Genomic DNA, 288,358 nt, shown 5'->3' with positions numbered 1-288,358 from the left:
TAAAACAAAAAAGCCTGAATAGAGGTGATTCTAAAGGATGAATTTATTTTTATGTGTACACACACACAAATAATTTATACACTTGCTCACCACAGAAACACAAACAAGGAAAAACCCTGGTAGACTGGAATTTGAGAACTTAGTTTCACTGTCATTTTATGGGTGGATATGAGTAGTTTGCATTCTTGTGTCTACAGCCAGAGATGCATAAGCCTGTCAGGACTGATGTATAAAGAAAGAATCTCTTATCTTCATGTCTTACTTGAGTGAGAGAACACTTTCTTCACCATTTTCATCACTATTTTCTTTATACTAGTTCAAACGCAGAGCCCTTTGTGGTCTGTCCTCCATAAGCAAATGGTTGAGAGTTGGAGGTGAGATGGGGCTCCTTCCCTTCCCCTCTCTCCCTCCCTTCCTTCCTTCCTTCCTTTTTCTTTCTTTCCTCCTCCTTCTTTTCTTTTCTGCTTTCTCTTCCTTTTCTTTATTTCTCCTGTTAATTCATAGGAGCTTCACCAAACCATATGAGGCAAAGTTAAATCCTAGGCTTCTGTTCTTTGGGTGACCACCTCTGCTAAGAAAAATAATTAACTAATTTGACTTTCCAGTTAACAGTCAGGGTGATAAAATTAAGATTAAGGTCTTGCAAATATTAATTCTACCACAGCAAAGCTAAACATTTTTGTTAACCTCTTCCTTGACCTAATAGTTTCAGTACATGATTTTTTTTTTTACTTTTCCTTCATTATCTCATTGAGAAATAGAGATTCGTTTGCCCAGACACACAGAGACCATCCAGCTAAAACTTGATTCACAAGTGAATTATTAGAGCCCATTTAGGAAGATATATCAAAAAGAAATCCCATTCCAGGCCATTTCTTTAAAGACCCTCAGCCTTGAAAGAGGATAAAATAGGTTCACCTAGACAGAACACAATGGAATTTTGTACATTTCCCATTAGCATATCACCATCTCCACCATGAAAGTAGTGTAACCAAAGCTATCTCTATATTCCGTGCAAGTACAAATATGCCTCCTACTGGAATGGATTTTCCAACTCACAAAGGGCCTTTACACATATCATTTTGTACAACCTTTGCAACAGCCCATGGAGAAAAGTCCAGCAAGGGGTAACTGCCTGTCCCTGGAGGAACAGGCAGTTACCCCCTAATGGACCAATCTATACAGAGCTGCATGGCAAAGCCATGATGTCAAGCTCTTGAGGACAGGCCCTTTGCTGTTTTTACTAAGAGGGTTCTTCCTTTGTCCAGAGGCCAAAATATATCAGAAGAGTTGCAGAAGGAGCCTGTGTCTCTCTCCACGTGGGCTTGGGTTTCATTATCAGGTAAGAGGCAAAGCACACTCAGTAACGTGAGAGTCATGCCTTAGTTATTTTAGTAATTAACTTTGAAAGAACCTTCAAATGGGATGAAGAGATAAAGAAGCATGTGCAGATGTAATGTTTCTGTACCTGTAAATATATATTTGGTGGCAAACTATCCGCACAACTACTTTCTGGGTTCAGGAGGACCCTAAAAATCCCTGAGAAAAAAATCATAAACACTTAATGATACTGAGTATGAAGTTAAGAGGTTTCAAGATAGAACTGGCCAAAAGAACTTTAACTACTAATATTAACAGACTTCTTGCCATTTTATGCAGAAAAATTATCATAGAAGTATGCCTGTGATTTCAGAATTGACTAAAAGGCTTCCCACTGCTTTTTTTCTGAGAAATAGTGTCATTAGCAACCACATCATATCTTTAGATGATTATCTGATCATCCAGCATCTTTTTTCTTATGAGTCTAGCCCTGAGATCCAGGTTCTAGAATATCCATTAAAAATTCAAGGCATAAAGAAGTCACTTCTTGAAACTTAAATATCTTCTCATACATAAGACACTATTTTCCATCTCATTTGTATTATGCTGTTGGCTTAGATTTTAAAGTCTCGGGTAGCAATGTTGGATGCTCAACTCACAAAAACAACAGCAGAACTACTAATGGGCCACTTTTCATAATCTCTAATTGCTCACCATATAATAATGAACCCCCTGTAGATAAACCATTAATAAGTCCTAATTGAAATAAAATTATCCTTTTTTTGAGAAAAGTTTTTTTTTTTTTACATTGCATTGGCAATCTGCAATTCACATAGTGCTTTCACATACATTTTCACACTTGAGCTTTTAATTATCAAACTAAAACTGATATAGTCCATGGCTAACTATATAAATGCTATGCAGATGATAGAAAAGGACTGAGGAAATGTAAATACCCATTTGTCAGCTGTTAGTTTATTTCGATAGAAATGCTAACCTGCTCTGATAGAATTGTGCTTACAGGCAACACAGAAAATAATTCCCCGCCTCCCGTTTATTAAACAATGTGTAAGTCTAAATGAGTTGGCAGAATGAAGAAATTCTGGAAATGTCTTCTTCTGTCCTCATTTCCACAATTTTCATGAAGTTCCTGAATTTTTTGAGTTTTTTTTTGTCTTTTTGTCTTTTTCAGGGCCACACCTGTGGCAGATGGAGGTTCCCAGGCTAAGGGTCGAATCAGAGCTGTAGCCACCGGCCTATGCCACAGCCACAGCAACGCAGGATCTGAGCTGCATCTGCAACCTACACCACAGCTCACAGCAATACCAGATGCTTGACCCATTGAGCGAGGCCAGGGATCAAACCTGCATCCTCATGGAATGCTAATCAGGTTCATTAACCACTGAGCCGCAACGGGAACTCCCTGAATTGTTTACGACCATCTTGATTTGTTTAGAAACTTGTTAGAAGATTCATGGAAACCTATCATAGCAGATTAGAAACTCTAGCAAGCACCTTCAAATAATAAACTATTTACTTAGAACAGTTTTAGATTTACAAAATCATTGTGAAGAGAGTACAGAATGTTTCCCTATTCCTTGCTTTGAGTTTTCCTTATTATTCATATCTTACATTAGCATAGTATGTTTATTACAGCTAATGAACCAACATGATACATAATTATTCGCTAAAGGCTATGCCTTATTAACATTTCTTAGTTTTTACCTAATATCCTTTTTCGTCCCTAGGATCCCATCCAAAAGACCACATTACATTTAGTTTTCACATCTCCTTAGGCTCACCTTGACTGTGACAGTTTCTCAGACTTTCCTTGGTTTTTTATGAATTTGACAGTTTCATAAATTTATGCTAATTTTTCTGCATAAAACAGCAAGAAGTCTGTTAATATTAGTAGTTAAAGTTCTTTTGGCCAGTTCTATCTTGAAACCTCTTAACTTCATATGAATTCTTATGAATTTGAGTTCAGGTACTCAAAATACCTGAGTACTGGTCAGGTATTTTGTAGAATGTCTAATGTCTAATGCAGAATGTCATATATTTTCCTCTTGATTAATCTGGGGTTATAATTTTTTTGGAGGAAGATCGAAGAGGTAAAGTGTGCTTTTATCACAGTCTCGAGGGTGATAAAATGATCGTGATTTTTTTTTATCATGATTTTCCCTTCCTTGATGTTGATCCTAATCACCTGCAGACACCTGTCTGGTTTCTCTAAAGTTCCTCTTTCTACCTGCCATCCTTTCCACAGTGTACTCTCTGGAAGGCAGTCACTATGCTTAGCCCACACTTAAGGAAGCAAAGCTACTTTGAGGAGCTATGTAAATTATTTGGTATTTTAAATTATAAAAAAGCAAAGAGGATTTCACAATTCAACGGTCATGAAGAAGGAGGAAAAAATTGAGGAAATCCATCTAAAGAAGTCAAGAAGTAGGGAATTCAAGCTAATGATCAGCTAAGGTATGAGGTGGGGTCAAACTTATCAACAAGGACTTCAGACACAGTGCATTCAGTTCTTTGCTGCCCACCCAGTTCCTCTGGAAGAGGGAAGTATTCAAACATTTGGAAACTATAGCAAATTCCAAAATTCTTATACCTTTCTGCTGGAATCATCCCATGAGAATAATACTGCATTCACTGCAAATGGCTTGCATTTGGTTCTGGTCTTGAAAATGCATAAAATGTTTTTCATGTTTCTGGGACCCATTGTCTTTTCTTGGTTGTGACTACAAGTGGAACTGTGATGGAAGAGGTGCTAATTAAACTTAAAAGTTTCTTCACAGCAAAGGAAACCCTAAACAAAACGAAAAGACAACCCACAGAATGGGAGAAAATCTATGCAAATGAATCGACTGACAAGGGATTAATCTCCAAAATTTATAAACACCTTCTGCAGTTCCATACCAAAAAAACAAACAACCCCATCAAAAAATGGGCAGAAGATCTAAACAGACAATTCTCCAAAGAAGACATACAGAGGGCCAAAAAACACATAAAAAGATATTCAACATCACTCATTATTAGAGAAATGCAAATCAAAACCACTCTGAGGTACCATCTAACACCAGCCAGAATGGCCATCATCAAAAAGTCTACAAACAATAAGTGCTGGAGAGGGTGTGGAGAAAAAAACCCTAGTACACTATTGGTGGGACTGTAAATTGGTGCAACCACTGTGGAAAACAGTATGGAGTTCCTCAGAAAATTAAACATAGAACTACCATTTGATCCAGCAATCCCACTCCTGGGCATCTACCCAGAGAATACCATGCCTCGAAAAGACACATGTACTCCAATGTTCATTGCAGCACTATTTGCAATAGCCAAGACATGGAAACAACCTAAATGTCCATTGACAGAGGAATGGATAAAGAAGAAGTGGTACATATACACAATGGAATATTACTCAGCCATTAAAAGGAAAGAAATACTGGCATTTTTTGCAACATGGATGGACCTAGAAACTATCATGCTAAATGAAGTCAGCCAGACAATGAGACACCAACATCAAATGCTTTCACTGACATGTGGAATCTGAAAAAAGGATAGAATGAACTTTGCAGAACCGACACTGACTCACAGACTTTGAAAAACTTATGGTCTCCAAAAGAGACAGTTTGGGGGGTGGGGGGATGCACTGGGATTGTGGGTTGGAAATCCTATAAAATTGAATTGTGATGATCATTGTACAACTATAAATGTAATAAATCCATTGAGTAATAAAAAAAAGCATTAAAAAAAAGGAAGAGGTGTTAGCCCTCACTTACATGGGAGTAAAATGAGGCAGCAATTTAGTGATCTGCCAAAGATCTACATAATCAATGATTTCTATCTTCACCATTCATTGAAAAGGGCTATCTCAAAACTCCCCAAAGAGCTTGTTTTGTTGTCAAATACAAGAGCCTTTTCTATTTCCTTATTCTCCTTGATCTTTCTGTTGCATTTGACTTGGTTAAATGACCCGCTGGTATTGGATAGCTATTAATTTGTAACAAACTATCCCAAAGCTCAGTGGCTTAAAAAAGCAATCACTTATGATTACTCACATTTCTGCAGGGAAGCTAGAGTTTGTCTAGGCTGGGTTCAGCTGGGCGGCTCTGCTTGGTATGAGGATCTGCAGGTTGACTGGGAAATCATCCTTCTCTTCAGTCTAGCCATCTAGCTGTGATTTTTTTGTTTGTTTGTTTGTTTTTTTCAACCAGGGCAACTGCAGAAAGCAAGAGAATAAGTAGTAAATCCAAGGTCTTTTAACAGCTGGTGGACTGTCATTTCTGTCCCATACTGTCAGTTAAAGCAAGTCATCTGGCCAGGGTGAGAAATACATCTATCATCAATGAAGTCAACACAGAGCTAGTGTGTGACTACTCAGATAAGTGAAGAACTGGGGTTGGTAATGCAGTAATGCAAACTATCATATCATTACTTCTTGAAATACTCACTCCTTTAAAAAAAGTTACCATCTTGATCATCTTTAATTTCCTTAATTCTTCTTCCTTCAACCTCAGTACTGCAGGTAAACTTTAGATAAAGCTTAGCTAAGTTTCCTGATTCCCCTCCACGTGGGTACTCTTCCTAAGAAAGCTAATACAGGATCAGACTCTCTAATTTCCTAATGGAAAATTTCTACATTTTCCTTTGGAATTGCCTAAACTCACAATCTGTGGTCTCATGTGCCCCTTAAATCGATGTTTATTCCCAATGCAAAGCTGTATCTCTAAGTAAGACTTAGGTCTTTAGATCATATTTGATATGAATGCAAAAACAAAAGTCAAACAAAGCCCTAATGAAAACTTACCCTATTTTAGCAGGGATTTGACATCTCTCAAATTTAGAAGAGAACATATATAAAAGAAAATGATAATAACAGTATTAAAAAACCACTTCTTATGAGAAGTGGTTAAAGTTACCAGTATTTTTTTTAATCCAGAGATTATATAGGGTGTCATGACTTAGATAATTGTAAGTGTATGGTGTAGGAGAACCTGAGGTTTTTTCTCGGTGGCAGAATTACACACAATGAGTGGATTTGGGGAAAGAAAATTTTTGCTTGATAGAAGGAAGACATTTTTAGTAAGAAGAACTGCACAGAAACAGAATGGGCTGGTATTTTTATTTTTTACACCTGTCTCTCCTCTCTCCTGAAATGTCTTGCTCCTTTTCCCACTTATCCCCAAATCCTATTCATCCTCCAAGTCTTATCCCAAGTGTTCATCCCTCTATAAACTCTTCCTAACTACTCAACTTTTACTGGTTCCTTTCAACTCATATGGCTAATCTCTTACTCTATCCCAATTTAATTAAGGGCTCTTTGAAAGCAGAAACATGACATACTATTTTATAACTTCAAGTATTAAACATAGCTCTGAGCTTATAATAGACATGGAGTAAATTCTTACTGGTTTTTTGTTTGGTCTTTGTTTTACTGAAGTATGGCTGATTTACAATATAGTGTTAGTTTCAGCTGTACCACATTGTAAAATGGTTTGGGGTTTTTTTGCAGATTATATTCCATTATAGGTTATTACAAGATATTGGGTATAATTCCTTGTGCTATACAGTAAATCCTTGATGTGTATCTATTTTATGTGTATTAGTTGGCAGATGTGAATTCCATATTTGAGCACATATTTTCTGATTTCCAATCTGGAATCATCAGACTTGGTTAGAATTTGAAAGAGATTGAAATGCTCAGGAATCTGATCATTTTATCTGATTTCACAAGAGGATACAACTTCTGATTTTAATGACAGCCTGAAGGAGGTAACAGATTTTGCCATTGTTTGACATACAAGCTTATATTTTTCTACTTATATTTTCCAAACAAAACATAGTACTGAATTCAGAGATCTTTTAAGATCCTAAATTTATAGCTCAGAAATTTGCTGGCAGAATTAGCAAAATTAATGTGCTATCCGTTCTTTGTGTCTGAAAATCATTTAAAACAAAAATAAACTGGTGACTAGGAATAAATGATGTGGAAGGATACAAACAACAGTAGAGAACTCTCACTCTGGTTTGTATTCAGGTCTACCTGTTGTCATGGTTACCAGTGTACTCCAAGTGATTTCCTTCCTGAATCACATTCTGCAAACCTTCAATGAAAATAAGCTATTCTTCTTGCTTTATTTTCCTCTACCCGTGAATTGAGGCTAAAAAATAGCATCAATTGCACAGTTGTTTTTACATTTTGAGCAAGATTTTAAACATACAAAAGGAGTAAGAGGCTAAATCAAAACAAGTGCCTCTGATTAAGGTCTTACCTCATTGTTCAGCAATGATTCACTAAGTAGCTAGGTATTGGGGACACAAGTATGATTATGGTCCAGAAGGGAGAGACAAATAAGGGATGCATTTCAGTGAAATGTAATCAGTGCTATGATGGAATCAGAGAATAGAAACCCATGGAAGCACAAAAGAGAGACACCCCCCCCCATAAAGTTTAGGTTTCTGGTGCAGCCAGATCAAAGGGTAGTTCCATCCTGTGATTCCTGGGAAGTTTATAAAACGCATTTTCAGTCACCTTGGGTAGAGGGCATTGGTGTTACCCTGCAGGCTGGGTTCACTGAGCAATGGAGTGTGATGGCCAGTGCTTTATACACAAAGTCCTAGCCCCTGCTAATATTCACACACAGCCTCTCCTTTCTGCTTTGGCTATAGGAACTCCTTCACAGACATCCTCCGTGCCATCCTGCTGTCACTGGAAGTCCTTATTGAAGATCCAGAGCTTCAGATAAATGGTTTCATTTTAATTATAGACTGGAGTAATTTTTCCTTCAAACAAGCCTCCAAACTGACACCTTCAATCCTCAAACTGGCCATTGAAGGGCTGCAGGTATGTTCAATGAATGCACAATATGAAACTGTACATGACCATGTACTTTTTTCTGATCGCAGCCAAAGTCATATTTGTCTTTGAGAATGGAAAAAGAAAACTTCAACAGAATCCACCTGCAAATACTCCGTATTTTGCCACAGCCCGAGTTTAGCTGTTTTTAAAAATTAGCTTCCATTTTCATTAACAACTCTAAATTACTGTTGCCAAGGGCACAAATTACCTACTGTAGCAATTATGAACAAAGCTTGGAGATGTTTACCCAAATCCATCTGAGGGTTCACAAAAATTAAAACTAGGAAACATCTGCTTTATGAGCACGTTCTTATAGTGCAGAGGCATGGGGACTTTCCAGGGTTTTCAGAAGCATCTTTCCACAGGAAATTGCACCCTGTGGGACCTTACTTCCCAGAAAGTGATGGGTTGAGGTGTTTGTACTAAGGTAGATCAAGTCAGTGCAAACAAAGGAAGTGGCTGAAACTCTACTTCCTGTCTGCATGACCAGTTATCAGGACTCAGGGGAAGGGGCTTCTGTGCTGTGTACAGGTTCTAGTAGACAGTACCTGGACTCCCTTCTACTTTTAAGGACCAGTAATTCTGTGAAAAGTAACAAACTTAGGGAGTTCCTGTCATGGCTCAGTGGTTAACAAACCCGACTAGTATCCGTGAGGATGTGGGTTTGATCCCTGGCCTTGTTCAGTGGGTTAAGGATCTGGCATTGCCATGAGCTATGGTGTAGGTTGCAGATGTGGCTTGGATCCCTCATTGCTGTGGCTGTGGCATAGGCCAGCAGCTGTAGCTCCAATTTGACCCCTAGCCTGGGAACTTCCATTTGCCGTGGGTGAGGCCCTAAAGAAAACAAAAGACAAAAAAAAGTAACAAACTCAGAGGGGCAGTGCTACTGATTTCCTGGTGACACATTATTACTGTACAAAAGAAAAGGCACAGTTTAGGAAGATTCAGGATCAGTATAGATAAAACTATGTTCATTCCTCTTCGTGTAGGAAGATTGACTCAATAGGGTGACTCTCCTCCCAGTAGATGGCAGTTACCTGCAGCTAGGTGGACAGCAAAATATTTGTTAGTTCTCAGATCAAGCAGCCAGGACTTCTACTCTTCTAAGTACAAGACGAAGAAACCCACTTCAATCACCCAGAATATTCCAGTGTTAATGAGTAATTGATGGGCCTGTTTCTTAAACTGTGGCTGATTCTCATTTGGCTCCCAGCAGATATGTAGCACATATTGGGCCTCTAATAAACTTATGTTTTTGATTGGATCATATTGTATTGAGAGGGTTTCTTCTTCCAAGAGGAGGAGAAGTAGAGCAGGCATTTCAGAAGAAGAACCAGCACACACTGTTCCAAGAATGCCACCTTACCCTTGGTAGCTACATCATGCAGTGTACTGGGGGCACATTTTAAAAGTTGCTTTTGCATTTAAAAATGCCCTGCCTGCCTGCCTTAAAAATCTCAATCATAGACTTATACAGCCTTTTCTGTCAGTGAGTTTCTCTTAGCTCTTTTTTTCCTCCAACCTCCTCTCATCTAAGTCTCCGAACATCTGATCTCTCTCTCCTTAAAGCTTTTATCAAAGGGAGTTTTAAAGTAAGCAGCAAGGTTTATTTCGTGCCCTATAATTATGCTGGCCAGAGCACCAGGATTTTCTATGGTAGTATAAGCTTCATGTAATTTTATCTTTCTAAAAAGAGATAATTCATTACATGTGCAAGTAGCTCTGATTCAAGGTCTACGTATTTATAAGATTTTTCATAAATTCGGAAGAAAAAATGTACTTTTTTTCCCAACCCTGTGTACAATTTTTCTTTCCGAAATTGTGTGGATTACGTAACATGTCTCTTGCTGACTTAGGCTGATGTGGGTCTTAGTTAATGCATGTGAATGTGTTTTAAAAGGTAAAGCTGTACATAAGTTTGTCATTGATTTTTACAAGAAATACTAGATGACCTTTTGCGGGGCAAGGTGCATTCTATCTGGGTCTACCAGGGTCCAGGACGAATTCCACAATGTCCTTTAGCTCTGGTTAAAGAACATCCTCTCCTGGGAGAAGGGGGGATGCATGAGGTCGGGGTCAGTGTGAAGAAAAGGTACTTCCTCCCATCATCTCACAGAGCAATGACCTGGACCCTCTGTTACTAAACAAGGTAGATGCCCTTGACTGTGGGAAAGTTTGGAGTCAGGCTGTCTGGACTGGGATGCAGCTTTTCCTGCAAATTCTGCCTGCCCAGACCCCAAAGAACTGAGGACTCTTAGAAAGGTGCAGTCCCTCCTGCCGGGAGAAGGAAGCCAGCGACCCCAGAAGAAGAAGAGCTAGGTCGAAGCCTCCATCCGGGACACAGGGTCCTTACACTACCTAGGTCCTTGCACTACCTAGGTCTTTGTACTACCTAGCTTGTTGGCTTGGCTCTTGCCTCACAGTGGGCAGTCAGCTCTGGCCAGCCACTAGCCACTTCTTGCTCCAGACCATCCTCTCTCAAGCTTTGGGGGCATTCAGATACAGTCATCTTTCTGCCAGCTCTCCCGGGGATCTTTCTTCACTTCAGGGATTGTTCCCATTCACAGTGTCACAATTAACCCCTTGTGGCCTCCAAAAGAGCCCTACCTGATTTCATGCCTTCATGGTCACACTACAGTACAAGGAAGATCCCATTTAAGTCTCCCTTTGTTAGCCATGAAAGTTCAAGACAAATTCCATGCCTCCACTGGCACAGGTGAAGGCACAGACTTTACTGGAGAAAGGGAAAGCGTCAGCGGGAGAAGAGAAGCCACCTTTAGGGAGTGTCTTGTAGACTTGCAGGGGACTGCAGGTTCCAGTCTAGGGATCTTGCTCTCTCTGCCGTCCTGCCTTTTGTAGGTGGAAGTGAGAAAGTAGCTTCATCAGGGGGAACAATCAGACCACTTTTGTGCCAGGCCATCTGGTGTGGGGTTTCAGCTGTTCATGGGCATTGTCGAGGACTACTCACTGATCAACTCCTGGAGAATTTGGGACCCTGAAACATGACAGCCCCCCTCTCTCCAACATGCATAGACAATACAACACCTCCTGCAGGTAGAAGGGGGTGAGGGGTTCAGGGAGTGAGAATTTAGAACCATTTTTGGTCAGTCCTGCACCTGTATCACAACCCTGAGTTTCAGCCCTGTTACCTCTGTTCATAGTTCTCCATAAGGAAGGTTGTTCAATAAGACCCTCAATCACTAACTGCTGCAGGTTGGGTTCTCTGAGGAGCAGATTCTGACACAGGGATTAACATGCAGGAGATTTATTGGGGACTGTTCTTGGGGTCAATGCCTGTAGGAGGGAAGCCATGAAGAACGTTTGGCAGCAGAAGTTAAGCTGGGATTCAGTCATTTCCAGTGAAAGTCTCAGGCATTCTGAAATGGAGATGACCCTTCAGAGTTGTCCCTGATTGGGGCCAAGGGACTGGACTTTTTTTTCTCATATTGTCCAATCACTGGTACAGGCTGCCCTGAGAAGTGGTTGTGAGTTTGGACAAATGGCTCTCTTCAAGCTGGGGCCCCAGAGGGCATTACGATCTGCAAACTTTCTCCTGGCAGCACCTCAAGCAGGTGGGGAATAAATCCTTGGTCCTAAAGGGGGCTGGCAACATGTCAGAATATCTACCACAATAAGCAAAGATCCTTGGAATATCCTGTAATGTAATGTCAAGGAGCTTCCTTTATTTATTTATTTATTTATTTCGGTCTTTTTGCCTTTTTCTAGGGCCGCTCCCACGGCATACGGAGGTTCCCAGGCTAGGGGTCTAATCAGAGCTGTAGCCACTGGCCTACACCACAGCAATGCAGGATCCGAGCTGCGTCTGTGACCTACACCACAGCTCAAGGCAACACTGGATCCTTAACCCACTGAGCAATGTCAGGGATCGAACCCTTAACCTCATGGTTCCTAGTCGGATTCATTAACCACTGAGCCACGATGGGATCTCTGGAGCTTCCTTTATTTTGAATCTAGATGTTTAACTGTTTTTTTTTTTCTCTTGGCTCCATACAGTCCCAATTATCCCCAAAGTGGAGCTGGTAACATAGAGGAAATGGGCACTGGACTAACAACGTAGTGACAGTCTGTTTGGGTCTACCTGTTGTATTTCTATGATTTAAAAGGCAATTATAAGTTAGTAGAAGGAAGGAAATAATAAAGATTAGACTAAAAACAAATTAAAAAGAGACCAAAAAATAAAAAAGACCAAGGAAACTAAGGCCTGGATTTTTTTTTTTTTTGAAAAGAGCAACAAAATTGATAAGCCCCTAGTCAGACTCATAAATTAGAGAGAAGGCTCAAATAAAATTAGAAATGAAAGCAAAGAAATTACAGTATTACAGAAATACAAACAATGATAAGAGAACACTATGAACAGTTATAAACTAACAAATTAGACAATCTAGAAGAAATGATTAAATTCCTAAAAAGATGTAATCTTTCGAGACCAAATTAGGAAGAAACAGAAAATATGAACAGACTGATTATTAATAATGAAATTAAATCAGTGACCCCCAAAAAAATCCCAACAAGCAAAAGCCCAGGACCAGACGGCTTCATAAGGGAATTCTACCAAACATTTAAAGAAGCGTTAATACTTATCATCTTCAAACTATTCCAAAAAATTGAATGGGAGGGAACCTCCAAACTTGTTCTACAAGGCCAGCATAACCAAAACCAGACAAGGAGAAATGAACAAATATAACAAAACAGAAACAGATGTATAGGTATAAACTAGTGTTTACCAGAAGGGAGAGGGTGGGAGAGGGATAAAACAGGTGAAGGGGATTAAGACATACAAACTACCAGTTATAAAATAAATAAGATACAAGGATATAATATATGGCACAGAGAATATAGCTATTTTATAAAAACTTTGTATAGCATGTGATTTATAAAAGTATCTAATCACTATGTTGTATACCTAAAACTAATATAATACTGTAAGTCAACTGTACTTAAATTTACATTTGTAATAAAATAAAAGGCAAATACACATACACACACACACAGAGCTAATCTTTGATAAAGGAGCAAATGGAACAAAGATATCCTTTTCAACAAATAGTGCTAGAACAACTAGACAGCTACATGCCAAAAAACAAATCTAGACACAGAACCTATATCCTTCACAAAAATTATCTCAAAATGTATCACAGGCCTCAATGTAAAATGCAAAACTAAAGTCCTAGAAGATAAGGTAGGAGAACATCTATAAGACCTTGGTTATGGTGATGACTTTTTAGATACGAGACCAAAGGCACAATCTATAAAAGAAGTTACTGATGGGCTGAACTTCATTAAAATTAAAAATTCCTGCTCTTCGAAAGACAATGTAAAGAGAATGAGAAGAAAAGCCACAGACTGGGAGAAAATATTAGCAAAAGACACATTTGATTACAGACTGTTAACCAAAATATACAAATAAGAAAACAAATAATCCAATTTAAAAATGGACTAAAGACCTTAAGGTAAGCAAATAAGCATATGAAAAGATGCTCCACAGCATATGTCATCAGGGAAATGCAAATTAAAACAACAGAATACCACTACATGCCTATTAGAATGGCCAAAATCTGGAACACTGACAACACCAAATCCTGGTAAGAATGTGGAGCAAGAGGAGCCCCCATTCATCACTGATGGAAATGCAAAATGGTACAGCCACTTGGAAAGATAGTTTGATGGTTTCTTCCAAAACTAAACATAATTTTATTATTTATGACCCAGCAATTGCACTCCTTGGTATTTACTCAAAGGATTTGAAAATTTACGATTATAGTAGCTTATTCATAACTGACAAAACTTGGAAAAAACCAAGATGCCCTTCAGTAGGTGAATGGCTAAATAAAGTATCATGCATCAAGATAATGGAATATTATTCAGTGCTAAAAGAAATGAGCTACCAAACCATGAAGGAAAATTAAATGAATATTGCTAAGTGAAAGAAGCTAATCTGAAAAGGCTACATACTGTTTGATTGCAAATAGAGGACATTCTGTAAAAGACAAAACTATGGGGGCAGGAAAAAGATCAGTGATGACCAAAGGTTGTGGGCAGGGCAAGGAGAGATGAACAGGTACAGCATAGAGGATATATGATACCATAGATACCATAATGATTGATATTTGTCATTATAGTTTGTCCACATTCATGGAATGTACTGCACCAAGAATGAACCATAATGTAAACTATGGACTTTGGTGATTATTATGAGTTGATGGAGGTTCATCAGTTGTAATCAAGGTACCACTCTGGTGGGAGTTGTTGATAATGGGGGAGACTACACATGTGTGGGAACATGGGATATGTGGGAAATTTCTATCTCTTCCCCTGTTTTGCCATGAACCTAAAACTGCTCTAAAAAATAAAGTCTTAATGGAAAAAAAGGGGTAATTATACTGCCCCTGACAAATAATCCTCAAAAATGGGATATTCACAGAACTTTGGTTATGTACGTCATAGGCTGAATTAATGAGTTATAATAATAATCATGTATAAGACTGTTCTTTAAGAGGTCATCAGATTTTTATATAAAAAGTTACTCTGGATCACCCAGTCATGAAATTCTAATAGTGCATAGAGTATATATGCCTCCTCTGAGAACTGTGGGATATATCATTGGGATATGTCAATATTAAGTTGTCTCAGTTATATAAATATTCTGTGAACATTAGTTCAAAAAGCTTTAGTTAAATACTAATTTTTAAAATGCCTGTAAATCGTTTTTTCTCAGTCTGCTGTTTGATCTCTTAAATGTGGTCAATGTCTAAAAGAGCCATTGTATCTGTTCATTACAACTTGTTTGAATTTTAATTAAAGTAACATTTATGCCATCATTTTAATATAGCAGAGCATTATTCTCAATTCTCTTGGGGAATTCTGGCAGAATGAACAGCATACTGAAATCCTATTCCTGAGTTTTGCAATGTTTCCAGAATCAATTTTTGTAATGATTTCTGCCGCCCAACTATTACAATCCACACACGGCATTTATCAAAGTTCAGCCAACCCATATACTTAAAAGAGTTTACTGTGCTAAAATGTCTTACTTAGGAAGAGTTTTAGCCTTTTGTCCTGTGGGCTACTTACAAAATATCTGATTCTCTAAGGACCCAGGCATTTGTTAAGGCTTTACAGAAGCTTACTTCCACTCAGCAGAGGAGATCTAGGAAGCATTCTTCTCCCCTCCTCCGCCCATCTCTGTGCTTGTGTCATCTTTCTCTGGCCAATCAGACACTTTATCAGTTACTTAGCTCTTCATTTCAGTTCAAGGTTTTTGTTGTTGTTGTTTTAATTTTATTGGAGCATAGTTGACTTATAATTGGAGTATTGGTTTCAGGTGTATAGCAAATTGAATCAGTTATATATATATATATATATATATATATATATATATATATATATATATAAAATGGATATATATATCCATTCTGTTTTCCCATACAGGTTATTACAAACTATTGAGTAGATTTCCCTGTGCTATATAGCAGGTTCTTGTTGATTAACTATTTTATTATTTTTTATTTTTTTGTCTTTTCTAGGGCCGCACCTGCAGCATGTGGAGGTTCCCAGGCTAGGGGTCCAGTCAGAGCTGTAGCCACCAGGCTACGCCACAGCCACAGCAACGTGGGATCCAAGCCGCATCTGTGACCTACACCACAGCTCATGGCAACACCGGATCCCCAACCCACTGAGCGAGGCCAGGGATCAAACCCACAACCTCATGGTTCCTAGTCAGATTCATTAACCACTGAGCCACGACAGGAACTCCTAATTACCTATTTTATACAGTACCGTGTATATGTTATTCCCATCCTCCTGATTCCTCCCTCCCCTCAAAGTTTCCCCTATGGTAACCATAAGATCGGTTTTGAAATCTGTGAGTTTGTTTCTGTTTTATAAATAGGTTGTTTTGTATCATTTTTATTTGATTCCATATGTGATATCATATGCTATCTTTCTCTGTCTGACTTACTTCACTCAGTATGATAATCTCTAGGTTCATCCATGTTGCTGCAAATGGCATTACTTCATTCTCTTTTATGGCTGAGTAACATTTCATTGTATATGTACCACATTTTCTTTATCCATTTCTCTGTTAATGGGCATTTAGGTTGTTTCCATGTCTTGGCTATTGTGAATAGTGCTGCAGTGAATATCACGGTGCATGTTTCTTTTCAAATTAAGCTTTTCTCCAGATATATGACCAGGAGTAGGATTGCTGGATCATATGGTAGTTCTATATTTAGTTTTTTAAGGAATCTCCATAGTGGTTGATCAAGTTACATTGCCACCAACATTGTAGAAGAGTTCCCTTTTCACCACACCTTCTCCAGCATTTGTTATTTGTAGACTTATTAATGATAACCATTCTGACCAGTGTGAGGTGGTACCTCATTGTAGTTTTTATTTGCGTTTCTCCAATAATAAGTGATGTTGAGCATTTTTTCATCTGCTTGTTGGCCATCCTTATGTATTCTTTTGAGAAATGTCTATTGAAGTCTTTTGCCCATTTTTCAGTTGGGTTGCTTGATTTTAGGTTTTGAGTTTTTCATATATTTTGTAGATTAAGCCCTCGTCAGTTGCATCTTTTGCAATTATTTTCTCCCATTCCACAGGTTGTCTTTTTTTTTTTTTTAATGTTCCTTTCCTTTGCAAAAGTTGATTAGGTCCCATTTGTTTGTTTTTGTTTTCATTTTCATTACTCTAGGAAGTGGATCAAACAAGATATTGCTGTGATTTATGTCAAAGAGCGTTCTGCCCATGTTTTCCTCTAGGAGTTTTAAAGTTCCCCGCATTATGTTCAGGTCCTTAATCCATTTTGAGTTTATTTTTGTGTACGGTGTTAGAGAGTGATCTTTTTTTTTTATAATTGGAGCAAATTTTATTATTTTTTTTAATAGTTATTTCCCCAATATGATTTTTTTTCTACTGTACAGCATGGTGGCCCAGTTACATATACATGTATACATTCTATTTTCACACAATATCATGCTCCATCAAAAGTGACTAGACATAGCACCCTGTGCTACACAGCAGGATCTCATTGCTAATCCATTCCAAAGGCAATAGTTTGTATCTATTAACCTCAAGCTCCCCAACCACCCCACTCCCTCGCCCTCCCCATCGGCAACCACAAGTCTATTCTGCAAGTCCATGATTTTCTTTTCTGTGGAAAGGTTCATTTATGCCTTATATTAGATTCCAGATATAAGTGATTTCATATGGTATTTGTCTTTCTCTTTCTGACTTATTTCACTCAGTATGAGAGTCTCTAGTTCCATCCATGTTGCTGCAAATGGCATTATGTCCTTTTTTATGGCTGAGTAGTATTCCATTGTGTATACATACCACATCTTCCTAATCCAATCATCTGTTGATGGACATTTGGGTTGTTTCCATGTCTTGGCTATTGCAAATAGAGCTGCAATGAACATGCAGGTGCATGTGTCTTTTTTAAGGAAAGTTTTGTCTGAATATATGCCCAAGAGTGAGATTGCTGGGTCATATGGTAGTTCTATGTATAGATTTCTAGGGTATCTCCATACTGATCTCTGTAGTGGTTGTACCAGCTTACATTCCCACCAACAGTGCAGAAGGGTTCTCTTTTCTCCACACCCCATCTAGCATTTGTTATTTGTGAACTTATTAATGATGGCCATTCTGACTGGTGTGACTGGTGGTAGTTTTGATTTGCATTTCTCTAATAATCAGGGATGTTAAGCATTTTTTCATGTGCTTGTTGGCCATCTGTATATCTTCCTTGGAAAAATGTCTATTCAGGTCTTTTGCCCATTTTTCAACTGGGTGGTTGGCTTTTTTGCTGTTGAGTTGTATAAGTTGCTTATAGATTCTAGAGATTAAGCCCTTATCAGTTGCAACATTTGAAACTATTTTCTCCCATTCTGTAAATTGTCTGTTTTCTTTTGGGTTTCCTTTGTGGTGGACTTTGTCAAATGCTTTTTCTGCACCTATTGAGATGATCATGTGGTTTTTGACTTTTCTTTTGTTAATGTGGTGTATGACATTGATTGATTTGCGTATGTTGAACCATCCTTGTGCACCTGGGATGAATCCCACCTGGCCGTGGTGTATGATCTTTTTTATATGTTGTTGGATTTAAATGGCTAAAATTTTGTTGAGAATTTTTGCATCTATATTCATCAAAGATATTGGCCGATAGTTTTCTTTTTTGGTGGTATCTTTTTCTGGTTTTGGAATTAGGGTGATAGTGGTATCATAGAATGTCTTTGGGAGTGTACCTTCTTCTTCAACCTTTTGAAAAAGTTTAAGGAAGATTGGTATAAGTTCCTCTTTGTATGTTTGGTAGAATTCTCCTGTGAAGTCATCTGGTCCTGGACTTTTATTTATAGGGAGTGTTTTTATGACATATTCAATTTCATTTCTAGTGATTGGTCTGTTCAGTTGATCTCTTTTTTTCTTTTTTTTTTCTTTTTTTTGTCTTTTGTTGTTGTTGTTATTGTTGTTGTTGTTGTTGTTGCTATTTCTTGGGCCACTCCCACGGCATATGGAGGTTCCCAGGCTAAGGGTCGAATCAGAGCTGTAGCCACTGGCCTACGCCAGAGCCACAGCAACTCGGGATCCGAGCCGCGTCTGCAACCTACACCACAGCTCACGGCAATGCTGGATCGTTAACCCACTGAGCAAGGGCAGGGACCGAACCCACAACCTCATGGTTCCTAGTCGGATTCGTTAACCACTGCGCCACGACAGGAACTCCCCCAGTTGATCTCTTTTTTCTTGATTCAGTTTTGGCAGGCTGTATAAGTCTCCAGAAAGTTGTTCATTTCTTCCAGGTTGTCAAATTTGTTGGCATACAATTGTTCATAGTATTCTCTCATGGTTTTTTGTATTTCTGTAGTATCCATTGTGACTTCTACTTTTTCATTTCTGATTTTATTTGGGTTTTTTTTCCTCTCCTCTTCTTGGTGAGTCTAGCCAGAGGTTTGTCAATTTTGTTTACCTTTTCAAAGAACCAGCTCTTGGTTTTACTTATTTCTTCAATTGTTTTTTTAATCTCTATTTTATTTATTTCCTCTTTGATCTTTATGATTTCCTTCCTTCTGCTGACTTTATGTTTTGTTTATTCTTATTTTTCTAATTCATTTAGGTGTTGCGTTAAGTTGTTGATTTGAGATTTTTCTTCTTTTTTGAGGAATGCCTGTATTGCTATGAATTTCCCTCTGAGCCCTGCTTTTACGGCATCCCATAGATTTTGAGTGGATGTGTCTTCATTATCATTTGTCTCGAAGTATTTTTTAATTTCTGTTTTGATTTCCTCATTGACTCATTGGTTTTTTAGTAACATGTTGTTTTGTCTTCATGTAATAAGTTTTTTCTCATTTCTTTTCCTGTGGTTGATTTCTAGTTTCATGCCATTGGGGTCAAGGAAGATATTTGAAATAATTTATATATTCTTAAATTTGTTGAGGTTAGTTTTGTGCCCTAGTATGTGATTAATTCTTGAGAATGTTCCATGTGCACTTGAGAAGAATGTATATTCTGATTTTTTTGGATGTAATGTCCTGAAAATGTTGATTAAGTCTAACTTTTCTATTGTGTCCTTTAGGATCTCTGTTGCCTTATTGATTTTCTGTCTAGAGGATCTGTCCATTGTTGTAAGTGGAGTGTTAAAGTCTCCTACTATGATTGTATTACCATTGATTTCTCCTTTTATGTCTGCTAGCATTTGTTGTAGGTATCTGGGTGCTTCTATATTAGGGGCATATATATTGACGATTGTTAATATCCTCTTCTTAATGGATCCTTTAACCATTAAATAATGTCCTTCTTTGTCTTTCTTTATTTTGTCTTTCTTTATGGGCTTCCTTTTAAAGTCTATTTTATCTGATATGAGTATTGAAACTCCTGCTTTCCTGTCTTGTCCATTGGCATGAAAGATCTTTTCCCCATCCCCTCACTTTCAATCTATATATGTCCTTTGCTCTAAGGGGAGTTTCTTGTAGGCAGAAGATTGAAGGTTTTTGCTTTTTTATCCAGTCTGCCACTCTGTGTCTTTTGATTGGAGCATTTAGTCCATTGACGTTTAAGGTGATTATTGATAGATATGTATTTATTGCCATTTTAAACCTTGTTTTCTGGTTGATTCTATGTTTCTCTTTTCTTCTTTTCTTTTTTGGGTTGGATGGTTTCCATTTATTTTATGCTTGAGTACTTTTCTTTTCAGTTTTTGTTAATGTAACGTTTGGTTTTGATTTGTGGTTGCCCTGTTTTTTAAGCACGTTAAGCCTTTCCTATATCTGCTTGCTTTTGTCTGATAGTCATATAGGCTCAAACACAACATTAAAATAAAAAAAAAAGAATCTATATTTCCCCACTGTACTTCCCCACATTGTATGATTTTGATGTCTTTTTTTTTTTTTTTTAACATCTTCAAGTTTAGATCTGTATCCTGGCTTATTTAAGTGATTGTTTTCCAATTGTGGTTTCCTCCATTCTAATTCTTCTTTTTCTCTTTTCTCTCTCTTTTTTAAATTTAGAGAAGCCCTTTCAGTATTTCCTTTTGAATGGGTTTAGTATTGCTGTACTATTTTAGCTTCTATTTGTTGGAGAAATTCTTTATTTCCCCTTCTAATTTAAATGATATTCTTGCTGGATAGAGCATTCTAGGTTGCAATTTTTTTCCTTTCAGCACTTTAAATACATCTTGCCACTCCCTTCTGGCCTGTAGTGTTTCTATAGAGAAATCAGCTGATAGCCTTATGGGGGTTCCCTTATAATTAATGCTTTGCTTTTCTCTTGCTGCCTTTAGAATGCTCTCTTTAACTTTTGCCATTTTTATTATAATATGTCTTGGTGTGGGCCTGTTTGGGTTCAGCTTGTTTGGGGCCCTCTGTGCTTCCTGTATCTTGATATCAGTATCCTTTAGATTTGGAAAGTTTTCAGCCATCATTTCTTCAAATATATTTTCAATCCCCTTTTCTTCTTCTTTTCCTTCTGGAATCCCTATTATGCATAGATTGGCCCACTTTATATTATCCCATAGGTCTCGTATATTGCTTTCATGTTTTTTCATTTGGTTTTCTGTCTGCTGTCCTGTTTGGGTGATTTCCATTATTTTATCTTCCATGTCATGAATTCATTCCTCTGTATTACTCATTTTGCTCTTTATTGCCTTAAGCTCAGTTTGTATCTCTGCAAATGGATTTTCTAGTTTTTCTTGACTCCTCCTTATATTTTCTAGTTCCTTTCTAAAGGAATCTGCATTACTGTTAATATCCTCTCTCAATTCCTTCAGTATTTTCAATACCTCCCTTTTGAACTCAATGTCTGTCAGACTGCAGAGGTCTGTTTCATTGTTGCCTGCTTTAGGTGAATTCTCCTCTTCCTTTAACTGGGAATGGTTTCTGTGCTTCTTCATCTTGCTTGTGTTTTTCTTTTTCTGTGAGTTTGAGGAAGCCAAACTGTAGTCTTGTAAGGCTACTTCTATGCAAGAATACCCCTTTGTATTTGGTGGTGGTGGTGGGTGTTACTATTTATTTTTGGTGTGGGAGTTTGAATATTTGCTGTCTCTTTCTTAGGTGTGAGCAGACTCTTGTTCTCAGGATTCTCAGTGTGTTTTCAGGGAGAAGGAGGCAATGGGTAGGGCCAGCAGTCAGTGCCTGATCATTGGGCTCACAACAGCAATGAGGACATCTAGAGCCTGTCTCAGCACCCAACCCCCACCTGAGCATCTCAGGCTGTGGTGTCTGGGCCAGTGGTTCAGATGATCTGTGTGGCTCTCACTCTGCTTTGCTGTTCTCAGTCCAGCTGCTGCATTTTCCTTGGTGACTTTGAGGTCCCACGGCTCTCAGTCTGCTCTGCTGCTCTCAGTCCAGCTGCTATGCTTTTCTCAGCAACTCTGAGGTCCCGCCAACTCAGCCAATCTTTTGTCAGTTAGGTGGCTTCCCAGGAGGTGGGTTCCTTTTTTCCTTCACGGCTCCCTCTAGGGAATGCTAGTCCCGTCCTGATTCCTTCTTTTTTTTTTTTGTCTTTTTTTTTGCTATTTCTTTGGGCCGCTCCTGAGGCATATGGAGGTTCCCAGGCTAGGGGTCAAATCGGAGCTGTAGCCACTGGCCTACACCAGAGCTACAGCAACGCGGGATCCGAGCCGCGTCTGCAACCTACACCACAGCTCACGGCAACGCCGGATCATTAACCTCCTGAGCAAGGGCAGGGACCAAACCCTTAACCTCATGGTTCCTAGTCGGATTCGTTAACCACTGCGCCACGATGGGAAGTCCCTGATTCCTTCTCTCTCTCTCTTTCTTCTTTCGTTCTACCCACTTATGTCAAGTGTTTCTTGCCCTTTTTGGAGGTTTAAGTTCTTTTGCCAGCATTCAGTTGATGTTCTGTGCGAGTAGTTTTACATGTAGATGTGTTTTTTTGATGTGTTTGTGGGAGAAGGTGAGGGTGACTTCTTAATCCTCTGCCATCTTGCTCCACCTCTCGAGAGTGTTCTAATTTTTCTTTTATATGTAGCAGTCCAGTTTTCCAGTACCACTTACTGAAGAGACCATCTTTCTTCCAGTGTATATTCTTGCCTACTTTGTCATAGACTAGTTAACCATAGGTGCTTGGGTTTATTTCTGGGCTTTCTATCTTGTTCCATTGATCTACATTTCTGTTTTTGCACCAGTACCATACTAATTCGATTACTGTAGCTTTGCAGTATAGTATGAAGTCAGGGAGACTGATTCCTCCAGTTCTGTTTTTTTTTTTTATTTTTTCAAGATTGGTTTGGCTATTCAGGGTCTTTTTTGTTTCCATACAAATTTTAAGTTTTTGTTCTAGTTCTGTGAAGAATGTCATTGGTAATTTGACAGGGGTTGCATTGAATCTGTAGGTTGCTTTGGGTAGTATTGTAATTTTGACAGTATTGATTCTTCCAACACAAGAGCATGGTATATCTTTCTATCTGTTTGTGTCATCTTTGATTTCTTTCATCAGCATCTTATAGTTTTCAGAGTACAGATCTTTTGTCTCTTTAGGTAGGTTTCTTCCTGGTATTTTATTATCTTAATTGTGGTGGTAAATGGGATTGTTTCTTTAGTTACTCTTTCTGATATTTTGTTTTTAGTATATAGAAATGAAAGAGATTTTTCTGTGCATTAATTTTGTGTCCTGCAATTTTGCTGAATTCATTGATGAGCTCTAACAGTTTTATGGTAGCATCTTTAGGATTTTCTATGTATAGTATCACATCACCTGTAAACAGCAACAGTTTTACTTCTTTTCCAATTTGGATTCTTTTTATTTCTTTTTCTTCTCTGATTGCTGTAGCTAGGAATTACAAAATTATGTTGAATATAAGTGGCAAGAGTGAACATCCTTTTCTCATTCCTCTTCAGTTCAAGGTTTACAATGTGACTTTTATTGTTGTTTTATTTAAAATGGTTTTGTAATATCAACTTTGATTTAAACTCTCCCAACAGCTTAGAGTCAGTTTAGTATGAAGGGAGGTCCACTGCTTTTCTAACTCTTAACCCAGTGTTGGGAGGGGATTGGAAGCAATGCTCAGCCAACTGTGAATAATCCATTTCCTGGGCATCTCTTTTCATTAAACTGTTTCCGACCTTCATCCATTCTCTCTAGTCTCCTTCCCACACCCTATTTTCCACCCCTTCTCCAAAACGTATGATGCATTCAATTGCCCTTGGATAATCCAAAATGCCCTACTCACTTGAAAGACTAAAACAGTAACATGTCAAGCCAGGAACATGACAGTTCCTGCAGGTAAATGAATGGGTGGTGTGATTAGAAATTTGGAAAGGATGGTTGGGCAGATGCATTCTGAGTCAGTAGTAGATTCACACCGAATCAGCAGTCTCTGACTCAGACATGCAGACATACTGGATCATGGTGTATTCGTTCAACAGAAAATGTGGGTCAGGTACTCTACTAAACCAGATGACAGGAAAACAAAGCAACCTGGCTTTTTGAAGCTTACATTCTAGGGCTTCATTATGCAAAATATAGTCTGCAATCTCAGCATCACCAGGAGCTGGTTAGAAGTGCAAAATCTCGGGCCCTACCCTAAACCTGCTGAATCAATCTACATTTCAAGGAGTTCTCCAGGTGATCTGTATGACTGTTAGACTTGGAGAAGCACATCTCTAATAGATGGTACCATAGTATAATGAGATAGAACTCAACTGCAAGTGCACAGTCTCTCCTGGGGGCCTGTAAACCCACCATTGCTGGACCCCACTCCCAGTTTCTGATTCCACAGATCTGGAGCAAAGCCCATGAGTTTATCCTTCAAAAACCTTCCCAGGTGCTGCTGCGGCTGCTAATACAACCACACTTTGATGTAGGTGAGAGCAGAGTCCAACTATTTGGGCTTCAATCCTGGCTCTGTCACTTAAAGACCTCAGGGAAGTCATTTATCTAATTAGTTTTAGTCTTGTCATCTGTAAACATGTGGAGTCAAAACAGTACTACCTCAAAGGTTTATGGTGGAAACTAAATATTCCATGAAAAGTGCCTGGTCTATAGCCAGTGGTTACTGAATGGTAGAGTGTTACTGAAAGAATGAAGAGGCCAGCTTTTATCTGTGGACTTCTGTGGCTCTAATGCATGGATTTAAATGAAATTGCTCTCTAAGTTTGGACCCTTGAAAATTAGACCTCAGCACCCTGTTAACTGGCCCCAAACAAGGAGGTTCCCTCCTTCCTGCTCACCTCAGTTAATGACTTGGGTCCAGGCTGGTGTCCCCTGCTCAGACCGCAGCACTTGCAGTTTTTTTTTTTTCCTTTCTGTTTTATGTCTTGTTAACCTTTTAATTATCACCAAACAGTCTACTCCCAAAGCCTTGGCAGCTGAGTGATTAATGGGGTCAAAATTCACCTCTTTCATCCTAGAGGACTCTTTTTAACCATAACATTTACAGTCCTTGGTTGATTCTTACAGTTTTCATGTATTAAAGAATATTAGACACAAACAGATTGAAGGAAAAGGATATTTGTATATATATTGCCAAGAAAGTTCTTAATTCATGTTTTCTGAACACTGCAGGGGTTCTTAAAGAACATTTTCTGTCTAAACAAACTACTTTCTACCTTCTTAGTCCACAAACTGTAATTCTGAGTTTGCAATAGTGCAATATGTTGTAATGGAAATATTGGAGGAATAAAATATTCCCTTTAACGCTCTACCTTGTTAAGTGTTAATTAAACTCAGGAAGACAATTAGAGCTAATGACACTGGGGTGATCTTGATGGCAGATAGGATGGCCCATTTAAAACAGTTCCAACTAAATAGGTCTATCTCAGGCATATTTTTAATAAATGGTTTTTCTGGACTCTCATGCATTACAGATGCAGCCAATGCTCTGATTCATCCATTCAAGATTCAGATACTAAGATATGACTTAGAGTCAGTCGCAAAAGTAAATAGATGCAGCCCCTGTTCTCAACAGGTCATAGTTTAGAGAAAAGGCAGATTTATAAAAAGATTTACAAATAAATGATGAAAATGATGTAGCACATGCAGCAAGGGATATATGCACCAGATTAATGAAATCCCAATCCAGGCAGGAGGAGTTAGGAATGGCCTTCTGGCTAAAGACACACCTCAGCTGATTCTTAGCAGATGAGTGTGAAAGAGCCAAGTGAAGGCAGGGTGGGAGAAATTTCAGGTAGAGGAGGTATAAATGGGCTAAAATACAGAGGCAAGACATCACTCAATAAGAGAAATAAGAAGTTCCCATTATGGCTCAGTGGTAAGGAACATGACTAGTATCCATGAGGATGCAGGTTTGATCCCTGGCCTCACTCAGTGGGTTAAGGATCTGGTGTAGCTGTGAACTGTGGTGTAGGTCACAGACTTGGCTTGGATCTGGCATTGCTATGGTGTGGTCGGACAGCTACACCTCTGATTCGACCCCTAGCCTGGGAACTTCCATGTGCTGTGGATGAGGCCCTAAAAAGACACACACACAAATAAGAGAAAAAATTTCATTATCCTGGCGAGCACAAGGGGCCAGGCAAGGAGTCTGTGCGCCCCTGTGCCATGCTAAGGAGCTTGGTAGCCTTTGGGGCCACTGAACATATTGAAGCAGGATGGCAGTACAGATTGATAGTTCACATTGGATCAACCTGGTAGATATAAGCAAGGAAGTTTCAAAAGCAGAGGAACCAAATAAAAGCCAGTGAAATCATTCAAGTAAGAAGTAGGAGGAGCCTAAATTAAGAGTAATAGGATTCAATAACTACATAGGAAGTAAAGTAGAGCAATGCTTGGCGGTGGGATGCTGGAGAATGGAAAGTGGAGGAGGAGGAGTCAGGATGAAGGATGATGCCCAGGTGTGCAGCTGGGGTGAAGGGTTGGGGTGGTGACAACCACTGAGATGGAGCAGACAGGCGAGGGCGGGTATGGGGAGATAGCGAGCATCGTTTGAGTGCTGTTCGCGCTGAGTATAAGATCCCATGGGATATTTCAATTGTTTCCATTAAGTATGAGCTGAGGGGAGAGGTGTGGGTTGGATCTATAGAGTTGGCAGTATCTGAAATCAAAGCAAAGGAAAAGATCATTTGGAGAAAAACTCTGAGGTGAAGCTAGTGACTGAGAAAAGAACCCATGTGAAGAGTCATGTCAGTGAATGACTTACAGGAGGAGGAGCCCACAAAAGAAAAAGAAGAGGTGGAGGTGGAAGGCTGGAAAGAATCAGGAGCTCATCTCCTGAAAGAAGCTGAGGAAGCAGGGCTTCTAGGAAGGAGACCACTGAGTGCAGCTGTGAGCATGGCATCTAGAAAGCTCTGACTGGAGGGGGAGTAAGGAAGGTGAGAGAACTCCATCAAGGCCATACGAGGCAGGTGGATGGAGGTAGCTGGAGGAGAGGGAGAAGGAATGGCAGTCACTTTCCCATTGGACGAGATTTTTCAGCCCGGGAATATTTTAAGGTCCTTCACACAGCTGTGGGAGATCAGTCTTGACAAAGAATTGACATTTGTGAATTATTTAGTTCCAAGTTAATATTCCTTGGTGCATCGAAGACGACTATGACTATGAAATGAAGTGTGACAAGACTATCCAGATGTTCTGAATGTATCAGAAACTTGCAGAAATATGGACTACTATGAGTTTCTAGTCATGTCATCGTCCCAGGGGACCCAGTGCCACAGAATTAAACAGCATCCTGCATTCCTGAAGGACCCTTGTTGAAAGAACCTGTGGGAAAACTTTGCCCTGCAAACCTCCATTCTCTGGTGATTAAACTATAGGTATTAAAACACTACACACTGGCAAAGAAACAGAGCTGTTTGGTGCCTGGAATAGAAGAACAGCTCACATCTGGCTCAAGCAAAACAAACATGGAAGGGGGAGCATTTAAATAAGAGAAAAGTTCAGAGCTACTCTATCTTTCAGGCTCAGCTAGATCTGGGGACCAAGTTGAAATAGGGCCACTAAGAACTCAGTTTCTCTCCGTCTGTCTCCCAGTTATACTTTTCCCTGTACTGACTTCATTTTCAGACAGGCCATTCCCACTGTGAGCGAGGGGATTGAGGGTGCTCTGCCCAGATCAGTTAAGAGCCCACCCCAAGTGCTGCACCTCAACCACACAGACGAAGGATGTTGGAGGGGTGGCCCCAAAAGATAGTGGGAAATGATAAACATTTGGGGGCAGTTCCTGTTGTGGCTCAGTGGTAAGGAGCCCAACCAGTGTCCATGAGAATGCGGGTTCAATCCCTGGCCTCACTCAGTGGGTTAAGGATCTGGCGTTGCTGCGGCTGTGGTGTAGGCTGGTAGCTACACCTCCAATTCGACCCCTAGCCTGGGAACGTCCATATGCTACAAGCATGGCCCTAAAAAGGAAAAAGAAAAAAAAAATCTCACTTAGAAACATAATGCAGAAATCAGAAGTAAATCAGGAAGTTTTTCTGCAATCCTCTACTTGCTACCCAGTATAGCGACTAGGAACTAGGAAGCTGAGTTTTATTTCTGTCTGGCAATTGTAATTCCACGGATAACCTTGGGAAAATAGCGTAACACTTACAGACCTAAAGTGATTCATCAGCAAAATCCAGTGAGGACTGGTTTAAAGCAGTGGTTCTCAAGCTTTATCATGCACCAAAATCACTGGAGGGCTTGTTAAAGTGCTGATGACAGGGTCCCAGCCTTGGCCTGTCCTATTCAGCAGGTTGGAACAGAGTGGGGTGGGCCGGGGTAGGTGAGCAAGAATCAGCATTTCTAAAAAGTTCCAGGTGATCAGATGTGCTGATCCAGGGACCACTCTTGACAACACTGGACTAGACAATTCTTAGAATCCTTTCTTATCAGCCAGTGCTACACATCTAGAACTTAGTCTTCATGGAAATAGCATTTAGTGCTTATGTCAGGGATAGAAAATAGGCTTGTCCTTACATAACAAATCTAAACAATCTGAATGCAGCTCAGGCAAAAAACAATGCTGGCACTGATCGGTGAGGGCTCCTTTCACTATGGATGGTAAATGGGCGAGCCTGCCACATATCCCGACCCAGGATATGTGCAGAGACAGTCTAGCGTTCATGGTACAGGAAATAAGGAGAATAATCATAGGGTGAGACAAACCTCTGAAGAGGCTCATATTTTCTACTCGAGGTTAAAGATAAACACACGCATTGTTGATGATGATGGTGGTGCTGCTGATGGTGGTGGCGATGGTACCCACTGTTAGTCTGGCACTTAAAGCATTTTCACACAATATTTTACGTGATCCTCCCAACTGCTCTTGGTAATAAGCAGAGCAGAAGAGCAACAAATCACCACTTCACAACAAAAACATGGAAAGATTGATTGGAACAATCGATGAAACATCAAATAAGATTTGAATAAGATTTTAGTTGCCTCGGAGGCCAGCAGAAGACCCCAGACTTTTGTTGTGTCCCACCATGAGAGAAGGTCGATTCTGGCAGAATAAACAGGTGATAAAGTGCCCTCTCCTTTTCCACCAAAGGAAAGTGTTTGCTGCTAAGAAACCAAGAAGAATGGTTAACCCTTTTTAGCCCAAAGATAAGTTTTCAAAGTGTAGTATTTTGTTTTTACACTTACAGGGATCTAATTTTTGCACAACAGACTTTGTATTGATTATTAATATACATTCAGAGAACTGCACAAATGGTAAGTGTGCAGCCAAGTGAATTTTCAGAAAATGGAAACACTTAAGTAACCAAATACAGATCAAGAAAAGAATACTATCAGTTACCCAGAGGTCTCTCCTCCCTCCTTCCAGTAACTGACCCTCAAAGCAGCTACCATCCTGACTTCCCACACTTAGATTAGTTTTGCTAGAGCACAGCCTGATGTACAGAGAAAAAGAAGTGACCTACCCCGTGTCCAGGTGTACCTGAGTCAGTCATTCTTTTGCGGTATCACCACAATTGGTATGCTAATCCGCTTTTACTTTTCTCATCAAAGATCTAAAACTATTCATGTTCATATTTGGAATTTAATAAGTATAATTATTCTTGGAAAATATCAAGGCTAGGAAATGCAGTAGCACATTGCCTTTGTGGAATTTAATTATACAGCAATTGTATCTCACAGAATACAGAATACACAGCATCAAATAAGTGTTACAAAAAAGCTGCATTAAACTTATACACTTCATTCTTTTTTTTTTTTGTCTTTTTGCCTTTTCTAGGGCTGCTCCCGTGGCATATGGAGGTTCCCAGGCTAGGGGTCAAATCAGAGCTGTAGCCGCCAGCCTACACCACAGCCACAGCAACGTGGGATCCAAGCCACATCTGCAACCTACACCACAGCTCACGGCAACACTGGATCCTTAACCCACTGAGCAAGGCCAGGGACCAAACCCACAACCTCATGGTTCCTAGTTGGATTCGTTAACCACTGCGCCATAACGGGAACTCCTCATACACTTTATTCTCTCACACTTTCCCTTAGAGCCCATTTATTCTCATTTTACACAGGATTTTTGTTGATTTGGTCATGTGATTTTGTTTTTTAAATTTTTTTAATTTTTGTTTTGTTGATTCGGTCATGTGATTTTTGTTGATTTGGTCAAGCTCACCACATAATAGAAATCTATAACAAGAATTTGGTTAAGGGATAAATCCACATTACTGTGTAGACTATATTAAGAAATAACAGCTGTCAGCTAGGGAAGAAAGAAAAATAAGAAAAATTTCACTGTTAAAACTAAAAAGCACCATGATTGAGATGGTTCTGCATACACCTTAATGTACCCCAGAGCATCAGTCCACCATGGAGCCAGATATGATGTGTGCGGCCGTGATCCTGAGCTATGGGAAGAGTCACATTCAATAAGCCTTATTGAAGACACTATGGAAATGTGTAAATGGTGGAGAGACTCTGATATAAAATAGTTATAATGGGATATAGAAAACTTTACAGCTTAAGAAACAAATCCTTAGTCACTTGCATTAATGTAGGAATCCCAGAAATTATTCACTATTTGAGAAGTTTAGAGAAGTCTTATTATGGAATGAAGGTAGTTTTCACATCACCAAGAAAGAACTCTTAAAAGGTCTGGCTTCTAGATTCTCTAAAATGAAACAACAGATGCTCTCAGCCCTTCCAGCTGTCGAAATCGGTAAAACTCAACTTGCACCACCACACCCCACTCTAAGAGGTACATTATACATGTTTCATATAAAAAATCTTTTAAAAATATTGGTGATACTGGTAAATAAAACTAAGACAATGCAAATTACATGCAACCCAACACAGAAACCAACATTTTAAACCTAGGCATCTGGTCTTTTCACTTTACCGTACACAGTGAACACTATTCCCTATTTTACCTCAACATCAATGATAATGACTGCATGGTATTCCACTGTTTGATTATATATGATAATGCGTTAACCAACTCCCAACTGCTTAATGTTTAGACTGGTCTCAGTTTTTTCCAGTATTACGTAAATTGCTGACATGCATGTCCCCTTAGTTACTTTTTTCTTTTTTCCTTTTGCTTTTTATGGCTGCTTCTTCTGTAGCATATGGAACTTCCCTGGCTAGGGGTCGAATCAGAGCTACAGTTGCCAGCCTACACCACAGCCACAGCAATGCCAGATCCAAACCACGTCTGGGATCTACACCAAAGCTCACAGCAATGCTGGATCCTTAACCCACCAAACAAGGCCAGGGATCGAACTCACATCTTCATGGACACTAGTCAGGCGCCTTACTGAGCCACAATGGGAACTGCCAACCCTTAGCTAAATTTTTAGCTGGCCATATGAATTACTGCCTCAAGATTAATTTCTAGAGGTGAAATGTGTCTTGAAAATGCTCTCCAGAAGTTTTGTTTTGTTTTTTTAATATTCATCAGCAATGTATGTGAAGGTCTGCTTCTGAACCAAAATCAGCACTAGGTATTAAAAATAAATCTTGGTCTATCTGTAACCTCCCCTTGATGCCTCCACCACACGGCCCCTTCTTGTTTTAATTTCCTTTGAGTACTACTGAGGTAGAACATTTTTCCACGTTCATTAGACATTTTTTATCTTTGTGTACAAGCTGTTAATGTACTTCAACCATTTTTCAGTTGAGGTTTTAAAGTTTTGTTTTATTCCTAATTAGTAGTTGATTTTTATAACCTAAGGAATAACAACTTAATACCCTTTTCTCACATGTCACAAATATTTTCTCACAATTTGCATCTATAATAGATAGTGTTTGTTTTTGCTGTTGTTGTTTAAAGCAGTTTAAGAAGTTTATACAATCAAGTCTGTTAAGTGGACTTCACTGTTTAGAAAGTTTTTCTCCCTAAAATGTTATATAAAATTCACCAATATTTCTTTTTAGACCTAGGTTTCTTATTTAACATTTTTATCTATCAGAATTCACATTTGAAAAGATGTGAGGAAGGGATTTAACTTAAATTTTGTATGTGTATCCTGGTTAGTCTTAATCCCAGTTATTAGATAATGCATCCTGAAATGCATTTCAGAAGATGGATAAATCGATGCTAAGGGAATACTAAGAAGGAGAGTGATGGCATAGCTAGTTATTCAGTTAATACTTTTCATTAAAATTCTGAGGTAATTTTTTATATGTATGAGTAATATGAATTGGCAAAGGATCGAAGATGAGGCTCATTTCAGTTCAACAACTATTTATTCAACTTTCCGTGTGCCAGAATTCTAAGCATACATAGGTGCAAACACCAGCTGCTCATGTCTCCAGGACAGGACATAGACTAGCTTGGTGTTTCTCTGGTGCCACACAGGAGAGAAGGAAAAACCAGATGGGTTGCCCAGGCATAGGGCAATTGTTGTTGGGGACAAAATCTAGACTGAAGAGTTCAGAAGATACCTTTCACTTCGAAGAAATTCTAAAAATATAATCATAAAGATGATTTCTTCTGCTTCAAAAGTATTAGAGTGGAGTTTAGGAATTTAAAGACGTTTAATGGAGAGTGAAAAAACTTAAAAGATTAAGCTAATGCCAGCTCAACTGAAATGTCATTAATTGAGAGGAGTAATCCCTAATGCCTTAATCCATATACTCATTAAGGATTTGGAAGAAATTACGAATAACTTGTTCCATTAACTGAATGAGGTTTTAATTAAGAAATTCTTAGGAAAACAAAATGTCAGGACAACGTTAAAGTCAGATTTTAAGACTTGGGAAGGGGGAACTTGGTTTTCAAAGCGATCTAGAGAAGAGAGGACCTGACTCAGAAGCCATGAAAAGAATGACGTCTTGATAGAGTCTGAAAATATTCTGAAATATTTCTCTCTGGTCAGAGCATGGTATTGTTGAGTACTTTGGTACAAAGTTCTCTTTCTTGATTGTTCTTGTGTTTTTTATCCTATAGAACTCACAAGTCTTTAAGATTGCAAAAAATTGATTGTCTTAATTACACCTTCCATAAGAAAGTTAGCTACACATAATAATTGTTAACCCCAAGTAGAACAGATTCATAGACAAAATAATCAACTCTGAGGATAAACCTAATGTTCAATATTTAGGAGCAACTGTAAGCTGCTCTTCTCTACTCAACCAAGCATATTCATCAGTGTTGGCCAACACTACCCCCCTTTTCTGCACCATTTGCCTAATTTCCTCCCTTATCACAGATGAATTATAAAATCCCCTTCTCTCCATTCCTATCCCTCTGGTACCTCAGCCTATAAAGCTACCAGTTCCCTTACCCTTTTATCCCTTAAAATCCTCTCCATCTTTTATGACAGTATGATATGTCACTAGATCAAACGTTACTTCCTCTGTGAAGAGTGTCTCTAGATTTTCTAATTCTTGAGGAATCTTTCTTCCCCTAAGCTCTTCTAGATCATTAAATTTTAGATCTAAAAGAGAACTTGGGAATGGCAAAGATCAGTGCATCTCAAACTTTAGCATGCTTCAGAATCTACAAGAAAGGTTTTTTAAAAATACTGAACCCATCTACAGAGCTTCTGATTTCCATAAGGCCTGAAATTGGCATTTCTATCAAGGTCACAAATCAATTAATTTTTGTTTATGGTGTAAGATAGTGGCCCGGTTTCATTCTTTTTCATATGGCTGTCCTGTTTTTCTAATACTATTTAGATTCTCCTTTCCCAGTGTATATTCTTGACTCCTTTGTCGTAAAGTAATTGATCATACATGCATGGGTTTATTTCTGGGCTCTCTATTCTGTTCCATTGCTCTATGCATCTGTTTTTATGCCAATATCATGTTTTAATTACTATAGCTTTGTGACTAGAGTTTGAGATCAGGGACTGTAATGTCTCCAACTTTGTTCTTTCTCAAGATTGCTTTGGCTCCTCAGGGTCTTTTGTGCTTCCATACAAATTTCAAGATATTTGTTCTACTTTTGTGAAAAATGCCATTGGAATTTTGGTCAGGATTGCATTGAATCTATAGATTTCTTTGGGTAATTTGGATATTTTAGCATTATCTATTTCAATCCACAAGCATGAATATGAAATATCTTCCCATTTATTTGTTTTCTTCAATGTCCTTCCTTAATTTTTTTTTTCAGTATATAGGTCTTTCACCTCCTTGGTTAAATTTATTCCAATGTAAAAGAGTTCGCCCTTTTATTGTAATATCTTGTGACGATATTACAAGAATGACCTAAGTTTATGATCGTTTCCAGGCTGAAAAAAAGTACAATTGATTGTACCATCCTTTTGCTAAGAATTGGGTTTGGCTGGGTTTTTTGGAACATCTTTACTAAATAAATAAATAAATAAATTTATTCCTAGGTATTTTATCCTTTTTAATGCAATTGTAAGTCAGATTGTTTTCTTAATTTCACTTCCTGATAGTTTGTTATTAGCGTATAGAAACACAACAGATTTTTTTTGTGTATCAATTTTGTATTCTGCAATATTTATTAGTTTTAATAGTTTTTGATTTTTGTTTTTAGGGTTTTATATATGTGTGTGTATATATATCTCATCTTCAGATAGGACAGTTCTACTTCTTTCCTTTTTTTTTTTTTTTGGCTTTTTAGGGCCTCACTTGTGGCATATGGAGGTTCCCAGGCTAGGGGTCAAATCAGAGCTACAGCTGCTGGCCTAACCACAGCTCAAGGCAACGCCAGATCCTTAACCCACTGAGCGAGGCCAGGGATCAAACCTGCAACCTCATGATTCCTAGTCGGATCCGTTTCTGCTGCACCACAATGGGAGCTCCTACTTCTTCCTTTCTAATTTGGATGCTTTTTAAATATTTTTGTCTGGTTTCTGTGGTTAAAGCTTCCAATATGATGTTGAATAAAAGTGGGCAACAGAGGGCATCCTGGTCTTGTTCTTGATCTTAGGGGAAAGGTCAGATTTTCACCATTGACAATGTTACCTGTGTGCTTGTCATACATGATCTTTATTATGTTGAGTTGTGTATCCTCTATACCTGCTTTGTTGAGATTTTTTTCATAAACTGATGTTGAATTTTGCCAAATTATTTTTCTGCATCTATTAAGATAATCACATGATTTTTACCTCTCATTTTGTTGTGTATCATATTGACTGATTTGCAAATGTTGAACCAGTCATGCATTCCTGGAATAAATACCACTTAATCATGGTATATGATCCTTTAAATGTGTTGTTAAATTTGGTTTCCTAATATTTTGTTAAGGATTTTTACATCACTGTTTTCCAGTGATATCGGCCCATAATTTTCTTTTCCTGTGGCATCCTTGTGTGACACTGGTATCAGGGTGATGCTGGCCTCATAAAGTGAGTTTGGAAGAGGTCCCTCCTCTTTAACTTTTTGGAAGAGTTTGAGAAGAATTGGTATTATTCTTTGAATGTTTGGTAGAATTCACCAATGAAGCTCTCTGGTCCTAAACTTCTGTTTGTTGTAGATTTTTGATTATTGATTCAATCTCCTTCCTAGCAGTTGGTCTGTTCAGATTTTCTATTTCTTTGTAATTGAGCCTTGGTAGATTGTATGTTCCTAGGAATTTATCCATTTCTTCAAGGCTGTCCCATTTTTTTGGGGTGTATAACAGCTCATAGTAGTCTCTCACGATCTTTTTTATTTCTGTACAGCTGTAGCTCCTATTTCATTTTCTGAACTTGAGTCCTCTTTCTTTTTTTCTTGGTGAGTCTAGCCAAAGATTTATTTTGTTTATCTTTCTAAAGAACCAGCTTTTACTTTGTTTGATCCTTTCTATCATTTTTGTCTATTTCATTTATTTCTACTCTAATCTTTGTTACTTCCTTCTAATAATTCAGGATTTTTGCTGTTGTTCTTTTTTCTCTAGTTCCTTAATATATAAAGGTAGTTTTCTTATTGAAAACTTTCCTTATTTCTTGAGATAGGCACTTGTCTCTATAAACGTCTCTCTTAGAACTGCTTTTGATTATCCCATAAATGTTGGTGCTTTCTTCCATTTTCATTTGTCTCTAGGTATATTTTTATTTCTTTTTTGATTTATTCGTTCACCGATTGGTTGTTCAGCAGCATGTTGTCTAATCTCCATATATTTGTGAATTTTCCAGTTTTTTTCATGTAATGGACTTCTGGTTTCATACCATTGTGGTAAGAGAAGATACTTGATATAATTTCCATCCTATTAAATTTATTAAGACTTCCTTTGTGGCCTAACATAGGATTTATCCTGGAGAATGTTCCCTGTGCACTTGAGAAGAATGTGTATTCCATTGCTTTTGATGGAATGTTCTCCATATACCTGTTAATCATTTGGTCTAATGTGCCATTTAAGCCAATGTTTCTTTATTGATTTTCTGTCTGGATGCTCAATCCCATTGATGTAAGTGGGGTATTAAAGTTCCCTACTATTATGGTATTGCTGTCGATTTTTCCTTTGGGTTCATTAATATTTGCTTTATAAATTTAGGTGCTCTTATGTTGGATGCATAAATATTTACAAATATTATATCCTCTTTTTAGATTGACACATTTATCCATCGCATAACACTCTTCTTTGTCTCTTATTACAGTCTTTGTTTTAAAGTCTATTTTTGTCAGATATAAGTATAGCTACTTCAGCTTTCTTTTGGTTTTCATTTGCATAGAATATTTTTTTTCCATCCCTTCACTTTTGGGCTGCGTGTGTCCCTCCATACAAAGTGAGTCTCTTGTAGGCACCATACAGTTGGGTCTTGATTTTTTTTTATCCATTCAACCACTCCGTCTTTTGATTGGAGAATATATTCTGTTTACATTTCAATTAATTACTGATAGGTATGTATTTATTGTAATTTTGTTGTTTTCTGTGTTTGTAGTTTCTCTCTGTTCCTTTCTTCTCCTCTTGCTCTCTTCCTTGTGGTTTGATGACATTCTTTTCTTGGGTATCCTTACAGCCCTTTATTTTTTGTGTATTACTATAAGCTTTTTGTTTGTGCTTACTATAAGGCTTACATATAACAACTTATATCTGCAACAGTTTTATGAACTATTTTAAATTCATAAGAACTTAAGTTTGATCCCATTTTAAAGCTCAACATTTTTAGTCCTCTCCCCAACGAATATTTTATATTTTTGATATCACATTTTACATCTTTTTTTTTTTTTGGCCATGACCATAGCATATGGAAGTTCCCAGGCCAGGAACTAGGTCTAGGAAACTCTTTATCTCTCTTTCAATTCTGAATGGCAACTTTACCAGGTAGGGTATTTTTGGCTGGGAGTTTTTTTCTTTCAGCATTTTGAATATACAGTGCCATTCCCTTCTAGCCTACAAAACTTCTGTTGAAAAATATGCTTGTAGTTTTATGGGGCTTCCTTTGTATATAATAAGTTGTTTTTGTCATGCTGCTTTAAGATTCTCACCTTTTCTTTAACTTTGATGTTTTAATTATATGTCTTGGTGCAGGTCTCTTAGGGTTCATATTATTTGGAACTTTCTGGGCTTCCCGGATCTGTTTTCTTCCCCAGGTTAGGAAATTATTTCAGTCATTACATCTTCAAATGATATTTCTGCCCGTTTTTCTCTCTTCTCCTTCTGGGAGGCCTATAACGAGAATGTTAGTCTATCTGAAGGTGTCCTATAAGTCTCTTAAGATATTTTTACTTTCTTAATTTTCTTTTTCTTCTATTTGCTACTTTTATCAGCAAGTGAATTTCATTGTCTTGTATTCAAATTCCAATTTGGGGGGGATATTTGTCTTTTTAGTATTATATTGTATTTAGTATTATATTGCCTTTTTAGTATTATATTGTATTTAGTATTATATTGTATCCAGCTATATAATCTGGATACAATTCCCTTGTCAGATATATCATTTGCAAATATTTTTTTCCCATTTGGTAAGTTGCATTTTCACTTATTGATGGAATCCTTTGCAATATGAAAGTTTTTAATTTTGATGAAGTCCAATTTATCTTTGGCTTTTTTTTTTTTGGTCTTTTTGCCTTTTCTAGGGCTGCACCCGCGGCATATGGAGATTCCCAGGCTAGGGGTCTAATTGGAGCCGTAGCCACCGGCCTATGCCAGAGCCACAGCAACTCAGGATCCAAGCCATGTCTGCAACCTACACCACAGCTCACAGCAACGCCAGATCCTTAACCCACTGAGCAAGGCCAGGGATCAAACTCACAACCTCATGGTTCCTAGTCAGATTCGTTAACCACTGTGCCACGATGGGAACTCCTATCTTTGGCTTTTCTTGTGTGTACTTTGTATTATATTTTTAAAAACTGCCTAATCCAAAGTCATGAAGATTTTGTCTAAGAGTTTATATTTAGGTCTAATGGTATTGCTTCCCTTGTTGGAAATCAGTTGGCCATAAATGTATGAATTTATTTACGGACTCTCCATTTTACTTCATTGATCCATGTGTCTATACTATGCTAGCATAACACTGTCTTGATTATTTTAGCTTTGAAATAAGTCTTAAATTGTGAAATGTGAGTTGTCCAACTTTACTCTTCTTTTTCAAGGTTGTATTGGCTATCCTAGGTCTTTTGCATTTTCACATGAATTTCGGGTCAGCTTGTCAATTTCTGAAAAAAAAATGCAACTAGGATTTTGATAAGGACTGCACTGAATTTCACAACCTGTTTGGGGAGTACTGCCATCATAATAATATTGTCTTCTGATACATGAGTGTGAGCTATCTTTCAATTTATCTACATACTCAGTTTCTTGCAAGAGTATTTTATAGTTTTCATTGTATGAGTCTTGCACATCTTTTGTTAACTTCATCTCTAGGTATTTTATTCTTTTGATATATTTTAAGTGAAATTAATTTTTAATTTCTATTGTTAGCATATTGAAATGTAATTAATTTTTGTGTATTAATTTTGGATCCTACAACCTTGCTGACTCACTTATTAGCTACAGTAGTTTTAAAAACTTGATTCCTTAGGATTTTAAATACACTAGTTCATGTCAATTGAAAATAGATGGTTTTATTGCTTTTCCAACCTGGATGCCTTTTTTCGTGTGTGTGTCTTATTTAATTGCCCTGGCTACAATCTCTAGTACAATATCAAATAGAAGTGGTAAGAACAGACATCCTTGTCTTGCTCCTGGTCTTATGGGAAGAGCATTCAGTCTTTCACCACTAGGTATAAGGTTAGTTGTGTTTTGTATACATCCTATATCAGGTTGAGGAAATTTCTTTCTATTCCCAGTTTATTCATTCAATCACCATTTCCTTTTAAAATCCTTCAGTAGATCTCTATTTCTTACAGATCAAGTTCATGCTCCACAGCCTATGATTGAAGATCCTCCTGGAGCCTCCCCTGCTTGATTTTCAGCCTCATCTCTGGACACCCCTCCCTCTGCACCTCCTTTTCCAACCTCATCTCAAAAATGTTGAGCTCTACCTGTTGTAACCTGTACATAGATCCTAATATTCTATGTTACCTCATGTCTCTTTGTTTTAAATATTCTGCTTTATCTCTTCTCTTTACTTCCTAATTATACTCCAAGACACAACTAAATTGCCACTAATTTCAAAAAGATATAAATTAATGAGATCTGGTTTAAGTTCCCTTCCTCTATACTCTTACAGCACACTGCACACATTGCTATGTTAGAGTTCAACATACTGTTCTGCTTTGTTGATTTAAGCCTCTGCCTCCCCAAATAAGATAAATTTCTTATTGGCAGGGTCTATCTTTCACTCTCAGTGCCTGGAACTCACTAATTTGATGGACAGATGAATGGATAGATGGATGTTGACATTTGTGCTATTTTTTTAATACTGAGCATACATAAATGAATAAAAAGACTCAAACAATCCTGAAGTTCTTAACAGTCATAAAAAGCAAGAGACCCTAAAGGCAAATGGAGTTGTTCCAAAGCTTATGGAACCTAAATGCAGGAAAATATGTACAGCAGATAAAAAGACATGTCAAGCCTACATATATATACACACACACATATATATATGTATATCAGGTTTACAGAGCTTGTCTTAATTATTGGAAACAATGCTCTCTAGGAAACACCTTCCTAGGGAAACTTATTCCCCATTTCTCCCACACCCACCAGCAATATCCACCACCAGTTACTAGACATTCCATTCAATCTAAAAAATACAGTAGAAAATATATTAGATAATCAACAAAAGAAGTAAGAGTTGAAGCTTATGTTTGCAATAAAGGCAAGTTTCACCAAATGGTTAATGCTCACACACAAGATTCAGTGAGAGATTAGAACAGTCAATAATTAAATGTTAAAACAGGTAGTACAGATAAGAGCAGTACAGTGGAGAGAGACTCATTCACTCACAATTATTTATTGTGTACTAGCGACATGCTACATACTGGGCTGGCTGTTGAATATGTAACATTGAATGATTCAGAATCTGTGTGTTCAAGGAATTTATAGACTAGTGAGGTAATAATGCAAATTAACATATAACATATTTATTCATTCAGCAAACACTGTCACAGATACTATCCTAGGGGTACTCATGCTACTGCAATGAATTAAAATGACCAAAATCTGTGTAGAAACAGCATACATTCTAGGTGGGAGAGTAAGACAATAACAAACAGATAAATTACGTAGCATAATAACAAATAAATACCATGGAAAAGAGCAAAAACAGATTAGGGTGATTGAGACTGCTGGGGAATGGGGGAGAATGGGGTGCAATTTATAGTCATTATGACCGGCCTCATTGAGAAGGTGACATTGGAGCTAAGACTTGAAGGAGGTGAGGCTGTTAGCCATACACCTATTCAGGTAAGGATGCTACAGGCAGAGGGAGCAGTCAAGACAGTGCCCTGAGGTAGGGATGCCTGCAGTACTCACAGAACATCAAAAAAGCTCTAGTTCTGAAGTCAAGTGACTAAGAGCAGTGGCAGCAGGTGAGATTAGAGAGGCTGGGGTGTTCCAGGGGCCGTGGAATGACTACTCTTAGTAAAGTGGGGAACAACTAGAGATCTTTGAGCAGAAGAGTGGTGCGATCAAGTTTAGGTTTTAAACAGATTCCTCAGGCTGCTGGTGAAGAATAGACGAGGTACCAGAGCCCAGATGTAGGGTAATAGGTCAGGAGATGACTGGCCTAATTTAGGCTTGAGAATTTTCTATTGGCTGAGACCAGAGTGAAAACAGTGGTGGTGGTGGGAAGACACTCAGGCTGTGTATATATTTTAAATTAGAGCCAGCAGAATTGAGTGTATGATTTTTGAAACAGGATTCAAAGATGAGTTCGAGGTTTTGGTGGGAGCTCAGAGGAGAATGGGGGAGGATGAGGAGGAGGGCAAAGACTTCAGGTGAAAGTGACTAGAGTTGGGGTCAGGGAGATCAGGCGTTCAGTGCTGTACACTGTAAGCCTGAACACCTTCTGGTGGAGACTGACATTGGCAGCTGGATATATAAGTGCCAAAGCAGAGATGAGCAGAGGATTCTAGGGGAACAGGCACCCATATGGAGCTTTCTGAGGAAATGACAAATACTACCTCTACAAAGGAAGCTTGTGCGATGAAAAAGACTTCAGTACATGAAGTGGGCATTGAATAATAGGAAAAATTTGGCTACAGAGTAGAGTAGTAAGAGAATCCCGGACATAGGAAATCTCTAAGCAAGATCCTTGGAATAGGAAAAAGGGTGGTGAGTTTGTGAGGATGAGCCCGAGATGACAAGTTCTCACTGGAAACACTGAAGCATAAACATGGACTAGAGGTGACTTGGGGTGAGAGTGTGGGGCACCTCAAAAGCTAGGCTCCTCTTCTAGAAAGTCAGACCTGGCCCACTGATCAGCTGAGAGGTCCCCAACCACTGTTCCATCTCAGCACTGTCCCTGGGTATTCTAAGAATCTGTTTACTTTCTTCTTGGCCTCCCTAGATTGTAAGTTCCTTGAGAGCAAAGACTATATTTTGATTTTTATCTACCACAATGATTCACTTGTGGAATTTTAATAAATGTTTGTTCAAACAGTGAGTTGTATTTGACACACACATCTCTTTATCATAGTTTCATTTCAATGCCTATGGGAGTTTTAAATTAAAAGAGAAATCCTCATCTTTATTGAATAGATCAAAGGTAATGGACCTCTACCTTATAAGAGCTAACACACTAGAAAGACTGGAGAAAACAGGATTTTTCAAAATGGCAGCTATCAAGTGACTAAAGAACACACACATGCCCTTCCAGCTGCTGAGAAAGAACCTTTGGAAACTTGAAGGCAGAGAACACAGGTCAGGTTGTTATGAATTAATTAAAGAGAGGGAAATGATGATGGATTTGCAAAAAAGGGCATTTATCTAGCCTACAAGCATACCTTATAAGGATGAAAGAACTAACGTGCCAACTGTGCCTTAGATAATGAGAACTTTGGCAACTGATTCTTATCCCTTCAAAGACCTGTCAGAAGAGCCCTGGGCTCAGCCTGTCCACAAAAGACCTCAAGATGACAGCTATCCTTTGCAGGAAAGGAGATGCAATGTCAAGTTCAAACCCCTGCCCTGGCAATAAAGAGTAGGATGGTTGGAGTTCCCATTAAGGAACCTGGCTAGTATCCAAGAGGATGCGGGTTTGATCCCTGGCCTTGGTCCGTGGGTTGAGGATCTTACTTTGCCATGAATTGTGGTGTAGGTCACAGACATGGCTTGGACCCGAGTTGCTGTGGCTGTGGTGTAGGCTGGCAGCTGTAGATCCAATTTTACCCCTAGCCTGGGAACTTCCATATGTCACAAGTGTATTCCTAAAAAGGAAGGAACGAAGGGGAAGAAAAGACTAGGATGGTTTACCACGGGTGGTTTAAGCCAACCCGTTACTACTGATCTCAAGGTTGGCCACCAGCACCAAATCTTAGCTCTGCTCAATAGGAGCTAATGGGATATGGCTGGCTGCTTGAGATGCCAACAGGGTATGTTTGAATGTCACAAAGAACTCCCCCGGGGCAGTGGATATATGCAATAATTCCTCTAAAAATATGTCTGTATTAACTACTGTCCCAGCCCTGCCTCCAGCCCAGACTCTTCTGACTTAAAAACACAGTTACTTGAGGAGTTCCCACCATGGCTCAGTGGTTAACAAATCCGACTAGGAACCATGAGGTTGCAGGTTTGATCCCTGGCCTTGTTCAGTGGGTTAAGGATTCGGCGTGGCCATGAGCTGTGGTGTAGGTCACAGATTCAGCTCAGATCTGGCGTCGCTGTGGCTCTGGCGCAGGCTGGTGTCTACAGCTCCAATTGGACCCCTAGCCTGGGAACCTCCATATGCTGAGGGTAGGGCCCCAGAAAAGACAAAAAACAAAAACACTGTCACTTGTTTTCCTTGAAGTGACAGGATTGCTGTGTTAATTTTGGGGAAAGTATCTGCTAAAGCCCCAAATCTGAATATCCATGGTTTGCCTTCCAGTTGTTCTTAAACCAAGAGGAAAAAAGGGGGGCGGTGTTCTATGTAAAAAACAGCTAGTTCAGCTCTCAAGTCAAACAACGACACAGGGCATTTCCTCTAGACAACCGTCGTGACTCAGTGCCCAGGAAAAGTGCTTCACGTGTAAGCCTCACATATATTATTAAAACCATGTGAATTCAAAGATTGAGATTTAGTAAAGTTACTGGGTTTTACTGCTTTACCAAGGACACCCTTCAGTGGAACTGACATGTATTTTACTTCTGGGACTGGCAAATGTGGACGACAGTGAGTTCTAGGACAGTTCGGTGGCACTGTCTTGATTCGTGTTGCACCACTGGTACAAACAGTAACACAGTGGAAAAGGCAAATAATCTTAACATTATTATGAAAATAGTTTTGACCTTGTGGTCCCCCTAAAACAGTCTCAAGGATCCCTGAAGAAAGACAGACAATAATTTAAGAATGGCTGCTGTCTACAAATCCCTTCGTGTACCCTGAAAGTCTTGGGTCAAAGTCTATAAATATTTTAAAGTGCCTGATACCTATTAGAAATTGCCTTTCAGACGTGATACACCAATTTGCATTTCCCTCTGAAAAGTGTAGAAGTCCATCTTATCAAGCAAACGCTCTACAGAATTAAAGCTCCTATGTCCTCTTTATAGGGAAGATAAAAGAGTCCAAATTTAACTTATGGCTCTGTGTGTCCAAGGGGAAAGAGTAATTTCCCTTCAATTTCTGTTACTTCTCCCAACTCAGATACCTCAACCATTGAATATACTGCTCATGAGAATGAAAAACAGTGTCATAACAGATCTGTAAACTTAGGGAAGGAAACAGTGATAAAAATAAGTGTGTGACCCCATTACTTTCTCTAAGAAAAACCCTCCTTTTTTCACTACCTCACTACACAAAAAAACAAAAACTCTTCTTTTTTACTAACTCCCTAGTAATCAGTTGTGTTTCAGCTCCTTTGATTTAAAGTATGATTTTTAGGCATGTGTTCCTCATAATAAAATTCAAAGCAAAAGCAGTTAATGTATAATCATAAGAATGAAAGAGAACGTAGGCTAGTTCCTAATTAATTGACCGATTCCATGAAGCCTGACATAAAATTCTTTCCAGATAAGGTCATCCTAATAAAAAATTCTCCAAAAGACAAGATTTTGAAGTTTTAAGGATTTTACAGTATATCGAATCTTGTTATTATTACAGATAAATTTAATAAAATAAGATTTATCTTGGACCCAGATCAAAAGGATTTGACTTCACAAGGGCCCATCTTACAATGAAGACTGCATCACACAGAGCCCAAAAGGGCTATTCCTCAAAGGATGGGTGATTGGCAGAAAACTCCAGAGAATACTGAATTGCTCCCCAACATCTGAAGAATATTCAGCACTATGTCTAGACACCCAATAGACATTTGTTTTCCTTTCCAAAACCTGGCTCAGTATCTATAATTTTACGTCATCAGGAAAAGACATGTTGGAGAAGGAAAATGCTTCTCTAAAAGGGGATTTAAACTTCATTTAAAAAACACAAACATTTGTATTTTTCAATGTAACTAATTATGTCTCCAGGACTATTAATATTGTAAATACAGCCTTGTGGCTAGGATTTACTAAACCAACACATCAATAAACTCTAGTTATTTCTACACTTTAAAAATCTATTTTCACAACTGATAAAAATGGCATTTGAAATTGGAATAAAGCACCTAAAGAAATACTGCCTTGCTAATGATAAAGAATTTTGTGCAATTGATTTTTAAATCAGTTATTGGGGGAAAAATAAATTCAGTTTAGCACAAGTTCCATTGATTCTCAAGAAAGAAATTACATGTAGGATAAATAATTCTTCTGATAGTCAAATAAGCTTTTTAAGTTATATAAGCTTTTTTTTTTTTTGTCTTTTTGCCTTTTCTAGGGCCACTCCCATGGCATATGGAGGTTCCCAGGCTACGGATCTAATCAGAGTTGTAGCCACCAGCCTACACCAGAGCCACAGCAACGCCGGATCCTTAACCCACTGAGCAAGGGCAGGGATCAAACCCGCAACCTCATGGTTCCTAGTTGGATTCGTTAACCACTGCACCACGACGGGAACTCCTATATAAGCTTTCTTAACCAATACTTAAATTTAAAAAGGAAACTGTTTTGTTTTGTTTTTTAATTCAGAATTTCTGAGATAACAGTAATTGTCCCAAATACAATAGAAAACAGTGATGACTGAACAAATAAGGGTCAACCCAGTCTTTCTTTGCCAGACTGAGTGTTTTAAAAGGCAATGTCTGAGTTCTGGCCATGATGCAATGGGTTAAAAATAAAACTGGGGTGGCTCAGGTCACTGCAAAGGCATAGGTTCAATCCACAGCCCTGTACAGTAGGTTACAGAAACCAGCATTTCTTTAACCAGCGTAGGTCACAGCTGCAGCTTGGATTCAATTCGTGGCCTAGAAACTTCCGTATGCCACAGGTGTGGTCATTAAAAAAACAAAAAAGGCGATGTCTATGTCTAAAAAGTTGACTTGAATTTATTCATTCACTGAATGAGTATTTATTAAATATGTTTCATTTGCTAGGTTTTATGTACAAAATGCAAGCAGACATGGACTCTAATCTACTCACTGAGTGTTTATGGAGATCTTATTCTGGATCAGACCCTGTTCTAGGCACTGAGACTATCTGGGAGGGCAAGAGAGGCCAGGCCCCTGCTCTTCTGGAATCTACATTCTCTTGGGTTGTAGGAAGAAGATGGAAAATAAATAATAAGCCAGTCAGTAAGACCATTTCAGACAGTGGTTAGTGCTGTCAAGAAGGTAAAACTAGAGGACATGACAGAATCAGGGGGAGGGGTGAGGAAGCAATAGAAGAAGTCTATCTCAAGAGGTAAAATATGAACTTAAACCTAATTAACACAGAGAAGATAGACATTCAAAGATCCAGGACAACAACTTCTAGACAGAAGAAACAGCAAGTGCAAAGGCCTTTAGAAGAAGAGAGTTTTAAAAAGCCAGAGTGGAAAGACAAGCAGGTGGAAGCTTCCTCCTTCCTTCAACTCCCACCTCACCTCCTCCAGGTATGCACCACCTGACGTTAGAACCTGACCTGACTCTCCTTCTCTAGACCTAGAAATCAGCCCATTGGATCAGGGCACTGTCAGGGTTTATGTCCTCAGCAAGTCACAGACATGACTTCATTTCATCTACTTGGATGCACTGAGGAACTGTTAGCCTTTGCGTGGAAGCATTAGAAATTCAAACTGTATATAAACCACTGTTTATAACTGAGAAAAATAAGCTCTGGCATATAAGTACAAATACCTCGGATCCTGGTGGTGTTCATCTTAATGACAGACACTGCCTTCACCTCAGTCCCTCTTGGGCTGAACCATGACAGCTGTTGATCTACTTGGGTGTTGTCAGCAGGTTGAGAACAGTGATCTATAGAGTAAAACACTCAGTGCATTAAGAAAAGCTGACGTCTTGGAGACTGATATCCAGAGTTAATGGGAAACGGTGGTCTCCATATTGTTGACAGAACACCCCAAATCCTCAGGTCGCTCATCAGCACAGTTATTCATCTTCTTCTCCAAGTCAAAGGAAGAAATACGTCAGGCTTAAAAGCCCTAAAGGGAACAGAAAACAAAAAAAGGAGACAGAGCGATTTGTAAGAAGCAATTTTGAGTTTTGTTTTGGTTTTCCTAAAGAGGATTTTTTCTATGATACTGTTAAAATCAGATATATTTCAATGTGACAGACGTATAACATATAAATTTTTGAATAGGCAATCCATTCACATAGCATATAAATCAAAACAACATAAAGAGGGATTTAGAAAATGGTTCTACTTCATTCCTATCCTTCATTTCCACAAGGGTAACTCCTTTTATTTTATTTTATTAGAATATAGTTGATTTGCAGTTTTGTGTCAATTTCTGCCGTACGGCATAGTAACCCAGTCATACAAAGATATACATTCTTTTCCTCATTCTATCTTCTATCATGGTCTAACCCAAGAGACTGGATATAATTCCCTGTTCTGTACAGTAGGATCCCACTGCTTATCCATTCTAAATGTAATAGTTTGCATCTATCAACCCTAAACTTCCCATTCATCCCACTTCCTCCCCCCTGCCTTGGCAACCACAAGTTTGTTCTCTATGTCTGTGAGTCTGTTTCTGTTTTATAGATAGGTTCATTTTGTGTCTTCATTTATGTTAACAGAAAATATATATTCGTTTTTCCCCCTTTTTATACAAATATTCCTTATCCTATACCCTGTTATTCATCTTGCTTTATTATTCAAACAGTATGTCTTAAGGATTTCGCCATAAAAAGAAAATCTTTCCATATTAGCACATAGAAAACTTTCTTATTATTTTTACATATGCAGAGTATTACATTATATGGATGTTCTACACTGTGCTACACACAGTCCTTTAGAAATAGATACTTTGTCTAATTTCAATTTTTTGCTATTACAATTGATGCAGCAAGGAACAAGTGCATAATACACTACTCTGCACATGTACAATTATTTCTGCAAGATAAATTTGCAGAAGTAGGATTTTTGTATAAATTTAAAATTATCCACTTGTAATTTGGTTAAATATTCAGAAATATCCCTCCATAGGGGAAGCACTACAAGATCCACTACCATCAATCATTAAGAGAACAGCTATTATCCAAGGCCTTGCCAAGGCCAGAATGTATTTTCAAACTTTTGGATTTTTGACAGACTGATAGAATAAAAAATGTTGTCCCAGTAAAATATTAATTTGCATTTCTTTATGACTGAGGTGGAGCATCTTTTCACATGTTTTAATGAAATTTGTCTTTCCTGTTAATTTTGTGTTCATATCCTTTTCCCATTTTCTCTGTTATGTTGTTAGCCTTATCAGTTTATATTAGGGAGATTAGCACTTCCTCATATAAACTGCAAATGTTTCTCACAGTTTTCTTGCAGTGATCTTTTGATTTTAATTGTAGGATGTTTTGCTTTGTTTTGTTTTTACTTGATAAGAGGATTTTTAAAATTGTCATATTTATTAATTATGTATGGCTTTTGGATATTCTCCTGAAGTTTTATGGCTTTTTAAAATCTTGCATTTAAATTTGTGCAGTTTATCCTAGTGGACAGTGTGAGTTTTCGTTGTTGTTGTGTTGTTTTCCTAGAAGGCTGCACAATTTATAGACACGTTTATTTCTAACCTGATTATACTTGCCATCTTCAGCATATGTCTTATACACTGTTTTAACTATTGAGGCTTAAAAATAAGTTTTAATATTCAGTAAATTTAGTTGCTTTGAGAAATTCTACTCAGTATAAATTCACCGGCTGTGAAAAGAAAAAGAGCAGATTCTCCAAAGTTTCTTGGGTCAGAAGTCGCATGGCCTCCATCAGGGCAGCCACTTTGACTCTACTTCTGCTCTCTGCACACCCATCCCACCTCTCCCCCATCAGATGTAACCTCAGAGCTGCTGTTTGTGGACACATAGGACTGTATTCCCCTCCATACTCGTGGTTTTATTTGTAAGATGGTAAAGCAGTGCTTTTAAAAGCTTCCAGATGTGGGCGGGACTTAGACCTGTAGCCCAGGCTGTTGCATCCAGATCCTAGAAGTTGTTCTGGGGAGCCTTTTAGGGACATGCAGGATTCCACCACTTTATCTAGGAGAAACAAACCTAAAGGCGTAAGGCAGAAAGGAAAAGAGAGAATGGGGAGGCAGGGGAGGAAGGGAAGAGGAGGAGGCGGCGGCGAGGCGGCGAGGCGGCGGGGCGGCGGGGCGGCGGGGCGGGGGGGGGGGGTAGGAGAGAAAAAACTGCTTTGCAGGCTCTGCGGAGGGGCTCTGACCAACACCGAAGTCCCAGGAACCCGCAAGGCAGCCCCGCCCCGCGCTGCAGTGACACCTGAGCCCTGCGGGCACAGGACCGAAGGGGCCCTGCCTCTCACCCCTTCCTGAGCCCTGGCGATGGACACGGAGACAGAGACACTGCGAAAGGGGGAGAGACTGTGACAGGGAGAGACAGAGAGGATAAACCTGAAGGAAGAATACTTAACACTTCTCACCCATGGCGCAGCTCCAAGGCTTGGGGGACAGCCTTTCTTGGCAGAGCCACTCTGGGGGCTGCACCCACGTCCCGGGGCCTGCGCCCAGGCGCAAGGAGCGCAGGCGCAGTGGACGCCAAGGCGGCCCACGTCAGCCCCCGGCGCTACCTTCCCTGAACCCGTCCTGCTGCCGGGTCACCCCTCACACACTCACCTTCTCACCACCCCCACAGTGAGACCCTCACTGTCACCCTAACACACACTCACCTTCTCACTATGCCCCAGTCACCCTCACACACGCACACACAGGGTCACCCCTCACATACTTGCCCTCTCACCACCCCCCACAGTCACCGTCTCTCTCTCACACACACACACACACACACACACACACACACACTCACCCTATCACCACCCCCACAGTGACCCCCTCACTGTCACCTTCCCCCATACACGCTCACCCTCTCCCCCCCACTTCCCCCCAGTTACTCCCTCACATACCCCAACAATCACCCCTTATGCACACCACACACACACTCACCCCTTTCGCACACTCACCCCTCACACACTTACCCCCTCCCACACTCGCGTGCTCAGTCACACCTCTTATATACACCACACATACACACTCACCCCCTCACACACTCACCCCTCAAACACTCACTCCTTGCTATTCCTCCATCCCACCCTCCCTGTGTAGCTGCAGGACAGGCTGAGCCCTGAGCTCAAGGGGCAGCAGGATCAGTGTGGCCAAGACTGGGCTGCACAAAAGGGAAGGCAGAACTAAGGCTAAAACCTGGGTTTGTATTAATTTTTAGAGGGCCTTGAATGTCAGTGAAGGAGTTAAGACCTAGTATATGAAGTTCTAAATTCCCTAGGATTTTCTAGACCTTTCTGTCAGAATTATAGATTCCCTATATTGCAAATCTTTAGTCTCCTTTAATTGCACCTGTTCCCCCCCCCCACTAATAATAGATACCTACTACATCCTCTTTGATTTTTGCTTATATATTTAGAAGGTTTTGTGCATTTTTGGAATTAATATTTTGCTTTAATCTGTGTTTCTGTTAATAAATGATGCTTAAAAGCCCTTGGCAGGAATTCCCATCGTGGCTCAGTGGTTAACGAACCCAACTAGGATCCATGAGGGCTCAGGTTCTGTCCCTGGCCTTGCTTAGTGGCTTAAAGGCCTGGCGTTGCCCTGAGCTGTGGTGTAAGTCGAAGATGTGGTTCAAATCCTGCATTGCTCTGGCCGTGGCATAGGCCAGCAGCTGCAGCTCGGATTCGACCCCTAGCCTGGGAAGGTCCGTATGTGAAGGGTGCAGCCCTAAAAAGACAAAAAGACAAAAAAAAAAAAAATCCCTGGTAAATAAATTGTCATTTTGCTGAGGTCCTTGAATTTTGTACCCTGCAAGGCTGGATGCATGGTGTGTCTCTCAGCCACCGGCAGGCTGACTCAGCCTAGGGTCAACATCTCAACCTTGTTTGAGCTCTGTTTGAATTATTAATCAGTTACTCAAAATTAGAAATGACGTTTCCCATAAGTTCCATATTCAGAATGGCAGTTACATTCCTGGAATCATCAGTAACTCTCTCCAAGGATGTATTTGTGATAAGGAAACACATATTAGCTATGAATGACCAAGGCAAATCTTTCACAATATTAATAGAGTACAGTTGATCCTTGAACAACATGAGGGTTAGAGGCACCAAGCCTCCACGCAGTAGAAGATCTGGTATAATTTATAGTCCAAATTAGTCAATCAACAAACACTGAGCACTCTGTTCTAGGCCAGCATATCAAAATAAAATAATATGAGAAAGTATGGGGGAGAAAAATAAATAAGTCTGGGTTCTTTCCCCAAAGTGGCTCATAGTTTTGTAGGAGTGACAGATATATAAACTAATACAAAGAAAATTGAGAAGTATGAAAATAAAGGTGTTCCCAAGAGGCTGCAGGACTGTGAGAAAAAAAATGCTATAACATGGAAGTTCCTGCAATTAGGTAAGAAAGGTCCCGTGACTAAAACAGGATCTACAGGGGCCTTTAAACAATAAATAGGTTGTAAAAGACATAGAAGAAAAATGGGCACTCGCTTAAGCTTCATTTGGAGTTTATCAAAAAACTTATTTTTCATATTTCCATCTCTTTTTTTTCTCTACTTATAGTTGGGGCTAGGATATATTTATACCATGAAATGGGGAACAGAGTGAGATATATTTAATAAGGAAAGGTGTTATTGTGAACCACCAGGTCTCAAAGTTGTTGTTGTTATGTTCAATTTTTAAAGCTTTATTGAAGTGTTGCTGATTTACAATGTTGGGATATACAACAAAGTGATTCAGTTATCCACATACACACATCGTCCTTTTTTTTTTTTTTTTTTTTTTTTGCTTTTTAGGGCCACACCCACAGCATATGGAGGTTCCCAGGCTAGGGGTCGAATCAGAGCTACAGCTGCCAGCCACAGCAGTGCAAGATCTGAGCCGGGCCTTCCACCTATACCACAGCTCACGGCAATGCCGGATTCTTAACCCACTGAGCAAGGCCAGGGATCAAACCCACAGCCTCATGGTTCTTAGTCGGATTCATTTCCACTGGGCCACGATGAGAACGCCCCAATTCTTTTTCAGATTCTTTTCCCATGTAGATTATCACCACATATTGGGTAGAGTTCCCTGTACTGTTCAGCAGGTCCCTGTTGGCCAGTTGATTTTTTTCAAAGATGAGGAAATGGCCTTCTCCTTGGCTAGGATGGTGGGTGGCGTCTGAGGCTTTCAGATTGGCCTAAGGAGCCAGCTCCTATCTTTACCATCACTGTTATCAGCCTGCAATCAACTGAGAAAAACTGTGGGAGATGAAGTCCAGAGGGGAAGAGAAAGAGAAACACCGTTAAGGTGCTGAGTTAATATGATTAAACTGACCCCGAATGTGCAGGAAAAAGCCCTCACTGACCCTCTTAGGCAGGTAGCTTCCCCGAGGCTGGTCAAATGAGATGTCAGATGAAGCTCATCCACACAGCGCCTGCCTCTGCTTTAGGTGTGCCAGCCAGGGACAATCTGCCTGCTTTTCAGGCAATCTATTAACTTATTTTACAATCCATCTGTGAGGTTTAACTTATACTCTGTACTCCACCCCCCACCATAAAGCACAGAAACAGGCGGAATTTAGGCACCAATCAAAAGGTTGGGAAGAGGCAACAGTTAACCAAGTTTCCCCTCCAAGAAAACAGGAGACTGAAATACTGCTCTGGGCCAAGACCCAAGGCTTTTGGCTTAATTATCCTCACTGGCTCTTGCCTCATCTATATTCTAAGATCTCTTCCCCCAAACCACTTCTCTTTGCATTTCTCTACTCTCCCAGGCTTTGTCACTCCACATTAGGCCCATTTTTTTTTCATATTCTTCACTTTTGCCTTTAACTCCTGAGTGCAGGAGCAAAAAAGTGGCCTCCTGAGGGGTAGCTAGGTGGTCACCAAGTGTGGCTTCATGCCAGGAGCTTGGGCACCCACCCTGGAAGCTCTCAGTTTAGGGCTGCACTGCTCTCAGCTATTTCACAGTCATAACTCTATTTCACAGTCATAACTATGTGCTGAAATCTCTCTAGTTACGAAGGGTAAGATCTATAAACAAACAAAACAAACAAAAAAAAAAGGGATGCCAGGAGATTCTTAATTGTCTTTCAAATGGTGATGGCTAGCTCAGTCTAAGGTGTAGACCTTTAGTCAAAGTCATCAATACAAGCTCCTATTCATTGAGAATGCCTGGGCACCTGTGCACAGGATGGTGGAGGAGTTGCTTGGAAAGCCAGCAGACATGTGGAATTCCAGGGACCTTGGAGGAGTTTCAGAGCCTTCCACAGCTGCCACTGTAGGGTCCATGCTGTTTGCTCTCCAGAAATGAGAAGTATTTCCAACAAGTGGCTACTTATCTTCTTCCTCAAGGCAATAAAGCACACATGTTATAATTAAGATGAGGACAGATTAGCAGCCCCAAGATGGCACATAAGATGATCCACTGATGTATATATAGGAAGAAACAACTTTACTGATTTAATCCATACATTCAGTTTGTACATAAGTAAACTCTGTCATAAAGTTTGGAGACCCCTGAGCTAGATCCCAACCAGTTCAAAAATAAAGCCTGGCGAACCCCTTGTGCTACTCGCCCAAAGGATACACGTGGGGGTGCTTTATTGCCACGTGTGGGCTGATGGAGATTCCCAGAGTACAGTTGCACTAGTGCCAAGAGGAACCCTTGCAACCCTGCAGATGTGGAGACCTGCCTTTGGATAACAAGGTTATGGAACTTGTAAGAGAAGAAAATAAGAACTAACAATCTAGTTTTTCATAATTTGGGGGATTAGCAATTATTGTTCCAGAAATGAAACTTGAGATAATACATTTATGTAAAATAGTGACACTTGTCCATTATCATTTTTTTCTTCCAGATTTCAGGACTGGCTTCCTGGAAAGCTATACTTGAGTAAGAAGTTAATAGATAGATAGATGATAGATAGATAGATAGATAGATAGATAGATAGATAGATAGATAGATAGATAGATAGATGATAGATAGATAGATAGACAGATAGATATTCTAATGCATAGAATAAATATTAGAAAAAACAGGTGGGAAAAATACTGAATTTTGTATTAGTTCACCCCAAGGTGACCTGTCACTTGTGTTCAAGGTCTTTAGCCCTTCAGTCAAAATGTCTTATCCATCAGTAACAGAGAGTTTTACTTTGTCGTGGTACACTGCCCCCAAACAAATGTGTTTGTTCTCTGGAAAGGAAACAGTGGCTTGGAGCTGAAATCTCACTATCATCTCAACAAGAAGGTTCAGAATAGAGCCTGGCTCTGTTTCTGTCTCCATCACCTGAAGAAAACCCTTGCTTTCCCCCACATTCAATTTCTTCACTCATAGGAATGAAGAATCGCTCATCTCAACCTCATAGGGTTGCTTATTTTTATTTTCTCAGTATGAAATTTTGACTTGATATCTGTCCAGCTACAAAATATTGCATGTTTATTTTATATAGTGAAACAGGTGCTAATGAAACTGTTCAAAGGCAAAGATGATTTCTCCTTTTTACCCTTCAGGCCAACCCTCCTGATACAGGTAATGCACGCAGCCCAATATCTGTCTTTCCACCTCTTCCTTTCTGCTCATACAAACATAAATAAAGAGGAATTTTTGCATTAATATTTATTTATAATATACACTTTATTCTGCAACAAGATTTTTCCCCACTCAATATAATGTTGTTTTGAGAAGCAAGCGACATCAGATTCATGAAAGAGCTTGGTAGTCACCACCGGGCTTCCTCTTCAGAACATCCACCAGAGATGAACTGAATGAAGGAAGAGGTGCGTATACTAAACCGACATGAAGTCACTAACTTTGGTGCATAGAATTCAGAATTGTCCCATGTGTCCAGTCTCGAGGAAGAGTCCCTCAGGGGAAGCAGTAGGAAGGCCCATGCCTGGAGAAGAGGGGCCCGAGGGTCACCTGATCCAAGTTTGTCCCCAGAATCAGGAATACTACAGATTGACTGACCAATAAAAGTGGGATAAGAATGTAGGGAGAATTAATGAAGAGATCAATGTGGTTTTTTGGTTTTTTTGTTTTTTTTTCACTTTTTAAAATTTTATTGAAGTAAAGTTGATTTACAATGTTGTGGTAATTTCTGTTGTACAGCAAAGTGATTCAGTTATACATACATACACATCCAATCATTGAAAAGGAACAAGTGAAGATATGAACAAGGCCGCAAACAAGGATCATGCTTTCAGGAGTGTTTTGGTGAAAACAAGGAAGAAAAAAATGAGGGGAAATAGGGAATTTTCTCTAAGAGATCTGAGGAGGCATCTGAATAGCAATGGGGAAAAAAAGAAATTTGCTGGCTCGCTGAAGGCTGGTGGCAAGGGACCTGTAATTGTTTCACCAGCCAAGGGAACTCCAAAGTTGAATCAGAAATCAGGCTTTTCTTTTACCTTCTTACATTAATATAGTTTAACATAATTCTTAGGAAGGTCCTCAGGGAATCCTGCCCCTGGATGCAGCTGATTTGTAGTGCTAGATGCTTTATTTATGCTCTTAATCTTTCTCTGCATCCCCATAGGCTCTGAGGCTTTTCAGGCATAACTTCCTGATTCTAGATGCTTCTGGACTTTGCATGTTGAACTTCACTGCATATCTGCAAACCACCAGTTAAAGATGTAATGTTCAAAGGGCCCAAGACAGACTTCTAGAGTGTCTAGGAATAATTTCCTAACCCCTTGACTCTTGCTGTCTACCTCAGTCACACTAAATAAGCAGGTTAAGGCAGGTTCATTATGGAAAAGGCAACTAACCTATCCATTATTTATGCAAATATGGAAACTTCAAATCTATTATCATTTAATATCTTTCAATAACTTTCCTCCATCTTATACAGTGGGGTTTATATTCAATATAGGAACCCTGGAGTTAGATTGCCTGGATTCAAATTCTGACTCCAAAGCATACTGATTAGAGGTCATGGGGTATGTTAGTTAAACTCTCTGGGCCTCAATTTTTTCATGCCTAAAATGGAACTAATAATATTGTCCTTTCCAGGGTTGCTATGAGATTTAATCGATACCCTTACAAAAGCACATGGCAAAAGGTCTGGCACGTGATATACACCCAACTTGTTAGCTCTAACGCAGTACTCAGTGTGTGATTCTTTTTACCAGTGTTTTTAAATCCTATAAAAGTAAAGGAAACTTCCTTATCAACAGTATTCCTTAATCTACTCTCACGAGTTAGTTGAAACAACAGGGGGTATTTAAGGGAGAGAAAACTTTATTTTCTCTTCCACAAGTCATAGGTCAAAGAAGGGAGTAGAGGTCAAAGAAGACAGAGGTCAGCAGATTTGGGATCTAGCATTGCCTTTTTTTTTTTTTTTTTTGGTCTTTTTTAGGGGCCATACCATATGTAAGTTCCCAGGCTAGGGATCAAATCAGAGCTATAGCTGCCAGCCACAGCCACAGCCACAGCAGTGGTTTAAGGTTGGATTTTTAACCCACTGAGCAAGGCCAGGAATGAAACCTGCATCATCATGGATACTAGTTGGATTGGTTACCACTGAGCCATGATGGGAACTCCCCAACATTTTCACTGTTGTGGCCTGGGTTCCACCCTGCCCCTGGAACTTCCTCATGCCATGGGGGTGCAACCTAAAATAAAAGCAGGCAGAGGTAGACACTGCCAAAGCCACCTATCGTCAGCCTGCCCTCCCAGCCCCGTCCCAGGTAGGCCATTCTTCAGCTGGGAACACTCCGTGGGAGAGCTGGCAATGGACTTGTGTTCAGTGGTGAGCTTTCTTGGACAGTGAATAGACTGATACCAGCCTCCGGTGTCCACTGACCATCATTAACGGGAAACCGAGGATCAAAGTGCATCAAAACATTACCAGAATGACAAATGTGCCCTGCATTGTGTATTCCCCCCTCCACAGGCCCCTCCCCGCCCAGGAGCCAGCCTCCCACTGGTCCACACTGCCTCCCTCCTCTCCCAGGCTGCAGCATCAGGGCCAGGCCCTCATTTCTTTACAAATGCATGTCATCCTGAAACTCACATGCGGAAGTGTCAACCTGCTGTCACTTCAGCAGAGTTACAAAGCTTTAGTATTTAGTAATATCAAATAGTAAAACATTCTTGAAGTCAAGCCATGTAGAAGTTTACCTAATTCATATTAAACTAATGATGCTAGTTAGCTTACTCGAAACAAATTTATTATGACTTTTTACATCTTTTCTAGGGCAGGACAAGCACAGAAAATATTCTGTAGGGATTTCTCCCTGCAAGGGACACCTGCTTCCCTTTCTCACCTAATTATAAATATCTTCCAAAACGCAATCTGTGTGGTGTTATATAATTGTGCTTAAAAACATTTTTCAATAAAGGGAATGTGTCCTAAATCTGACCAAAGTTATGTCAAAAATAAGTTTGCAATTATAAACCTTTATGGGGAACACTGGCAACATATCTTACTCTAAGATCTGCAAGATGAGCATATGTGTGCTATCCACAAAGGAATGTTATAAAGATGCTTAGTGTATTGTAAAGTCTGTTTATTGGCCCCAAAACGCATGCACACAAGCAAAATCTCATATTTACTGATACAATGGGTAACATTTTCTTTGCCTAATTCAGTTTAATGGAACTTTTCTCTCTCTCTCTCTCTTTTTTTTTTTTTTTTAAGAATGATTTATCTTATCTAGTTTCCTTGAAAATGCTATTTAGGGAGATTTCCTTTTGCTTGTTTGTTTTTTAGGGCCATACTGGCAACATATATGGAAGTTCCCAGGCTAGAGATCCAATCGTAGCTGCAGCTGCCGGCCTATGCCACAGCCACAGCAACGCTGGATCTGAGCCACATCTACGACCTACACCACAGCTCACAGCAACGCAGGATCCTTGACCTACCGAGCAAGGCCAGGGATTGAGATAAGTGGTTGCTTTCAAACTATACTCCCAATATCCATGAGGATATTAGGCAAAGGGCTCCAGTTTTCTTGATCCTCCCTAAGAAGCTGGTTCCACTCTCCAAATGTCTGGCTGTGCCTGTCCGTAGCAGCAGCAGTGACCTGAGCCTCTGTGGAAGATCTAGTTTTTGATGCCCAGGAACACAGTCTGATGCCTGTGGGTGACTCGAGTTCTCCTTCCAGAAAGAACACTTGGTTATAAAATGGTGTTAAAATCTCAGAAGGACTGAAGGCTTAAACCAGGTTTAGATTAATATCCCAAAACGCATTCTCATGATTTCCCCCCAATTATGTCAGCAGTTACAAAAATTAGGCATCAGAGGCTCACCAAGCCTCTCTTCACCTTTTTTGACTATACTCTTTGTTGCCTTCACAAGGCTGAACTTGCTGTACCTGAGTCTCTTTGCTGTTCACCCTCAGGGAAGGGATTGCTCCATTTGTGGGGAGGGGTGATGTACTTTTATTTCACCCACTATATCCAAAGTAGTGTGATTTCAGCATGTGATACCAACTTTAAAATATCAAGGGAGTTTTTTAGATTTTCAGCACTAAGTCTTCAAAAGTGGGTGGGTATTTTATTTTTTTTTGTCTTTTTTGTCATTTCTTGGGCTGCTCCCATGGCAAAGGAGGTTTCCAGTCTAGGGGTCGAATCAGAGCTCTAGCCACTGGCCTACACCAGAACCACAGCAACATGGGATTCAAGCTGGGTCTGCAACCTACACCACAGGTCACGGCAATGCCAGATCTTTAACCCACTGAGCTAACCCCCCAGGGATCAAACCCGCAACCTCATGATTCCTAGTCGGATTCATTAACCACTGAGTCACGACAGGAACTCCAAAAATGGGTGGGTATTTTATACTGATAGCACATCCAGGGCGGATAAGACACATTTCAGCTGTTCAGAAACCTTGTTGTTCCAGTGGCACAGATACTGGCCAGTTCAAGGTTATAGAAATTGACTACCCTTCAGTCTGTTGAAGCTTACAGTGGATGCCGGATGGATGGAGAACTGATGGTAGTTCTAGACCATAAATGTAAGAGCAAAGTCACTATCACTATGAAAGAACTTCTGCTTCCCTGTTTGTAGAGGCATCAAGATTTGTGGTCAAGGAGTTCCCATTGTGGCTCAGCAGTAACAAACTGGACTAGTATCCATGAGGATTCGGGTTTGGTCCCTGGCCCTGCTCAGTAGGTTAAGGATCCAGCATTGCTGTAAACTGCGGTGTAGGTCACAGACATGCACCTGTGGTGTAGGTCACAGACATGGCTCAGATCTGGCATGGCTGTGGCTGTGGCTGTGGCTGGCAGCTGTAGCTCTAATTCGATCCCTAACCCAGGAACTTCCATATGCCTCGAGTGGGGCCCTAAAAAGCAAAAAAAAAAAAAAAGAGAGAGAGAGAGAGAAAAGAAAGAAAAGAAGGAAGAGAGAGAGAGAGATTTGTGGTCCAGATGAACCCAGTTCTGCTAGAGCTATGTAACTCTCTCCCCCAGTTCCCATCAGGGAGAGACCCAGAGTCTTGCTGTTGTAGCAGATGGATCCATACAGCCTGGGTTGTAGTGTATTCATGTGGTCTTAGAGAAGTTCAAATTTCAAACCTTTCTAGTGCTCCATGATTCAGCCAGTGACAGGACAGCTCTTTAGGATCCTAAAAAAAAAATACTGCTACTCAGATTTCTTTCTTTTTTTTTTTTTTTTTGTCTTTTTGCCTTTTCCAGGGCCACTCCCGAGGCATATGGAGGTTCCCAGGCTAGGGGTCTAACCAGAGCTCTAGCTGCAGCTGCTGGCCTACACCACAGCCACAGCAACGCGGGATCTGAGCCGCATCTGTGACCCACACCACAGCTCACGGCAATGCCGGATCCTTAACCCGCTGAGCAAGGCCAGGGATCAAACCCGCAACCTCATGGTTCCTAGTCAGATTTGTTAACCACTGCGCCATCATGGGAACTCCTACTCAGATTTCTTAATAAACGTCTGTTGGCTGAAATACCAAATGGACCAACAGCCCACCTATCAATTCTCTGATACACAAAATATTTACAGCTCTTGGTTAATGAGCCCCTGCTCATTTGCATGCTGGTCTCCTGTTAAAAGTGCTTTCCTATTTCAACAGGAAAATGTTTTCTCTATTGTAAAGTCATAATTTTCTTTGGATTATAACACAAATCTCCTTACTTTCAAGAATAAAACTAATTTACTGCGCTATGTACAATGAGCTGTATTTGCATTCTCGAGTTATAACGTATTTCATCAAGACTGAATCTCAACTACAATTTCTAAAAACAAACAGCTTTATTGAAGTGTAATTCATACACCACAAAATTCACCCCTTTGAAGGGCACAATTCAAGGAGCTCCCTTTGTGGTGCAACAGAAAGGAATCGGCGCTGTTGTTGGGTCAGGGATCCCGCGTTGCTGTGGCTGTGGCGTAGGCCGACAACTATAGCTCTCATTCGACCCCTAGCCTGGGAACATATGCCACGGGTGCAGCCCTATAAAAAAACAACAAAAAAAAAGTTTAATTTTTTTTATAGATTCAATGCAATATTTATTAAAACTCCAATTCATTTATCACAGAAATGAAACAAACAATCCTCAAATATGTATGGAACACAAAAGACTTTGAATAGCCAAAACAATCTTGAGAAAGACAAACAAAATAAATAAATAAATAAATAAAATGTTTAAAAAGTGCACAGTTCGGTGAGTTGTATAGTCACAGAGTTTTCCAACCATCACCGCTGTTCAATTTCAGAGCATTTTCATCACGTCACATAGACACCCTGTTCCCATTAGCCCTCACTCCCCGTACCCCTGTCCCAAGCTCCATGTAGCTTCATTTCAGTAGGAAAAATCATCTTAAAGGTGGAATTTAGAGTTTTCATGATTAGAATAGACAATGGTGTGGTGGTTTATACTGACATGCCATTCTCTTATTCATTGGTTCTACAAATATTGATTGAATACTGTCTGGGGTATAAAGATGGAAAAGAGTCCACAGTTCAACTCGTTAGATGTACCTCTTTTTGGAGATAAGCTCAGAGTACACAGACTAACTTCTGTGCGTGATTGCTGTCAACTTCAACACAACTCCATTTTGTATAAAGTTGGTTTTAAGCTGCTAGAATACCATCATTTGATATCTCTGGCCCTACTGAGCTGTGAATACATTTTTTTTACTAGTTTATCAGACTTGGAACCTGGCTCCAGTCAGAAGCCCATAGGGCATACACATGAAGAGTTTAGGCTCGCTTCCATCTCACACTTTACCTCTATTCTACTCTTTCAATGGAAACCCAACCAGGGTCAGCCCATGGACACTATCCATCATCTCCTATACAGACCTCATCCCTACTCACTCTGCCTCCCACTAGGGGTCTACAGTGACACCTTCACACACTCAAAACTTTTCAAAGCTCCAAAGGGACATCAGGGCATATTCCGGTTGCCAGACCTGGTGGATCTCATACATGTCTTACAGTTGAAGCCTTACAGCTGCTGCAGAAGCTTACCAGCAGAAAACTGGGCCCAGAGAGATTAAGTAACTTGCCCAAAGTCATACATATGTAGCTTCAGACCCAGAGCTCACTGCCCGCCAAGCATCCACAGACCTGCTGCAGCTGATACAGTGTTGAGTTCTCTAAGGAGCCCATAAGGACGTCCCTTTTGGCAATATCCTTAGAGGGACAGAGCGGGTGCAGGGGGAGCTGGCAGCAGTTCTCCTCCACCATCCCTGGCAGCCTTCCTTCTCAGCCTCCAGTTGTTATTCTCTGTCACTGACACTCACCTTCCTCCTCCAGCCCCACCCCCAGCACACAGACATGCACAACCTACACCCATAACACCCATAACACCTCCGGATCTGCTCCCAGGAAATAGCGAGAAGAATAATTGGAGTGTTACCCTGACAGTGGTGCCTGCTTTACCAGGAGATCAGCTCTTTGGCAGAGGGATGGTTCTTTAATGACAGATCTGCTGGCTGAAGAAGGAGTGGGATGTGTGCTCACCCTGAGCTTACCAAAGTCACAAGTCACAGCATGATTGCTTGCTTAGAAGGTCAACTTTGGATTTTTTTTTTTTTGGTAAATTTGAATTCATTTAACCCTAAATTTGGGAGGCATCAGTAATAAGCAAGGAAGAGGAAAGTGAAAAGATAGACATATATCAATTACATCCAGGGGTCTGTGGTGAGTGTGTGTGGGTGTGTGTGTAAGGGGAGGAGAAAAAGAACAAAATAAGAACTTTTATCAGAGTTCCCATCGTGGTGCAGCAGAAACAAATCCAACTAGGAACCATGAGATTGCAGGTTCAATCCCTGGCCTCCCTCAGTGGATGAAGGATCCGGCATTGCCATGAGCTCTGGTGTAGGTTGCAGACGCGGCTTGGATCCCATGTTGCTGTGGTTGCGGTGTAGGCCAGCAGCTGTAGCTCTGGTTAGACCCCTAGCCTGGGAACCTCCATATGCCACCAGTGTGGCCCTAAATGGCAAAAAAAAAAAAAAAAAAAAAAAAAAAAAAAAAAAACTTTTATCCTGAGTTAACATTCAATTACAGAACTATAGCTAATGGCCAAAATGTTAACATAAAATTAAGTTGGAAAAGAGGGCAATGTTATAACATCCTGCATAAGATCCCTGGAGTCTTTTCCCTCAGGTAGTGGATTCTCATTTCTGAAGGAAGAACTCCGAGGAGGGCGTGAAGCTAGGAGAGCAAATCTGAATTGTGCTGATATGAAAAGACACATTCTTAAGAAACAAACTCATGGACATGGAGAACAGACTTGTGGGGGAGGGAGTGGGATAGACAGGGAGTTTGGGGTTAGTAGATGTAAACTCTTGCATTTGGAGTGGATAAGCAATGAGATCCTGCTGCATAGCACTAGGAGTTATATCTAGCCACTTGTGAAAGAATGTGATGGAGGATAATGTGAAAAAAAGAATGTGTATAAGTATATAACGGGGTCACTTTGCTGTACAGCAGAAATTGACAGAACATTGTAAATCAACTATAATAAAAATTTTTTTAAAAATTAAAAAAACACCTTCTTCCCTTTGGGGCTGATTAAGATACTCTCTGATCATCCGGTGAGCCATTATCCTGTAGATATATATGCTATGATTTATGTATGATATCATTATATTTAAAAGAATTTTCTTGAAAATAACAGGTAATTCTGGAAGCCTCTAATCTGAAATAGAATGCCTCAATAGTGTAATTTTCAATAAATATAGTGGGTTTTTTTTGCTGGTATAGAATATAAAATACTCATAAGAATTTGTATTACTAATTAAAAAACAGGAAAGCCATTTTCCCCTAGGAATTTTTAATGGTGGAGGTAAATTTTCTCTAATAGAAAACATCTAATTTTATTAGTAATAATCTTCTCTCATTTGGCCCTTAAATTCCCAAAGATTCTCATAGCTTTTTTATATAAGACTTTTTATATCTGGCCTCTGCCTGACATTCAGCCTCCCCCGATCCTCGCCTCTGGTCATCTGAGCTGTTTATTAGCTCCATTTGAAGGAACGGCCATAAACCATAGACACTACATTCTGAGTTCTGGGTCTTAGCCTCCTTTGAAGCAGCACCGTTTCTCTGTCTCTCTCGCTAGATGAACGGATTGGAGGCAGAAGTGCATCTCCAGTGTCCACGCACCCCTGCATTTTCCTCATACAAGGAGCTCAGTAACTGCTTGTTGAACTGTTGACCAGAACTGAATATGAGAAAGAGCATCAAGGAGCATGAGGTTGTAGCCAGGGCTGGTTCTGAGCTTGATCTGGTGGTCTGGGCCTTTCTGACAGATGACCAGTTTAGTTTATTCTCTTTAGGAGAATTGCCAAAGGCTTATAACAGTTCTAGGATCTACAGATAAAAAGCTTTATTTTCCAGCATGCCCTGGTCTGAACCTGCATAAAGAGCCCTGGCCCTTCCTATCAAGAGGACACTGGTTAGGTACAGCTTCTCAGATATCAGCGAGCCAGGAGCACATATCCAGAGAAAATCCATCGCCTGTAGTCAGCTGGAGCCATTGCGCAGTGGCCTCCCTAATAAGTACCCTCTTTCCTCCCTCATGCTTGCTGCTGATGTATGTAAAGCATTTGGTGTGTAACTGCTATCACGTGAGCTCTCCATTTCCTTGCAAATAGGTGGATATGTGACTTCCAGGCTAATGAGTACCACGTGGTGTCATAGAAACCCATCACCATGAAATATAGCATGTTTAGAAGGCTCTCTTGCATCAGCGAAGCCCATTTATGCTGCCGAAAATGTTTTTCTCTGCTTTGATGTGGAAAATGGGTATCATTAGTAGGACTGGCACGAACTGAATACATAAATCCTGACTTCACGCTTGTGTCTTCGTGCTGCCTGCAGACCTACATACATGCAGTTTTGTGAATGAGTGGGCGTTTTCTGCCAAGGTCTCAAAAGACACTCAGAGCTACCAAAGGGAAGGAGCCACACGGACTGAAAGACAGCTTACGTGCCCATACTCTCTCCTTTCTTCTTTGCATTTGGTTTTCAGCAGCATCTTGGTAGATGGGGGGAGGAGCGTAGTTTTTGGTGAATTTGATCCTGTTCTGGTTCCACAAAAGCGATGAGAGGTGAGGAAAGAAGGGAGTTAGAGAGGGCAGCCAGAGTGAGCAGAGCTCCCCCAGCTTTTCAGGGCAACAGGATTTTGAGGTCAGGTGTGTTTTGAACCCTGTTGGAAGTATTAGCCTGCAGGCATTACAAATCTTAGAGAATAAGCACTAGTAAGTGCTTCATTATCCAGCAGGAAACTCGGCCAAATGCCACCAGCAACATCTGTATCTGATTGTCAAGGAGGGAGAGGGGAAATGGTTTTGCCTCTGCCATGTTGCTCCTAAATCTCCATCAAACAGATGAAAAGTCAGCTGAGCGGTGCTTGTAGAGTGCCTGTGTGAAAATGAAGTGCACACGAAGTGCCCATTTACAAATAAAGGGTATTTCTAACGGATTGCAAGAATCTAATGCTGCCCAAGTGCCCCCCAGAATAAAGAGCCCCTTCAAATGTTCCACTGTATATCTTGGGCCTTATAGTTTACCTTGGCATTTTTTGTCTAACATTTCATCAAAAGCAGAAAAGGTCATCCTTAGAAATGCTTTTACTATGCTTAAGAAAATGGCTACTCCTATTTTGGGGAGTTTTGAAATACAAAAATGAGACTTCTTTCATTTTTATTTTGAGATGATAGCAGATTCACATACCGTTGTAGGAGATAATACAGAGAGATCCCATACAGCCTTAATGTGGTTTCCCCTGCCAGTAACCTCTTGTCCATGATGCTGTGTCTCTGGTTCACTTTCTTATTTTTCACAGTAAAGATCTATCTCCAGTATTTATTCGACTCTTAGATTTATGAACAATAGAATATACACTAGAAACTCCTCTATCTCCTTCCCTTCCTAGCTGAGTTTATTCCACTCAACTGACATTCTCAATTTCTTAAAAAAAATTTTTTTTTCCCCAGCATGTTCAGACCTGTTTTTATTCACCATCACTCTCTTGGTCACTGGCTCATCCTCTCTTCAACTTAAGTCAGTGTTATCCTACTTCCTACTTTCTCTGATATCAGATTCTTATCTTAATAACACTCAAATGCTGTGATATTTATCAGCTATAGGAAAATAAGGCAGGTAGATGAGAACAGCCTTCTCTGAGTATTCAGAAAGCAAAGAGGGAATCCTGGCTGCAGATTTTCTGGTCAATCATTGAGCCAGTTTTCCATTTAGGAGGAATTTACAGGTAGCATTCTTCGAATGTGGAGTTAGAATGCCTTGGGGACTAGTTTGGAAAAATATCCTTGCTAGTTTATCTAGTGTGAACATGTATTCATGTGACTTAGAGGTTAGAGGAAGGATTGATTACAGCAATGTTAGTGCTCCAAGCTACCTCTTAGTGTCACCACTGTTCCAGAGGAAAATATTAGAAAGGCAAGATTGCAATTTTTTTTTTTTAAGAACACCAAGGGACATAAACCTGACCTCAGCAGCTTTGGGTGTGGTTAGAGCTCAGTTAGAGAAGGGGCAAAAAGGAGTCAAAATCCTTGAAGGTCCTGGCAATGGCTGTTCCTGTCAAGTATACTTGACACTTTAGAGAGCTTAAACCTGGAGTTCCCGTCGTGGCGCAGTGGTTAACAAATCCAACTAGGAACCTTGAGGTTGCAGGATCGATCCCTGGCCTCACTCAGTGGGTTAAGGATCCGGCGTTGCCGTGAGCTGTGGTGTAGGTCACAGATGCGGCTCAGATCCCAAGTTGCTGTGGTCGTGGTGTAGGCTGGCAGCTGCAGTTCCAATTAGACCCCTAGCCTGGAAACCTCCATATGCCGTGGGTGCGGAGAGTGAGGCCCTAAAAAGACAAAAAGACAATAAATAAATAAATAAATAAATAAATAAATAAATAAATAAATAGCTTAAACCAGTGTTTGTTGTGTAGTCAACACTCATATGTGTGCTGAATCAAAATGGTGCAAGGCATGAAATGACTGTTTAGCAAAGAATTATAGACACTAAACTAATTACTACGTGGAGGCAATTTTCTGTTTTCCCTTCTACTCTGTAAACACCAATTTGGGTACTAATTATTTGATGTTATTTCACTAGCATCAAACAGGCCATCCATGAAGTCCAGTGTAGGAATTTCCTGGTGGCTCAATGGGCTAAAGATCTGGCATTGCCACTGGTGGGGCAAGAGTTCCATCCCTGGCCCAGGAACTTCTTCAGGTACAGCAAAAAAAAAAAAAAAAAAAAAAAAAAAAAAAAAAAATCAATGTAAAAACAGTAAGTCCAATGTAAAAAAACATGACCTCATTTAGAAAGGAAGAAGGAAAAAAAGAAGGGAATGAAGAAGGAGAGGAGAGGTCTGGTAATCAGTAGTGTGGTTCGCCAACATTTTCGCTTTCCCTACTGGCCACAGAGTAGGATTCTATTTCCTGACCCATTAAATTCAGGCAGGTGTTTGACCTGTGAAATGTGACAGATGAAATGTGTCACTTCTGGTGGCCACGCTTAAGAGCTAAGGTGTGAGTCCCTTCCCAGGTGGGTTCCCTCAGCTATGGGAGCAGCCCCCCTCTAGACGGGGGAGGTAGCGTCCCTGTCAAGTCCAGTTCCTGCTCACCCAGCGAGGAGGACACTTGGTGTGAGCGAGAAATAAATCTTCACAGTTTTAAATGACTGAAGCAGGGGTTGGAGTTCCTGCTGTGGCTCAAAGGGATTGGTAGCATCTTGGGAGCACTGGGACAGGATACAGGTTCAATCCCCAGTCCAGCACAGGGGGTTAAGGATCTGGCATTGACACAGGTGGCCGCAACTTAGGTCAAAACTGTGGCTCGGATCTAATCCCTGGCCTGGGAACATCCTGGCCTGGGGAGGCAGAAAGAAAGGAAGGAAGAAAGGAAGTATTGAAAGAAGGAAAGAAGGAAGGAAGGAAGGAAGGAAAGGAAGGAAGGAAGGAAACGAGGGAGGGAGGGAGGAAAGGAGGGAGGAAGGAAGGAAGGAAGGAAGGAAGGAAGGAAGGAAGGAAGGAAGGAAGGAAGGAAGGAAAGAGAAAGCAAGCAAGCAAACCAGCAGGGCTTTTATGTTACTGTGGCATAATATCACCTGTCCTGAATGATAGAAAATAGAGTATGTCTTTAGCAGCTGGATGATTGGTGGGTTTTTTCTTTTCTTCTTTCTTGTCTTTCTGTATTTTCTAATTTTTCAAATGTTTTTTAAAATCTATTTTGTACTTTTTAAAATGGGTAAAATTTTTGTAATAAGGAAATAAAATTAAGATAAACTGGAGAAAAGATCAATTTTATGATTTGAGTATGTTTATAATTTGAAATTATCTTGGATTTTTATTGATACCTGCATGAAATGCATAAAAATTAATGCCATTTTCTTGAATCTGGGGTATGTTTTTTTGGAACATACCCTTTAGGGGCCAAGAACTCTGAAAAACAAAGTGTTATACTGTCAATGAATCAAGGTTTACCATCTTGAGAAAGGTCCCTAAGAAATGCACCTGCCTGAGCTTGGATGACTCCCTGCAGTCCTGGGAGACATTTATGTGACAATTCCTTTATCTGTGGTTTGCTAATGAGATCAGGCAAAATGACCAGCAATAATGGGCCTTGCTTAAAAGAAGGTTGTATCTGCTAATTTGCCCTCCCCTTGCCCTTCCCTTTGCACCACACACACACACACACACACACACACACACACACACTATTATTAATAATGTAGTCAGGCTCATTTGAGGATAACAAGAACATTGGCCCATTGCCCTTATTACAAAGGAAGTCCCTTCATTTGAATTTTATAGGAGGGACCTAAGAGAAGTGACCCTGTTTCCAAACCTAAAATTGAGGCAAGGATTTCAAATGCATTAATCTGCACATGTCTGCTTGCTGGCCTGCATGAGATCAATAAAATCCCACACCTTCAAGACAGCAGGCTCAAAGCCAGGGCCGACTAGAGCCAGCTAGGGGGGGGTCTTAGCCCCGTATTTTTTCTGTCAACCTCTTCTGACACAAATAGATATCTCTGAGGATTGAGATCCCACAGAATAAAATTAGGAGCCTCTAGATATTTTTTTAAAGGTTAATATTTCTTTGAGATTTTGCCTAGTGCCTCTAGGGTATTATTTACAGAGGGTTTTTGTGTTGTTTTTTTCTACTTTATCAACCTAGAAATGTATAACATATAGACTCTCAATAGACATAAAACCCTTCTTATTGGTCCTGTTGAAAAAGACAGGAAAACCCTAGTTTATAGACAAACCTTTTGCTCTTGCTTTCCTTCTGCAGCCCTTGGACCCATATTTCACGTGTAAGATGATGAATTATATTTCCGTATAACAAGTTCAAAAGGTCCCCAAAGACTGGAGGTTAGAGCACTTATTGCAAAGGATAAACTTCAGGGAAAGGTAGTTCTTTTTAAGAAACCAAAGAATGTTTAGATCCCAAACTGTACCAAAAAGAGAAGAGAAAACCTTATGAAGAACTTCTGATTTGCCACATTCACCTCTGGAATCGTGAGAGATGATGACAAGTGTGCAAACCAATGCATACAGTCCTTCCATTCTTACTTGGCAGCTTCATTAAGATTTTCAAAAATAAGATAAACAATACAGAAAGTACCTGCCCTGCCAAACAAAGACCTTTCACTCAAATGGTCTAGTTTGACCTTCAAAATATTTAATTTCTTTGTACTCTGTAAAATGTCTAGATAGAGGCAAATTTATTAAAGTTTTTTAAAGGTCAACCTTTAAGCACAGTTCCATGTACTTCCTTGGAAACTAGGTCTCAGTGTAGAAGATGCTCAGGGAGCCTGTAGACTCAAAGCATTCTGAAAAAAGTGAATAGCCCTCTTTCCTCGTTACTAAAAAAGACCCAGGCTGCGCATTTCATACACCTGCAAGGAGAGGTTAGCTGCCTGAACTGTTAGCTCAGATAACCAGGCTGCTTCTGCTTCCATCCCATCTTTGCTGACATGCTGCAAAGATGTTTGTTGCCATGAAGCTGATTGCCAGCATGCTTGGCAATGCAAATTGCATGGGATGTCCTTTCTTTTTAAATTCCATGAACCACAATGAATGCAATTTTCAGAAGCCCTGCATCAGAAACTCAGGACCTGGTGCTGTGGAACTAGTTCAAGCTTTCTGATCAAGGTCCCTTGTTCTGTGGATCTAATTAGCACCCAGAGTAGCTCCTCAGCTTCCAACATCTAAGCTTATATCCTGATCTGGATTCTAAAATTGGAAGCATTTTTAATTTTTTTATAGAATAGAGTTAATTTACAATGTTGTGCCAATTTCTGCTGTACAGCAAAGCGACCCAGTAATACATATATATATATATATATATATATATGTACATACATTCCCTTTCTTATATTATCTTCCATCATTGTCTATCCCAAGAGGCTGGTTATAGTTCTCTGTGCTGTATAGCAGGACCTCATTGCTTATCCACTCTAAATGTGATAGTTTGCATCTTCTAACCCCAACCTCCCAGTCCATCCCACTGGAAGCATTTTAAAAAATACTCTTATTTCCCAATATTTACAAAATGTGTTGATCTGCAGAAAAGTAGGACCTCAATTAGAGAAATCAACTAACCAATTAGTCAGCAAGCATCTTCCTACTGTGTGGGTCTGGGTCCCAGGATGAAGTAAGGAGCAATTGCTGAAATCTGTGAAAAAGGAACTCCCACTGTGGCTCAGCAGTAATGAACCTGACTAGTGTCCATGAGGACGTGGGCTCAATCCCTGGCCTCACTCAGTGGGTTAAGGATCCGGCACTGCTGTGGCTGTGGTGTAGGCTGGTAGCTGCAGCTCTGATTCGACCCCTGGCCTGGGAACTTCCATATGCTGCGGGCATGGCCCTACAAAGCAAAAATAAATAAAATGGTGAAATCTGTCAAAAAGAACCCACAGTTTGTCAGACCTGGGGGCTTTCAGAGCCCCATCTCTGAAGATCCTTGAAAATCCTTTCCCAACTCCTTCCGATGCACAGCTTGCTCACTCAGCTATTGTCACGATCACCGTGCAGAGAGGGCTGGAGGGCAAAATTCAGAGTAAAGAGCCATCTCACAGGGCTGGGCCGGGCGGGGACTGGAGCCTTGGTCCCCTGACATTACAAAGAATCCCACTTCTTCGCCGTCCAGTCTGCAATTGCTCTGGTGCCAGGTCCTAGAGTTGTGACTTGGAAAGACAGGCCTGGCCCCTGTACCTGACTTTGCACCTGTGGGGTCACAGGGGAGGAGGGAAGCCCAGGAACTGAGAAAACCTTAACCGCTGGGAAGGGTTTCCCGACTCTGCCGCTGAGAGCGGCTGCTTCAGTCCTGCTGGTCCCATCTAACCTGTGACGCGTGCTGACTGGTGTGCGCTTCGTTTCTCTCTTTCCACCCAGGACAGCTTTCCTGCCCGCTTCGGAGGCGTCCATTTTGTCAACCAGCCCTGGTACATTCACGCCCTGTACACGCTCATCAAGCCATTCCTCAAGGACAAGACCAGGAAACGGGTAATGAAAACAAATACCCAAGGGGGGACATTCGGAGGGATAATTAACAAGCCCCTCCTCCTAATCGCTCCTTCTCTCCTTAATTGTCACGGTGGGTTTTTGTTTTTGTTTTGTTTTTGCTTTTCTGCAGTCCCTGAGCATTTGAGCCTCAGCTGGAGTTTGCAAATGGCCTGGATTGAATCAATAATTCAGTAGAACTGGGTTATTTTGGAGTCCCTGTGACAAACCAAAGGAAGCACTGAAGGCATATGCAAATATCAGATGCCCCTTTTACTGTAAATGCTTGCAGGTGATGTGGGGTCAAGCAGCTTCCTGCTCATGGAATAATTTAAGAGCTAGTGTTTTGTCCTATGAATATATTATCACCATGAAGAACACTGATAATTTGTATTTTTTCCCCGTGGCTCTTGGGTCATAGCTGCCAGCTCCATCCCACTTGAGACGGGGGAAGCATTTTTCATTGGAAATAATAATGCTTGTAGAAAGAAAGCTTTTTAAAATCTTTTTTTTCTTTTTTTTTTGTCTTTTGTCTTTTTAGGACCAGACAGCAGCATATGGAGGTTCCCAGGCTAGGGGTTGGATCGGAGCTGTAGCTACTGGCCTACACTGCAGCCACAGCAACACCAGATCCAAGCTGCATCTGCGACCTACACCACACCTCACGGCAACGCCGGATCCTTAACCCACTGAGCGAGGCCGGGGATCGAACCTGTGTCCTCATGGATACTAGTCGGGTTCCTTAACCACTGAGCCACAGCAGGAACTCCTTTTTAAAATCTTGATTGCATCAGCTGATGGCATTTCCCAAGCCAACGTCTTCCATCAGAGCCAGGTTTTTTGTTTGTTTGTTTTCACAGCATTCTGATTCGCTGAGGAACCGAACATTCTTTAACTGCCCCGAAACTCAGTTTCCTTATTTATGAAATGGAAACACTAACACCCACAACCCGGAGTCGTTGGGGTAATTTAATGAGACAGAAAAAGCAGAAGGCCATTCGTGCAGCAGAAGCTCCGTTACTCTTACTTCTCTCTCCCATTTGGCTCTTTTCTTGCACATGCTCTGCTCTCAGCTCTGGTCTAGCTCAGGGGCACCACCTCGTAAGGGAACCAGGGTCAGTCCCACAGTACCTCCCATTGGCCTCTATACCCCAGGGACCCCATGCTGGGGAAGAGCTCTGAGAATTCAGGGGGACATGCTGATGTGAGGGACACCCCCCCCCCCGCAGGATTCCTCACTCCTAGACCTCAGATGCTTCCAGATCTTTAAGAAACACTGCACTAGGCTATGGGAGCCGGAATTCCTCTGTCCCCACATGAATGTGGAGCTGGAAACTAGGATTCACCTGCCTCAGGAGGCAGAAACATTCTAGGACACCCTGCAATCTGTTTGGGGCTCAGGATGTGATAAGGACAGAGAAGTGCCCTAGACTGTCCCCTATATGGCTTCAGGCTTCCCACAGGCTCCATCTACTCAGGAGAATCTCTGGGTGCAGCACAGAATCCAGCAGCTGGGGATTCCATCTCCTACCTGCTGACTTCCTCCATCTCACAGGACCCCTGGAGAGAGGGCTGGTTTCCCCATCAATCCTTTTCCTTTTAGAATTGGAGGGGTTGGGTGGGTGGGTACGAATGTTTGCTCTGAACCCCAGGGCCAGCATTTCACTCCAGCTTTTCCATGCTTTCGATACTACATTTCCTCACATGACATATTTTGCAAAAGCCAGAATACATGAATTTCTTCCCCCTCTCAAAAAATTCTTGCTAAAATTCAGTCACGTCCACCAATCCGATGTCAGAAAAATGTATTGTCCCCTTCCTCTTTAAATGATGCTGTTACGGAGTTCCCATTGTGGCGCAGCATATGGAAGTTCCCAGGCTAAGGGTTGAATCTGAGCTACTGCTGCCGGCCTGCACCACAGCCACAGCAAGACAGGATCTGAGCTGTGTCTGCGACCTACACCACAGCTCATGGCAAGGCAGGATCCTTAACCCACTGAGTGAGGCCAGGGATTGAACCTGCATCCTCGTGGATCCTACTCGGGTTTGTTAACTGCTGAGCCATGAAGGGAACTCCATACACAGATTCACTTTAAATAAACTTTCAGAAAAATAAATAAATAAATAAATAAACTTTTAGGAGTCAATTCCTAAATCATAGGCAATGATAATTATCATCTTGTAGCTTATCCACTATATAGATTTGTTTGAAAATGTTGTTATTTGGGGGTGATTTCTCCCCTGCTTGACTAACTTCCATCACCATACTTGATATGCTTAGAAGATGCAACCTTGTTTGTTGAGAGGATTGGCCCTTAATCCGGACAAAAATAAAAAATTGTTGCAAAAATATTTCATAAGAAATTTTCAAGTCCCAGCTTTCAGTTCCATTGAAAGAATTCATTGAGATTTTGCCTTGGGTCCACCCCACCCTGGGAGCTAGGAGAGTAATAAAAGACTAAGAAAACAGGAGTTCCCCAATGGCACAGCAGGTTAAGGGTCCAGCCTTGTCACTGCTGTGGCTCAGGTCGCTACCCCTGGCCCAGGAACTTTCGCATGCCATGGGTGTGGCCAAAAAAGAGGAGCAAGAAAATACTGTCCCTTTTCCTGAGCATTCTGCTCTTCCTATGGGGAAGCAAGACATAAATGAACAAATCAGAAACAAATAGAAGTCATCGCATAAGATGAGTTAACTGGGGGGAGGGAGGGAGAACCAGAGTGAGCAGGTGTCACCGGGACAGATGGAAGAAGAAGTTACCACTCGGTGTAGGCCTGGGAAGGATGGGGAGGACTGAGGTGGGTCCAAAGGATGCTCTGGGGGAGAAGAGAGCAATGTGGGGATGCTGCAGGGCGATTAGGGGTTTCAATGGTCTGCATCAGTGATCGTTACTCTGTTCATCATCAGAGATAATTAAGAGATGACTGTATGTGCACATCTGGGCCATGGCCAAATAATACCCAATTTGTTCATGAACTTCATTTTTAAGGACAATTAATTCAGCCCCTTTTCTGAGCAATAAATTAACATTTTATGAAGACTAAGCTACAGGTACAAAATTGAATGCCTCTTTAAACACCATGATTACCAGTAGTGTATCCACTTTGTCATTGCTAAACTGTGTCTTAGATGAAACACTTAGTCATATGGTTTGGATTTTTTTATTGCTAATTAATTTTTCTTTCCAGATTTTCCTGCATGGAAACAACTTAAACAGCCTCCACCAGCTAATACACCCTGAATTTTTGCCGTCTGAATTTGGAGGAACCCTTCCTCCTTATGACATGGGAACTTGGGCCCGGACACTGCTTGGACCTGACTACAGTGATGAAAATGATTATACGCATACTTCCTATAACGCAATGCATGTGAAACACACATCGTCCAATCTGGAGAGAGAATGCTCACCCAAGCCGATGAAGAGGTAAGGCCTGGGTTATAGACCCTCCCAGGTAGAGGTCAGTAGGAGTTTTTGATGCCGGCCTATTGTGAGTTAAGCAATTGAAGACCTTTATGGGCACAGAACTTGAATAAAATAAATTGCAATCCGTTCTCAGCCGATTCCACCAGAATTGAAAGTAAATGGGGCTTAGCTGGTCCAGAAATTGGTTGTCCCCCTTGTACGAAGGAAACAGTAAAAGGCTAGGACCTCACTCATGTCCTGATTGAAGTCCTCGTCTCTAGGGAGGCTGTGAATTCACACAGGATGCAATGTGGGACCTTTGAGATCTACTGGATGAAAAAGCAAATTGCCATAAAACGTCCCGATCATCAATGCATTTGGACCCATTTTCTGAGCCTTTATTTGGCCACAGGCACTGATTAGGCACTGGGAAAATAAATATGAATAAAGACATCAAAAAAAAAAAAAAAAGAGAGAGAGAGAGAGAGAAGTAGGCCTTGGGAAAATCTGCTAAGTAAGACTTCCAGCAACCTGTTCCTAAAGCGGATGGCATTTGAGTTGGGCTCTCAAGGATGAAAATCAGCGGCCCAGGCTTAAAAAAGGGGGAAAGACAAGACAGGGGAAAAGACAAGACAGAGGGAAAGAAGCAGAGGAGGGGTGGATGTTCTAGTGTGGCAAATAGGCGTGCGAGGGTCAGGGATGAGAGTGGGAATCACGTTCCAAAGATTGTGGGTCCAAGTAGGGGAGTGCGTTGTGTAGGGTATTCAGTAGCGGGCCATGGGGGAGGGGTTTCTAAAGTAATGTGCAAATAATTATAAAGTAAATCCCTATTTTACCCCTTCCACTGCTGTCCCCTAATCCCAGTCCCTCACCAAAGGTGTCCACTGTCCTCACACTGGGGTGGGCCTTCCATACATGACACACACCTATACACACCTATAGGAATCATCTAATGTTGTGTATTGTGTAGACTAGTTCAATAGGGCTGATGTAACAAAGCACATAGACTAAGACAGACGAGGTGCCTAAAACAATAGAAATTTATTTCCTCACGTTTTGGAAGCCAGAAGTCTAAGACCAAGGTGTCAGCAGGCTTGGCACCTTCTGAGGCCTCTCTTCTTGGCTGGTAGATGGCATCTTCTCTCTGTGCCTTCACATGGTTTTCCACTTGTGCGTGTCTCTTTGTAGCTTAATCCCCTCTTCTTATAAGGACACAAGTCATACCACCCAATTTTATCTTAATTACCCCTTCTTTAAAGACTCCATCTCCAAATACAGTCATAGTCTGTGGTAGTGGGGGTAGGCCTTCAACATATGAATCTGAGGTGGGGACAACACAATGAAACCCATAACGTGCCGTTAAGTAACATCTTTTCATGTCAGTAAATCTGGGCATACCTCACATTTTCGGTGCCACAGAATATTCCAGAACATGGATATATCCCTGTTGATGGGCAGTTAGGATTTTTTTCTCTATTCCAAACAGGGTTCAATGAATATACTTCTTTTTTTTTTTTTTTTTTAGGGCCACACCCTTGGCATATGGAGGTTCTCAGGCTAGAGGTCAAATCTGAGCTGTAGCCGCTGGCCTACACCACAGCCACAGCAATGCCAGATCCAACATCTTTGACCTACACCACAGCTCACAGCAATGCCAAATCCTTAACCCAGTGACGGAGGCCAGGGGTCGAACCTGAGTTGTCATGGATGCTAGTCAGATTCATTTCCACTGAGCCACGACGGGGACTCCTCAATGAATGTTCTTGATGTGCCTCCTTCACTGTCATGGGAAAGCTCCCTGGGTGGACGTGGAGCCCTGCAGATGCTGGGGTGGAGGACTGTGCATCTTACATATCTCCACACGGCCTAAACGCCCTCCAAAGTGACCCTACTTGTCACATGTCACATTCCCACCAAGGGTGTGTGAGACTCTCCCTCCCAGACGCATGAAAAATGCCTGACGTTATCAGACCTCGATTTTTTTTCTCTGGAGATATAATTGACAGACAACACTAGAAATTGAAGGTGTATAAAATAATGATTTGACTCACAAACATGATGAAATGACTATTACCCTAAATTTAGTGGACATCCAGCATTCCATATAGATACAAAATTAAAGAAACAGAAAAAAATGTTTCCCTGTAATGGAAACTCTTGAGATTTACTCTCTTAACAACTTTCGTGTGTAACACAACAGCAGTTCTAATGATATTAATCAGGTTGTCATTATATCCCTAGTACTTTATTGATCTTATCACTGGAAGTTTCTTTTACTGCCTTCATCCAATCCCGACCCCCAACTCCCTGCCTCTGGTAACTGCTGATCTGATCTCTCTTTTTCTATGAGTTTGTTTTTAACTTCAGTATTAATCATCATTCTGTTGGTGGGACATCTGTATCGTATTTTTGTTTTCATTTGTATTTTCCCACCAGATGTCGTTAAGCACAGCTAAGTCTGGATTTTGTAAGAATCATGGAATTAGAGGAGAAGGGGAGACTAACAGCCACCAGAAGGATGATGTAGGAATTCAGGTGGGAATTCGGGGTCCAGAACTAAGGCAGAAGCAGTGGAAGGCCCCCTGAATTCTGGAGATCTGGGGAAGGAGAAGTGTCACTGTCAGAGTCTCCTCTGAGGACTGGGCTACATGAGAAAGGTATTGTCATTACTATCATCTTACAAATGAGGCATCAGAGACAGAGAGGTTAAGCAACTGCTCAAGATCACATGGCTAGTAAATGGCCAAGCTGGGTTTCAGACCTGGGCAGGCGGGCTCCATGCTCCTGGTTCATGTCCTCTATGAGATATGGCACACTGCCTGCTTTTCCTTATACTTTCTATCCCCAATTTTCATGCCAGCCTTCTCTCCCCAGGCCCTCCATGGATGGGGATAGTGACATCTCAGGATAGGTCTGTCCCTACTCTATCTTGTTTGGATAAGGCCATCGTACTCTCATTAAGTACCTGAACCTCCGAAGTCAAGTGGCATAAAATAGGAATTTGCCCCTCTTTCCCCAGATGACCAGAGTTCTGTCTCTTTTAGGGGACCAGACATGTCCTGACCCCAAGTTCCCCCTCTGACTAAATGTTGAGGAGCAGAGGGGGGTGCCACCCTCCATGATTAGACAGTGGGTTCTGGAGGGTTAAAGCTTTGTCTAACTCTTAGTCACCTTACTCACTTCCCAAAGATCCAGCTCAACGTCCAGCACAGGGTAGACACACAGCAGACATGTATCACACACACAGAAGAGCACACACCTAATGTTTTGGTTACCACTTCTACACTGACTTTCTAAGTAGTATGACATGGCAGTGATTCTGCTGCCCTCAGTATGTATTTACATGTAAAAGTATTTGTTCCCAAGATTTTTTTTTAAATCTAAAGATAACACCACCATGCAGTCAAATCTGTCAAATTTTGTAATTTCCAGTGCTTTAGGAGTTTTTGATGCAACTTGATCATAGACAAAGTTTGGCTAAGTATATGCAATAACTCCTGCTTGTACTCATTTATTAAACTTTAGAACATATTAGGAACCCAGAAAATGATTTGTAGAGGAAGAGGCCTTAAAGACCCAAGCTGCACCTCTACTCCTGTCAGGAAGGAGTGGACCCAGCTTTGACAGAAATGATGCATCTAGTCTAACCTGCACACCAGGCAGTGGGAGGGACCAGTGCTTTGGGATCTTGCCAACAACACAGTGGAAGGACTGCTTTTAATCCCTTTGACCAAACGCCATCATCCTTATGTTCCCTAAACTCCTCTCCTAGACCCCACATGGAAGAAGTGGGATGATGTCAAAACAACGAGCCATTTCCCCCTTTTTTTTTTTGGGAGGAAGTAGGGTGGGGGGTGGGGGGAGAAAGGAGCGAGTTGAGTTCAGATTTCTGAGCGAGAAGGAGATTTTTGGCCATGTTGTTCCCTCTTGGCTCCTGCCTGGGTGGTTAAGAAAAAAGTCACTTTAACTGTTTTCAGCTGTCAGTAGAATTGGCCACGACCTTGGTGCTCATTCAGCATGTTGTCCTCGTTTTATAGGGTGAGCGTCCGCCTTTGCTGGATAACTGCTCATTTCCGGCAGAAGTCACACATCATCGTGAAATACAAGCCATAGGAAAGGAATGAGGGGTGGCAGTGCGGGAACAGGGGGACCCTTGTCTTCTAAGCAGTCAGGGCCAAAAGGGTCCCTTTCACCATGTGGCCTGGGAGCAGATGTTCCAGATGGACGTTACGTTCCATAAAATCGCATAATTCACGTTTCTTAATGAATGCCCCGCAGTCCCGGCTGCCCTGTGAGTGGGCTCATGACTGGTTTATAGCTCAAATGGGACTGAACTTCTCACTTTGGGGATGTCAGTCCACTTCAGGGAGCCGCTACCTGAGACGTCATCGCTTCTAGAAGCAAGAACCTTTTGGGTGAGCCGTACTTGTACTCGCCAGGGTGTTATGTTGGTTATTGGACACTGGAGTGTCGTGAGGGTGCTGACAGGAATTTGTTAACATTTCTTAAAGAAGCAGGAAAAATAGCTGCTTGGCCTCTTTGTTACTTGTGCATCGGCTGAGGGGTTACCCTGCATTTATACAGCTTTCTGCGCTGGGGCAGAACAGGAGGTGGGTCGTCTGCTGGCAGATGCCTCCGGTAGAGCCATGTAAGGTTAGAACGAAAGAGAATCTAGACAATGAGTTCAGGACATGGATGAGGCCAGACAAAATGCTGAGTGCGGGGGGACATGCTTTCCCCCCCCCCTTTTTTTTGAGGTTTTAAAGCTTTAAAAATTTTTTTAATAAAATATTTTTGTTATTAAATTTTTATTTATAAATCAAATTTTTAATTCATTCATTTATTAAAATTATTTGGTTTTTATTACCTTTTTTTTTGTCTTTTTGGCATTTCTTGGGCCGCTCCCGTGGCATATGGAGGTTCCCAGGCTAGGGGTCGAATCGGAGCTGTAGCCACCAGCCTATGCCAGAGCCACAGCAACACAGGATCCGAGCCACGTCTGCAACCTACACCACAGCTCACGGCAACGCTGGATCCCTAACCCACTGAGCAAGGCCAGGGATCGAATCTGCAACCTCATGGTTCCTAGTCGGATTCGTTAACCACTGCACCATGATGGGAACTCCTACTTTATTTTTTAACTTTAAAAATGTTTATTAAAGTTACTAAAATCTAGTTGATTTACCATGTTCCTTCGATTTCTGCTGAGTGATGTGACCAAGGGTGAGAGGAAGCATTCTCAGCTCCTGGCACAGCCAAGAAGGTGGGTTGAAGTCGAGGAACACGAGCAGCCCTGGATGTGACTGGGTGTGGTATCAAACGCAAAGTGTTTGGTTACTCACAGGCTATATTCCAAAAAAAAAAAAGACTCCTGTGTGGTAACACCCGGTGGTCAGAAGTGATTACTTGGAAAGGGAGATGTGGTCTAGAGAAGAAAAAACAAAAGGGTTTATTTTTGTGAACACATTGCTGTTGGTACTCAAACATTTTGCCTGATTCCAACAAAGCGGATGCTGTGTGTACCACACCGAGCCAGGAGTGGGTCTCTCTCATACGCTTTACTGATCCTACGGATGAAAGTGAGTATTTGACGTGGTACCTGATAAAAATCTCTTTTGAAGTGTCGTTCATAGAGACAATGCGCTGCCTGCACAGAGACGTACAGTTTCTCTTCAAGTTTAAGCAAACCTTGCTATAGATCGCATTCGAGCTTCACATATCCAAACCACAGTGTTTGCATTTTCCCGTTGAGGCCGTAAGTGAGGGTGGTGGAGCTTTGAACATCTCCCTGAAACCCCGGAGGGCCCCACCTGGGGTGTGGGTGCCTGTGTCGCTGTGATGATGGTGACCAGGGCTGCTGGCCCTGCTTCACTTTGCTCCTCTCCTCTTCAAGAGGGCCCTCGGGGCGCCAGGCACATGCCAGCACATCCTAATCCCAGCTGCTTGCTTCAGCCTTGGGACTCTGAGGCAGTGGTTACATTTCTTGTCTTCTCTATTTGTCTTTTCCTCTCCCACCCCCATGCCAGTCTCCCCTCATCAGACTAGACATGTGTTCTGATCACTTCCTTCCAGGGATTTTTCCAATTAGGTGACCTTGGGCAAACCATGTAACCATGTGGAGTCTTGGATATAACTCAGGGCTTGCTGTCAGAGCCAGAATAAATGACGAGTCCTAACAGTAAATGCTCTGTAGAGCGATAAAGAAATAGTCAGGAATAGCCCTCCCTTATGGAATAAGAGAGTATCATCATCTTCTTTTTTGTTTTTGTTTTTTGTTTGTTTGTTTTCTCTTTGGCCTGCACCTGAGGCATATGAAGGTTCGTAGGCTAGGGGTCCAATGGGAGCTACAGCAACTCCAGCATCTGTGACATACACTGCAGCTCATGGCAGCGCCGGATCCTTAACCCACTGAGTGAGGCCAGGGATCGAACCAGCATCCTCATGGATCCTAGTCATTTCCGCTGTGCCAAAGAAACTCCCCGTCTTCTTTGTAATCAGTGTTTGATTAGAATCTGAAATTGAACAGAGCGAGAATTTGGTTGGAATGAGCCGCACCCGACAAATCCTTACAGCTCTTCTTAAGGCAGATGAGAGCAGGTTTCCTTTTAGGCAAAGCTGGAAGGGAAGGTTTCTAACAGCCCCGTGGTCATGTAGACAGGCCGGGCAGCTCCAGAGCAATGCCTCGAAAATTGCGATGTGTATACAATGCGCCGGGATATTGCTAAAATGAAGATTTGGATTCAGAAGATCCGGGGTGGGCCTGAGAATCTTCATTTCTAGCCAGCTCCCAGGTGGTGCCTGTGCTGCGAGTCTGGGGACAATACTTTGAGTGGCAAGGCCCCAGACTGGGGTATCTTCCACATGCCAGGCTGGATACAGATGTTCCTGGACTCAGGCTGAGTGTTCTTCGAAAACTGAGTCTTTGGAGTTTTGAGATCATTTAAAAAAAAAAAAAAAAAACAAGGATTTTTAAAAATAGAGAATCTTAACAATAGATTAGAATTAATTAATATAGACAGATTGCTCTCCTCGTGTTATACATAAAGTAACTGAAACACACAGAGGTTAATGATTTAGCCCTGATCGCAGGGCTGGTTGGCTGCGAAATATTGTAAATTCAGTTTTCTTCATTCCCAGCTCAATGCTCTGTCTCCTTTATCACATCTGTTCTCACACTTTCATGCCTTCGCGGACTCATTCCCTTATTCACTCTTTCCACACAGGCTTCTAGAGCACCCACTGGGGGCAAGTGCCTTTGCTCAAAGCACTGCAGCTGTCTCAGATGTCCGGTCCCTTTCCTGCCAGCCCCAATGGTTCCCTGTCTTTAGGACACAGTTGAAAAACAACTTCCTTTGTCACATTTTCCATGCACTGTGCTGTCCCCAAACCCCATTCTGAGTGGGGAAGATAAGCTATTCAGGAAGAAAATTGATATACAGGCTAAATGTAGTCATATCAGAGAAGATCCATTACTGTCCTGCCATTTGGATCCATTTAACTCATCTGACCCCAAAATAGACTTTAGGGCAGGTACTTTTTATCAAGGACACTAGCCTTCCTTTTCAAACTCAGCTGGAACAAGTCAGCCTCACTGTCTCAGCTGGTGGCAGCCTCTGGCATTTCTCTACCTGCTTCAGACCATCATATTCTAGTGCAACCCCAGCAACCCCACTGAGGGTGAGCACCATTCATTTCAGCGGGAGCAGAATAATTAGGAAACATTAGGCGTGCTCTGAAAGTGACTGGCAGCTCTTTGTGCCCGTCTAATTTTACTGAAAGATGACTCCATTCAAAGCAGGTAGTGCAAGCACCTGCAGCCATTTACTGGGTTGCTATTTTGAGTTATGATTAGTGGTAGAAAATACCTCTTGAGAAACATCTGCACATTAAACCCGTATTGTCTGAACAGCCCTCTGACCATCTCAGGACCCCTGAATCCACATGGAAGTACCTATAGCAGTGGATTCCATTTCTCGACATTTTAAAATCTGCACACACACAGAGCAGCGAGGAAGGTTGACTGGTTCAGACACAGATTGGGCCCTAAGTCTACGGCCATACCACCCTGAACACACTCGATCTTGTCAGATTGGGCCCTAAGATGTCTAGAGACCCCATCTGATGCCCAGGGTTCCTCCGAAGAATTTGGGAACAATACACACTAATTATGACCTTAAATTGATGACTGCTTAAAGAAATGCTTTGGTAAATGGCTCAGTAAAATTAAGAATATTCTTATAGTATAAATGATCTACTGCTCTATATATCTTTTCTTTTCTTTCTTTCTTTCTTTTTTTTTTTGTTGTTGTTTTTGTTTTTTAGGGCTGCACTTGCAGCATATGGAAGTTCCCAGTCTAGGGGTCAAATCGGTGCTGCAGCTGCCAGCCTACACCACAGCCCCAGCAATGCAAGATCCAAGCCGCATCTGTGACCTACACCACAGCTCATGGCAATGCCGGATCCTCAACTTACTGAGTGAGGCCAAGGATCAAACCTGCATCCTCACGGACACTAGTTGGATGCGTTTCCACTGCCCCACAGTGGGAACTCCAATATATTTCTAAGTTTGCTGTCTTTTCTTTGGTTTTCTTCAAGTGGACAGACAGGGACTACCTCTGTTATCAGACAAGGCCAAGTGTCACAAGAGCATATTCAGGGCAGTGCTGGTAAAATGATAAGCTCTTCCAATTTAAATAACTCCTTCTTGAAAGAGCTCCAAGCACTTCACTGTTATCTTTTTCTCTCAGAATGCTCTGGAGAATGTGGTAATATTCTACCCTCATTTTACAGGTGAAAAACTGTGAGTTCATCTGCCAGGAATGCATAGTTTTATAAAGAGCAATAAACACCTCTGCCAGCAAGTTAATCAAAACATCCAGTGGCAGCGGCCTGTTTCTACCATGGCTTTTACTGGTTCCTTCTTTCATTTCTTCCTCTCCATCTCCAAGGTGCAGGACTGATTTGTCTTCTGGCAGCCGAGCTCTGTTCCCAGTTAATTTTTTTTTTTTTTCGTCTTTTTGCCATTTCTTGGGCCGCTCCCACGGCACATGGAGGTTCCCAGGCTAGGGGTCTAATCAGAGCTGTAGCTGCCAGCCTATGTCAGAGCCACAGCAACGCGGGATCCGAGCCGCATCTGCGACCTACACCACAGCTCGCGGCAATGCCGGATCCTTAACCCACTGAGCAAGGCCAGGGATTGAACCCACAATCTCATGGTTCCTAGTCAGATTTGTTAACCACTGCGCCATGATGAGAACTCCTGTTCCCAGTTAATCTTATCTGCTCCCTTTCTCCATCCTAATCGACTTGCCATGTTGGCTAATCCCAGTGCTGTCGAGATGTCCCCAGGTATTTGGGAGAATGCTGTACATTTCGAAGACAGGACCTTGAAGATTTATTAAACACTCTGCTGGTCATTATTGATGAAGATACGATTGTACAACATATAATTCTTAGAATGTTTTTCTCTTGAATGAAGTTCTGCTATTTTCTTTTCTGATTTATCACTATGCCTAAAATAAAGTTTTAATAAATAATAGATGATTTTGCTAACCATTGGCTTAATCAATACCAAAAGAAGAAATGCATCTCTGTGAACTTGAATATTAATGGTTCCTGATACATATGTTTATGTTCTTTGGTTTCTAACCAAGTTGTCAATATTTCTTGCACAGGATAGCATAGTGTTTAAGAATTTGGATTATAGATTCATTTGGGGGTTCAGATTCTAGTCCACAACTAACTGTGGAATCTTGAGCAAATTAATTAGCTTTTCTAAGGCTCAGTTTCCTGATATGCAGAATGAAATTGACCATACTCAGCTCAGAAAATTACTGTGAGGCTTAAACAAAGATGATGCAAGCTAAATACTTAATGCAGAGCCTGGCATGTAGTAAGTGCTCAATAAATGGTATGGTTGTTATTGTTGATAATGATGATGAGAAGATGACAATAATTATAACTAGCCTTGGTGATGGGAAACTCTCTTGTAGGTGACGGTTCTAAAAATATCCAAGTAAAGCATGTGTTGAAATCTTCTTTTCTGAAACATTTTCAAACTGATTTCAGAGGGACAAACAAGATTTACTGAGAGCTGAGTGGAATTTTTGTTTACTCTGGGACACCCTTGGTGACTTCAGATCTGATGGAGCAACTCTCAGTAGCAGGAAACCCTGACCTGAGGATGGATCACATGTAGCAATACATTATTTTTAACAGAAACACTGTGCAATGACAGAGAAATAGTTGTCAGGTAGCACCTTGCAGCTTCAAATTCCACATTTGGAAATTTTATGGAAGCAGAAATATTTTTGAAAGGTAAATATTTTTGACTCATAGAATCTAAAGGTGTTGGGCATATGCAAGTTTCAGGAAAGACTTTCCATGTCTGGCTAAATTTTGTCATTTTTAGTATTGTGATGCTTTTCTAGAAGGAAGTAAAACAAATGCTGTGGTAGAGAGGTACTTAGACTATTTCAGTGAATTAGCTTAAAGTCTGAAATAACTTTGAAAACCGAAGTCCAATCATTTCAAGAACAAACAGTTGATTTAAACCAGCTTGGTAGGAGTTCCCGTCGTGGTACAGTGGTTAACGAATCCGACTAGGAACCATGAGGTTGCAGATTCGATCCCTGGCCTTGCTCAGTGGGTTAGGGATCCGGCGTTGTCCTGAGCTGTGGTGTAGGTTGCAGACGCAGCTCAGATCCCGAGTTGCTGTGGCTCTGGCATAGGCCGGTGGCTACAGCTCCGATTATACCCCTAGCCTGGGAACCTCCACATGCCGTGTGAGAAGCCCTAGAAAAGGCAAAAAAAAAAAAAAAGACTAAATAAATAAATAAACAAACCAGTCTGGTAGACTTCACGAAATCTTGGGGCCAAAAATATCACTTTGTCCGAAATCATCATTTTGCAGTTGAAGAAAGTGAGATCATAGAAGCTGAGTGAGGGGCTCCATACAGTCCTCTGATGAGTTAGTGACACAAGGAACGAGAAGATGCATTTAATTCCCAGGCTAGTTCTCTTCCATCAGCTCACCTTCTAAGGGCCCTTACAATGAACAGCAAAAAACGTCTGTAGTCATAACACAAAGTTAATATTCATTTTTCTGTTTTCTTTGGAACGAAGTTATTTCTCTTCAGGTAGTTTAAATTTCTTCCTAAAGTCTTTTGTGTCAGAGATAAAATAAGGGTGTTTGTTCACCCTCATCTAAATGATAACAAATTAATGAGGCTAAACAAATGGAGTTTCTTTCTGTTTAGAATTCAAGGAACAACGGTGATACTCAGCAAACAGCTCTCATGTCATCTGGGGCTTTATGTGCGTCAGTGTGAGGATTTAATGAGTTAACACATGGACGATAACTCAGCACAGTGGATATTGGCAATGACACTTGGTGATGTTGCTGTGGTCCTTTGGGATGACTATGAATTTCTAAACGAGGATTAGTACATTACTCTGGCTCAGCCACAAGCATGATGGAGGGAATGAGGGCTTAGACCATTGCCGTCCATTAGAAATACAGTGTGAGCCATATATATGGAATTTTAAGTTGTCTCGTGGCCACATTACAAATGTGAAGAGAAACATGAAATTAATTTTAATAATGTTTTATTTAAACCAATGTGCCTAAAAATAATAATTTTAAAATATAATTTTAAAAGAAAGTATTAATGAGATATTTCATGTTCTTTTTTTTAAATACTATCTTTGAAATTCAATGTAGCCAATGTCTTTACAGCCCATCTCAACTCAGACTGGTCCATTTTTAAGTCCTCAGTGGCCACCCGTAATTAGGGGTGAAATTTCTGTGTTACTTCTCAAAAGTATAAGATATAAGGTAAAATAATAAGGTTAGCTTGCATGTGGAATAGTCTCATCACTTATTTTGCATTTTTAAAATGTTAGTTTTATCCATTGTCCAATCTTAGTCTTCAGTGGGTGTCAGTTGACATGACACACATGAGTTTATACTTCTCTCTTATACGTGTAACACTGAGGCTATGGGAACTTTGAGTTGAATTCATGCTTCCTGACTCTGTGTGTAAATGAGCTAAATATTCCAGACCTTAATTTTCTTATCTGCACGTGGAGACGAATAATAAAAGCTAAAAAGGAACGAAAACATATGTTAGCTGACACTGGGCTAAACGCTTTACATGCCTTAATTCATCTAATTCTCACTACTCCTGTGATGCAGGCACCAGCGTGCGCCCACTTTACACATAAGGGGGTGGAGTTGGTCCGAGCTTACAAAGCCAGTGCCATCATTCAAGCCAGGCAGGAGCTCCTGAGGGAACTTCCTTGATAATTTAACTTACAGGGAGAAAAAGGGACTGAATAGAATTACTTAGAAGAATTAAGAGAAAAAAAAAAAAACCACTTTTTGTTTAGAGGTTCTTCTACAGGCTCACTAGGGTATTAGACACAGAGTTCTACACTATTCCACAAAACCAAGCCTATCACTGACTTTAAGAAATAAAATCAGGGAGTTCCCATCGTGGCTCCGCAGAAACATATCTGACCTAGCATCCATGAGGATGCCGGTTCAATCCCTGGCCTTGCTCTGTGGGTTAAGGATCTGGCGTTGCCGTGAGCTGTGGTGTAGGTTGCAGACGAGGCTCAGGGCCCACGTTGCTGTGGCTGTGATATAGGCTGGCAGCTACAGCTTCCATTCTATCCCTAGCTTGGGAACTTCCATATGCTGCAGGTGTGGCCCCAAAAAAGGGCAAAAAGTAAATAAAATAAAATAAAATAAAAATAAAATAAAATCAGAACCACTGAATAGTTCCGGATGAAATGACAAGATCCCGGAAAAGGAAGGGGGAGGACCTGCACTGAATGAGGGTTTGACTAAATTACCTCTGAGGCTCCTCCCAGCCCTGGCTTTCTGTGACTCTTGCCCGGGGTTCCTGTGCCCTTATTTAGGGTCCATGAAGCCCAAGCCAGGCAATGGCAGTTCATTAGTAAGAAGATAGCTGTTGGGATAAGGCAGCTAAACAGGGCTTTGGAAATAAACCTCTGACCGCGAATAAAACTTAGTCCAACTGTAAGTCTGTGTAGAATTGACTGGCTTATGGTGAACATTTTCTATCTTCATCTTACTCTTTTTGGAATTTAATTGCCTTTGGAATCAGTAAAAATTAAACTATGGCTATAGATGTTTGATGACATGCAGTGGGGAAAGTTCCAAATTTGGGAGAGGAAAAGGGGAAGGTAGAAAGAAGAAAGAGAGAGGGAATGGGAGAGAGACAGAGAGAGAAAGAGACAGAGAGGAGATATAATAGCAGGAAAACAAAGTGACCACTAAGGCAAGAATGAAGCCTCTATTAGGGCATCTGCTACACCACTGAGATAATGGTGCCTGAAATAGCTCCAAGAAATCCCCCCAAACTCCCCTGCTTTCCCTTGGGGTTAAACTGGCTTTCAGTGTTGGAAAGAGAACCCAAGAGAAAAGTCTGAAATGTTTCTTTTAGCAGAAGTGTTGATCTAGTGAGAAGGCAAAGCCACTGATGGGGGTGATCAGCTACCAAGGAGAGCAACAAAGTTGCAAAAGCAAGTGGCTCTTCCATGGTTAGTGAACACTCCCAAACCCTCTGTTTACAAGTGATTTTTTTTTTTTTCTTTTTCCAGACCCACTCATGGCATGTGGAGATTCCCAGGTTAGGGGTCCAATCAGAGCTACAGCTGCTGGTCTACGCCACAACCACAGCAACACAGGATCTGAGTCGTGTCTGCTACCTACACCACAGCTCACAGCCATGCTGGATCCTCAACCCACTGAGCAAGGCCAGGGATCGAACCTGCATCCTCATGCTAGTCAGATTCATTAACCACTGAGCCACGACAGAAACTCCCGATGGAGATATTTTTTATCAGTGATCCAGTTGTTCAGTTTTCCCAGAGAGTACTTAGACTCAGCTAAGTGGACTGACGGCAAGATTTTAAAAAGGTGTTTCTCTGTGCTTCTGTGTTTTTAAAAAAAATTTTTTTTCTTTTTTTGACTGTGCCTCTGGCATGTGGAAAATACGAGGCTAGGGCTTAAGCCTTCACCACAGCTGCGATCAGATACACAGCAGTGACCACACCACGTCCTTAACCCACTGCACCACCAGGGAGCACTTCTCTGCACTTTATTGATACTGGATTTTTTTTAAAAAAGCAACACATGCATTCTGTTTTTCCAGTGAATTTTAAATACTTCTACTTCACGATATAGTGTGCTACTTATATCAAATGTTGATGTGTAATCAGGTAAATGGAATTATGTTACATAAGTCAGTCAGTAAGGGGCTGAGTCTACATCTGTTATCTGATTCCAAATCTCATGGCCTTTTTAAAAGTTTTATTTATTTATTTATTTATTTTGCCATTCTCACAGATGCATAAGTTCCTGGGCCAGGGATCAAACCCAAGCCACAGCAGTGACAAGGCCAAATCCTTAGCCTGCCAAGCCACCAAGGAACTCCCCCAAACCTCACAGTCTTAACATCATATCTGATAGTTTCCTATGATCTTGAGAAAGAAAGGCTCCAAAAAGTATTTTAAAACATTAAAGATCCAACAAAATTCATTGGACTTTATACATCTCAAGATCCACAGAATGTTAAACCACGGGCAGATTGGTGGAAAAACATGGGTTTGTTCCGTTGAGAAAAGAGATTCTTGCAAAGAAGATTCCAAGATGCTTCATCCATAAAAACGTGGTGAAGAAGACACAAAAGCAAGGAAAACAGAGATACAGAAGGGGGGAGACATTACATAGTCCTTTTGAGTGTCTTGGTTATAAGGGGAACATAAAGTCTGAATCCCCTCCAAGGATCCAAAACCGTGGCCACCATGAACTGTCTGTCATCCTATCTTTTTCCTTCCCCTGTTACTAGATCTCAGTCGGTGGTGGAAGCTGGGACCCTGAAACATGAGGAGAAGGGAGAGAACGAGAACACCCAGCCTCTCCTAGCTCTGGACTGAACCCCGAGCCACCCTGTGCTCCTGCGCATCGCCAGCCCTCAGTGGCATGAGCCACCAGGAAGCTCATGTGCAACTGACCCCACAACACATGCGTTCGGCTCGACCCAAGGGCCTCCACTCCTGCCACCCAGTAATGACTGTCACCAGCCATTGGTCTGAGCAGCCAAAGTTGAACGAAGACTTGAGAGATTTTTTTTTTTTTTTTCCAATGAGGGAACTGGAGGATGAAGTAAGGCCATTATGTGAACAAGATTCGCACTCCGCCCCATATTTATGGTGTTAAATGGATTGAAAAGAGACAAACTCAATTTGATGCACACACTTCATTAGGACAAGGATTTTTCTGAGGCATTGCAGAGACCCTCTCTAGTTTTTGCAATTTAAGACTGAGTACATTTCCAAGTAGATACGTAGGAATTAAACTGTGCAGACACAATTGTCAAGTTTAATGTAGAGCAAAGCCCCAAGACAATAGCGTCTCCAGTAATTTCCATTTCTATATTGAACTATTTTCTTTGACCTCATCACCAGCATCAAATTTCAAATTATTCAGCCTGAGAGTATGTTCTTGTAGGTCTGGCTATTTGCAGACTTGGTTTATTTTGATATCCTGCAAAAATGATTTGATGTGACATCTTTGGTCAGGCCGCCAGATGATTATCATGAGCAGATTTTAAACAAAGACGCACCATTTGAAATATGACTAGTGCATCTTAGCAATGTGACTCCCCAGGGGAAATACGTGTCCTGTGCTGGTGGGGGGGGGTGTCTCACTGAGAAAACATGTCAGTGATTAATGAATCCATTCAAGTTGCCTCATTTGGGTCACTACAGCAAAGAGAAGTGCTACAAAAGCATTAAACAACCCCCACGCATCCCCCACCCCACTCCTCCTGCAACCAGTTAAAGGTGTGGAGAAAGGGTCTGGCTGTTGCTGGGAGGGCGGGTGTTAACCATGGATGAAGACCCTTCAGGATGGCTGTGTACACAAACACTGAAAATAAGAGAAGACAAGGAATGCAGGATGAAATGCCAAAGATCATTTTATTTCTTTGTTTATTATCCTTAGAAATGGAGTCCCCAACTGTCCATTCAAAGGAAATTAGATAAAAATAAACAGATATCACGGGGTATGATCCTGACTTGTGCCCTGTTTCCCAAAACCGGTTGTACGTTTTTAGCGCTCTCTTACTCTCCCAGCCATCTGCATGACATGGGCCTTCATGAGTAGGACCAGTGGGTGCTCAATGTCAAATAAAAAATATTTTAGTTGATAATGAGCAGTAAAATATGATTTTATACTTTTAAGTATGGGGGAAGGTTATCTGTTAGCTAAAAATTTCAAGGGAAAGAGGTGATTCGACTGGCCGTAACCATGCTCATTAGACGTTCTTATCCATCTTTATCATTTATCACATCTCCTCAACAGATCTGGTGTTTTAATTTTTTTTCTACTGACAGAAAATAATAACAGAAGAGATTTTTGTATTCTACCCTTGAAATAAAATTAAAACAATTTAAAATATTTCTCAACCAACTGTATCACAGTATAAACAAAACCAATCCATTTTGTGTAGACATGTCCAATAACAAAATATTAACATTGAGATGATTCTACCAATGCAGTGACAGAAATAACTTTTCTCAAATACCACTGTATAGGGAAGAAAAATGAAGCATTCAAGCAAATTAGAAAACCCATTTTATGACTCGAGTTTATAAAATAGGTGTGGGATCCAAGTATTTAAAATGCTATTGGAGTCAATTATGGCCAACGTTTTGCAACAGTACTAATAATTCTGGCTTTTCAATTGGCAATATTTAGAATCCTACTGTAGTGACCTGATTTCAAATACCATATTATAATTATTACTAAGTTAAGAGCTAGTTTTTACTCTATTCCATGATTTCATTAAACGAATGTAAAAGGTGATGGTTCAACAGTGACAACTTACACTTTGAATTTCCTTATGTGTATGCAATATACATACAAGAACCAAATTCAGTAAGTGACATGAATGTTACCATATGAGCACTGGATTGTATTGTCCTTTGTCAGTCATTTCTTCTGTTCAATAAATACTGAAGGACACACATGACTTTTTATCTTGCAAGAGTCTGTCTTTTTTCTGGGCTTTGGTAATGAATTTCGATATTTTTCCTCACTTGCTTCTTCATCTATTTTAGTGGGATTTTTCAATATTGGCAAAACAGAGGGGACAAGACAAATACTGTGCTAACTCTTCTACTGGAAGCTAATGTCCTTAAGGACAAGCAAAAGGGGTCCATTTCAATTTTAAAGAACTGTTTCTTAAATGAGATACAGAAAGCATCTTTGGAGTTCCTGTTGTGGCTCAGCAGTTAACGAACTCGACTAGTATCCATGAGGACTCCGGTTCGGTCCCTGGCCCCACTCAGTGGGTTAAGGATCTGGCTTTGCCGTGAGCTGTGGTGTAGGTTGAAGACATAGCTTGGATCCTGAGTTGCTGTGGTGTAGGCCAGCAGCTGCAGCTCCAATTCGACCCCTAGTCCGGGAACCTCTACATGCCACGAGTTGCGGCCCTTAAAAAAATAAAAATAAAAATAAAAGCAAGCATCCCTCTTTGTCCTTCAATGGAAAAGGAAGCACAAGTGGTTTTTTTCCTACCTGTGAATGAAGTCTAGTAACCTATATGTCATTTCCAGCACTTTTGTTCATATTGGCTTAAAATTCAGTGCATAAATATTATTACATTCTTATAGCTAACATTCCTAGTTAGCTCTGATTTAAAAAATCTTGAAATTGAACGCCTTGATATGCTACTAAATTAATGACATGATCCTCTTTGGAACGAGTAGGCAATAGTTACTTCTATGCTGTGGGTAACAGTACAGTTAAATTATCAATAATAATTGCCATCTCAAGGTGATGTTTAAGTGGCAGCAGTTTCTCAAGGCAGGGAGATGTAAGCGTCTTCCAAGTGATTTCAAAGAGGAAAGCAATGTTGACACGCTACACCCAGGACACAGAGTCCAGCATTCTTGGTTTTCTGCTCTCCATCCCTCATATTTTTACAGAACTGTGATGGGAAACCCTCTCAAGGGCCTCGTCACTCACAGGGATAAACAGCAGAAGACACTCTGGATACCAGCCCCGTTTCACAGATGACACAGGTCACAAGGCAGATGTCCAAGCAGCCCCCTAGGTACCTGATCCCAAGAGAAAATTTCCACTTGGAGAAATTTTACATGTTTGCCCCCAATGCCTATACTTGGCATGAAAAAAATGTTTACATGTGTCATTTTTATAACTCATCATAGAATGATTTCAAGTCCCTTTTCAGTGTAAAACAAGTTCCTCTTAGAAAGAAATACCATTTTGACAGTATTTCCACCATTCACATGGCGAGGAGAGAAATTAAGACACTGGCTCTCAATGAAGACAAAAAAGCAAATCGACCCAATGGGTAGGGAGCAGTCCAGTTCATAGACACTGGCGTGATTATGTCCTTCTCCTTTGTATTAGGAAAGTAGAATTTTCTTTTTTCAAATGAGTGCCTTTTACTAAAAATAACTAAAAGATGGAAATCTGAGTTCACCAGGGAAGCTACAGCTAGAAGTCAAGCATTTATACAGCCTGTCACTAAAATGAACAAAAACAGTCGTGGTATGTAATGACAAAATGATCTAGTGACCCTCGAAAAATATAACTGTAGAGAAAAATGGCAAACTAAAGCAATTATTCACAATCTCTACACATATTCTCATTTATGTTGATTTTGCCTACTTTCAGTGGAAAAAAATATCTTTGGCCGGCAAGGTAGAAGCATCACGTGTTCACCTGGAATACGGGCATCAGATTAGGGCTGTCCTGGGTGAAAAACGGCAGGTCTTTTCTAAAAGAACTACAGCGAGGCGAATATTCCCTTTAGCATCTTCCAATCCCAGAGGAGGTTTAGAAATTTTTCAGGCTGCAAGTCAAGGGAATTAAGGGCTGTGGTGTTTGAAGGTCTAGGTCCACATCAAGCAGTCGGAACCTCTCCAGCGTGTCCGAGACGGCACGACTGTCTAAATTGCAGGAAGGCTGAGTCTCTGCTGGGGTGTCAGCTCCGGGTGCCACACATCCACGATGAAGATCAGCCGGAAAGACTTGGCGTCCTGCCACACCTCGTGCTCAAAGGAGTCGTCGAAGATGAGCACCTTGCCTTCTTCCCAGGTCCTGGCACAGAAAAGCATGGGAGCTTGTGATTCAGATGCCTGAGGTCTGACCCACGTCTAAGTTCAAGCAGGCATTCTCAAGATAACCTTTGCCACATGGCCAGGTAAGTGGAACAGCAAGCCAGGATGTGTACTTTCCTAGGTGATTAGGAAAGAATTTTAGGGAGTTCCCGCTGCGGCTTAGCGAGTGAAGAAGACGACTAAGACTAGTACCCAAGAGGATGCGGGTTCGATCCCTGACTCACTCCATGGGTTAAGGATCCGGTATTGCTGTAGAGGGCAGCTGCAGCTCAGATTTGACCCCTAGCCTGGGTACCTCCATATGCCACAGGTGCATATGGAAGAGAGAAAGAGAGAAAGAAAGGAAGGAAGAAAAAAAGAAAGAAAAAGAAGGAAGGAAAGAGGAAGAAAGAAAGGAAGGAAGGAAGGAAGGAAGGAAGGAAGGAATTATTTCAGGATCCCTACCATGAATATCGATTTTTAGTACTTAACTCTGAAGGAGTACAAAGAACAGGGGGCTGATGCAGGGGAAACTTATTTTTGGTACAAACCCAGGCAAGGTTTGTTTAGCTGGGCAAGCACCCAATGGCTCATTCCCAAGGTGCCCTCCCAGAAAATGACTCCATGGTATCCTCAGTGGTATTTCAGAGACTGGTGTAGCCCTACCCACAACAACTGAGTCTCAGACATCTCTCTGTCCTGTAGGATGCCTGGCATGGTGTGTGTGCATCTCCAAATGATTCTCTTTTCAACTTGTTCCATTTGTTAAAGTTTCATTTATGGAAGGGAAGATTGTTTATATTTCTAATGTTATCTGCTATGAAAAGGGTTATCCATCGAACATTTCTTTCTTTCTTTTTACAGCCACACCTGCAGTTTATGGAAGTTCCTGAGCTAGGGGTCAAATCAGAGCTGCAGCTGCCGGGCTACGTCACAGCCACCACAACGCCAGATCCAGATCCGGCCTGCATCTATGACCCATGCTGCAGCTTACGGCAACACTGGATCCTTAATCCACTAAGTGAGGCCAGGGTTCGAACCCACATCCTCCTGGATATTATGTCAGGTTCTTAACCTGCTGAGCCATAACTCCTCCATGGAATATTTTAAATGAATACTGTGAAACATCTTTTAAGGCTTACAGTATTACTTCATAAGATATCTAAATATGGTATTAGTCTAAATAAAGCAGTCAAGAGAGAAACATAGAAGAGGCAACCATACATACAGTGCCTTTCAAACTCTAAAAAAGTTGATTAATTATGCTAATATTCTCTTCTTTTTCAAATAGGTATTAACTGCCAATATATTAAATGCTAGGCTATGCTTTTAAAATAAAGGTTTTACTAGGAAATTTTCTCTAGATGTTAACATTTTTTCAAATATTTAAAATTTTACTTCCTGGATTAGCAAACAATTAAAAAACTATAGGAGGAAAAATGCTAGCTTGATATCATTTTGTTGCATGATCATAAGGAAGTGTTCCTAGGGAAATGATTTGTCTTTTTATGTTCATTACTGGGTGATTAATCAGTATTAAATTAAGTAATATTACATATTGCAGCATTTTTCAACTGACGTTTTTGCCAGATAATTCTCTGTTGTGGGGGCCGTCCAGTGTTTTGTGAGGTGTCTAGCAGCATCTCTGGATCCCTCTGCTAGTAGCGCTCTGCTACCTGTTGTGACGATCAAAAATGTCCCCAGTCATTGCCAAATGTCCTGGGCAGTGAGCTGGGAGACAGTTTCATCCCAGACATATTAATGACTGACAATAAAATGTGCAAATTATTTATAATAACTAGTAGAGTAACAAACAGATGCAAGTTCAAAGTTCCTTGGAGTTGGGAACCAATCCTCTTACTTCTGGTCCCCGTTCCCTCCCTCCCCCACACACCTCGTGTGCTCTCTCACATACCCCCAGCCTCCTGTCTTGCACTCAGTAAAAGAGTTGCTTGGCTCTTTGATCCAGTTCCTCTGAAGGTTCAGTGTTCTACTGGAGTCTCATCCAAATGTAACAAAGGACAGAAATATATAGACTCAGGAGCAAAGGACAGAGTAAGTATTCCTTGCTGTGCCAAACCAAACTTGAAAAGAAAGGCAAAGTTAAGGGAAAAAAAATGACAGGAAAAGAGAAGTGAAATGACCCACAGCTTATACAATTTGATGGTCATTTCCTCCTTGATCATAGTGTTATTGGAGTGATGAAGTAATGTCTGGGGGTCCCACTGATAAGCCCACAATATGGGCAGAAGATGAGGGAGGAGGCCCTCAAAAGACAAAGGCAGTTCACCTGCATGAAGGCAGCTTTTCACCTCTTAGCCAGAAGGTGGAGGCAACGCCAGCATCCACTGACAGATGAATGGATAGCAAACGTGGTTCCCACGCACACTGGAAGGTTGCTCTGCCTTGGAGGAGAAGAAACTTCTGCAACATGGATACACCTTAGGCCATCATCTAAGTGAAACAAGCCACTCGCACAAGGACAAAGATTGTGTGATTCCCCTTCTATGAGACACTGAGAGTGGTCAAGTTCACACAGACGCTAGGATGATGGGGCTCAGGGGTACAAGAGTTCCCATGCTAAGAGAGAATTCTGTGGGTGGACGCTGGCGATGGGAGCACGGTCTGAATGCACCTCATGCCACGACACTATACACATTTACAAAGAGGAAAGACGGTACGTTTTGCCAAGTGCATCTGAACACAACAAGGGAAAAAAGGGAACGGCAAGGAGAGCAGGTGGTAGAAGAGAAAATGGGAAGCAGATTTCAATGTCTTGGCTCAGCTGTTTACCGCTGTGTGACCTGGGGTGAGCCGCTTAACAGGTTTGAGCCTTTGTATCTATCTGATTGTTGAGGTCACGGGGAGCAGAGGGTTGGCATAAGTAGATGTTCGATGAATGGTAGAGAATAAGAAATGACAGAGGAGAAAGGAAAACACAGAGGCACGAAGGGCAAAGATAAACAATGGCGGTGACCACGTCGGGAAGTGGTATCACATTAGCCCAACTCACACTGGCATCACTCCCTCGGCGCTTGCCTTTGTTTGAGAAAAGTGAAAACTTCCCAGCGGATGTGATCTGAAATCTCTAAGAGAATCTGTGTGACAATGTCAAGTCATTCTCAATGGTTTTTTTGAGCGGCCAAGAATGGAGAACCTACTTAAAATACTGGAAGTAATTAAAACAACTAAGTAGAACATTCTTAGTTCCCACAAAATGACATTTTTCACTAGATTATGATAGGTATAAGAAAGCTAGTGATTTAGGAATGCTTGATGTGAGAAAAATCTTAGCATTCTATTTATTTATTTCAATTCCTTGTAAATTTGGAGAAACTTTGAGTGTGGGAACTGGTTCATTCATGGAGCACCAGTACCTATAAAGGTGAAACTAAGTTACTACCGGTTGGTGGTTTTTCAGATAGTTTAGGTCAAATATGGGCTAATGTAAACCACTGAATAAACAATTTTTTACACAAGAAATCTGGGAGGTAATCCAAGCGGCTGGATTCCATGAGGGCCGTAAAATCCTAAGGGTAAGTGTTTCCTACTAGTTATATTTGCCTTTCCATTTCCTTCCCTCCTTCCTTCTTGCTCACATGTGGCATATGGAAGTTTCCAGGCTATAGGTCGAGTTGGAGTTACAGCTACTGGCCTACACCACATCCTCAGTAACACAGGATCCAAGCTATGTCTGCGACCTACACCACAGTTCATGGCAACGCTGGATTCTTAATCCACTGAGCAAGTCCAGGGATCAAATCCAAGTCCTCATGGATACTAGTTGGGTTCGTTACCACTGAGCCACCACGGGAACTACTATTATAAATTATTATAATTAATGATAATGACATAATAGTGGGAACACATTTATTCCTACTTGCCAGCGGTGGCATCTTTATCTATTGACTCAAGTTCATTCTGCTCTGGCTCAAGACCTCTAATGAGCTCATCTTACACACCACAAAGCATAGCTTGTCGGGGGTGATGCAGACAAACCCCCAGAGATGGAGCTACCCCGCTGCTTTCTCTAACTTGTTACCTTGTGGTCTGGAAACAAAAAGCAGCCTTCGAAGGGCTCACCTTAGAAGTAGAGCACAATCCAAATTTTGGAAACAACGACAAAACTCAAAAAGCCCCCAAATCTCTATATAGTGAGTCCATGGCATCGAGGCAACAAGCACAGACATTTAAGCCAGATTGTCTGGGACAGAACCTTGGTTCCAACATTATAGGGGATGAATGGTGGTCCACCTGGAAGATGTGAATGTAACCTTACAAGGAGAAAGGGCCTCTGCAGTTGTAATTAAGTTCAAGATCTTGAGACAAGATCATTCTGGGTTGGGCTGGGCTCTGAATCCAGGAAGTGCCTTTACAAAGAAGAGAAGGTGCGGGGAGGAGGTGATGTGACCACAGACGCAGAGATGGAGGATGTGCCTACAAGGACACAGCAGGTAGAGCCCGCAGCCACCACGCCAGGAGTGGGGTGGGGAACCGCTTCTCCCTCAGTGCCTCCAGGAGGAGCCAACCCTGAGGCACCTTGAATTCAGATTTCTGGCCTCTAAACTGTGAGAGAATAAATTTCTGGGGTATTTGGTTGTCTTTTTTTTTTTTTCTTTTTATGGACACACCTGTAGCATATGGAAGTTCCCAGGCTAGAGGCTGAATTGGAGCCACAGCTGGCAGCCTATACCACAGCCACAGCAACTCGGGTTCAGAGCCACATCTGCGACCCACACCACAGCTCACGGCAATGCCGGAACCTTAATCCACTAGGCGAGGCCAGGGATCAAACCCGCATCCTCATAGACACTATGTTGGGTTCTTCCCTGCTGAGCTGCAATAGGAACTCCAATTTCTGTTGTTTTAATTCATCTAGGTTGTGGTACTTTGTTACAACAGGCCTAGGGCACTAATGCAAATATCAACTAACTCTTAAGAAGCTGAGTGACCTTGGAGACATTACTTAGTATGTTTACACACTGGCCTCCTCCACTGAAAAATAGAGGTTTTTTTTTTTTTTTTGGCAGAACATGTGGTATATGGAAGATCCCAGGCTAGGGGTTGAACTGGGGCTATAGCTGCCAGCCTACACCACAGCAATGTGGGATCCGAGCCACCTCTGTGATCTACACCAGAGTTCACGGCAATGCTGGATCCCCAACCCATTGAGCCAGGCCACAGAACGAACACACGTCTTCATGGATACTAGCCAGGATCATTACCACTAAGCCACAATGGGAACTCTGGAAAAATAGATTTTAATAATCCCAGTTACACAGGATAGTTTGTGAGGGTTGAGGCATGAATATAGGCAGAGCTCTAGAACTACGCTTGGCACACGGCAAGCACAACGTCTATCATCACTTGTGTGTCCTTATTGTGAAGACACACGTACAAGCGCTGAGCAGCACCTGGGCAATAGCTCTGGGTCCTGAGATCAGAAATGATGTTTACTCTCTTTATCCTGCTTCTCTGTGTTTCACAAATTATGTAGCAAGAGCGAGCATGTGTCGGTTTTGTCGTCGGAAAGCATTTATTAATTTTAAACGATCATTTGATTTATAGGGATAAAGGGCTGCACACCAGCAAGCTCATCCTCAGATTAAAAAAAAGCTGTGCTATGTTTTGCAATGACAGAATCTTTAAACAAATTTTTTTTTTCATTAAAGCACAGTTGATTTACAATGTTCTTTCAATTTCTGGAATCTTTAAACAACCCGCATGCACGCTAGCAGGAATAGCAGTGCGATTGCTAATACCTGAGAACTCCTTCACACCAACTGCTATTCTTTCAAAAGCTGAGACGCTCCGAAAGATTGCTTCCCGCATGAGTGATGCTTGGTATGTGTGCTTCTGTTTCCATGCTAATAGTATTTCCACGATAACAGCATTAAACTTCCAGATTTCATATTACAGTCCTTCTGTCCTCAGTTTATAAACCGACTCTCCTAGTCAGATAATCGAGCTATTTTCACTATAAGCATGGCACAATGCTTTAATTTAATTGACATATTTCTCTCATGAAAACCACTCTTTCTTTAACGATGTCCTTAGCCTGACCCAGCAACCCGAGTGAAGGCTTATTAAGGATGAGAATGTAACACAACACAAAACAGACCCAAAAGGAGGGACACGGAGAAGGATGCTGACAGCAGTGATGAGGGGAGGAGGGGTAGTGATGCTTCCCGGCCCCTCAGGGACGAGACCACGCGAAACAGTCTCTCCTCGGCAAAATCGCCTCCCCCGCCCCACACACTCTAGACATTAGAGTCAGCCTCCATCGCATCTCCAGCATCTGCTCCCCACTCTCCCTTTCTTTTCAGGATCCCAGCACCAGCTCCCCTGGGATGGGCCCTCGTGACAGTCTGTTAGCTGTTCTTCCCACCCCGCCCGCCTCCCACAGGACTCACCCACGGCTTCCGGAAGACCCTCCTAACACAGGTCTGATCTCATTGGTTTGTATTCAAAGCCTTCCATGATTTAGTTGTTAACCCAAGCTCTAACTTTCCACCCTCATTCTGTATGTTAAGGTAATTAAACAAAGAAGCCATTGGATGGAAGAGCTCTAATGCCTGGGTAGCCGCCTTGGTAAAACCAGAACCTCAACCAGAGCCAATGCACTCAAATCTGAGAGAGTGAAATTTCAGAACAACCTGTGACAAACAGTCAGCCAGGCTTTGCCAGATACAGGAACCAGTCAAATGATTTCCTTGTTTTGCTGCAGTGCCTTCACTATAAAGATCTGGCCCTTAGCTCCTGTCAGTGTTGCTAACCACCTTTGGTTTGGTGCTGCCTGACTTGAATTGTATTTGTTGAAATAAATTCTTGAAAAAAAATTTTTTTTGGTCTTTTAAGGGCCACGCCTGCGGCACATGGAGGTTCCCAGGCTAGGGGTCGAATCGGAGCTGTAGCCACCAACCTACGCCACAGCCACAGCAACGCCAGATCTGAGCCATGTCTGCGACCTGCACCATAGCTCACGGCAACACTGGACCTTTACCCACTGTGTGAGGCCAGGGATGGAACCTGCGTCCTCATGGATGCTATTCAGATTTGTTTCCGCTGAGCCACTCTTGAAAATGTTAACGTGTGTCGGTTTACCTTTTAACAGTATCCTATGCTCTTGGTTGCTGAAATCACTCAATGTTCCTCATATGTGGCCTATAATGCTTGCGTCTGTGCCTTGGTAGATGCACCTGTCTACTGGCTTTTTTTTTTTTCTTGTTTTCTTTTTTCTTTTTTACAGTTGCACCTCTGGCATATGGCAGTTCCCGGGCCGGGAGTCGAATCAGAGCTGCAGCTGCAGCCTAAGCCACAGCCATGATATGGGATCCCAACAGGGACCTCTGCCAGAGGGTTAACACACTCAACAGGGCCAGGGATGGAACCTGCATCCTCACAAGACAACATCGGGTCCTTAACCAGCTGAGCCACAGCAGGAACTCCCCTTTCTTCCAGCTTTAAAGGTCCAGATCTTTCCTGTCCTTGTTTATTTATTTACTTGGAGTACAGTGAACTCACAATGTTGTATTAGTTTCAGATACACAGCCTGCCTGTCTTGAAAAGCCGTTCCCGAGTCTCAGCAGCCATGAGCTATCTGCCCACTGACCCACCTGCAGCTTCCCTGTCTGTGCCTCTCCCATGACTTTCAAGCTCTATCGTCTCCCTGATGGACACCTCCGGTGGGGAAGGGCCCCCTCAAATCCCCCACCCCAAGGAGCAGGCTGGTGTCTGCCAATAACCAAACAAAGGGCTCTGCAGTCCTGAACCCCCCTCCATCAGCCAAGGGCCATGAGAGACAGGCAAGAAGACAACTGGTTTCTGCCCTCCAGGTACTTACAGCTCGACCATGGGGATTAGACTAATATGCACCGATTAATAAGGAGCAATGGAAGATAAAGAACAAGGTCACTGCGAATATACACTCTGCATACTCCCAAAAGTCAAAAGAAAGTTTCCCTTTCAGGGAATAAAATTGGATCTTGGTAATATATTTATATTGGATGGGTGAAAAAGATGGAGAGTTCCAGGTGATGAAAATAATAAGATTAGGTTAGGAAAAGACATTAGAAGAAGCTGCCCTAATACCCCCCTTGTTGCTATTCTGGCCAGTACCTGGGCTAAGTGCCTCGTACGCATCATTTCATTGAATCCGTGCAACAGTCGTGCAAAGCCGAGAGCATCATCACCAATTTTCTAGGCAAGGAGGCTGAGGCTCCAGGGGCTTAAGAAACTGACCAAGGTGACACGGGATTAGCTGGCAGCGCTGGGATTTGAAAAAGGCAGTCATGTCCACGGCACTGTGCTGTCTCCTCGAGAGCAAGACATAAACATCACTCCAGGAAGGGGATTCTTTGTACTGATGGATAATTCAGGTTGTAAAGCCATAAGCACTAATATGTGTAATATGAGCAGGGCCCAGCACAGGTGAGCTGACTCTGAATGCAAGTTTGTCCATCTAGAGAGAAAAGCAAGAAGGCTCAACACCCAGACGAGAGTGCAGCCCTGAAACTGGGGATCGTCTCCATGAGAGCAGAGGGCACCGAGATGGACGAGAGAAGCTGGATTAATACACCCACCCAGGCTACTTCAGCTACAGAGGAAGAGAAATAATCCAGCCAAACAGAGCTCCGTTGTGACAGACATCCATCCTCAGAGGTGGTGACTAAGAGAGAAAATGACGGGGTTGGGGATGGGGACACATACTTGGTCTCGTTGGCACATCGGATTTTGCAGCCCTCCTTGGGGATCACCAGGCCCAGGTGCATCCGGAGCCTGCAGTTCGTGGGTCCCGTGTGCGGCCACACGTGGGTTCCTGGGTGCATGACGGAATACTTGATCTGCACAGAAAATATACCACCCCGTTCATCCATTTATCAAGGTGTGGGAGAACTGCTAATTTAACGTGACAGGACGAAATTACTGTCAATTTAGATTAGAGCCTTTGTAGAACTCAGAATTCATATTCTCGTCTTATTTCTTTGTGAGGGATCTAAAAATAAGGACTCCCATTTGCCACAAGGCTATAAATACACTGAACATTTTCCACCCTCCATTCTGACATCAAGGGCATGAAATTATGTTTCATTAAAAAACGAGTGAAAACAGAGGCATTTGGCGGGGCAAAGCGAATAACCATGCCGTGTCTCCGTTAAGTTCCGTTTTCCCACATGCTAATAATGGCCAGTGTTCTTCCCAGCGCGGGAAACACTCTTAGTACCTGTCCTCTTCGGCATCCTGTTGTTTCAGGGAATTTGTCTAGTAAAGAACAGGTTTTAGGAGCTCCTTTGCAGGCATTTTCATTTTTTCTTCCTGGAACAATACATGATTAAACCACAGTTAGAAACAAAGCACAGGAAAGCTTTAACTTATCTCATTCTGACCATCTACAGTCTCTATCATCCACCTCACTGTACGACACAGGCAGACAATAGATAGTGACTAGCAGAGCAAGGACCAGAAGTCCCCACTCGGCACTGGACGACTTGGCTGAGAATGTCTAATGGACATGGCACGTGCTGAAATTACTTCCCCCTGAGGCAGGCAGAATGCCCCCCTCCCAAAGGGGTCCCCATCCTAAGCTCAGGAACCGTGAATATGTTATGTTATGTGGCAAGAGGAAATTAAGGCTGCAGATGACTTTGGGATTACTAATCAGCTGGGTGTTTTTGTTTGTTTTTAACAGGCACACCCATGGCATATGCAAGTTCCCAGGCTAGGAGTTGAGTCAGAGCTGCAGCTGCAGGCCTACACCACAGCCATGGCAACACTGGTTCTGAGCCACATCTTCCACCTACTCTGCAGCTTGCAGCAACACTGGATCCTTAACCCACTGAGTGAGGTCAGGGATCAAACCTGCATCCTCTGGGAAAAAATGTCAGGTCCTTAACATGCTCAGCCACAATGGGAACTCCCTAATCAGCTGACCTTTAATTAAGGAGATTATTGTGGATGAACTGGGTGCCCCTGGTGTAACCACAGGATCTGAATGTAGACAAGGGTAGCAGAAGAATCAGTGCCAGAGTGGCACAAAATGAGAAAGACCTGACTGGCCACTGCTGGCTCTGAAGATGGAAGGGGACCACAAGCTAAGGCATGTGGGCAACCTCTAGAGGCCATCACCTCCAGAAGGCAGGCAGCCCTGAGGACACGCTGATTTTAGCCCAATGAGACCCACTTCTGACCTCTAGAAGCATAAAGACAATACTTCGGAGTTATTTTAGACTGCTAAGTTTGTGGTAATTTGTTATAGCAGCCATGGTAAACAAATCCACTCCCCCCGCAAAGAAGGAAAAAGCTTGTATTTCTAAACTCAAAGTGCATTTCTAGGACTATATTCTAATCATCTAAACATTTCCCATTGAAATGTAATGTGTTTTTCAACGTTCAGCTCATCCTTTATGTGTTGCTAAAGAAGAAGATTTAAATGAAAAGGGGAGGGGGTCTCTGAGAGACAGTGGTTTTTAGGAAGGACAGAGTGGTTTCAGGAACAAAAATTTTGGAACACAGTCTTAAGCATCCCGGACTATGCAAATTTCTTCGTCATCTACAGAATCACTGTTTCTTAGGGACAATGTGCTCAGGAACGTAGAACATCATTTGCTCTCACAGAGGATTAAAAGGATGTTTTGTTTTGTTTTTTAAAGACAGAGACATTCTAATTCCCTATTGAGGATTCCTATAAGAAACTGCTCCATTGAAAACTGAGTTTAATTGTATTTAATTAATGTTATAACATAATCCTACACTGAGACTAAAATGAGAGGTACAGGGAAAGCATCTTCAAGGGACTCCCCTCCATATTTTAGAAAACCACCCTACATTAGTTTGTCCTAAGTAATCTTTTTGTCTCTTGAGTAAGATGTTAGTGGCTGATTTTAGTCTTTAATTGAATACCCCCAATGAGTTTAATGATAAATGTCACTTTGAACAAATAGATTCCTGTATAAGCCATCCTAAGGCATTTTGAAGCCCCAGCTTCTCCAGCCATTCCCTACACTGTGTCTGGGGATGCCTTGGCAGGAGTCTCAGTACTGGGTTCCGTGCTGTTCAGGCAGCAGCTGAGTAAAGTCTGGCTTTTCAATGAGCAACCAGAGACATCTGGACTTCCCACCGGCACAACAGTGAGGGCTGAGCATGTGCCACTTGAGAACAGGTGTGTCTTACCTCAGTGATGGGTAATAAATGGGGAACTATGGATTGGGTCACTAGGCTTGCCACATGGTCAGGGTTGGGTGAGAAAGTGCCTCCAGCCTGTGAGACACATGAATCTTTTCTAGTCTGTGAACACACATTCTCTGTAGGGGGAGAAACTGTGAGTAGATGTGTGACATTCGTGGATTGCCCCTGGCAGTTTAACTATTTGCTTGTGATCGTGAGGATTTAGAAGTGCGTGCAGCCACAGCTCTGTGGTGCTCAGCATGGGTCAGGGACTACTCACCTGATGCCCACAACACCTGGTGAGGGAGGGGCTATTAGGGTTGTCTTTTGCAGAAAAGGGACCCAGGCACAGAGCTGTCACAGGCTAAGTGGTAAAGCAGGAATTCCAGCCCAGCTGGACCCAGAGTCCACGTTTTTAACCATGACCTAAGACCGTCTCCATTACTGTTATTATTACATATGATTATTACGTAATAATAAACCGCATCAGTGCCATTGATCTGTATGGCAGACCTTTGCGAGTGCTCACTGATCCCACTAACAACCCCACACTTGGGGCACAGTTTCATCATCACCTTTCAGATGAGGAGTCAGGCACAGAGATGTAGGAACACGCTCACATCACACGCTAAGTGGTGCAGCCAGGACCCCAACTCAGGACTGTTGGGCTCCAAAGTCTGTGCTTTAAAGCCTGATTTTCTCTTTTGTTGTATCTTGGATTTGAACATAGGTGTGCAGAACAAACCCTTCATCTGTCCAGCAGCTGAACTCAGTGTGGTTGTGTTATTAGCTTATGATTTTCCACAAAATTTAAAGCAGCTTTTGGGATGTGATAAACTTTATTTCTTTGGGGAAAATGGCCCCAGAAAGAGATCGAAATGCCAATGCAGATCTCAAAGAATCAACTGAAAATTGCATTTACATGTGAAGACTATACCCCATGAGATATTCATGGAGCTGGTGTGTGTGTGTGTGTGTGTGTGTGTGTGTGTGTGTGCGCGTGTGTGTGTGTGTGTGTGTGTGTGTGTGTGTGTCTTTTGTCTTTTTAGGGCCGTACCCGCAGCATATGGAGGTTCCCAGACTAGGGGTCCAATGGAGCTATAGCTGCCAGCCTATTCCACGGCCACAGCAATGCCAGATCCGAGCGGCATCTGCGACCTACACCACAGGACCTGGAATTTTTAAAGGTCCTGGGTTGTATCTCTCTTAAGTTTCAAGGCTTTGCTGCTGAGATAACAAGAGGTTTGTGTGGGAGTTCCCATTGTGGCACAGCAGAAACATATCCAACTAGGAACCATGAGGTTGTGGGTTCAATCCCTGGCCTCTCTTAGTGGGTTAAAGATCTGGCATTGCTGTGAGCTGTGGTGTAGGTCACAGACTCGGCTCAGATCCAATGTTGCTGTGGTTGTGGTGCAGGCCAGCAGCTGTAGCTCCAATTCAACCCCTAGCCTGGGAACCACCATATACCGCAGGTGCAGCCCTAAAAAGATAAAAGATCAAAAAAAAAAAAGGTGAAAATGTACAAGTTCACCAATATTGCGTGATTCCATTAATATGAGGTGTCCGAGATAGGCAAATTCGTAGAAACAAAAAGTGCAGTTGAGAGCCAAGGGCTGGGCAGGGGCCCTGGGGAATGCTGTGAATGGGTGTGGAGTTTGAGTTTTGCAAAATGAAACAGTTCTGCAGACTGGATGCATGAACATATGAATATACCTGACCCTACGGAATGTGCAGGGGTAAATTTTAAGTTACGTGTATTTTGCTAAATTTAAAAAATTAAAAAAACCCAAAAACCTAACAAAAACACAAAACCCAAGTCGAAACGTTGCCAATCAAATCGCTTCTATTATTTCCTTTCCTGTTTAATACTGTGATACACGCTGTAATGCTTTGCGCATTTCAACTTTATTAAAGCATGGGTTTCTAGCAGAGGCTGTGGTTTCCGGAAATTACTGCCAGGATGTGTACTATTCTGAAGCCTTCTTCTAGGAAGCCCAACAGCTTCCATGAAGCATGAGGATGTTCATGGAACTGAGACATCAAATGAACTGGGGAATGCTTAAAGCCAACAGAATTGACTCATTCAGTGAGAGGCCAATAGATAAAATCAGCATGCCGCGTACCTATTGACCCTATTATAGCTCTATTTAAAAAATCTTGCAGGCAGAAAGCTGACAGAGTCACTTGAAATCATGTGATCTCTCCTCTGATGGACATTTCCCTGAAATTATTGCTTAAGTTGTTCTTCGTCCCCTGACACGTAAATCCTAGTATTCTGAAAGCAAACTCAGATAAACGACTGTACTTATTTGTCCTTTAATATAAACTGACTGCTTATCATCCTCTCCGTTTACTCTCTGAAGCTAAAGAGGTGGGACACGTGCCGTTCAGTCTTCAAAGTGGATTTAGTTTTTGTACAGCTATTGCTAACCCCGGTTAACTTGAATTTCCAAGGAGAGAATTGGAGAGAGCTTTAAAGATAAGATTCAAAGCTCTTCATTCTGAGGACAGATGGATACACTCATATTGGAGCCTGGCCTATGCACCTGGGCCTGGGTTAAGCTCAGGGAATATCAGGTTGACGGAGAACCCTTTCCTGTTCTTGCTGAGCTCAGACACTAGTTATTCTGGACTTGTCATTCTCGTGTGTCACCATTCCTAACAGCCTTCTCCTGTTGGGATACCATTTAGGCCCCAGCATCGTCTCCACTGTACAGGAGCAAAGGCTCAGGGAAGCTTCTTTCTAAAGTGCTGATGAGCACATGGTGGGCTCTTCAGGTGTGCATGCATGGCAGGGCAATTCTTTGTAACAAGTCATTTACCAGGAAAGGCCAGGAATATCAAAATACAATTTATATATATATATATATATATATATATATATATATATATATATATACACAAAATACAATATGTGTGTGTGTATGTATAAACACATATACATATATATGTTTATCCAAATACACATGCACATATGCACACATGAATTCACACACACACACACACACACACACACACACACAGAGCGTTCATACATAGTTTCAAGAAACAATGGGTAGATTTGGATAATCTGGATTTCCCAGGGATCCTGGCCCTGGGAAATTATGCCAGAAGCACCCCTTCCCATCAGGGTATGGAGAAGGCTCTGGAAGTCAGGCGCTCACCTTGCTGCCACAGTGTAAACTGGCTCCAGTCGCCCTTTTCCCTCAGGTTCTCATCTTCAGGCAGGAAGAGGCCCTGGGTTCTATCCATCACTGCAAGGCCTTCGTCTCGGATTAACTTCCAGTTTCTTTCTAAGGACTAGAGGGAAGGTTCTGGTTTTACTTGACTGAAAATATGCCTGGTAAAACATTTCATCATGACAGTCAGCTTTTCGTTGGCTGGTCTGATTAGTAAGTAATGAAAATTCTCCTCTCATCTGGATGGCTTATTTCAATTTCCTCTGGGACTTCGTGTCAAGGGTATGAGAAAACCCACCTGATATTACTTTTCAGAACCAAATGCCATTGCAGCATAAGAATCTCCACAATTCCTAGGAACCTCAGAGAGTAATTCCCTCTATAATTTGTCTTTAGGTTTGCCTAGAGGCTTTTTGTTTGTTTGTTTTTCCTTTTTTTTTAAAAGACTATAACCTAACAAGAGGACTAATCCTGTTGATCATATCACACCATGACCCTGCCAGGCGCTCTGTGTGACACCCCAGCAACCAAACTGGAATACAAATCACAGACTTAATTCCACTTCTCAGTAGAGGTCCTCATAAAGATGCCACTCCACATGGAAGTATTAATTAAACTTTTGAGAATATTGGAAAAATGTCCATTGGAGCATGTAATGTATTATAAAATTAATAGCAACCCAAAACAAATAAATGCCCTCGTGTTTAGAATTCAACCAAACATTTTCCTGACTTCACACTTATGAGGGTGCTGCAGGCACCTGTCAGGAAGCACTCAGCTGGTGTGGGCAGATCCCGTGGAAGGAGAGAGTCGGGCTTTCCTCTTCTTAATCCTCACTACATGCTGACCCTGATGAGCAGTGGGAACAGCAATGGGGGTGGGGACCGAGGGGGACAGCGGGCCAGGCAGGGCAAGCATCCTAGTGGCAGCCTAGTAGAAACTACCATCGGGAGAAAAGAATAAAAATTGCTCTCGTACTGTCTGAAAGTGGAAGGCTATACAGATATACTAGGATTTTGAAATGTGAATAATTTCAAACATCTATGTTAAGTGAGAAGTGGATAGGGTCGTGGAGTCTGTGATAATGGATAGGCAGGAACACAACAGCTGATTTCAGCAAGAATCAGGGCTCAGGGACAGAAGTAAAACTAATGAGTTATAAACAGAGGAAGATTTTGACACGCAGTAGAAGCAACAATTAGCGTGCTCTGAAAATGGATGGAGTTGCTTTGTAAAACAGGAGACTCTATCTTTTGAATTATTCAAGGGAAGCTTGGAGGACCAATGACTGGATAGAGTGAAGCCCACGACAGCGTGTAAAGTATTTTTACCAGCCATGCTTTATGACTTCATGATTCAATGTAGGATAAACAGTAAGAAGCCAGGAAGATCGCCCAAGTGATCTTGGGTGCCAAAGACAGACACCCTCAGAGACTGGTGTGAAAACACGGTGCCAGCTTCAGCCACATCTAAGGGACACCTGTTACACTGTGTGACCACAGTACATATATTAAAATAGTCTGGGGTGAGAAAGAGATTTGAAGATGAGATATTGATTTCATACTTCTTTTTTCTCCTTTCTTTCTTTCAGTCTACTGGCTTCTTTCGTTCTTAAAAAAATTTTAGCTTTGAGGCATAATTCACATATAAAATTGTAAGAGATTGAAAGTTGACATACGTATCCATTGTGAAAGGAATCCCCTCATCTGACTAATGAACACGTTTATCGTCTCATAATTTATTTAATTTTCAGGGGTGAGAACATTTAAATCCTACCGTCTTGGCAAATTCCAAGCACATACTACAGAGTTATCAGCTACAGTCATGATGTTATACATCAGATCCTCAGCACTCATTCATTTTAGAGCTGAAAACTTTTGCCATTTACCAAAACCTCTCTCTTTCCCTTCACCCCCTGTCCCGGGCACTCACCTGTCTACTCTCTGTTTCTATGAGTTTCACTTTTGCGGTTGTTTTTATTTTTTTTATATTATTTTATTTTATTCTATTTTTTTTTTTGCTTTTCAGGACCACATCCGCAGCATATGGAGGTTCCCAGGCTAGGGGTCAAATTGGACCTATTTGACCGGCCTACACCACAGCCACAGCAACACAGGGATCCGAGCCGCGTCTGCGACCTATACCACAGCTCACGGCAACACCAGATCCTTAACCCATGGAACGAGGTCAGGGATTGAACCCGCATCCTCATGGATTCTAGTCAGATTTGTTAACTGCTGAGCCACGAAGGGAAGTCCTGTTGTTTTTAAATGCAGAGTCCACATGTAAGTAGTATCACACAGTGTTTGTCTTTCTGTGTCTGGTGGATCTCGAGAGGCATAATGCCCTCAACATCCATTCCTGCTGCAAATAGCAGGATTTCCTTTCTCACAGCTGAGTAGCGTTCCGTAGTGCATACATGTATGTGTGTGTGCATATATGTGTGTGTGTGTGTTACATCTTCTTTCTCCACTCATCCATGGATGGAAGTCAGGTTCTTTTCATATCTTGGTTATAAGGTATATAATCTTGGAAATAATTGTACAATGAACACAGAAGTGCAGATATTGCTTCAATATTTATTTTGAATCTTATTTGCATTTCTTTGGCTAGAGACCCAATCCTGGGATGGCTGGGTCTTAATGTTTTCCACAGTAGCTGCACCAATCAGTTTTATATTTCAATTTCTATGAAACCCACCCACTGATTTGTGTCAAAATCTAGAGCTGATCCTATCATCACCCTGTTCTATGCTGGTGCCAGTCATTTGTCCACAAATAATCTTGAAACCATGCCTCAGAGTTAAAAAAAAAAAAAAAAAACCATCCCGAGACTGTGTCCCATAGAGTGAACAGAAATGGATGGCTACCAGAAATTCCAGAGCTTGCCTTAGAGCTTGCTCAAAATCCCTCTGCTTTGCAGCTTGCCTTCACTGAGCAAGCTCACCTTAATTATTTTGTTCCAGACTGCATATCCCCCAAGCTTCATATCGCCTAAACAAGACAATGTTTGCCTGAGTTGTCTTCCAGGAACTTGGAGTCAGTTGTGTCTAGTTCAAGTTGGAGCTACATAAGGCTGGATGGGACCACGAACACTAAAACTGGCCCTGTGTAGGTGGTTGATGAATGACCTTTTGACTCAGAGGGCCAAAACCTCCATCCTCAGATTGTGTTAGATGCCTCCATTTTAAAATATACCTTCCAGGGAGTTCCCATTGTGGCTCGGCAGGTTAAGAACCCAACATAATGTCCATGATGCAAGTTTGATCCCTGGCCTTGCTCACTGGGTTAAGAATCTGATGTTGCCATAAGCTGCAGCGTAGGTTGCAGATGTGGCTCAGATACAGTGTTGCCATGCCTGAGGCACAGGCCAGCAGCTGCAGCTCAGATTTGACCCCTGGCCTGGGAACTTCCATATGCCGCAGGTGTGGCTATAAAATAGCCTCTTCCTTACTTCCAATCACCTTTCCCCACACCCAAGACCACCCTGCTGCTTTTGCCCATAAATATCTCAAGCACCTGGGGTGCAGGGAGGCGATCTGAGACCAGGTCTCCCATGTCCTCCCTTGGCTGCCTTGTGAATAAACCCTTTCTTTGCTGCCACCCACCAGGCAAAGGAATCTGTTGGGTAACAATTTCAGTATTACTTCATCTTAAGAAGGTAACTGATAAATAGTAAGTCAAAGACTGAATGGCAATTAAGAGATACTCAAAAGCCCTCGCTTAGGTCCCAGGGGTTGAGAGAAAACCATGGTTTTCTCAAGAATCCCAAGATCATGGAAAGGGAAGGAAAAAAAAAAAAAAAAACCCCACACCCCAGATATTCACATCTCAAATGTACCTAAATCACCAACACTCCCCAAAGAGGCTATTGTGACCTGTTCAAGTTGTTAGATAAATTTGTTCGATTCTTGTTAAACTGCCGCACAGACAGGGAGAACTACCAGCACACGGAATTCCTTTTCAAAGGAGGTTATGGGTGCCTCATACAGCAGGCACTGCTCTTCCCCCCTCCAACCGCTTTCATGTCTTTTGAAAGCTGACTTTAGGGGCATCTTATCTTTGGAAAGAGTTGATCTTTTGTTCTAAAAATAGGGCACACAGCCCCAGGGGAAAATGTTAAAGCGATTGTAGTGATTGTACCACTTAATAACATTTTAAAATTTTCCTTAAGAGCAGGCTGTCCTGTGAAGTGTCACTCCTGTCCCTTCCTACCTTCTGCCCCCAGGGAAGTGTTGCTAAGGGGCTTTTCCATGAGGAGTGAGGCTTTTTAAACACTTTCTTATTTGTCCATCTATACATGGCAGAGGTGCTGGATGACAGACTTGTGGCCAAAAGGAGCAAACAAGTGCAAAAGAGCCTCCTGGTTCCCAACTTTCTTTTTCTTTTCTTTTTTATCTTTTTTAGGGGCATATGGAGATTCCCAGGCTAGGGGTCAGATCAGACCTGTAGCCGCTGGCCTATGCCACAGCCACAGCCACAGCCAACGCTGGATCTGAGCTGTGTCTTCAACCTACAACCACAGCTCATGGCAACACCAAATCCTTAACCTACTGACCGAGGCCAGGGATTGAACTCACATCCTCATGGATGCTAGTTGGGTTTGTTACACTGAGCCACAACAGGAACGTCTGGAAGTGGTATTTTCAACACAAACGACATTATACAAAATCCACATGGTTACAGGGCATTAGAGACCAAACAATTATGTGTGTGTATGCGTGAGAGAGACAGAGGCAATGTTATTAGTTGTCTGGCAAATAATTCCAATTTTTTAGGAAGTTCCAACAGCTCACGCAGAGCAGATCATGCCTATATGTTTAAGGGTTTCATCTGAAATATTACCTCCTTGACCCTAAATACACTCATTTCAGAAAATTGAGAAGAGAAACAAATAGCGCAGGTATCTGAGTTGCCCACAAGACAACAGCTTCTGATTCTCATTTCTGGCTACACAGACTTTAGAAAACAGAGATTTGTTTGTTTTTACAGCATCACGTGGCATTCTAAACCCGTCATCAGCACTTGCCTTTCAGTTAAACCTCAGCTGTATTTGGCATCCTAGTCATCTATAAATGGACTTCCCAGTTTCAAGCCCCATTAATCCCGCCGTGTGCGCCAGCTCTCCTAATCCAAGTGCCCCAACCGGTACAGGCCCATTTCCTCCCTCCCCAGATATTCTGCTCACCCCACTTGCATGGAAGACTTTTCAGCATCAAATTAGACTAGGTCCTATTTTCATTAAAGTCTTCTAAAACTGATTGCTTACACAAAGTCTTTAGAGGAGAAAACTAAAGCCAAACTAATTCTTAACTATTTCCCTTGCTATCTGCATTCAATTAAGAAATATCCATTTTAAAAAATCAAACATTACTACAAGTTTTATCATGAAAGCAGTAGACTCAATTTTCCCCAGTCCTGAGTCCAATCCCCCGCTAATTCCTTTCAATTTTTTTTTCTCAAAGTTACCTGCTTACATCTAGATAGTATGTTTATATTGCTACTCTTTGATTTATTAACTCTAGACTGTCACTCATTTCCTATCAAGGAAGGTAGCAAGTTAGCAAGGTGATGACTTCTTTTCCCTCTTCTCTGTCTAGCAATTCAGCTCATTTCACAAACCCTTCCTACATCTGGGTAAACTCGTATTTTACCGAGTTGTAACAGTTACACTTCATTTCACGTGTAGATTTTTTTTTTTTGCCCTTTTTTTCTTTGGCTTAATTTTTGAATGCCCTTATCTTTACGGCACTGAAAGAGTACTGTAAAATCTCTCGGTGCTATTCTACCCTTTGCCCAAAACATCAAATAAGCTTCTATTTTCTTTCTTTCTTTCTCTTTTTGAAGGAACCATTCAGCAGCCATCTGTGAACGGGCTGTTGTCTGGGGTGTGCTGGACAACTCTCATCAGGGAACTTCACTTGACTTCTGCCCAGGGTGAGGTTCCCTAATTATTGGATTCTAATCCAGATAAAAGATTATCTATGTCCAAGGACACATCACAGGCAAAATCAAATTTCTGAAAATCTGAAGCTATTCTTACACCTGACTGAAGCCTCGACTATGCACAGATTCCAGGATTTCCCCTGTGGTGCAGCAGGTTAAGGATTCTGCATTGTCACTGAAGCATCTAGGGTCACGGCTGGGGCATGGGTTCAGTCCCTGGCCTGGGAACACCCATAAGCCGTGGGTGCAGACAAAAAACCAAAAAATCTAGGTATTAAATAATTTCTCTGTAGACTTCTGAAAACATTGATCCATTGCATTATAATGCTAAGTACTGCTGTTGGGAAATCTGATGCCTTTCTTTTCTTTTCCCACATAGAATTTTAATTTTTTGAGAAATTGCCACAGTAGCTGTACCACTTTACCTTCCCCCCAGTAGTGCACAAGTTGATGCCTTTGGATTTCTTTTTTTATTTTTCCTTCTATAAGCTTTGTAGTCAGTACAGTGTGTTGGTTAGGGGTGTAAAACAGAGCCAGACTGCCTGGTTTGGAAACCTGGCTCTAGCATTTATTAGCTGTGTGCTATTGGGCAGGTTACTTAATGGTTCTGTGCCTTAGACTTCTCTTTTCTAAAGAGAATAAAATACTACTACTTCCCTCAAGAGTTTCCAAGAAGATCAAACGTGCTAAAAGTAACTGTGCTATATTTAAATAGAGCTATGATGATAATGATGAAAATTTTAAGATCTTTATTTCTAATTTCCTGGAATCTTATGGAAATGTGCCTTAGAGTAAATCAGTGGTCCCCCCAATGTGGAAACTCACATTTTTCAATCTTATGTTATCTAGTATAATGTCTTTAGTAATTTCTCCTCCATTTTCCTCCATACTCTTCTGGAATTTCTTTATGTTTCTATGTTGGACATGTTATATTGCACCTCGAATTTTCACAACTTTATATTTTCCAGTTTTGTCTTTTTGTTTGTCCATCTGGGAGACTTCCTTGACTTAGCCTCTAATACTGTTATTAAATTCTTTTTCTGCAAATCACATTTCTTAATTGCTGAGAGCCCTGCCTCTTTGGCTGTTCCTTTTAATAAGCATCCTATTCTCTTTTCACGGCTGCACTCTCTTCTCTTATTGCTCTGAGTATATTAGAGCTATTAAGTTGGCCTTTGCTTCCCAATTTTTCTGTTTGCTGTGAACTACAGCATTCTTTCTGATTTTGTTTTATCTTCTTCAGAGTTGAAGGTCTCGCCAATGCGAGGTGACCCCTAGATGTTAGTCCTATAGAACTGAGTTATCATTGGAAACTCTGTGGGAAAGGGCAGAGCCCATGATTGACAGGCCTCACTCTTGGGTGCACTGTCAGGCTAGTGTTTTCTCAGGGCTCCCTAAAATGTCAGGACAGGCAGGCCTCTTTTTTGAGGCTACATACTTTTTTAGTTGCTGTAGTACCGGGTACGTGAAATTCCTTCTCTTTGAAGTCTCTGCGAGACTTACTTCACTCTCAGCTTTCTTGCATCTGCCAAGCCAGCTAATTCTCTTCCATTTCCAAAAAACATTGATGTTGTCTTCTGTTATTATTGCTGCCCTCCATTTTTTTATTTGTAGGTTTATAGTATTATTATTATTATCATTATTTTTACAGCCACACCTGCAGAACATGAAGTTCCCAGGCCAGGGGTCGATTCGGTGCTGTGGCTGCCAGCCTACGCCACACCCACAGCAATGCCAGATCCGAGCCACATCGCAACCTATGCCACAACTTGCAACAATACCAGATCTTTAATCCACTGAGCAAGGCCAGGGATCAAACCCACATTCTCACAGATGCTACATCAGGTTCTTAACCTGCTGAGCCACAACAGGAACTCCCATTTTTATTTCTTAATTGCCATTTATGTGAGGTTTCATGGGGAGGTGTTAAATGTGATGTGTCCGCTTTTGCGTAACCAAGCCTCATTCATATTTTTAATACACCTCTAAGAGCTGATTATTATAGACTGCTTACCTTCTCTTCTCTTAAACTAGAAAGATCTTGTAACATATAATTCCACTTTCTAGTGAAGTTTAGAAATGAAATCCTACTGGCTTGCAAAAGCCTTTATCAACACCTCAAATGTGTCTACAAAAGGTGACAAACCTCAAAGTAATGATGTTCCTGTGAAAAAAATTTATCAACAGAGAAGAAAGCATTCTCAGCATCATATTTCACATTTTAAACCAAACTCTGCTAATCCATACATTGATTATTGTCAACCAATTTGTCTTCACCTCTTGGCCTCTACACTTTCCTTGCATCATAGTTGCTACAGACCCAATTCCATGATGTGCTCAGGTGATGATAAAATTACGATGCTTGAAGCTTGACATAAAATCACTTGAATTTTGTCCTAATCAAACAAAATTCATTTAACTGAGCTTTAAATATTTTCTTCTGTGGAGGAAAATAGGACTGCTCAGAGGAACATTTTTGCTGAAGGCAGTTAGGAAATGTCACAGATCGATACGTAAGGAAAGTCACTGATGGCATTAGTTTGCCAGGGCTGCCATAACACAACCCCACAGACTGGGTGACTTAAATAGGAGAATTGTGTGGTCACCCAGATCTGGAGGCTGGAGTCCAAGATCAAGGTGTCAGCAGGTTTGGTTTCTTTCGCATCCTCTCTCCCTGGCTTGCAGATGGGCATCTTCTGTCCTTCCATGTCTTTCCTCTGTGTGCACGTACACCCCTCTTTGTTTAAATGTCCCTTTCTTATAAGGACACTAGTCATAATGGATTAGGGACCAGCCTAACAGCCTCATTTTAACTTAACTACCTCTTTAAAGGCCCTGTCTCCAAGTATAATCACACTCTGAGGTACTCGCAGGGTTAAGAATTCAATATATAATTTTTGAGGGCACATGATCAACCATGATTAACACGACTGAAGATTCAGGGTAAAACTAGATCCAGCTATGAAAGCAAAGAGCAGAAAGAAGGGGATCAGGAATCAAGTAAATCTATAGCAGCAAATAAAACTTAGGGAAAAAGTCAGGAAGGGTGATGCTTTGAACATGTGCATAGGAGCTTCCATTGTGGCTCGGCAGTTAACAAACCCGATTCGGATCCATGCATGAGGACACAGGCTCGATCCCTGGCCTTGCTCAGTGTGTTAAAGATCCAGTGTTTTGCCATGAGCTGTGGTGTAGGGCGCAGATGTGGCTTGGATCTGGCATAGCTGTGGCTGTGGTATAGGCCAGCAGCTGCAGCTCCAATTTGACCCCTGGCCTGGGAACTTCCATATGCCATGGGTGTGGCCCTAAAAAGCAAAACAAACAAACAAACAAAAAACCCCCAAAAAACCCTATGTAGGCAAAACATCATACAAGAACTCATAGGAGTTCCCGTGTAGCTCAAAGCGTTGTTACTACTGTGGCTAGGGTCACTTTAGTAGCACAGGTTTGATCCCTGGCCAAGGAACTTTGGCATGCCATGGGTACAGCCAAAACAAAAATGAAAAAGAAATTGTAGAGCTCAGATTAACATAAGCAAGATTAAGGTGAAAACTGTGTATGATTAGCTGTTAAGAAAAAAGGGAACTGAAAAAACCCGGACATTGCCAATTGCGAAGTCCCAGAGACCTCTGACCTATATGTACCTGGAAAGGTTCTGACTCTAAATGAAGAGAAGGGATGGGGTCAAAGACTATTCTAGGCAACATTTATACATAAAATTGGAGTCAGAGGAATTTATAACAATGGTGCATTCGTAGGATGGATAGCAAATTTTACCTAATTGTCCAAAAGCCTGCTGGGTTACAGGTAATTATTTTAGGAATTTTATATCTGATTTTTTTTTTTTTTTTTTTTTAGGGATAGAGTCACTTTACTTAAATCTTAGCCAAAACATGCCTAAGATTAAGACATTGTGATGAGACGACATGGGGTAGCAGTGTCCTCTGCCTCAGAAAGAATGTACCAGGGTAGAAGGGTGGCCCCTTGAGTGCTGAGTTGCAGTTAGGAAATTAGGGCAAACACCATAGTAAGTGCAACGCTCTCACAGCAAACTCATCTTAATAAAATCTCCAGGGAAATTAGTAGCATTGAAAGAGCAAGCTCTTGCTGGTCCAAATATATTTCAATCAGAGCTCCTGTTTTTCAAGTTTGAATATAAAAATAAAGGAAAACATCTGATATTCCTTATTGGGGAAATAAACAAAGACCCGCCACATGAGAAAAGCGAGGGCTGTGTGTTCAGAGCGAGTGGGAAAGCCTTCTGGTGACACAAGGGAAGACTTTGGCTGTGACCTGATTGGAGGCTGCTGGCCCCAGGGAAGCGGTAGGCAGGCTGACTGGATGCTGGGGGTCCCAGTGGTTTGTTAGGGGAGCATATTTGGCTTTCTCTGGTTGGTCTTAGGTTGAAAGTGGAGATAAACATTAGAGAAGTTGTCAGTTAGGAATCAGGTCCTGGCCGTTTGGGGCAGAAGATTATAGAAGGTATTGTTTAGCTTCCTGGACTGTCTCTGGAGAGGGCGATCTGGCTTAATTGCAAGTCTGATTTACAGCAGCCTGGCTTCCTGGGTTATGTACTGTAGAAAAGGGGTTGGTTTTCCTGGCAGGTTGCTGCAGTTGTGGGTTAAAGTTCTGGGTTTCTGAAAGGTCTGGCCATGGTGGCTTGGTACATTTAGTCTCTTGTTGTCCTTACCGATGGAAAAGGATCACATCAAGTACATAGCACAGGGACAGGGAAGAGTCTGGAAGGACTGAATTCTGTTCTTTCTAAAGGGGCGGTTGGGGGGGGGAGGGTGCACAAGGGCTGCTTCTCCTAGGAGAAAGGAAAAAGGATAGTCCAGGTTGCCAGGAGAAACAGCCAGCCTGCAGGGTTCAAGGTCTCAGAGAGCAAAGGAGATCCATGTTCCTGGGACTCCAGCCTAGACTGGCCAGGACGCTGGCCAACTTGCTCGTCAGAGGAAAGTAAAGGGGAGACGGGGCTTTGTCTCCCCTTCCCGCTCCCCCCAGATGGAAGAGTGCCCTGGGCGATGTCTGGAGGGAGTAAAAAGCTCCAAGTCCCTAATCGCCAGGGGCTGAAAGTCTGAGATAGACATTCTCCTTAGATATAAAATGAACCACTCGATAAACAGATACGCAAATCTTCTACACATAATGTGTGTGGATGCACATTTAACACCTCAGTGGAGGTGTACGTGTATTAAGCTATGGATCATGACCCACTCATCATACAATCTGGAGCTGCAAACGGTGCACCACCCTAGAGGTACAGCTTGCAACGCAGTGCCCGGTGCTGTAGGTCACACCCTGGACTGGACCTCCCAATGGGGGCAGAGATAAAGCCAATTTTTAGACACCGTCTAAAAAACTGACAAATACTGAAAACTCACTAATTTTGCTTTGAGAAAGAAAATGACCTTTTAGTTTGAACTAATTCAAAGAATTTCAAATATTTCATCCTTCTAATCTATTATGTTATCCTTCTAATATGTTATCATAACTGGCACCTTATACCATCCTATAATCTCCGCAGAGTGTTGAAGCTTAGAAACACTCTGAAACACACACAGGTACATCCACACTGGTGTAGTTTTGTTGTGTTGTGTTTTGTTTTTGCACCTTGGAGGAGAGGAGGAAGTGAGGCAATGATTTTGAATCTGGAGAGAAAGAAACTAAGGCTCAGATGGCTGAAAAGACTTTGCCAAGATGTCGGAGCTGAAAGCAAAACTAACCTGCTTCTAGGTTCATTTTATTTATTTTATTTTATTGCCTTTTTTTTTTTTTTTTAGGTCTGCACCCTCGACACATGGAAGTTCCCAGGCAAGGCAGTCGAATCAGAGCTGTAGCTGCCGGCCTACACCACAGCCACAGCAATGCAGGATCCAAGCCATGTCTGCAACCTACACCACAGCTCAAGGCAAAGCCAGATTCTTAACCCACTGAGCAAGGCCAGGGATCGAACCCAAACCCTCATGGAATCTAGTTGGATTGGTTTCCACTGCACCACAATGGGAACTCCAAGCTTCTAGGTTCATTTTAAATTACATAACCACTAAATTGTGTAAATTCTCTGGACTCCTGTCATCATTTTTACTGAAAATATAATTGGAATCCAAAAGTCTAAAGTCTGATTTAGAAAAATAGGATTAAACTATTACGTTAATCTTAAAAAACTGCTTTCAGCACTTCTTTACCCTATATTTGCTTTTCCATAAAATTGATAATCCTCTTAATTTACAGTTTAATTCCACTGTAATCTGACACTTTTGCTTCTGTCTCCATCTAATTCATCTCCAATGCAGTTCAGTGAAAACATTCAAATATTTAATCAGACAGATGCAAATGCCAAACTGCGAATGTAGTCCTGCCTAAGTCTTATTTTTGTCCAGGTGGTCTTATTTCTACACAATGGGTTTCTTAATTAATAAAAGCCACAGTCTGAGGGGAAATGCCAGACAGAGTATCATTCTAATCAATCATTCTTAGGCACCATGTCACAGCCTGGCACATATTACTGAGCACTTCTCCAACTGGAATAAAAGTACAGTATGAGGAAGGAAAACTTATCTGTGATGCTATGTGTTTATATCAGAGCAGCTCTTTTGAAAAACTCAGAAAAAGGATGCAAGTGTTTTCCTTTTCCCCAATGATGAAGACAAAGTTAGGCAACAGGGAAAAAATGGGAAAGAGTTATTAGGAACTATGGTTTTTCAGTCGCTATTGCCTGTCGTTGCATTCTCAATGCTACTATAGCAGTTTCAATGCATGCATGTTTATGTCTAAATTAGCCATGGAATGATTTGGATCAAAAAGCTAATCTTGGAATTCTTGTCATGGCTCAGCAATTAACGAATCCGACTAGTATCCATGAGGACTCAGGTTTGCTCCCTGGCCTCATTCAGTGGGTTAAGTATCTGGCGTTGCCGTGAGCTGTGGTGTAGGCTGGCAGCTGTGGCTGTGATTCGACCCCTAGCCTGGGAACCCCCATATCCTGCTGGCGCAGCTCTAAAAAAAAGACCTCCCCTTCAAAAAAAAAAAAAAAAAAAAAAAAAAAAAACAACGTAGTCTCCAAAAAGAAAAGCAAAATTCTTAAGTATGATGGCTTTTCTCTCACTGGAAAAAATTTCTTTTCCCTTTCTTACTTATAACTTAGCAAGGATGTGAATCCATTTTTGCTTCTATTTCTATGTTAAATACCCCCAAGCTACTTGGGGCTTTCATACTTGTTATTTGGACAAAAAATAACTCAAATGAAAATATGCCAAAAAGAGAAAACTCGACGGGGATATTTTTCTTTAAATTTTTTTTTTCACCAAGTGGTACAGAGTCTTAACACCCCCAGTGTACAGAAATTTGCCAAATTCCAAGCTACACAATAAGGGGAGAACAATGGCAGTTCAACCAAAAGGAAAACACAGATGATACATTTATTTTACTGAACATTGTCCTGTGCTTCAAGAAAACTGCACTCCACAGCTCCCTGGAACATACGATGAGGCTAATTTAAATGAAAATGTGCTATCCATGTTAGTTAATCGTTACTCAAAGGCCAGAATCTGGGTAATTATTCTAAAAGGAGTTTGGTCAAACATGGCAGCTCCCCCATCTAGAAGGGTCCCACCTTAGAATATTCATGCCTGGGTGACTGTCTGTGATTCACAATAGTCAAATCTGTAATTTGAAAACGGAAAAACATCTTGATATGCAAGTGGGTGTCAATTAAGTGGTCCTGGGCCCCAGGTCTCCTCACATAGCAAGTCCTCTCTTGTCACCGTCATTACTGGCAAGGGGTCACCTTGAAATTACTTTTTTTTGAAAGTCATGACATATACAATATTAACATTTCTGCTAACAAAAGTAGATAGCAGGAGTTCTCGTCATGGTGCAGTGGAAACGAGTCCGACTAGGAACCATGAGGTCTCGGGTTTGATCCCTGGCCTCGCTCAGTGGGATAAGGATCTGGCATTGCCGTGAGCTGTGGTATAGGTTTCAGATGTGGCCTGGATCTGGCTCTGTGGTGTAGGCCATCGGCTACAGCTCCAATTAGACCCCCTAGCCTCAGAATATCCATATGCCACGGGAGCGACCCTGCCCCGCAAATAAATAAATAAATAAATAAATAAATAAATAAATAAATAAATAAATAAAAGTAGATAGCAAAGTAGAACTAACTTCACAATCACAAAGCACTGATTTTGAAACCCAAGCTGTCATCCACTTGAGAGTCTATGCTGCTGGGGGCCCTGTGATTAAAGCCCAGGACTTGCTTTTCTTCCTAGATGAAGCAGAGCTTAAAGCAGGCAGGGCTGAAGGGAAGAAGCCCAGAGAAATAGAATGTTGAGATAAAGACTTAATTGGCAAAAAGGAGAATAACATGAGCCATAAGGGCAGACCTCACTTGGAGTGCGTAGGGCATGGGCTGGAGGACAAGGAGACCCCAGTTCCAGTCCCAGCCCTGATCCATGAACATGGGACCTTGAGCAAATTTCTTATTTCCTCTAATCTTTATTTACTCAAATATAAGTGCATAAAACCATATCTATCTTAAAGAGCTGTTTAAAGATTAGAAGTATTATGCACAAAAGCATTTAGCAAATTGATTACAAATAGGAGACATTTATTTATTTTTATTTTTTATTTTTTTGGTCTTTTTGCCTTTTCTTGAGCCACTCCCGAGGCATATAGAGGTTCCCTGGCTAGGGGTCTAATCAGAGCTGTGGACACCGGCCTACATCAGAGCCACGGCAACTCGGGATCCGGGCCACGTCTGTGACCCACACCACAGCTCAGAGCAATGCCGGATCCTTAACCCACTGAGCAAGGCCAGGGATTGAACCTGCAACCTCATAGTTCTTAGTCGGATTCATTAACCACTGTGCCATGGCGGTAACTCCACGAATAGGAGACATTTAATACATGACAGCTGTTATGCTCTTATTTCAATAATACATAAAAATTCAAAATTGGCTTTCCAACTTATTTTTTAGAAACTAGAAAGTATTTTCCTATGAAAACAAGATAATACATTAAAATGATACATCATAACAATAATGTTTATTGAGTACTTCCTACTTACTTATTAAATAAACATGGAACATGTCCTAGGCACTTGGCAGCTAATGAAATAGAAGCAAGAAGAAATCTTGCTCAATATCACATGGCTAGTAAGGAATGGGGCCAAAAAATGGAAACCAGGCAATGTAGCTGTGGAGCTGATGCTCTAAACTATTTCACTGCATTGCCATCCACAGACAAATGGATCTAGAGGTGTTATATATATGTACAGAATGGAATATTACTCAGCCATAAGAAAGAACGAAATTCTGTCATTTGCAGCAACGTGGGTGGACCTAGAGAGTATTATGCATAGTGAAATAAGTCAGACAGAGAAAAAACAAACACTCTGTTATCACTTGTATGTGGAATCTAAAAAATTTAAAAAATGCTTGAATATCACAAAACGGAAACAGACTTGATGATACAGAAAACAAACTAGTGGTTACCTGTGGGCCAGATAGAAGGAGTAGGAGCCATAAAGCATATGGATTAAAAGATACAAACCACTATTTATACAATAGATAAGCAGAAAGGGTATACTGTGCCACATAGGGAATTATTGATAACTTTCTTTTCTTTTCTTTTCTTTTTTCTAATGGCTGTACTCTCAGCACATGGAAGTTCTCAGGCCAGCGATTGAATCCAAGCTGCAGCTGTGACCTACGCCACATCAGATCCTTAACTCACTGCACCACAGTGGGAACTCCTGTGTACAAACTGTACAAAAACTGAATCACTATGCTATACCCCTGAAGCTAACATAATATGGTAAATTAGTTATACGTCAATAAAAACAAAACCAGCAAAACAAACAAACAAAAACAGGCACTATGGCTATGGAGTGGATGGTCTAACCTGCACTGCCTCACTGATAGTTAAGTCAGGAGTTCTTCATCAACCCCCAGAAACCTGTTTATTTTCTAACATACTTGAACTACACCATATATATCACAATTTCCCATTTTTTAACAGATTTATTGAGACAACTCACATGCCATAAAAATTTGCTCAATTAACTTTTTACAATTCAGTGGCTTTTAGGGTATTCACAGAGTTATGAAACCATCAACACTAACTAATTTTAGAATGTTTTCATCACACCAAAAAGTAGCTCCTTACACATGAGCAGTCACTCACCCTCAGCCCCTCCCCTCGATCCTGGGCCACACCAACCTACTTCTTCTCCCTACTGCTTTGCCTGTCCACACACAGTTCATAGGGATATAATTGTGCAATGTGGTTTATCCATGTTGTACCATGGATCTCAGAGCTGGGTCCTCTTTGATGGCCGTTGTGTAGATATATCACATTTTGTTGGAGTCTCCGTAATGGCTTAGCAGAAACGAATCTGACTGGTATCCATGAGGACGCAGGTTTGATCCCTGGCCTCACTTAAGGATTAAGTTAAGGATCCCGGTGTTGCCGGGAGTTCTGGTGTAGGTGGCAGATGCGACTCGGATCCAGAGCTGCTGTGGCTGTGGTGTAGCCTGGCAGCTACGGCTCTGATTCGACCCCTAGCCTGGGAACCTCCATATGCCGTGGGTGCGGTCCTAAAAAAAATGATAAAATAAAATAAAATAAAAAGACCAAAAAAAAGGTGTATCACATTGTGTTCCCTGCCTGATGGAGAGGTACACTCCAAGTCTGCACTTCTTTGAAAAATTTTTTCTTAAGTATATTTTCAGGGTTGAATTATGATCCCCAAATTTATATGCTGAAGATGTACCCCCCCCCGGAACTTGCCTTATGTAAATACGGATAACTTTTCTTCTTCCTTTCAGTCTCTTAATGTTAAGTAGAATGTTAGATATAGGTTTTTCATAGCTGTCCCTTTACAGACTGGGAAAGTTCCCTTCTATTCCTAGTTTTTTACGTATTGATTTTTATCAAGAAAGGGCATTGGATTTTGTCAAATGCCTTTTCCATTCATTTCTAATGAATTTCTGATCATTTCTAATGAAATGATTATGTAATTTTAATTCTCTATTCTATACATGGTTTGTCATGGTGATTGACTTCATTTCATTCTAGAGAAAAAACCCACTTGGGCATGGCACATAATTCCTTTTATATGTTGCTGGATTTGGTATGCTAATTTTCTGAGGATTTTTGTGTCTGTATTCATAAAGAATACTGGCTTACAGTTTTCTTTTCCTGTGATGTCTTTGTTAGGTTTGAGTATCAGGATTAGACTGGCCTCATACAGCAAGTTAGAAAAATTTTCCTCCTCTTTCACTTTTTGGAAGAGTTTGTGAAGAGGATTCGGTTTTCAATGGACCCAGCTTCAAGTCTGCTGATTAGTTCCTCTACTGCACAAATCTGTTATTGAATCTGCGTGGTGTTGTCCTTTATGACTCCAGATTTTCCACTTGATTTTTTCTATAATTTCTATCTCTTTATTAATATTCCCTATTTGGTGACACACCATCATCATCATTTCCCTTATTCTTTAAACATGGCTTCCTACAGTTATTTGAACATATTTTATAATAGCTGATTTAAAGTCTTTGTCTAGTAAGTTCAGCATCTAGAACCCTCATAAACAGTTTTTATTGACTGCATTTTTTTCTAATAACGTATATATTTTTCTGTTTATTTCTATGTCATGTCATTTCTGTTGAAAATGGACATTTCAGATAACATAATGTGGCAACTCTAGAAAGTAGATGCACACCCTACTCCAGCATTTGTTGATGATTTTTGTTGTTACTGCTTGTTTGGTGACTTTCTTGGAATAATTCTGTGAAGTTTCTATTACTCTGGGGTATTGGATGACCACTAGAGCTTCCTCTTGGTGAGCTTAATGGTCAACTAATGAAAGGTCAGAAATTTGACCTTTAACCAATAACTCTTCCTCCCTTTGCTGAGGTGGGACAGAGTTTGGGGGTATGCCTGTGATGCTCAAGCAGTTTACAACTCTGATCGAGCCTTCAGTTCTTGCTTGTGCAATGTCTCAAGGTCAGACAAAGGTGGAAGACTGTGTCCTCTCAGGTGCTTCCTGGACATGCTCGCCATGCTGCACGCACGTGCATTGGCCTTCCACATCCCCAGGAATATGTTGGAGCTTTTCAAAGACCTGCCTGGACAGATCTTCTTTATTAAGCCTTTTTTTTTTTTTTTGGCCAGGTTCTTGTTAGCCCTAACTGGTACCACTGCCTTGGGCAGCTGTGATATTTTAAAAACGACCACAAGATTGTCTTGTCTAACAGCCTGGGATGAAGTTTTGCTTATGACTGAGTTCAAATAACAATAATGTCCTGATGATAGGGTTTTTTGAGCAGCACAAAATAGGTCAAAGAGTGACATTGCCTTGGGGGTGAAACTTTTTCAAGTGCTCCAAACTTCATGGGCTGCCACCAAAGCCTGAAAGGCTGTGGTCTTCATAGGCAGTGTTGTGAGACTGCCAGTTTTCAAGGCTACCCTGGAGCTGGGGAGGAATGTCTGGGAGTAAGTCAAGTTACCATCCCACAAATCCTGCTGTTCTTACTGATGTTTAGCAGGTTTTCTTGACCAAACACTCCACAGATTGCTATAAGTCTTTGGTTAATGTAAAGAGTTCCAAAGTTGATTTAGACAATTTTTCTCCATGTTTTCATTACTTTTATGGAGGGGTAAATTCACAGAGATATTCTTTCTGCCATTCCAAAGGCCTACCCCAATATTTTATAAGCAATTAATCAGCTGAAGTTTCAACAGGAACTCTGGACAGTCTAAATAACCTCCCTTTTTATGCAGCAGCAATTTCCATGCTAGAACACTCTTGTTCCTAAAACAGCAGGGAGAGGGCATTTTTCTCTTCTCCAAGCCATCCTGCTGCAGTGCAGAAGAAGTAAGAGAGAGTTTTTCTCACTCTCAGCAAAGAAGAATGCCACTTGTACCAACTATTACATATAGGAAATGCCAAGTGATAAGATTTTTACATTTCTGAAATTTCCAACACATCTATGAAACCATTAGAGAAAAGAAAGTTTATAAAAACTCATAGCTCAGTGGGTTAAAGGATCTGGCGTTGCCGCGAGCTGTGGTGTAGGTTGCTGACACGACTCAGATCCCACGTTGCTGTGGCTCTGCATCTATAGCTCTGATTTGAGCCCTAGCCTGGGAACCTCCATATACCGTAGGTGCAGCCCTAAAAAGCAACAACAACAACAACAACAAACCCTCATACAACAAGCCTGATTTTTGAGTGTCTATCATGTATCAGATACTGTGCTGGTCCTGAGTAAGATGGACATGGTCCCTCTTACAGTCTCATAGGCTCTTATTTTATTTTACTTTGTATTTTCTGATCTTTCTAGGGCCACACCCGTGGCACATGGAAGTTCCCAGCTAGGGGTTGAATAAGAGCTGCATCTGCAACTCACACCACAACTCATGGCCATGCCAGATCCTTAACCCACTGAGCGAGGCCAGGGATCAAACCCACGTCCTCGCGGATACTAGTCAGGCTTGAAACCCGCTGAGCTACAATGGGAATGCCTCATAGGCTCTTAGAATACAGTGTGCTAAGGGCTTAAAAAGGATGTAGAAGGTATTTTGTATGCATGTAAGGAAGGACCCCTAATTCATCCTCCCCACCGCAGTGACAACTTATCAAACCTCTGAAGGAAAAGTCAGTATTGGCTGTGAGGGGAGCAGGAGAGAAAGGTGAAGGGAAGGGATAAAGGAAAGAGGCTACAGGCTAGCATATGGAAAGGTGTGGTGGGAGTCCTGACCGAACTGACGACAACAAAGTGCAGCAGCAAGACATAAGGACGGACTAATATGCGTGGCATTTGAGGTAAAGCTGAATCACTGAGCAAAACTAAAATTGGAAAGGAATATGAGCCATGGAAATTACATGGTGAGTTAATTCTCACATTGAATGTTAGTGTCTATACAGCTGGAGTAAAATAGTGAGAAGTCTCTTTGGGGAGCATAGCTTTGGTAGAAATTTTAACAGCAGTTGAGCTAGAGTTGAAAAGGTTTCTTAGAAAATGAATGATAAGAAAGGGAGGAGTTCCCGTGGTGGCTCAGCAGTAAAGGAACCTGACTAGTATCCTTGAGGATGTGGGTTTGATCCCTGGCCTCGCTCAGTGGGTTAAGGATCTGGCATGGCCGTGAGCTGTGGGGTAGGTCGCAGACGCAGCTTGGATCCCGTGTTGCTGTGGCTGTGGTGTAGGCTGGCAGCTACAGCTCTGATTCAACCCCTAGCCTGGGAACTTCTATATGCTGCAGGTGCGGCCCTAAAAAGAAAGAAGAAGGAGAAAAAAAAGGGAGACCCCAAAGCAGAGAACAGTGTTTCGATCTGAGTCAGCGAGGGCACTGGCCACTGTAGGTCACTTTCCAACATCCACTGTGATCCTTCCTCTTTCCTAAGAGATCCCTGAGTCCGTTTGAGTGTTCCCTCTCCCCCCAGATAATCCATTCAATTTAGCAGAATCTGATCCTTCCCTGGCTCTAGTGGTTGATCTGTTGCTTTAGGGAAAATCTCATAGCCTCTTGCTAGTACTTCATCCAGAGTAGAGATGTGATGGAAACTGGTTCAGTCAGACTGTGTTCCTGCCTGATGGAGAGGGACACTCTTTCTCCTGTTAAAAGCCTACTGCTCCAGCCTATTGCCAGCTACTTGGTTTCTCAGGCTCCCTTGTAACTGCGAGCACCCACGTATATGGTTTTGGCCAACAGGAGAGGGTCTGCTAGGTTTCCACAAGTCCACTTAGGGCTGATGTGGGGGTTCAACAATGTTATGAAATTCCCACCTTCCATCCCTCCCTTCCACTTGCTGCTGGGCAACCATCATGCAAAAAGCCAGCACGGGGCAAAAGTGACCAAGGAGCAAGAGTAGTGACAAGAAAATCTTCCCCAGATTACACCACCCCTGAAGTCTGCCCTGCTGCTAGGTTTCCTTAACATGAGTCAATCAAATTCTTTGTTGTTTAAGACAGGCGCATCTACGTTACTTGAACTTGAAAGCATCCTGAAAGCTACAGCAGGGAAATAAACTCATAAAGAGACCAAGGAAAAAAATAAGATTAGATAGTAGAGGAGGATCAGAGGAACTCAGTGTGATTCCATCTGAGGTAGGATGGAATTTTACAAAGGAAAAACCATCACTGACAATGCTCAATGCAGTAGATAATTCAAGGAACATGTTTTTCCTGTACTATTTCTGCTTTGGCTATAGAACCTCTTTAAATCGATCTGCATTCACTGTCCCCACACCATGGTTTTTTGATCTATAAAATATTCAAAGGCTAACTGATGACATCCTACTTTACAACTGGATTGTGATCATTATAAAGTGTGCTTCTGCAATAAGATATGAAATAAACAGTGTTAAGGAAGATATTTAATGTAAGGATACTGAAAACGCAATGAAAGTTTTCTTCTCCTCAGTAGACCGAATTGATCAATGAGGTCTTCTAAGTCTTATAGACACATTTTATTCACAATGGTCTTTAACCAAAATATTACAAAACACGTAAAATATATACCTGAAGGTAAAGAGAACAGTATAAAGAATTCTGTATATCCATCATCTAGATTCCAAAATTATCAATATTTTGTCCCGCTTGCTTTTCCCTCCTCGCCTCTCTCAGATGAGTGCATGCCTGGTGGTAAAAACAGCCCAGGAGCCCAGGGTGACCCTCCCTGTCCGAATGAGCGTGGGTTAAAGGGAACACTTGGTAAGATGAGTGCTGTCGGCTGCAACCCAGACCTTCTCAAGAGCCAAACCTCATGTCCTTCCCAAAGGTGGAAAAGTTTGGGTATAAATGAAGAAAAGGAGAAACAGTGGCTGAAGTTAAGAGGATGAATAAGGGGGGGTATGTCATGGGGACTCCAATAGTACACGAACACCTCGAAGAGGCTGGGGGCGAGATACTGTCTTCTCAGTGACACCTGATGTCTAAATGGGGGACTCCATCTGCTGCTAGGACCACTCTTACTTTTGGAACTAAGAGAGCTCCTGGAGGCGGGCCACCCCAAGTGGACTCGCCCTGGGGGATACTTTCCTAAGATGTGATGATGGACTGGACGCGTGGCAGCGTCAGTTAACTGTTAGCATCCTTTTGTCAGAAGGGCTCTGTTGGTCAAAACCTAGGGGTGGTGTGGGATAATATAAGAAAGATATCTGGCCTTTGTCTCCACTTTGGGGCACAAACCTCCTAAAACCCACAAAATTGCCTGAATAACAGGAGTGACTTTGTCATTCAAAGGAGCCCCTTTGGAGCACAAGTGAATTTATGCCAATGTGACCACTTAGCCTGGGGCCCAGGTCGCCTCAAGTTGGGGCTGGTCACCAGAAAGATAAGATGATTAGAAGGTTGGAACTTTCAGCCCCACCCACCACTGGAAGGGAGGGAGGTCAGGTTACAGGGGAGGGTGCTGCAGATTAAGCTCCACAAAAACTCTAGAACCACAAGATTTGATGAGTTTCTGGGTGGACGAGTGTGTCCACACACCAGGAGGGTGGTGTACCCCAGTTCCTCAGGGACAGAGGCCACTGGACTTGGGACCCTTCTGGACCTCACCCTCTGACCTCTTCATTTGGCTGTTCTCTGTATGCTTTACAATCTCCTTTATAATAAACTAGCAAACCTGAGTAAACCTTCTGAGTTCTGCATACTACTCTGAAAAATTAACCCCCAGGGGACGGTCATAGGGAAACCTCTGATTTTACAGTCAGTTGGTCAGAAGCTCATGCGACAATCTGAACTTGCTTTTGGCATCTGAAATGGGGGGCAGTCTTCTGGGACCGGGCCCTTAACTTCTGGGATCTGATGCTATCTCCAGGTAGCTAGTATGAGAATGGAGTTCAATTTGTAGGGCACCCAGTCAGTGTCCCCTGAAAACTGGAGAATTCCCCGGTGGTGTTGAAAAACACACTTTGACTAGGTGTAATCAGTTGTTTGAAATCAGGATGTCTTTTCTTGTATGAACAATGTACATACGGCCGTTAGATTCTCAGGCCAGACCACTGAAGACCATCTAATGCATGCGATAAATGATGTCTTTTACATTTTGAATAGTAAACAAGATTTCCATTTTATTAAGGTATCTAAGAAGAAGGAGTTTATCAAAAAAGTGTGTCAAAATCAGAAAGTAGACATTCTTACAGTTTGGATTCAATCTACCATTATAAAAGCTTGCATTATATACATATTTAAGCCAGTAAGTTGTTGGAATCACTTCATTTCTCTAACCTACATATCTGCCACAACATTTTCTAAAAATATGTGTATCTAATTTTTTTTAATATACTGAGGACCAGTGGTTCTTAGAGTGTGGTCCAGGGACATTGGGGGGTTCTCTTGGCCCATGAGGGGGTGTGCAAGATCAAAACCATTTTCTTAATACCACAAGGATGTTATTTGCTTTTTACATGCTCTCTCGTGCAATGGGCACACAAGTGGAGTGTTCCAGAGGCTGGATCATTGCTCTGGTGGGAGTATGTGTAAAGTAGTGGTGAGAATCCTCCCGTCTTTTTTTTTTTTTTTCCTTTTTAGGGCTGCACTTGTAGCATATGGAAGTTCCTGGGCAAGGGGTCCACTTGGAGCTGCAGCTGCCAGCTTACACCACGGCCACAGCAACACCAGATCTGAGCTGCATCTGTGATCTACGCCACAGCTTGCAGTAGCTCCAGATCCTTAACCCACTGAGCGAGGCCAGGGATCAAAGCTGCATCCTCATGGATGCTAGTTGAGTTCTTAACCTGCTGAGCCACAACGGGAACTCAGAACTCTCCTGTCTTCCATTAGGCCAGACGTCAAAGAGATTTGTGAAAATATAAATCAATTCCCATCTTCTCATTTTGCCTTTTGTGTTTCGAAAATGTATTTTTTAAGTTATTTCTATTAACATGTCATGGAATCGTTATTTTATTTTCAAAGAAATCATAAAAAGAGTACATTCTTTCAGTTTTAATTTCTAAAAATCATATTGACCAGACATAACCTCCACACCTCACACAGCTGGCCCCCTCCAACTCCTTGGAGTGCTCAATAAGCTTAAGAGTGGAAAGGGGCCCGGAAGCCAAAATATTTGAGGGCTCTTCTTCAACAAAATATTTGAGGGCTCCTTCCTCCCCCATCTGACCTGAACTCTTGGCTAGCGAGACGAAAAGATTCTTTCTGAGGTATTTTTTGCAAAAGCCCTGGAAAGGAAATCTATCTCCTCCCTGACATTTCAAAACTAGAAAAATGGCTCATGGTTGTCTGCTTTTAAAAATACAGCCTTTTACTTTTGAGATGAAATTGGCTGTTTTTGTTATTTTTGTCAATTTAAATTTAGGATTTAATTTCCTATACTTTTCACTGTTAAAAGTATTTCGAGGAGGAAACTGACAAGGGCTGGGGAGGGGGGTGAGGGGGGGGCAAAGCTCACCTTCACTAGTTCCGTGTAGCCCGTCTCCTTGGGGGTCCACCAGGGCTGGGCTCTCAGTCCTCGCACGTTGTACAGGGATCGCTGCCACACGGATGCAAAGTGGCCCCGCTGGTGCCCAAGCTCGTACCACTTATACGCCTGGAGGAAAGCAGGAAGACTGAACTCCAAACCAAGTGTTTTTACTCATGTTACAATTAAAGGCATGATCACGTGAGGAAAAAAAAAGAATCTATACATGTATGTGTAACTGGGTCACCATGCTGTACAGTAGAAAATTGACAGAAGACTGGAAACCAGCTATGATGAAAAAAAAAAAGAAATCATTACATATAAAAAAATAAAGTTTTTTTCCTTGATTTAGAGAAAACAATTAAAGTCACTAAAAATAGGACTTTGCGACATTTCAAGAAAGCGCTTGTCAGGTGTCTAAATCTGTTATACTGGAAAAAATACTGTCACTTGATTGGGTTTCTGATTAGGAACCATCATTTTAAATAAATGTCGGTCTTTTATCTTCACTTTCAGGCTGCAAGCTCTCTGAATATAGGGCGCAGGCTGCATTCATTCTGGTCTCTTCCCGAGGGTCCAGCCTATCATTTAGCTTTCATTTCTAAATTCTATTTCTATGTCTCCTTTAAAAGGAAAAGACTGTGATTGTCATAATTTCTTCATGGATATCTGCACTGAGTGAACTGCGATGCCAAAATGGAGAGCAGGTTCTTTTCACATAAACCGTCCCCACGAAGACGGACGGCTACCTCAGGGTAACAGCGTGTACATCCTCCGTTAAGGAAGCCGACAGAAAGAAAATACTATTCCGAGCTGGCAGTAAATACAGTGATAGTCTGCATTCCTTTTTTTCAGAAGGGCATTTTTGTTCCTCCTATTTTTTTCCCTACCAGAAGGGATAACATTTGTGGCTGGAGGCTAGCTGTAACACGATACGACTTGCCTCCAAGAAGACTAGCCTTTTCAGGGACAGCTGCCTGCAGTCTGTTCCATATGTCCCCTTCAAATGACACCCCAGCCATATGCTCTCCTGGTGGCCCTCCCCACACGTCTTCTGCACGGGGCTTGCCCCATTGTCTTTAGAATGGAAGGCAATTCGAGGAGTGTGATGAATAGCATCCTGTCTGTTATTTTAATTCCCATCTAATGGATACTTTTTAAAAAAATTGAATTGTTTCACTTATTCTGTATTCAAGGCAATGACAGCCATATTTGGCAATTATCTGTACATTTTCTCACATTTAATAAAAACTAAACCTGTATATCCAAGAAGCTCATTAAAACCCAAGCAACAAAAGATCCAAAGAATACCACACCATGGCACATCATAAACAAGCGGAAATTCAGCAAGGCAAGCTGAAAATTAGTGATAGAAATAAAATCTCAAAAGCAGTTAAAGGGGGAAACGAAGACACATTACACAGAGGGGATAAATATACAAGATGGCAGAATTCTCACCAGAAACAACGCATATAAAGAGGAAGTGTTGAAACACACCTAGCCACAAACAGACCTGCTAACCTAGAATTCCATAACTAGAAAAAAAAAATCCTTCAAAATGTAAGTTGACTTAGGACATTTCAGTAACTTTAAGATTGAGAGAATGTACTGCCAGATAATGTGCACGACAAAGGGTTTTAAAGAATGTTCCCATGATTATTTTCGAAGAGCGATTTCAAATATGCATTTGGAGCAATGAAAACAGACATTAAACATCAAGCAGATTAAGAAGATAGTCAAGAAGAGTATCTTCATAATATCTCACTACCTTTGGATGCAAGAAATAATGACTTTAAAGAGTCTTTTAAGATTCGCAGGTCCAAATTTCTTTGGTTAGGAAAAGCGAGTGTGCTAGCAGAACCACTCCCATTTTCAGTAACACTTTCTAGCTGACGACTTGCTTCTGCATGTGTCGTTTCATTTGATCTTCCCAATAACCTCAGATAAGTCCATTTTACAAGTGGTGAAACTGAGATTTAAAAAACACTAAATATATTGAACCATCGCCCAGGATACCTGGCAAATTATTCCATTCTCCTTCCATCTTTGTACCATTTAAAAAAAAAAATCAAAAATACATTATCACAAATAAACTTATTTAATTCTCTTTCTCAGTAATTTCTCAAATTAAGAACACATATGCTAATCACTCTAGCGCATTTCCCTTGAAATACGTGTCAGTGGTAACCATTAAGCAATTTCTTTAAAAACCAGAAAAATGGCTCGTGGTTGTCTGATTTTAAAAATACAGCGCTTTACTTTTGAAATGAAATTGACTGTTTTAGTTATTTTTGTCCAATTTAAACTTAGGATTTAATTTCCTATGCTTTTCAGTGTTAAAGTGAACAACAGTATTAATTACCATGGATAATTTTTGGAAACTCATAGTCCATTAATTTTGGAACTATCAGCAATTCATTTGGATGGGCAATGGGGCATCTGTGTACAGCACAGGGAACTGTGTGTGACTGGGTCACTTTGCTGTACAGCAGATACTAGAGAAACATTGTAAATCAACTATATTTGAATTTAAAAAAAGACTTGGCATATTGTTAGAACAGTGAGAAAGAAATTATTATAGGAAAGCCTCATATTATCTTATTATATTAATATATACATATTACAGCAAACTTTATAATTCTAGTTCAGGAGGTAGATTTCAACCCTGGCTTTAACACTCACCATGCAGGACACCTGGGCGAGGGACTTTGTTTACGGTGACAGGTTTAAACTGTCTACAAGAGCTTTTCTGACACTCAAAGTCAGTACTAGTGCATCATACAGGACCCCTGATTTTTATAGCCCTGCCATTTAACTTTTTAGAGGAATGGAACTATGAAATGATATATTAGGAATTAGAAAAATCATCCACAAAAATATCTCCATTGATATAGGGGACCCAATGAATTCAGTGAGGTTCCTTTTTATTATTTATTTATTTATGTATTTATTTTTTAGGGTCACACCCATGGCATATGGAGGTTCCCAGGCTAGGGGTTCGAATCAGAGCCGTGGCTGCCGGCCTACGCCAGAGCCACAGCACTGTGGGATCTGGGTTGCATCTTCGACCTATACCACCTATACCACAGCTCACAGCAATGCCGGATCCTTAACCCACTGAGCGAGGCCAGGAATGGAACCTACGTCCTCATGGATGCTAGTCAGATTCGTTTCTGCTGAGCCACAATGGGAACACCAATTTTTTTTTTTTTTTAACATTTAAACTACCTTACAATAAAAGTTGCTAGAAAACCAGTGATCAAGTTGTTAGACTCCTCTGAAAATGTCCTCTTTGCTATTTCCTTTTTCTCTCTCTCCTCAGGAATATCTATACTGAAATAGATAGAAAGCACACCTGGGCACCTTGTTATATGTGGTCTATGTCAGGGTCGACTATACTTCAAACCAGTGCCAGCTGTCATTCACACACATGCACACACACACAGACACACACACACACACACACACACTCACTGCATAAAAATAGTGTGTCGAGAGTCTAACTCAGGAAGCCCAGGCCATGTGTGAGGCCTGCTGTTCTGCCCAGAGCACAGGGCCTGGACATGGAACACACACACCTGTGATGAGAACAGGTGGCTGCCACTGGCCTGGGAGGATCCTGAAGGCCATTGCTTGGAAATACTACTCTATTTTTATTTTCTACCATGGGTGTCTTGAGCCCAAGGTGCCTGGAAGAAAGTGAGACTAAAGCAGAAAACGACAACCGGGTTCTTACAGCCACCATGGAGGTGGACGGTAACAAAGAGGCCCTGACCAGCTTGGGGTGAGGAGGGGGCTGGGCACAGCGGGGGAAGAGCTGAGGCTGATATTCAAGTCTGAGGCCAGGAGTGGGCCATACCATCACACAAGAGCCGAAACCTAGGAAGAGGCATGGCTTAGAGGAAAACAAGCAAGGGGTCATTGTGTCATCATGTGGGGACCTTAGGCAACCAGAAGACATGGGATTCTGAGCTTTGAGCAAGAGCCCAGGGCTAGGAAGTAGATTTGGGAGATACAGAAATACTGGGAACCGCCCAGGCTGAGCTGGCCCCAAAGTACCCTGACTGATCTTCCTCCCACTTCCTGACCATGGGAAATGGTCCCGTTAGGGGCTGTGGGTCTTCACTGCCCGGGCTGCCTGAAGCAGAGCTTCATGCTTCAGGGCATGAAGGATGGTGGCTTCTTGTCTGCAAACTCAGCACTAGAGTCAATTCAGACTCAGACTAATGTGGGGCTTCTATAGGCTTGCTCCTCCTGTAAGGACGAATCTTTGTGAACTTTTTCTATTCAAAAACTGTGCTGTTCTTTGCATATGAATGGTAATTAGCTGATAGAACCGTCCCATAGGTTCAAATCCCAAGCCCTTAACACGTCTTTGGTAGTGAATTCTTTGCCCTTGAAGTCTGGGCTGTTTTCATCTAAGACGTGAAAATAAATCATAGACTTCTTTTATCTGTCTTTGCCCTGGACCCTGAGATGTTCAAAGGTAAATTAATTAGTGACAATTACATTTCTAGCAATCAGAAATGAGCATGTATCCAGTGTTAGATACTGTGGCAAAATCTTTCTTATCTCTTTCATTCAAAGGAGGTACTAGGCACTTACATCTAAAAGAATGAACACAAAAATCACTACAAATCAGCATTTCTTCTCCCTTCTTTCTCTTCCCCTCTCCTTTCTCATTCAGTTCCAGTTGATTGACTGACAGGTCAGAAGGGGAAAGGTACAGATACATAGCAATGTATAAAGAAAACAGTGTCAATTATCCAAATTTCTGTTACCCAAATTGGTTCATGTCTTTAGCTGACAATTCCCCATCACAAAACCCCTTGCTCCAATAAACCCTCTCAATTGTCCAAATGATCTCAGGTTCTTATTAATTTTAGCAACCAAAATTTATTATCTATATAGAATGCATGGTCACAAAGATTCAAGGTCTCACTTCAGTCTTTGATCCCTTACTCTAAGGAGAGCCCAGCCCGGAGCCTTGCGATGGTGTAGGACAGATCCGGCAATGCTGTGTGAACCACACGGATGATGAAAGCTGAGGAATTTATATTGTATGACGTCAGGATTAATGACCCAGTGTTATGTCTAAAGAAGCTGACACTGCACTCAGAAAAAAGGAACAATCACAAAGAAAACATCTGATTCGTTTCAGCCATTCCATTTTCTGTGTCAGTACAGGTCAATACCATAGCTACAGGTGTTCATCTTAAATTTGGTATTAAATGTTTCAGAAGGCAAATGACACAATTAATCACTGGGTTCAGTATGCTTAGGAGTCATTTGAATAAAGCCTTCATTCTAGAAAGAACCACTTTGGAGTTCCCATCATGGCTCAGTGGTTAACAAATCCTACTAAGAACCATGACGTTGTGGGTTCGATCCCTCCCCTTGCCCAGTGGGTTAAGGATCCGGCGTTGCCGTGAGCTGTGGTGTAGGTCACAGACACAGCTCAGATCCCGCATTGCTGTGGCTCTGGCACAGGCCGGTGGCTACATCTCCAATTCAACCCCTAGCCTGCAGGTGCTGCAGGTGCTGCAGATGCAGCCCCAAAAGGCAAAAAAACTAACTAACTAACTAAATAAATAGAACTACTTTTAAAATTCCAAAATAAAGTAAAAATCTTGGTAAACTGTAAAAAGTTTTAGAATATTTAAACAATTTCAAGACATCTCTTTGTTTCATAATTTTAAAAATATTTTTTCAATGCAATATCTTCTCTATGGACACACACACAGGTATACACACAGGCACACAGACATACACAAACACACAGTAACATAGAGGCTGCTTTTATGATAATTCAGATACTTTCTTGAAAGGAATTATAAAAGTCAAAGCCCAAAAGTCCTTTACAGGATTTAGTAGGAATTATTGGGTTGTTTAAAACACCACCTTCAAAAATTTATGCTGAAAATATTTTTTTCAATTGTAACTTTCTCAGACAAATAACACCCCCCCCCCCAATTTTCTGTTAAAAAGAACAAAAAGTCCATAAACGCTTTACCTCTTTGTTTCCAACTCTTTGCATGGCATCCCCCAGGTGGAAATAAAATCGCCCATCATCAGTGCCAGGATGCCCAGATTCTATCCCCTCCTGTAGAAAGGACAGTGGTAGTATTTATGAAAGAATTAAATACCAGATTAGTCCACTGATTTACTTAATCTTCAAATACCATATGAAAATCTAAGAACCAGAAACCTCATCTCAATATTAAAGTTTGGCACTTAGGTTACTGGTCAACGTTGACAATGCAAAACCAAAAGGAGGTGGTAAAATTAAATTTAACAATACATTCATCATCAATTAACACTGGAATAATAGCCCATAAAATTAGTAAGATGCTTTGTGAATTGCCTCTGTGGGAGCAATCGGATTTCAATATCCCAAAGAATTTCTTTGGCTGGGTTTCTATCACATTAATTTTGCTCTCCAAATCTGACCATATGTCATCTAGAGGCTTTTTCATCCCTGAACCAAAATGTTTAGTTGCTCATAGACATTTGAAATGATAGAGACCCAACTGCAAGTAATATTTTTATTTCCACTCAAAAAACAAATGTGTTCTCACTTTTCGATGAAATCTTTTACAGAACACACAATAGGATTAAAGCCAGTTGGAATCTATGAAAATATAATTTTATTAAACAACTCCTAAAATGCTTAGCTGATTTCTATCCCCATTGCCCACAAAAGAACTGAAATTTAAATTTGCATAAAAACAAAAGAGAAAATATCAAAATGAGAGAATGAATTTAGAAAAGTAAAAAAAGGACAAAGATAAAGCCTATTTAAATGTCTAAAAATCTTCATCTTTGAGGCCTCTTCACAAGAAGTCCATTATCTTTCACTCAGAAGAAGTTTTATTTTCATGCTGTTAGAAAATAGCAGCAAGGACCAGAAGCATCACTCAGGAGAGGAGAGTGGTGATCCAGACTCTTGACTGACAGATGGGCAAATAAGCATCCACGCTCATTAACTAATCAACCCTACCCTTGCTTCCCCAACTCTGAGCCAGGAAAGTACTATTAGGTAGGCCCTTATTAGGTCAAAGGAAATCTAAGGGGAACTCTTTAAATCAGAGAAACCCACGTGCCCACAGGACCATGGTAGGAAATGGAAAGGTTGCAGAGGCCCAGTGACAGCCAAGCACCCTGGGGGGGTAGGTGCATGGCCACCTCCAGGGGATATCACCACTTAGTCCTGTGCTGGGATGTGGGAGGGCCAGATGTGACCTTTCCAGAGACCAGAAACCTGCATAATTACATAAACTGTTCAGATTCTCAACTAGCACAAGCAATTAAAATTGTTTTTAAGGGAATTATGTTGGCCAAATAGACCAGGCAAGCTATTTGCAATCAGTCAGCTGCTATTTGGGATCTCTGATCAAGTCATGTGAAAGAGATCACAAAGCTGTTGCATAAAGGTCACTGGTATTCAATCAGCTACCTGGTTGATATGGCAGCTATCAGGGAGTGTTACTATTTCAATTAACATTACTTAAAATTAAAATAGGAGTTCCTGCTATGGCACAGTGGGTTAAGGACCTGGCATTGCTATGCTGTGACACAGTTGTGGCTGCAGCTTGGATTCGATCCCTGGCCTAGGAACTTCCATAGGCCATGCATGTGGCCGAAAAAGAAAAAAATTAAATTAAAAATTCAGTTCCTCAGTCACACTGGCCATATCTTAGATGCTCAATAGTCATGCATATCCTGTGGCTACCACATTAAAGAATACCAATGAAGATCATTTCCATTGGGGCAGAAAGTTCTGTGGGGCAGCCCTGAGCTAGACCAAATGTGATTCTGGTGAATGGACAAGGATTCAATTAGAGAGGTGAGAAAAAAATGACAGCATACTTTACTCTGAGTCTTTCAAGCTATCAGGCTTTTGGGGATTTGACCTATTCAGTCTGCATTTGTTACCTCACTTTGTATAGGTTGCCATGAGCCCTGTGTAACATAGTATCAACGTATAATGAAAGTATAAAAGGAAGAGTAACGCACTGTTCACATTGTAAAATACTTTATCAACACATAACTGCAGTTTTAGGAACTTCATACAATCTTTTCCAAAGAATCTTTGTTTACATAGTTGGTTCTTCTCCATCTGACACTCTTGATTATGCTGAATGTCTACTCTGCCTATGAATGTCACAGTCAGAGGGCGTACATTTTGGTGATGAAAAGATTCAGCAGTACAAGCCAATCAATCTATGATACATAGTCAAGGGTGTGCAAAGGACTGAAAGGGGTGGGAAGAGGACAAGAGAGGAGGGGAGGGAGGTACCTTTAGGTAGGGGATGCTCTCTGCGATCTTGTTCTGTGCCTTCAGGATAAAGCCATAATGTACTTTAGCAAAGCCATCATTAGGCGTCACATTCAGAACCTAAACTCAAAGAAAACAAAGGGCTATTGTGATGGACTATGAATTATACCAATGACTGTCAAAACAGGTTTTAATTAACTTTGCCATACATGGACTGGATTATGATGTTATAGCTATAATGTTTTCGCCCACTGCGATCCATCAGGCTTAAATGGCCCCATTTCCCTCAATTCAAAATGTTTCCAATTCTACACATTAGTTCTCCAAGAATGAAAAAAATGAATGAAAAGGCAATGACTATTAAAGCACTGTTTTAACAATGCAAATCAGCAAAATCTCTGTCAATTTTATGACCTCAATATTTTTTTTAGTGATCAGGGAAAAACTGCTTTAAATTAGTTCTCCTCGAAGTCAACTCTCAATGGTTATTATACACTTCTTTATATATAGCCTTAATTATTGCCTTACTTAGGAGAAAATTTAGATTTGCATTCAAGATAATGTTATGGTCCACTCATTCAACATAAATTTCTTGAACACCCAGCCCATTTTAAGTACTGAGGATAAAGTGGTGAGCAAATCCAATATTCTGTGATAAAACCCAGGTAAATATTTAATATAAATCAAATCATTGTTTATGACTGTATGCATTTATTATGATTAAAGATAAATTACACAAAATGCCTCCAAATTAAATATTAGCAGTGAGTTATCAAAACAACAACATTGAACTTGTGAAACTGCTTAGACAAGCTCATTTACAGAATGAAAATGAAAGCTGAAGAAGGTTGGAGTTGAAAACATGCAGAAAAAAAGGTGAATATCTTGTAGCTTCTCTTCGTCCTTGAGCCTGAGTTGCAAAGGGAAGTCATGGGATCTTTACACAGAAGGAGTGAGGGTGCCAGGCGGGGACCCCATGCCCCTGGCGAATCCACAGTACACAGTGCCCATATTTTAGCGTTTTCCATCTTGCATCTGTACATGCACCTCATGCGCTGGCAAATCCAGCCAACGATACCTTCACAATATGTTCAGAATCATACCCCTTTTTCAATTCCTCTACTGCTGCTGCCTTGGTCCAAGTCTATCATTTCTCTACATTCTTATAGGAGCCTCCCACAGCTGACTCTCTGCAGCACCAGCCTGACTCTCCTGTAACCCCTTCTCCACGCAGCTTGTATAAGCACAAGCCTGGGCAGGATGGATCTCTCCTATGTTAGGCAAGAGATGATACATGCCCGGGTAAAAAAGGAAGGGGACTTGAAAGATATGGAGGAGATAAAGTTAACAGAGATTAGGGATTTGGGACCAGGTTCTAACTCCATAAGGGCATATACTCTGTGTTTGTTTCTTTAACCCGCTTCCCAAGCGAGTGTGTGTGGGTTTCAGTCACTATGTGCTGAGTGAAAGGATACATGTCAGGAGTGAGGGAGGGAGGGGTCAGGAAGATGCTGGACTTTCCACCGGGTGTGACTCAGGGAAGTGATGTGTTACCAACGTGGAGGAAGGTGGAGGAGAGCCTCCAAAAGCCACGGCTGTGAGGCAACCACCTCCAACCACTTTAAATCGGTCTTGGTTGAAACTAGAAGGAGCTAAAAAACCCAGAAAGGGAGTGATTGATGGTTTTTATAGATTTATTCAAAGATAAAAATCAACATAGGAGAAATATAAAGTTACAATATCCCTTTTCTGAAAATGATCTTTGACTGAGACATCAACATATAGGATAAACTTTGGTAAAGGAAAGAGAATCCATTAGATTCAGCTTATTAACTTAGCAGTGAGAGCAGGGAACAAAAGACAAACCCCACACATATTTTCAGGATGTTAATATGTCTTTAAAAAGAAACCCATTCGGTTGTGTAATATGGGGATATTTTAGACTTTCTGCATCCTGTTATTAATTCCTATGGGATTATAATTTCAAATATATAAACAACAGCAGGTTAAGTTTTATTTTTCAAAATGAATGAAAATGTTTCAACATCATTTAGTATCAGGTTAAAGGAATAAATATATTCAAGGAAGGTTTTGCAAAAGGACAAACCTATAGTGCATGAAAGAAACAAGGATGCCTTCAGACCCTAGGCTAACCTCGAATGTCCTTGACACCCTATAGACACTTGAGCATGGTTTTTTGGAAGAAGGAAGGAAGGAGGAAAGGCAGGAAGGGAGAGAGAGAGGGAAGAAAGGACTTCTGTAATTCCATCTTTGTGGCTTGTGAAAGTGTGTATCTAATAATGGGCATTTCTGATATAGTTTGGCAATTCTTACATTCCTATGTTCCTGGACCATTGAGATAACACGATGTTTCTCTTAGCCAAACTCTGCAAGACAGGGTATTCAATGTACTGTCTTAGCCCTTAGCAAATACAATGCCCCATATGGACTTATTTCATGATTTATAACAGGTACCTTAGTAGGTGGCACACATTTTCAACACTGTAAGCTCAATCCACTCTGAATAGATAGTAGAAATGCTATAAACAGCAAAGGTCCCATTTCTTCTCTTTCAGAAAATGGAAAAATTAGGACAAAAGTCAAAAGACTATTGCTCTGAAAGTCCGTTTTTCTTGATTAGGGGACCAAGAGCGGGAAAAAAAAAAAAAAAAAAAGAGGAAAGCACCACTTTGTGAGTGGATCCAGTCCCTAGACTGAGAATGAAATCACTATTCCCCACAGCATTTTAAAAACAGAAGGAATCTTATTGCCTGTACTGAGCAGCAGCATTTTGATGCAAAGTACATCAGCTTGAAAGCCATTGATCCCAAGACCTAAATAACAGAATAACAACGAAATGTGCTTTTTTTCTTTTACAGAGGCTCTGATGTGCTCCAGCTTCCAAGTTCATTGGGTATCCTGTCTATTCTTTTTTTTCTTTTTTTCTTTTTTCCGCTGTACAGCATGGGGATCAAGTTACTCTTACATGTATACATTTTTTTCCCACTCTTTGTTCTGCTGCAATATGAGTATCTAGACATAGTTCTCAATCCTGTCTATTCTGTACCAACGTCCCTCAGTGCTTGAAGGAGTCACAGTTTTCTAGATTATATAGTTACTTGTGACTTTGCAGTTATTTATTACAGCATCCATTATAAGGGAGACTTTTTTTAAAGGTATCCTTGCTATAGGATCAAACAGTCAATGCCCTCTGAAAGGTGAGTGATTTAATCCATAGGTCCGAAAGTCTTGTGTTGTGTAGTCTCTCTCTAGTTTGGACTTTGAGTGAAAAGAAGTACAAGATTATGTGTTTTTCAGGTCATGAGTTTAAGTTATAAGCTTTTGAGTTCCTCTTCCTATCATAAAGAACACTTTTAGAAAGGCTATTTGTGGACTGATAAATACATCATTTTTTAAAATATCACAATTATAGGTTGAAGGTTTTGATGTACCAAGGGTCATCTAAAATCTAAAATCTTCTGATGAAGTGGGGAAAGGATGAAACAAAACTTAGGATAGCCAACCATAATAATACTTAAATTCAATTTAACTGAATATAAAATAGAGTAAGAGACAGGAAGAATTAAATGCAATTTGCAAGTAACATTAGAACTTCATATTCAAAATAATTTGATGTAGTTAATAGCACATTGCTGCTTGCTCACCGCTTCATAAACCTTCTTGGCATTGTCATTATCTCCTATCAAGAGGTACCCCACTCCGAGGTCATTCTTTAAGGAAGTGTCATCAGGAAAGAGTTGAACTAGCTTCTGTAGAGTAAGCAGGGAACCTCTCATCTGACCTGATTTGGTGGAAAGAAAAAAAAAAAAAACAGATTATGTTCACCTTTGTATTGAGACTACACATTATAAGAGACTATTCAACAGAGCCTGAAGACCTGCTTAAATCTGACTGTATACTGACAGCTAAGTCTCTATTAGGATTTCATTCTGCAGCTGCCAAAGCATCAGTAGCTCCCATAAGAAGATACTGAATATAATACTGATGATAAATATTTTAAAGGCATTCTTATTTTCTTTTTCTTTTTAATTTTTCCATAGTTGATTTACAATGTCCTGTCAATTTCTGCTGCACAGCAAAGTTACCCAGTTTTTTATATGTATTATATATATATATATATATATATATATATATTCTTTTTCTCTAAATTCATCATCAACATTTACCCTTTGATGTCAAATTCCTACTTAAGAAAATTTCAGTTACCAAGTCCTTACTTAAAAAGTATTTTTTCTGGGATATTTTTGGTTTATTATGACTAACTTTAAAATTATGCACAGAGAACAGATAAATTAAAAAATCTAATAGATTCCATAGAGGGTCCAGCACCCTCCATGGAACCTGAGGAGGCACTGAGGTGCTCTCCTCTCTGGCTTTCGACCTAGTCCTTGAGGCAAAGGAGGCATCGTTCGGTATTAGGGCGCCCTCTGGTGGACGAGAAGATACTATGCGTACACGTGTCACGAAAACTGAGCTTCAGTTCATTTTTAAGACTGTCTTATGGAATTTAAGATTTCAGGGGCCAGGCGTCATTACTCCTCACCATAGCTGGAAAGACAAGTATAACAGAAAGTTTTCCAAATGAGACTAGTACACATAATGAGATTAATTACCACTAGGGTTTTGCTGACAAACTGAAAATCAGCTAAGATGGTAGGACCATCAATAAGCTAATGCAGATAGGATTGTTTGTGCCATATTTTAGATTCCATGTACAAGTGACATCATATGGTATTTGTCTTTATCTTTCTGCTTTACTTCACCTGGTATGAGAATCTCTAGTTGCATCCACATCGCTGCAAATGGCATTATTTAGTTTTTTTGGGGGGGGAGTGGGATGGACTGAGAGTTTGATGTTAGTAGACGTAAACTATTACATTTAAAAAGGAGAAGCAATGAGATCCTCCTGCCTCGCACAGGGAACTCTATCTGCTCTCTTGGGATAGACCATGATGGAAGATAATCTAAGAAAGGGAATGTATACATAGGTAAGACTGGGTCACTTTGCTGTACGGCAGAAATTGGCGTAACATTGTAAATCAACTATACGTTAATAATTAAAAAAAAAAAAGCTAATTGCAGTTAGATGCCTCCCTAACAGAAAACCTATCTGGCGTAAAATACCGCTACTTTACCCCATGACCCACTCTCCATTACTGGCGACCTAGGGTGGTTTGCTCAGCCATTCTTTGTTGCATGAATAAATCTGACTCCCCCTCCCTGGACCCTTCCTTCCCATCTGCCCAGCCTAGGCTCACACTCTCCTTCTGCCTCTAAACTCCCTCCAGCTGAACCACGGCAAAGGCCCAGGTGAGATTTTGTCCTGCTGCCACATGCTCCCTGTTCCTTCCACGCTGCCTCTGAGGAACGAACCACCTTGTCTGCGTCGGATTCCCTCCCCGTCTCATTCTCATTCAGAGGGAAGACTAGATTCAAATATTGAAGGACTATTTTGAAAGAAGGTCAGATCTACTCACAGGTCATCTTTCTCCAGGGCTATATAGGGTGATGAGGCAGACAGTTAGTGCAGAGTTTAATAAAAGGGCACCAAAAATCCAGGAATCAAGATGAAAGATATTTTATGTCTTTCTTTCTTTCTTTAGGGCCGTACCTGCGGTATATGGAGGTTCCCAGGCTAGGGGTCCAATTGGAGCTACAGCTGCCGGCCTACGCCAGAGCCACAGCAACACGGGATCCGAGCTATGTCTGCAACCTACACCACAGCTCATGGCAATGCCGCATCTTTAACCCACTGAGTGAGGCCAGGAATTAAACTCGCATCCTCATGGACACTCGTCAGGTTCATAACCGGCTGAGCCACGACGGGAACACCTATGTATTCTTTTTAAAAATAAAAATTAATGTAAAAAACCCACCGTGCTAAACAGAGCCATATCAGAGGCCTGCAGAAAGAGGACAGCTTGGTGATACTGATTGTGCACCCAAGGTGCGTGCGTGCATGGAGCCGCAGCCCTGCCTTTTCCATTCGCTCTGTGTGCTGTGCATTTTTCTTCCCCTGGACTAGCCCTTATGAATATGTCTAATGGGCTATTTCTTCCAGTTTCTAACCCATTTTCCAAAGCGACACAACTCCCTTTAATTCTAACCCTCGGAAAACTGATACAAGGTTCAGTTGGCCTTGAACATTACTTTCATGGGGCTCTTCTAGTGACATTGAGATAATTCGCCTATGTAACCCATCCAGCCAGCAGAGAGCCCACCTGAGCAGTTACACATGCTTTAGTCTCCCCTCCCGGCACACTGAGGGCATTCTGGGTGAGAGAGAACCCATCACTAGCCTGGTTAAAATAAAGTGAGTCTCACTTGCCTTTGGCCCTGGGAACCTGGGTCAGTCAGAGTAGATGCTTTATGCTGCTCTGTTCAAAGAATTTGCAAATTTGCTTGTTGATGAACATTTTTTCCCTATCATGCTCTTTGGTATAAAGTAAAAAACTCAACAGGTAAAATTTTTAGAGGGCTTAGAACCACCATTCCTCCAGAAAAATTATTGCACTCAGAGTTTCCACTGTGGTTCAGTGGGTGAAGAATCCGACTGCGGCAGGGTTAAAAGATCCGGTGTGGCCACAACTGAGGCATAGGTCACAGCTGCGGCTTAGACTCAATCCCTGGCCCGGGGGACTGGGGCCACAGGCCATGGGTGCAGCCACAAAAAAAAAAAAAAATTACTGCACTGATGATTTCAGCCTCCGTGAATCAGTTGGTGATAGTTCAGAAAGAGAAGAGTTTGGGATGATAGGAGGAGCTCTTGATTGCAGACCTATTAATTTATTAGCTATGATTCCTTAGGCAAATTATCCAACCTCTCAAGATTCCATTTGCCTCATCTGTAAAATGTGTTTGGGGTGGATTGGCGGCAAAAATACCATCTGCATCTTTGCCAGTATGAAGATTAGGATTGCTATTTCAGTCTGTCACCGTCAGATAAATTGCCTGAAATGAGTTATAATACTCAGGTTTCCTTCCATGTAACTAAACTTTTCTATAAGTACACACAGCCGTCAGGCTTTTCAAGATAAAAGTGCACCATTTGCTACTGAGCAGATTCTTATCCATCTCACCTAGAAATTGTTGTCTGTCTGACCGTCGCTTCAAGCTCAGCTTCACGAGGTCTGCAGGGACGTCGGGCAGGCTGGCCGCCTCCTGGTAAGTCTGGATGGCCCTGCGCAGGATCTCATTGCTCCTCCTCTTCTCGGCCAAATCATCTTCACACTGGAGGAAGTTGCGACACGGGATAAATGTCCCAGGACAAGCTATTTTTGCAGTTACCCAAAATATTTATGAAAAGTTGGCTTTGGGACATGCTTTCAAAGTCATCTGAGGAGTTCCCATTGTGGCCCAGTGGTTAATGAATCTGACTAGGAACCATGAGGTTGCAGGTTCGATCCCTGGACTTGCTCAATGGGTTAAGGACCCGGCGTTGCTGTGAGCTGTGGTGTAGGTCCCGTGTTGCTGTGGCTCTGGCGTAGGCCGGCGGCTATAGCTCCAATTAGCCTCTAATTGGAGGCTAGCCTCCTCTAGCCTGGGAACCTCCATATGCCACGGGTGCGGCCCTAGAAAAGACCAAAAAAAAAAAAAAGAGCAGTCATCCAAGACATCCATCCTACACCGTTGGTGGGAATGTAAACTAGTATAACCACTATGGAGAAGAGCATGGAAGTGCCTCGGAAAACTGAACATAGAGCTACCATTTATATGATCCAGCAATCCCACTCCTGGGCATATATCAGGACAAAACCATCATTCAAAAAGATATATGCACCTCTATATTCATAGCAGCACTATTTACAAAGGTGAAGACATGGAAACAACCTAAGTGTCCACTGACAGATGAAAGGGTTAAGAAGATGTGGTACATATACATAATGGAATACTACTCAGCCATAAAAAAGAACAAAATAATGCCATTTGCAGCAACATGGATGCAACTAGAGATTCTGATACTAAGCAGAGCAAGTCAGAAAGAGAAAAACAAATACCACGTGATATCACTTATATGTGGAATCTAAAATATGGCACAAATGAACCTATCTATAAAGCAGAGACAGACTCAGACATGAAGAGCAGACTTGTGGTTGCCGGGGTCAGGGGTGAGGGAGTGGGATGGACTTGAGGTTGGTAGATGCAAACTATTACATTGAGAATGGATGGGCAATGAGGTCCTACTGTATATAGCACAAGGAACTATATCCAGTCTCTTGCAATAGAACATGATGGAAGATAATATAAGAAGATAAATATGTGTGTGTGTGCACGCACGCGTGAGAGAGAGAGAGAGGAGACTGGGTCACTTTGCTGTACAGCAGAAATTAGCATAACATTGTAAATCAATTATACCTTAATTTTAAAAAAGTAATCCAGGACAAATGAAAATTTTCTTTTTATGAAGGATAAACAAGTAAAGCAAAGCAACACAACCCATTATTTTCGTAATAGGAAGAAAAGTTAGGACTACAGAGGAGAAAGAATATTGTGAAAGCAAGGCTAATATATGCTGGGCTGTTACACATTAACATTAGCAGACAGAACTCCCATCCGCAGGTCCTGTTCTTTCACTGGTTTATCCCTGTGTTCATTCATTCATTCAACAGCTATGTTCTGGGAGTCAGGCATTGTTCTATGCAGGTGGCAGACAGATTGGACAAAACGGACGAAGCCCTTTTCCCTTTTTGCTTCGTTCTGGAAAGTTACATCAATACGCAAATGAAAGTATCACGTGTCTTGGGGCTGTAAGTGTTGTGGATACAATGCAGGCTTAGGAATTCCTGGCTTAGGAATGCCATAAATGCTGTGGATACAATGCAGGCTTAGGAACACTGGGAGTGGGCGGCAGGGAGGATTCCGCTTTAACGAAGATGGTCAAAGAGGGTCTGAGAGAAGAGAGGAAGTGAGGCACCAACATATGTGGGAGAAGAGCATTCTAGGCAATGTGATGCCTCTCGTGGCCCCAGCAAGAGCATTTCCATGGGGCTTCTGGGGACCCAGAATTGAATGGAGCAGGTTTAAGAGAAAACAGGAGGGAGGGAGGTGAAGACAACGATTTCAAGGAATTTTGCTGTAAAGGGAAGTAGAGAGATGGACCAGTAATTGTAGGTAATGTAGACAAAAGGGAGAGGTTTTGTTTTTGTTTGGTTGGGTTTTTTTAAGCAATGGGAAATATTAGAGCCTGTTTCTAAGCTGATAAGAAAGTCCCAGGAGAGGGGGCACATCTGATGATGCAGGGGACCCAAAATTAGAATGATGTCTTTCAGTAGGTGAGAACAGTTCATCCATGAGAACAGGGACCAAAATACTGGGGTGGGAAGAGAGGGGAGAACGTGTAAAATGGTTTTGCAAATCTCATCAGATTTAGTTGACTACAATTTGAAGATGACCATTTGAGAAAATGTGATATAGATGCTAAAAGAAGTATACGTGGGTTTTTTTTCCCTTAGATTACCCTATTTAGCATTTTTACCTTGTTAAAATAAAGTACGTTCTGTAGGCGATATATAGATTCCTACAGAACCAAAATAAAGCATAATCCCACATGGAGTTCCCATTGTGGCGCAGTGGTTAATGAATCTGACTAGAAACCATCAGGTTGCAGGTTCGATCCCTGGCCTTGCTCAGTAGGTTAAGGATCCGGCGTTGCCGTGAGCTGTGGTGTAATTTGCAGACTCGGCTGGGATCCCGTGTTGCTGTGGCTCTGGTGTAGGCCGGTGGCTACAGCTCCAATTCAACCCCTAGCCTGGGAACCTCCATATGCTGAGGGAGCGGCCCAAGAAATGGCAAAAAGACAAAAAAACAAAAACAAAAACAAAACCATGATCCCACAATGTGAAGACATAGTAAGAAAATGATCCATCCCTACCCGGCCCCCAAATGAAAAACTAATAAGAACCAGGACAAATGGATAAAAATAAGATATCTGTGGGAAGCTTTTCAGAAAAATATCACATCAAAGAAATCACTTATTGGAGTTCCTGTCATGGCTCAGTGGTTAACGAATCTGACTAGGAACCATGAGGTTTCGGGTTGGGTCCCTGGCCTTGCTCAGTGGGTTAAGGATCCCACGTTGCTGTGGCTGTGGTGTAGGCCAGTGGCTACAGCTCCGATTGGACCCCTGGCCTGGGAACCTCCATATGCCATGGAAGTGGCCCCAGAAAAGGCAAAAAGACAAAAAAAAAAAAGGAAATGACTTATTAACATGCACTGATAAGGATAAGTTTCCTAAGACGAAGAGGGCTGGAATTGAAGTGTGGTGACAGACAATGATGGACTTATGATAAAGGAAAATTGATGGGATGAAACTCTGTAGGTTAGAAAAGGGCAATTCACCTGTGCCTGACAGATAAAAGCTTCCACATATACAACAATCTTTTCATATCTGCAAATGGTCTCCAGAATAGACATATCTACCAAGAGAGAAAATCCAATGTCAGTGACCCATACCGGTCATCCTGCTTCGTGGCCTTCCATATATTCACATCCTGGCTTTTCTATTTAGGCATCAGTTTCTTGTGAGTTTGGCTATAGTGAGTTAACTCCCCAAAACATGACTGTTCGTAAATGATGTCACAGAATGCCAGTCCTAGAGCTGAGAGAGCCCTTTTGAGGCCATCTCATTTGCCTTCTTCATCTGGCAACCCCTTCGAGCTACCAAACAGATCCCAGGACTGAAGGTTTTTCAAGGTCAGTGCAAGGACAAATGCCTACCAAAACATCATTCTCTATAGAGAGAGTAATACATATCTTACCAAACTCAATCTGAAATGAGAAAATGATGATACAACTACACACTTTGTTCCTCTGTCCCCACCCCTGATCCTCAAGTCCTTCATCTGAATGAAGTATAAACATTTTAGAACCTCCAGGGTTGGAAAATATCGGTATTAAAATGGCACATAATTTTTAAAATCTCTTGTAGAAAACCAATAGGCTTTGCTCTGAAAATCAAAATTGATTTTGATCAATTTAGCACACGGAGATAAACGATTTGTGCTGAAACTGAACATTTGTTTCAGGATGTTAACATCACAAAGTGTTTTGATTGGAAACAACTCCCGATCCAACCTTTCTAAGAGGTATGGCATATCTTGCCTGAGAGGCATTAACGATTTGTGTAAGATAATAAAGTGAATTGAGCTCATAATTTAATATTTTGTGTCTGATGATCAGGGAACTCGGTCAAAATTGATTTTTACAGTAATCCAAAGATTAAGACAATATCAGCGCTATTTTAGAAATGACAAATACTATAGTTTCTATTTAACTTAATGTTGCGGAATTTTAAAAATGTGTTGGGATATTCCATTGACTGTTTAATCTGCTGACAAAGAATGAAAAAGCCATCATATTCCTCCCTATGAAATCCATCCTCTGTAGAACTTTTTTCTAAAACTCTTATGAATTTAAAGTTTCTGTTAAATTAGTCTGTTAAACCTTACTTTACCATGTTTAAATTGTGCACTGATGTTAATGGCAATAACACTTTGTAGCATAATAGTTCAGAGATAAGAAACATTGCTGGGGCGTAAATCTCAAATTCTTACTGTTAAATAAGAGTATAAATACAGCCACTGCCTTGTGCAAAAAGTACCGCATTACTTAGACTTTGGTACCTGCAATTAATATCACATATGGAGAAAAATTTTAAGTCGTCAAACATTTTTGCCATAATTAGCATCTGCCCCAATCTTTATTCTCTTGAGTTAACATCCTTTCCTTCACCAAATGATTGTCAGAACTAGTGGCAAAGCACATCACTTATATGAATAGGTGTGATCTTTTGGCAACACACACATATTCTCTTGCTCAATAATAACAATACAATTTAGAAGTTTGGGAGGATTACTGACCAAATTCATTTATAGGAAAAATGCAGTTGCTGTCTGCTAAACCTAGTCTATATCGTACCATGGATAAAAGGAACTTCTTTGCATTAAATTTTCACAAATTTAACTTATTGAAACTGAATTAATACAAATTTAATTAATAAGTTTTTAAAGGGAAGACAGGAAGAACTTAAGCATCTGGATTTTGAGTGGTCGTCACCCTCAGTTCAGAGCAAAACATACTTGTTTTATCTCTAGACGTGTTGGTTTCCGTATGAGTGTCACACCCAAGTGACTGCACTGCCCCCTCCAATGGGGTGTTGGCAGCTTCTCCTGGGTCTGGAAAATTTCTGCAGCTCTACATCTGTTGTTTCCGGGCAGGCCTGACAGTCTGGTCCCCGAGGCAGGCTGGAGGAGCTCAACTGCCTGACACTTGCACATCAGCCTCGGCTTTCATCCTGGGTTCCAGACACCATAACTCCAATGGTCTGCTGGACATGTGCACTTGATTGTGTCATAGGCATCACAAACTTAACAGGACCGAAAGAAAACTCTTGATTTTGCAGCCCCCGAAACCTGTGCCTCTACCCATCTTCTGGGTCAGTAACTGGCATCTCCTCAGATGGCCCACCCCCAAACCCCAGGGTTGCCCTTGAGTCCTCTCTTCCTGACCCTCACATCAAATCCATCATCAAGTCCTCTTGGCTCCGCCCTTTTCCACTGCCCATCTCCACGGCCATAACCACTGTCCGAGCTAGTGGATCTCAGGCCCCCCATTCTCCTGGCTTCTACTCTGCAAGCTATTCTCCACCCAGCAACCAAAGCAATCGTCATTAAAACAAACAAACAGACAACCAGCCAGGCATGCCATGCACAAACCCTCCAAGGCTCCCACGGCTCAGAGAATTAAACCGCCACCACGTCACCCCTCTCGGCTCAGCCCTCCCTAGTCCCCACAGATAATGCCAAGGCTGAGTCCCGGCATCATGGCCTTTGTCCCCACTGTTCGCTCTGTCTGGACATCTCCTTCCTCGACCTTGTCACATCTCAGCCACTTGTCACCTCCCTTTTTGGATCATCTTATCTCAAGTGTAGTCTGCTGTCACTCAAATACAACATCTGCAAACAAAAAAAAATCTTTTTTTTTTTTTTTTTTTAATGGCCCACTCCGGGCATATGGAGATATGTCCCCAGGCTAGGGACTGAATATGAGCTATGGCAACACTGGATCCCTTAACCCACTGCACCTTGCCAGGGATCAAACCCCAGCCTCTGCAGTGACCTGAGCCACTGCAGTCGGATTCTTAACCCACGGTGCCACAGTGAGCACACCAACAAAACATCTTAATGACCTGCTCTATATTCCATGACTTTCTCTTTGCGGCATGTATTACTATGTGGGATGGTCTAATGTATTTATTTTAACATTTCTAATATTCTTTAAATATATATTTATTCGTAAAGACTTTCAGGGTTTTGCTCTAAGGTCACGTCCGCGGTGAGATATTTTCCTGCCGTCCTATCCAGCACCTCAACCCCCTCACGCATCCTATGTCTGGGCTCTGCCTTGTTTTTGTCTCCTGACAAAGTATCCGGTAGCAAAAGCAATAGATTTTCTATGTCTCATGATTGTCTTCTCCATTACAATGAAAATGCCATGTGTTTTGTGGGTGGCTGCAGTGCCTGGAACAGGGCCTGCCACATAGTGGGCTTTCACTAAAAAATTGTGAATAAGAAACTTTTAAAATAGCTTCCATTGGAATATAAGCTCCACAAGGACAGAGACCCCTAGAGTGTCCTCTAGATAATCCCAGGGCCTAAAACAGTACGTGACCCACAGAGGGTTTCCGCAGCTACAGACAGATGTGGAAAAGCTTCATGAATTGAGGAGCTGGAAAACGGAGAAGGTTCAGTAAGAAAGGAGAAGGTGGAGGTGGCGATGGGAGAAGGGAGGTGGTAAGAAACGAGTCAGCTGATAGAAACTACAGAGAGAACAAAGTCTATCCACTTTATTTTATTATTTTATTTTATTTTACTTTCTCTTTTTAGGGCCACACCCATGGCATATGGAGGTTCCCAGGCTAGGGGTCCAATCAGAGCTGTAGCTGCCAGCCTACGCCACAGCCACAGCAAACACTGGATCCAAGCCGCATCTGCAACCTACACCACAGCTCACGGCAACGCCGGATCCTTAACCCACTGAGTGAGGCCAGGGATCGAATCCGAAACCTCATGGTTCTTAGTCAGGCTTGTTAATCACTGAGCCACAACAGGAACTCCCTATTCCACTTTATATTAAAAGAGTCTTTCCTAAGCACCCTCTGCAGGCACTTCTAGTGATAAAACGAGGTTCCCAAAGCCCTAAGGAACCTGAGGTCAAAACTATGTGGTGGGTCTAAACAGAAGGAACGTGAGGGTGATGGGAAATGAGTGACAAAAGTGTTATTCTTTATTTTCTTTGCAAACCCAGACAGAAGCCATATGGAGGGGGAGAAAAAGAAAAGCCACTAAATTCACCAGTGCAAAACAGCAATAATTAATTGTCTTATTTTAAAATATTTTTTGCTTGAATTCAGGCATATGCGTGAGAAATTGATTCAGCATACACACGAGAAGAGAAAAATAAAATACAAACACTGGGTGGTGAAAGTCCAATTATACAGAATAAACAGCATCCTAAGTGGCAGGGTTTCCACGTACCTGTGCTTTTCCATAGCGCGCCCCTGGGCTCTGAGGGTACCTGCGAACTAGTTCTTCAAATGCATTCAGTGCTTCCTCAATTTTCCCCTGTTAGGAAGAGGAAATGACATAAATACAAGAAATTCAAATGCATAGTGTTATTCAACATAGTTATTTAATATTCACCAAGTAATTTTATCAGAATTTCCTGGACTCCAATTTTATCTTAAGACTTTAAATAATGACCTGCATTATGGTGAACATAAAACTAGAAACAACTATACCTATACTTTATTGTTTTAAAGACAGATACCTGACAAAGGATGTACCATGAACCTTTGTTAAAGAAATTGCATTTTCCCTCCAGGGGTATGGTTCTTACTTGCATTCTTAAAAAAATTATTTAGGATTTAAGTTGGAGAAAAATCCTGCAGGCAGCTGGAATGCCTTTGGGTCTGCAATGAGAAGGGCATGCCTGGCGGGGAATGAGCGTGCAGGATAAGAGGGTCACTGGCCTCTTGGCATGGTGGTGAGGAACCTCCCCCCCCCCTCCCCCGCCACCTGCCACCCCCGTCCATCCAGCATCACTCCACAGGGAGAAACAAATGTCTCCCAGTTTCTAACGCATGGCAGCCCCTTGGGATATGGGAACCGTAAGATAGAGACAGACTGTCTGAGCTGAACTTTACCAGACACTTCAAGCACCTATAAATCCATAAATCCATTCATCCAGTGCATAGATACAAGCTGACCTTGGTTTGTATGTTTTGACCTTCACTGAGTGAGTTTTCACAACAAAGTTTTACCCTACAAGTGTGACTGGGCTCAGCAAATCACACAGTGCTACTCAACTGTTATGGACATCTACTTGTCAACAACTTGACTAAACAGAGCCAGGAAATATTTACATTAAAGTTCCTCTATTTATTTATTGGTCTTTTTAGGGCCGCACCCACAGCATCTGGAAGTTCCCAGGCCGGGGGTCAAATTGGAGTGGCAGCTGCTGGCCTACACCACAGCCACAGCCACAGCCATGCGGGATCCAAGACACATCTGCGACCTACACCACAGCTCACAGCAACGCCGGATCCTTTAACCCACTGAGTGAGGCCAGGGATCGAACCCATATCCGCAGGGATAGTAGTCAGGTTTGTTTCCGCTGAGCCACAATGGGTACTCCAGGACAACAGTTTTTAAAACCACTCTTTCATTTCTTCCATGACTGATTTTAAGGAATGAAAAACTCATGTAAAATATGTTGTCCTGTGCAACGTTCTTCTAACCACCCAGTATTAGTTTCCTGTGGCTGCTGTAACAAAGTACCACAAACTTTGTGGCTTGAAAACAGGAAATTCATTCTTTCAGAGTCCTGGCGAACAGAACTCCAAAATCGGTTTCACGGGGGCCGAAATCAGGGTGTCAGCAGGGCTGTTCTTCCTTGGGAGGTGCTAGGGGAGCACCTGCTCCTCGCCTCCCGACAGCATTTCTTGCATCATTTCAACCTCCACTTCTGCCTTCACATTGCTTTCTCATCTATCTGTGCCTCCTCTTTTGTCTGTATCATGTTTCCCTCTGCATCTCTCTTGTATGAAAACATGTGATTGAATTTAGGGCCCAACTAGATAATCCAGGATAATCCCCCCATTTTAAGACCCATCACTGAATCATATCTGCAAAGACGCTGTCTCCAAGTTCAGTAACATTTACAGGTTTTACGGGTTCCGGGGCCTAGGACACAGATATCTTGCGGCCGGGGCGGGGGAGAACAACTGTTTTCAGCCACCACATGCCTCATGCAAGTGAAATCGCAAATGTGGAGGCCATGTTTTTTCGACATGCTTTAGTAATTTATTTAAGGTTAATGCTCAAGACGTGATTATTAGGAATGAAATGCCTCTACCTTAAGATGAAAATCTATTTGTTTGTTAATGTTGAGGCTATTTTTCTGAAAATTATGTTAAATGTACCATTTCCAGATTTAAAATATAGGAATAACAATATTCATAACAAATTTGCTCAAGTATTTTGTTCCCAATTAAAATTCCCTTAGTTGGCCATCAAGGTTATAAAAATAATGGATTATTTTGGCTTTCTCCTATGCATCCTTTGGATCCGTTATCACAGGAGCTATGTGCCTCTCCTAAAGGACCTTCAGCCCTGCTCTCGTCTCAGTTGCTGGTGAAGGAAATGTGTTTGCTTTTAGTCTGAAAGAACTTCCCTTCACAGTTTCTTACTATAAGAGAATCCAGCTCCTGACACTGGTGCACAATTCTTATTTAAAAACTCAACTATAGGGAGTTTCCATTGGGGTGCAGTGGAAACGAATCCAACCAGCATCCATGAGGATGCGGGTTCAATCCCTGGCCTTACTCAGTAGGTTAAGGATCCAGTGTTGCTGTGAACTGTGGTGTAGGTTGCAGATGTGGCTCAGATCCCAAGTTGCTGTGGCTGTGGTGTAGGCCGGCAGCTGCAGCTCTGATTCAACCCCTAGCCTGGGAATTTCCATATGCTGCAGGTACAGCCCTAAAGAAGGAAAAAAAAACAAAACCAAAAAACAAACAAACAAAAAACACCTCAACTACAAGATAGAATACTTGCAAAGCACTGCCTGAAAATCATCTGTTCTTCACCATAGCTTATATTTGATCCTAGAACCAAGACAGTTCATTGGACAGAGGTGTATTTCCCCCACCCCCTCCCATTTTGGCAGGAGGCCAATGGGCTGCACTGAAGAACATTAAGACACACCCAGTAGAGGTCACATAAACTCGGCCTGTGTGACATTAGGGAGGAGGCTGGGCCATCCATCAGTGTACCTTTATGAAGACCTACAGCAGAACTTCTGTCTCTGGACTTGGTGCAGAACAGCTATTCTGAAGCACCCTGTTCATCTGGCAGCAGCAGGCTCTGCCCACCCCTTCCTCCTTCCGCCTCCAGTTTGCAGCATTCCCAGGTCCATTTAGGGCCTGTGGTGTGAACTGTTCTGCACTGGCCTGACTCTGGCTTGATTAACTTTTTCCTTCTTTCCCTTTTTTTCTCCATTTATAATACAAGAATAATAAATGATTCCAACAAATGAACAAACATTTCGGCACATCATTTCCTATCCTTTCGCTGGTATCTAAGGAGGACTTTTAAACAATGAATATTATTTTTAAAAAATAGATGATTGAAATATGATCTGTTGATAGGATTTTTGGAGGAAAACTAAAGTAACCTCCTATTTCATGTCACACAGTATCTGAAGTCCAGGCCTTTGAGCAGGGCACCCCTCAGGGCCATAGCTATTCAGGGGGGTTGCATTGTTTGGAAATGCCAGTTATAATAATGACCCTTAATGAAGTTATGCTGATGATTCAGTCAATAATACAGCTCCCTGTTGTTTCGGATTCAAGAACTGCTTCTGTGATTTAGCCTGTTATAGATGCAGGTGCTCCTTGAGGAGAGCACCATTTCCTCCAGGTGAGCTAGAACGCCCATGACTGTTCCAGCGCTTTTATGTTTCACTGGCTTATCTGCCCCTTATCCTTGATAATGGAGGCCTTATTTACTATTCATTATAATCACATAAAAATCCTTCTCCAAAGCTGCTCGTTTTTTTTTCTTTACCCCCTAAGGCACCTGTGAAAGAGGCACCCTCCCCCATTTTCATAAACAGCATGCAGCGCAGAGAAAAGTGGGGAAAGAAGAGCCCGCTTCATGTCTCTTAAGGAATGCAAATTTTCAACAAATAGTAGATGGCTTCATTTTATAAAGTTAAACACGATAGAAACCGAGATCACCCCATGTTAATTTCATGGATAGTGATTTTGCTGCCACATTCGGAATTATGACATTTGTAGTGGCCGCTGACAAGGGTAAGCCAGGCTTTGGGTTGGGAACCTTGTTTAACGCTAGTTACAAGCATCTCCACGCTTGTTGAGGCTGTTCCGATAAATATGTGGGAAGCACATTCTTGTCCCATTTTAGTACCTAGCTTGGGTCATTTTATTGCTGTTGCTTAAGAATGATAGTCCCTTTATTCCCTTTTTTGCAGCCAATGTCTACTGATTAAAAACCACATTACAGGCCAGTAGTGAGCATAAATTCAAGTACAGAGAAGACAAAGAGAAATTTCCATGAGAAACAAGTACAGGCAGATAAGCAATGGGATCCTGCTGTACAGCACAGGGAACTATATCCAATCCCTTGTGATAGAACATGTTGGAAGATAATGTTAGAAAACAAATGTATATATGTGTATGACTGGGTCGCTTTGCTGTACAGCAGAAATTGATAGAACATTGTAAATGAACTATAATGAAAAATTAAAAAAAAAAAGAACAAGTACTGGCAGATCTTAGAGATCTTTTGGGCTGTTTCAAATAACCATTAAGAAAGCGAATACCGCAATAAAGCGAGTCCTATGAATGTTCCGGTTCCCAGGGCACATAAAAGTTATGTTTACATTATACTGCAATCTATTAGGCATGCAATAGCATCGTGCCTAAAAAACAAAGCACATACCTTAATTAAAAACACTTTATTCCTAAAAATGCTAATCATCTGAGCCTTCAGGGAGTCATAGTCTTTCTGCTGGTGGAGGGTTTGAAATATTTTGAGAATTACCGAAATGTGACAAAGAGACATGAAGTGAGCAAATACAGTTGGAAAAATGGCACCAATACACTTGACTGACACAGGGTTGCCACAGACCTTCAATGTGCAAAAAGTACAATATCTGTGAAGCACAAGAATGTACAAGAAAATGAAGTATGCCTCTAGGCGATAAAGATACCATTAAATATATTAGGATAAATACTTGCCCCAATAATTGGATGAACATGACCCAGTTAAGAGAACAGAAACCTGCAATCTAGTTTTAATTCACTGTTTTCAAAGACTTGTAATATCCAGAAACAATGTAAATCATATCTGAAATTAACTGATGACAAAGGAAAATATAAAACAGTCACCCTGGAAAATAGAGGAATATGAAGTTAATCCCAACTAAGAAGAATCTTAAATCTAATGTCATTTCCCCTAATAGTAACCATTCTAAGAGTATTGGACTAACCTATTTTTTTTTCTTTTTGCATCGAGGTTTTTGAAAATTAAAACCCCTACTTGTATGGTACTGGACAATACTAATTTTTTCTTTTTTAGTCTTATTTAATCTTTACAAAAACCAAGTAGGAAGAGTACTTATTATTCTCATTTTTAAAAATAAGGAAACAGGCTCAGAATGACCAAATGATTTGCCCAAAGCCACGCAACTCGACTGTGATGGAAGAGGCCTGACTCCCAAGTCATCTGACCGAAAGTAAAGTTCTATTTCTATTTGGCCATTACAGCTGCAATTTTTCTTTTCATTTGATTCACTCCCTGTGGAATGCTAATGCGCCTGGGGAAAAATCCACTCTACTCAAAGGTTGTTTCTCTGACATTTTTTTTTTTCCCCTAAACAAAACCAAGAGTAATGCCTGAGTTTATTTAATAACGAAACCATTGCCCATTTCCGTGCAAGACAAAGCAGCCACCTACCCTTTTACGGAGTTTTTCTGCAGCATCGAGTTCAGCTTTAATGGTCTTATCAAATTTATTTAATAGTTTAGGCTTCTTTTTCTTAACTGAAAGAAAAAGAGGTTTTAAATTTTATTCTTTTGTCTAGAAATGGTTATAAGAATAGTAATTTACGAAAGTAGTAAGAAACCCAACATTGGTCTTGAGCCTATAACTGGAGGAGCAGGTACACTCCTGGCTCCCACATGGCTCCCCCCACCCCAACATGACCCAGTCAGAAACTGCACCCACCCCCAGTATGACCCAGTCAGAAACTGTGCCCCTACCCCCAGTATGATCCAGTCAGAAACTGCACCCCCGCCCCCAGAGTGACCCAGTCAGTAAATGCCTTGGGCCCTTTTCCTCATAGGCTCAAAGTTTTCTTGGGAGACTGGGTGGGTGCTGGGATCCTGAAACTCTCAGTAACCTAATTTCTCGAATGAAAATGGTAGGTGGTTCCTCACGCTTATGTTCAGCTCCTTGACTAAACCCCGAAGCTGCTGATTCCCATCTCTGAACACACCTACAATAAAAGGAGGAAGCTACTCCCAAGAAACTCATGTGAGCAGGATTTCTTAGTCCTTGTCTAGGACTCAAGGCGCTGCTGTTGCATCATGGACTTAAATTCTAGCACATTACACCCCACGTTTTCCTAATAAGCTTTGTGCCATTTCTGAGGCTGCGTTCTCCAAGGAAATTGGCTTATTCCTTATCAGTTGAAAATACGCCCTTCCTTCAACCACCAGCTCACAACCACACACTCCTCACATCATTCACACAGTGCTCTGCTTTCTCTCCCTCTCTCTCCGCCACACTGAAGTCCACAGCACCACGCATACATCTTTTTTTGTGGTTCTTCCCCATTAGACTTATTACAATCATTTGTGTACTTATCTTGGTCCTTTTCCAAACCATTAGCCCCTGCAGAGGGGGCACTGTGTCCTAGATGCAAATATCCTCAGGCTTACTCAGTATCAAGTGATACCCAGCAGGTGAGGGGCAGGCCTGCTGGTCCATATCCCACAGAGCCTGTGGAGTGGATGGATGCAGACAGACACCCAGTGCTCAGGGATGCCCAGAGCAAATCATCCTATTTCAGGGCTCAGAGGTATGACAAGGTGGAACCATAAGCCAGATGTTTCAGGTAGAGAGATGAGAGAACAGTCAGAGAACTTCCTCAATGTTCTGACATGAGACCGACACAGTCATTCCCTTCTGCTCTATTCTGTGATGAAGGAGGAGGGGCTCTCTTGCTAAGGTCCCTGTCCTCCACACACACACCTGCCCTCTGCCCCCTCTAACTCTCTGAAGGTCTCCCAGCCTCTGTCCACATTTCACAGTGCTGGTCTCTGCCATCCTAAAGCCAACCAACCAATCAGGACAAAATGAGCCTCCTCTCCCCTACTCATCCTCTCTTCCCCGCCCTCTCCTGGCTCCCTCTCCACCCACAGAATTCACTTCCTCACCTGCGCCAGGGGCAAAAGCCAGTCTTCTGGAAGGAAGGAGGCTCAGTGGTTAAGAGCCAGATGGCAGGGGCCTGAGTTCCAGCTCTGTGACCTGAGCCAAACTGGTGCCAGACTTTTCCAATGCTTATTTCCCTAATCTATCACAGGCGGATAGTCTTCTCAAGAATTAAATCAGTACTGCACGTGGGCAACTGGCAGAGCGTTAAGCACACATACAGTAAGTGTTAAGCATCTGAGAGCTGACAACGCGTGGGCTGTCTTTCTCTACAAGGTCCCTTGTCGCTTCTTCTCCCATCCCACCTGGCCCACTGCAGCATCGGACACAATGGACTTCTCTCTCCTTCCCAAAAGGACCCCCCTCCTGGACTGCCGTGTGGCTGGCTCTCCTGGTTCTCCTTCCAGTCTCCTGCCCTCTGCTGGGCTGCATCATATCGTACTCTTCAGGGTTGTCTTCAGCCTCTAAAGGGCTTCCAAACTGAGATACATATTAACTAGTTAATTTTCCCTTGCCACACAAAAATCATAAACCCAGGTGCCTATGGACACAGGAGATTCAAGCTCGGATCAGAAATGAACTTCGCTGTGGCTCACAAATCTATTCTGTCTCAGATGTGCCCTATTTCAGAGGATGGTACCATATACATCTCTTTCCAAATGGCAAACCTGGTTAGAGAAGGCAAGTACGACAGGGCAAAGAAGGAGCAGGAGGAGCAGACTCCTCTTTGTTCAGCACACACCGTGTGCCAGTCTCCAGGCCAGAGCCTTTACACGTCTCCTTTAATCCTCGCAACCTCCCGGACGTGGGGAAATGAACATCACCCAAGTAGCCACTGAGATTTCAGCACCTCCCTTGGTACCTCCCATGTTTGCAGTTAAAGTTACCATGAGATACAGTTACAAAGAAAAACAAAACAAAACCATTGGCAGCTCAGGACATCCAGAACAGTCAACAGTAAATATGTCTGTTAAATAGTCATACCGTACTTAGTGCCAAAATATTTCAATATCATCCCCAAAATAGAATATAAAAATCTCAAAGCCTTTGTCGCCGAGAGAAATAACTTTGTCTCATCTTTTCATATACCTTCCTCTTGAATAGCTGCTAATACGGCTCATCTTTTTGAAATTCAAGTTTTGTCCTATCATGACGACTTTTATTTTTAAGTGTATAAAAAGCCTAAGGCAATGTTCGCAATTGTGAAAACAGAGAGAACTCTTCCTTCTTCATCTGGGGAAGCACGTGGTCTTGCTATAGAAACAGCAATGGCTTCTCAGGGTTGGTGATGAGAAGGGGTGAAGTCACTCAGGCACTTTGGGCCTCAGTTTTTTTGTCTACAAATGAGTGGCTTGGGCCAGTTCTCCTAAGATCTCTTTGAACAAATCCTCTGCTTCTAATTTTCAGTTGATTTACATCACGTTAATGTCTTTTTAAACTAGACCCAGAAGTACTCACATGGGTTGTTATTTTTGTTGTTGTTGTTGTTTTATTCTTATACCCACAGCAGTGGCATATGGAAGTTCCCAAGCCAGGGATGGAATCCAAGCCTCGGTTTTGACCTTTAACCCACTGCACCAGCCAGCCAAGGATTGAACTTGTGCCTCCGAAGTGACTCGAGCTACTACAGTCAGATTTTTAACTCACTGCACTGCAGTGGGAACTCCATTTGTTAATTTTGTTGAATTTGGATTTTTCTTTTTTTTTTTAATGTCTTTTTCTAGGGCCGCACCTGTGGCATATGGAGGTTCCCAGGCTAGGGGCCCAGTTGGAGCTGTAGCTGCTGGCCTATGCCACAGCCACAGCAATGCAGGATCCGAGCCGCATCTGTGACCTACACCACAGCTCACGGCAACGGCGGATCCTTAACCCACTGAGCAAGGCCAGGGATCGACCCCGCAACCTCATGGTTCCTAGTCAGATTCGTTAACCACTGAGCCACCACGGGAACTTTGAACTTGGATTTTTTAAAAATGGTTTAGGAAGAAGCTGTCTATGTTTTATAAACTTTATAATTTTGGGGAAGGGGGCAGTTAGTGCCATTACAAGCGTTTTACCCTTTTCCAAAACCACAAAGAAGGGAAAACAGCAACCAGTTACATTTCAAATCCTGACCTCCCGTGCCATGGCTGAAACATTAAGAGCAAATGAAATGGAAAAGAAGGAAAATAAAAGAACAATTAAAGCCATGAAAAAAGACGAACATTACACACATCAATTACATAACAATTAAATGTTGACTCCCTTTCATCTCCACTTGGTCCACAGAAGAAGATGTTTTCAGACTACGGCACATGAGAAGAAGCTGATCACCAATAAAGACAGATTTGGAATCTTCACGTGACTCCATGTCCTTGACCCGCTCCACTAACAAGCAAAGGAAGTGGCAATGACTGCCATAAGGTTGACAGAAAAGCAACTTTCCCGACCCGTCTCCCCGCAGCCAGGCTGTCCCCTCTCTACATTGTCCGCAGGATCTTCCTAAATATATAAAATAAACCACGGATCCTCCAAACCTATAAAATAAAAACTAAACTCCTTAGAATACCAGCCTAGGAATCCTGTTCCTAGTTATCTGCCCAAGAGGAATGAGGACACAGGTCACCCCAAGACCTGTATGCACATAGTCACTGCAGCCCCAAAACAGCCCAAAGCAAGAAAAATTCCAAATGGCCATCAGGTGGTGAACAGACATACAATATGAACACAGGCAACCACATGGGTACCTCTCAGATGCATCACAAGTGACAGAGGCCAAATTCAAAAGGCCACCAACTGGACAATTCCCTTTACATAGCATTTTATTTTTTTATTTTTATTTTTGTCTTTTTGCCATTTCTAGGGCCGCTCATGCGGCATATGGAGGTTCCCAGGCTAGGTGTCTAATCGGAGCTGTAGCCATCAGCCTATGCCAGAGCCACAGCAACGCAGGATCCAAGCCGTGTCTGCGACCTACACCACAGCTCACGGCAATGGCGGATCCTTAACCCACTGAGCAAGGCCAGGGATCGAACCTGCAACCTCATGGTTCCTAGTCAGATTCGTTAACCACTGAGCCACGACGGGAACTCCTACATAGCATTTTAGCCCAGGGAACTTGCATTTCCTGCAGGTGTGGCCATAAAAAGAAGAAAAAATTAAATCTGATTTTGAGCTCTCCCTGCCAACCATGAACCCATCAGGAGGTAATTTGATCTTATTCAAATTCAACCATGCTGAAGATGCTCCCTCCTGGAAAAATAATAAAAAGGAAGAAAAATGCTCTTCTAGCCTCAACTATGCCCTTGATCACGTCTATGCCATTGCCTTATTTAATATCCCAGCTACCTTCTCTGCTTCTGGCTCTGTCTCTTCTTATCATTCATTCAACCCTCCAAGCAACCTACTTTTTATTTTTATTTTTTATTTATTTATTTATTTATTTTCTAGGGCTGCTCCTGCAGCATATGGAGGTTCCCAGGCTAGGGGTTTAATTGGAGCTGTAGCCGCAGGCCTATACCACAGCTCACAGCAACACGGGATCCTTAACCCACTGAGCAATGCCAGGGATGGAACCCAAAACCTCGTGGTTCTTAGTTGGATTCATTAACCACTGAGCCAAGACGGGAACTCCTACTTTTCATTTTTCTTTAAAAGTTTCTGCTGACTCTTAAAAGTACAGTGGGCCACTGCTGTTCTTTAGTGTGTGGCTCTGTAAGCAGCGGTAGGGGCCCCAGGACTTAGGATCAAGACCAGCCTTGTTCACTGGTTCATTCTTTTCATCAACTACTGGCTAAAATGCCACTGTGTTCTAAGGATTGTGCTAAGTGCTCGGAATTCAAAAGAACCTTCCTCAAGGAGGCTACAGTCTTACTGAGGAGAAAGCTCTAAGTGGATAATGAATCTTTACGGGAATGAGAGCAATTCTAAGGGTGGGTCAGGAGTGGTGCTACTCTTTTTGGGAAGGGGGAGGGAAAGCTTCAGAGGAAACTTAGAATTTAAGTGTGTGTGTGTGTGTGGATATATATATATAATATATATATATATATATGTATACATATATATACAGGCAGAAGGAGCATTCTGGGCAGAGGAAAGAATATTTATTTTGTAATTTGGTCACAAGATTAGGAAATTGGATTTTCACCATTAGTCACTTTCTTTCTTTCTCTCTTTTTCTTTCTTTCTTTCTCTTTCTTCCTTCCTTTCTTCCTTTTTTTTTTTTTTTTTTTGTCTTTTTAGGGCTGCACTCATGGCATATGGAGAGTCTCAGGCTAGGGGTCCAATCAGAGCTATAGCTGCCAGCCTATGCCACAGCCATAGCAACTCGGGGTCCAAGCCACGTCTGTGACCTACACTACAGCTCACAGCAACGCTAGATCATTAACCCACTGAGCAAGACCAGGAATCGAACCTGCATCCTCGTGGATCCTAGTCGGATTCGTTTCCACTAAGCCATGATGGGAACTCCAATTAGCTATTTTTCTTGTAAGTCAAAGGCTAAAAGTCTTCTCCTGCTTGGATGCTAGGGTTTGGTACAATATATATGAATACTCTTGTTATGGGAACCCGGACTTTGCAGAATTTTGGAACGCTCATGGTGGAGATATTGCTCAGGGACTCTGGGCACTGACCTACCTTCTCACCACATCTGAGGATGTGGCCTTCATGACACTGTGTCTGCTCCAAGAGCCAGAAGGAGTAGGAAATGCACATTCAGGGCATTTCAGTTTTGTAGAGAGAGGATGTACACCCCAACTATAGGAGGCGGCACAGCAAGAATTGGGCATTTGCAAACATGCGAGACAGAAAGCAGACAGCTGTAGCCCCCTCACCCCACCCAGACGCCAGATTCGAGATGCCTATGCTGAGGGCCAGAGCATCTGCTCTGCCCGGGGCTGCCATCTGCTCCTGATACAATATTGTAGGGCTGATGAAAGACCTTAATTTAACTTTACTCTGAGAAAGAGTGAGAAAATGGGAACTTTTCCCACCAATTCAAAACCTATCTGAAATGCAGTTTTTTTTGTTTTTGTTTTTTTTTTTTGCTTTTTAGAGCCGAATCCATGGAATGTGGAGGTTCCCAGGCTAGGGGTGGAATGGGAGCTGCAGCTGCTTGCTGTCCCACACCAGAGCCACAGCAACATCATATCTGAGCCTCATCTTCGACCAACACCACAGCTCACAGCAACACGGGAGCCTTAACCCACTAAGCAGGCCCAGGCATCTAATCCACATCATCACAGACACTAGTCAGATTCATTTCCACTGCACCACAATGGGAACTCCCCTGAAACGCAGTATTTAATCAAGGAAAATCTGTACATCCTGAAATAACTCTTTCACAGTGGTTTCCTGGAACCGGCTTTACTGCTTTTCACAAACTGGCTCCTGGTCTCCCTACCCTCACCTCCTGTCACTGGCTGTAAAGCAGATTATGCCCCCTTTACACAGACTCTCAAATCTCCTGTGAGCTGCCAGGACTCTTCTCTTGTGGTTCTTTTTTTTTTTTTTTTTTGCCTAAGAATACTCTATTTCAATTTTTTTTTGTCTTTTGTCTTTTTTGTTGTTGTTGTTGCTATTTCTTGGGCCGCTCCCGCGGCATATGGAGGTTCCCAGGCTAGGGGTCGAATCAGAGCTGTAGCCACCGGCCTACAACAGAGCCACAGCAACGCGGGATCTGAGCCGCGTCTGCGACCTACACCACAGCTCACGGCAACGCCGGATCGTTAACCCACTGAGCAAGGGCAGGGACCGAACCCGCAACCTCATGGTCCCTAGTCGGATTCATTAACCACTGCGCCATGACGGGAACTCCCCTATTTCAATTTTTGAACCCTAATTTAAATGAGACCATTCCCACTCTCAAGTCATCTAAAGACATCTTCATGAAAAAACAAAAAACAAAAACAAAAAACAAAAAACAAAACCCTTTCTTTTCTGTGCTCATATGACACTTCCTAGAAACAGTAAAGTTTCAGGATGTGTTTAAGTTGGCCAGATGGTTACATATGTCCACTCGCCTCCCCCCCACCCCGCCCCCAGCATCTTGCTGAGTTGTTAATTTTGTGAGGAAAGAACTGTGTCTGCCTCATAATTTATTTCCAGCACAGCACATAACCCATCCCATAAAGTCTGCAATAAATGTTTCTGAACATATATAAATACATGTAAGCACGAATGGATCAGGATGTTCCATGAAATCTTGCCATTTGCAACAATGTGGAGGGACCTAGAAGGTATTATGCTGAGTGACAAATGCTGTGTGATTTCAGTCATATGTGGAATCTAAAAAACAAAACAAATGGGCAAACAAAACAAGGCAGAAATAGACTCAGATATACAGGAAACAAAATGATGGTTGCTGGGGAGAGGTGGGTGGTAGGTTGGGTGAAATAGGAGGAGAGGATTAGGAGGACAAACTTTCATCTACAAAATAAATAACAGGGATGCCATGTACACATAGGGTGATACTGCAACAACTTTGGTGACAGATGGTAACAATATATTGTGGTGATCATTTCATAAAGTATAAAAAATATCGAATCACCATGTTGGACACCTGAAAGTAATATTACATGTGTATTTTAACTCAATTAAAAAAAAAAAAAGATACTCCAGAAGGGGACAGGACGATGACAATTTATAACTTAGGCATATCAGCCGTTTAAAAAACAACCTGAAAATTGTTTAAGAACCAAGATAGGGGATGAATTGAGAATGAGAGTAGCTTGCTTTATAAAGAAAGTCTAGTCCAAAAAGTGTCAATGGCCAGCAACAGAGGTGACGGAGGAGGAAGACAAGAGAAAACACAAGAAAACACAAGATATGTGAGAGATAATCCCCACTGAAGATTTTATAGAGAGCACCAATATTTCTTTCTTTCTTTTTTAAAATTTATTTATTTAAATGCTTTTTATTTTTTCCATTATAGCTGGTTTAGTGTTTTTTAATTAGTTAATTAATTAAAATTATTTTTATTTTTTCCATTATAGCTGAATATGTATTTATTATTCCATTCTTGTTTTTCCATATATTTAGCAATTTAGAACACAAATGGCAGAATACTGGATACAACTAACCAGTAAGTTCTTGGACTGCAAATTCCAGTTCACTTTAGCAAACATAAAAAATTCACCAAGCAGCTTGCTCTTATGTTCTGAATCAGTGCCTAATGCCTTATCAAATTACTTGCTGATAATAATTGTTGACATCCATTGATCACTTACTCTGCTAGACATGTGTACCTCATCCAGGCTGCACAAATTGTCAGGAGCCAAGACTGGAGTTGGGGCTGTCTTGACTCCAATGTCTATGCTTTGACCATTTTGCTGTATACCTGGCATCTGGCCAAGAAGTTAAGAAATCAGGGTGTCCCTACGTGCTTGGAAAGTGATGACAGAGTGGAATTAAGTATTAGTCTAAGTATCATTCGGTATGAGGAAGTAGCTGAACTTTGGACTACTTGTCTCAGAGGATAAAGGTAGTTAAATAATCCCAGTGAGTTTCTGTCCTTTTGTGTCTCAAAGACCCAATGGCTACACATTACACAGATGCCTGACTTAGTGGGAAGGTCACAGGCCATGGAGTCTGGTAGCCAGAGTGTGAGCCTCAGTTCTGCCTGTCTCAGGTGATTGGCTTAATTTCACATCCATGAAATGGGAATCATGTCTGACTGCCACCTACCAACCATAAGGGAGCATAAAACATTGTATAAATGTTAGTCATGACTTTAATCTATAATGCCTTATTTTCACTTACTTTAAAATTCTTCTCTTTAATTAAATGGGAGATGTCTATGTCCTACCTTATTAGTAAATGTTTGAGGAATTAAATTTTTTTTTTAAGATACTACATATGCTTTGCTTTACAGTCAAACATTTCCTTGGCAGAGATTTTGGGAAACCAATAACTTTGTCAAACTAGCCCTACATCCAGTTTGTTTTTCCTGGCTCAACAAAGGACCAAGGGGCCATGGGGCCCCATTGTGCACCCCTGTTCCCTAAACCCTAAACCCTACTATGTGTGTTTTCAAGCAGGAATACATAAAATATGAAGGGCTGCTTTTTGTTATAGGTATCCAAAGGTGGAACTGGATGAGAAATAGTCTAAAAAGCAAAATGATTTAAGGGAAGGAAATGTAAGACCAGAGTAAGACCCTGAAGAAAAATTTGCTCTACATCCGAGATGCAGCCTAAAGCTGAAATAATTACATAATGCTTTATTGCAATATTATTCATGTTAATTAGCAGTTAACCCAAGACAGACCCCCCCACTACTTATTTTAATCTTCCTATGTTAGATTTGGAAGTTGATTTTGCTTTGCTTTTTAAAATCAGTGATGGGTTTCAAAATAAGATAAAAATCTGTATACCAAATTTGTCTGGCGGTAAGAACTATACATTAAGGCAAATGATTTAAAAAAAAGAAGAGAACAGCGGAGCAAAACAGTCAGGATTTCAAGAATCCAGTACTAGGGTTTTTGATGAAGTTCCTCCTGCTGGGTACAGGGAAAGAAGCCCACATCCGTCAGAGCTCCTCCAAGGCATAGGCAGGGGATTTGGGCAGGAACCTTGAGTTCCTTTCTCTTTCATTTAAAAGTAGGACTTGTGTAAGGTATTCTATTGCTATGCCTCACCCTGGGGTCTGAAATAAATCTGCTTTCCCATTGAGAGAGGGTCATGTTAGTGGCTATCGAGAAACCCAATCAGCAAACAGCCATGGAAGTGCTGCTGGCAGGAGTCTTTGTACTATCACTGTGGAAAAGGAAAATTAATGTGTTTGATGCAAAAAGAACCCCTTTGGAGCCCCCTTTCTCTACCGTCTACCTTGTAGGTACCCCATCGAGGGAGAAGAGGCAAATCTGGGCAGCTCAGGGAAGACTGTCTTACCTGCCAGGCTTTACTGCAGGTTGGAGAGAAGGGGGTAGATGAACCCTTCCTTTGCCTCCTACAGCTAATGGACTTTAGTTTTCCTAAGAATTAAATATCACCTACCTGCCAGCAAAGCTTAAATTGAACGGTTAACAGAATTGTTTTTCAGCTGAGAGACACTCAGTACAACATAGTAAACATTAGATAAAGGGCAATTGTTTTCATCTTCCCCCTCTATTGAAATAATGTGAGAATCAGCTGGGAGCAGTCAATGGATCCAGCAGGTATTCCAGTTTATTAAATGTAGTCTGCTATCTCCCCATAGGGTTATTTTAATAAATTATACATCACTCCCCTTATAAAGTAATAATCCTTTAACAAATGTGACCCCATAGATTAAATTAGAAATTTCAGAGACACTAAGTGATGTGTTTTCTATACATAAGAGAAATCTGTTCAGGACCAAGGCCGTCCACAGGCTTATACCAACAGCTGCTTCATACATTAGAAATTCCATCTCCATGTTCACTCTTCCATGTGAGAATAGCCACCCCCCACACACACACTTTATTTAGCTGCAATTATAACAATCTTGATCTTCAGGTTCTAGAGGCTAGCTCCTTTAACTTATTTACAAATAAATCAGAAAGAGGAAGTGAGGGTTGCTTGAATAAGCAGCCGGAAGTAGAGGCCAACAGACTACAGTAAGAAAGACAGAAACACCACCAGAAATAAAACCCAGCTCAAAAAGCATTGCAATATGGGTCAGACTGCGAAGAGGTAAACAGGGCTATGTACTTCAATAGCCCCAAGAGGTATCACTGAACAAGAACCAATGTTCATTACAACGGGCATGATAGTCTCCAATCACCAAAGAAAGTTAAATTGTGTGCAGCATACAATTTAAAGAGGCAGAGAGGCATAAAAAGCATTTTAGAAAAGTATCAAAAAAAAAAAGAAGTATCTACCAAATTTTGTTAATTTTGTTTAAATGGTGCTTAAAGGCATTTAAAGTCATCTTTAAATACATGTTTCTATGAAATACTGGGAAGGAATGTCAAATAAAACATTTTCTATGAAATTCCTGGGAAGGAATGTCAAATAAAACAGTAATTTTCAAGCCTGCCTGCACAGTATCACCAGGGGAACTGGAAACAAAATACACATTCCCAAGCACCATCAAATAAGAATGATGAAGGGAGTGGGAGGAAGCAACAAGAACCTCTACTAAAAAAAAAAAAAAAAGTGTATGTAACTCCACTCTGCAACATCTCAGGTATACCTAAAGATCAATATGAGATATAAGTGAATAATATAGGTATTCACTTATTTAAGCTTAAATGTCTAGCACTACTTTAACTTTTATTTGATTGTTTAGGTATTGACAAGGATCTATATGTTTGATGGGTGTTTGCCAGCACTGATATCAACTGGTCTTGATTATTACATCTTTTAAGACAGAAGTTACATCTAGCTCATGTATTTTTAGACAATATAAAAGACTTCACCAAACCCAAGTGGAAATCTTTCAATATAATTTGATCACTGCAGTGAGAGAAATCCCAAGAGTGTCTTTGGAGTTTCTCCCTGTGTGACAAAAAATGAAAACCTGATATTATAGAATATACTAGTCTTCGTTTATGGGAGAGGTAGTAGACAGACTAAGATGGCTACACTTTCAACAAGCAACCAAACTATAAAGATCTGGATCTCAGAGAAATGAGAAATAGTTGTGTTTACTCAGGCAACAGCAGGATGGTAGAGTGACAAACAATTTCTGATATTTTAACAAGTAGAAATGGCTAGCCTTTCATACAGACAAGTGTGAATAAGGCTCAGGAACAGAGACATAAACTTTTAATTCAATATGCAGAAAAATAAAGCCATTGTCTTTCTGAAAGAGATTTAGCAGAACTAACAATAAAGAAGAAAGGGATGCTATTTTCAAATAGTAAGGTTAAGAACATACTTTCCAAAAAAAAAAAAATCAAATTTCTAAAAATTTCTGTATCATATATGAAACAGTGGTTTTCAAGACACTGTACATTAGATAATGAAAGGCAGTGACCCCTGAGAGACAGGAATTAATTTTTTTCAAAACCAGTGATAGGAAGAGAATTCTAAAGGTAAACAGAACAGACACATAAAATACAGAGAAACAAAAATAAGAATAATAGGTATCTTATTAGGAAAAAATGAAAGGGAGAAGAGAGTGTAGCAATATTATTAAAGAAAGAACAGAAAAAAAAAATGTCAATTGAGAATTCTATACCCAGCAAAAATATCTCTCAAAACAAAGGCTTTTTCAGATATACAAAAGCTGAAAGAATTCATCACCAACTGGTGTGCACTATGAGATAGGTTAAACAACACCCTTCAGGCAGAAGGAAAATGATAACTGGTGGGGAATATGGATCTACACACAAAAAAATGAAAGGACTGGAAGTGGTTAATATAAGTCTTCTCCCTTATTATTTAAAATTCTTCAAAAGTTAAGTTTATTAAAATAAAATAATAGTTTAAACAAAAATAAAAACCATGAATTGTAGAGTTTAGAGCACATGTAAAAATAAAATGTATGTGAGCAATAGCACAAACTCGGAGGGGAGAAGGAAGTATACCATTGTAAGGTTCTAGACAATGTATGTCAAATAGTATAATCTCACTTGAAGGTAGACTGAAATGAGTTAAGAATATATTCCAGAAACACTAAAGCAATCAGTAAAGTAAGAGAACAAAGAGTTATAGCTAATAACCCAATAAAGGAGATAAAATGGAACCATGAAAATTACTTGATTACTCCAAAAGAAGGCAGAGAAAGGGGAAAAAAATGGAACAAAGAAGAGCCATGACAAAGGTTATTTCATAATAACAAAGGAGTCAATTCACTAGGAGAACAAAATAATCTAAATGTTTATACATCTAGTAACCAAGCTTCAAAATGCATGAATCAAAACCTGACAGAGCTGCAAAGAAAATAGAAAAATCTGTAAATCCGTCAAAGATTTTGATACTGCTCATTCAACAACTGGTAGAAAAAGTAGAGAGAATACCAGAAAGGATAAGGACGATTTGAGTAAGACATTTCTAGCATGCTCCCTCAACAACACTGAAACATACATGTTTGCAAGTGCATATGTTAATATTTCCCAAGCTTTCACCTTAAAAATTTAAGAAGTTCCCATTGTAGTGCAGCAGAAATTAATCCAACTAGTATCCATGAGAATGCGGGTTCGCTCCCTGGCCTCACTCAGTGGTTTAAGGATCTGGCGTTGCCATGAGCTGTGGTGTAGTTCACAGATGCGGCTCAGATCCTGCCTTGCTGTGGCTGTGGTGAAGGCCCCGCAGCTGCAGCTCCAATTCAGCTCCTAGTATGGGAACTTCCATATGCCATGGGTGCTGCCCTAAAAAGCAAAAAAAAAAAAAAAAAAATTAAAAATTAAAAATTAAAAAACAAAGAGCAACTTAAATCTAAAGCAGTAGAAGAAAGCAGACAATGAAGATCAGAACAAATATCAATAGCTTAGAAAATGGAAAAATAATAAGGCCAATAAAATTAAATCTGATTTTGAGAAAAGATAAGTAATATGATAAAACCCCAGCTAAGCTAATCAGGAAAAAGGAAGATATAAATAACCAATATCAGGAATGAGTCAAGTAATGTAGAATCATTATAGAATCTACAATTATTGAGAGGATAATAGAATATTATGAGCAATGCTATGCCAATGAATTCAACAAATTAGATGAAGCAGACACAAACTACCAGGTTACTCAAGAAGAAATAAATAACCTGAATATCCTACACCAATGAAGGAAATTGAATATGCAATTTAAAATGATAGCACAAAGCAAACTCTAGGCCCAGTCATTTCACAGGTAAGTTCCACCAAACATTTAAGGAAGAAATAATACATAATACATAAATTATTATTATTTTTTTTCTTTTTAGGGCCACATTTGTAGCACATGGAAATTCCAGGCTAGGGATCAAATTGGACCTGCAGCAGCAGGCATACACCACAGCTACAGCAGCACCAGATCTACGCTGCATCTGCAGCTGATGCCATAGCTTGTGCAACGCTGGATACTTAATCCACTGAGCAAGACCAGGCAGGGATCAAACCTGCATCCTCACAGACACCATGCTGGGTTCTTAACCTGCTGAGCCACAACAGGAACTCTCATAACACATAAATTCATGAAGAGGAGTGATTGCTACCCAACTCATTTTGTTAGATCAACATTATTACGAAACCAAAACTAGACAAAGATATTACATGAGAAGAAAATTACAAACTGATTTTCCTCATGAACATAGATGTAAAAAAATTCTACACAAAATTTTAGCAAATTAAACCCAATAACATATACAAAGGATAATGTCTCATGAGGTTTATCTCAGGCATGGACACAGTTGGTTTAATATCTGAAAATCATGTAAATCAATGTAACATAATATTAATACAATAAAAATGAAAAAACCATATGATCATTTTATTAGGAAGAAACGATCCCTGACTGAATCTAAAATTCGTTCATAATCACAGCTCTCAGCAATGTAGAAATACAAGGAAACTTTCTCAATCTGATAAAGAGCATCTATGAAAAATCTACTGCTAACATCATAGGTAATGGTGAAAGCCTGATTTTTTCCCCCAATGGTCTGGAACTAGACAAAATTTCTTCCTCTCATAACTTCTGTTTGAAATTCTACTTGAGGTTTTAGCCACTGAATCAAGCAAGAAATAGCACTCTGACTGAAAACAAAGTAGAACTGTCTTTATTTAGAGGTAACATAAATATCTTTGTAGAAAATCTGACAGAAAGTAGAGGAAAATTATTGAAATGCCAAAGTCAGTTTAGCAAGACTCCAGGATACAGATCAATATAGACAAATCAATTTTCTTTCTACGTACCAGTAACAAACAAGATGAAGTTGAAATGATAAAACTAATACCATTACAATTGCATCCCAAAATATGATATACTTAGGAATAAATCTGACAAAAGTTGTAAAAGTCCTATACAAGAGAAACTATAAAACAATGCCAAGAGAAATTTTTTAAAAAACTTAAATGGAGAGACATACCATATTCAGAGATCAGAAGACTCAGTGCAGTAAAAATGTCAATTCACCCCAAAGAAGTACACAGATTATATGCAATCTCAGTCAAAATCCCAGCTGGCTTTTTCATTTGGTAGAAATTGACAAACTAATCCTAAAATCCATATGGAAATAAAAATAATCTCTACTCTAACCAAAACAACTATGAAAAAGAAATTTGAAATTCTGTGATTTCCAGGCTTCTTAGAAAGCTAGATTAATCAAGACAGTGTGGTATAGAAATAAACAGATCAATGGGACAAAATAGAGTCCAAAAATAGAGCCACACATATTAGGACATTTTCAATGAAGGTGGAGAGGCAATTTGCTGGGAAAAAATAATCTTTTCAACAAATTATACTGGAATAATTAAGTATCCATATGGTTTTTTAATTTACAATAGTATATCAGTTTCAGCTATATAACACAGTGATTTAATATTTTTATAGATTATACTCCATTTAAAGTCATTGCAAAGTAATGTCTATATTTACCTGTGCTGTACAATATATCCTTGTTACTTACTTATTCTACACATAGTAGTTTGTATCTCTTAATCTCATACCTCTACTCTATGTGGCTCTTCCCCTCTTCTGTCTCCCCACTGGTAACCACTAGTTTGTTCTTTTTATCTTGGATATCTGTATTTTTAACTCAAAATAGAACACAGACTAAACATAAGACTTTAAACCACAATACTTCTGGAAACAATCATAAGAGAAAATTTTCATGACCCTGAATTAGGCCAAGATCTCTTAGGTATGACCCCAAGAGCACCATCCATAAAAGAACAAGTCCACAAATTAGACTGCATTAAAATAAAAAATATTCCCAAGGTGGCGCAGTAGGTTAAGGATCCAGCATCGTCTTGGCGGTGGTGTGGGTTTGATCCCAGCCCACTGCAGTGGGTTTAGAATCCAGCGTTGCTGCAGCTGTGGTGTACAGGGCAACTGCAGCTTAGATTTGATCCCTGGCCCAGGAAATTCCACATGCCATGGGCATGGCCACAAAAAATTTTTAAAAATCTTCAAAAGCTACTATTAAGAAAATGAAAAGACAAGCCAGAGTCTGGAAGAAAGTATCTATCTGCAAGTCATTTATCTGACAAAAATGCTGTAAAAAATAACATATAAAGAACTCTCAAAACTCAAAGAATAAAAAGAAAACAACCAAAATTTTTAAAATATGCAAAAGATTTGAACAAACACTTCAGCAATGAAGAGATAAGAATGAGAACTGAGTTCATGAAAAGATGCTCAACATCATTCATCACTAAAAGCACACAAATTAAGAACAAAATGAGATGCCATAACCCACCTATTAGAATGGCTAAAACTAAAAAGACTGACCATACGAAGGGTTAGTAAGGATGTGGGAAGAACTGGAATTCTTATACATTGCTGCTGAGAATGTAAAATTAAATTGGGAATCCCTTGAAAAACTGAGAATTTCTAAAAAAGTTAAACATACAACTACCCTATGATCTAGCCATTTCACTTGGAGGTGCTCACCCCAGGGAAATGAAAGCATGTTTCCACACAATTTGTACATAAATCTTCACAGATTTAACTGTAACAGTTAAAGTCTAGAAACAACTCAAATGTCCATCAATGAGGAGGATGGATGAGCAAGCTGTTATATCCATAAAATGGATTTCATTCATCAGTAAAAGGAAATAAATTATCACTACACACCACAAGGATACGTGTCAAAATAATTGTTGGGTGAAAGAAACCAGACCAAAAAAGGGCACACACGGTGCGATTTCACTTACATAAACTTCTTGGAAATGTAAACTAATGGGTGGGGAGGGGCCTCGGTGCATGCGGAAGGGGGAGCATGTAGGATGAGTGGCAGCAGAGGGAAAACCCAGAAACTTTTGGTGCCACGGGATAGGGTCATAATCTTGATTATGGTGAGGGTTTCCCAGCTCTATACTTGTCCAAACACACCAAATTGTAAGCTTTAGATTAAGTTTATTGCACGTTAACTATCTCAATAAAGCTTTTATAATAAACGTATAAAGCATAACCACCCTCCTATAATCATATCTAAAAAATTAACAATAATTCTTGACTCTCATATTGCATTCGCTTTCACTGGAGAGTCCACGACTACCTTTCCCTAATTATCTTAAAATTTTATATTTTTCGCATTTGTTATTCTGATGTGGTCTCCAAACGACGTACAGAGATGATGACGGGTTTTGTCTCTGACAAATTAGGCAGAACTTCCCACAAAGTCTTGGGCAATGTTAATTGTCCATTAAGAAATACTGAACAGAAGGAGCTGAGATTATTTAGGACATCCATAGCTATTGCCCAGCAGTTCTATTAAAAAATCAAACCTGGAGTCTGAAAATCTTCTCTGACCTAAATTTCTCCATTGCATTTATTTGGCTGTTACAAGTTCTTCAGAGGAACGTGTACATCAGGTTTCTAGCCCTTTTGACAAACATTTATGGAGTGCTGGCTCATGAAGGGGATACAAAAGTGAACTGGATGTAATCCTGCTAAAGGTTAAATCTTTCTGTGCCCCAGAAACTCCTATGTTGTAACCCAAACCACTCAGGTAACAGTGTTAGGAGGTGGGGCCTCTTGAAGGTGACTGGGTCACAAAGGCTCCAACTCCTGAGTGAGATTAGTGCTTCACAGACGATACTCCAGAGAGCAGCAACCCCAGTCCCTTCCATTAGTTAAGGGCACAGCAAGAAAGTACTGTGCAGGAACCAGATTTCTCACCAGATGTCAAATCGCAGGGGCTTTAATCTTGGACTCTCTAGCCTCCAGAACCGGGGAAATAAACTTCTGATAAGCCACCCAGTTTATGGTATTTTTGTTAAGCAGCTCGAGAAGCAAATCTCTATCCTCAAGCAATCGATATTAGAAAGTAAAAACAAAGCAAATTAATGACTAGAATAGCATGTTGATAATTATTAGGCAAAACCAGGACTATAAAATTCCTTGGGAACATAAAGAAGCAAGGTGTTCTACTTTGCTTATCCTTGGAACAATAGCATTCCAGGAAGAATTTGGAGTTTAGCTAAGTCTTTTTTTTTTTTGCTTTTTAGAACCACATGTGTGGCATATGGAAGTTCCCAGCCCAGGGGTCGAACTGGAGCTGCAGCTGCCAGCCACAGCCACAGCCACAGCAATGCCAGACCAGAGCCGCATCTGCAATCTACACCACAGCTTGCAGCAACGCCGGATCCTTAACCCACTGAGTGAATGCAGGGATCGACCTGCATCCTCATGGATACTAGTTGGGTTCGTTACCCACTGAGCCACACTGGGAACTCCCCTATTTAGCTGAGTCTTGAAGCACCAATCTAACTTGGGCTGAGGCAGGAGCAGAGAAAAATCTTCCGTGGAAAGAGGAAGATATAGAGATGGAAACGTGAAAGAGGCGAGTCTGGTGATCTGTGGAAAGTGGTGGAATTTTACAGGGCTGTAGGTCGGGAATAGTGAGTGTCAAGGCTGCACAGATGGCTCGGAGTCAGATTATGGAGTTTCCTGAAAAACAGTCTAAGGAATTCGGACTCTATCCCATAGGCAATAGTTCCTGATGGTTTTCATGGACGACCATACATAAGCCTGTGTTTTAGGAAGTTTCTCTTATCGTGAATATATATAAATAGAAAGGCAAAGGAGAGAAATGGAAGAGGTTGTAGAGAAAAGGAAAACCTCCTGCACTGTTGGTGGGAAAGTAAATTCTCTATGGAGAACAGTATGGAGGTTCCTTAAAGAAGTAAAAACAGGAGTTACTATCTCATCCTGCAATCCCGCTCCTGAGCACCTATCCATAGAAAACTATAATCCAAAAAGACACATGCACCCCAATGGCCAAAGCAGCACTATTTACAACAGCCAAGACATGGAGCAAACTTAATGTCCATTGACAGATAAATGGATACAGAACATGTGGTTCATATATAACAATCGATTACTACTCATCCATTAAAATGAAATAATGCCCTTTGCAGCAATATGGACAGACCTCGAGATAATCCTACTAAGTGAAGTAAGCCAGAAAGAGAAAGACAAATATCATATCACACACACATATATGGAATCTAAAAAACCGATAAAAATGAACTTATTTACAATACAAAAATAGACCCGCAGACATAGAAAGCAAACTTAACAGTTACCAAAGGGGAAAGTGAGGGAAGGGATAAATTAGGAATTTGGGATTAACATAGACACACCACTATACAGTATAAAATAGATAAACAACAAAGACCTACTGTATAGCACAGAGAATTCTACTCAACATTTTGGAATCAAATTCCTGGCTAAATCAAAGGGTTATAAGATTTGATTGAGGGAAAAAGAAGACTTGAAAATAAAGCCCTTAGAAAGAAGCACATTTGCAAATACCAAAGAAAAAAAGCTGCAATTTCTCACTAGTAAAACTTACATTCAGACAAATCTACCTTCTCTTGAATAAAAATGCATCTATTAATTTCACTGTTTCTAGATGATCATGTTTTTAAACATAATGCATGCTGTCACTTGGAGGGAAGACAGCGACATTCTAAAACATCGCAAATTACTGTCCATCCAAAAGACAGAAGGATAGGATCTACAATGCGAATCTTTTTATAAATAATGTGCAGTTTATTTTTATGCAATGGGACACCACATGTTTTAGCTTTTAACAGATGGCAAACTCTTTTTACCAGGGTTTTAAACTTGCACACTGGGAATGAAAACTATTTATACAGTAAACACTTTAGCCGATCCTATCTTTGGACACATTTAATTAAAGAACCAGCTACCAATAGCACAATCAAGGGGACACATGGGAGAAGCAAGAACTTGCTTACTTTCTGAATACATTATTGTACTCCAGCAATTTAAAGCACACATGGAAATTAATGGCACGATTGAGTTTTATAATAAATCCCTTAAGCATTTAGCTTTTTTAGTTAGCTGTTTTCCAAAGCGGTGTTAATAAAGCTTTAACACCCGAGGCAGAAGGAAAGCATAACTTACTCTTTAATGAGATGCCACTATGCGCATTCTTCAAGTAGCTCTCAGTATTCTCTGACCTCATTCAGCATGGAGATGTTTATTCTCTACCTATAAACAATTTTTAGAGGAACATCCCTGAAGAACCAGTAGGCTCCTCTTGCACTTAAAACATTAAATATATTGGGATGTCATGAGGATTAAACTTATCGGATTCATCAAGAGCCTCTTGGAAAAGGAACATAGAAAATAAACAGTATTAAACAGCATCTGGATTGGAGATTGCATACATTTTATATAAAAAAGTAACTGGAGGGAAAGCAATGATAATGGTTGCTCCTCTCTGGACAGCATGACATCAGTGACAAAGAGTCACCTGACATACCCCAAACTGCAGGATGGCAGGGAGAATCTTCTCCATACTTTACATGTGGAAAAAGAGAAGTTTTAAGAGGCTAAGAGACATGTTCAAGTTGGAATTGCAAATAAGAAGTTCAAAGATCAAATGGTAATGAGCAATGATAGAGCCGAGACTAAAACTCTTGGAAAAGGACTCCTTTCACATGCTGCAACAGTTTTCTAGCTCTGATCAAGCAGCTTGATGCTGGTATGAGGGATTTAAATATAAATGAGGAGAATGTTCACAAAAAGAAAGAAAAAAAAATGATGGCTACTTTAAAGTCTGATGCAGGCAGAATAATACTCTTATCTCCAAATTTCCTGTAATGTTGTGATCAGCCTCAACCTCCAAACACCGCATCAGCCACATACGTTCATCTAAAAACAAAACTGATCAAACTGGAAACTCAGTCTAAGATGACCGACCAAGAGTGGTAACACGGTGTTTTTCCATCACTCTGGTGCTAGTGCACTAAGCATCTTTATACTTTTAATCTAGGAGGCAATTTAAGAATATTCCTTTTTTCTTTCTTTCCAACAAGTCTCTTCCCTCGTGTTTTATAATCACAGGGAAACAATCCAGGAAGTACGTTTTTGAGCTATTATCATACCTCTCAGGGGGTAAAAGACAATCTGCCCCCAGCCTCCTTCCTAGCCAGGAACAGGGTATGCAATTAACGGCACAACAACACACGCCCTGCTGGGTCCTCTGCTGCTTGAGTCTCCGTCTACAAGGGCCATGAAAAAATAGACTGCAGAGAAATGCACATGGGGTTCACGGCAGCAGTTAAAAAGCAAGATGTGGTATGAATCAAAGTGACAAGGCACAGAAATAAAAAGCTCACCCAAGTTCACTGATTTTATGTAGAAGCTATAATTCGCAATTAACGCTACTTCCACACTATGAGTGGCTGAATGACATTAGTGATGACATCACACATCCAGTGCTATCAATGTTCAAAGAAGTCAGTGATCCATGGGGGAGAGGAACAAACTTCAGTGAATCATTAAGATCACGGCTATTACCCGAAACATACCTTTATCAAACCCTGGCTTTTAGGTACAAGATATCAACAAAAGGCACCATGCAGTATAAATAGATTTCATCTACCTTTATTTCAAGTTTAGTTTTGAGTGTTTCACACAACTTGAGCAGAGTTGATACTGTATAATCATGGGAGCTAACAGACCCAAGGTTCCAGATAAAATATATAGTCATAGTCCTAGAAGTAGGCTCTAATTTAATCTACAGGAAAGGACTTAACAAAAGGGACCATCAATGGTATTGAAGAATCAAGGGGGAGAACGTATATAAAAAAAAACACTCTCTATATTTCTAAATTATAACAATTTTCCCCAAAAGTGGTAGTGCCAAGTGTTGTCAACTCTTTTATAGGGAGCATTCCTGTGATACTCCAGCAGTACTGCTCTTGGAGTAAAGATGAGTTGGCTGTGAGCAGAAACACCACCCACCATCCCTGTCATCAAAAATCATTCAGTATCTGTGTACACGGGTTATGCAAAGAGAACTGCGTGGATACAACCCTTGCTCACTAATCGAGGACCAGCCCAAATATCGCCCGTCCATGAATATGGAAGCTCTTTCCATCCCCCGCCACCCCCCAGCAGCGAGTTACTCCCTCCTTCCTGCTCCCACAGCATTTTGCGCCTAACCTCTGCTTCCTTTTACTGTAGCTTTTTACTGGCTTTATTTTCAGTGCACTCCACAGGGCACGGCAACCAGGGGAAGCTGAAACTCTTGACTACTTGGTTCTCATGTACGATTTTTTTTTTTTTTTTTTAGGGCTGCACTTGTGGCATATGGGAACTTCCCAGGCTAGGGGTTGAATCAGAGCTGCAGCTGCTGGCCTACACCACAGCCACAGCCATGCAGGATCCAGGCCATGTTTGTGACCTACACCACAGCTCACGGCAACGCCAGATCCTTAAACTACTGAGCAAGGCCAGGGATCGAACCACAACCTCAGGGATACTAGTCAGGTTTGTTTCTGCTGTGCCACAACGGGAACTTCCCACATCCATTCTTTAAGATGTCAACACACAGAGGGGAGGAAGGAGTCATGGCTAAAGAGAGGACACTGTCACTGAACACAAATGAATCTCCTGTGAAAGCAATGTGTTAGAGCACATGCAATTCCTACTCTTACTCCCTTCACCCACACGCGCTGACTTCTTAAAACATAACTCAAAGGCAAAAATCAGTGTGTTCTGATTCTACCACAATCAAGTGGGCAAATGTACTTGTGAATTGAAATAAACTTAGAATTTGCAGTTAAATTGCTGCATATTTGCCTTCAATGATGAATATCTCTAGTATTGAATAATTTGGAGGATGTACAAAATAGATTCCTTTAACTACCTCAGTGATGTTTTCTTATGACTTTTTTTTCATTTTAGGGCACACCCATGACATATGGAAGTTTCCAGGCTAGGGGTCGAATCTGAGCTGCAGCTGATGGCCTACATCACAGTCACCGCAATGCCAGATCCGAGCCAAAGCCTCGACCCATGCTGAAGCTTGCGGCAATGCCAGATCCTTAACCCACTGAGCGAGGCCAGGGATCGAATACGCATCCTCATGGATACTAGTCAGGTTCTTAACCTGCTGAGCCACTACAGGAACTCCATTTTCTTATGACTTTAAAAGAAAAAAAAGTAAAAAATGGGCCATGGCAGTGATCCGTTCAATGCTGAGCAGCTTCTGTGCATGAGGCACAGCCAGGCCCCATCAAGCAGAGGGCAAAAAATGAATCAAAGTAGTGGAATGTATTTGCTTTTTATTATAGGCTTATATTTTTTCCCAAACATTTTCATCCTGTGTAGAAATATGTCTTCAATTAATGATACACCTACTCCCCAGATGTTTAGAACCTACGCCTGATGAGGGGTAACTTAGTGGTCTCTAACAATTAAGCAGCAAAAATCCCAAAAAGGGCAGTTTCTGCCCCAGAACGTTGCAGGAGGGTGGGTGGGGAGGACGACAGTGGGGAGGGGGGCTGCCTGGATATGGGTCCCTCCTGGTCAAAGCCAGAGAGGCAACCACTGTCTTCCCAGGTGGCATCTGTGCAGCCTTGGAAGAGGCTCATCTCGCTTCCAACATTTGGTGCCATCAATGCAATAGTAACTAAGCAAAGAAGCTGGACTCATGAAAATGTCATTGCCAAAAATCATGTTCTTTCAATTTTCAATACCTGAAATTCGAGCATGGGTAGATGGCAGCTGAGAAGTCATTAACATTGTTCTCTTAGTCTCAATTCAAATTTGCAAGACTTGGCAAAGGGATGGACCCACACGAGGTGAGAAGAGGGTCTGCAGATGGGCCAGGAAAGAGGAAAAGGGGCCAGTGCCAGAGCCAGACACAGACACCTCCCTGGCCCAGCTCAGCATCCTACGAACATCACGATGAGGAAGCCGCTGGTTCCCCCAGATCGGCAGTGCCACTGGTTTGTTTACATTTGTGGCTCCTACACTTGTCTTTAAGAGAGCAATTTAATAAACTTATGATGGTTCATTCCTTAGTATAGGTTCAGCTCATCTCAAATAATCATTTTGTTGTCTTTATATTTTACTTTAAAAGTCCCTTCAAATTGGATTCAAGTATTACCAAGGAATGATATCCAAACCAGTGGATCCAACGGAAACTTTCAGTTAAGAGGATCCTGGTGGACAAACCAGGTTGACCAGGTAATCATCATTACCTAGTACAGATCTAGTACTTCTCAACCATGACTGCTCATTAAAAAGACTGCTCTAGAACTAGGAAATCACAATAGCTAGCGGGTGGTCCCACGGCATTTTCTGAAAGCTCCCACAAGCGATTCTAATATGAAGTTGGGGTTCAGCAATGCTGTATTATACACCAGAGCCTGCACAGAAACTAGTTGTATTCAGGTTCATTCCTGATTTCAAAAGCGGTTAATCCCCTATATTAGCTTCCAATGTTCTGGGTGGAGTGGGAGAGGACAAGTGGAGGGTTAAATAAAAGCTTTACGGCAGGAGTTCTTATCGTGGCTCAGCGGTTAACGAATCCGACTAGGAGCCATGAGGTTGCGTGTTCGATCCCTGGCCTTGCTCAGTGGGTTAAGGATCTGGCATTGCCATGACCTGTGGTGTAGGTTGCAGACGCGGCTCGTGGATCCTGCGTTGCTGTGGCTCTGGCGCAGGCCGGTGGCTATAGCTCTGATGCGACCCCTCCATATGCTGCGGAACCTCCATATGCTGCGGGAGCGGCCCATGAAATGGCAAAAAGACAAAAAAAAAAAAAGCTTTATGGCAGCTGATAAGCTTTGAGTATGGTTGATGTCCATGCACCAACCTCATGCCCTGCGGCCATCACCCTGGACCAGCTCCTAAGAGTCCCTGGCAGGGCTGGTGACGGGGCTCTACGGTAGGTAGGGCCGTTGGAGGATTTCAGTGCTACTCCTCTATGTGAAAATACTTTGTCAGCAAATGTCCTCCAGCTCCCAGCTTTCCTTAGGGTCCTTTCCCGAATCCCTGTGATGGTTACTGGCTTCTCTCCATTCCTAATGTATCTGCCTGTTGCCTATTTCTCCTAGATGCCTCCTAATGCTTGTGCCTAATTTTCTGCCCCATCCTTGAGTGTCCACCTGACCTTAGGCTCCAGCCACTCCCACACTGACCAGGCTCAGTCACAGCAAAGGGCGGTAGGATCTAAGCAAAGAGAACGTGGAAAGAACATTCTAGCAAAGGAGAAAAGCAAAACTGACATGGTGTTAGGGATAAGTAAACAAAACAGCTTCCCCGACAGAATGGAATAAAAGCACCCAAAATGAAACACAAAATGATTTATTTTCACTGTAACTAATATGCTCTATTGTCAACACATATTTGATTTTTTAATGAAAAAACAAACATATGGCAAGAACTATTGCTGTAAATGCCAGTACAATCTACCATTAGATCAGAAGAATGAAAAATGCTCTGGGGGATAGCTCCAAAATCAGACTGAGATAATTTTCTCTAATGTATTTTTTCAAACTAATGCACTCTCCTATTTGAAGTCCTATTTAAATAAATGAATATATTCAACTTCCAACAGAACTGTCTTTAAACGGCACGTTTTTTGAAAGCTTAACTGTAAGCTAGCTTGGGCATATGTGGCTAAAATGCTACTTTTTAATTTGCTTTAGTATACATACAGACAATATGTTAATACACAATAAAGTGGATTGTTTTGATTTGAAGATAGGGTCGCATTTCCCATCAATTAAAAGAAAATTTAGACCCTAATGATAATTTCAAAACACACTAATATCTGAGTTTTTTCCCTTAAGAAACCTATTTTACTTCCCTGCTCATGTTGTCACAACCATTACACAAATGAGCGCTGTAAAATGTTGAATGCTCAATGGGAAACATTAGAATGAGATTTTAATGATAACGAAGAATTTGCTATTATTGTCCTGCGGTGTATTTGACTGAAGATGCACTCTGGTGGAAACAGGTGCCCTGAATTATCACTCCTACTACAACACAGTTAAAAATCATGACATGAAAAATAAAAACAAAGCAAATGTGTATTTTCAACACCGCTAAAAACCTCTCCTCCACTTGGTGAGCCTGGTAATATATGCTGAGCTTATTTAAATCACCAAAATTGCTGTAATTAAACTTCTCTCTAAATCAGACTTGTATAAGAGTCAGAAATCTCCTATAATTAACTTATCTGTAGAAGTAATCAGACAATAACTCCTGGTGTATTTTCGGAACCACTAAAATGACTGTAGCTGTTGAATGTAATGACTATAATAAATCTTGAACAGCGGTTATCTCATAACCTCTTTTCACAGCTGCAAGGGTGGGAGGGAGATGGTTTTTCCAAAGCTTTGCCCTGAGTTGGTTTAAGTGTGCTATTGCTACACTGCTCTTCTACATTATGGAAAGATTACAACATCATAGCAGTGTGGCCTGAACCGAACCACCAGCCAGTGCTACATTTAAGCAGATTGTTGCTACTAATAATGAAAACTAGAGAGTGTTTTAGAGACTTCCCAAGTCAATGAACCTCCAATGGGCAGCTTAAAGACAGAAGACCTACACACACTGGCCTCGCAGGAATTAAGTTCAAGGCAGTGATGACTTGGTCAAGCCCACGTGCATCAAGAAAAAGGAGCCTCAGAGACCAAATAATTGAAGCTTGAGAACAGGTGTCACCAAAGCCAGGTGTGAGAGTTCTTATCTCAATAAGACAAATGAATAAGTTCTTTAAGGCAAAGACCATGCTTCACCCTTCTGAAGCTCCCAAGCCAAAGCCATCTGAATCAAGGTTGTCCACATTTTGTACATATTTCATTTTGTTTTATTTATTTATTTTTTTTGGTACCAGGAATTGGATCATATTTTATTATTTTATAATAGAAAAATATATGAAAGCAAGGGAATATTGTTAGACCTGTTCAAAGTACCAAACCAGACTAGAGAAGACCCTTTTATGTATTCATTGATATACTCCTTTATTTCAACCATTATGTACCTGTAAGGCATGACGCATGAAATTAACAGACTAAAAAACAGTTGGGAAAATATTTTTAATACAAAAATCAATATGGGACTAATACCAGTAATACTAATGAAACCACTGAAGATCAAGAAAAAAAAATTTAAATAAAATGTGAATAGGAAGTTCCGCAAGCACTATAAAAAAAAAGAGGATGGAGGTTCCTTAAAACACTAAATAAAGAACTGCCCTATGACCCAGCACTCCCACTCCTGGGCATAAATCCAGAGAAAACCATAATTCAAAAAGATACATACACCCTAATGTTCACTGCAGCACTATTTAGAATAGTCAAGACATGGAAACAACCTACATGTCCATCGACAGAGGAATGGATAAAGAAGATGTGGTACAGATATACAATGGAATATCATCCAGTCATAAAAAGAATGAAATAATCCATTCGCAGCCACACGGATGGACCTAGAGATGATCATACTAAGTGACGTTAAGTCAGACAAAGACAAATATCACATGATTTTACTTTTATGTGCAATCTCATAAAAAAGATACAAAAGAATTTATTTATAAAACAGAAACAGACTCACAGATTTCCAAATCAAACTGATGGTTACTGAAGGGAGAATCACGGTGGGGGAGGGATAAACTGGGAGGATGGGGATGAACACACACACTTCTGTATATAAAACAGAAAACTAACAAGGACTCCTGCATAGCACAGGGAGGGCTATTCAGTGTTCTACAAAATCTTACATGGGAAAAAAGAATGGATAGATGTATATGTACCACAGATTCACAGATTCAGGTGTATTAGTACACCTGAAACTAATACAACATGGCAAATCAACTATACCCCAATAAAATTATTTTTTTTTTGTCTTTTTTGTTGTTGTTGTTATTATTGTTGTTGTTGTTGCTATTTCTTGGGCCGCTCCCGCGGCATATGGAGGTTCCCAGGCTAGGGGTTGAATCGGAGCTGTAGCCACCGGCCTACGCCAGAGCCACAGCAACGCGGGATCCGAGGCGCGTCTGCAACCTACACCACAGCTCACGGCAACGCCGGATCCTTAACCCACTGAGCAAGGGCAGGGACCGAACCCGCAACCTCATGGTTCCTAGTCGGATTCGTTAACCACTGCGCCACGACAGGAACTCCAAAATTATTTTTTAATTAATTTTTTTTTGTCTTTTTGCCTTTTCTAGGGCCACTTCCTGCAGCACATGGAGGTTCCCAGGCTAGGGGTTGAATCAAAGGTGTAGCCACCAGCCTACGCCAGATCCGAGCCGCGTCTGCAACCTACACCACAGCTCATGGCAACGCCAGATCCTTAACCCACAGAGCGAGGCCAGGGATCGAACCCGCAACCTCATGGTTCCTAGTTGGATTTGTTAACCACTGAGCCACAACGGGAACTCCTAAAATTATATTTTAAAAAAGGAAGTTCACAGCAAGGGAATCAATCCATAATGGGTTACAAAACTGAGATATCCAGCCCCTCCAGTATTCAGAGTATCAGCATTCATATTTCATTCATTAAATCAATCACATATCACCACGACATTAAAACAACTATTTGAAGGCACTGGAAAATGACTAAGACAGGCAGAAACTTAAAAATAGAAGAGTTTCTTCTTGAAAGACTATTTCTATATTGGGTAAGAATGGTGAGTTTGTGGTTTGCTTGCATGAGGTGCTCCCTAACCACCCTAAGTTCTTCCTCACTGAAGGGAGCAGATGAGAGCATTCAGAGCAACAGAGCAGACAGAAATTTTGGAAGCAGGAGAGCCACAGAAGGGATGAGGTCCTGAGAGTAAACTATGCCCAAATCCCTGGCTGACTAATAACTCTCTACCTTCATGGGTCCCCCCAGCAAGGCTAGTGACAAAGCAAGCAGAAACTCGAAGAGGATGGACTCGTTATACATGACTGCAAAACAAACTACCCCTAAACTTAGCAGCATACAACAGCCACAAACATTTATTATCTTACACAAGTTCCTAGCTACGCAGACCTGCCTAAAGGACTGTTAGTATATAGTCTCAAAACATGGCAGGCGGTGTCCCCCAGAGCAAGTATCCAAAGGAGAGCAAGGCAGAAGCTGCAATGTCTCTTATGACCTAGCCTTGGAAGTCGCACTCTGTCATTTCTGCAATGCCCTACTGATCACACGGGTTTGCCCTCGTCAGTGAAGAGAGGACAACACAGGCATGAAAGTGAGGAGGCAAGTATCACTGGGGGTCTTGTGGAAGCAAACTACTACAGAAATTGATCTTGAAAAAAACAGAACTGCTTCTTATGAAATCCGTAAGTTTGCTGTTTTGCCTGAATACACTTCACAATACACACATAGTTTGAGTAGCAGAAAATAGATGTTCTACTGGCTTGAGGCATAACTTGAGCAGAAGTTGGGGCTGTCAAAGCAGCCAGAAACTTAGATGGGGAGTCCCAGATGCAAAGGGAAATCCCAGAAGCAAGCCTCAAAATTTGAGTATGAATTCTGCCCAAATCTTCCACAGATCAGTATACTATACAGGGCACCTCCACCCCACCCATGAGAGGACTAGACTTAAAAACAGCAGCTGGGAGCCAAGAAACCGGATCAGAGCCAGTAGCTGCTTCAGATGGCAGAGGAGACAGATTTTTCAGTTTGAGTCCAGACAAATTAACTGTGTACTAGACACCAACAATTCCCAGGAAAAAAAAAAAATTCAGAGTTGTTCCAACACACTACATACAAAATCCAGCTTTTGACCAAAAATTACTAAAGGCATGCAAAGGAACAGAACTCTCCTGACTCAAAATCAGGAAAATAAAAGAGCAGTCAATAGCAACTGCCTTTGCGTATGCCCCAGATATCAGGTTTATTAGAAAAACACTTCAAATCAGTGATTATAAATCAGTACAAAGGATTAAAGAAAAACAATGAGTGAACAGAGATGAAATCTCAAAACTGAAATGGAAGCTTTTTTAAAAAAGAAGCAATCAGAAATCTATAGCTGAAAAGAACAGTAGCTGAAACTCGGGGTTTCTTGAAAAAAAGAGAGAAGAAATACATCTTCTGGTTTGGGGCAGGAGATAGGGTGTAGACAGGGGAGGCTTCCTGACAGAGGTCAACTCTAAGCTCAGTTCTAAGGAAGAGGGGTTTGTGATTGTGGAGTGTGGAGGCAACGAAGAACATTCCGAGCAGAGGAAAGCCATGAGCAGCAGACAGATCTTGAGATGTGGCACGTGCTATCCTAAGGAGTCTAGTTTTTATCCTCCTGTTCTCTGTTTTTCCTCAAACATGTTACATAACTGTTGTAAGAATCCCAGGAAAAACTTCAGAGAGATAGATACAGTCTAAATGTTATGGCCCTTGTTGGTTCTCCATTTTCCTTATGATCATAGAAAACTCAGAAGTATCTGTGTGAGGAACTAGTTGCATCCAGATGATTTAAGGGCAATAATAGAGCCATGGCAGCCTTTTCTCTGAGTCACATAAAAGACGTCATTTGTTAGTGTAAAAGTGACTTGTTTTCTAGTGCCATCTGGTGTTTTGTTGGGGCATTGACTATTATTTTTAAAAAGAATATGAAGAGTGACCAGGAAATCTTCAATTGCCTTCTTAAAGACATTCACGAAAGATAAGCATATCCTAAATTGTAATGAATAATATAACAGGACATTAAATATTAGTCTAAATCAAAGGAGAATTTCAGGAAAAGACTGACCTAAAAGCAATTTTATCTAAAACACACACACACACACACACACACACACACACAAGCAAAACCACAGTCACTTTTTTCAGGGATGGATATTGTTACTACTCAAATTTCTTCAAAGACTCACAAGTCCTCAGCTAATAACTGACATTTTACATGTATTAAATCAATAACATATATATATATATTTATACTCATATATATTTTTATGTTCAGTGGATTTGATAACATGCAGCTTTGAGGGTCTCCCATCCCCACCCCCACACCGGTGGCATGTGGAAGTTCCTGGGCCAGGGATCAAACCCATGCAACAGTTGTGACCTGCACCAACACTGCGGCAACGCTGGATCCTTAACCCACTGCACCACCTGGAAACATCCTCATTTTTGCCTCCTCTCTTTCATACCCAGTATCCTAGCCACTAGTAAATCCCATAGAGCTCGCATGTGAATAGATGCAGAATCTAACTGTCACTCGCTATGTCTACCCCATCTCCTAATCCTGGGTGTCACCGCCTCTCGCCTGGACTGTTGCAAGCATCTTCTAAGCGGCCTCCCCGCTTCCAGCTGTGCATCCCTAGACCCAGAATGAGCCTTTTGAAATATAAAGCAGATAATATGAATCTTCTCAGAATCTCCCAAAGATTTTCTATCTCACTTGAGATAATAATCAAGGCCCTTCTTCAAAGCCCTATGTGATTTAGACCATATACCCCTCTGATCTCACCCACTCCTCTCTCCCCCCTCATATTCCTCTTCGGCCACACTGGCCTCCTCACTCATCCTTACAGGTGTGAAGGGACTATGAATATGTTTTTCCATGCTTGGAACTCACTCCTCCCAGATGGCTGTGGAGCTCACACCCTTGCATCTTATATCTCCAAATGTCACTGTCCAAGGGGCCCATCAACAGAGCGACACACCAGCCACTGTCAATCTCTGTACTCTTCTGCTTTATATTCCTTTTCATACTTATCACTGCATACTATATTCTTTTTTAAAAATTACACATCCCCCACAACACTAAAATATAAGTGGTAAGTACTCTGAGAACTGGGACTTTGTTTCCATTGAATGTTTTAGTCCCAGTGCCTAAAACAGGGCTGGCACATAGCAGGTACTTGATACGTACTGAATAAATGGATGAACACAAATAAGGACACCTAATAACCATTTTGTATTGCATTACTTTGAGCTCACCCTTTCATTCTGTGGGTGTGGAATATGAAATACAAGGGGAAAGATGACATCCAGTGGGGAGAAACTGATATAGCAATTTTCGCTAAGACGGATGTAAACGATCTGATTGAATTTAAGAAGCTCGCATCTCCAAAGAGGGCCTGTTTCGGAATTAGCCCTATTCCAAACCTATGCCTCCATCAAAATAAACCAAACCTAATTCTCTAAAAGAAAGGGATCATGTGATTACTAATTCTAAGTAAAACCATTTCCCCTTCCGTTTCCGAAAATTAGGCAACCTAATGTCTGTCCTTAAATTTAATTCCCATTTTAAAAAATCTCCATATTTATTATTATGAAATTAAAATCTGACTATTAAAACATTCAGTTTGTCACTACATATTCCAGAAATGAATTACCTCCCCCTCCATCTGCCCTAACAGTTAACAGCATCTAACTGAGTGAAAAACAGATGGAATTCCCAAAGCTGACAATTAGCTCAAACGGGATTTTCAACGAATCTGGGTAACATTGATTCATTACATCTTTTAATCTGACGACACTTTCTGGATGTCACATGCAATAAAAGGCTTTAGTTGTCAATATCCTTCGGCTGGCACTAATATAAGCCTCTAGTTCTACGATGAGGAAAGCAAGGAGCCAGGAGCCAGGTGAAGTTGCTACAGATTCTCTCACAGATTCCATAAAGAAATGGCCAAGGGGGCCCACCTCCAATGTCACTGGAAAACGCCCTTTAGGCTCAGAGCTCTGGGAGGATGAAGCTGTGCTGAAGGTACCAGGCGGTGTGGAGTAAGGAGTCATGGTCACAGACACTGTGCAGGGTTTGCACATGTTCATGTCTGCAATCAGCGACACTCACAATCTCCCCGCTTTGGTCTCCCCCTTTGCAAGAACATGTGGGGGTGCACATCCGGGAAGCGATCCGGGCAGTGCATGAATGGGAAAGGCAGTGATCTGCGCAATCGCCTGCTTGGGTGGGCTGGACCCGGCGTCCCACCGCAGAAAGAAGAACGTCCGACTCTGGCATGGTCTGCTCCCCCACTTTCTCTCCCACTGCATAGCACAAACTCGCAGCTTGTACAGGATGCTCCTGCTTCTCAAGCCTTTCATTCCCGCCTCAGGACCTTTGCACAGACTGTTCTCTTAGCCAAGTCTTCCCACAGCTGCCCTGCACACATCACTAACCGCCTCAGAGACCTTCTATGAGAGAGGACAGGTCGTGTGAGGCCTGCAAACCATAGCAAAAGGCTCTGGTTGACTCTCAGGAAGATGTGAAGGTGCTGGAAGCATCTGAACAACTTGATACGACTTCGGTTTTAAAACGGTCACCATGGCTACTGAATGAAGAAAGAATATGGGACAAAGGAAGACAAGTTAGGAGGCAAGGGGGGAATCCGGTAAAAGCGGGTGCTGGCTGGGACCCGAAGGGTGGAGGGGGAGTGGCAGGGAGCAGCTGGATTCAGGATCTAGTCTGAAGAGAGGGCAAGGGGGGGGAGGTTTGCTGATGGAAGGACAGGGAGGCAGGAAAGAGAGGATTCATAGGAGGAGTATGTTTTCACGGGAAGGTCAGGAGTTCCATTTCACACCTATTAAGTTTGATGTGATTATTACACACCCATCTGAGGGCATCAAATTCCATCATGTAGACAGCTGGACATACCCCTCTAGAGTTCTGGGAAGAGACCGGGCTGCAGGTAAAAGCTGTCTTTGGCATATAGACATTTAAAGCCATGAGAGTGGAAGGGGTCATCAAGGCAGTGTGTGCGGATAAAGAAACGCTCTGAGGACCGATCCTGGGGCCTCCAGTGCTTGATGGTCAAGGTGATGAGGAGCATCCACCCAAAAGGCTGAGAAAAAGCAAAGAGGAGAGGCTAGGAGGAAGCAGGGGGGGTATGGCATTCTGCAGGCCAGGGAAGGAAGGGTTCCGGGGTGGAGGAAGCAGTTAGTTCTATCACAAGCCCGGGATTCCCTCCTCTCTGCCTTGTCTTCTCTCCTTGGTACTTACTCACTACCCAGTAGAGTAAAGCATGTTTTGAGTATGTGGGGGCGTGGGGGGGGGGTGGAGGTAAGGCATGGAGAGCTTGTGGAGTCTGATGACTGGGCAAAATCCCAGGCATCTATATGTAAAAGACAACTGACAGCTTCCAATATGGAGGAGAAAGTTGCAGAATTCATTAAGTTCTTTAGGAATGCGTAGGGAGGTACCAGAAGAAACACCTAGAAAAAAGCTGGAATGGGCCTCATGGATAGGGAGGAGTAGGGTAGAAGAATATTGTTTTTCTTCATAAGTAACTTTAAAAACTAGAGCTGTATATTACTTTGATAAAAAATTAAAAACAACTCGTCAGAAAAAAAAAATGCATGCACAAAATGCCTGCTCCTTAGTGAAATTATGGCCAGAGGCTACAACTCCATATACTCAAGAAGTATTTACACACTGAGAAAGCAAGATCTCATACCTAATGTGAACTATAGCTTTAATCACTACAAATTAAGCCCTTCATGAAACTATAATCATGTTTAATCATTGAAGATTTTATCATTCAATTGATACTAAAAGTATAACCACTGTTCGATGACCACCCATATCATTTTTTATAAATTTAACTTTAAAACAACTCCTAAGTTTAGGAACCTTGATGAGAGTTGAGTTAAAGTTCTACCGATTCCTTTTTTTCTTTCTCTCTTTTTAGGGCTGCACCCACAGCATATGCAGGTTCCCAAGCTAGGTGTTGAATCAGAGCTGCAGCTGCCAGCCTACACCACAGCCACAGCAACTCGGGATCCGAGCTGAGTCTTCAACCACAGCTCACAGCAATGCCTCATCCTTAACCCACTGAGCGAGGCCAGGGATCAACCCCTCATCCCCAAGGATACTAGTTGGGTTCATTACTACTGAGCCACAAAGGGAGATCCCTCTACTGCGTCCTTAAATTCATTAGAATGCCTCTGCATTAAACTCTTGGAAGGCAGAGAGGATCTTTGTCTACGGGTGTAACTTTGCACATCTTTCCAACAATTCCGAGTTCCTTGAGAAAACACATTCTAGTAAAATTTGCATTCCCTTGTACTTTTAAGCATAGTTGCATTCCCTTGTACTTTTAAGCTTTCCCTGTGCTGGTCACTGCTTTAAGCACTTTACATATATTTTCGGCTAATTACTATTGTGGTAACAACAGTCTTATGGTTTTGGAAGCTGGTACTATTATTATCATTCCTACATCACAGAAGAGGAAACTAAGGCACAGAGGTTAAATAATTCTCAAGACACACCGTGAATGGCAAAACTTGGATTAGAAACTAATCTTTCTCCAGAGCCTTAGCTCTTAATGTTTATGTATAATATTCATGTCTTTTGATAAGATTGTTGAAATAATAAACTCACCGGCAATTTACTTTAACTACTGATATATAATAAAATCATGTTATTCATGGATAGTAAATAACTTTCCTCTATGTATATTAAAAGGCTGTTGATTTGATAATCTCACCTTTTTCTTTTTTTTCGGGATCATCTGTTTTCCTCTTTGTTTCTGAAAAGTAAAGATAAGACAAAATAAGTACTGTGAGAGTCACTATTCAGTATCTCAAATTATAGGACTATCTTTAAATGAATTCAAATAAAGATAGTTTAGGAAAAATATTTCTGGGATGGAGAGATACACATTACTGTATATAAAACAGATAAACAATAAGGACCTACTGTTTAGTAGAGGGGATTATATTCAATATCATGTAATAACTTATTATGGAAAAAAATCTGAAAAACTTTGCTATATACCTGAAACTAACACAACATTATAAATTAACTATATTTCATTTTTTTTAAAGGAAACTATTTCTGGGCGAATGATTCAATTTTCCAAAAATCCTGGATTCTTTACACATTATATGAGTTATATAATCCTGAATTATTTGCTTATTTAATTATTTAATTCATTATATGACTTATATAATCCTGAATTATTTTCATTTTACATGTCCCCTGGAGGTGCCGGCACAGAGCCTAGGTGTGCTATAGCTCACCTGCTGAGAAGCTGGGGTGGGTCCAAGAGCCCAGTTGTATCAGCCTCTCACTAAGTTAACCACAGTTAAAATGTCTCTCCCACAAATGCATGGGGCTGCCGAGTGCCATGAAACCCACCAAGAACCTGAGCCAGCCAAAGAACACCCACACAGGAAACAGCAACACATAACCTGACTGTGTGCCAACGACCTCATTTCTGCATGTATCACCTCATGGCCGGCCTTTTGTTTAGTATAAATTAGTATCTAGTTAATTTTCAAGGTAGACCCGTCAGTTTCAGTCCCTGTCGGTACTTATCTAGTTTTAGAGAATTTCTAGGAAGGAATGTGTACATGAGTCACAGTGGGGATGGGCAGAGTTTGGGAACTTATGTATTTATTTACTTATATATTTCTTTATTTGCTTTTTAGGACCGAGCCTGTGGTATATGGAGGCTACAGCTGCCAGCCTACACCATGCGGGATCCAAGCTGCGTCTGCGAACTACACCACAGCTCAGGGCAATGGGGGATCCTTAACCCACTGAGCGAGGCCAAGGATTGAACCTGCAACCTCATGGTTCCTAGTTGGATTCGTTTCCTCTGTGCCACGACGGGAACTCCAGGAAGATTAATTTTTAAAAAACATCATAGACTCCATCCTTTCCCCAGAGCAGATATAAGAGGGTATGGATGCCAGACAGCGTGCGATCAGCGGTGCAGTCATGATCATTCAGTACTTTTGATCTTCAGTTTCCCTCATTCTTTCATATGAAACATTTCACTTTTTGGAGGCGAGAAGTAAATCTGAAGCAAGGAGGGGGTTCTTATGGGTCAAGTGTCTCTCCTTGGCGTCCCTGGAGAGAGGATGCAAGCCGACTGAAAGTGTATCAAGCTTGGTGCCAAGCACAAGGCATGTCTTTAAGCCTCCTGACAAAGGTCTTACCTCCTTCTCTGTACAGAGGAGGAGGCTGAGGATGGGAAAGCAGAGGGTCCAAGTTATCAAAGTCAGCGGTGTACATAATTCCAAAACACACGTTCTTCCCACTGCGCCAGACTCTACTTCTGTTGCAGGAGAAACAAAGGGAAAGAGAAGTGCCGGTCTTGGCCTTTGCAAAGAGTGGGTTTTATGAAGTTGGCTGCCACACACCACCGCCCCCCCCCCCCCCCGCCCCCTGCCAGAGCTACCAGAGTTCTAGGTCTCTGTTGAATGTTCTAGAATTTCTGATTGTATTAACTATAAGCTCCTTATCGTAAAGTTAGGCAGTGAATGCATCATTTAGTAGGATGTACTCTTGTAGGCATAAGACAGGGGGACACCGGTGAGAAGAAAAACATCAAAAATTGAGGTCTTTGAGGAGTTCTTTCGGCAGTATTTCGAAGAAGGGTTTAGGGCTCTCCACAAATCTTCCCGCCCCTGGGGTGGGGAACCAAGGAAAGAGGAGTGGATTGAACTGGTCACATTTTAAATGGGTGTGGGAGGGCCCCAGCCAGGTGCTCCTAGGAACCACAGCTGCCATCTTTCTTCCTCCTGCAGTGTGGTCCCTAGGATGGATGGCACGAGAGGCTGACCTAAGAAAGCCTAATCCAACCATTCCAGCCCTGAGGCAAAAGCCCTCGGTTGTGTCCCCTTCTGCCCCTGCCTCACATCCACGTCTGCAAGCATTTCTGCCTCTCTGACCTTCAGTCTGTCTGCAAGCAGAGCAATAACACTCAAGTGCTAGGAAAACTCAACTCCCTACCACGCGCTCAGCCCTCTGCAGAATCCATGCAGACACATGGTTCCTTTGTGTCTAGTTCTCCTTTTCTGCCCAGAGGATGAAGTTCAGAAGAGAAATTTCTGTACCCTTTGCTACCCTTCTACCTGCTCAGACTCCTCAATCCTTGAAACCAGGATGAAGTAATATCCCCACAGTATGCTATGACGGCCACGGAGGATCAGAAGGGTACGGGCGGTGTGTCGGGGGGGGGGGTACTCTCTGGGGAATTATCAGAACTTCTAGGTGCCAAAAACCTACACAGGACGGACACAGGAGCTATTTCATTTTAATCCTGCCCCAGAAAATGGAGCATGATAGTAAATGTTACACAACATAAACAAACATTACCTACTAGAAATTACCACCACGAGAAATCAGTACTACTAGGAATGACTTACTAGAAATAGGTTAAGACATTCACACTGCTTTGTGACTTTAGTCAACAAAAATGCTATAATATTCTAAAATACCAGAGTATAAATGAACCATTACATACAAACCAGAAAGACTTCAAAACAATGACAATATAGAGAAGAATTCTGCATTTTATTGCACTCAAATAACATTAAACAGAAGACACTTCCATTCTTTTTAGAAATCCATTGGTGTTGCCCAGCTTGGCAGACATTTGTAAAGACAAGGCTCGTGAATTCAGATATTTGGAAAGTATTTGAAGTTGACCACAGCATAATGAATCCTCAGTGTCCACAGTTCTAGAGATGATTCTATACAAAAATCCAGCAACATTTCACTCATTCACTCATTAGATCCATGTCACTCCTAAGCTTCCCTAAAAAAATATGGCTTTATAAAAAGTAGTGTTCCCTAATTCACGATAGGAAGTAAGAGCTTTATCAGATTCTGAGTAGCAATTCCGTATTACCCATATCACAGCGTTAGAAAAGTATTGCTTTTTTACTAACATATTGCTTTGGGTTTCACTATACATTGATTCAGCATAACTTACTACATTGTAACTATGATCTCTAATGATAAAAATATAAAATCTCTTTGATTTTAACCCTAAAAGCAGGAAAAACATCACTTTATCTTAAAACAATGTGAACATGATCAAGAACTCCCCCCCACCCCCGACATGTAAATGAAACCACTTCTTAGAGTTTTTCAGTGGCTCATGGTCCTTTCGAAAAGAGGGTGGAGCTACCCTTTTTTTCCTAACAGATGAAATATTTTTATCACAGCAACTATTTCTGAGCCACGAATAAGCTACAGTAACATAAGGAGCCCTTGGGTGTGGAAAGGAAAAGGCTCAAATGCTGTGCAACAGCAGCTGGCCTCTGGCTTGTGAGCACTCGGCACACCCCACGTCACCCCGCCAGAGGCAACGTGGCTATTTTGCAGGGAGCAGCCTTCAGTGTTGGGCAGGCTCTAACTACATTAGCCAAAGGCAGAGCAACCCTAAGTTATGCACCAGTAATTGACAGAGATCTTCTAAAATTTAAACAAACACTGATGGGACAATAGCTATTCTGCCATCAATCTCTGTGTCATGAAGCATTTTGCATGATATGACAAGCTATGCCTTTCCCCTATGTCCTAACAAGGAATTGTAATTTTCCCCCTTTATTTTGAAAATTAAATTAATCGTGATAATTTAAACTTTTATTGATATATTGAATTTTTCTCATTCACAAGCTAAAAGCTTCAGGGATCTCAAATGTTGAGTTTTACACCCTGAACACTCAAAGTTAATGTCAAAAATTTTTATAAAGATATCAGTGCAAATATATACAACTCAAATCCTCACAGCTAATGATGACCCCTTACCAGTGTTTTTAAGAGCTCTTAACGAGGCACTCTTAGTGGCTTTAAATCATGTTTAATGCACAGTTTATACAAGTCACCCAACATAGTTAGTGTTAATTACTGATAATATATATTAAAACCCTGCCATGACAATCGCTGCTACATCATCAATATCATTATTAACTACTGTCTGCAAAACACATAAATACAAGTAAGACTAAAAGCTGTGTCACCGAAGGAAAAAGAAAAGAAACCCAATAGATCCACTAATGCTATCAAAAAAGGACATGCAGGAATGTAACATTACGTGTGATTTTTGTTTCTAAAAAAAAAAAAACCACACACACACACTAAAATGCCAGTGGACTATGGTTCATTCGAAACATCTTTAGTGTTCATTCCCAAAGATCTTGGTCTGCTCAGAAATTACTTCACAAGATCTATCACAGCCATCTTTTGGAGCGTATGGTTAAGCTGGTCCTCTTGTAGTAGGGGCAGTCTTTTTGAAGCTTTAAGTATCTGCAAAAATAAGGGGAAATCTAAATTAAAGGACCAACTAGACATAGACTGTGAAGCTGCTTAATTTTTACTTTACTTTTAAAAAACCCACCAACAGAAGTAAATGCTTTTTTTTGCTTTTGTATTGTTGTTTTTAAGGGCAACTTGACAACAGAATGATTAACTACCTAGAGGAGTTTCTGGGGGAGTATCTGCAAAGCTGCTGAAAATTTGAGGTTCTTTAGAGCATCTGAGAACTGCAATTGAATTCAAGAATGTCCGTTTTTCAAGAAAACCAAGGGTTACATTTCTTTCTCCCATCAGTGTTTTCACTGTATTAAAAATGAAATGCAATAGAGGGAAAAAAAATCCCATATGGTATTTGAAACACAACTACAGTAGGGATTTTTTAGGAGCAACCGGATACTGTAAGCTGCACTTAAATATATTACTTTAATAACTTTATGTTATTTTTAATGTTATTGACAATATAAGTGGTTGGTGTAAAAAAAAAGTAGACTGTATTTTGAAAGACGTCAAATTGATTTCTGCCCAACTTTCTATAAACAACTTTCTTATTCCAAACTTTAGTATCTGATTTATTGTACTATCACAGCATTGGATCTACCATTAGAGCAAAAAAGGAGCTTGTGCACTAAAGGCCCAGTCAAATTTAGATATAATTTCTGAGGCTCAATTATGATCCTTCCATTATTCTCCCCTCCCTTCATCCCTTCCTTCCTTCCTTTCTTTCTTCCTTCCCATCTATCTACACATGTATACAGACGTGTGTGTAACCAGAAATTTTTATGTAAGCAGAGTTATCTGGTGCAAAGGAGAAGTAACTGGAAATGATATGTACATTTTATATATCCAACAGAAATGAGTGTTTAGGTCCACCAAAAGACATGTATAAGAATACTCAGAGCAGCTTTCTTCATAATAACCCAATCTTGGAAACAACACTACAGCCATCAATGTAGAAAGGGATTTTTTAGGGGTGTATATTTGTAGTAAATAGCAGTGAATAAGACTAATTACTAAACACATCAAGGTGTATGAAACTCACAGTCATGATGGTGAGCAACAGAAACCAGTCACACAAAAAAGTGTGTATGTGTATTTGTGCATGTTTACTTGTAGTTCTATTTCATCAAGTTCAAAAGCAGGCAAATACGTCTGTGATGACACAGGTCAGAACCTTGGTTCTCTTTGGTGGAGGCGTTACTGAGGAGGAAAGAGGGAGCAATTTCCTGGGTTCTGGAAGAACCGTGTAGCAGGTACAAGAATATCATGTGGACAATTTCACCAGGCTGTACCATCAACGGGGAGCACTTTCCTGTGTGTAAATTACACCTCAACAGAGAGCGCTTTTGAAAATGGGTTTGACCTGAGGTTCTCCTCCAATTTAACAATTAGCTGGACTGTGAGGAAGAAGCATTTGTGTAACCTGTGCAATCAAAAATCCTGGAGACTGGGAACTTGTTCAAAGTATGAGTAAGGCAAATGAACTAAAAGCTCATTTACAATTTCGAAGGACTCAAATACATGCCCCTAAATATCTGAATACTTCTCCACTCATAAGTTGTTCATCAGCTTGCAAAACTAACATCTCCAAATTCAGGCCAGTTGTCTCTGCTACCCTCTGTTCCCCCTGCCTTCCGTATCTCCACTGCGGTTCCATCATTCAGCCTTTCAAGCTCGAAGCATCGGACTCCTCCTCCACCCCTCCCCCGCAACCAGCACCCCTTTCCCACCAAACTACCTGCAAGCCCACGTCAGGAACTCCACTCCTGCTCTGCATCCTCGCTACCCCAGGCCCAGCGCACGCCCCCCCCCCACACCCCCCAGCGCACGCCGCCCCCACACACACCCCCATTTCTGCTTGGATGAACACGTCTGCCCAACCAGGCTCCATCTCCTTGCAAGACTGCTCTTTGCAGAGCTGGGTCTGGTCATGTGACGCCTTGGCTTGGAATTGTTCAGCGGCCTCCTGTCACCTTTAGGCCCACATTCAAATCCTCACACCACATTTCTGGGACACTCAGAGAAGTGCCGCCTGCCTGCCCACGGGCCCTGCCTTCTCAGCAGGTAACCAGCACCCGGCATCCGGACCGCCGGGCCGAGGTCTCTGCGCTGCCAGCCCCCGCTTCCCTGCTCCCCACGTGCCAGCTCCTCACGCAGGAAGCCGTCCCTCACGCTCACCCCCAACCCGGCCCCCTAAGCTGGGTTAGTTATCCCCTCTGTGTGCTGCCCTCTGTGAAAACACTGTGACGTTAATGACGCCGTGTTGGCTGTTGTCCTCAGCTGTGCGCGCGCGCACTCACGTGTCTGTGAATGGCTGTGACACGGGACCTGTATTGGTCACGTGTATCTGCACTGTCCCGGGCCAAGTCTGTACCAGAGCAGTTAGTGAATTTCTTGAATTAATGAATAACGACATCGGTAACACTGATAGGCATTTTAGGAATTTTGTAAGCTAAGACCGCCAATGCGGCCAGGCTGAAGCTGGCTGTGGGCCTTACTGGTCAGTGTTAGAAAGTGCTGGTGACAGATGCGGCATGGCGCTCAGCTCTGGACAGACGCAGCGGGGTGGAACCACCAGCCCCTCTAGAGACTCAAAAGTGGGATGGGTGACACATGTTATCTCAAATCATTTTCTGAGACAAGCCCCAGATTCACCCAGAAATAGACACATTCACATACCTCCATTTCAAATAACATAACTGTCATCACGAGACATAACATTAACTTTCTTTTCTGGCATGGCATGACAGAAAAGTCATTAATAGGACCAATGAGTCAAACAGCCTTAAATTACTGTTTGGCAGGAAATTTTACTCTGATGAATTTCCTAAGCAATTCCTTCATAGGCCACTCCATGTGTGCCCTGTCTCCTCGGGTTGTCATATAGCTAGAAAGACGCTCTATGATTTCAAGTAAAAATATGACGTTGAAGACAAAGGTGAAAATCCACTAAAGGAGTAGAGGTTCCAAAATCAATTTAAAAAAAAAAAAAATCTAGTATTCAAAATCACTGACTTCTAACACCAGAATAACCAATTCTCAGGATTAACCTTTTACGTCTTGCCAAACATATGCCAGCAGAGCACTTACAAATGTACAAATATAAGCAAAATCTGGCAAAATTTAAATGACTGGACTTGGAAAATTTAAACTTACTTTCCCACAATGAATCATAACTGATCTTCAATATTTCTGAGTCTTAAAATAAGGGCTAATGCATTTTAAGAAAAAGATACCAAAGAATATGATAGCTCTGCTTTTATCCCATCAAAACAGCTCTCAAAATGCAACTCCCAGGTCTTCATTCATGTAAAATCTTCTAGAGTACAGCAGCTGAGAGTGTGAACTCTGGAGCCAGAATGTAAGAATCAAACTCAGTTCTACCGTTTGCTAGCTCTGTGACCTTGGGCAGGTGACAATGCCCTGCTGTGCCTCAGTTTTCCCAACTGTACAATGGCGCTAACAGCATATCCACCTCTCGGGCTGCTAGAGCTACTGAGTTAATGCATGTGTGTTTCTAGAAAAGCCTTACATACACAATGCTTAATAAAGCTAGCATTTTCTGTCCCCTGGTGGGTGGCTGGATACAATGGCAAATTAAGATAGTTCCTGCTCCGGGGGATTATCACGCCAATAAGGGTATTATTATGAAATTTAATATACAATATTAAGACCGAACAACCTACTCTTCGAACAATCAGGGAAGGCAAAGTAAGCATCAATTAGAGTCTGAGGGCCGGGAAAGAGAGAACGAATAGCCAGCATTTTGCAGAGGGCCTCAATTTGAACTCCCTAGTGAATACAGAATTTTAAGGATTGAGAAAGGAAGTAAGGAGAAGAGCCCCACAGTGAGTGTTTCTGCAGTTGCTGTGTCACATCCATAATTGAGCACTAACGCAACAGCAGTCAGCTTAGATACAAAATAGAGACTGATTTATGAAAACTAGTCTTTTGTAAGATTGAATGATAAAAAAATTAAGACTAAGACAATAATAGGAAATAAGCAACCCGATGTAATCATTACAAATAACTACTGCTAACGCTCGGTCTCACATTCTCTTTGGTAAAGGTCACACTACAGCCACTCAGTGCATCTCTCAAAAGTTTTATGACACCAAATGACAGGTTATAACCTCTTGAGCAGGCCTTTCAGAATTTAGCTTCTCTTGATCCACTTCAAAGATCAGGCTAATTAATTACTAACAATAACAGCCAGAACCGCTCTAATGGGAGCTCACTGTGTGTCAGCAAGTATGCATATGAATCAAATCTTCATTTCCACTTGCTCTGGCTGTTAAATATTTCATCAAGAAAAAGCACCTTATTCCGGTCCACCAACTGCTTAGTATTTTATAATTACATTCCAAGGAAATTCTTGGGCTTTGTTTATAATACACCAAAATAGAAGCACAGAGCTTTTTGGTCAGAAAATAATATTACTGTGTTTATTAAAGTCAGGTCAATGGTAAAAATATGAACTAGAAAAAAGTCATTGTTGCAGGAATACTTATAAAACAATTTTCTTTCAAAGGATGAATAGTAATCAAAAGGCAACTTCAGTAACCTGCCCTGCACCCTTAGGTTAGAAACAAGGTATGTTGAGAAGCATTGCTCAACCATAAAGAGGAAATAACAAAAGTAGGACAGAAACATCAAACTTCCTTGCTCTGTGCATCTTTCCCAAACACAAAATCTACACATATGCCCAGCAGTCAACATGTCAAAGGTCAACTTCTCCATGGGTTTCTTTCCTCATTCATATCACAATACCAACAATGCTGTATTTCCTTCAGCATTTGTACATAGTGTAAACGTACAATGTATGTAATTATCAAAACCTAAAACGTCCCGACCATTAAATAAGCAAACACAAGCTGAGGTATTACTAAAAAAATAGTCTTGGATTATAAAAGGTTCTTTCCTCCTTGAAATTTAGCATTTCAATAAATTTTGGCAGCCATAATTATTTCTACCAAAATCAATGCCACAAACGCATATCACAGCTACAAATTTCACAGTGTTCTGTGGAAAATGTGAGTAAAAACTGAGCCAACAAATGACACGAAAAGAAAAAAAAATGGAAATGAAACACGGAAACAAGAAGAAGCACATTTGGGAAACGGGTACGAGAAAATCCTCTCTTCATGAAATGTTTCTCACCCCACTTACAGGAGGTTTATGTGTTAATTTCTGACTGTAGGTATCATTGATATCATCTCTAAAAGCACAGGTGTTGACTGAAATTCTGTTCCCATTCTTTAAGTTCACTGATGATGAAACGGACAGGGGGGCAGGTAGGAAAAAGCAGAGAAATGGGGGTAAAACTGTAGGCTGAAGTTCTAAGCAGGCTGGATCACCTGGGACACTAAGGATGCTCTCAGGGAAGACGGCGGCTGGGGAGGAGGAGCAATGTCACAAACTGAGGCACTATTCAACTTTTCATCTGAAGGCAAGTCTGAGTCCACATCCTCCACAAATTGACTGTCAATCAAAAAAAGCGGGGGGAAGCCTCTAACTTCTACCACCATCACCATCTACAATGGCAAAAATCATATGGTACTTTGATTGTGAATGATGAATGTTTCTTAAATTCTAGCTCAACAAATATCTACTAGTCTGGGTCTAATGTGTATTTCCCATTACACTGGCTAGACCGAGCAAAACAAAGAAAATGTTTTTGTTTTTGTTTTTAATGTAGGTATAATTAATCCTTTTCTCTTGGGAATTTTACTCTTTATAGAATTATTTCATACAGCTAGTGTGACTATCAACAGCACCTTTTAAATTCTTTTTTTTTTTTTTTTTTTTAAGCCGCACCCAGGATGTGGGGAAGTTCCTGGGCCAGGGAATGTAACCTATGCCACGGCGGTGACCAGAATCACAGCAGTGACAATGCCAGATCCTTTACCTGCTAAGCCATCAGGGAACTCCAGCACCTTTTAAATTAAATAAAAAAGGAAAAAGCAATACATCTAATAAAATGCCTTACCTGGTGGTACTTCCTGCTGTTCCTCTGCAGGGGGCAGGTGCACTTCTAAAATAAATAATAAATAATAAAGAAAATAATAAAACAACCCATTATATACTGCTAACCAATATTGAAAATACACACTGCTGATCTTTAAGTTAAGGTGACTGTTTTTACAGACTCTTGCGGTGGGGAGTGTGTGTGGGGGATGTTGATTGCAATTATCATAAAAAGTTGGGTTTTTACCCTATCACAACAAAGAAAAATTAGCTCTTAACTTTGTAAAACATTGTATATTTCTCAACTGTTCTGAACTACAGGCTTTAAAACATCATCTGCCTAACTGCCTAACCTCAAAACTCAAGGTCTGGCAAAGGAGATATGAACTAAAACCTAGGTTTTCACAATTTGGCATCAGACTTGATAAGAAAGCTGAGGAAAGGTAGTTAAGCATCTTGTTTCTTGCTAACACCACAAAAAATTAAATGGAAATAGAATCTGAAAAATATAGCGCTATTCTTAGTAAAGCAGCTTTTAAAAAATAATACTCAAAACATATTCTAAAACTAACCAAAAGTGTGGATATGAGTTTTATAACCTCTAGTCTTTTTCCCTGGCTACTTCAACCACCTTACAAATAAAGAAAGTTAAGCCTTGCCACCCAACAGTATAATGATATATTGACCTGATTCACTCTATAAAATTACCTCACACATTAATATCTTCATACCTAACAGCCCATTTAACAATGACCTTGATCTAGAGATAAGATTGTATCTGCTTTCCTTTTGCACCTTAACATCTCTAACAGGCTTTGGTCAAAAGAGGGAGTTTTAATAGCATTTTCTAAAAAACTGAAAATATTTATGCAGCTTTTTAAATCATTTTTTGTCTTGTACTTTGCTTCTAACTGTAAGAAAACACTGGAGATATTTTTTAGGTAAAAGTAAAAAGGAAACAGAAAAATATCACCCTGATTCCTGTTAATACTCTGAGATATTTCCTTCTTTTAGTGGCAGCGCCATGAATGTTTACTAGCTTTCTGTGTTGTAATTAGTTTGTTAATGGTTTACCTATCTATTTGGTTCTTAATAATCTCTCTCTCTCTCTCTCTCTCTTTTTTTTTTTTTTTTGTCATCTTTAGGGCCGCACCTGCGGCATACGGAGGCTCCCAGGCTAGGGATCTAATCAGAACTGCAGCACCAGCCTATACCACAGCCACAGCAACTCAGGATCTGAGCCGCGTCTTCAACCTACACCACAGCTCACGGCAATGCCAGATCCTTAACCCACTGAGCAGGGCCAGGAATGGAACCTGCGTCCTCATGGATACCAGTCAGTTTCGTTAACCACTGAGCCTGGTTCTTAATAATCTTGAGGCAAATTATCCCTTTACCAACTTTACCAATTTCTTTCTCAGAATTTCTTTTACTTTTGTGCATTTGAAAAAACTGTGTGGATCAGAAAGTATTAACCACTTCCGTTGTTATTTCCATCAATAATGTTACATGCTAAGAGAGACTTATTACTGCTGCAGGATAAATTTTCATCTAAATTTATTCTGGAAAAAAAAAAAGCACATTTAACAAACTTATCTGAAATACATTCTGGTAATGATAGAACAGAAGGAGTTTCTGAAAAGAAATAACTTTATCAGCACAACCTGAAAGGTCTGCCTATTGATATGGCCTCCTTTTCCTATTCTGGGACTTCTGCCCTTTCCCATTCTCCTCTACTGGTTTTCCTCCTGCCTCACAATGTTGGGATTCCTTACAGCTCAGTCCCAGGACTGCTGATCCGCTCTCTGCTCTCACCTCCAAAATGATCCAGCCCGTTTCCATGGAGCTGATACCATCTTCTCGATGATGGCTCCCAAGCCTTTACATCCATCGCTGATCTCGCCCACCTAGCTCAGACTGGCCTAACCAGATCCCTATCTGCTACCTCCACTGGGTATCTCACATAATTCCCAAACATAAAATATCAGACATACGATCTTTGGTTTTCTTTCCTAAAACCAGTTTCTTCGACAATGTGGCTTTCTCCTCAGTAAATGGCCCCACCAGCCAACAGTCATTCAAATCAAAAGCCCCTTTTATTCCTCTTTATTTCAAAACCATCAGAAAGTTCCATCAAGTGTAATTCTAAAATAGATCTCAAATTCAAAACTTCCCCCTCCATGTCCACGTCATGATCTTCCTTCAGGCCACCACAATCACTTCCCTGGATTAGGACATGATAATTTCCTAACAGGGTGGCCCCCACTTCCATTCTTTGTCCATCCAATCCATTCTCTAACACTGGAAGTCATTTTTCAAAACATAAATTAGATTATGCCATAGCTCACAAGTATTTCCATAGGTTCTCACTGTACTTAAAGCACAATCCAGATTTCTTACGAGGTTCTCCAAGGTCCCAAGGGATCTACCCCCTGTCTGTTTATTACTTAAGCCAATTCGAATTCAGTTTTCTGTTACCTGCAACAGAAAGTAACCTTTCTGATGCAGATGGGGACACACAGAAGGGTTGAAGCACAGGACTGATACAGCCAGATGTTTACTTTCGAAGAGAGAGATCATTAACGGCTTTGTAAAAGATAGATTTGAAGAGGACAAGTATGGACTTAAGACTAGCGAGGTGGTTACCGCCACTGTCCAGGAAGATGGGGAGGGGCTGATACGTCACTAGAGCTACAAGGAAAAGAACGAATTGGGAAATATTTAAGTAGCCTATTCAACAGGACTTGGGACTGGCTAGAGAGGAGCCTCGTCTCACAGGTCTGGCTTGGGAACCCAATGCATATGGATGCGACCAGCCGACACAGGGGAGATGGGGGAAGAGAAGGTCCCTGGGCATGTGAAGATGCTGAGCTCCCCGTCGCTGTCCACAGGAAGACAGAAACCACAGGCTGGGCTGGAGGGGCACAGTCCAGAGCCCCACCACCCACTCGAAGGAATTCCCTTAACCATCTCTGCACTGCCCTCCACAAGCTTATCAGGATGCCTGAAAAATCTTAGCAAAAACCTGTATTTCTGTATATCTGGTACAAAAAAAAGCAAAGCTACTTTGCATACTATGAGGTTAGCTCTTTTGCATAAAACAATATATGTAGCATGGATTCCTAGGGATTTGCGGGTTCTGTTTTCTGATTCTAAGTGAATAAAAAAACCAGACTTGGTTATGTTTTCCATGGAGAATCGAGCAATGGGAGGTGGAAGAACATCTGAGCTCCATCCAACCTGCTACATGGAGATGCATCAGGTCGACACTGGCCACAGCAGGGTGTCTCCCAGCAGCTAAGGGGACAGTGAGGGCAGCTCTAGACTCCCCTCCCCTTGCCCCCCACCCCATCTTTTCCCATTTTAGTCAACTGTACTAGTATTGATTGTGCCTAAGCAAGCTCAGAAGCAGTAATACTTAACCTGAAAATTGACCATCAGTGGCTCACAAAGGAATTCTAAGAGTCATTTTGTGAGCAAAATTCCCTGTGACATGTTCCTTGTGGGCACAGGGACCCTAGAGTCACCTGGCTGGTGTTGAAGACCAGCGTAGCCACTCCTAGCCTAGAACTCCGGGGTTGAAGGGGCAGTGACCTGACCTCTGGACACTCTCAGCCCTTCATCTGTAAAGTAAGTACACAGTCATTTGTCCTACCTCTTCAGTGTCTACTATGGTGAGAAACAATGGGAACAGTATATCATAAATAATTTTATGCAAACTGTTGTGAACTCTAGAAATCTAAGTCGTGTCAAAGCTCCACTATGTACTATATGCGACAAGTTTTATTTTTTAGAAACAAATAAAGATTGTTTGCTTTCAAAAAAATTTTTTTCCAGCTGAATAACAACGTCAAGGACCCAACTTGCAACCCATTTCTGCCCATGGATAACTCCTCCTACTTAGGGTAGCTGTCCTCACCCCAACAAGTTACTTTCTATTAGACGATCCTGGTTTTGTCTCCAGTGATCTTTCATTACTTTATCATCTCTTCGGCCACTAGCTTGCCAGCCCCAGTGAAAACAGAATTCCATCTGTCTTATTCACTCTCATCCTTCTAGCCCCCAAACACTGTAAAGACAGCAAATGGTAAGTGTTCAATAAATACTTGTTAAAGAAATGAACATACTTTTAATATCCAAAGGAAAATGATGTCTATAAAATGAACTTACCTTCTAAAATTGTGTGTGAATTGTCTACAGCATTATCTAAAAAAAAATGGAAATGTATCTTACCAACTCACCTTCACTAGGTCCTTAAATTAACTTATATCTGCCCAGAGATCTAAATCTGGCTTTTTTTTTTTGGATTGAGGCGTCGTATAGAAAGACTCATCAACTTTAATTTCTAAATTATATTTAAAGAATACATCAAAGGGCTGATATTGCCCCTGCTGACCTAACACCTGCACCATAAATGGGGAATAAATATCTTGACATTACCAATTACTTCCTTAGTAACTTGAGAATGTCTTTTGTTTCTTACGACATCTATCTTTGTTCCACCAGTTATACTCATTTTAACAAATACAAGGAGAACTGACTTGTGGGAAACATCGGCTTAGAGAAGAAATACCTTACCTGAACTTTCTGTTCCTTCATTTTCCGCTGGCTCGTACACTGTAGAACACACAGAAAAAAATAACCGTTCAGCACTGCATAACTCCCATGAAAACACAGCACTGGCTGTGTGGTTCAAGATCAAACCACCGTCTAATTTATCCCTGAACCCCCGAGGTTTAGTCACTGGGAAATGGCAGGTTACAGCGTAGAGTGGGGGAGAGCTTGGCTAGAGTGAAACAGGCCTGGATACTAATTGCAGAGCAGCTACTCTTAGTCAGAGGAGATGGGCAATTACGCCCACTTCCTTCCTGCAAAATGGGGAAAATCAAAGTCCCTCCCCATCTCTTGTTACCAGGCTTCAGGAATTGGTTTACTCCCTGGTGGCACTGAATTTCCTTTTTTTCTTTTCTTCATGACTGTGGTGGAGGTTCTGAGTTACTTGTGGCTCTACCGGCTTATCACTCTGGATCCAAATTTGTACCAGGGAGACTTTCTACCTTGCTTAGGGAGCAATGCTCAGATCTTTCACCCAGAGCAAAGGGCCCTGGCTTCAGCCCCTGAGAATGAGGGTTCGTCTGGCAGGCCCTTAATCCACAGCCCAGGGCTCATCTCTCCTCTGACCTGCCTGCAGGGCTCAACAGGTCTCTGCTCCACTGCAAAGGAGGTCCCTGTCCTGGCCACGGACTCCTCTCGTGCCTGCATAGCTGGAAGCTTTCCTACTCAGCCTGATCCCTGCTTTTCCTACTGTCCAAAAAGCCTCAAGTTTTCTGGTACCCAAAGAGCAAACTGTGTTATTTTCCTAGAATGGTTACAAATGTTTTCTGCTCATTCATTTAATAAAGAAAACTTTTGAGCATCTACTATCTTTCAGATATGACTCCTAGTGCTCGGATAAAGCAAGGAACAATTTTTAAGAGATCGCTTTCCATCCTTTTGGTGGCATTTGGAAGACAAAGGAGTCACGAGCATTTGCTCCCTCTGTCACCCTGAAGTGTGTCAGCATTTAAATATGCTCTATCAGAGTTTCCGTCATGGCGCAGTGGAAATGAATCTGACTAGGAACCATGAGGTTGAGGGTTTGATCCCTGGCCTCACTCAGTGGGTTAAAGATCCGGCGTTGCTGTGAGCTGTGCTGTAAGTTGCAGACAAGGCTTGGATCTGGGGTTGCTGTGGCTCTGGCATGGGCCGGCATTATTGCTCCTATCAGACCCTAGCCTGGGAACCTCCACATGCCTCAGGTGCGGGCGTAAAAAGACAAAATACTAAATAAATAAATAAATATGCTCTATCAACTGAAAAACAAACAGGCTGTTGTTTTCTGTTGCTATTTTTATTTATTTCTTTTGTATGTGCTCTATTTTTTTAATGGAAGTACAGTTGATGCACTGTGTTTCAGACTGTCTATCTACCTAGCTATCTACCTACTTAACTATCGCGTATCTATCCTTTTCAGATTCTTCTCCATTATAGGCCCCCCCACCCTCTCTTTCCTCTGCTTCACAACCTGTTCCTTCAGAGTCATTTACACACACTGTCTCACTCCCTGCTTCCTCTCCCGACCCACTCCAATCTGCCTTCCGGCCCTGGGCCCTGACCACTGACCACAGGCCTGAAAAGCTCCCCTAAGATCACCCAGGAGCACCACACTTAACCTAACGGGCACTCTCTGCCTTGACAGTATTAGACCTCCTAGCAGCCCCTTCCTTTCCAACACTCTCGTCCTTGGACCCAGTGTAACCACACTCTCCTTTCATTCTCTCCTTTCTCCTCTTCTTTATCACTTCACCCTTTTCTTCCCAGGCCCTGAATGTGGCCTTTCCTCAGGGTCCAGCCATGGAACCTCCTCTCTTCCTGCCCTCTCTTCTCTCCTTTGGAGTTCCCATCATGGCTCAGAGGAAACAAACTCGACTAGCATCCTTGAAGACGCAGGTTCCATCCCTGGCCTTGCTCAGTGGGTTAAGGATCTGGTGTTGCCATGAGCTGTGGTGCAGGTTGCAGATGCGGCTGGGATCTAGTGTTGCTGTCACTATGGTGTAGGATGGCACCTAACAGATCCAATTCGACCCCTAGCCTGGGAGCCTCCATATGCCTTGGGTGTGGCCCAAAAAATACAAAAAAAAAAAAAAAAATCTCAGCCTTTGGCTTCAATCCCCATGCATATTCTGCTGATTCTCAAACTCAACCTTGAATAGGCTTTCCTGACAGCCAAATACCATCCGTGCTAAGTTGGCATCTCCCCTTGGGTGGCTCAGCAGGCGTTACCGGTATGGGCAGACTGCTTGTGACCTTGGGGCCCCAGGCCCGTTCTCCAGGCTCACCTGCCTCAGGAAGAGGCACCCACCCACCCACCAGGTGCAGAAGCAGGAAGTTGGACGTGGTTCCCAACACCTCGCTCGCTCTCTCCAGCTACACCTGCTCGTTGAGCCCTATCAATTTTATCTTCTCCTCAGTTTTGCCTACTTCCTGCACCTTCACTGCCACCCCCAGCTTTAAACTATCGTCTCTGTCCAACTTCTGTCCCTTGAAAACGGCTCTTGCCCAGGTCACCGGTAAGGTCTCTGCGGCACAAGGTCTAAGGCAGGTCCTCAGGGCTCCGCCTGCAAAGGCCCCAGGTAGCCGGAACACTGCACAACACCCCTTTCTTTAAACTCAGCTCTGATGCCTCATTTGGCAGAGATTTGGGTCAGGGAAGCTGGGGTTTGGATAACTCCGTAACCCAGCTGGTCTCCCACATCTCCCCTGGGCCTGCCAATCTATTTACCGCATTTTAGACAGATCAGTCCTTACAAAATGTGCTGCCTTAGAACAGTGCTCTAAGGCGAAGGTGAACAACCTTAACTGAAGATGAACATCCTCCGGACCCAGGCTGTCTCACAACATCAGCTCTCATCTCTCTTTTTATGCTCAGCGTCCCAGACACATGTTCCCATCAGAGGCGTCATTCTCCATTCCAGCATCCTTGCCCCTTGCCTCCTCAAGTGCACTATTCTTAGCTCACACTTCAGCCCTCCTGGTCCACAAATCAGGTGGGGGCTCTCACCATACACTCTCCTTACACACTGCACACACTCTCACCAGCACTTTGCATAACCGTGACTGAATATTAAATTCATACTATTGGTACAATTTTATCCGGTTGCTAAAATACAAGGTCCATGAGAATAGGAACCGCATGTATGTTCTTCCCTGGAACCGATCAGTGAAGTTCTATGCGTTGGCCACAGAATACATAATATGTATGTAGTGTGTGAATAAATAAATCAATTAGATGGTGAGACTGAAATGTCATCTCTCAGGTGTTTCCAGTGTAGGCTAAATGCCTTCCAGGTTATTTTTTATATGGAAAACTGGTTCCCTCTACAGCCTTAGTAATTTAGTATGTTCTGCAGGTTCTAGAGTTTAGGGAGTTTAGTACAGAATATATTTGCTTCTCCCACTGAAAAACAGGTTTTGTTTACATCCTACTTATAGATATAGTCACTTGGTTTCCCTGGCTTGGTTCCTGATTTGCACAATTTTAGTATATAATGAATAATCCTCTGTTCTATTAGATATATTTGTTCTGAAAAAAATGTATGTTCTAGAACAAGGTAATTCAAAGTATGTCATCAAATTTTGATGACTCCTCAGGGCATAATTTTACTCTGTTAACATTTTAAATTATGTTTCTTAGGATATTCTGCCATGAAAATATTTTTACTTTCACATCCTTTTTAGCATATTATCTAATTTTACACTTCTTTCAAATTTGATTTTAAATTTCTCTAGATCTGGTCTGCAAATCTGCATTCCAAATATGTTCCTATTAGCATATTTAGAAAAACACTAAAACTGCTGATAGACATGGCGAAAATTATCTCTAATCCACCTCTATGTGCAACTTTTAAACCTCAAATTCCTATTTTCTCCTTCAAATTCAACACTGAAAAGAAAATCTAAATGCAATCACAGTGGCCAAGTTATTTAATTTCTTATTAAAAATACTAGTCCCTAGAGTCAGGCTCCAGGATTCTTCCATTGGTATCATTCACCTCCCATAGGAATAGCCACCATGGATGATGATCTGGTTGGGTCTCAAATCTCAAAAACACGCATTTGATAAATGAACATATCAGATCTATACATGGCACTTGCTAATTTTCTTCACTCGAGATTCATCGAGTGCTAACATGTGAATATAAATTTTTTTGAAAATACAGGCGTTCCCATTGTGGCTCAATGGGAACAAACCTGACTAGTATCCATGAGGACGTAGGATCTATCCCTGGCCTCACTCAGTGGGTTAAGGATCTGGACTTGCCTCGAGCTGCGGTACAGGATGCAGTTGTGGCTTGCAGCCAGCATTGCTTGTCTGTGGCGTAGGCCGGCAGCTACAGCTCTGATTTGACCTCTAGCCTGGGAACTTCCACATGCTGTGGGTGCGGTCCTAAACAGAAAAGAAAAAAAAGAAAGAGAGAAAGTAGAGACTGACTCTATATTACTCATATTTGAATATCAAGCCCTAAAACCACCCAGCATGGAACATCCTCCAACCTTGACCCAGGCATTACTTCATCCTTCTTGCATCACAGAAAATTACACCCGATTGGCTTCTTTCCTTCTACCAATTCATCTTTGAAGATATTGGAATAAAAAGGATATTCCATTGGCTCTATCATTTCTTAGTCATAGGAACTTATGCAAAATTTCTTTTTTTTTGTCTTTGTTGTTGTTGTTGTTGTTGTTGTTGTTGTTGCTATTTCTTGGGCCGCTCCTGCGGCATATGGAAGTTCCTAGGCTAGGGGTCGAATCGGAGCTATAGCCATCGGCCTACGCCAGAGCCACAGCAATGAGGGATCTGAGCCGCGTCTGCAACCTACACCACAGCTCACGGCAACGCCGGATCGTTAACCCACTGAGCAAGGGCAGGGACCAAACCCACAACCTCATGGTTCCTAGTCGGATTCGTTAACCACTGCGCCACGACGGGAACGCCTTTTTTTGTTGTTGTTGTTGTTGTTGTTGTTGTTGTTGTTGTTGTTGTTGCTTGGAACTTATGCAAAATTTCTTACATTCTCTGAACCTTATTTCTCTCATTTCGGAGGTAATGAAAATACACGCCATTTCATGGAGTTTAATAAAAACAACATGAACCAAGCCTGGGCAACAAGAAGATCTATAATTGCCTGAATCAGAATTGGACGCCAAAATGCCTTTCTCCAGGCTCCCTTTAAGCCTGGAACGAAAATCCTCTGTACCTTTCTCCATGCTGGCAGATCAGTCATCTTTATTTAATTGAAATTAATTTGCAGAAGCAGCTAGAGTAGTTAAACTCAGACTAAAGTAATCTTTCCCAACCACAAGACTTTTTTTTTTTTTTTGTCCTTTTAGGGCTGCACCCACGGCATATGGAGATTCCCAGGCTAGGGGTTGAATCCAAGCTGTTGCCGATGGCCTACACCACAGCCACAGCAACATAGGATCTGAGCCATGTCTGTGACCTACACCACAGCTCACAGCAATGCCAGATCCTTAACCCACTGAGCGAAGCAAGGGATGGAACCTGCAACCTCATGGTTCCTACTCGGATTCATTCGCTTCCTCTGCGTCACGACAGGGAACTCCCTCAAGACATGTTTTTCAATAAAAGAGTGCTATGGGAGTTCCCGTGGTGGCGCACTGGTTAACGAATCCGACTAGGAACCATGAGGTTGCGGGTTCGATCCCTGCCCTTGCTCAGTGGGTTAACGATCCGGCATTGCCGTGAGCTGTGGTGTAGGTCGCAGACGCGGCTCAGATCCCGAGTTGCTAAGGCTCTGGCGTAGGCTGGCGGCTACAGCTCCGATTCAACCCCTAGCCTGGGAACCTCCATTTGCCGCGGGAGCGGCCCAAGAAATGGTAAAAAGACAAAAAGACAAAAAAAAAAGAGTGCTATGACTTTATACTAGTGAGATTAAATTTTCTTGGTAACCAGTTCCTAAGGCACCTTGCAAAGAGTTTAAGAAACTATTTAGGCAATGACAGAACCACTGGAATAGGTAAACAACATCCTCAAGTAAACTCTGTGAAAAGTACCCATTCATTTGGATTTTTTCCGTTGAGGTGTTCAAAACATCACTCTCCATTTTTACAACCAAACTATGAGTCCATTTTAAAACAAGTAGGTAGCTTAAGTTAAGGAGCATTTTCAAACCTTGTTCATCATAGTCTTGGTATGTTACGTCGTCTGCAAAAAAAGAGAATAAAGCCAAAATAAGTACCACTTGAGTCATTCTGTGCAATTGCTTAGCTAAAAAAACACAACTTAATCTCAACTACAGATTTAGATTCCTTCCAATATTAATGTCTGCACACTGAGAAAAAGCCTCTGCCCAAAGCAACCTGTGGAAAAGGCAGGTAAATTACTTTCATAAAAATTCCTCAAATTGACATAAAACAAGACATGTAAAAGGAGCATTAGGAATTAATATCCTTCTTTGTTGTGGAAAGATGGCAGATGAGGTGAAATACAAAAGCCTGATCGTCTTTGAATAATCTAATTTTGTGACAAAGCAAAAAGTCTTGTATTTAGGTGTGAAAACTCATGTCTTTGACCCACTGAAAGAAAAGTCACCATGTTAACAGAGCATTGTGCTGGTAGAGCTGTCAGTAATGTTTAAAATCTAATGAAAACGTTCATCTGATACCTGCTTCTTGGTATATTCTTCCATCATCTTCCACTACTGGTTCACTGGACTCTAAAAAGAAAAAACATATACCTTTGCCAGACTTGAAAAAAAAAAAAAAAAACACATTGCTAGACACCATTCTAAAATATTTACAAATCAATTCTCATCTTCACAGCTGTGAGAGAAAGATATTATTCTCATGATTTAATTAAATCTAAGCGGAATAACTGTCCATAATTTTCTCTCAAGGCACAAAGATAGGAAGGAGCAGAACTAGGATTTGCTTCCACTCTGACTCTACTACATGGTACTGCTTCGTTCATTTCCAAATATTCTTTCCAGTATCCCACCTACAAAGACCAAAATCCCAACTGTGGTTTGAAAAACACATATCCTTTTTTTCTATGTTCCTATGTAATATTAAATTTTTTTAAACTACTTAATGAATTCTACCACATTTATAGGTGTACAACAATCATCACAACCAAATTTTACAGCACTTCCAACTATGTAATATGAAATTATATTCAGAAATGGATAAAATATCTGGGCGACCAAAAATGATTATTATAAAGAGATCCCTATGTTGAAGCAGAGTAAATCATTAACCCTGACTGAAAATGACCTTGGCCACTGCCTCACACAGAAACATGTATCACAGACCTGGATTTTCTTGTTCATACATCATGTCTTCTGTATCTTGATTATAGGCTGGTGAAGCTGTAAATTAGGAAATAATTAGGAAATTACAAACATGTCTCCAAAAAAGGATTACACTTGATATTTAAAACGGGAAAAGCAAAAATTCTTCTAAGGATAGAAACCAAATCACAATGATGCTCAAACTTACATTCACTCCTGAAACAAACAGGTATTAATTGCTAAATACAGATGCCAAATAGAAAGATGAACAATAAAGTCCTCATTATCAATGAGTTTGTAATTGAAGCACAAAACTGGGGCGCTATATTCCCATTTAGCTTATGCAAATTCAACTATAATCATGAAACAAAAAAAAAGAGACAGAGACTCAGAGAGAGGGAAACAGCAGTGCAGGTGAACCCTCCTCCCGGGCACTCAGCAGGCACCTGCCAAAGTGAGCCTGAGCAAGGACACACACTCCGCAGCTCCTCATGTGGACTCAACACCTGTAGTTCTAGTGTTGTAGACACCTACTGTTGAAACAATATAGGTCCTAAATGCCAACAATATCTCCTGCTCCTCAAGTACAAAAAGAGGGATCTATTCCAACATCAGGAGAAAAACTGGCCAACAACACAGTTTATTGAAAGATGATGTGTGCATGGAGTTCCCGTTGTGTCACAGGGGAAACAAATCCAACTTGGAACCATGAGGTTGCAGGTTTGATCCCTGGCCTCAGTGGGTTAAGGATCCGGCATTGCAGTGAGCTGTGGTGTGGGTCGAAGACTTGCCTCAGATCTGGTGTTGCTGTGGCTGTGGCATAGGCTGACCGCTGTAGCTCCGATTTGACCCCTAGCCTGGGAACCTCCACATGCCGTGAGTGCGTCCCTAAAAAGCAAAAAAAAAAAAAAAAAAATGATGTGTCCATCTCCAGTGTTGCCATACCTTCTGGGGACACATGACATGTTGACAACACATAATTCTAACCATTCACTGACTTTGTAATTTAAGACTACAAAACATGCAATTCCACAAAGTCTTTCAACCCATTACTAGGAATTTATCCCCAGGAAGTAGACTTCAAAAGCACAAAAATATAATCACAAATATAAATAAAATTGTGATATAATATATATTATATAGTAATTATTATGATGTGACATTTGATATAAAGTGTAACATTAAAATTAATAATAACCATAATCTTATCTTTCTTTCGCACAATGCTCCTTTACAGGAGAAAACTCCTCCTAGTTAAAAAAGAATATTATTAAATTAAAATCTTACCTGTCTCTTCTACATGGTAGCTATCTTCAGTTTCTGAAAAAAATGACATTAAATAAATATTACTGCTTTCATAAAATGGTATGTTCATATAGTGTATATGTATATTCTGAGTGAATGTTTGTCCTTTATTTTGAAAGCAAATAACTATTAAAATAAAACATGAGAGAGTTTCCTCATGGCTTAGCGGGTTAAGGATCGGTGTAGTCACTGCTGTGGCTCTGGTTACAGCCGTGGCATGCGTTCAATCCCTGGCCTGGGAATTTCCGCAGGCACAGCCAAAAAAAAATTTTTTTAAAGCCCATGAAAATAGCAATTAAATATCTGCTAAACACTACCTTTCATTAGAACTGTACATAGAAATGTCTCACACATTCTCTTATATGATCCACTTAACACCCCACAAGGGTGATACGTACCATAACTCGGGCTACGGAGGGAGGATAATTTAGAGTAATACAGTGACAAAGGCCGTTTCCACATCTCATTCCACTGTGGCATCCTATTTTCTGACACTTCCTGCCATGCTCTCCAGCAAAAGTGCATCGTCTCCACACGGGGACACGAAGAACAGGGAGACTTTACTCATTTGAGGAGCTGAAAGTAACCCACACCACAAGGGCAAAGTGCTGCTACTCACGCGACCCTTATTAATTTAGCGGCCCTATGGAGTACATATATAATTTTTTAATTTCTGAAGATCTTTAACAAGCAACTTTTCAGTTCAAACTAACCCTATGCCCCAATCAAAAATTAGCTCAGAAAATAAGGTGTCTTCCACTTAGGAACTCTTCAGAAGTGTTTCTTCCTGCTCCCTCTAACTCCTAACCTCAAAAATATCAAATTCTTTATATTTCAGATTATTTGAATGTCTTCATTGAAATGTGCTATATAAGGAGCATCTACCACACCAAAATTCTGAGCAGCTGTCAATCTTCCTGAACCATCGTGGCAGAAGGTAGGAAGGACCAAGAGAGACCAAGGAAATGCGGAAATGATTTTATCAGCATTCCTACTCAGAACTTAGAAAGATTTTTCCCATAGAAATCATGACATAGATGATAACTAAAGGTCTAAAGTTCAAAAGCTAATCTGTAAATAAATGCCTATTTTCAATGCCCAGTGTAGCTGAAATCACACACATGTTCAAAAAGCATTCTGAACTGACATTTTTCCCAGAAAATTATGCATCATATACAATCCTATAGGTTGGTACGGACACAAACCAAACTACTTATAACATTATCTCCACGGAAAAGTGTATTTTTCTGCTCTCAACAACAGGCAGGCATGTAAGCTTTGAGAAATACATTCATTCATCAATTAGGATTGTTTGCTTCTCAAAGAGTTTCTCAGAATATTAAATACTGCAAGAAGTAGACCTACTTTGCTTTTTCATAACATTTATGCTTTAAAATAGTCTTTGCGACCCTTTACCAGCTGTACTGTCTGGAGGCTGCCTGTCCACGCGGCTTTTCCATGGCCCCGACAAGTCCCAGGTGCCCCGCGTCCTTCCCACTCGTTATGAGCCCAGATGTCGGAATCTTAACCTGCTCAGACCCAGCAGAGCAGGACGTGGGGTGAGGCCCAGGCGAAAGTAAACAGCACAGCCACACTCGGGATCGACCCTGGTGCACTTTCCAAACTCCGAGGAGCTTGTACAAGTATCCTTTTGCGGGGCTCCACACCACAAACTTTCCGGTTCACTTTGTCCTGGGTGAGTCATGGGAATTCTTTTAAAAGCTCCCCAGGGGCCACTACGGGGCCTCCAGGACCGGAAACCGCGTTCAGGGCTATCAATCCACCGTAGCGGATCTTGTTCACAAGAAGCTGTCTCTGCATCCGAGACCCGGTGGCTCCAGACCTTCCTACCGCACCAGCGCTGCGGATCTGACACCCCGCCCCCCACTTCCTCACAGTTCTGTCTCCCTCTCTGAACTCTGCTTAGGTCTCTTGAACCCTGCAAGACACCCCAGTCTAGACCCTCTGTGGCCGGCGATGTGATGCTGTTACACCGGTCCTACAGACTCTGATGACTAGGAGGGGACATATTATGCATTAGGGCTCATTCTGTGTTGGTGCCATCAACGTACCCCCGGCCTTCCGCGCCCCCAGACAGCATCGGCTTGTTTTCTTGTCTCATTCTTCAGAAATAAAGCATCTGGGAGTTCCCGATGTGGCTCAGTGGGTTACAAACCCGACTAGTATCCATGAGGATGTGGGTTCAATCCCTGGCCTCACTTGGTGGGTTGAGGATCTATCCATGCCTGAACTGTGGTGTAGGTCACAGAGACACAGCTAGGATCCTGCATTGCTGTGGCATAGGACAGCAGCTGTAGCTCTGATTCCACTCCTACCCTGGGAACTTCCATTTGGCACAGGTGCAACCCTAAAAAAAAAAAAAAAAAAAAGTGCTGAAGGATTTCCCCTACATTCCAAAAGAAATTCCTATATCCTGAGAATTTCCCTGAATATGCTTTGAATTAAAAAAATCAGGGAGTTCCCGTCGTGGCACAGAGGAAACGAATCTGACCAGGAACCATGAGGTTTCCGGTTCAATCCCCACCCTCGCTAAGTGGATTAAGGATCCGGAGTTGCCATGAGCTGTGGTGTAGGTCGCAGACGCAGCTCGGATCCTGTGTTGCTGTGGCTGTGGTGTAGGGCAGCAGCTACAGCTCCTATTCGACCCCTAGCCTGGGAATCTCCATATGCCTCAGGTGAGGCTCTAAAAAGACAATATATATATATATATATATATATATTTAAAAAATGGGACATCTAATTATTTTAGGGAAAAAATCATTTTAATTGAAGTTTTCAGCTTCAGTTTAAAAAACTTTAGAAAAAATTAAATATTGGTTTTAAAGGTGTCTAAGAAAAACTTCAACAGTCATAATTAAAAATTACCTATTGAATTTTATTCTGAAACCAAAAAAAAAAAAGTGTTCTACCTTCATGGAATGCTTCAGTTCCCATGGACTCAATTCTTTCATCTTCATCCCTTCCTGTGAGGAGAGCATCTTCCAGCTGCAGTTCTCCTGCTGGTGCATCCTGTTCTTGCTGCAGGTCCTCGCCTTGAATAGTGAGAATGAACAAAGTGACACAGATCTGTAGCCAGGCCCCAGGCAGCAGCTGACACAGACATACACATCCCATCAGAACGGCTGCCACCTACCCACTTTAGCTGCTGGGCACGCCCGGGCCCTTCTCTGGGCCTCCGAACACACTGCTGCCCACTCTGAAGCTCTGTCCTCACTCTGGCCAAGGGCTAGTCCACCTGAGGGGGAACAGGTCCTCTCTCACTAGAACATAAACTCACCAAGGAAGGGACCTTACATATTCTAGTGACCATGTATGGCTAGGACCTGGGCCAGGACTGGCCCTAGGAAGTTTTTATATTTAATAAGTAAATAAACGAGTTTAGAATTATATTTGCCTCTTCAATTATCACTAGGTCAGAGCAAAGCTCACCTTGCAACTTTTCACTAAGAGCTGACAAGACTCCAGGTAACAATCTTAAATAACTCTATGCAAATGCTCTATTGCAAAGAATAGCCAGGCACCATCTAAACCGTATGCTAGGTCATCTACATGAGGTCCACTGTTGTATACTTTGCTTCTAAACGGTCCTATATTGAGCCTTTAAGTTATGCAGATGCTCATTTTCTCTTCTGAGATTTTCATGATATAATGAGCTGTTCTGCTTCTTGCTTCTCTTGTATATCTATACATGGACATGCTATGTTACTCCACTGCCACATGGTTCAGCTTGTCGATGTGGTGAAAAGCATCCTCCCAGCAGTAACTTGGCATGACCTTAAGCAGAGGATGCTCGGCATAACACTCTAACCACAGGACACAAGAGAATTAGACTTAGCTGTGCAGTGCAGCATTGTTCTAGGAGCGTGCAGTCTGAAATATGTGACTCAAGATCTACGTTCTTCCACACCAGTTGTGTGGCCCTGGGTGAGTTATTTAATTACTCTGTGTCTAAGACTTCTCTGTCATTAAAAAGAAAAAATAAGGAGTTCCCATCGTGGCTCAGTGGTAACGAACCTGATTAGTAACCATGAGGACACAGGTTCGATGCCTGGCCACGCTCAGCGGGTTATGGATCCAGCGTTGCCATGAGCTGCAGTGTAGGTCACAGACACAGCTAGGATCTGGCATTGCTGTGGCTGTGGTGTAGGCTGACAGCTCCAGCTCCAATTCGCCCCCAAGCCTGAGAACTTCCATATCCCGCGGGTGTGGCCCTAAAAGGCGAAAAAAGAAAAAATAAGAGTACTTATTCACTGCATTGTCATGAGAAGTAAAGCACTTGGAAAAATACCTGGCCCATAATAAGTATTTAGAATTTATTGTTGTTGTGCTGCTGATGTTGTTAATATATTTACCATCATCATCATCACAGTAATAACAATACTACTATTTCCACTGCTGCTGAACCCTCCTCTCAACTGCAGGATGGTGTCCTTAGCACATTATGGTTGGTGTGGCCCAGTGATGCGCTCAGGTGTCACTGAATCCTTAGGCCCTTTTATTGGATTCTATTTGTCTCCTGTCTTCCCATCATAGCCTCCTATGTTGTATCTCCTCATTTCAGATTTTCTCCTCAGCAAACCAGGGAACAGGGCAAGAAGAATTCTTCCTATCACTAATTCTACGACTCCTTTTCTTCTCGCCATGTTCCTTTCCCCTTATTCTCACTCACTCACTCATTTACAGTTTCTACATGACCAGCCTGATCTGGTCAATGGAAGCATCTGTTTTCATAGGAAAACCAACCAAGCACTGGACACCGTGTGTGAGTCTCCACTGCTCAGGGACAGCCCTGCTTTGAGAAAAACAGCTTCCATAGAGCTTACTAGACCTCACCAGAGGGACTGCTATGCCCTCAACAGCCACTGCACCAGCCCTATGAGGTAGCACTATCATCCCACTCTGAAGGATGAGGGACTCGAGGAACTTTGCTAAAGGCACACGGCTAATAAATGCAACAGCAGTACCTAAACTACCAATGAACTACAGAATCATTGAGACAGAATCTCCTTTAGAGATGGTGTCAAGGAGGTCAAGTATGGTCTGATAGGATGTGAAGAGTGGAACACACACACACACACACACACACACACACACACACTAACAAGCTAGAACAAGTCAAAGGCCCCAGGGCAGGGACAGGCCTGGCAATTACAAGGAAGAGAGAAGGCCAGCTTCTGGGCTTTCTGGGCTAGAAAAAAGTGACCAGGGGGAGTTCCTGTCGTGGCTCAGTGGACATGAACCTGACTAGTATCCATGAGGATGTAGGTTCTATCCCTGGCCCTGCTCAGTGGGTTAAGGATCCCAAGGTGCCGGGAGATGTGGTGTAGGTTGCAGACACAGCTCGTGTCTGGCATTGCTGTGGCTGTGGCATAGACTGGTGGCTGCAGCTCCACCTCAACCCCTAGCCTGGGAACTTCCGTATGCCACAGGTGCAGCCCTAAAAAGCGGGTGTGTGGGGGGGAGATGACCAGGGGAGAGAGACCTGGCCCAGACAAGGCACAGTGGGCTGGGCCACATCAAACACGAGGTGCAGAGGAGCAAAAGATGGAAACAGGGACTGGTGGCAGCTGACGCGGTGCAGATATCAAAACACATGTTGGAGGCAAAACTGAAGAGACCTGCTGATGGATGACATATGAGGGGAAAAGATAAGCGAGAAATCAAGGAAAACTCCTAGGGTTTTAGCTTAAGCAACTAAGCAAATAGGGAGACCACTAAGTAAAATATGAAAGAATGGAATAAAAGTAAAACGTTTTTGGAGGGGAGAGGGGAACTGTGAGATGGAGAAGAATCAAGAATTCAATTTTAGGGACACTTTAAGTGGGAGATATCCAAAAAAAATGCAAACAGAGATAAGACTGTATAGTTAGATAACCCAAGAGCTTATAAGAGAGAGCTGGGCTATAGATACATATTCAGAAGCAATACAAATAATATGCAAAGCCATGGCCTGTGATCCTCTAAGGAGAAAGTCTTGATAAAAACGAAGTCTAGGAGTTCCCTTCGTAGCTCAGCGGAAGTGAATCTGACCAGTATGCATAAAGATGCAGGTTCCACCCCTGGCCTCGCTCAGTGGGTTAAGGGTCCAGCATTGCTGTGGCTGTAGTGTAGGTTGCAGATGCAGCTCAGATTCCGAGTTGCTGTGGCTATGGTGTAGGCCGGCGGCTACAGCTCCAATTCGACCCCTAGCCTGGGAACCTCCATGTGGTTCGGGTGCGGGCCTAAAAAAAGGCAAAAACAAAAACACGGAAAAAAAAGACCAAGTCAGAGAAACACAAGTGGCAGACTGGACTCCCCCCTCCTCAGGGTGGCTTCCTGTATCCACTCACCTAAGTGTCTACCACGCCCTCCCCCGCCTTCTCCCCCCACCTTGGGAGAAATTTAGTGACCGACCAGCCCGACTCACTTGGACACCAGGGCAAGCTCCCATCTGCTCTCCCTCCACCTCATCTTTCACGCTGCAGACAGAACACAAAACCTCCAGTGGTTTCAACTGCTCTTAGAATCAAGTCAAAATCTCTCCACCTGCCTATTCCAGGTGCCAGCTGACCTGAACTACATTCAGATCCTTTTGGCCTCTGGACTCTCACACACACCATGCCCTTTGCATAAAACCCGCGGCTAAACATTTGCCTGGCAAAGCACTGCACCATCCTTCTGTTCCTGATGCAAAATGTCCTTTCTTCCACGAAGACACTGCTAACCCCCAAATCTGAGAAAGTCCCTCATAGCACCCCGTGTTTCATCATCACAGCACTCACCTCATCATATTGGAGACTGTACCACCCTTGTGTTAGGTTAAATTTTAAAAAACGAAGTAGGGAGTTCCTGTCATGGCTCAGCGGAAATGAGTCTGACCAGCATCCATGAAGATGTGGGTTCAACCTCTGGTCTTGTTCCGTGGGTTAAGGATCTGGCATTGCTTTGCCCTGTGGTGTAGGTTGTAGACGCGGCTCGGATCTGGCATTGCTGTGGCTGTGGTGTAGGCCCACGGCTGCAGCTCAGATTCAACCCTCAGTCTGGGAACTTCCACGTGCCACAGGCTCAGCTCTTAAAAAAAAAAAAAAAAAAAAGACGTAGGAAGGGAAAGCCTGCATTTGCTCACATAGGCAGACATATGCTTGGGTGAAGTTGCTTTTCTAACTGAAAAGAAACTGGTAATAAAAGGAATACACAGGCTCCTAGACCCCTAGCAACCAAGGGCAAAAACCTATCACTCAGCCAAAGCTGGTCTCCCAAACAGCACAGATGAAGCTGGATCAGATGTTTTACACTTAACCACAAATACCTAAGACTAAATAAGACAGTTTAGCAGGGCCTGCTAAAGCCCAATTTAAATGTCTTTAAAAATACATGTTTTTCCTTTAAGACTACCTTCAGCTCACACCAAACCACTGCAAGTTTCAGGATACGGTGTGTTCTGCCTTTAAAATCCTTCTGCTACACATTAGGCTTATTCCACCTGCTTTTATCAAGGATGCTTCAAGAAACAGTCTTCTAAAATCTTAAGACACTGGTTTCCAGGCTATCATTTAATAGTCTTTGTACAAAACTTCACATAAGAAACTTTTTAGATGTAAGAGCTGGGGAAGCGCTTTATATTCTCTAAGTAAATAGCATGTTTACCTCTCTAGTAATATGACCCATGTAATTAAAAGTTTCTCCTTTTTTGCTTTGGCAGCTGCTCAAGCATTCAGTATAATTTGAGGCCCAATGCCAGCTTCCAGACAGCCCATCACAGTTCCCTGGGTTTTCTTAAATCTCCCTCCCGCCTCTTGCTGTCATTTGTTTTTGGTGTATCATTGGTCTCCATTTATTCTCTTACCAATAAAATGGGGTAAAATAAAATGCATAGTACTATTTTAGAAATATTTGTCCTCTAATAACTTGGGAAAAAACCCACAAACACTCAAGTATTATTTAAGTTTTAAAATAATGTCCAAGTCATTTTTACACAATTAATCATTATTTTAGTAAGGCATGAAAAAACATATTTTTAATTCATACCATGTTCTGGGTACACGGTTTCATCAAGAAGTGACTGAATTTGGTCTTGCAGTTCATCTTCAATATTCTGAGGCCCTAAAATAATTACAAAACATAACTAAGTAGAAAAAAATCTAGATATTAATGTAGAACATGAAATACGGCCTCCATGTATACATATTAAAATAAATATATTTGCCTAATCATATCAGTTTTTCCCTTTTTTTCTATGTGAGCAAAGACAGTAGATATTTAAAATTGGTTTTATTTTGACAACAGATATCAATGCTAAAAGACTTCTGCATAAAATTTTTTAAAATAGGAAACTAATTTGAATTCATATTTTTCTTAAAAAAAAAAACCCTCCCTCAGAGCAAAATTTCTTCAGTTTCTAGTTAACAAAATTCAGACTAGTGATAGAAGAAAGAAAATGCAAAGTGCAAAGCTTTCAAAAAAGGAAGTACTGGGAAATAAAGATGAGCTCAATACACAGTCAAGTCCATGGTCAACCAGTGTCTTCCCCAGTAGACTGGAGAAAGGGCCCTCTGACTGGTGTGAGGGCTGGGTGGATCAGGGTGGGCTGCTCGCTCCCAGAAGGTGTCAGGAAGCCTGAATAGAAGACCTTACAAGATAATCCTCCCAGCTCTGAAGACCCTTATCTGACAGTCAGATCCATAGATTCGAACAGATGTAAATCACGGACATTGGTGATGACAGTCCAACGACACTGGGGTGCTGACTGGATTATCAAGTTTATTGCCATAACACACAACAAACAAGAAGCCATAATTCCATTGACATTATCGCAAATTTTCTAACAAACGTCATCTATGTTCACTAAGTAGGAGTAGCTCCAGATTTAGTATCATGAACACGGTCATGTGAAATAATGCCAACGACATCAGCTATACCGATGACGTAATCTTCAATGACCAAAACAGAGTGAGTTAATTTAACTCTGGGTTGGAAAAAAGTGTAAGATTCTATTACCCTACTTACCCAACAAAGCCATTTCTACAGCACACTGCATATAGATGTTTATATTTCACCAACTATGTTTATACATAGTCTCATAGAATTACAGAAGAGCCAGCCAATCTCTATTCTTCTCGCATCATCTCTCACAACTCCCACGACAGCCTTCTCACTGGGTTCTCAGTTTTACAACTGCTGGCAGCACCATCCACAGAAAATATAATGTGAGTAAAGAAAAGCAGAGATTGGCTCTCCGCTCCTCTGCATAACACTTTCATGGCTTCCCTTGCCTGATGAGATGAAAATCTAAGCTCCTTAAAGCCTCAAAAGGGAGTATAAGACCTCCACAATCTAGCCTTCACCTGTCTCTCTAGAATCATTTGCTGTCAGCACTGGCTGTGAACTTGGTGAGCGAACCATATTGTTTCATCTTCCCATGATTCTCTAATGCTCCTCCTTTCCCTGGGGAAGAGTCAGTAGAGGAAAAGAAAGAAAAAAAACAACCCAGACTGCAATGAGTTAAAAACTAAGTGGGAAAAAGGGGGGGGGATGGGAAGCAACTGTAGATCCTTCTTTCAAAAGTGTGTCTAGTACTGCAAGGAGAGGGACTGGAGGGCAGGTAGATCAAGGGGGATGGTTATTTCGCTGTGCTTTAATGAGAGATACCTTTGTTTACAGAATAGGTAGGTAGTCAGAGAAGAGAGAAGGCAAAGACTTAGACAAGAGGGAGGAGTAAAAGGCAACATTTAAACAAAACCACTATCACCAAGGAGTTGAAAAGGATGTGAGTTGATAACAAACCAAAGGACTCAGGAGGACAATTTATCAGTAATATGTAAAGAGTAATAATAACAAAGAATAAAAAAGGAAGAGAGAAAGCAAACAGTACATTTCAGAGTAAGTACCAGCTTTGACAAACACGATTTTTTAAAATTATATATTAATTGAGTACAGAGTAAAATTTGAGGTTCTAAGTCCAAATACACATTTAAGTTATAAACTTAAAAAAAAAAAGAAAAAAAAATCACTTTCATGCCTAAGCCGCGGTATGATTATAGGGATTCTACAGGAATGGGAGAGAGAGACAGAAAGACAGAGACAGAGAGAGAAACAGGAAATTCTCCTGGGATTATTAGAGCAACAACAAAAAATGAGAACAACATATTGGTCTTTATTAAAAGGAAGGAGGGAAAATCAAGTATTATTCACCAGTACATAGTGATAACATCAGCCCCCATTTGGAGTCAGTAATTACGTTGCCAGTATATGCAGTGTCATACCTAACACTTCCAATAGATGGCAAAATAAAACCAAAATTTTGAGAACTACTGGGGAAGGCAAATGTGCAGAAATTAAATAGTACTTTGTCATAAAAAATCAAAGCATAAAAAGGAAATGATAGTAATAGAATCAAATTTCATTTACCCATTTATTAAGAGAGTTCAGCAGTTTTCATCCTATGGGTCACAGCCCCTCGAATAACTAAAAAAATACTTGAATTGATCTATGAATTCATGCAGATGTAAAACAGGCTTCACAGATGATCATGTGGAGGCCTAGGAAGTCTTCTGCTATAGACAGCAGACTCACATTAAAAAGACTGGGGGAGTTCCCTTGGTGGCTCAGCGGTTAATGAACCCGACTAGGATCCATGAGGATGCAGGTTTGATCCCTGGCCTCGCTCGGTGGGTTAAGGATCCAGCTTTGCCATGAGCTGTGGTGTAGGACGCAGAAGAGGCTAGGATCTTGCATTGCTGTGGCTACGGGTAGGCCTGTGGCTACAACTCCAATTCAACCCCTCGACCCCTAGCCTGGGACCCTCCATACGCCACAGGTGCAGCTCTAAAATAGTAAAAAAAAAAAAAAAAAAAAAAAAAAAAGATTGGGAACTACTTTAAACAATGTGATGAAAGAGGACAAAACTGGTGTACAGTACAGGTCTAATTTCACTTTTAATATAATATGGTACAGTAGTCCTGGACTTGGAATGAAGGAACGTAGCTCAAAATGTTTCTAACTATGATAGCCCAGGAGCAACCCTCTGTGCCTTTGATTTTTTTTTTCTTTTTTGGTATTTTTGCTTTTTAGGGCGGCACCTGCAGCATATGGAAGTTCCCAGGCTAGGGGTCTTATCGGTGCTGCTGTTGCCACTGGCCTATGCCACAGCCACCACAACAACGCCAGATCCATGTCTGCGACCTACGCCACAGCTCACGGTGATCCTTAACCCGCTGAGCGAGGCCAGGGATCGAACCAGTAACCTCATGGTTCCTAGTGGGATTTGTTTCCGCTGCGCCACAACAGGAACTCCTGATTCTTGACCTCAAAAATTAAAATAATCCTGTGTAAATTTTTTTCTCGGAAAAAAATTAGGTTTACTACAAAATTTCAGACAAGAAGAATAAAAGGTATTTCATTATTATGCAAACTTTGTAAAACAAAATTATGGGTAAAACATGATTCTGGACACCACTATCTGGGCTACCTTGCAGCTGAGGTGCATCTGGTCAGCATCAGAGGAACGCTTACCTGGCCCCTCCAGAACCTGATCCTCCAGCCAAGGGTACGGCTCGGCCTCTTCTGGTGGGATTGTTGGCTTTGGAGCAGATCTTTCTTTAAGGCCTGCATTTTTATTCACAAAGTTAACTGAAGGGTTTTTTTTCTTTTTTAAAAAAAAAAAAATTTTGATGTTAAATCAAGCAAAATAATATTCTCAAACATTTCATCAAAACTACCAGTAACTTGTTTTCCTAGACTTTATATTACATGAAAATGTTGATATGCTTAAAAATTCAAGTAGGAAAATAGTTTGTTCTTTAATTTCACCTAGGTCTTCAACATCTATTTGCCTAAATAAACTCTCCTTTAAAAAAGAATAACAAATCATTGTTTAAATATTCATGAATCTCTAAAATATAAAGTCACCAAAAAATAAAAAATAAGGAAACCAAAACAAAAAGTCAGGTCTGAACCTGCCAAAATAAGTTCAGTATGAGTTCAAGCTCCCCTTGTGTTCATAAGTGACTAATTAACTTCTAAGTCTTGAACTCTGAATTGAGAAATAAGACAACTAAGATGCACCAGAATTCCTACTGTTATTTATAAGCCTGCACTCCATGTTTTGATTTATATACAATTATTCTTAAAAACTGTAGTTAAACATGGGAGGAAACCATACATAACTCACTATATACAATCTTCTAAAGGTAACACTTATGAGCTATTATTCCATTAAAAAACATGGGGGAATAAAGTTCTTTTGTTTTCTTTTAAGCCTTTAAGTAAAATAAGACATCAGGGTAAATTAACATGAAAGCTGATTTTGAAGTGCATGATAGTCTAAAATCTATAACATTGCTAGTTTTTTGGTATTTTCATATGTAGCCCATTAAAATATAAACTAAATTAAATACAATTATTTAGAAACCTAAATCAGATGGTCAAAAGCCTGACAATTCCATTGACCAAACCCTCGGCTCTTCGCCAGCCCACAGGGAATCTTGTACTGAGATCTGCTGTTAAAGAGCATGTGTTCTGCGTGCATGTCTGAAAAGGTTCAGCACAGAACTGAGAGGCCTTTTCTAAACTTAAGCACCTCTCCACAACTCAGTGTGGATATACTATGATAGTCTGCGAAATCCTCATTTCAATACTTCTGCTTTGGTTCTTTTTATTTTCCCTTTTCTGTAACTCTTCATTTTTCTCTCATTGACAAAAACATACGCCCACTTTCCTTTTCCAAATCCTAAAAAGACACTGAAACAGAGCTTCGAGGGACTCCCCACCTCATCATTTAAATCTCCTCTAGTCACTGATTTCTGACACAATTTATCCAAAAAACGTAACTTTAGAAAACCCGACACCAACACACATAGCTGTGCAATATTCCTAACTAGAAAGCAGATTCCAGAGACGGCATGCACACCTAGGCAGAGACCCTAACTGTAGCTCCATCCATTTCAGGGGGGCAGGAGGTAACTATCAAAAGGCATCACGTTTCAAATCCCAAGTTGAGGGCTGAGAACTCCCATGTCCTTTTCATTTAAACAACCCATCCTTACATCTCTGTTCATGGAACAGGGATGGACGGACCTATTCAGGGCTAAGTTTTGCTGAATGAATAGGACGAACCTTGAGTCGTCACAATCAATCATTTATTTTTACACTCTCAGAACCTGAGAAAACACTTGGCACAGAGCAGGTGCTCAATAAGCACGTGTGAAGGGCTGAGCACATCCAGGGTGCAACTGCTCTGCTCTTTAAATGGCTGCAGACTCTGCCAGAGCCAGGGTTCCAGCTGCAATGGCACAGCTTAGGGCTATAGAGGACGGGGTGGGGGAGGGGTGCTTGTCAATTTTCCTACTACTATTTACCAAAGAGAAGTCTATGTGTGCTCTGGCAGCATCCACCATTGTGGTCCATGGACCTGACTCTCCCGGACAGTCCCTGTTTATGTCTGTTGTCCTGGAATCATTATTTTACTGTCACAAGTATCTCAGATTGGATGAAAATTTACCAGGTTCTTCACTAATCCCATCCATGGCAGGTTTTCAAACTGTGCTCCACAGGTTCGATAAGCAGTAAAATATTTCTCCATGAAACTAAAGATTTAAGCTGCTTGAAAATCCCATTTTTAATTGGTTTTCCAAAAAAAGTTTTATTTGAAAAAATTTGGATGCTAAACGTGCTTGCAAAACTATGAGTTCATAAATATCCAGACCCACAAACTGGCTTTCTTTAAATCAGCTGGGAGTTATTTGTCTCTAAAAATGAAATTGTAAACAGTGATAAACAACAGGAGAAGGCAAAAGTACATAACAAGAGAAGACATGGAGCAGTTTTCTTTTCTGTCCAGAGTGGCAGCGGAATTGTAAATTTACTGATACCTGGTCGCAGCTCTTTTTCAGAGGTGAAATCAATGCAGAAATTAACTATTTTATAAATTTCAAAGAAGCTGAAGATCATATTAACACATCTTTTTCCCTAGGCCCTTATAAACTTTCTACTATTTAAGAAAAACACATTCTAGGATAATTCTTATTGTTTTGATAACCATATGGAAGCTTTTACTCTGGCATCTCCAAAAAGATCTTTGTCGCTCAAGTCCATTTTAGTCCATGAATCCATGAATAAATGCTCCCCAAACAGTGGTAAATCCATATCTCAGACAAGATTTTAGGCAAAAGGTAAACAAAAATTTAGAAAAATAAATACATATCACGCAAAGGAAAGGTATTCAAACTGGATTTATTATGAGGTTCACACGGCAAGGATGTAGCACTGAAGTTAACTAGTCAAATTTGGGTTATGAAATGAATGTAGCAGTTTTGATGTTCCTGGGGCTGCAAATAACAAAACACCAACTCACACTGGCTTGAGCAAGATAGTTTATTATCTGACTTCACAAGAAGCACAGAGGCAGCTGGCTTATGCTCAGCACAGGCCACAATCGGGGCTTCTCCAGCTGCAAGCTCCTCTTTCAGCAAGATGATGTCCAGAAGAAAGGACCACCTCTTGCTCTGCTTCCTTCTTAGGCTTGAGGAAGTCTTGCCTGGAAGCTCCCAGCATTCTTCCCTTTCAATTGTAATCGTCAAAACCAGAACCCGCTTCCATTCCTAAATGGGCAAGGGAAGCGGGAGGACCACACTTGCTGGATAGTAATTATCCAGGCTTGACTGAATGTTGCAAGTTAACCACAGCAGCTTCCGTATGATGTGGAAAACCAACGAATTCCCTTAAAACATACCTTGGTTTTAGTTTTTGGGGTGCATCCGATACATTAGAAATTTTTTTAAGTTTAGGTTAATAAATAGCACTTTTCCTCTGATCGTAAGTGAAAACGGAAGAAGTTGCCAAAAGTAAACGAAATGAGCACACGGAAATCTATTCAATGTTCTACAATAACCTATATGGGAATGGAGATGTGTGTCTGTATGACTGAATCACTTTGCTGTACAGCAGAAACTAACATGACACTGTAACCCAATGATACTTCAATAAAATTACATTTAAAAAATAAAATATTTTTTAAAAAAGGAAAAGAAAAAAGCACTTGAACTCATAGTAAATTTGATTATCTGACACAACTATCCTGGCCCAACATAAGCTTACTTGGTTCAGTGCTACCCAACCACAGCTGATCACGAGGTGAAAGAACGGACTTTCTTCCCCAAAACCCGCAACAGTTTAAAAGCGACTACAATGCATGTTGCATTCGTTCGTTCAACAAATATTTAGCACTCACTAATGCAAGGCACTGTTTTATAGGAAACCAACACACAAACCCCCTCCCTCCCATAGGAAGGGATCAATTAAAAAGGTAAGAAACAGGAATTGTTTAGAGTATATCAGAGGGGGAAGTGGCAGGCCCTTAGGGAAAGGGAGTGGGACTATTTATGAGAAATTGACAAGGAAATGACTCACTGCTAAGACTGGGACAGATCCCTGAACAAAGTCAGGGATGTGGCCACTGAGCTACACTGGGGAGGAGTCTGCAGGAAAAGCTCTAGACCAGAAAGTAGGACCTTCCTCAGCCAGGAAGGTTCGGGAGTGAGGAGGACCAGGTGGCCAGCACGCTGCGGAGGACAGGCCTGAGCATCAGCAAGGTCCTGGCCACCCGGCTCACCAAAGCCTTTACTTGAGTGAGAGTCAAGGATTCACTTTTCCCAAGAATTAGACACAAACTGCTGCCTCTGGAGTTCCCGTGGTGGCGCAGTGGTTAACGAATCCGACTAGGAACCATGAGGTTTCGGGGTCGATCCCTGGCCTTGCTCTGTGGGTTAAGGATCCGGCGTTGCGGTGAGCTGTGGTGTAGGTTGCAGAAGCGGCTCAGATCCCGCATTGCTGTGGCTGTGGTATAGGCCGGCGGCTACAGCTCCGATTAGACCCTTAGCCTGGGAACCTCCATATGCCTCGAGAACGGCCCTAGAAAAGGCAAAAGGACAAAAAACCCCCAACAAACTGCTGCCTCAACAAAATCTGCAAAAGGATTATACAGAGTGTGTTGCTTCATAGAGTTTCATATACCTAGCCCATAAAAGCTAAGGCACTTGGGGGTTCCCATTGTGGCTCAGTGGTAACAACCTGACTAGGATCCATGAGGATGCGGGCTCGATCCCTGGCCTTGCTCAGTGGGTTATGGATCCAGCATTACCCTGAGCTGCAGTGTAGGTCGAAGATGCGGCTGGCTGGGATCCTGAGTTGCCGGGGCTGTGGTGAAGGCTGGCAGCTGCAGCTCTGATTCGACCCCTAGCCTGGGAACCTTCATTTGCCACACATACAACACTAGAAAGAAAAAAAAAAAATTTGAAACCTAATTGTGAAAAACTGACATAAGTTTGCTTGGTCCTCAGAACACATTTTCCCATCTAGTTCATGTTGTTTTATCCTCAGGCAAAGGAAGGGAGCGGGATATGAGACGACAAGATTGTTTCTGAGAATTTTATCTGAGTTCCTCAAACAAGATTTTCATGAGAAAAAGCCTCATGTGATATCCACCCTTGTTTTCTGAGAACAACTTTCTCTTTAGCTAGAACCAGGAGGATGTAAAGAGTTTAACGACAAAATAAACCTAACTCACCTGTTAACTAAGTGATAGTGTTTATCATATGGAAATATTCTGAGCAGTGTTGGGATGGGTTCTCGCTATTTCCATTGCTCTAACTCCGAGATACCCCATCGGGCTCATTCCATCCAACCCTTGAGATCCAGTCAGCAGCGGAACGAGGCATCAGGTGAGGAGAAGAGAAGAGGAAAACAACTGCATGAGCCGCTGCTGCCTTTGATGCAGATGAAGTGCAGGGTATAAACACTCACTGTGTGGCCAGCGGGCACCTATCCCACCCCCCACCCACCCTACTCCTGTTCTTCCAGTAAAAGCACACCGATTCTCATTGAGGGACTGGTTTCCCATCCCTCCACAGTCTGAAAGGTGGCACTTACATGCCTGTGGTCCTGCAGTCACAGCTCTGTTACCCCACCCCCGCTCCCTCCCCTCATTCTGTAAGGATTAGGGATAAATATGAGCGGGAGGTGGGGTGAGAATGGACCTGATCCAGGGCAGGCTGCCTGAGAAAGAAGGCAACCCTCAGAGAGTCCAAAGATGGAGAGAGAGGTCCAGACCACTGTCTGAGCACAATCAATAGACAAACCCCACAACTCTCCCCAGAGCGTTACAGTTAAGTCAGCCAGTCCATGTTTTCAGTCCATATAAGCTAATTTTAATGAACATAACCAAAAGAATTCTGGAAAATACTTAGAAGTCAAACTACATGTGTTCCTAATAGCCTAAGGAAGAATGATGAATGCCTTGTCCACAGAAATATATTTACACCAAGACTTGCAAAACAGGACATTAGGGATTAAATGGATTTTTGCAGACTGGAATAGAAAACCTCCAAAGACCATAAAACCACTTCTATGGGAAAATGTGTTCTGAGGACAAAGCAAACTTATAAGTAAGTTTTTCACAATTTAGAATTGTTATGATATCCCCCAATCATGCCTAATACTTAAGGCCACACTTTGTTTCTTCGTAACTAGCCTTTACAGCTCACATCTTGTCCTTCCATGTGTAACTGTATCCTTTAAATAACTGAGCATTCTTGTGCCTTTACACATACGTAAGTAACATTTAGAATTAGTTTCATTTGCCCCCCAATGACCTCAGTAGAACAAAGCAGGGTCCAGTACCCACATTCCACAAAGACGTGTAAGTCACAAAAGGATAAAGGATAAGTATTTGTCTCACAATCTGCTGGTAAAAGCAGGAATGGGATCATAGCCCAAGCGCGTCTACATTTTTGACGACTGAATGAAACAGCTTGGTAGAATTTTCCCATTATTCTGCCAGAGAAAAGGGAAGCATGAGTTCCAACAACATACCAGCTGCTCATGCACAGGTAATGCCAGCTGTTTCCATAGCACCTTGAGGGAAAGGTGAGGTAAACCAGCATTTCCAAGACGCATATTCGAGTGAACTAACCTGAGTAATCAATTTGGAGAGTTGTCATTGACTGCATGTACAGAAGGAACAGTGCAGGACACAGGAGAAAAGAGTTCAAGTCAGAAGTCACAGTCAAAATCATCAGACCCATTTCACGGAAAATGACATGACAATGCACTTAAACTATTTACACGTAAAATCATACTTGTCTATGACCTTTCTGTTTCCTAGTGCAGGCAGTATATACAGGGAGACCTTATTACCCAAGTAATCATTATGAGAACCTCTGAAGTGACAAAGGAGCATGGCCACAACACCAGGACATACTTTCTATGAGCCAATCACTGGCAGAATTAATTCCCCAGGGTTAACTCCAACTTTCACGCCCATGGTTTATGTCGATTTCTTTACCAGTCTCCCCCTCATTTTGAAGAGTGGACTGTCTATACATGATGCAAATCACCCATAAAGTAAAACTAAAATATTATTTAAAAAACCAAACAAACAAAAATGGAGGTCCTGCTGTGGCACAGTGGTTAAGAATCTGACTGCGGTGGCTCTTATTGCTGCAAGAGCCGCGGGTTCAATCCCCTACGTGGTGCGGTGGGTTAAAGGGTCCAGCAAAAAGTGTGGCATAGGTCACAGCTGCAGCTCAGATTCAATCCCTGGCTCAGAAACTTCCATATGCTGTGGGTGTGGCCATATGCCATGGGTGTGGCCATACAATTTAAAAAATTTTAAATGAAAAAAATAAAAAAATAAATTTTTAAAAAGATTTCAAATAGTTGATTACAAGCGATGTTAGAAATAGCTGAAATTCACACACAAGCCATTAACCAATGAAACACAGAAGTTACACATCACAGCAACTGAAGGAAAAAAAATCGAGGATGAAGTGCTTCTCAAGTATTTTGAACATTAAAGGATAAGAGATTCCTGGAAAAAGTGATAGGCTCTCAAATATTTTTCTGTAAAACGGACCGTCTTTATGACATGGGGACACAATCATACAAAGTTTAAGGAAAATTACACCAATAATACCAAGTTTTAGAATTCCATGTATTATCTCTTAGTGCAGATTAAATAACATGTTAGTGATATAACAAAATAAATTTATACTCTTGGTATTTAATTTTCACTTTTCAGGACTTTTTCTGACTCCCAACTACTTCACGTTATAAAGCTTTTGTCCTTGTTTTTAGTTAACTTATTTTAAAAAGGTGACATTTCTGGTTTTAATGATTTTTACATAATAATATGAAGCCCCAGAATATAGAAATACTACGTGCTGAATAAAAAAGTGAGTAAAACTGAGAAAGCAAGCATAATTTTAATCCATCAACCATGATCAAAAGCAGGTCTTGCACTAAGTTTTTTAGGTGAACAGTAAGGGCCAATGCAGCTGAGTAAAGTGTGACTTTGACCGTAAAAAAATTCACTTAAAGCCTTTATTTACTGAATAAAATGAAAGGGAGAAAGAAAGAAAGAGAAAGAAAGAAAGAAAGAAAGAAAGAAAGAAAGAAAGAAAGAAAGAAAGAAAGAAAGAAAGAAAGAGAAAGGGAGAGAGAAAGCAAGCCAATTCCCAGTTCACAAGAGCTCCTGAAATATTTTTAATGTTTTAGCAGAGAAGTTTCAAGTCAATTCTGGAGCTGATATTCAAAGGAAAACTCAATGACAAAACTAAAATATTTCCAAGTGCTTTAGTGCTTTACTAAGTAGCAACAGAAAATGTTTATATGCTTACAGTGATTAGGATTATTCTAAATTTTTTTCACTCATTTTCTTAGAATTTAGCATCTATATACTTCATGACCTACTGCCACTGACCGTCCTCCCAAAATCTAAGCAAAAATTATTAGAATGCCCTTAATAAGTGTTATAATTCTCTGCCTTTTTCTGCAAGGGAGGGGGGTAAAGCCATCTATACAGAAATGAACACTTAAAATCTGGTACATAAATTTAAAAAATCAATCCATTTATCTTAGCAAGAGCTAATATCAGGATATAAAAAGCTGTAATTTTATGTAGTTGGTGGACATAGTTTTGCTTCTTGTTCTGTCCTGTTCTCCCCTCCCTCTTCTCCCAGAAACTCTTTCCTGCAGGAAACATTTTATGTGGCGTCAGAGGGACTCCCTCACCCCACAACCAAAGTTTTGTCCACAGGAGCCAGCCTGGGAAGACCAACCATCCCCAACTGCAGGATGGTCACAGATGCTTCCAGGACCGAGCAGGACAGGGGGACTTTCCCAGGACTCTTTTTCCCAGGGGGACTTTCCCAGGACTCATTTTCCCAAGGCCATCCAAGAAAACTACACCTTGCCCAAGGATGGCTAAAGGAGAAAGGTGTGTCTGGGGCCCAATAAGGACCACCTTTAAAGTCAAGTAGAAATCAGAAGACCCAGAATTTGAGAAGAAAGCTAGGAAGGAAGAGCTCTATATTTGGGACCTATTCCCCTTAAGCCAGTGCCCCATATTTGCCAACAGAATGAGCCATAAACTGGTTGTGCTCCTACAATCAATCCGTAAAAACAACCATGTCTTAACTGATCAACATACGAAACCCTAAGGGAACACATGTGACAATTTCTCTGGGTCTCAGTTTTTAAACAATGAAATGAGAGGACTAGATTAGAGATATTCGACTAGATACTCTCTAGGCTTGCCCCCTTGCTGTATAATTTTATCACATCAGTTGGAATTTTTGTCAACTAAATGTACGTGTTTGATTTTAAGCAGTAAAAGGAGGTGCCAGCACATTAAAAAAAAAAGTGCACAATACTTTTAGAAAATTTCACACTTAATGCTTAATCATTTCTGATTCAAAATTATCTTTAATTATGCCAAAATCTGTCTTTAAAAGCTCTCCATAGAAAAAAGCGTCGAAGAATTATTTAAAAAAATAAAATAAATTTTTTTGTGACAGCACTTAGGATTCTGTTACAACAAATCAGTTTGCTCTTATCAAATTCAGTAACTGAATGACACCAGCAGTCACAATTAGAGATTTAAGACTTCATGCAGAACAGCACAAACCATTTGTAGGACTGTATTTCTTGTTGAAATTTCATTTTATTAAATGTTTTTGGAACTCACTTCTGATCTATAAGTTAGGTCTCAAATTTGCACCGCCTTAGAAATGGTACACAAGTTTGATACAATCAAATATGAAAAATATATGCCATTCCACCAACCTAACTGATAAACGGTGTGATAGAAAATGAAAGTATATGCTAATTTGAGATAAAGTCTTTCTATAACTATTTTGAGTCTGTGAAGATACGGTAAATAAGTGCTCTAAAATTGTTCTTCTACATAAAATTCCCTCTTTTGTCCATGACTGTTTCTAGAATTTGCAGAACACAGTAAACACTAAGTATTGATTGGGAGGCAGGAGAAGATGGGGAGTGATGGCTGGAAAGGCAGAGGCGTGGAGGAGGGGTGAAGAGCGAGGAGGTGTGGAGGGGTGAAAAAGGAGGTAAAAGAGATAGTGAAAGATTGAGAAGGAGATACAGAAAGGAGAAAGACGCAGACGGGAACCCTGGATGTGGAAGAGCCTGAGGAAGAGGGGATGAGGCAGGTGATCTCAAAAGAGCCTGGGGAGGGGCCCCGGCAAAGGCTGGGGGAGGGGAGCGGAAGACAGAGACAGAAAAGGGGGTGGAGAAAGGAAGGGGAGGTGAGCAAGAGAGGGAAGCAGGGAAGCAGGAAGGGGAAGGAGGGAAGCAGAACAACAGCTGACTGAGAAAGAAGAGAACTTCCTACCTACCTGAGTATGTGTCTTACCGAAAACTTATAAATCACTCTGCAAGTAAATACTATTTAAAATGTTAATATTCTTACGTAACTCCAAGGAAAATATTCTGTATTAATACAGTCATTACAATGCGTGTTATACGTATACAGTTTACCTGCATACAGGATCAATATGTTAATAGAAACAGTTGTGATTACATCACAGTTTTAAGGACATATTTTCACAAAGCTTCATCTTTTACATTTAGAAGCATGAGAAAGGTACTTAAATTTCAAAGACTTTCCTTGCTGAGCACCAATAAAGACATTCAGTGGCTAAATGGCACATCTTCCCCAACCAGAGCAACAGTGAGTTTTCCATGCCCTGCAGCAAAATCAGGATGAAGACTCTGACCATTTCCTGGGATGATGCTGTTAGAACTTCAGTGCCTTCTCTTCTGGTTATCTCCTTTGGCTGGGTGAGCGTGTTTGGCAGAACTTCTCCCTTCCTTTCTATCATCTTTGCCTCCAGGTGCCATTTTACCAGAAACTTCCTTTATGGTGGTTGATTTCCTCCTATTTTCCTTGGCTTTCGAACCTTTATCCGGCCCCACTTTCTCCTTTTCTCTGTCCTTTTTATCCCTAGGAGACGCTTTCCTGGAAACACCTGAATCAGTACTTCTCTTTTCCTTCCGGTCATCCTCTTTTTCTTTCTTCCCCCTTTTTCTCTCTTCAGTCTTACTTTCCTTCCTTGACTCAAGTTTCTCTTTTTCTTTCTTGAGCTCTTCTTTAGTGAGTTCTTTAACTTTTGGGTTTTCCAATCAAAGGAAAAAATGTTTATTGCAGGCATCTCTTAATTCACAGAACAGCAACTTAGTGCAAAAGTATTGTCTTTTTCCCTATCTCCCCCCTCACATGAAATGATCATTCAAAAAGTGACTTTCATCCCCTAGTTTTAACTTGGCTAAAAACAGAGAGCTACCTCTATAAAGTATCAACTATAAAAGAAACGCTAGAAACCTGCCATCATATTTTTCCAGTTTGCAATATAGTATGAGTTGTCTCAAAGCAAGGTTAACATGCAATATTAATAAAATGAGTCCATCCATAAAGGGAGTATTTATACAAAGCGTTGACAACTCACATTTCACAGCTATAATAATTAAAGGAACACTGGCAACATAAGAACAAATTTTCCATAAATTAAAAGCATTTTTAAAAAGATAATTTTAGGGAGTTCCCACTGTGATGCTGTGGGTTAAGGATCCGACACTGCTGCAGCTGTTAACACAGGCTGCAGCTGCAGCTCAAATTCAATCCTTGGTCTAGGAATTTCCATATGCCGTGGAGGCGGCCAATAAAGGAAATAGAAAGAATTTAAAAATCTTTAGCTCTAACAAAAAATTATGACCTTAAACTATTTGTGCTTACATTCCTTGGAAACAAAGGCAATGCAAAATGAAAAGCTAAGAAAAATCATTAAGATATATGCCAATAAAAGGTATGAAAAATTTTAGTTAAGAAAAATACAATTTCCATAATGAGTATGAAACTTTGTTACATAAAGCATCTAAAATGACAAGAAGAACTCCTTTCCTGCTTCTATTCAACATTTTGAAATCAGCATTCCTTTAAGTATATTCTCTGTTATTTTATGTAGATCCACTCTAAGCCAAAATCTATGCTGTCCATGCGCTAACAGGAAGAGCAGGTAAATGGAAAATACAGGGATTCCAAATCTCATGTGAGACACTGCTTTCAGCTTGCTTCCAATCAAGTTTAACAGGGCTGCTGGCAAATGCTTTGAATTTCACCTTCCTATTCTCTCATTAGGAAATCACCAGAGAAGCAAGGCAGTCACAGTACAATGTAGCATTTAAGCAGAAACAAAAATTAGAAAGATTTAATACAATAAAATGTGGAAGATGTTTTTGCCTACCAATATCACATAAAACTCACATAATACAAAATGCTATTCGATTCTGCCTGACAATTTATTAAAACCTTGTGAAAATACAGAATAGAATTAATAAACCATGCACCATCCTCCAAGTCCTCATTCTCCTGCAGGGCCCTTTAGACAAACACAGACAAGGCCACTGCAGGAGGAGAATGCTGGTACCACAGTGGCAGGTCTTATTCTGCACACGGTTTTTATAATATTAAATATTTAGCGTTTAACTTGCCTCTCTAGATCAAAGGGTAAAATTATACTTTACTGGTCATTTATTTCACAGTTATTTGTACAAGAACAAAATTGTAAAAATTCTGTTTTCTTTCTAGGCATTATTCAGGTGGAATACCAAAGTTAAAACATTAAAATTTCCTAATCCTAAAATTATAATACAAACCACAAAACCCTGCAGATCACATAGTAAAATCTCACCTGTTAATGCTTCACCAAAATCAAATTACAAACAATGTGCCAAGCACTTGCACACAAAAGAATACTCCAAGTTTATAAAGAAAAGCATGCATTTTCCCCATGCCCCTCCCTCTAAAGCACAGAAATACTTATAAGTGAATGAAAAAAAAAAAACACAAGGATATAAAATAAAGCTGCAATAATAAGCTGTTAGCCTATATCAAACACTTGACAGGTATAATCATTTTTAATGAATCAAAATATCAAACCTGGTAAACTCTATACTGGCACAATGCAGTGCTCCAGATTCTAAATCTAAATTTTGATTTTACTGAAAACTAAAAATTTGAACACACTGGCTTTTATTGTGCTCCAAGACAGCACCATCAGAGCTTTTGGAGAAATGAAATCAATCACTTATGAATTCATTTTTATTTCTAAAAGTAACTAAAATATTCAAATTAGATTTTAGATGTTGGAAGGCAGAAGGTGTGTATACTATAAATTTAACAAGTGTTATTTAAAGGCTTTCATGAGGTTTTGCTAATATGAAAAGGAAATTCTTTTTAAATACTTAATGGATTTTATTACATTTATAGGTGTACTGAAAAGGACAATCTTAAAATTATAGGCATGATGCAGAAAAATCTTTAATAAAGTCTTGACAAAACTACTTATGACCAAAGGTGCACCCAAAATCAAAAAGCAACAATGTTTAGGAGTTCCCGTCGTGGCGCAGTGGTTAACGAATCCGACTAGGAACCATGAGGTTGCAGGTTCGATCCCTGCCCTTGCTCAGTGGGTTAACGATCCAGCGTTGCCGTGAGCTGTGGTGTAGGTTGCAGACGTGGCTCGGATCCCGTGTTGCTGTGGCTCTGGCGTAGGCCGGGGCTGCAGCTCCGATAGGACCCCTACCCTGGGAATCTCCATATGCCGCGGGATCAGCCCAAGAAATAGCAAAAAGACCAAAAAAAAAAAAAAAAAAGCAACAATGTTTAGCATTAGTAGCCGCATTTACACAACGCATCTAGAAATTATCATGCATTTTCAAGCACCAAAGTTGATTCACTCAAGGCTAATTTGAAAAACACAAAATACCTTTAGCCTTAGTTTTTCTCTTGGCTACCCCACCAGGTCCTTCTGTTGGTATTTACAAGATGAAAATAGGTTATAAACAGAAAATATTAAGATAACTAAAAAATAAATATCTATAAAAGTTAAAATTGATGCATCTAGTAAACAAATTTATTTAAATTCACCATTTAAAAAAAACACTCCTTCAACATACAAATACCTATCATTTATATGTCATTTTAGAACCTTACTTCCACTATCTATAACCGAAAAAATGCATTAAAATCATTTTTTTTTAATTTGGTCAAACCAACAACCTGGCTTAGAGCTGAAAGAATTTATGACTTTAGAAATGTCTATATTGGCATTTCTCCAAAGAAGATATACAGATGGCCAACAAACACATGAAAAAATGCTCAACATCGCTGATTATAAGAGAAATGCAAATCAAAACTACCATGAGATATCACCTCACACCAGTCAGAATGGCCATCATTCATAAATCCACAAATAACAAGTGCTGGAGGGGCTGTGGAGAAAAGGGAACCCTCCTGCACTGGTGGTGGGAATGTCAACTGGTACAGCCACTATGGAGAACAGTTTGGAGATAACCTTAGAAATCTATACATAGAACTTCCATATGACCCCGCAACCCCACTCTTGGGCATCTATCCGGACAAAACTCTGCTTAAAAGAGACACGTGCACCCACATGTTCATTGCAGCACTATTCACAATAGCCAAGACATGGAAGCAACCCAAATGTCCATCGACAGATGATTGGATTCGGAAGAGGTGGTATATATACACAATGGAATACTACTCAGCCATAAAAAAGAATGACATAATGCCATTGGCAGCAACATGGATGGAGCTAGAGAATCTCATACTGAGTGAAATGAGCCAGGAAGACAAAGACAAATACCATATGATATCACTTATAACTGGAATCTAAAATCCAGCACAAATGAACATCTCCTCAGAAAAGAAAATCATGGACTTGGAGAAGAGACTTGTGGCTGCCTGATGGGAGGGGGAGGGAGTGGGAGGGTTCGGGAGCTTGGGCTTATCAGACACAACTTAGAATAGATTTACAAGGAGATCCTGCTGAATAGCATTGAGAACTTTGTCTAGATACTCATGTTGCAACAGAACAAAGGCTGGGGGAAAAATGTAATTGTAATGTATACATGTAAGGATAACCTGACCCCCTTGCTGTACAGTGGGAAAAAAAAAAAAAATCTACCAAAAAGCCAAAAAGCCAAAAAAAAAAAAGAAATGTCTACATTGGACATTTCAATGGACCACTGGAAATGGCATTTTCCTCTCAGTGGCGCCTGGGTATCAGTGGGCTTCTGCTCTGACACAGATGATCATTTATAAGCACGGGGGGTGGGGGGGGGGAACCTTACTTCCCTACTTAATCAACACTGCCACCCCAAGAAAGGATAGCATATTTTACTGTCTCAATAATCTTGGCTTTTCCCCCAGTAGTTTCAAGCTTTCTTTATAAAAAACTACACAAGTAAGAATTATACCACTATGGAAGAGTATATTAACTTTTTTATTTTTCATTTAAAAAACTGCAAAGGCTTTCTATTTCCTCTCGTGACAAAAGAAAGTTCTTAGAATGGGTTTATTCTTAACTTTCTAACAAATATCAATACCATACACCTCTCAGTACACTGTTATTCCAACCAGCCTGTACTTAGTGTCTCAGCCAACAGATGTTGCTAATCCTATAAATGGTCATACAAATGCTATTTTAATACTCATGTACCAGCAAACTCTCCAAATCAGCATTCCAAGTTGCCCATCCATTTCCTGGGTCGACCAGGGCAGGAGATGTGGCGATTCCTGCTCACCTCCTGTAGGGGGCAGCACCACACACAATCTGTCACTACAACTAAGGTCTTGAAGTGCGGGCATAAGAAAGTCCAGAAGCCCTTTCACATATATTCCAGTTAGAAACTGTAGAACCCATTCTGGGTGTTTCTCAAAACCACAATCACACTCCACTTCCAGTAAGAGATATTTTGCCTCCTATTCTGTGATACTGTTCGCATCATGATCCATTCCTGAATCCCTTTCCCTTTCTCAGCTCAAGACAATTTGTTTCCATCAAATGAGACAGTCCATTTGAGAATGCCAATTTATTTTGGTTGGGATATCACTATTGCCATTCTCGGAGGAAAAATGGGTATTAGTATGTCTTACCACTGACTACATTAAAAACAGAAACGCAAATTAAATGTTCCCTGTGACTACCTACATCTGACCAGGCGTATATAACCACAACCAGTGTGTGCACATGACAACTATTTTTCACAGATCACGTCCAATTCTTTCCTAAACTCATTCCAAAACAGCATACCATCTTGTAGTACCAAATGCTGTCTTGGACCGCTCCCCAGTGAAGCTTATTTCGGTGAAATATCTAACTTATTCTTGTAATGCCAACTTTTAAATACATAGGTATTATTATCCAACATGCAGAAGGAATTAGCATAAAGCATTAAAATACACTTTTAGTGATGCTAATGTCCCCTCCTGATTCTGCACATTCCTGACTGGCAGGCCTGGATTTTCCCTTAAAAAGCAGAATAGTGAGCATCGGGTTATCCCTTTGCTCCCAATCCCACTACTATGATATAGTCAAAAATATTGATATTGATATTGATATTAATAAAAAGGCTGGAGTTAACTTTTGTCACAAACAAGCCAATCTTAGACCAACATCAGAGGAGTGACACGGGAAAGAAAAAAATAAGTACTTGATTTAAAACTTTTCCAGTTTGGGCATAAATCCCTAAAGTGATACAAATTAACAATGTGCAATGTACTATATAAAATTCCAAAGTATCCATTTAAGCTGCCTTTTCTGAACCTAACGAATACAGTCAATTTTTCAATATTTTTGACATGACAAAGCCTACTGGAACGAATCATCTAAATCACAATGATATTGAGTCTTTGAAGGGAGGAGTAGAAATGTGAAAGATAGCACAGCACTTGGAAAACAGAAGGAGCCCCTAAGTAAAAAAGAAGGAGGTAAGAGTCAAGAAAATGCAGGAAATAAATGAATGAATCAATGAATGAAATAGAAAATGCAGGATTCCAAAAGTCAAAGCAGTAGTTGGAAGAAGGAAGGAAGGCAAGCACGAACAAAGCCTTAGGATTTGCACTGGTCCTGTCTCGTAAGTAAGGTTCTTCATTTTTTGAAACCAGAAGCAGGAAGTGCAGCCACGGAGCAAAGGTCAGGTTCTGAAAAAAATGACCAATGAGAGAGAAAACAATGATTCAAAAAACTGCTCAGAGTACAGAAATGCCACGAAGGGTAGAGAGACGATAATAGAACCCAGGCCAGAGTTGACTCTCTTGGTACAGGAGAAAACAAAACCAGTTGTGCAGAGGAGGGAAGATGAGGGAGCGTGGCAAGGTTCTGACCTCCTACTAAAGACAGTAACTGTCACAGAACAGGGAGCACCTCCCAGAGGCTGAATTCAGGTGAGGTCAGACTCGATCTCTTTCTGACCACAGTGTGAAGCCCTGGGGTGGAGAAGAGCTTGTCAGTGATCTCTGATGGGTGACAGCATGTAGAGGGGAAAACAAAACAAAACAAAGAAAAGTGCAAGTTTGGGGGGACATTACAGAAGTAGCAGCCTCCATGTGTGAGGCTTTACTTTCATATACGTCCTAATTCTAGACAGACTTAAGTTTTTATCCTTCCCATCTGCGGCAGATGGGATTTGCATGCTCCCTACAACACTGCCCCAAATCAACAAGGGTATCCTGCCTCTCTCCTTTTCTCTTTATTACCATAGCCAAAACCCAGGAGGAAAAAATAAGAGTGATTCCAGCAGATAATAAAATTCATGACAATACAATAATTCCTTAAAAATAATTTCCAAGTACTATGGAGAAAATTACATCAATTAGCATCTGAAAAGGAGGCATCTTGGGACTCTGTGATCCATCTGGATAAAAGTTGTTTTTATCCACAGAATACATTCCAATCGAAGGCAGTCATCAGAGAAGTATTAGCATGTGGCCACAGGCAAAGAGAATAGCAAAAACAATAACATAAAATCACCCCCATAAAATTTACTTCTTTTTTGCCCTGTATGCTTATTCTGATGGATTAAGGCCCTCAGTGCTAATAGCTCTTGACTGTTTGAGAATTCTTTTTTTTTTTTGTCTTTTTCTTCTTTTAGGGTCTCACCTGCAGCATGTGGAGTTTCCCAGGCCAGGGGTAGAACTGGAGCTACAGCTGCCCACCTATGCCAGAGCCACAGCAACGCGGGATCCGAGCCACGTTTTCAACCTACAGCACAGCTCACGGCAACGCCGGATCCCCAACCCACCGAGTGAGGCCAGGGATCGAACCCGCATCCTCATGGTTCCTAGTTGGATTCGTTTCCACTGTGCCATGATGGGAACTCCTATTTGAGAATTCTTACACAGAAATTTGCAAAAGCACGTCCTCCCTTAGAACCTGAAGGAGTTGCTTAAAGGTAGTTAACGTTATTTTGGCAACTGCCTCAGAGCCCCTATCCCACATACATTTTCAAAGTGAAATGTTCTGGATGAAATGGAAATCCTGAATCCTGAGGCCAGTGGTTGGACCTGCCGTCCCACCACAATTTTGGGAGCCTGGCTCTCATTACAGAAACCCAAGGAGAAACTGCAGGCTTTCAGGGATTGGGTCACAGAACTGGCCAGCGGGGTCCCATGTCAGGCTTAGGTCATCCCCGTCTCGCCATCATCCTTGGTGAGACCAGTGATCTTCCTTCCGCCCGTCCGAAACATCATAATTTATTTCAACACTGACTAAAGATGAAGCCCCAAATGCTTCAGAGAAGATTCTGTGAGCTAGGCCAGCTCTGCCTTAGAACGGATGTCTAATTTTGGTAAAATGCAGCCAAGACACTACATCCCTTTCCTTTTTATTTTTAAATAGAAGGTGTAATAATATGATCACAGACATGTTTGAACAAAAAAAAGCTACAAACCTTCCAACATTCAAAGATAAGAGAATGTCAGAACCTAAGAGAATGGAAAGACCCAAAGTTTAAGAAGGATTCTATCCAGAGACTGAGAGCCTGATAAACACAGACTCAACCCACAGGAGACATCAGAAAGATGACCCGAAGACCTCTGCTAGCAAAGTGTCAAAGTGTCATTTCCATTGGAAAAAAAAAAATACACCCAAACATTTTTTTCACTTATTTAAGCTGTTTAAAAAAGCATCAGTCCTTTATCATGCAATGGGCAACTTCTGATGCTCTCACTCATAAGGACTAACCCCAGTGAATAAAATACTCTGCGCTGGGCTCAGTATTGAAGAGGAATTGCAATGAAGCCTCGCCGGACTCCTAACTCCAGAGAATTCACAACTGAGTTAATATCTGCTCCTATGTATTATGTGGTTCTCTCAATAGGTAACAGAGGCAGAGAATTCGGTATACTGTTCCATCTATCAATGTTTGTGTCACTGAATTTCATAAAAGTGTTCCATAATATGTATGGTGATCAAAGAAAACTCCACAGCCCAAATCATAGCATACTAACTTGTTCTGTAGGCCAGAATCTGCTATAGAAAGGATCACTAAGTATCAGTTCCCAAGAGGTGTAACTGCCAAGGGTTCAAATTCATAACTGTCTATACCTCTATTGGCATTTGACAAGTTTCCAAAGTTCAAAACATCAGGACAGACAAGGAAACACTGTGCTCAGCTGAGCTAACTGGAAATGAAAACAAACCAGAATTCAGAGAAAAGTTTTTCTCCCCTGTCTGGATGCACCCTGTCTGGCTACATCGAGGTAATTTCTAGAATAAAGCATCAAGTGCAAGATGAAAGAGCAGAATCACCCAGCATGCCATCACGTCCAAGGCAGCGAACCAGCAGCTCAGCCTCAGGGATTTAATAAGATCAGAACACAAAAGATGCTTCTTCAACTGACTTCCTTATACCCCACCCCTCACATCTCAGGGAAAATAGTACAACAGAAAATTCCATCACTATGAAGAAACATGCAAACGTACAGATTACAACTTTGCCTTTTTAAGCTCTTAAGTTTAAAAGTCATATGCTAGGAAAATTCTATAATCGAACAGAAAATTACACAATACATCCTTTAGAAAATTAACAACTGTAACATACATAGAAGATAAAATGGAAGGAAAGCAATTTGGATTAGCTTCAAAATACTCTATACTGGTTTTGGAAATAACTTTATTTTCTCACCAAAGCAAGCCACAGGCACAAGTTGAAGGCAGTCACAGAAGTCAGGGGTTCAACAGCTACCTGGATTTTACCTTCATTGGAGGCTTTTCAAAAGGGCTGATCAGAGGAGGTACCAAAGAAATGGCAAATTATTATCTCACGTTACTTTTCACTTACAAAAATAAAGCACAATTAATCTCTGTACATTAAAAGTGTGTTAGTATAATGGCAAACAAAACAAACAAAAAACAGAGCCTGGTGAGACATGAACGATTCCAAACATTTTTAACACACAAATTTAATTATTTACCTCTTGTAAACTCATCCAACATCTTCAAGAGTTAGTAGCAATGAAGCATTAAGAAACAAGACTGCCTAAAAACCACATCTCAGATATGTGGCTAAGCGACCTTCTCTGAGAGTGAGGCCTAGAAGTGATTTTGAACTTAAACCTAACCAACTTTGATACTTTGCAGCACTCAAAGTGGAAGGCAGGATAAATGTGAGCAAAGACTGCACACACTTTCAGAAAGAATGTTAGTAAATCAGACTCATTTGTTCCAGAATATTAACATTCCCAAATCAGAAGCTTCTGACTGTCAGAAACATGAACAGAATGATATATATTCCCTGACCAATTAGGAAAAGACAATAGCTTTACAATAGTCATTTAAGAGTTAGGAGATCACTGTCTAATGTACAACACATGTACCTATTTCCAAAAGTAGCTATTGAATGATGCCTTTTTAAAGTAAGAATAGCAAGCTGGACAATCTTTGCTGACACACAGTTGATGTGCGTTCAGTGCTCTGATTTGAGGCTTTTACTTTCAGGCTATTGTTTTGATAGCCTACAAGAGTGATTTCTAAAAAAGAAGTGATATTCGTCACCTTCCCCTCTGAAAAAATGGGTGAATAAATCCACTTTCTGAAAGCAACTTGATTAAATTTTAAAAAATGAAGATTTGAAAAGTAGAAATCATTATAGTTAAATAAAATGTTAAAAATGCAAGTATTTCCAAATGTTAAGCTCTATAAAGAAACAAAGCTAAGCTAAGTTTCACAGAAGCTCAGAGATGTAAAAACATGATCGACTCCCTAAAAGGGTAAAAGAAACTGAAGCTCTTAGGTCTTGTCGCTCACAAGCTGTTAAGAGCTTTGTTTGAGATAGGAAAAGAATGAAATCTCATTTCAAAAAATGCATGTTAGGAGTTCCTTTGTGGTGCAGCGGGTTAAGGATCTGGCGTCATCACTGCAGTGGCTCAGGTCTTAAACCTGCTGTGGTGGGGGTTCGAACCCTAGCCCAGGAACTTTCACATGTCTCAAGGTGTGGCCAAAAAAAAAAAAAAAGGAAAGAAAAAGAAAAAAGAAATGCATGTTACATACATCTAATATAATAGTCTTTGCTATCACCAAAGTAAACTCATTTTAAATGAATCGATACAAAGGTATTTTTAAGGTTTTCTAAGGGCAAAATTGATTCTCCTAAAAAGAATGACCACTTTAATAAATTTAATTTACAAATCTAAAAATCATATTACGCCTAGACCAAAGTAGATGGCCAGTTAATAAGTAAATACAGGAAAAAATGGAAAAAGACCATTATTTAGGATGAATAATTTTAATATGTATGTACAACATTTTTAAAGATACATATTCACATTTTCCTTCTTGTGTAAATGCCTGCTTTAAAAAAAATACAAATTACTTTTTCTGTATGTATATTTGGAAACAAAATTAAAAATAAATTTTGCTTTCATAGACAGAAATATTCAGACACAGTACTATCTGAATACAGTAATTTAACTACCCTAAGGCAAAAACATGGGGTTATTTTCAAATTATTTTAAAAGCACCATTAATACAGAATTTTACACTGAAATTTGTATCAACCCATCTGACAAATCAACCTAAACAAATTACAATTAAAAAAAAAAAATCAGCTTTTTAAAGAACCATCATTTCACACATCAGTCATGTTAGGGATCAACAGAAGCATTTAACTTATGAATCATGCTAGAAATATTTTTATCATCAATTCCATCATAACCGTCTCGATCAACAGTGTGTTAGAAGGACAAGCAGCAAGGGTTAATCACCAAACAATTTGCTATTAAAGTTTCTAAATTTAGTTCAGTGAGTACATGAGTTGAAACAAAACAATAACAGAAACCAATTATACTACCAAGAACATCATTGTTAAAGCACTTTGGGGACAACTAGGAGAATGAAGGATGCCGCTTTCCTCAAGGGGGAAAGTCAAGCAAGGGACTAGCTAGGCGCTGGACTGGGGAAAAGATCACGTGGTAGCCTTGGACGGTTCAATCACAGTTGCCCCACTGCACGTTAAGCCCTGGGTGAGCAAAGGAAAGAAAGAAAAAGGAGCCTGCTTCGGGGGTTCATGAGCCAGTCAGTCACTTGAGTCCCTGCATCAAAGTTACTGGTTATGTAAATCCAGAATGACGCACGTCTTTCCCTGAACCCCTTCGTTCTGTGACGAACCATCAGCACCATCTGCGGTCTCGCTTTCTTCTTCTTCTTCTTCTAGCATTTCAAAGGGAGTCATTATATCATAGAGAAATGAGAGGAAACCATAAAACCAATCTGAACTTTCCTCTGCTAAAATATTAAGGACTTCCTCAAGAGAATCAATATTTTCATTACTGCCATCTTTGGTCAGGCCTACATAAGAATAAGGGAAGAGAGAGAGAGAAAATAAGGAGAGTAGTTAGGTGGAAAAGAGGGATCTCAAAAAGGATGTGCATCAGGGTCGGGGACGTTTATAGGGAAAAATAGCACAGGAAACAAAGAAAACGATTAAGATGCACACCTTACAATCAACTCTCAATCATATGTGCAAAAGGAGGCAATCTGAGCATCCTCACCAACCCTATCAGCCCCTACCTGGGTTTGCCCTTCTCTCGTTAGAGAGTCCAGAGCCCGGAAGACACTAAATAGTATCGGCCAACAATGATCGACCACCGTCAATGGGAAGAGTGGGTAAAGGCAGTATGAGGATAAAAGGACAGACACTCCCAACAACCCCACATCTGCTCACGCAGCAACCAGATATTATCGAGAGTTGATTATACCAACATTTACATACATCAACAAATATTCACCGGAATAGAGACATTCATTTCCTGAAGCTTTTCCCCTCAGGAGCTGCAGTGAATTTAGGAAACTCTGGAATGAAAAGGATTAGATTACGGTTCACAGCCTCCACGGATGGGCACTAACATATTCAAGTTATATCAGATAATCAACTTAATTTTTTTCTTTTCACGGCTGCACGTGCGGCATATGGAAATTCCCCGGCTGGAGGTCCAATCAGAGCTGCAGCTGCCGGTCTACACCACGGCCACATCAACACCAGTCTGAGCCGCGCTGGCAATCAATCCTGAAGCTTGCGGCAATGCTGGATCTTTACCCTACTGATCGAGGCCAGGGATCAAACCTGCATCCTCACGGACCCTATGTCCGGTTCTTAACCCACTGAGCCGCAACAGGAATTCCCTCAACTTAAATTTTAACACTATGAAACGTTAGCTCTATGATGCTCTGGCCACTGACTTGTGGTCCTGTAATGCTGACCAATAATAAGAGTCAGCTATTAATAACAATTCACTCAGCCTACCACTTACAAAATGTAATCAAGGCCAGCCACCTGTAATAGGAACATTCCAGAGTTGCCCCTGATCAGCTGGTGAAATTAGCCAAGGCTACTACCAAGAGCCCATCTCTGTTGTGTTTAAGTCTTGGCCCCCAAACAGACTGCCATGATGGCAAGAAAGCAACACATATATGGTTTTTATCATTTGTTTTCTTCCTGTGAAGAACTGGCTTTGGGTAAGACCGGTCTCCGCTCCACTTAGTATCAAAGTTCACCAACACTGTCAAGCTCTATACAGCAAAATCCATAATTCTGAGGGGAAAAATAACAGGCTGGAGGGTTCTGGCTCTAAGACATGTGAACATCCATGATTTTGGAGCATTTCAAATTATAACCACCTAATTCGGTATTTCTGACTTTGGCAACACAGAGTTTCCCCACATAGCATGTCTAATAGTAAGACAGCTGGTTTCCTGTTAATGAGTATAGTGAACTTCTCATTCATCCATAGAAGGACTACATCTTGCCATTCTTCACATAAAGGGAGGGGGTGGGGGTGGGGAAGCCACACACTGCAGGTGGTGTTAAAATTATTTTTTGACTAACCCAGAATGTTTCTTCACTGAATTTAACAGCTGACAAGTGCTTTGGACAGAGCTCTGTATTCCCATCCAAGCCTCTGTGGAAATAGCACAGTTTCTTCTTCCTGTCTAAAAACACTGCAGCTGTATATTTAGGATAAACACTTTTCTTTTTCTCCATTATCCAATATAAGTACTTCCACATATTGAATATATAACATGAAACTTTACCACCCTTCCGTATGACAGGCTGAAGCAGGCAACAGATATGCAAAAACATTTGAACAATCTGCCCAACTCTGCAACCTTTCTGTGGTTCTTAAGACAAAAGTACTAGTCCAAAGAGAAAAGGAAAATATATTCTGGGTATGCAATTCCTTAACCTCTAGGAATAAGACCGAACCAAAGGGCTGGGCGTGGATGCCCTGGACTGGGAGAGCCTGAGCCCTTCTCCTCCTCTGCTCACTCATGCAGAGGTCCATCTGCAAACATTGGTCAGGCTCCAGGAACTGCCTTCCCTTGTGTTCTCCAGCCATACCTGGTGCCAGCTAGGTGCTCATCACAGGAAAAAAGGGTAACCATGTAACCCACAGGTGGAGTTACTCTAAGAAAATGTTACTCCGCATTTAGTCCTCTTTCCCACAGATTTTATTTGGGAAACAAGTTTTCAAAGAAGACATTTTCAGACAATGTAGCTGTCAATAATCCAAACCAAAAATCAAAGACATTTTACTTTAAGCTCATTTGGCAACAAAAGTGGGAAGCGGGAAACAAGAATAGGCTTAGAATATTTTCAAAGTATATCATGGGGCCACGGCCAGAAAGAATAAAATTAACGATGGCTACTGATCTTGATTTATTGACATATTTCATTCTTTCTTTATATTTCATAAGAAAAGCCAAACTTTGAAATGTGAAAGAAAGGGAAACAGGTAAACATTTCCTCAAATTGATCAGATTTAGATGTATGCAAATAGAAGACTCCAGAAAGAAATACTGGTGAAACAAATGCCAAACCCTGAAAGTTCAGCAAAACTATTACCACACTTGCCACGCCACGCTCTCCTCTAACCTTTGCCTTCCTACTTCCTTCCCTGCCTCGAGACTTGATCCAAAGTCAGTGTACAATGTCTTGCCATATTTATTCATTCACTTAATTCAAAGCTCTTAGCCTTAGCTGCTTCTCCAATGAGAACGTACCCCTGAGGCTGGCTCCCTTTTGGGTACACTCTCACTGAACCTCCTCCCCTAACCTCACCCCGAACTTACAGAGCCCAGTGACGCCTCTAAACCCCAAGAATTTCACCTGGTTCTTGCAACCACCTGCCGGTAACAGAGGAACAACTAAGCTACAATCACCACACCAACTAAGAAAAGAACTTTGGCCATAAAATTCAACTCTGGTCAAAGTTGTATTTCATGCAGAGAACCCAAACACTATAGAACTAAGGTCAGAGGACAAACAGCTCACATTAGTTTCTTTCATCTTTACCAAAGCCACAAGCCAACTGTGAATCAGAACCTGAGACAGTGTAGCTTAGCCTTTGTGCTTTTAAGAGTCAAATTACCAAATGAACCCTCATACTGACTAAATTGGTTCTGTCTCCAAGTATATGATTCTTATAAAAGGAACACGTTTCTGTTTGCCCATAACTCATATGTGGCAACCCGCAGATGACAATGTTCTCAATTATAGTTAATTACACTTTTAATGGTTGCTTTAAAATATTAAGGGGAATAAGCTTTCGAAATTTAAAATACTAAAAATCAAGTTATTAATATAAGTTTGCTAAAGAAATTAATGTGTGCTACGGAAGAAAAAATGTTTTAATTTTTAGTAGTTGACATTTCCTGACATACCAGATAGCTGATCCTAAGCACGCCCTCATAAATATCAACCAAGCACAGAAGATAAGTAACATTATTTCTAAAAATGAGGGAACTTGGCCCCACATGAAATTATTTTTAAAATAAAAAGCTTTGCTATTCAGAATCTGTCATTTAAAGTAACAAAATTGAGTAATAAACCATTTCTAGGCAAGAAAATTAGCATCATTCTAGTATAAATTCTATATAATTTTCTTTATTTCACATGCCTAGGATTATAGTCTTCTGAAGACTTACTATATTTATAGAAACCAAATTTAGATTGTAATGACAAAATTATATAGAAAATTCTTTTAAGATTAAGACAGGAAAAGAAATTTCATGGGTAGGAAGCTTTTACTGTTAAGTAGCAAAATAATGCTCACTGACTAGTAACAAGAACATATATAAGTCAAAACTCAGAAGCTTTATCACATTTAATCACAACCAAAACACCTCTTCATATTTAGACCTTATTGTTTTAAGGAAGTAAGATTAATCTACTGAAAAGTTTCATTGTTTACAGAAGCAGTATCTCCCTTTTTTTCATGTCCACAAAATACATACAAAATTGTGTATCTAGGAAGAAATTCTTTGTGCCCTTGTTCTATTAAACTTAGTGTATAATGTCTTGCCATATTTGTTAATTTACTAAAGACTTGAGTATAAAATGTTTTAATACATATTCTGCTGTATACTAAAGCAAAGGAAAGGATGCTGTTGAACAAGCAGAGATACATCTCTCACCAGGCCAGATTATAGAAAATTTGCATATTTAACTTAGCACCATCCTTTCTCGTATGACAATGCTTTAAAATAAATGAAGAAATACCACATCTTTATTTATTACAAAAAAACCTCTCAATGATAAAGACAGGCAATTCTGGTGATAAAAGAGAAGGGTCCAAGAGACTTAAAAAAAAAAAAAAATCAAGAAACCTGGCCAAAGACTACTTAGTTTATATTTTAATGATACCTTTCAAATATGAATAGCACATTTTAAGATGTTTACTACCACTGTTTTATTTCAAAATGCATTTATGTAGGCCTTTAATTTACACTTTCAAATAGAAGTGAATATGTCAAAGAGTCTAAAGAATGGCTGTAATTACCATATTTGAAAACAGACTAGGACATTACCTATATGTCCAAATGTTACATTTAGACTACAAAATGCTTTAAATCTAAAAACACACCTGAAATTATTTTACTTATTAAAAATACCTGCACAAGGGCTACGTACTTATCCATTTGTAAAAGTAAATTGATATGTGAGCATCAAGGTATTTAACATCCCAACAAGAATGAAATATATGATTTAAGTGGGAAAATATCTTCCAGAAAATGTAAGTGATTGACATAGATATTATTAAAGCAAAAATATTATTTTGTTTCCAACATTTTACCACCACTACAACAAAACGAAATGTGTACTTGCCTAATAAAACCTTGGCGTCATCCACATCGAAATCCCCATCACCATCAGCATCATAGATTCCTAGTTTTCCTACAAGAGGAGAGGAAAGAAGGGTATGGGAACAAAGGGAAAGACAAATTTAATAAGACTTTACCACTTGCAGTTATGCATGTCGGCCATCAACACTACCCATCAATGCAATTCTTTGCTCCTTTAATCCTAAAAAGCCATGTTCAGTGAATATCCCACCTGAAAATGAAGGCAACTCACTTAGGGATTCAAGAAATGTTCACCTAACAAAGCCAAGAAGTATAGCTGAGATAATGTTTTCTTTAAGGGTTTAACATTACCCTGAGATTTAATCATTGCAAAATAATTTTTTTTTAATTTTACTGCTAAAAATATTTTAGGTCAAATTTTCAACACATGCAAGGAACAATATTAATCCATGTCTAACAGTTACATGAAATGGAATGTTTCTAAAGTATAGAAGTTCCTCACACCATCAATATTCAAAACAAAAAAACACCCACCAAGCCACAAATAGACTAAATAAATTAACTTCGAGTGTAAGTACTAAAAATGAGAGGGTTATTAATTTTATATTTTACAATAAATGATTTACAACTGAAACATCAAGAATCAACCTAAAAAAATGTTCTGAAAATAAAGTATGTAGAACTAGCTTTTTGAAATTACAAAGGAGAACTTGTTATCCTACATAAAAACATAATTAGCACTGGCCAGCTACTACTAAGTAAAAAAATAAGGCTTAGAACATATAAACTGAAAAGGCAATACTACTAGAGCCTTCCTCCTTCATGAACAGGAAATACTTTTTTTTTTGCTTTTTAGGGCCGCACCCGAGGCATATGGAGGTTCCCAGGTTAGGGGTCTAATCGGAGCTGTAGCCACTGGCCTACACCACAGCCATAGCAAAGAAGGATCCGAGCCGCATCTGCAACCTACACCACAGCTCATGGCAGCACTGGATTCTTAACCCACTGATCGAGGCCAGGGATCCACCCCGCCACCTCATCGTTCCTAGTCGGATTCGTTTCCACTGCGCCATGACGGGAACTCCAGGAAATATATATTTTAAAGCTTTAACAGGGGAGTTCCTGGCATGGCACAGCAGAAACAAATCTGAATAAGATCCATGAGGATCCAGTTCGATCTCTGGCCTTGCTCAGTGGGTTAAGGATCCAACATTGCCATGAGCTGTGGTGTAGGTCACAGATGTGGCTCAGATCTGGCGTTGCTGTGGGTGTGGCACAGGCCGGCAGCTCCAATTCGACCCCCATTCTGGGAACCTCCCTATGCCGAAGGCGAGGCCCTAAAAAGACAAAAATAAACAAACAAACAAATAAGCTTTAACAAAGCTTCATCATCTCAGAGTACTGTCATGTTTAGCATTTTAAATATGAGTCAAATACATTCAATTCCCTAAAAACATCCTAAAATCAACACGATTTATAATTCCTCATTGGACAATGGCTGTGAAGAGACTTGTTCAGTTTAAGACTTTAAACAACCATGTTTTAAATGTATTTTAAAGCACATTCACAAATCCAGCCAGACATCAGTACAAAGTCCCAGCTGGCAGCATGCCATCATTTCTCAATAAAACATAAACTAAAACATTGCATAAGAGCAGGAGGACCTTTGGGAGCAGAGTAACTATGACCAATCTGGACCCTCTCAGAACTGGTGTACTACTTAGGAAAATAGTTAACTTGCTATGTAGAAGTCTGCTTTACAAACCCACACACATTAAAAATAATAATAATGGAGAGATAGGGAAGTTATTTCTACAGCTAAGAAAATATAAATGAAAAACTCTAATCTGCAGTCGAGGCTACACACAGCACAGAGTTCAACAGCATTAAAATACTACAGAAGTATTTATATTATAGTATGTTATATTTATATTATAGTATATTATACTTTATTAGTATTCTATATTTAAAAATACTATACTTTCTGACACACTTAAAAGGGGAAATTGGTCCTACCACTTAACACTCTCTGAAGCAGGTGATAACTCAACCAGGAGCCTAAGGATGAAGTTTCAGAGACCAACACAAGCAGACTTAAAACGCATCTCCAATAGCCTACCTTGAAGTACCTCTGATAAGTTATAACGGAAGTCCTTTGCTTTGGCTGCATGCATGTAAAAATATGAAAATTGTTACTTGTGCTGAAATGTACAATCTTTTAAATCTCTTGTTTAATAGACTTTCCCTAGCAACACATCACTCTTAAGTCAACAAAAACACAGATCTACTGAGAAGTTTGTCTCCAAATTAAAATTCTTCCTCTATCACTCTATCCAGAGACCTTTTCCTAAAAAGTAATAAAAATGAGAGGCTTCAACAAAAGATATTTACATGGAAGTGTGATGTCATTCTTTGCTCTTTTCCCTCGAAAGATGACTATCCAATAAGTAAAGCAAAAGTACAGGAGGTTCTATGGAAGAGGGAGGGTTTTCTACACAACGCGGTACATATAGAGGAGTTCCCGCTGTGGCACAGTGGGTTAAGCATCTGTCTGCAATGGCTTAGGTCACTGTGTTCAAAGCAGCTGAAACCACGACTCTGAGGGAACTCTGATAACATCCCCTTTCATTCCTTCCCTCCTGAGAACCCCGGAAAGTCTCCAGAAATTAATAGTACCAATAAAAACAATATCAAAATCCTTACCTAATACTTCCTCATAATCAACAAGATCAAACCAGACAACAGCTACCGATGTCCAGACTCCCAGCAACGCAATGACCATAAACCACGTGAAAAATGAACTTCCAGAAAGTCCTCCTTTCTTCCCATTCTTCTGTCCTCCATGCTTTGTCTCTGTTAAAAAATCAGACAGACAGACCATGTCATTATGTAAGAAGGAAACGCTTTACTAAACCTCTTTTCATTCATTCATTTCTCCAGGAATTTGATCGTACTTACAAGGGAAAATCATTTCAAAGTTAGATTTCACTGAAATTCCCAAATCATATTACCAAAAAAATGACTTTGAAAATGGAAAAGACTATGCTTAGGCTCAACACCACCTATGTAAGACCCTAACTTCAAAGCAGTGAAAGAAAAAGAAATAAACTACCAGTGGGCTAACGTTTTCTTCTTATTATTATTTGTTTTACAGTCACACCTGAATATGGAAGTTCCTCAGCTAGGGGTTGAGTCAGAGCTGCAGCTGAGCCCTACACCACAGCCATGGCAACACTGGATCCAAGCCACATCTGTGACCTATGCTGCAGCATGCAGCAACGCTAGATCCTTAACCCACTGAGCAAGGTCAGGGATTGAACCTGCATCTTCACAGACACTATGTCAGGTTGTTAACCTGCTGAGCCACAATGGGAACTCCCTAATGATTTTTTTCAATAAAAATGGATCTGCTGTGTATTCCTTCCAAGTTCTTTATCCAAACTATTTAAATATAACCTCCTTCAGGAGTTCTTGTCGTGGCACAGTAGTTAACGAATCCGACTAGGAACCATGAGGTGGCAGGTTCGATCCCTGGCCTTGCTCAGTGGGTTAGAGATCCGGCGTTGCCATGGACTGTGGCACGGGTCGCAGACGCGGCTCGGATCCCGCGTTGCTGTGGCTCTGGTGTAGGCCGGTGGCTACAGCTCCGATTAGACCCCTAGCCTGGGAACCTCCATATGCTGCAGGAGTGGCTCAAGAAAAGGCAAAAAGACAAAAAAATATATATATATATATATATATAAAACCTTCAAACTTGAGAGCATATCGACAATTAATGAAATGATAAATGGAGCCAAATCCTTTTTTTCTGTCCCATTTAGTTTCTGTAAAATCTTAAAACTCTGCTAACTAACCTAAAACAAGCTCCCCACACAACACTCCATACTCTGAACCAGAGAGAGGCACAAAGAAGGAAACCACTGATAGGAAATAGAGGTCAGGGAAGAAGAGAAGCCAATGACTACATTTCAGCCCGATCCACTAGGACCCACAGAAACAAGGAAAGGTTTTCACAATAGGTCTCCAAGCAGGAAACTGCTGTCCACCGGAAGTGTCACTAAGAGCATTTGATATGGTTAATATACTGTATACCCCTCTGGAAATAGCCTTACAGTCAAAAAGAAACAAAAATAATGACAGTCAAGTGATACTAAGAAAAGATGATCAACGTCTTTAAACTCAAATTTCTCTTTAAAAGTAATGAGATAAATATTACATCAATATTAATAAATGAGAAAGGTGTATCGTATCTCAACAGGTCCTTTGAGAAAAGGAAACATTTATCAAGCAGGTAGGAAAGTAAGACACTGTCTTCTCGGGGTTGAACACACGCCCTCCTTCAAAGTGCTTTCCACATGTGTGGGAGCAGCTGGTTCTCACCAAGGTCCTGCCACTGTTTCTCAAGAGGGTGTTTCTGGATGTTTAAACAGGACAGTCTTCATCCTGTGTGACTTCCACACACTGCAGGGCAGCCAGCACCCTAGTTACCTCCAGCCCCACAGGTAAGTGGCTCCCAATGATTACAACAAACAAAAACACACCCCAATATTTCCAAGTGTCCCCTACAAGGGCAGTGCCTGGTTGAGAACCATGGGGGGTAAGGACAGGACTAATCATCTCCATTTTACAAAAAAAAAAAGATGCAATGGTTCACCCAAAGTCACCAGCACAAGTTGGGCAGAGCCAGGAGTAGGTCCTGACTTCTATGGTCCTGAACTCCTTGATCCACATGAGTGGGCCAAATTACACGATTTCAGAACCTTCACTAGCTCTATTTTTTTTTTTTTTTAGGCCACACCTATAGCATGCAAAAGTTCCCAGGCCAGGAACTGAACTTGAGTCACAGCAGTGGCACGGGATCCCTAACCGCTAGACCACCAGGGAACTCCACACTAGCTCTAATCTTGTCCCTGATTCCTAAATTCAGTTCTAATCAGGGAATACTGGTAGTAATTTTCCTGTGGTTCAAATCAATGATATACTATCACATCTTATTAGAAAGACACATGCATATTAAAAATCAACCCTTAAATCAACTTTTCAAAAGGGCCATAAAAACTAAATCCATCTTGGAGAGTGTGCATATGTTTGTGTATATACACACTCAAATATATATATCTTTATCAATATATCCATATTTAAGTATACAAATTGATGACTAAATAAAATAAATTCCATTCTTGAAAAAGCCAATTTCCTTTTCTAGTGTTCTTTAAATATTAACAGATCCATCAGTGAGTCAAATTTATAAATAATCACATGGTGAATTTATAAAAGTATGCTTACCAAATAACATTAGGCCACCTAATTTTTTTCTTTTCTTTTCTTTTCTTTTTGATTTCTAATATGATCTATTAAGAGTCCCTTAAAAGCTGGCTATATAAAAACATAATTTATGTATTAAAAAATACCTGCTGGCCACGAGTCACAATGTTGCTTATTATATTCACATACAACAGGAGTTCTCATTATGGCGCAGCGGAAACGAATCCGACTAGGAACCATGAGGCTGTTGGTTCAATCCCTGGCCTTGCTCAGTGGGTTAAGGAACCGGCATTGCCGTTAGCTGTGGTGTAGGTTGCAGATTCAGCTCGGATCCCGAGTTGCTGTGGCTGTGGCGCAGGGTGGCAGCTGTAGTTTGGATTGGACCCCTAGCCTGGGAACATCCATGTGCCGTGGGTACAGCCCTAGAAAAGATAAATAAATAAATAAATTCACATAAAACAGGCTTCACTGTTTTATTATCTGAACATAGCCATGGAAGGCAGAGACAAGATGAAAATTTCAGGGGAAAATGATGACTTCAAATATTTTTATGTATTTTAAACACAGAAATTAGAAGAACCACTAACAAATAAAGCACCACTCAAATTTTTAAAAAGAAAAAAGAAATTGCTTCTGTGGGAAGGGAAACACCTCAGATTCAGTAGCAGTGTTGCATGTGTAATTTATTAAACTTCTATAAACATGACATTTTTTAAGACTATATCTTAAAAACGCTTATTTCTATATAACAAATCAATACATGCAAACATAACCATCTATATAGAATACTAACTATAATAAGAATAATAATTGCAAACAAGGGAAGGAATGTTAGGAATTAAAAAAAATAAGAATAATGCCTTCAGGTTAAAATCCATCTACTCTTAAATAAGGAACTATAATAGTTAATAGTTAAGATCCTTCTTTGGTTACTTATTACCTAAGAATCAAATTTAAATTTTTTATTTAAAGTAAGTGCTAAAAGGGCAAGAAAACTGAATGTCTTATCTCCTCTTGAACATTTGGTAACTGACACTAGGCTCTTATACTGTTTCTTATTAACTAGAAAATCATAAGGCTAAATAAATACAGTTCATCCTTTTACTCATTTATCTAATGTATTCATTCACTATCTATGTGCCATACGTGACACAGTTCTTAGTCAATAATGTTTTCAACATATGTACCTCAATAAAAATACACCCCAGGTGATGCCATTTAAAATAAGCTTAGACGCTCCCACGTGGCACAGTGGAAACAAATCTGACTAGGAACCACGAGGTTGAGGGTTTGATCTCTGGCCTCAGTGGGTTAAGAATCCGGCATTGCCATGAGCTGTGGTGTAGGTGGCAGACACAGCTCGGATCTGGCATTGCTGTGGCTGTGGTGTAGGCAGCGGCTACAGCTCCGATTCCACCCCTAGCCTGGGAACCTCCATATGCCGCAGGTGCAGCCCTCAAAAGCAAAAATAAAATAAGCTTATAAAGAAATAGTAAAAACAAAGTAATATATAATAAATAACATATAATAAAACAAAATAATCATTTGAATCCATTGTCCATTTCTATCTCTTTCTTAAAGCAGAAATGGAAGAGGAAAATTTCTGAGATTCTCAAAAGGACAGTATTATTTATCCAAATTAATTCAATAATATTTGTTTAAATTACTGACCTTCGACGACAAATACAAGCAAAAAAGTGGAGAAGTTGTTCTTTTTTTCATTTTGTAAATGTATGTACTAAGACAGAGACGGGATTAGGAGGGAAGAGAGAGAAAGCCGAACACAGTAAAGAACACAGCTTTACCGAGAATCTATTCCTTTTACTTTAGACATGACTCTAACAACTTCAGTCAAGTTCCCAAACTCACTGCACAAAACTAAAGAATAGACTTTAAAGACAGCCTAACCCACAGGAGTTAAAGTAACAAAGTGCTGATGTTAGGAAGGCCTATAAAATGTTCGAAAACAGCAAGAATAGACACTAGACCTTAGAAGAGTGGCAGGAGGCTCGTTATGATGTATGCTGGAGGTAAACCATGACTAGTCCTTAACCCCTAAATTTACAGTCCTTAACTATTAAAATAATCTCTACCATAAGGTAATAATGATATTCATATTAATTTTTCATTAAAATCTTATTTTAAACTGTTTAAGAAGGCAAGAAATGTAAAATAAACCTCGGAAAGTTTCATTCAAAAATTTTCTTTTTTTGCTTTTTAGGGCCACACCCGCAGCATATGGAGGTTCCCAGGCTAGGGGTCTTCAGAGCTACAGAGCCTACGCCAGAGCCAGAGCAACGCCAGATCTGAGCCGTGTCTGCAACCTACACCACAGCTCACAGCAACTCAGGATCCTTAACCACTGAGCAAGGCCAGGGATAGCACATGCAACCTCATGGTTCCTAGTTGGATTCGTTTCCACTGCGCCACGACGGGAATTCCCTCAAAGTATTTTTTTATTAAATTGATTTATCACTTTAAAAGATCAATGTCAAGAAAAGGGTAAAGGTTATTTAGCTAGAACATGCAACAATTAATGTTATTTTACCCATCCCTTTATAATGTTAAATAAATAAGGTGTTACTCTAGCACTATTAATCTTTTTGCTGTTAATATTTACTAATTCCATAAAGGAACAGAACGGTAAATTATAAAAAGGAGTCTTGCCGAAGACATCTTTTTTAGGGGGACTTTTTAACTGACACCAAGTGACACACTTCTGATACGTCACTTTGTAAATACGGTGTGCCTAGTCCCTAAGGGAAGATCAGTTTCTGTCCAACCAAACAGAAAAAATAAAGCCAAAACATAGTAAGGTAAACCCTTCCAGAGAGTTAACACAACTCCCCGAGCAAACCTGAAACCAGGACTCTGTTCCAAACTTATTCTGGAAGAACATCTTGGAGTCGTCCCTCTTTTCTCAGATGAGAATAAATCTAAGAATTTTCATTTCGCTTTCTGGTTCCATATTCAACCTGCAGCCCCAGGAATTCGTTGAAAAGATTTTTTAATGGGGCATGTTTTTTTCATACGGCAAGACCTACGTGATGCATTTTTTTTTTTTCCATGTTGACCCGTTAAAAGTAATGACCAAATCAGACAACACTCTCACATACCACTGAACACAGAAAACGACTGCGATGAGCAACAGAATGAGTCTCTACAAAACAAAGAGTGGGCTGGGGACAATCAGAAATTGTATTTATTTGGTTAAGGAAAGGGAGAACCGAAGATGCACCCCTGAATGCTAGTCCCTCACTGAGCTACAACTACAACGAAGTGAGTTATAACTCGACCATTTATGAGTTTGGTGATGATGCTGGTACTTTCATACGTACAACATAAACTCACACACGTCAAGTTAAAAAAAAAAAAAAGCAACTTATCCAACTTATTACTTTTCCACATTACAAAATGTCATCCTTTGAAGCCAAGAACTGTTAAAAGTGGGTCAGAAGTAACAGTGGATTTTGCCTATGTGGATTAAGCAATCCAGGGAGAAAGGGGAAACGCCTTCTGCAAGAACTGAAAGTCTGATCTGAGCCTCATATTCTTCTTCTCGGCTTCACGAAGCACCGTTTATCACAAGAGTCAAGTGACCCATTCTAACCATTTATTTAAAACGGTGTCCACAGCAGAGACACCCATCTTCTCTATACTAATAATAGAATCCTTCTAGCCACTGCTCAGGCAGCTGAGAGTTGGAAGCTGTCTTAATACGTCTATTTTTTCTTTCCTTAAATACGTTTTCGACCTAATGAGCCAATGTAGCTTGATTTCAATTAAATGAAAAGACAATCTTAACTGACCAAGCAAAAACAAACATAAAAATGTAAGTTCAACACACTATTAAAGAATAGTTCAAGGTTAATGATTCAATTTAAAAAACAAAATAAAACCCTAGTGTCTTCTCTTATATTTGTGGTCTGCTTTGCAAAAATTAGGTCCCTTCCCACATGTGGTTAAGTCTCTGCTTTAGCCAACAAAGTGCACTCACCAACACAAGATGAAACTTGTACAGACCTGACATTTCCCATAATTTTACATGAGATCTGAATGCACACGTCTTTAAATTCACTGTAATTAACCTCTAAGACCAAGGCAGACCACGTGTTCATTTTTCCAAAGTTTGTAAAATGCGGTCTCTGGTAGTATAATACCCTAAAAGATATTATAAGACGCTAAAACTTCCTATTCACATTAAAGACAGATTATCCCACCAAAAAATTAAACTATGTGAAATGTCGAGGTCTCCAGAAGTTCAAAATAGAAAATGCAGAAGATGCAGTCAAAGCACTTGGCCAAAAATATCTGCACAGCGCACAACTGAAAATCAAGCTAAATACTATCAGCCAAATCCCAAACCACTTTCAACCACCCTAACAATAAAGACAGACCTCTACCTTCTGCCATTGTGATTTCCTCAATCCATGAATAATATATGTGGAAGGAAAAGGACCAAAGCCCTATCAGCAGGTGTCCGGCACTGCAGGCCTTCCTACTGAGCTGTGGGCTGGCCAGTGGCTCCTCAGGCAAGGCCTCTAGAACTGAAATTGGACCTGGCCGAAAATTCTGCTCACCAGTTATTTTTAGAGGCCTCTTCCTCATGACCAAACACTGCTAATCACTCAGACTGAAATGCTCTGCTAACAGTCCGACTGCCTTTCTCCCACTTATGGGATTCCTTTCTGGGCTGGCTCTATCCCCCAACTCCAAACCCTAAAAAGAAAATCAGGCATGTTGAAAAAAAACCAAATGGAACAAACGTGCTGCCAGTGTGGGGTTTCTGGAATCAGTCTTGAATGTTGTTAGCCTAAGTACAAAATCATTCCAAACCAAAACAGGTCTTGCTCTAAACCGTGGCCCCACACCCAGCAACAGCTTGAATTGGCCTCTCAGAATCACTGACTGCCTACATGGAAAGCCCATTGCTTAGTTCATTTGAACAAAACAGAACCCTACATGGTAAGAAATAAATTAATGCTCCAGAATTCTAATTCATAAGCATTACCATCCCAAGATTAAGTCCTCCAATGGCAAAAGTAAAGCAATAATAACAAACTGTCTCCCGGGAGTTTCCTTGTGCTGCAGATTAAGGATCTGCAGTTGTCACCGTAGTGGCCTCAGGTTGCTGCTATGGCTCCAGTTCAGTCCCAGGCCCAGGAACTTCCTCATGCCGTGGGTGCATGGGGGGGGGGGGGGCAGGGCGGGGGCGGGGGTCTCCCTAGAGAAGGAGGGGAGGAGAGCAAGGCAGAAAGGCATGGAGAGGTGGACAAGGAAAGGAACTTTTCATCAGTAAGAGTCTCACCTAGGAAACACGATCTCAGGGAACCAGAAAGAGACTGTACAGCTGCATTCTGATTTTCTGCTATGTCCCTCCTGCCCCCTCTCCTCAAATATTCTCTTCTGGGAAATAAAACCAACCAAATTTATTCACTGATCTAAGATAAGCAGCTCACAGAATTCATCAGAGCTCTGATCAGTACACCAAATTAATTTAGCACAAATAGTATCCAGAACAAAGCAGCAACCTTTCAAAGTGGTTTATGAGTCTTCAATTTTTTCTCAAAGCGAATGCTTCCAATGCAAATTAAACAGTTTAATGTTCTGAAAAGGAGTCAGCAAACGAAGATACCAATATTTGATGGCCCAAAGCTGGGACAGAGTGAACAGGGGAGCAGGGACAACACATCAAAACTGACTAGGGTCTCAGGTGTCCTGACCGAGAGCCATTCCTTTCCTCAAGGATGTGTCCCACTGAAGCCGGTGCTTACTAAAATGCTGAATGATAATGCATCATCTGGAGACAGGGGCTTAAGATAGATGATCAACTATCATACAAATTGACTAGACAAATATTTCAGAAGCTTCTGTGGTTTTCAAAGAGTGAGAGTGACCAGAGAGCCCTTCTTGGGACGACTAAAAACCAAGCCACCACACTTACATGGCAGTAGCCCATTTCAGACTTAAGAGACCTGGATTCAATTCCAGCTGCATCATTACCTTTGATTTGGGTAAAGTAATCATTTGGGCCTTGATTTCCTTGCTGATCAAACCTGTCTTGACACCAACTAGGCAGGTAAATATTTCTTGAAGTCATGCACGAAACTTATTTTGACTGAATCAGTCTAGACTCGTGCACAAGTCTCCTCATCTCCAATTCCCAGCTCTTTTCATGATCCCTGCCTGCCACCAAGAATGCAGAGGCTGCCAGAGTTCCCTCTCTCCCCTTGGGGATCTGTGCAAGGCCAGCTGCATCCTAAATTTCAGCCTCTGAACTGAAAACAAGAATCACAGCTACTAAGTATGGGTGTGTCTCATCCCTGAGGCTCCTTCAGCACAAGCTCCAATTATGTCTCCTCCAAAAATCTTCATCACATATATTCCTAGGCTTTACCTCATCCTCTATGTTTTGCAACAGTTTTACGATTATTTAAATAAAATATCTTCCTTCCTTAGTTTCACATTAATGGCATACCTGTTATTCTAGATAAGGTGATTAGGATAAATGGCTCTGAAATAACATTTAATCTACCACATTTCTTTTTTCTTTCTTTCTTTTTTTTGTTTTTGTTTTTTTTTGTCTTTTCTAGGGCCTCAATGGTGGCATATGGAGGTTACCAGGCTAGAGGTCGAATTGGAGCTGTAGCTACCGGCCTACGAGCCACAGCAACTCCAGATCCCAAGCCACATCTGCAACCTACACCACAGCTCACGGCAACACCAGATCCTTACCCCGCTGAGTGAGGCCAGGGATCGAACCCAAAATCTCATGGTTCCTAGTCGGATTTGTTAACCACTGAGCCACGACGGGAACGCCATTCGACCACATTTCTTAAAGGAAAAGAAATTCTGGGTTCCAAGGAACTATCTTTTAGAATAACAATTCATTTTTATGATGGGATATGTTTCTAAAAACTTGTATTAAATAAATAAAATTTGCATATAACAAATCATGTTTTTAAAACCCTAGCAAAGAGAACTAAAGTATTATTAACTATTTCTTATAAGAGGTGCTAGAATTAATAGCAAATGTCTAGGTCCAAGAAAGGTCAAACATCTATCATGGGCTCTGAGACTATTACTCTCAGCCTGACGCCACTGGAAACAAGAACCTATGGAGGCCAGCGCTTTACCTGCCTTCAAAACCAACCAAGTAAAAAGGCACCTGAGCTCTCATGAGTTCCCTCCCTTTTCCCAATCAGCTATCACAGCAGTGGTTCTCAACTTTAGAGTCACCTGGAGCAGTGGTAGAAACACAGAGTTTCAGATTCTGTAGGTCTGGGGCGGAGCCTGAGAATGTGCATTTCTAGTACGTTCCCGGGTGCTGCGATGCGGTGAAACCCACCAACCCAGCCAGGGAACGCTTCCTCTACAGGAAAAGTTTTATGTTCTAATGAATACGTGATGCACAGAATGAAAATATCCACTGGGATCACAACTGTCCCATTGTTCCAGCTTGTTTACTCAACACGTTCTTGGACCAGGTAGTTCTCTGGCATCTCCTTTTTCTTACCTTCTCTTCACCTCCTGTCTTCACATCTTTCCAAAGCCCAGGGTTCCTCATTTAAACGGCTTCCTGACTCACTAAACACCTGCTGCTGTACCCTTTCACTGTATCAATCTGCCATCACTAGCTCCCTGGACAAACAGCTACTCCCCCGCCGCCCGATGGTGAGGGCGGCTGGGCACCGAGGGCAAGTCCGGCACCAGGCAGTGGAGCCCACCCGCCTGCGGATCCCACCACACACCCTTACAGAACTGGCTTTTCCATTCTCCACGACGGCTATTTCTCTGCCTCTAAAGTGGTCTATCTTTTCAAAGTCAAAGGAAAAAAACGCCACTCTTACATCACAGAGAAGACAGAGCCATCAGCAGGGAGCGTCCTGACGGTGCGCTGCCAACCCTTGCAGACTGAACCCACCTGCAGGCACTCTCTGCCTTCCTCCCAAGTCCTCCCCCTCCCTCCTCAGCCACCCTGCCCTCTCTCTGTTCTCAGCTCCACCACCAGCCCGGCCCCGGACTGCACCTTCCCTCCTCCCCATCACTCCCCATCACAGGTGCGCTCTCTTGCAGAGCTGTCACTTCACTGCTCTCATTCCCTGGCCGCCCATAACTCCTTACAGCCCGGACACTGCAACCTGGCTTCTGCCATGTGCCTCCACCGTGGCAGCTCCCGTGTCCCAGGAACCGCTTCCGTGTCATTAAACCCAACGGAAATGTTCTGTCCTTACCTAAGTTGCCCCTCAGAAGCATTCTCCCTCCTTCTTAAGTATTCTCTTCCCTCAGCCTTCATTACTGCAGAACCACCTGGTGTTTCTGCTACCTTTCTGAACATTCTAATTCCCAATCTTTTTGCTGGCTCATGCTCCTCTAGCTGACTTTTTTTCCTTAATTCTTTTTAAATTGAAGTATAGTTGATTTACGATGTTGTATTAGTTTCAGGTGTACAGCACAGCGATTCAAATATATACATATATGCGTAATTTTTCAGAATCTTCTCCCTTACAGGTTATTACAAAATACTGACTAGTTTCCTGTGCTCTACAGTAAGTCCTTATTAGTCATCTCTCTTAGAGTAGTGTACATGTTTATCCCAAACTCCTGATTAATCCCGCCCCTCACCAGCTTTTCCCCTTTGGTAGCCATAAGTTTGTTTTCTAGGTCTGTGAGTCCCTTTCTGTTTTGGAAATACGTTCATTTGTGTGAACTTAAAGGCCACACTGAAGGGGTCTACGACCAAGTCTTCATCTCTTCGTGTCAGATAAATATTCCTTGTTGATCCATCTTGGGTGAAAGACACCCAGTCTGACCATGAGAAGGCCCAAGTACAAAGGTGTTGCAGGCCATTCATCCAGCCCAACAGCCAGACACCTAACACAGGGCCCCTGACTGGCCCTGGGGGAGGCGTGTATGGCTCAAGGGATAATGGGGGGCTGCTGTGGGTTTTAGAATTTAGTAAAACAAAACTGAGAAAGTCATTTCCATTTGCATCAGGATAAATAAAGGGAAGAGAAATATTAGCAGCAGCTATTTCTTTAACCTTTATTATTCTTTGGAACCCCAAGTTGGAGACCCACTGCTCTGGCTTATGTCTCTGTCTGTACAACTGCTGATTCACTGCAGAGGGGAACAATGGAATCATAAGTCAGGCCCATCAACCTCACCTTATGACTATGTGATGAACCAAAACTGCACTGGTAAGAGGCTAAAAATGGGAGTTCCCTGGTGGCACAGCAGGTTAAGGATCAGGCTTTGTCCCTGCAATGGCTTGGGTCACTGCTATGGCATGGGTTTGATCCCTAGCCTGGGTCCCACCACATGCTGCAGGAGTGGCCAAAATCTGCCCCCTGCCCCAAAAGAAATAAGCTGGAGTTCCCTGGTGATTCAGTGGATTGGGGATCTAGTGTTGTTACTCCAGCAGCTTGGGTCACTGCTGTGGTATGGGTTCGATCCCTGGCCTGGGAACTTCCACACACCATGGGTGTAGCCCCAAAGAAAAGAAAAAAAAAGAAAAGAAAAAGAAATGATAGTTAACTCCAAAAGCACATGCCAGGCCTAATGAGTTAGTTCTTTAGACTTCATTAGTTCTCCCTACAGATGATTCCATAAAGACAGAACACTTAGTCTCCTAGAAAGAACGGCCCGAACTCATCAACCGTTTGTCTGTATGGGTAACGGCTATTAGTATGGTGTTCACACTGTGACAGGCGCCTGCTGGACTGGGAGTGTGAAAAGGTATTTAAAAAAAAAAGTTGTGGTATCCATTCAGAAACTCTGAGATGGTGTAAAGTTGTTTAAAAACAAACAAAAAGATTTTTTTTTTTCCGGAGTTCCCGTCGTGGCTCAGAGGAAATGAACCTGACTAGTATCCTCCATGAGGACGCAGGTTGGATCCCTGGCCTCGTTCAGAGGGTTAAGGATCCGGCGTTGCCGTGAGCTGTGGTGTAGGTCGCAGATGCGGCTTGGATCTGGTGTTGCTGTGGCTATGGTGTAGGCTGGCAGCTGCAGCTCCGATTTGACCCCTAGCCTGGCAACCTCCATGTGCCATGAGTGCGGCCCTTAAAAAAAAAAAAAAAGAAAAGAAAAAAGAAAAAGAAAAAATTTGTTAAAAGTTCACTCAAAACAAAAAAGGATATTTTTTTTCAAAAACAAAGCCAGCAGAAAAGCCTAGCCCCCCTCATTTAAACAAGGCATTAAGACTAGGTCACAAAGCCATCATGTGTGACCGTCACCCGTCTGCAGCTGCGGCCCTGAAGGTGTCTGACTTTAACCCATTTAGACAGCAAAAGATCCACAGCCATCCTTCCCCACTAGCTTCTACTTTCTAGGACAAAATTCAGCATTTGTAACAAAGTGCCCTGTAGATGCCAAGAGGGAGGGGAGATAGGGAACAAATGAAAGCATCAGCAAAAAATACACAGAAAATTCACAGGTAAAATACAAAACATACGCGTCTTGAAAAATTACAGGAAAAAAAAAAACAGCCGATGCAATTATGCATCACAATACATTTTGGGGACAGCCAATGACCCCTTATAAAACAAATCAACAATAATGAAGCCAATAAAAAAGATAAATAAAAAACAAGAATAGCTGCAATTATTATAATAGCTGCAAGTGCGTAGTGAAGAATTAACTTGACCCAAAGAGAGGTCTGGCTTTTGCCCCAGCCTCCTTGGAGGTCCCTGGAATGTCCTGCCTGGTAGCAGGGATTGGTTAGCTTGAGGACTTTGGCCCCAGGACAAACGATATGATTTACGAGGAGACTTTGGGGCAGCCTGTATGGCTGTATCGGGTAATGCTAGCCATACCCACAGTAAAAAACTCTGGAGCCCCAGTAAAAAACTCTGGGTACCAAAGGCTCAGATGAGCTCCCCTAGTTGGCAACAATCCATACGTATTATTGTCCCACACTGATCTCCCTGAGCACAATGGGAGCTTTGTGTTTGGAATCTTTCCACTTTACCCTGAGTCTCTTCCTCCAGCTGGTTCTAATCAGTATCCTCTCACTGTAATAAACTGCAGTGGTGAATAGAGCACTTTTCTGAGTTCCCAGTTATTCCAATGAACTATCAAGCCTGAGAGTGGGTGTGGGGACCCCCACATTTGTGGCCAGCTGGTCTGAACGGATTAGCATCCCTGAGCTCCTCCAAACTTGCGGCTGCTATGTGAAGTGAGGGCGGTTTCATGGGGACAGTCTGCTTGGATGGCTCAGTTTACCTTGACTCCTTGCAGAAGCCATGACCAATTAAAAATGACTGATTGGCTACCAGTGTCCTTTCCCCACATTACATGAACTGCATCCTTTCTGACAGCTATCTCCATGGAAATCTCACAGCTTTGCCAAGAGCTCAATCACCACACTTGGGGAATAGTGAGTCTCAGTTTCAACAAACTTAATAAGAAATGAATATTCATTTATAAATTCCAACAACTCCCTGTCTAAAGCCAAAGGAGAGACAAGGGTCCTGCAGGAGAATCCCTTGAAGAGACTAGGAGTGACCGAGGTTGGGGGCATGGATGTCTCCTGTGCCAGGCACCTTTACTCAAGCGTCAGACTCCATGGCCCACCTAAGGGAGTTGAGCAGGAGCAAAGACGTGGGGTGGGGGGGAGGCGGCAGCTACCAGGCAGGCTGCAGCCTGGCCAGATGCCCGACTCCTATGGCCCGAAAAGGACTGAGGGGGCTTCGTGCCGGCGTCTCACTCAAAAGGGCTGACTGCCAGGCCAGGGGTTCCCAGGCACAAGAGAGAGCGTAGTGCCCTGCAGGAGCGGCAGGAAGAAGCTGTACACCTGCTCAGGAGAGTGCCCCTAGGTGAGGGTCCCCCAAGCTTTCCAAAGAGCACACAGAGGAGGCGTCTGGGTGCCTGTCATGTGAGGGCCTCCATGGTCATTGCATCTTATCAACCGGCAGGCGACTCGGACAGGGACCAGCGAGGGGACCAGCTCCTTTCCAGGGACTCCCGAGAGGCTAGAGCAGAAAAGGCCAGGAGGGCCCCGCCCAGCCATGTGGGGTGCGTACACATCCCAGTCCCCCCTTCAGGCCCTCCTGCCTTCCTGCCACGAGGGACAAGAAACCTGCCTTGAAAATGAGATCGTATTTAAAGCAGACAGACTTTTCGAAATGGAGAGTGACTGGGGTGTTGAGGAATCTGTGTGACACCACTCTCTGAGATGGTCACCAGCCTTTGCTACCCAGAGATTAATCTACCTGGCTAACCACAATGACAGAGGAAAATGAAGCGTCGTGCTGTCAGACCAAGACTGCTAAATAACAGCTACAACATGTGGGCTGAGCCATAAAAAACTGCCCGTATTTGACCATTCGGGGCCCACGAAAGTGGCTATTTCACAGGATTCAAACAATATGTGAATATTTTCAAAATATTTTATTATGAAAATTTCCGAATGTACAACAAAGCTGAAAGAATTTCACATGGACTGTCCCTCTCCGTATCACTGATTCTATGATTATCATTTTATCATGTTGCTTACGGCATGTCTATTCACCCCTCTATGTCCATCCATTAATCCATTTTCTATGTCGAATGCATTTCAAAATAAACTGTAAGAGTTTCCTGGTGGCTCAGCAGGCTAAAGATCCAGCGTTGTCACTGCCATGGCTCGGGTTGGTGCTGTGGTATGGGTTCGATCCCAGGCCTGGGGAACTTCTGTATGCTGTGGGCATGGCCAAAAAATTTTTTTCATTAAAAAAATAAACTGTAGACATTAGCACGCTTCTAAGAACTTCAGTTTCTATATCATAAATTACAATCCAAAAGTTATCATTTTTACATACAATCTACATAAAATGAAATGCCCTAATTTTACATGTACCTTCCTGAGTTTTCACCAAAATATACACTGTGTAACCCAAATCCCTATCAAGACATAGGACATCAAGCCACCCCTAAGTTCTCCCATGGCTCTTACCAGACACATTCTGCACCAACCCGAACTCCAGGGACAGCCCCACTGTTCTGCCTTTTTTTCGGTGCAGGTTAGTTTTGCCTGTTATTGAACTGTCATTAAAAACAGCATTCTGCAGTACGTGGCTGTCTGTGTAAGGCCCCACCCACCCACCCCCAGCTTTATGGTATGTTCAGTGGTCCTCCATTCTTTCCTGTTGCTGGGAAGTAGGCCACTGGATGGAGAAATACACCGGAGTATTTCAGAGTATACAGATAAAGATAAATACACCAGAGTGTTTCAGAGTATTCTCCTATAGCTAAAAGCCTGAACTGTTTCCTGACTTGGATTATTATAAATAAAGCTGCTGTTTCCACGGCACAGTACACCTGATGTTATAAGAAACTGCCAGACTTTTCACCAAAGTGGTTCTACCATTTTATACACCAGCCAAGAAGGTATGAGTTCTTTCGTTCTCAGATTTTGCCAACATTTGGTGTTTTCAGTCTTTTTAGTTTTAGCCTTTCTGAGTATGCAGAGGTCTCTCATTGTAGTTTAATTTGCATTCCTGAGGGCCAATGTTTGAGCACTTTCTTCACATGCAAATTAACCATTTAATCTTTTGTGAACTGTCTATTCAAATATTTTGCACATTTGTTTATTTTTTAATTGAACTGTAGGAGTTCTTTTTATTTTTCTGGACATCTGTCCTTTAACAGATACATGTGTTACAAAATTTTCTCCCAGGTTATCACTGTCCTATTCGTTTTCCTAAAGCATCTTTTAATGGGTAAAGGGGTTTTTTGGCAGTGCCCACAGCATGTGGAAGTTCCTGGGCCAGGGACTGAATCTGCACCACAGCAGTGAACAGAGCCACAGCAGTGACACCACCAGATCCTTAACCCACTGAGCCACACAGGAACTTCTTAATGAGTAAAAATTTTTAATTTGGATGATGCCTAATGTATTAATTATATATATACATATATATTTTAAATATATCAACAAATTAGAAAATGTTACTTAAACACTGAGAGGGTTTCCACGCTTTACATTCTGAAATGCGATGTCTGTTTCAGCACTTTTACACAGTCACTGGATCTGTGACACAGTCACTGACAGAAGCCATGTTACTGACTCAAACACTTGTGCCAGTGAAAACAAAGTCCAGGGTGTCAACTAAATATCTGTTAGTGGCAGGTGTCACAGAGGAAAAGCAAGAGAACTTTGATAATTTTAAGGAATATTTTCATTATTTCCAATGAGTCTCAAAATGTTTCTAAGCAACTTATTTTTCCCTCAGGTCAACTGGATGGGATAAATCTATTCCTCTGCCACTCAACAGCCCTGCCAAGACTTGAACTTCTTCTTCCTAAAACCAGTGTACTTGTGTTTTTATCTGCATGTTCCCCACCCCAACATTTCATGACTCACGAATTTAATTTACCAGACTGTTGTAAAGGGAAGAAATCAAAAAGTGTCTCTTTACTGTGATTTTCACCCTATCCACCCTCTAAGATCTTTAGAAAAATCGCAAAAAGCAACATATATTGGAGAAAAGGCATATCGTTTGCCCATGAGACTTTGTGGGAGAAAATCTATTTTAATTAAAAAAAAAAAACCTCTATATAAAAGAGACATCAAGAATTCAAGGTAGAGGGGGCTATTTCAAGGACATTACTGGAATAAATTAGGAAGATGTGACTACTGACTTTAGTCAGGTCACAGTGCTATAAGTCATGTGAAACTGCCGGAGTGTGATATTACACTGTGGTTTATAGGAACATATCCTTGTTCACAGGGAAAACGTGCTGAAGATATTAAGGGTAAAGTATCATGATTTCACTTGCAAATGATTCAGCAGAAAAATGAATAAACAAAATGGGGAGTTCCCATCTGGGTCAGCAGTTAACGCTCTCATGGAAGCGGGTTCAATCTCTGGCCTCACTCAGTGGGTTAAGGATCCGGGGTTCCTATGAGCTGCAGTGTAGTTCTCAGACACAGCTTGGATCCTGTGTTGCTGTGGCTGTGGTGTAGGCAGGTGGCTACAGCTCCAATTGGACCCCTAGCGTGGGAACCCCCTAGCCTGGGTAAGGCCCTCAAAAGACCAAAAAAAAAAAAAAAATGCAAAGTTACCAAAATATTAACAACTGATGGATCTAGATGAATTTCTCATAACCCGCTTGAAGGTTTGAATTTTTTTAACACTAAAAAGCTGGGGAAATACAGATCTCCAGGTGCATTCTAGTCCTAAAGAATCAGAGATTCCAGAGGGTAAATGCTAAGGAATCTGAATTGTTAAACTCTCCCAAGTTAATTCTTGATTAGATTCTGGATAAGTTTAAAAAAATTAAATTAAAACCTTCAAATGCTTCTAGAGGCTCCTAGAGAAATCTGAATAGGGAGTACACTTAGGTAATACTGTATCAGTGTTACCTTCCTAGGTTTGAGAACCTCACCGCAGTTACATCCAAGTCATCCTTAGGAGATGCGCAGGGAAGGAAGTAGGTAAGCCAGCTGTCCTGATGACTAACAGCTTACCTTAAGAGAGGTTCAAGGGAGGTGGGGGGGGGGGGGTAGAGAGAGGGAGGGAGAAGAAGGCAGATCAATACTTAAAAAAAGCAAACACAGCCAACGGCCATTTACAGCTGGTAAATGCAGGTGAAGAGCACAGGAACCTTTCGATGTGGAAATCTTTTTTGCTGTTAAATAGATCTTAAAGTTTCAAAACAAAAGATTGGATAAATATAAACATAAAAACGGAATTAAACCGATTTTAAAATAAACCAATAAAGAGTTCCCGTCCTGGAGCAGCGGAAGCGAATCTGACTAGGAACCATGAGGTTGTGAGTTCGATCCCTGGCCTTGCTCAGTGGGTTAAGGATCCAGCATTGCCATGAGCAGTGGTGTAGGTCAGCAGAAGTGGCTGGGATCTGGCTTTGCTGTGGCTGTGGTGTAGGCTGGCAGCAACAGCTCTGATTAGACCCCCTAGCCTGGGAACCTCCATATGCCACGGGTGCGGCCCTATACAGACAAAAAAAATAAAGTAAAATAAAAATAAACCAATAAGAGAAGGTGAGGATCAAGCCCTAAAGCCAGCAGTAACGAAAAGCACACTGATTGCACGCCTGGCCTCCGACTTGTGTCAACCCGAAGGGAAAATGCTCTCCCCACCACGTCTCTGCGGCCCACAGACCTCCACCTCCTCACCAGGCACTTGCGACTGGACGCCTTGGAGCCATCTAAGTCCTCTGCCGCCTCCTGGGGGGTGCTCTCCGTTCAGGCCGGCGCCCTAGGGTGCTCACCCCTCCCCCCCACCAGGTTAGCACACCCTCACCTCAGGGCTTCATCGGAAAGATGGGGTCCACCCCCTACCCCCGCACCTTCATCTGAAAGGTGGTCTCCACTCCACCATCGTCTCCCTAATATGCACCCTCCACAACTGAAACAGGATTCCGGATGCAGCCGACCAACACAGGGTGGGACCCCACCCTCCTCCCCTCACTCTGGTCCCTGATCACACTCACTCTCCAGGGGACTCCTTGAGAAACACACCCTGTAGGCAGCCCTCCGGGACTGCAAGCAATTACAAAAACCCAACCCAAACAAAAGACACTAGGCCTTTTTGAAAGAGCACCTACTGCTTCAAGCCTGTCCCAGCATATCTTCAACAAAGCATTGGTTTTGCAAAAGTGTGCACACCTGTCAGAGTCCTCGCTCCAGCCAGGCTGCTCTTTTGCCTGGTGGCTCTTTCCTCCAGGACTAACTGCCCTCACCTCTGTGCCACACACTGCTTTAGGAGACACTGACTGGCTGGGCTCTGGTGAAGTTGCCATCAACCCTCTTAATGACACTCTGCAGGGACAGAGCTGCAGTCGGCTGTGATCCAAACTCCATCCTAGGCCTGATATTTAGCATCCAAGGTACAGAGATGGTGTTAAACCCCTTGGTGAAGTCAGGAAAAATCACAAGATTGTAATCTGACCACTGAGTCTAGAAAGCTTGTCAAAATGCCCAATTAGAACCTGCAATGTCTCCTAGTGTTCACGACTTTCTTTTCTCCGGGTTGAAAAATAATTTTTAATTCTACAATGCGCCTGGGATTGTCACGAGACATCAGTTCAGAGTTGCCCTGAATCTCCTTTTCTTTCCTGTAATAAAAACGGGCCATTTGTCCCTCGAGTGTCTTTGTCACCTCTTCTAATGTGCACCACTCCTCAAAGGTTAACTACCCAGCAAACTTTAGCTGGGGCTATAGCTTGGAGAGTCCTGAAAAGCCTCGGCTGGTGTGCTTGTTAGTCTTCCTTTCCCCACTCCCTGACCATGCACACCTCATCCACGCAACAAGTATTTCCTGCTCTGCAGCCCATAGGATGGGGACTTCCCAGAGGCTGTGTCCTCTCCCCACAGAGCACGGGACCTGGGGCACAGTAAACCCTCATTACCTTCACTGACAATTTACACGATATTCCATGTCAAAAAAAAATGTAAATATAACTGGTCTTTGTTCCATCTAGATGGTAAAGCAAATCTAACACACATGGAGTATCCTGAAAACAAAACCAGACCACAAGGTAGCAGAGGACAGGCTAGTCCTGGGTGAGGGACAGGAATGGCCAGGGCAGGTGCAGCAAGGACCCCACTGGCTTCATCACCTCAACGAACCCACCCCATACCCCAACTCGGTCCTTTCCTCCCAAGCCTCCCCCAGTTCAAAACCAAAGCGATGGCCCTCGTCACCACCTGTTCAGGTGTCCCCTAACTCTCCACTCACTGGCTCACTAGGCTCTAACCTCCCTCCCCAAACCCCTCCCTCAGCTCCAGCTTCACCAAAGGCACTCCCTCCCTCCCCTGGCTGAGGTCACCCAGAACTTAAGTCACCAGGCACCCTGCTCGCTGTCCTGAGCTCAGGCTGCACTGCAGCAAACTGTTTCAAATGCTGATATCTTGGCTATATTCCAGAGCAACCCAGCTAGTCTACTGCCAAAAGTGCCCAGGAGTATACAACCCAATAAAATCTGACCAGGCCCAAGTCTCAAAGCTTTATGCTCATTAGAGCAAAGCTAATGTTCAGGCAGAAAGCAGAGATGTTTTACAGGTGCTGGATGACCAGCTGGGGTCTCTTTCCTGGCAGTGGTTAAACATTTTTAATACCATCCTGGATAAAAGTCTTGCTCTAAATAGAACATTTCTGTTCAACATACAATTCGGAGCAGCAAAACAAAGTGCTTTCCCCTCCATAAGCTAATAAAGATTTTAAACACAAAGTAGGAGTTCCTGCTGTGGCTTAGGGATAAGAACTCAATATAGTGTCCTTGAGGATACAGGTTCGATTCCCGGCCTCTGCTCAGTGAGTTAAGGATCTGGAGTTGCCACAAGCTGCGGCATAGGTTGCAGATGCCGCTGGGATCTGGTGTTGCTGGGGCCGTGGTGTAGGCCTGCAGCTGCAGCTCGGATTCAACCCCAGCCCAAGAACTTCATATGCCATAGGTGCAGGCATTAAAACAAACAAACAAAAAAGACACAAAGTAATCAAAATCATGGGATGGTAAATTTGAAAGAGCATTCACAGTTTTCTCCATGCACCTGAATATTCAATTATTCCACAAGCACTCTTGAAATCCATACCCTGTGCTGTAGCAATGGCCACTTAGCTGACAGTCCAGTGAGAAGAAAAAGAAATACAAATAAAATAAAAATTCACTCTGCTAAGTATTGTATTAGGGTAAAAGAGTATAATGGACCATGAGAATGAAAATAACCATTTGGAAAATTTTATTACCTTGAATTTAAAAGATACAGCATTTTAATATACATTCTCCTCTTTAAATGTTAGCTTTGTTCATAGTTTTTTATTTTTTAATTAAAATTAACAAAGTCTTGAGTCAAGAGGGAAATACACATAATTGTTACAAAAGGATTTTAAAAGCCAAAACCAAAAAATAAAGGGAATGAAAATGTAGCAGTACTTTAGTATTCACATAAATAATTTTAGCCTATCTATGAGTCACAGTTATTAATAAAGTGAAGGGAAATCAAAATCTTGCAAAGTAAGCAGAGCTTTTCGAATTTCACAAAATGCAGAACAAATAAATGCCTGCTTCTGCCCAGCCTTCCTCCCAATCAGAATGAACGATCTATGAAAGCTTCTCACTGGCCTAAATACTATCATGTTGAAACTACCAGTGGGGACTTGACCAATTTAAACAACTCTCCACATTTTAATACTTTGTATTTCTTCAGCTCCAACACTTGTTTTAGAGGTGCTAAATAGTGCAATTAGGCAAGAAAATAAAAGGAATACAGACTGGAAAAGAAGTAAGACTGTCTCTATTCACACGTGATATATTCATATTAAAAATCCCAAGGAATCTAGTCTTTTAAAAAATACTAGAATAAATTAATTTTTCAAAGTCACATGATATAAGATATAAGTATTCACTCTATGTCTGTAAACTAGCAAGAAATAACAGGAAAGTGAAAAATTTTAAACACCTTATACAGTAACATCAAAAAATACAATATTTAGAAAAATATTTAACTAAAAGATGTGTAAGATCTTCACACAAAAAAATTAAAAACAAGGAAGAAAGAAATTTAAGACCTAAATAAATAAAGATATACCACAGTCATGGACTGGAGGAAGACTCAATATCATTAGGATGTCAATTCACCCAAACTTGGTCTATACATTTAATGAATTCTAATCAGAAACCCTAGCATGCTTTATTCTGTAGAAACCAACACATTGAATCTAAACTGTACATGATCATACAATGGACCTGGAATATCCAGAGCTAACTAATAAGGAATGATAAAGTTGGAAGATTTACACTATTTGATTTTAAGACTTAACTATGGAGCTAGAGTAATCAGGAGTGTGTTATAAAGGCATAAGAACGAATAGATAATAAAAATAAACAAAACAACAACAAATACAGAGCCCAGGCATAGGTCTACAATTACATCGTCATTTGGTTTTTGACAAAGATGCCAAGAGCAATCCAATGAGGAAAAGCAAAGCCTTTTGAACAAATGGTGCCATAACCTCTAGGTATCCACATGGAAAAACAAAAAACTAAGCCAAAATTGTTTCGAGATGGATCAATGACCTAAACACAAAAACTAAAATTACAAAACTTTCAGAAGAAAACACGGAAGGATAGCTTTGCGACTTGTGAATAGGAAAAGTTATTACACAAGATATGGAAAACAAAACCATTTTTAAAAATCAGCATTCAAAATATTTGCTCTCCAAAAAATGAAAAGGCAAGCTATACAGTGAGAGAAATAGTCGCAATACATATATCTGAAAAGAACCTCTATCCAGAATACACAAAAATCCCAGCTCAGTAACAAAACTAAATAAAAATGGGCAAAAAAAGCTAAACAGAAACTTCATAAATGAAGACACTAACGTATAAAGCCATTAAGCACAAGAAAAAGTACATGACATCACAGTCATCAGGGAAATACAATTTTAAAATACAATGAAAAGTCACTGAACACCCACTGAAACAGCTAAAATTAGGAAGACTGACAACTGCAAATGTTGGTACAGATGCAGAACAACTAAAGCTCCCACACAGTGTCAGCAAGAGTGTCAACGAAATTGTACAATCACTCTGGAAACAGTTTGGCAGGTTTTTTTTTTTTTTTAATAAAACTAAACATACACCTACCCAGAGCCCACTAATTCCTCTCCTATGTATTTGCTCAAGAGAAATGAAGACATATGTCCACCAAAAAAACAAAAAGAAAGAAATCTCCAATATTACAATATTCATAGACTATTCTTGCTATTAGTCCAAACCAGGGACAGCCCAAGTGTCCATCAATAAAAGAATGATCCCTGGCCTTTCTCAGTGGATTAAGGATCCAGTGTTGCCATGAGCTGTGGTGTAGGTCACAGATGCAGCTCAGATCCCGCATTCCTGTGGCTGTGGCTGTGGCTGTGGCGAAGGCCCACAGCTGTAGCTCCTATTCAAACCTTAGCCTGGGAACCTCCATATGCTGTGGGTGTGGGCCTAAAAGAGAAAAAAAAAAAATCCATGAAAATATTACCTTGGTGTGTGTGTGGGGGAAACAGAACAAATGTTAGACTCTAATGACAGGCATGTAGGCACACATGTTAAGGAATGAGCTATGCTCATGTCTACATCTTACTTTGAAACGCATAAAAGAATAGGTTAATTGATGAGCACAATATAAAGCAAATGTATTAAATGCTCACCACTGTAAAATCTAGATGATGGGATCATCTTACAGTTCTTTTAGCTTTGGTGTATACTTAAAATTTTCCCTAATAAAGTGTTTGTTTCAAAAACAAAACATATGTAGACTAAATCTAATAAAAGAGATCTGTTCACTTTGGGATAAAATTATAAAAGCTGTAAGACAAATAAGCAGGAAAGTATTCCATGTTAAATGTACAGGAAGACTCAGTATTACAAATGTGTACTTGTCCCAAACTGTTCTAGAAATTCAATACAATCCTGAAATGTTTTTCATGAAACTTAACTTGATGAGCAAATTATAAAAAGGCAAGGAAAGGTCCCAGTACAGCAAGAACAGTGGTGAAAAAGATGGTGTAGAAGGACTTGCCCAATCAGAGGTGCCATAGAGAGGAGAGAATGGGGTACCACATCTACATGCCAGGCACAAAACAGAGCCACACGTATCCACACACATCAGGTGATACTGCAGATTGGTGTAGAAATGGAACACTTCAACTAAGTACAGAAAATTTTCATTTTCTACTCTTTAAAAATACTGAGTCAGATCCCTCCCGCACAATATACACAATACAATCTACACGCCACAGTTCAGACATCTAAATGTGAAAGGCAAAGTTTAAGATACTGTATAGAAAAAAATAGAGGATGCTTTATGATCTATATTAGAAAGCATGTCTTAAATGAAGCACAAAAGCACAAACCACAAAGTACAAAATAGAAAAATTCTACTCTACATATATTAAAAGTCTAAAAATTCTGTTCAACAAAATATACCACAGAAAATGACAATGTGAATAATCACAGACTGGGAGAAGTCCTCTACCACAGCATCACAAGGTTCAGGATAAAGAAAGAAATTCTTAAACCAAAAATTTAAATTATTAAAATTTAAAAACCCAGAAAAATAGGTAAAATATATAAACAACTCACAAAAAAGGAAAATTAAATGGCTCACTAGTAACCTCACTGGTGATGAGGAAAATGCGAATTTAAAACACAAAATACAGAGTTCTCATTGTGGCTCAGTGGGTTAAGAACCCAAAGAGTACCCGTGAGGATGCAGGTTTGATTCCTGGCCTTGCTCAGTGGGTTGAGGATCCAGCATTGCCACAAGCAGTGTAGGCTGCAGATGCAATATGGATCCAGTGTTGCCATGGCTGTAGTGTAGGCCTCAGCTGCAGCTCTGAATCAACCCCTAGCCTGGGAACTTCCATATGCTGCAGGTGCAGCCCTAAAAAGAAAAAAGGAGAAAAAAAAAACCACAAAATACTACGTCACACCCACTAAACTTGTAATATTAAAGGTTATGTTGGTAAAGCGGTTGCAGCACACAGGTAGCTACATTCATGGGGGTGGGAGTGTAAAGTGATACAACCACTGTGGGGTGAAAAAAAAGGCAATATCTAATAAAGTTTAATATATGTAAAGCTTAATATGTGCAAAGTTTCATACGTGTATTTGCTACAACACAACAACTCCAATCCTAAATTATGCTCTAGAAAAACAGTTAGACACGTACACAAAGGGATGGACAGCCTACAGGCGGGTACAGAGCAGCAGTGTTTCAAAGAAAAAAATGAAAATAGGAGTTCCCGTCATGGCGCAGTGGTTAATGAATCCGACTAGGAACCATGAGGTTGCGGGTTCCGTCCCTGCCCTTGCTCAGTGGGTTAACGATCTGGCGTTGCCGTGAGCTGTGGTGTAGGTTGCAGACGCGGCTCGGATCCTGCGTTGCTGTGGCTCTGGTGTAGGCCGGTGGCTACAGCTCCGACTGGACCCCTAGCCTGGGAACCTCCATATGCCGCGGGAGCGGCCCAAGAAATAGAAAAAAAGACAAAAAAAAAATGAAAATAAGCCAAGTGGTTGTAGATGCCAGGAAGCCTAAAGAAAAAGTAGCACATTCATACAGTGAAGAACTATATTTTAACCATAAGACCCAAAACAATCTGCAGATTCAAAGCAATCCTTATCAAATCACCAGGACATTCTTCACAGAACTAGAACAGAATATTTTAAAATTTGTATGGGAAACATAAGAGACCCCGAATAGCCAAAGCAATATTGAAAAAGGAAAACGAAAATGAAGGAATCAAGCTTCCTGACTTCAAGCTTCCTGACTTCGGGCAATACTACAAAGCTATAGTTATCAAAAAAAAAATATGGTACTGGCACAAAAACAAAAATATAGATAAATGGAACAGGATAGAAAGCCCAGATATAAACCCAAACAGCTGCAGTCAACTAATCTGTGACAAAGGAGGCAAGAACATTCAGTGGAAGAAAGATAGCCTCTTCAATAAATGCTGCTGGGAAAACTGGAAAGCTACTCTTAAAAGAATGAAAATAAAACACTACCTAACACCATACACAAAAATAAACTCGAAATGGATTAAAGACCTAAATATAAGGCCAGACACTATAAAAGTCCTAGAGGAAAACATAGGCAGAATGCTCTTTGACGTAAATCACAGCAACATCTTGTTTGATCCAGCTCCTAGAATGATGACAATAAGGACAAAAATAAACCAATGGACCTAATTAAACCCAAAACTTTTGCACAGCAAAGGAAACCATTTTAAAAAAAAAATGAAAAGACAACCCACAGAGCAAGAGAAAATCTTTGCAAACAATGCAACAGACAAGGGCCTAATCTCCAAAATATACATATGATTCAACAACAAAAACACAATTCATTGAAAAATGGGTAGAAGACCTAAATAGACAGTTCTCCAAAGAAGACATACAGATGGCCACCAGGCACATGAAAAAATGCTCAACATTACTAATTATTAGAGAAATGCAAATCAAAACTACAATGAAGGACTAACTTACACCTATCAGAATGGCTATCATTAAGAAGTCAACAAATATCAAACACTGGAGAAGGTGTGGAGAAAAGGTTACCCTCCTTCACTGTTGGTGGGAATGTAAGTTGGTACAATCACTATGGAAAACAGTACGGAGGTACCTCCAAAAACTAAATATAGAACTACCACATGATTCAGCAATCCCACTCCTGGGCATATATACAGACAAAACTTTCACTGAAAAAGATACATGAACCCCTATATTCATCACAGCACTATTCACAATAGTCAAGACATGGAAACAACCTAAATGTCCAATGACAGATGAAT

The 288,358-nt window shown here is 41.2% G+C and overlaps 2 protein-coding genes across 3 annotated transcripts; one reads left to right on the top strand and one right to left on the bottom strand.

Moving 5' to 3' along the window:
- Nucleotides 1-70,158: 70,158 nt before the first annotated feature.
- Nucleotides 70,159-91,478, top strand: CLVS1 (clavesin 1). Its single transcript, XM_047782863.1, has 5 exons — nt 70,159-70,163; nt 70,453-70,657; nt 70,904-71,014; nt 74,198-74,433; nt 89,292-91,478. The coding sequence occupies exons 1-5, from the start codon at nt 70,159-70,161 to the stop codon at nt 89,377-89,379; spliced, it is 645 nt and encodes a 214-aa protein (XP_047638819.1). The 3' UTR covers nt 89,380-91,478.
- Nucleotides 91,479-91,915: 437 nt separating this feature from the next.
- Nucleotides 91,916-268,638, bottom strand: ASPH (aspartate beta-hydroxylase). 2 transcript variants are annotated; one of them, XM_047783864.1, is made up of 26 exons: nt 268,472-268,638; nt 261,513-261,662; nt 258,832-258,900; nt 231,526-231,618; nt 228,043-228,117; nt 223,169-223,270; nt 222,945-223,067; nt 219,997-220,029; nt 218,731-218,787; nt 218,086-218,136; nt 217,593-217,625; nt 211,439-211,477; nt 211,031-211,066; nt 206,883-206,927; nt 196,329-196,370; nt 160,625-160,710; nt 155,123-155,209; nt 147,668-147,818; nt 144,233-144,369; nt 140,589-140,687; nt 138,303-138,392; nt 132,281-132,418; nt 107,904-108,039; nt 102,800-102,891; nt 102,286-102,419; nt 91,916-93,577 (listed from the first exon to the last, which is right to left on the bottom strand). In XM_047783864.1, the coding sequence occupies exons 1-26, from the start codon at nt 268,485-268,487 to the stop codon at nt 93,427-93,429; spliced, it is 2,265 nt and encodes a 754-aa protein (XP_047639820.1). In that variant the 5' UTR covers nt 268,488-268,638; the 3' UTR covers nt 91,916-93,426. The 2 variants fall into 2 exon arrangements, with proteins under 2 accessions (XP_047639820.1, XP_047639818.1); XM_047783862.1 differs by lacking the exons at nt 91,916-93,577; nt 102,286-102,419; nt 102,800-102,891; ... (18 more) ...; nt 228,043-228,117; nt 231,526-231,618 and adding exons at nt 240,990-242,474; nt 245,133-245,174 and having other exon boundaries at nt 268,472-268,636.
- Between the last annotated feature and the right edge of the window lie 19,720 nt (nt 268,639-288,358).

This window comes from Phacochoerus africanus, chromosome 6 (genome assembly GCF_016906955.1).
Source record: "Phacochoerus africanus isolate WHEZ1 chromosome 6, ROS_Pafr_v1, whole genome shotgun sequence".
Classification (NCBI taxonomy): domain Eukaryota; kingdom Metazoa; phylum Chordata; class Mammalia; order Artiodactyla; family Suidae; genus Phacochoerus; species Phacochoerus africanus.
This window is presented reverse-complemented; position numbering and strand designations above follow the sequence as displayed.

What these genes read in the sequence shown, in the direction of transcription:
- CLVS1 (XM_047782863.1), top strand. An exon ending in TCCCACTTCTTCGCCGTCCA is followed by an intron (nt 70,658 to 70,903) that starts GTCTGCAATTGC and finishes CTTTCCACCCAG; the next exon opens with GACAGCTTTCCTGCCCGCTT. An exon ending in AGGACAAGACCAGGAAACGG is followed by an intron (nt 71,015 to 74,197) that starts GTAATGAAAACA and finishes TTTTCTTTCCAG; the next exon opens with ATTTTCCTGCATGGAAACAA.
- ASPH (XM_047783864.1), bottom strand. An exon ending in TGATTATGAGGAAGTATTAG is followed by an intron (nt 258,901 to 261,512) that starts GTAAGGATTTTG and finishes CTCCTCTTGTAG; the next exon opens with GAAAACTAGGAATCTATGAT. An exon ending in AACTGAAGCATTCCATGAAG is followed by an intron (nt 220,030 to 222,944) that starts GTAGAACACTTT and finishes CATTTTTTTCAG; the next exon opens with AAACTGAAGATAGCTACCAT.